This window comes from Dendrobates tinctorius, unplaced genomic scaffold (assembly GCF_039654945.1).
Source record: "Dendrobates tinctorius isolate UK_male_01 unplaced genomic scaffold, ASM3965494v1 ptg000157l, whole genome shotgun sequence".
Classification (NCBI taxonomy): domain Eukaryota; kingdom Metazoa; phylum Chordata; class Amphibia; order Anura; family Dendrobatidae; genus Dendrobates; species Dendrobates tinctorius.
The window spans coordinates 14,278,989-14,567,346 of record NW_027361824.1 but is presented as its reverse complement, the minus strand read 5'-3'; positions in this window follow the sequence as shown (position 1 = coordinate 14,567,346).

The window sequence follows — 288,358 nt, the reverse complement described above, 5'->3', positions numbered from 1 at the left end:
AGCGCACTGAATTGCCGGCTTTGCTAAAAGACACCGGGTGCGTATTTCTCGCAAGTCACACATGTGGTCCGTGTGTAATCCGTATTTTTTGCGCACCCATAGACTTGCATTGGCGTATTACGGGCGTAGTACGCTGACAATCGCAGCATGCTGCGAGTGGCACGGAGCGTAGGATACTGAGGAGAAATATACGGCTGGTGCGAGGGACCCCATAGAGAATCATTTGTCCGTGTCTAATGGGTGCTTTTTGCGCCTCTCACTCTCCCGTATTCCTCGCCAGTGTGACCCCGGCCTTTGGTGTAGGTCTGGAAAAACGGACAAACTCCTCGGCTTTTTCTTCCAGAGTCACACCCAGATAGCTTCTATTTGTCCGTGATACCAGCCGGTACACAGTAGAGTGTGAGGAGCGTGCACCGCTATACGGTCTGTGAAAAAATGAACGCTAAGTAACTCACCAGGACAAAATAATAAAAGTTGCAGTGCTTTGAAAAAAGCAGTTTGAACACCAGTGTGCACACAGCAATGCAGCTAGCAGGTAGCCTTACAATGCAGCCTAATCACCACCAGCACTGCTGCACACAACGAAAATCCTCCCCTTTCACTGCACACTAACTGTACAGTGAAAAGCGCTATCAGCAGAAGCAGTTTTTTTTCTTCTTCCCTGCCTAATGCTCTCCCTGTTCAGAATCAGCAGCAGCACCTCTCCCTGTTGTAAGATCGGCAGAAGTAAGATGGCGGACGACGTTCACAGCCTTGTATTCCCACTGTGACGCCACACAAAGCCAGCCAATCACTTCTCTAAGATGGTGGTGGCCGCTGCCCATGTCATCGCGTTGCCCACAGTGTGCGTCCTCCATCATTGGGTGAGAAAAGGCGCTGGAAGCATCATTTGAAATGAGACTTTGGCGCGCTGATAGGCGACCTCATGGCCGACCTCACGCTAGGGTCGGGTTTCGATTGGCGAAACCCGACTTTGGCGAAAGTCGGCAATTTTTTAATCTGACCGACCTGTTTCGCTCAACTCTAGCAGGGAATGTCTAAATTTTTCAATTTCCATAAAAAATAAAAAAAAATTAAAAAAAAAAACATAAGAAGCAATACTTCCACCATATTCTCCACTTGTCATTGTCAAATGCGACTCAGGCAATCGTTGTCTCAGGCAAGTCTCCATTGTTGCCAGCTATTATCTGAGCAGACACATCCTAGTATTTGCACATTATCAAATTTTCAGTTATCTCTGAACTTGTGGGTGGACACCATTTGCTATAAACATAAACAGATGTGATGGAATTCCTGCTCTCCCGTCTTTATGTAACACAGGGTCAGTAGCAGCAGCAACATGGAGGAGGATATGCTGAATTAATGAGCAGTATAGCTGTGAGTCCAGCATAGTGGAGGGATAAAACACTTTCTAGAAAACAGCAGCATAGAGAGCATTATACAGTTATACAGTAGTAATGGGCAGTATAGCTGTGAATCAAGCTTGTGAGTGAGATAAAACACTCAAAAACATCAGCATGAAGGGCAAGATACAGCAGTACTGATCAGTGTGGCTGTGAATTGAGCTCAGGAGCATAATAAAACACTAGAAAGCAGGAGCATGGAGGGCAATATAAGGCAATATTGAGCAATGTAACTATGAATCAAGCTCAGGAGTGTGATAAAATACTAGAAAGAAGCTTGTAGAATGTTAAAGGGCAAAATTGAGCTGTGTAGCTGTGACTCAAGCTTGGGAGTGAGATATAGTACTTTAAAACAGCAGCATGAAGGGCATTATGTAGCAGTACTAATCATTATAGCTGTAACTAGAGCTCGAGTGTGTGCTAAAACACTAGAAAGCAGCAGCATAAATGGCATTATACAGCAGTACTGATCAGTGTGGCTGTGAGTCAAGCTCACTAGTGTGATAAAACACTAGAAAGCAGCAGCATGGAGGGTAATAAAAAATAATATCGAGCAGTGTAGCTGTGAATTGAGCTCATAGGTGAGATAAAATACTAGGAAACAGCAGCATGGAGTGTATTATACAGCAGTACCAAGCAGTATAGTTGTAATTCAACCTTGGGAGTGAGATAACACACTAGAAAGTAGCATCATGAAGGTCATTATGTAGCAGTACTGATCATTGTGGCTGTGAATAAAGCTCAGAAGTGTGATCAAACACTAGAATGCAGCGGCCTAAATGGCATTACTCAGCAGTACTGATCAGTGTGGCTGTAAATTGAGCTTGGGAGTGTGTTAAAACACTAAAAAGCAGCAGCATGAAGGGCAGTATAAGGCAATATTGAGCAGTGTAGTTGTGAATTGAGCTCAGAAGTGAGATAAAACACTAGAAAACAGCAGCATAGATGGAAGACATGATATAGCAGTCCAAACCAGTGTAGCTGTGAATCCATCTTTAGAGTGAGCTAAAACTTCTCTCCATAGACTTCAATAGAAAGCTGCAATCTGATCCCTCAGTGATCTGGCAGTCTGACTTATTTTGAGTAGGATGTATTTTAACCCTTTCTTTTAGAGTAAATCATCATGAAACGTGGCTCATAAGTGGAGACAGAAGCAGATTTCTACAATAAGATATATTACAAAGTTTGTTAGCTTTTTTTGTACTATTGTTTTATGCAAAGTCTGGTGAAACGAGAGTGATCATTTAAGGTGCAGCCAAACTGAAAGGTTATACGTTGACACGATGAACGAAGAGGTGTGTCATATTAATGATCTAAATGGAAATCCCACCAAATCAGGTCTTTACTGGATGGATATGAGACCAGTGACTGAGCTGGCATAGGTCCTGGACTCGGATTTTACGGTTTCTATAACACAAGCTGCCTGGTAATAAAAGGCCTGGCATATATTCACCGGTGTGTGCTGCTCAGATTCACACCGTGCTCATTTCTCCGCATGTCCCGATACAACCTCCTCAATGATTGCATTATGGCAAATTATTCATTTTGTAGACCACGTTCTTCAGGGAAGCAAATAAAATACTGACTCAGCCTTTGAAAGGGTAAAATATGTCAGGATTTAATTAAGGAGCAAATGTGAAGCCGACACATTCTGAATACATTATATAAGCAAAAAAAAACCATTACATTAAACTGAGACGCGTGTGGATTCCTTCTCGCCTCTAGACTAAATCCTGTCATTTTTCCCAAACATAAAACTGAATTGAAATTTACATTTTGGCCTGTTTACCCCCAAACGATCATTTCCTCGTGAATCCTGTCCAAGAAAAAATAATTAACTACAACCCTTAACCCAGAACTTTTTTTTAAAAAAAAAAGTATCTGTATTCTCCTTTCTTGGGCGCTAAGGATGAGCAAATCCATTCTAAACTAATCCAATTCAATTTATTTAGAGTTTCCAAAAATGTAGAAAACAAATTTTTAGAATTAATCAGACAAGCCCAGCAAAGTGATGGCCAGCTGGATGCCATTTTGCTGGATTCACACTCACCAAGCCCCTCACCTATCCCTATCGTTGCAGCTCCATTGGCTTTGCTATGGCCCGGTCTCCTTTTCCCTCTTTGTCAGAATGTGCATCGAGGTATAACCGGCACTGGAAGTGCTGGAGAAGATGAGACCGCAGCTGAGCGGGAGCCTAGGATGACAATGGAGGACAATCAGGAAGATGTGGCCCCAAGGACAGGCGGACCATCTGTTTTTATGCTTCAGGCTCAGTAGTGCAAGTTTTCGAAGTAGATCCCAAGGACCAAATCTTTTTTTTTATCCTCCTCCTTTATTTCCCAGTGTTAAAAAAATGTGCAAGAATAAGTTGGTAAGTGCAGAGCTTTGGAGGAAGGTTTCTATAGCTGAAATCCACCCACTCCCATTGCTGAATTTGGATTGGAGACCAAGGCAAATTGCACCCGTCGGCAAAGAAAAAGGAAACACTAGGAAATGGACCCATCTTTTCCAAGACAACAAGTAGAATGTTTGATATTTTTAAGCAATGATGAAGTTTTCCAGTTTTTAGCATTTGTATAGAATGCAAATTCAGGTAAAGATTTAGAATAAACATTTTTGGCACCGAGAGTCCATCCACTTGTCCCCTTTTATGCAACCATGTTGCGGAACTTCTCATCCAACATCAACAACGAAATGAAATTTCAATCTGGCTCCAAAGTGGAAAAGCAAGTTCCTAAAGTCAAGAATTAATTTCTTTGCTCTGATTTCCAGCTATTTAATTCTCAAAAGGCTCTGGAAGCAAAACTAAATTTCAAAAATATAAAGAAACAGATGAAACTTATGTAGTTCGGAAGATCGAGATCTTTGATTTCCTAAACTTAGTCATACACACCTTATTGCTCTCAGCTTAACTCTCCAGAACACATCCACCATTCAAAAAAAACCACTATCGGTTTAGCCAAGTGTGCAGGTGTTCCCAGTGGGGAGAATAAAACAAGTGATTGGTAGAGGCCAATGTCCAATGGGAACAAAAGGATCAAGTGTTAAATTGTTCATGCTCGATTCTTCTCTCCCCCAACATCATCTGACTAGGGGGTATCAGGAGGCCCCCTTATCCATTGGATGGTCACCCTGTCTTAACAAATATGGTCATCTTGGCTGAAAATAATCTAATGTTTTTGGATTTTGTTAGTCTACTGATTTGGTGCAACCTCTACTAAGGTCCACCATCAGAAATTCCATGGAGGGTAGGGGAAAAACAAAGACTACATGGAGGGTACAGAGGGGAACACAATGCCTGGCTGCGACTCCCTCTTGGCTTTGCTGCACAGGCTGTTCTTACCACTTTCTTGGTTTGTATTGGTGGCTTGGCACTGCTTTTGGCTAACCTTAGGAGGAGAGGAGATGAGAGATGGAAGGAAGGAACTAGACAGCCCATAAAGTTTTCTTTTATGGTCAACGGTCTGTCATATGCTTATATTTATCCATACATAGCCAACTCATGCAAAAAGTCTGGGGGGTCCCCTTGGATTCCTGGAAGAGTTAGAAAACCTTGATAAACATCCCCATTTCTGGAAAGTCTCTTGTGTATATGTCAGGATTCTCCATCAATAGTCAGAGCCCTGGCATCCAAATGCACATTGGGATGAGGAAAGAAGCATGAAAGAGTGCAGAACTGACATTGGGGAAGGGTGGGGGGTATGGCAGCTCCCAAAAGTGAGTGTTCGTATTGATGAAATTTCCAGTGGGCATCTTCCTCTAGGAAAGTTTGTTATTAAAGTTGTCAAGTATGGTCACATTGTGTCCGGACCTCTTTTTATTAGATTTCTGTCTGGGCCTCTTCTGACAGAAGCGCTTATCTACGCAGTTACACATAATAGGAAGTTGAGTGTAGTAGTCACTGTGATGTAATCATCTCTTAATCTCTGGAAGGTTTTCTCTATCTGAAGTTCCTGCCAAGACAATGGTTTTCTATCTATCATGTTCCTTTGCTTTTATCAGATACTTGATCTGAAGTGTTTACTTTTGCAATCAGCCCTTGTTTATCCGCCTCACCGAGATGAGAGTCAACCATGCACATGTGCTCGGGAAGTCGTTATATGGTGATGTCAAGGAGAATTCAGAGAGACGTGATGCAAAATGAGCAGTGACAGCTCCAGGTATTATCGTGCTACCACTGCCGTTATCTGCCCAAGGTATTATCATGCTACTGTAGGAGGAAGGGCTCCTGCCGAGTGTCCGGGCTGGAACCAAGGGGACCGTCATCTAGGTTCCTAGGGGGTCTGTTTCCGGGGAGCAGAGTTAGGGGATGGACCGCTGAGACTGACAGGATGGTTGGGGGGGAGCCTATGTAAAAGGGGCGCAGGACGCCAGTCATGGGCTAAGGGCTGTGTTGTCACAAGTTCAAGACGGCCGGGAGAGAGTGATCACTTATGGTAGCCGATCACTTCATGACTCCGAGTGTAGCCCTGACAATTACAGCTCCTTTAAGCTCAAGCTGCTTGTGGTAGTGTGGGCCATGACGGAGCGGTTCGCAGAGTACCTGGCGGGCTCCGAAGTGGTGGTGCGGACCGACAACAACCCGCTGGCCCATTTGGAAAATGCCAAACTAGGGGCTCTGGAGCAGCGATGGGTAGCCCGGATGGCCAAGTTCAACTATAAGATCATCTATAAAAGAGGAGCCGAAAATGTACACACTGATGCCCTCTCCAGGGCCCTCCCCAGGGAAAAGTCGAGACGACGAGTTGGAAGGGGAAGAGACGCCGTTCGCCCTTACCGCCGCCGTGCTCATGACTGCCACACAGGAAGAATCCCATCCAAGACCCCCAAAGGTTATGCTGGAATAATCATGTGACAGATGGATCCAACAGCAGCAAGAAGATGTAGAAATCGGGCTCCTACGCTGATGGGTGACCACTGGAAGACTACCTACCGACTCTCAGAGACAGACCTTGACTCAGTATATGCTGATGATGTTACGCCAATGGGAGAAACTAGTCATCAAAAAAGGACTATTGTATCGTAAGGCAGTATCAAGGGCGACGTCTGCAACAACTTGGCAGGTAGTCGTACCTGGAGCCCAACTCAGTGAACTGGCTCGGGAAGCCCACGAAAAAGGGGCTCACTTCGGAGCTCAAAAGACCTTGCAATGGTTGCAGCAGATAGTTTACCATCCGCGCTTGCACACTGCTGTGGAAGAAACTTGCCGGGCCTGCCGCCTATGCGAGCTAGCTAAACCACCCGCACAACGGGCCCCGGTGCAAACAATAGTGACATCAGCACTCATCGAGCTCTTGACGGTGGACTATTTGACCATTGGTCCCGCATACCAGGGGTATGAACATTGTCTCGTTAGGGTGGATCATTTCACCAAATTTGCCGTGGTAACCCCCACCCGAGATCAAAATGCAGAGTCAGCCGCCTATGCAATCTGTAAAAACTTTATCCAAGTGAACGACTGCCCGCAACGGATACATTCAGACCAGGGAGCGTTCTTCCTGGGGAAAGTCATGGAGGAGGTACATCATCTCTATGGTATCAATAAATCTCGGACCACGCCATACCACCCGCAGGGAAACAGGGCCTGCGAACGTTTTAATCGGACACTAATTCAAATGTTGCGTACCCTGGAGAGTGACCAGAAGGCTCGCTGGCCTGAGTATGTCCCTGAACTAGTGTGGGTCTATAACAACCGGGTGCACCGGGTTACCGGCTATACCCCCTACTCACTGCTATTTGGGCGAGAAGGCAAAGGGATCACAGAGGTAGAATTGAACCCGGAGGAACCCCAACCCTGGACTGGGGTGTCATCATGGGTATGAAACCACCGACACCGGCTACAAACCCTCCACCGAATCGTCCATACAAAACTCCAGGACCTAGAACACCCAGGGGGAACTCTGCCTCCGCCCACCGACCTCCAGACTGGGGATTGAGTATTCGTACTAGACCAGCGCCCCCAGAACAAGTTAGAACCTCGGTGGGAAGAAAGTCCTTACCGAGTATTGCGCCGAATAAGCCCCGACGGGCCTATATACGAGATACAACCTGAAAAAGACGGGGCACTTCCCACTCTCACTGTGCACCGCAATATGTTGCGGCCCTCTACATCCACCGATCCCATACGACCCGAGACTACTCCTTAGGTCCCCGAACCACATCGAACAGTCTGGGACCTGGATGACGAAGAAGACTTCCCAGCAGTACCCACGGGCCCTCCAAGACAAGATATCTCAGTAGGCCCAGTCAGCCCGCCAGAATCGACCAGCCCACCACCCCAGAAAGCTCCACCACAGTCGAACTAAGACGCTCCGAGCAGACAACAGCTGGCAAACCCCCCGAACATTATGAACAGGACCAGTTCGAATGGCAACGACAGCTTTCATCTCCAAAGGCCAACCCGAGCCTACTAAGGCCCTCGCCCTAGGACTGGCAAGCATACAGGATGGGGGAGTGTAGGAGGAAGGGCCCCCGCCGAATGTCCGGGCTGGAGCCAAGGGGACCATCATCTAGGTTCCTAGGGGGTCTGTTTCCGGGGAGCAGAGTTAGGGGATGGACCGCTGAGACTGACAGGACAGTTGGGGGAGGAGCCTATATAAAAGGGGCGGAGGACGCCAGTCAGGGTGAGTCAGCAGAACAGGAGAGAAGGAGCAGGAGACCGTGGGAGCGCCATAGAGCCAGAACCACGAGCAGTAACCAGAGAGGAGGACAGCGAGAGGAGGGAGACTCATGGTGGACTGCAGTGAGACGGCGCCAAGCCAAACGACAGAAGACCTCCACTTCACTCCAGCTCGTGGCTGCGGCCTGCCTGCAACCACCCGCTGCCTCACTCCAGCTCACGGCTGCGGCCTGCCAGCTGCTGCCTGCAGCCGCTGCCGCTCCACTCCCAACCGCGGCTGCGGCTTGTCCATTGCTGCCCGCAGCCGCCACCGCCCCAGTCCGTGGCAAGGGCCGGGCCATCGCCCGCCGCGGGTTCCCTAGTGCAGTCGCTGGCTGCGCCGGTAACCTACCAACCGCCACTCAGCACCGCAGCTGCCCGCCCCTGTTCGGGGGCTGCGGCCTCGACTCTCCCACTCCCGGGCAGTATCCCGCTGCCTCTGCTGGGGGACACTCCGCCAAAGAACTCTTCTGGGGCCTGTTGTGCGTCGGAACGCCCGAAGACTACGCCAGATCCTCAGCAGCTGGGCCCAGCGGCTGCGACGCCGAAGCACCATCGTCCAGTACGCCGAGGGACGTCAAGACGGATAAGTGACACAACATAACTAAGGACCCGTAGTCGGCCATATCGCGGCCCTATAGTGACTGGCCTTTGCCGGAGTAGCCGTGTTCTCATAACCAGTGTTTGCTTGTATTGGGTCCCTGCAAGGACAATTTCTCTTATTTTATTTGGTTGCTTAGGATAGCCCTAACGTCATCAATCTAGTTACTACCTCAAGTTCAATCCGCCTCGCGTCTCGTCACTGTATCCCGCGAACCTACCATTACCACACTACCACTACTATTATCTGCTCCATCTATTACCATGTTACCTCTGCCGTTATCTGCTCCAGGTATTATCTTGCTACCACTGCCGTTCTCTGCTCCAGGTATTATCTTGCTATCACTACCACTATCTGCTCCAGGTATTATTGTGCTACCACTGCCCTTATCTGCTCCAGGTATTATCGTGCTACCACTGCTGCTATCTGCCCCATGTATTATGGTGCTACCAAAACCGCTATCTGCTTGAGGTATTATTGTGCGACCACTGCCGTTAGGTGCTCCAGGTATTACCATGCTACCACTGCCGTAATCTCTTCCAGGTATTATCTCGCTACCACTGCTGCTTTCTTCTCCAGTTATTATCGTGCAACCACTGCTGTTATGTGCTCCGGGTATTATCGTGCTACCATTGCCGCTATCTGCTCCGGGTATTATCTTGCTACCCCTGCCGCTATCTACTCCAGGAATTTTCGTGCTACCACTACCACTATCTGCTCCAGATATCATCTTGATACCACTGCCATTATCTGCTTCAGGTATTATCGTGCTATCCCTACCACTATCTGCTCCACGTATTATCGACGGAGGTCAGTGCTGGAGGCCCCATTATCCTCTATGTGGAGTGCGGCTCTAAGGGTGGAGGTCGGTGCTGGAGGCTCCATTATTCTCTATGTGGAGTGCGGCTCTGCGGGTGGAGGTCGGTGCTGGAGGCTCCATTATTCTCTATGTGGAGTGTGGCTCTGCGGGTGGAGGTCGGTGCTGGAGGCTCCATTATTCTCTATGTGGAGTGCGGCTCTGTGGGTGGAGGTCGGTGCTGGAGGCTCCATTATCCTCTATGTGGAGTGCGGCTCTGCGGGTGGAGGTCGGTGCTGGAGGCTCCATTATTCTCTATGTGGAGTGTGGCTCTGCGGGTGGAGGTCGGTGCTGGAGGCTCCATTATTCTCTATGTGGAGTGCGGCTCTGCAGGTGGAGGTCGGTGCTGGAGGCTCCATTATTCTCTATGTGGAGTGAGGCTCTGCGGGTGGTGGTCGGTGCTGGAGGCTCCATTATTCTCTATGTGGAGTGCGGCTCTGCGGGTGGAGGTCGGTGCTGGAGGCCCCATTATTCTCTATATGGAGTGTGGCTCTGCGGGTGGAGGTAGGTGCTGGAGGCTCCATTATTCTCTATGTGGAGTGCGGCTCTGCGGGTGGAGGTCGGTGCTGGAGGCTCCATTATTCTCTATGTGGAGTGCGGCTCTGCGGGTGGAGGTCGGTGCTGGAGGCCCCATTATTCTCTATGTGGAGTGCGGCTCTGCGGGTGGAGGTGGGTGCTGGAGGCCCCATTATTCTCTATGTAGAGTGTGGCTCTGCGGGTGGAGGTCGGTGCTGGAGGCCCCATTATTCTCTATGTGGAGTGCGGCTCTGCAGGTGGAGGTCGGTGCTGGAGGCTTCATTATTCTCTATGTGGAGTGCGGCTCTGCGGGTGGAGGTAGGTGCTGGAGGCTCCATTATTCTCTATGTGGAGTGCGGCTCTGCGGGTGGAGGTCAGTGCTGGAGGCCCCATTATCCTCTATGTGGAGTGCGGCTCTGCGGGTGGAGGTCGGTGCTGGAGGCTCCATTATTCTCTATGTGGAGTGTGGCTCTGCGGGTGGAGGTCGGTGCTGGAGGCCCCATTATCCTCTATGTGGAGTGCGGCTCTGCGGGTGGAGGTCGGTGCTGGATGCCCCATTATTCTCTATGTGGAGTGCGGCTCTGCGGGTGGAGGTCGGTGCTGGAGGCCCCATTATTCTCTATGTGGAGTGTGGCTCTGCGGGTGGAGGTCGGTGCTGGAGGCCCCATTATTCTCTATGTGGAGTGCGGCTCTGCGGGTGGAGGTCGGTGCTGGAGGCTCCATTATTCTCTATGTGGAGTGTGGCTCTGCGGGTGGAGGTCGGTGCTGGAGGCCCCATTATTCTCTATGTGGAGTGTGGCTCTGCGGGTGGAGGTCGGTGCTGGAGGCCCCATTATTCTCTATGTGGAGTGCGGCTCTGCGAGTGGAGGTCGGTGCTGGAGGCTCCATTATTCTCTATGTGGAGTGCGGCTCTGCGGGTGGAGGTCGGTGCTGGAGGCTCCATTATTCTCTATGGGAAGTGTGGCTCTGCGGGTGGAGGTCGGCAGGGGTGGATTAAGGGTAGCCAGGGCCCGGGGCAGTTCAGTCTCTGGGGGCCCCCCTCGTCACGTGACGGGGGTCACGAATCGTAGAGCCACACTCTACATAGAGAATAATGGGGCCTCCAGCACCGACCTCCACCCGCAGAGCCGCACTCCACATAGAGAATAATGGAGCCTCCAGCACCGACCTCCACCCGCAGAGCCCCACTCCACATAGAGAATAATGGAGCCTCCAGCACCGACCTCCACCCGCAGAGCCGCACTCCACATAGAGAATAATGGGGCCTCCAGCACCGACCTCCACCCGCAGAGCCGCACAACACATAGAGAATAATGGAGCCTCCAGCACCGACCTCCACCCGCAGAGCCGCACTCCACATAGAGAATAATGGGGCCTCCAGCACCGACCTCCACCCGCAGAGCCGCACTCCACATAGAGAATAATGGGGCCTCCAGCACCGACCTCCACCCGCAGAGCCACACTCCCCATAGAGAATAATGGAGCCTCCAGCACCGACCTCCACCCGCAGAGCCGCACTCCACATAGAGAATAATGGAGCCTCCAGCACCGACCTCCACCCGCAGAGCCTCACTCCACATAGAGGATAATGGAGCCTCCAGCACCGACCTCCACCCGCAGAGCCACACTCCACATAGAGAATAATGGAGCCTCCAGCACCGACCTCCACCCGCAGAGCCGCACTCCACATAGAGAATAATGGAGCCTCCAGCACCGACCTCCACCCGCAGAGCCTCACTCCACATAGAGGATAATGGGGCATCCAGCACCGACCTCCACCCGCAGAGCCACACTCCACATAGAGAATAATGGAGCCTCCAGCACCGACCTCCACCCGCAGAGCCGCACTCCACATAGAGAATAATGGGGCCTCCAGCACCGACCTCCACCCGCAGAGCCACACTTCCCATAGAGAATAATGGAGCCTCCAGCACCGACCTCCACCCGCAGAGCCGCACTCCACATAGAGAATAATGGAGCCTCCAGCACCGACCTCCACCCACAGAGCCTCACTCCACATAGAGGATAATGGAGCCTCCAGCACCGACCTCCACCCGCAGAGCCACACTCCACATAGAGAATAATGGAGCCTCCAGCACCGACCTCCACCCGCAGAGCCGCACTCCACATAGAGAATAATGGAGCCTCCAGCACCGACCTCCACCCGCAGAGCCGCACTCCATATAGAGAATAATGGGGCCTCCAGCACCGACCTCCACCCGCAGAGCCACACTCCACATAGAGAATAATGGGGCCTCCAGCACCGACCTCCACCCGCAGAGCCACACTCCACAGAGAATAATGGAGCCTCCAACACCGACCTCCACCCGCAGAGCTGCACTCCACATAGAGAATAATGGGGCCACCAGCACCGACCTCCACCCGCAGAGCCACACTCCACATAGAGAATAATGGAGCCTGAACTGTCCCGGGCCCTGGCTACCCTTAATCCACCCCTGATTATCGTGCTACCACTACCGTTATCTGCTCCAGGTATTATCGTGCTACCACTGCCGTTATCTTCTTCAGGTATTATCGTGCTACCTCTGCCGTTATCTTCTTCAGGTATTATCGTGCTACCGCTGCCGTTATCTGCTCCATGTATTATTGTGCTACCACTACCGTTATCTGCTCCAGGTATTATCGTACTGTTGGGGCGCCCTCACACCCAGGGCTGTGGGGTACTCGGTACCGGGCCTGGTGGATCTCAATGGAAGTTGTCATGGTAGCTGTGACCCGGCCCATGGCCCTGGGCGCCCATTGTAAATGTTCAGTGTGAATGAATAAGTCGTGACACCACCTGTGTTGTTCGGCAATGTAAATGTTAGGCCGACGTTGCAGACAGATCCTCTGGGACCGATGGTGTGGTGCAGCAGTGATGGTATAGCCCTCCACAGGCAGGGCTGATGTCCCAGGGCAGAGTAGATATGGTGACACTTAGGTGGTGTAGTGTCAGGCGCAGGGGATGTAGCAGTGCCGGGCAGGTTGACGCTGGAATAATTGGAGGACACCAGGGCATGTAGTTCCAAAGCTTTACTCACAGTCTGTTGTACAAACAGGTGCCCGCTTCCATGCCGTGTCCTCCGGGTCTGGGACTCAGTCAACCCCCAGGCCAGATGGAATACTCCTTTCCAACACTCCGCCAACTTGTGCCTTTCCGAACATCTCCTCTTATAGCGCCTTTAGATGAAGTACTCCTAGTACTGAGTTACACTGGAGTTCCTCCTGTCTGATGTTCCTATGAACTCTACTTGTATGACAGACTGCTGTAGCCTGCTTCGGGGACTCCTTGCTACTAAGTCCCTGCTCACTATCCAGTTGCCCTTGTGCCCCCAAGTCTTGTGTGAGAATAAAGTGGTCACTACTTCTTTTCATCCAGTGTCTGCTGCAGGACCATTAGTATCCGTACAACCTCGGGGACCGGGCCCCGGCCTTGCGCTTAGAACTTCTAGGAAGTTGCTGTGAACTCATTTTCTGGTCTACCAGTTGTGAGTTCTCCTTCCGGGCTCCCTCTGGTGGTAACAGGAGGTAGTGAGGTTGATTTAATTAGTAGAGATCTGCCACCTGATGATGAGGATAACGATTGGATCTCTGGAATCTCAGACTGGATTTAAGACAGCCGACGCCCTATTCTGGTGCTGGTGATTCCTTCTGGATTTTCAGGTCTTGGTTTTCAGCTCTGTGCCAGTCATCTCAAGCTAAGTGTTTCTGCTAATGTTCACACTTGATTTTGTTGGTCTATTCAGTTTTTTGTGTGGTCAACCAGCCCCGGCTGGGGCTGTGCTGAATTTCCACTCTTATTTATCTGTATTTGCCAATTTGCTTTTTGTCCCTTATTAGATTAGTCTCTTTTTTGCTCTGTCTCAGAATATTTCAGAGTGCTGATATAGTGGGAGAAGTCTAGTGACTTCAGGGTTAATTTTGTTATCAGAAGTGTTGGACATTATTTTTGTAGGGTTTTTTGGGCAGATTGCAGACAGTGTCTTTCCTTTTCTGTCCTTTCTAGTTAGTTTGGGCCCCATCGTTTGCTCAGCCTATTTTCCTGCCTGTGTTTGTGTTTTCATCTTGTTTCACCGTCAATACATGTGTGGGGGCTGTCTATTCCTTTGGGGTCTGCTCTGGGGCACTTAGTTTTCCCCTTTTCTTGCTTTAGGCTTATTAAGTCCTCCGGCTGTGACGAGGCGTCTAGATTCATCGTAGGAACACTCCATGGCTGCTGCTAGTTGTGTAGTTAGGATCAGGGGTCTGCAATCTGCATAGTTACTAACCTCTCTGGTTTTCTGTGACTTAGCTTGTTTAGGTTTGCTCCTTGGTGACCCATTCATAACTTGATGGGTTCTCTTCTCACCCACGTCTTCTGTTCTCTTTTACTCCTCACGTTCCGTACTAATCCTTTCTTTCTATTGAGAGTCAGGCTTTCAGTCTATGTTGCTCTCTTTCTCCCTTTCCCGTGCCAGCAGACCCAGATTACTGGGATCTGCTGCAGCACTTCCACCCATCTATCCCTCTCTCTAGGGATCTTCTTCTCTCTCCAACCAACTACTGACTGACCCTCTTAAACTCTTCCCGCTCCTTGAAATGTAATCTAACTCCACCCACCTCCCAGCACGTTTTGTGTTCCAAGCAGGGAGCCACCAATGGGTGCTTTGCTACACTCCAAGCAGGGAGCCACCGAAGGTGCTTTGCTACACTACTTTGTGGTGTGGGGTGCAGGTGTTGGAGCATGGTCAGGAGTTTCCACCTTACCTGGATGGTGGGGCACCACACCTCAGGAGGAGGTGCAGTACCTCTGTGGCGACTGAGCCTCTGGGGCGCCACACTACCACTGCCGTTATCTGCTTCAGGTATTATCAAGCTATCCCTACCAATATCTGGTCCAGGTGTTATTGTGCTACCACTACCGTTATCTGCTCCAAGTATTATCGTTCTACCACTGCCGTTATCTGCTTCAGGTATTATCGTGCTATCCCTACCACTATCTGCTCCAGGTATTATCATTCTACCACTACCTTTATCTGCTCCGGGCATTATCGTGCTAGTATTGCTGTTATCTGCAATCCTGGAGCACGTACGACCCCATCATACAATATAAGATGAGTTTACTGTTGCAAACATATTTTATGTCTCCAAATAATCCATATAAATGTAAAAAGTAAGAGCTATATTAAACTGGCCGACCACAACCGTTGAACAAAACTCAATCGGCAACAGGCAAAGTGACCGGCAGGTAACTTTTGCATTATTTAGTACTACGACTGCACGATTGTTAATCTCATTGTTCTGTGTACATGTATCATGATATTGACACGGTGAATTGTATGGCAGTGGCGGGTCTGCCGTAATCACACTGACCTGGAGAATCAAGATGTCAGGTTATTATTACCACACAATGAGCACCATAAAAACAAAACTTAAAAAACAATGGCGGAATTACATTTTTTTATTTAGCTGTTTGACTTCACTTGGAATTTTTGTCCATTTGTTTCAGTAGTTTGAATGGTAAAATTAATGGTGTGATTCAAACCTACAACTTGTTCTGCAACAATCAAGCCCTCATACGGCTAGGTACAAAGAAAAATGAAAAAGAAATGGCTCTTAGAAAAAGGGGAGTAAAATACAAAAGCAAAAAAATGGGAAAAATGTCTGGTTTTGAATGGGTTAAAGGCAGGGATGTGTTGGGCTCTTCATGGTACATATGGATTATCGGTGGACAGGTGAGGTTTTCTTTGTTTTTTTATTTTTATTTGGATACTAGCTGAAGAGCCCGGCGCTGCCTCGGCATAGTAACTAACTGTGGTTAGTTATAGGAAATTATAATTATCCTCCATCCCATAGACCCGTGCCCATATACCCATCATACATATCCTCCATCCCATAGTCGAGTGCCCATATACCCATCACACATCCTCCATTCCATAGTCCCATGCCCATATACCCATCATACATATTCGCCATCCCATAGTCGAGTGCCCATATACCCATCACACATCCTCCATCCCATAGTCCCATGCCCATATACCCATCACACATCCTTTATCTCATAGTCCCATGCCCATATACCCATCATACATATCCGCCATCCCATAGTCCCGTGCCCATATACCCATCACACATCCTTTATCTCATAGTCCCATGCCCATATACCCATCATACATATCCATCATCCCATAGGCCCGTGCCCATATAACCGTCATACATATCTTCCATCCCATAGTCCATTGCCCATATACCCATCACACATCCCCCATCCCATAGTCCCATGCTCATATAACCGTCATACATATCCTCTATCCCATAGTTCCGTGCCCATATACCCGTCATACATATCCTCCATCCCATAGTCCAGTGCCCATATACCCATCACACATCCTCCATCCCATAATCAACCATTATGACATCATAGTGAGTGGCGGGGCTTGCAACCTATGATGACATCAGCATCGCCATGGCAGCCATTATGACATCATAATGAGGGGCGGGGCTTGATACACACACACTTTTCCCCATTTTGTAGATAGGGGCAAAATTGGTGAATTGGAATGCGCAGGGTTAAAATTTCGCCTCACAACATAGTCTAGGATGCTCTGAGGGTCCAGACGGGTGACTATGCCAAATTTTATGGCTGTAGCTGCGACGGTGCGGATGCCAATCCCGGACATACATACATACTGTACATACACACACTTGAGCTTTATATAATAGATTAATAAATGGGTAAAAGAGGGTTGGAGAGTTTTTTTGTTCAAATAAAGGACTTTGCTTTGTGTGTGCATTTTGACTTAAACTGACGGGGTTTATATTCGGGGTGTCTTATACATATCTCTCCATTACTAACAACTGGGCTTGATGTCAGCAGACATCACAAAGCTGACATCATCCCCATAACTATCACCCCACTTGCCACCACACCAGGGCAATCAGGAAGAGGTAAGTTTAAGCGCCAAAATTATGGATGAACCATTTCTGGGGTGGCTTAGGGCTGGTGTTATAGTCTGGGAGGGAGCCAATATCCATGGCCACTTACTAGGCTATCAATATCAGCCTGCCCACAGCTGTCTGCCTAGCCTTTGCTAGTTATTAAAATTAGGAAGGACCACATGTCATTTTTTAGGAGGATCATCCCTTGCTAATAGCCAGTAAAAGATATGTAGACAGCTGTTAGCAGATATTAATAACCTGGAAAGCTCCATGTTCATTACCCTTTTCCAAGACTATAAACTCCAGCTCCCAGCTGTTGGTTTTCCCTTTGCTGGTTAGAGAAAAACATGGGTGACCCCATGTCATTTTTTTTTCTTTTATTCTATTTATCTATATATCTATTCTATTCTGACAGTCCACACTATGAATTTACTGTACTTGTCTGATGAAATGAAGGGTTTCCTATTAAATAAAAAAAAAATTCTTGCATCCATGAACTTTCATTGGTAATTCTCGGCTTTTTTAGTCAGCCATACGCAGGTGACTAAAATCTCGGAGATGAGCCCTGCTTAATTGACTTCCATTGTGGTAAGTGCAATGAGAGTTTTTCTCACATTGCACTCGACAAGTTTAAACGCAGATTTGAGCGAAGCCTTGCAGATGTTTTGTTATACAGATGTTTATTTCCTTTTTTTGTATTGGAACAACACAAAACAGAGAAAAAGGCAAATTGCACATATTTTCACACAAAACCCAAAAATGAGCAGGACAAAATTGTTGGCACCTTTTCAAAAATATTGGTAAACAATTTTATTTCAAATATGTGATGCTCATACAAACTCACCTGTGTCAAGAAACAGGTGTGGACAATATGAATATCACAGCTGAAGCCAGATAAATATAGGAGAAGTTGACTCAATCTTTGCATAGTGTGTCTGTGTGTGCCACACTAAGCATGGAGAACAGAAAGAGAAGAGAACTGTCTGAGGACATGAGAACCAAAATTGTTGAACAATATCAAAAAAGGTTACCAGTCCATCTCCAGAGATCTTGATGTTCCTTTCTCCACAACAAAATCAAGAAGTTTGCAACCAATGGCACTGTAGGTAATCTACCTGGATGTGAATGGCAGAGAAAAATTGATGAAAGGTTGCAATGCAGGAAAGTCCGGATAATGGATAAGCAGCCTCAACCAAGTAACGACCATAGGAATGCCAGGGAAGAGGGACCCTAAACTGACCCTAATCTAGGGAAGCCGTAGTTTGTCCCTATCCCCTTTGTTACTCCTGAAGGTGGAGATACCAGGTTCTCATACCTCTCCCCCAGAGTTACCCCTGAAGGTGAAGATACCAGGTTCTCATACCTCTCCCCCGGGGTTACTCCTGAAGGTGAAGATACCAGGTTCTCATACCTCTCCCCCAGGGTTACTCCTGAAGGTGGAGATACCAGGTTTTCATACCTCTCTGGGCTGCTACAAAATCTTATTCAGCTCCCACCTTCCCCCCAGGGAGGAAAGGGGCAAGAGTAAAAGGGGCAAAACATGCTGGACAAATGGGAAAAATAAAATATTTTCAAAAAAATGTGGCAAAACTTTGCAGTGCACAAGAAAAAAGAGGTTTCACAGTTGCAACATGTGAATGCAACTTATGCTCCGGCTCATTTCTTTGGATGGTGCAGCCTTTGGAGTTCAGCTGTTAATTCACTTATATGACAATTAGGTAAGGAAGAATTCCTGTCCATAGGCAACAAGCAGAATTTTGGATGCAGCTCTGGATGTGACCGGAGTATGCAGCGATCAGCACTAGAAAAATAAAGCCAAATATCAGAACATTTCAACATTGATTTAGTGGAGATTGACTGAATTTTCTCTTCTTTTGCCCGACATTCACATAAAGTAATCTCAAGTAGACAGCGCTCCCCTCCTGCGAAAATCTACAGAAAATGGAAAATTATTAACTGTCAATTCCACCCAGAAACATCTTACTATGGGAAAAAAATGTAAATTAATTGCAGTGTATACAAGGAACATTCTAGTCCAACTTGAGGCTTTATAAAAATACCAAAAGTTCACACATAATGTTTCACCATCTGAGCACTGCGCTGCCAAGGAACACACAAGGCTCTTTGATATTAGCTCGATTCGCCAGGATATTTATTTGGACGGGATGTTCCGCGGTCACTGACGGATGATCCTTTTTCATTTTCTATTTTGCCACAATCCCCAAAAAAAAAATTAGATTTTTTTTTTTTCAAAAATTGAAAAATTGAGGATTGTTTAAAAACAATGCAGATTCCAAACTCCCTGCAATTATCCACTTACAGCCTGGCAGTAATTACGGCACGATGCAGAGGAGCGATAGGCAAATTGACTTGTAATTGGTCGATGACTTCGACAGATTAACAGGGGCAACGGCTGTTTACTGATTTGGAGAAAAAGAATTCTTGCAGCAAAGCGGAATATGGTTCCTGGCAGAGAAGGGAATATTTTCACAACTCTTTTCCTTCCCTGATAGATTTACATTCTGCAGTCATGGAAGCGCTGTAGCGAAACATGGCAAGAAGCGAGCGTATCACAACAAACTCCGAGCAGAACATTAGTAGTTACCCAAGCGGCTTACACCAATGTACTTTCTGCCTGATTTCTCATCATCTGGTTGTGGTTTCCATGCCAGGGTTTTGGTTTATGTTGGTGCAACTTTCTACAAGATTGTCCTAAAATTGTCACCCAACTTTACAGTTACTTAGAGAATAAATCTACATAAAAAGTGAAACAATGTGTATATAGGTTACATTACTGATCCTGAGCTAGATCCTCCACAGCTGCACTCACTATTCTGCTGGTGCAGTCACTGTGTACATACATTACATTACTGATCCTGAGTTACCTCCTGTATTATACTGCAGAGCTGCACTCACTATTCTGCTGGTGCAGTCACTGTGTACATACATTACATTACTGATCCTGTACTGATCCTGAGCTACATCCTCCAGAGCTGCACTCACTATTCTGCTGGTGGAGTCACTGTGTACATACATTACAGTACTGATCCTGAGTTACATCCTGTATTATACTCCAGAGCTGCACTCACTATTCTGCTGGTGCAGTCACTGTGTACATACATTACAGTACTGATCCTGAGTTACATCCTGTATTATACTCCAGAGCTGCACTCACTATTCTGCTGGTGCAGTCACTGTGTACATACATTACATTACTGATCCTGAGATACATCCTGTATTATACTCCAGAGCTGCACTCACTATTCTGCTGGTGCAGTCACTGTGTACATACATTACATTAGTGATCCTGTACTGATCCTGAGCTACATCCTCCAGAGCTGCACTCACTATTCTGCTGGTGGAGTCACTGTGTACATACATTACTGATCCTGAGTTACATCCTGTATTATACTCCAGAGCTGCACTCACTATTCTGCTGGTGCAGTCACTGTGTACATACATTACATTACTGATCCTGAGTTACATCATGTATTATACTCCAGAGCTGCACTCACTATTCTGCTGGTGCAGTCACAGCGGTCCCCAACCACAGATCCACGGCCCAGGACTGGGCCATTGCAGTTCTGTTGCCAGTCCGCGGAGCCACGGCTCACATTTCTGGACACAAGGGGAGCCTGCGGCTGTAGCACTGTAGTGACAGCTGCAACCGCCGGCTTCCAGAAGACATCGATATTCACCCTCAGTTCCTGCATCCCTGTCGGGCACAGCAGCTTCATCCAGTGCTGAGCGGTCACATAGTACCGCTCATCAAGGTCATGAATATGGATGCAACTCCACTCCCATAGGCGTGGCATCCATTTTCATTCTTTCATCCACTTTGTTTTATATTTGTATTTGTACATATGTAATGTCTCAATTTATTACAACTTTTGTATTTGTAATCACTGCCCGACTTTGGGGAATAAATCGTAAAATTATCAGTTTGACTCCATGCTCTAAGAAACTAACTATGCGCCTTTTTTAGATAATCACTACTAATTTGGGGTTTGCCGCGGACCCCCTTAATTAACTCTTCGATTAAGTAAAGCGTGGCTGGTGGCAGCATGGTGTGCGCGGCTGGCGAGGCTAGCTGGCAGTACAGAAGGGTCTTATATTGCTGAATGAGTGGTTGAGGCCACAGCATTGATAATTCCCTTACTGCCGTAGTCTAGTTGCCCGTGCACAACAAGCAGCCGGTCCAGCGACTAATTATCCTAGGTGCAGTTGCCTGACTGACCTGAGGGTAAGGGGGGCTCCGGAGAGTTGCGAGTTCCAAAGTGGAACTGAGAAAGTGGGATATACATAAATCCCCGCAGTTCTTGGAAGGTTGTTAGCAGTGGTGGGACATCCAAAATACCCCCCTGCGGTAAATTGTTAGAGCAAGATTAGCTTGCTGCATTTTTGTCACGTGGTGCTGGTGGTGGGATAACTAAGATAAGCCCCCACTGTGCCTGTGATAGCCGTGTGCCGGCAGTGAATCACGTCCCTCTGTCCACTGACAAACCCGTGTCGGTGGTGGGAACGTGACCTATTGGTGGCACAGGGTCCGCTGTCCATGACATTTTGGCGACAGCGGTCCGCCGTTCTTCACATATTGAGGGCAAAGCGGTGGGATAATCCTAGAGCATTAGTGATTTGGTTTGAGCAATCATTCCTCTCACTAAAAACCTGCATGGTTCCTGCGGGTATCCTGCGTCATAGGTTTTAGAGAACAGACTCAGTGGTTACTAGTCCTGAGAAATTTTTGTGTACTTGCAAGTATTCCCTCCCTTTCTCTTCGTTTTTCTTTTCTATCTTTTATTTGGCAACCATGGCGGCAAAAGGAGAACACTGGTACAGACAGCAGAAAAAGGAAAACCTTGCTGCAGTATACGCGTACCGAGGCATTGACGCCACAAGCAAAACCAGAGATCAATTGATCGCGGCTCTGGTGCAGCTGGACAACACCCAGAGTCCAGCAGGTGCAGAAGTTGGCCCAAGTGGCAATGGGGCTGCAGCAAAGGCTCCACTTTTGAGCGCTGGCACCACATTCAACCAGAGCACACTGGACCCCTACCTGCAAGTGGCCTTGGACGCACTCCCTGCCGAAGACCATGATGGACATCTGACGCTGATCCAGCAAGCTCGGGAGAGAGCGGAGCAGCGAGCCGAGCGGGAGAGAGCGGAGCAGCGAGCCGAAAGAGGCTGAGAGAGCCGAGCGCCAGGCGCTGAGGGCCCATGAACTGGAGGTGCTCCAGCGGGGTGGGAATGCCCCCACAGCCCGAAGCAGTGAGCCCAGCAGCGTCCAGACTCCTAAACCCCGGCCAGAGCATTTTCCCGTGATGGAAAAGGACGGGGATTTGGACACGTTCCTGTGAGCCTTTGAGAAAGCTTGCAGACAGTACCAGCTGCTACTTGACCCCAGGGCTAAAAGGCAAAGCTCTGGAGGCGTTTGCTTCTCTTACGTAAGAAGACGACGACGACTATGATGCCATCAAGCAGGCTCTGATCGCCAAATACCGGCTGACACCTGAGGTATACTGAAAGAAGTTCCGGAACCTCCAACGTGGCCCACACGATAGCTATAGTGATGTGGTGCAAGGACTCAGGACCCACTTTGACCAGTGGATCCATGGACTGTCCGTTGATTCCTTTGAGCTGCTACGGGACCTGATGATCAAAGACCAGTTCCTGCATCTCTGCCCAGCTGAGGTTCGACAATTCATCCTGGACCGCGAACCAATGAATGCGGATAAAGCGGCGCAGATCGCCGAAAACTATGAGGCCAACCGGATGCCAGAGACGCGGAGGCCAGTCACCACCAGCTGGAGAGGGGATAAGCCTGCAACCAACCCCAGTGCCCCAGCTAGCCGTCACTCCGGAGGCCCTGTCCCTGTTACCAACACGAGGCCTACTACTGACAGTCGCCTGACTACTGACAGGGAAGTGGGAGTGTCTGAAAACCTGCCCACTGATGTTTTATTGGGGACTGACTTGGGGAGGATGGTTGCATACTATGTCCCTGACACCCTTCCCCAATCTGATAAGAAGGGTAACGTTAACCCAGGTGTTGATGATGATGATGGGAAACTGAATGTGTTACCTGCTAATGCCTTGATGAGTAATGATGCAACTAACAACCATTCTTTCCCCAGGAATGATGCTGATGGTGATGTGAATGTACCAAAGCAATCTGATAACCATTCTTTTCCTAGGAATGATGATAATGATGATGATGATGTATCTGTGCCGACTGAAACTGTTAACCCTTTCTTTGAAACGGTAGATGTGTCCACAGGTACAGAAGTGCTCAGCCCCATCACTCTGCGGAGTGAGATGGCTGTGGAACCCCTGACAGGAGCAAGCAACGGTGCTCAGGGAAATGGGGAAGTGCATGGGGACCATGAGGAAGGTAATGCCATGCAACTGACCAGTGCCACCGAGGAAGGTAACTGGCCCATAAGTAGCACTGCTCCTGAAGTGTTGGGGGTGGATGGGGAGGTAGAGCCCATAGCAGCACCAATTGGTGGGTCTGTAGAAATCCCCAGGGAGACAGCATACGTAGCAGTTGTCACATGCAGTCAGAGTGCCCAGATCGCAGGTAGCGCCCCGTCTTCAGACCCTCTTCTGCTACAGGAGAGACTGAACCAGAGGTGACCCCAGAGCCGGTTCCAGAGGGTCTCAGTACGGAAGGAACCCTGACATCACTTCTGGCAGCCTCCAGCAAGGAGTTCCAGGCTGCTCTGCACTCAGATGCCAGCCTGGAGAAATTGAGACACATCGCCGAGTTGCCCACCTGCGAGCCTGATAAGGAGAGGGTGTTCTGGGAATGAGGAAGGTTGTACCAGGAGACAGTACCCGGAGATTTCCAAAAGGAGTGGCTGAGGGAAAGACAGCTAGTCGTCCCCTTACAGTTTAGATCTGAGTTGTTGCAGATTGCCCATGAGATTCCACTCGCTGGACACTTGGGCATCAGCAAAACAAAGGCACGGCTGTCTCAACACTTCTATTGGCCCAAGATGGGGACAGATGTAACACAATACTGCCGCTCCTGTGACACCTGTCAAAAGGTGGGTAAGGCGGGGATTGCTCTTAAGGCTCCCCTTATTCCTTTGCTGGTGATAGAGGAGCCTTTCCAGAGAATCGCGGTGGACATTGTAGGCCCGCTGGCCATCCCCAACACCTCTGGAAAGCGATACATTCTCACTGTGGTAGACTACGCTACCCAGTACCCAGAGGCAGTAGCTCTGTCTTCAACCAGGGCAGATAAGGTGGCTGACGCACTGGTGACCATCTTTTCAAGAGTAGGATTTCCCAGGGAGATGCTTACCGATCAAGGGACCCAATTCATGTCTCGCCTAATGGAGGCTCTCTGTAAGAAAATGCAGGTGAAGCACCTGGTATTGAGTGCGTATCACCCACAGACTAATGGTTTGTGTGAATGCTTCAACGGTACCCTCAAGCAGATGCTCCGCATGCTGGTTAAGACCCAAGGGCGCGACTGGGAGCGGTATCTCCCACACCTGCTGTTCGCTTACAGAGAAGTTCCACAGGCCTCGACCGGGTTCTCCCCCTTCGAGCTCCTGTATGGCAGGCGAGTCCGGGGACCCCTTGGGTTGATAAGAGAATCTTGGGAAGATGAGCCAAACCCCACAGAAGTGTCCATCGTGGATTATGTCATGCGCTTCCGTGACAAGATGTAGACCTTGACGCAGTTGGTGCGTGACAACATGAAGCAGGCTCAGGCTGACCAGAAGCATTGGTACGACCAGAACGCCCGGGAGCAGACCTACCAGGTGGGTCAAAAGGTGTGGGTGCTGGTCCCCTTACCAACGGATAAGCTTCAGGCAGCCTGGGAAGGCCCATACGTCGTCCACCAACAGCTCAACCCGGTTACGTACGTGGTCACGCTTGACCATGCTCGGGGTAGGTGCAAGGCCTTTCTCATCAATATGCTGAAGGCGCACCACGAACGTGAAGCTTGCGTCCTACCGGTCTGCAACCTGCCCGAGGATGGGGAGGAAGATCCCCTCCTGGACATGCTGGCCCAAGCCAAGGCCAATGGGTCCATTGAGGACATGGAGATAAGTGGTTTGCTAACCGTATCCCAGCTGTCGCAGTTGGTGGAAGCCCTGGAACCTTTCCAGGCCATGTTCACCAACCGACCTGGGAGAACGGAGTTAGCGGTTCATGAGGTGGACACCGGGAATCACGCCCCACTACGGCGAACACCTTATCGGATCTCTGAGGAGGTGCAACAAGTCATGCATCAAGAGATCAATGAGATGTTAAGGCTGGGGGTGATTCGACGATCAAAAAGCACGTGGGCCTCACCTGTAGTCCTCGTGCCTAGAAAGGATCAAACCACCTGGTTCTGCGTGGACTAAAGGGGGCTCAACGCCATCACAACCTCTGATGCCCACCCGATGCCGCGCATCGAGGATCTGCTTGAGCAGTTGGCAAAAGCAAGGTACATATCCATCATGGATTTGAGTCAGGGGTACTGGCAGATTTCCCTGAGCCCTGAGGTGCAGAAGAAATTCGCCTTTTTCACCCACTTTGGACTGTACGAGTCCACGGTCATGCCCTTCGGCATGAAAAATGCCCCTGCCACTTTCCAGCGGATGGTCAACCACCTGCTTCGGGGACTGGAGGAGTACGCGGTGGCGTACTTGAACGACATCGCCATCTTCAGTTCCACCTGGGAGGAACACCTTCAGCATCTCCAGGAGGTGCTCAAGTGTCTTCACCAGGCAGGCCTGACTATCAAGCCGGGAAAGTGCCAGATGAGTATGAGTGAGGTCCACTACCTGGGGCACCGGGTAGGCGGGGGTTCCATGAGTCCGGAGCCAGAAAAAGTGGATGCAATCGCGTCCTGGCCCACCCCCAGGACCAAGAAACAGGTGAAGTCTTTCTTGGGCACTGCAGGGTACTATAGGTGGTTTGTTCAAGACTATAGCGCCCTTGCAAAGCCCTTGACTGACCTCACCAAACAGAGGCTACTCCAAACAGTCAACTGGACAGATGACTGTGAGGCGGCCTTCCAAGCTTTGAAAGCAGCCCTGTGCAACTCTCCAGTGTTGAGAGCAGTCGACAGCAGTCGCCCATTTCTGGTACAGACTGACACCAGCGAGTTTGGCCTCGGTGCTGTGCTCAGCCAGGTCAACTCGGGGAACCAGGAGAACCCCATGTTGTACCTGAGCCGGAAACTTTTGCTGAGGGAAGTGGCATACTCGACCGTCAAGAAGGAGTGTCTGGCTATGGTTTGGTCACTGCAACATTTGCAGCCCTACCTGTACGGGCGCACCTTCACGGTGGTAACTGACCACAACCCTCTGAGCTGGTTGCACACAGTGTCCGGAACCAATGGAAGGTTGCTCCGCTGGAGCCTTGCCCCCTTCAACAGTACGACTTTTACTGTACAACACAAAAAGGGCAGTAAACACGGCAATGCCGATGGGTTGTCCTGCCGGGGCGATCCCCCTAAGGTGCGCATGGCCGATTACCGAGAGGTAATGCCTCCATAGTGACCTCTAAAAGGGGGAGGTGTAATGTAAAATGTCTGTAAGATCTGTATTTTAAAGTAAAGTATGATGTTTCTTGAACCTTCCAGAAATTCCCCATTGCTACACACTGAGGAGACGAGCCTGTCATGTAGCTGCAACCCCCTCCTTATCAGCTCTGTGCTTGCTGGTAACCTGAAACCGTCCATTTCCTCTCGCAGCCTTCACCCCCTTGCAAGAGAAAGCATTGCTTTGTTCTGAAACCATGAAGCTTGAATACAGGTATAGGAAATGTTAAAAGAAGCCTAGTGCGCACTTCGCTTGTGAAAGATATGAAACTCACATTTCTGCAAAGGGCACAAAGCCAGCTTTCTAAACCCCTACGTTTCACAATTCTCGGACTTCCAGAAACTGAGGTAAGGATTGCTCCCAAATGGAGTGTCCTATCTAGTACACTCTTGATGTTTTCTTGTTGGGTTCGTTACACTGGGAAACATGATACCCTTGGTGAGTTCATACGAGCTTCCCCCATTAAGATATGGTTATCATAACTTTTTTAGTTAAGTTCTAACTGAGAGAGAAGGGGGTTGGACCTCACCAGACTGCCCATTTCGTGAGGTCACAGACCCTAGGCTATAGGTATTCCCTACCAAATTCCAGTCAGTTCTGCTGGAGTTCTCCTGCCAGAGAGACGTGCCGATGAGTGGGGACGTTTGATTAAGCACCCCTCCGCCAGCCACATGGTCTGTCTAATACCAACTACGCACATGTGAGTGTTACTTTCTGTTCTTTCATCCACTTTGTTTTATATTTGTATTTGTACATACAGTGGGGAAAAAAAGTATTTAGTCAGTCAGCAATAGTGCAAGTTCCACCATTTAAAAAGATGAGAGGTGTCTGTAATTTACATCATAGGTAGACCTTAACTATGGGAGACAAACTGAGAAAAAAAAATCCAGAAAATCACATTGTCTGTTTTTTTTTTTCATTTTATTTGCATATTATGGTGGAAAATAAGTATTTGGTCAGAAACAAAATTTCATCTCAATACTTTGTGATATATCCTTTGTTGGCAATGACAGAGGTCAAACGTTTTCTGTAAGTCTTCACAAGGTTGCCACACACTGTTGTTGGTATGTTGGCCCATTCCTCCATGCAGATCTCCTCTAGAGCAGTGATGTTTTTGGCTTTTCGCTTGGCAACACGGACTTTCAACTCCCTCCAAAGGTTTTCTATAGGGTTGAGATCTGGAGACTGGCTAGGCCACTCCAGGACCTTGAAATGCTTCTTACGAAGCCACTCCTTCGTTTCCCTGGCGGTGTGCTTTGGATCATTGTCATGTTGAAAGACCCAGCCACGTTTCATCTTCAATGCCCTTGCTGATGGAAGGAGGTTTGCACTCAAAATCTCACGATACATGGCCCCATTCATTCTTTCATGTACCCGGATCAGTCGTCCTGGCCCCTTTGCAGAGAAACAGCCCCAAAGCATGATGTTTCCACCACCATGCTTTACAGTAGGTATGGTGTTTGATGGATGCAACTCAGTATTCTTTTTCCTCCAAACACGACAAGTTGTGTTTCTACCAAACAGTTCCAGTTTGGTTTCATCAGACCATAGGACATTCTCCCAAAACTCCTCTGGATCATCCAAATGCTCTCTAGCAAACTTCAGACGGGCCCGGACATGTACAGGCTTAAGCAGTGGGACACGTCTGGCACTGCAGGATCTGAGTCCATGGTGGCGTAGTGTGTTACTTATGGTAGGCCTTGTTACATTGGTCCCAGCTCTCTGCAGTTCATTCACTAGGTCCCCCCGCGTGGTTCTGGGATTTTTGCTCACCGTTCTTGTGATCATTCTGACCCCACGGGGTGGGATTTTTGCGTGGAGCACAAGATCGAGGGAGATTATCAGTGGACTTGTATGTCTTCCATTTTCTAATTATTGCTCCCACAGTTGATTTCTTCACTCCAAGCTGGTTGGCTATTGCAGATTCAGTCTTCCCAGCCTGGTGCAGGGCTACAATTTTGTTTCTGGTGTCCTTTGACAGCTCTTTGGTCTTCACCATAGTGGAGTTTGGAGTCAGACTGTTTGAGGGTGTGCACAGGTGTCTTTTTATACTGATAACAAGTTTAAACAGGTGCCATTTCTACAGGTAATGAGGGGAGGAAAGAGGAGACTCTTAAAGAAGAAGTTACAGGTCTGTGAGAGCCAGAAATCTTGATTGCTTGTTTCTGACCAAATACTTATTTTCCACCATAATATGCAAATAAAATGAAAAAAAAACAGACAATGTGATTTTCTGGATTTTTTTTTCTCAGTTTGTCTCCCATAGTTGAGGTCTACCTATGATGTAAATTACAGACGCCTCTCATCTTTTTAAGTGGTGGAACTTGCACTATTGCTGACTGACTAAATACTTTTTTTCCCCACTGTATGTAATGTCTCAATTTATTACAACTTTTGTATTTGTAATCACTGCCCGACTTTGGGGAATAAATCGTAAAATTATCAGTTTGACTCCATGCTCTAAGAAACGAACTATGCGCCTTTTTTAGATAATCGCTACTAATTTGGGGTTTGCCACGGACCCTCTTAATTAACTCTTCGATTAATTAAAGCGTGGCTGGTGGCAGCATGGTGTGCGTGGCTGGCAAGGCTAGCTGGCAGTACAGAAGGGTCTTATATTGCTAAATGAGTGGTTGAGGCCACAGCATTGATAATTCCCTTACTGCCGTAGTCTAATTGCCCGTGCACAACAAGCAGCCGGTCCAGCGACTAATTATCCTAGGTGCAGTTCCCTGACTGACCTGAGGGTAAGGGGGGCGCCGGAGAGCTGCGAATTCCAAAGTGGAACTGAGAAAGTGGGATATACATAAATCCCCGCAGTTCTTGGAAGGTTGTTAGCAGTGGTGGGGCATCCAAAATACCCCCCTGCGGTAAATTGTTAGAGCAAGATTAGCTTGCTGCATTTTTGTCACGTGGTGCTGGTGGTGGGATAACTAAGATAAGCCCCCACTGTGCCTGTGATAGCCGTGTGCTGGCAGTGCGTCACATCCCTCCGTCCGCTGACAAACCCGTGTCGGTGGTGGGATCGTGACCTATTGGTGGCACGAGTCCGCTGTCCATCACAATTTGGCGACAGCGGTCCGCCGTTCTTCACAGATTCACAAGCACTTTCTATGAGTGGGTGCTTTAAACCAGACTCAGAATTCCTCTATGAGTGAGTGGGGGAAGAAGGACTCGGACTTTCTTTATGAGTGGGTGAAGGAAGCAAGAATCACAATCTTTCTCTATAAGTGGATGGAAAAAGCATGACTTTCAGATTTCATCTGTGAGTGGGTGGGGGAAGCAGGACTCACAGGCTTTGTCTATAAGTGGATGAAAAAGCAGGACTCACAGACTTCCTCTATGAGTGCGTGAGTGAAGCAGGACTCACAGGCTTTCTCTATGTGGGTGAGTGAAGCAGGACTTACAGGTTTTCTCTATGAGTGGGTGAAGGAAGCAGGACTCACAGACTTTCTCTATGAGTGGGTGGATGAAGCAGGACTCACAAACTTTCTCTTTAAGTGGGTGGATGAAGCAAGACTCACATGCTTTCCCTGAGAGGGTGGGGGAAGTAGGACTCACAGGCTTTCTCTATAAGTGGGTGGATGAAGCAGGACTCAGAGGCTTTCTCTATGAGAGGGTGGGGAAAGTAGGACTCACAGACTTTCTCTATGAGTGGGTGGATGAAGCAGGACTCACAGACTTTCTCTATGAGTGGGTGGATGAAGCAGGACTCACAGTCTTTCTCTATGAGTGGGTGGGGGAAGTAGGACTCACAGACTTTCTCTATGAGTGGGTGGATGAAGCAGGACTCACAGACTTTCTCTATGAGTGGGTGGATGAAGCAGGACTCACAGTCTTTCTCTATGAGTGGGTGGGGGAAGTAGGACTCACAGACTTTCTCTATGAGTGGGTGGATGAAGCAGGACTCATAGTCTTTGTCTATGAGTGGGTTGGAGAAGTAGGACTCACAGGCTTTCTCTATGACTGGGTGGATGAAGCAGGGACTCACAGACTTTCTCTTTGGGTGGAGGAAGCAAGGTGCATAATCTTTCTGTCTGGACATGGCAGGTGAAATAAAGGCTTTTCAGTGAAAATACTATAACAAATCTTATCTCCACCACTCTCTATCAATTATTACGTGACCTGACAGAGGACTGAATTTTCACTATATCACTGGTTACATGTTGGAATCTGTTTATTTTATTTTTCACTTTAGAAATCATTTTTTGATTAAAATAATTACAATGGGAAAAGGCAAACATAATGATTAGGAAAATAATTTTGGAACAGGAAAAGAGGGGGATAAATAAATAATAATTTTTTTTTTCAACTAGAGCCAATAAGTTAATTGCAGCTTTTGTGGTGTTTATAAACTAAGCCGCGCTTCGCGCCATGTGTCCGCGCTTTTATACCACAGCATCAAAAAGACAAATATCCAAAAGTTTCTCCGTGAGAAGGATGATCCCTTCCAAATCATGGGAAGCTCTTGTGTCCAAATTGTATCACACAAATTATTTATGTAACCAAGATGTTATTCCTAATCATTCATTATCCTATAAATGCTGCAGTTGTCGTGTGCGCACATGACCTTGGGTTTGGACGAAGTTCAGACGCACAGCAAACGATGTGAGCCGAGGACTTAGGAAGGATGTGGCATGAATATGGACAGCATGTGGTATATTCTGTAGAACCAATGTTTATAAAAGATTTCCATCATATCGGAAAGGCAGAAAATAAACACTAACCTGTTCTATCATGTGAGAAGTGCGGTTACAAAGACATCAGATAAAAAGATGTCTGTAATTTAATCATGAAGCTCACGTTATGTGGCAGAACCACGACTATGGGGAGCCTACTGCATATTACCATAGAATTCACATATATACAAGGGTTAAAGAAAAGTATTGTATCTGTTAGCAGGATTTCACACCCTAAACTATTCCTTATTAACAAGAAGCAATATTATAGTAGTTATATTCTTGTACATAGGGGCAGTATTATAGTAGTTATATTCTTGTACATAGGAGCAGTATTATAGTAGTTATATTCTTGTACATAGGGGCAGTATTATAGTAGTTATATTCTTGTACATAGTGTCAGTATTATAGTAGTTATATTCTTGTACATAGGGGCAGTATTATAGTAGTTATATTCTTGTACATAGGGGCAGTATTATAGTAGTTATATTCTTGTATATAGGGTCAGTATTATAGTAGTTATATTCTTGTACATAGGGGCAGTATTATAGTAGTTATATTCTTGTACATAGGGGCAGTATTATAGTAGTTATATTCTTGTATATAGGGTCAGTATTATAGTAGTTATATTCTTGTACATAGGGGCAGTATTATAGTAGTTATATTCTTGTACAAAGGGGGCAGTATTATAGTAGTTATATTCTTGTACATAGGAGCAGTATTATAGTAGTTTTATTCTTGTACATAGGAGCAGTATTATAGTAGTTATATTCTTGCACATAGGAGCAGTATTATAGTAGTTATATTCTTGTACATAGGGGCAGTATTATAGTAGCTATATTCTTGTACATAGGGGCATTATTATAGTAGCTATATTCTTGTACATAGGATCAGTATTATAGTAGTTATATTCTTGTACATAGGGGCAGTATTATAGTAGTTATATTCTTGAACATAGGGGGCAGTATTTTAGTAGTTATATTCTTGTACATAGGATCAGTATTATAGTAGTTATATTCTTGTACATAGGGGGCAGTATTATAGTAGTTATATTCTTGTACATAGCGGGCAGTATTATAGCAGTTATATTCTCGTATATAGGAGCAGTATTATAGTAGTTATTGTGACGAACAGCCCAAGGCCGTTCGTCCACTTACGGGCGACTAACGGGGGTCCCGCTGCCACCAAAACGCGACGGACAGCGGACCCTGTGTCACCACTATGTCACAGTCCCACCACTGACACGGGTGTATCAGCGGATGGAGGGACGAGACACACTGCCGGCACACGGCTATCACAGGCACAGTTGGGGCTTATCTTAGTTATCCCACCACTGGCACCATGTGACCAAAATATCCAGCAAGCTACTCTCGCTCTACAATTTGCCGCAGGGGGGGTTTAATTTGGGTGCCCCACCACTGCTATCAATCTTCCAAGTACTGCGGGGATTTATGTATATCCCACTTTCTCAGTTCCACTTTGGAACTCGCAGCTCTCCGGCGCCCCCCTTACCCTCAGGTCAGTCAGGGAACTGCACCTAGGATAATTAGTCGCCGGACGGACTGCCTGTTGTGAACCGGCAATTAGGCTTCTGCAGTAAGGGAATTATCAATGCTGTGGCCGCAGCCCCTTATTCAGCAATATAAGACCCTTCTGTACTGCCAGCAAGCCGCAATAGCCGTGCACAACGTGCTGCCACCAGTCACGGTTACTTAATTCACAGTGTTAAATTAAGAGGGTCCGTGGCAAACCCCTTGAATTAGTAGCGATTATCTATCAAAGGCGTATAGTTCGATTCTTAGAGCATGGAGACAGATCTAAATAATTAAATCATTTATTTTCCGAAAGAGGACAGTGATTACAGATAAAAGTTGCTATAAAATTGAGACATAACATATGTGCAGTACAGATATAAAATAAAAGGATTAAAAGGATAGAAAGTCACACTCACATGTGGTCAGTTGGCATCCCATGTGGCTTTAAGGGTGGTGAAGGCGGAGCTGCACTTCTCCGCTCATCTGCGGGTCTTTCTAGCACGACGACTTGAGCTGTTCTGCTCTGGTTTTGTCCAGGGAATGCTTTATAGACTTGCTATGTGACATCACGGAGAGATGCATGCTGGGTTAATCCCACCTCTCCCTTTTGGATGTAGAATTACACTAGAAAACTTATACTAATCATAACTCTGTGGGGGCAGCCCGCACAGACACATATAGGGCATCATTGGTTGTGATTTGTTGAGTACAATGATTCAAGACCAAATATGCAGTAGTTCTGATACACCGTTTAGAAGGAACCCATATTTCAGGTTCTGTAAGTCTGAGAATTACGCCACAGGCGCCGTAAGGACGCCGGGATCGCACAGATCACAAAATATGATTGTTATATCTCTGCTGGGTATGGTTTTCGTAATATGACTTATTTTTATGTTTCCCATATACCGGCATACAGCCTGTGTTTTTCCGAACAAAGGGATCCCTTCCCCCTGCTCTTCGAGAGGAAGTTGGTTCAAGGTTTCAGAGCTAGCCCAGGCAGGGGCACTGGTCAGTGTGTGAGTGAGCCATGGGCGAAAAGAGGAGGGGGGGGAAGCGGCTGCATGAGCTGACAGCCTGCATTGTATATCACACCTCCCCCCTTAAGAGGGCGCTAAGGAGGCATTACCTCTCGGTAATCGGCCATGCGCACCTCCGCGGGTTCACCCCGGCGGGACAACCCATCGGCATTGCCGTTTTCACTGCCCTTCCTGTGTTTTACAGTAAAGTCGTACTGTTGAAGGGCAAGGCTCCAGCGGAGCAACCTTCCATTGGTTCCGGACACTGTGTGCAACCAGCTCAGAGGGTTGTGGTCAGTTACCACCGTGAAGGCACGCCCGTACAGGTAGGGCTGCAAACGCTGCAGTGCCCACACCATGGCCAGACACTCCTTCTCGATGGTCGAGTATGCCACTTCCCTCGGCAAAAGTTTCCGTCTCAGATACAACACGGGGTGCTCTTGGTTCCCCGAGTCGACCTGGCTAAGCACAGCACCGAGGCCAAACTCGCTGGCGTCGGTCTGTACCAGAAACGGACGACTGCTGTCGACTGCTCTCAACACTGGAGAGTTGCACAGGGCTGCTTTCAAAGCTTGGAAAGCCGCCTCACAGTCATCTGTCCAGTTGACTGTTTGGGGTAGCCTCTCCTTGGTGAGGTCAGTCAAGGGTTTGGCAAGGGCGCTATAGTCCTGTACGAACCGCCTATAGTACCCTGCAGTGCCCAAGAAGGACTTCACCTGTTTCTTGGTCCTGGGAGTGGGCCAGGACACGATTGCGTCCACTTTTTCTGGCTCCGGACTCATGGAACCCCCGCCTACCCGGTGCCCCAGGTAGTGGACCTTGTGCATGTCTATCTGGCACTTCCCCGGCTTGATGGTCAGGCCTGCCTGGTGAAGACGCTTGAGCACCTCCTGGAGGTGCTGAAGGTGTTCCTCCCAGGTGGAACTGAAGACGGCAATATCGTCTAAGTACGCCACCGCGTACTCCTCCAGTCCCCGAAGCAGGTCGCTGACCATCCGCTGGAAAGTGGCAGGGGCATTCTTCATGCCGAAGGGCATGACCGTGGACTCGTACAGTCCAAAGGGGGTGATAAAGGCGGATTTCTCCTGCGCCTCAGGGCTCAGGGGAATCTGCCAGTATCCCCGACTCAAATCCATGATGGATATGTACTTGGCTTTTATCAACCGCTCGAGCAGATCCTCGATGCGCGGCATTGGGTGGACATCAGAGGTTGTGATGGCGTTGAGCCCCCTGTAGTCCACGCAGAACCGCGTGGTTCGATCCTTTTTAGGCACGAGGACTACAGGTGAAGCCCACGCGCTTTTTGACCGTCGAATCACCCCCAGCCTTAACATCTCATCTATCTCTTGGCGCATGACTTGTTGCACCGTCTCAGAGATCCGATAAGGTGTTCGCCGTAATGGGGTGTGACTCCCGGTGTCCACGTCATGAACCGCTAACTCCGTCCTCCCCGGTTGGTTGGTGAACACGGCCCGGAAGAGTTCCAGGATGGCCATCAACTGCAACCGCTGGGGTACGGTTAGCAAACCACTTATCTCCATGTCCTCAATGGACCCATCGGCCTTGGCCTGGGCCAGCATGTCCAGGAGGGGATCTTCCTCCCCATCCTCTGGCAGATTGCAGACCGGTAGGACGCAAGCTTCACGTTCGTAGTGCGCCTTCAGCATGTTGACGTGAAAGGCCTTGCGCCTACCCCGAGCATGGTCAAGCGTGACCACGTAGGTGACCGGGTTGAGCTGTTGGTGGACGACGTACGGGCCTTCCCAGGCTTCCTGAAGCTTATCCGTTGGTACAGGGACCAGCACCCACACCTTTTGACCCACCTGGTAGGTCCGCTCCCGGGCGTTCTGGTCGTACCAGCGCTTCTGGTCAGCCTGAGCCTGCATCATGTTGTCATGCACCAACTGCGTCAAGGTCTGCATCTTGTCACGGAAGCGCATGACATAATCCACGATGGACACTTCTGTGGGGTTTGGCTCATCTTCCCAGGATTCTCTTATCAACCCAAGGGGTCCCCAGACTCGCCTGCCATACAGGAGCTCGAAGGGGGAGAACCCGGTCGAGGCCTGCGGAACTTCTCTGTAAGCGAACAGCAGGTGTGGGAGGTACCGCTCCCAGTCGCGCCCTTGGGTCTCAACCAGTATGCGGAGCATCTGTTTGAGGGTACCGTTGAAGCGTTCACACAAACCATTAGTCTGTGGGTGATACGGACTCGATACCAGGTGCGTCACCTGCATTTTCTCACAGAGAGCCTCCATTAGGCGAGACATGAATTGGGTCCCTTGATCGGTAAGCATCTCCCTGGGAAATCCTACCCTTGAAAAGATGGTCACCAGTGCGTCAGCCACCTTATCTGCCCTGGTTGAAGACAGAGCTACTGCCTCTGGGTACCGGGTAGCGTAGTCTACCACGGTGAGAATGTATCGCTTTCCGGAGCTGCTGGGGACGGACAGCGGTCCTACAATGTCCACCGCGATTCTCTGGAAAGGCTCCTCTATCACCGGAAAAGGAATAAGGGGAGCCTTAAGAGCAGGCCCCGCCTTACCCACTTTTTGACAGGTGGCACAGGAGCGGCAGTAGTGTGTTACATCTGTCCCCATCTTGGGCCAATAGAAGTGTTGAGACAGCCGTGCCTTTGTTTTGCCGATCCCCAAGTGTCCAGCTAGTGGAATCTCATGGGCAATCCGCAACAACTCAGTTCTGAACTGATAGGGGACGACCAGCTGTCTTTCCCTTAACCACTCCTTTTTAGGATCTCCGGGTACTGTCTCCCGGTACAACCTTCCTCGTTCCCAGAGCACCCTCTCCTTATCAGACTCGGAGGTGGGCGTCTTGGCGAGACCTCTCAATTTCTCCAGGCTGGCATCTGAGTGCAGAGCAGCCTGGAACTCCATGCTGGAGGCTGCCAGAAGTGACGTCAGGGTCCCCTCTCTACTGGGACCCCCTGGAACCGGCTCTGGGTTCACCTCTGGTTCAGTCTCTCCTGTAGCAGCAGAGGGTCCAGAAGACAGTGCGTTACCTGTGATCTGGGCCATCTGACTGCGTGTGACAGCTGCTATGTATGCTGCCTCCCTGGGGATTTCTACAGACCCACCAGCCGGTGCTGCCCTGGGCTCTACCTCCCCATCCACCCCCAACACTTCAGGAGCAGTGCTACTTATGGGCCAGTTACCTTCCTCGGTGGCACTGGTCAGCTGCATGGCATTACCTTCCTCATGGTCCCCATGCACCTCCCCATTTCCTTGAGCACCGTTGCTTGCTCCTGCCAGGGGTTCCTCAGCCGCCTCACTCCGCAGAGTGACGGGGCTGAGCACTTCGGTACCTGTGGACACATCTACCGTTTCAAAGAAAGGGTTAACGGGTTCAGTCGGCACAGGTACATCAACATCATCATCATCCTTCCTAGGAGAAGAATGGTTATCAGCTTGCTTTGGTACATTCACATCAGCATCAGCATCATACCTGGGGAAAGAATGGTTGTTAGTTGCATCATTACTCATCAAGGCATTAGCAGGTAACACCTTCAGTTTCCCATCATCAACATCATCAGGGTTAACGTTACCCTTATTATCAGTTTGGGGAAGGGTGTCAGGGACATAGTATGCAACCATCCGCCCCAAGTCAGTCCCCAATAAAACATCAGTGGGCAAATTTTCAGACACTCCCACCTCCCTCAACCCGCTCCCGGCACCCCAGTCAAGAAAAACTTGTGCCACTGGCAAGGGACAACGGGTGCCTCCAATCCCGGTGAGAGTCAGGGTTTTCCCCTCAACAAACTCTTCAGGGGCCGCCAGTCCAGGACGGATGAGGGTTCGATCAGCCCCGGTGTCCTTGAGGCCTGTAGCAAGACGGGCCCCCACCTGAACAGGTTGAACGTTGTCGTCAGCCCTCCCAACCACACCTCCCACCAAAAGAACAGAGGCGTTGGGCCCGGGGGCCTTGGCTGGGGGGTTCTTCGGCTTTTCCGGACAGGTGTACGAGAAGTGACCAGGCCGCTTGCAGTGGTGACACAGGCGACTGTCAGTAGCCGGCCTTTTGTTGGCAACAGGGACAGGGCCTCCGGAGTGACGGCTAGCTGGGGCACTGGGGTTGGTTGCCGGCTTACCCCCTCTCCAGCTGGTGGTGACTGTCCTCCGCGTCTCGGGCTTCCGGTTGGCCTCGTAGTTGTCAGCGATCTGCGCCGCTTTGTCCGCGTTCGTTGGGTCGCGGTCCAGGATGAACTGTCGGACTTCAGCTGGGCAGAGATGCAGGAACTGGTCTTTGATCATCAGGTCCCGTAGCTGCTCAAAGGATTCAACGGACAGTCCATGGATCCACTGGTCAAAGTGGGTCCTGAGTCCTTGCACCACATCACTGTAGCCATCGTGTGGGCCACGTTGGAGGTGTCGGAACTTCTTTCGGTATACCTCAGGTGTCAGCCGGTATTTGGCGATCAGCGCCTGCTTTATGGCGTCATAGTCGTCATCGGCTTCTGGTGGAAGAGAAGCAAATGCCTCCAGGGCTTTGCCTTTTAGCCCTGGGGTCAAGTACCTTGCCTATTGGTCTCTAGGCAGCTGGTACTGTCTGGAGGCTTTCTCAAAGGCTCGCAGAAACGTGTCCAAGTCCCCATCCTTTTCCATCACGGGAAAATGCTCTGTCCGGGGTTTAGGAGTCTGGACGCTGCTGGGCTCACTGCTTCGGGCTGTGGGGGCATTCCCACCCCGCTGGAGTACCTCCAGTTCATGGGCCCTCTGCGCCTGGCGCTCGGCTCTCTCAGCCTCCGCTTGGCGCTCGCGTCTCTCCGCCTCCCGCTCGGCTCGCTGCTCTGCTCTCTCTCGAGCTTGCTGGATCAGCTGCAGACGTCCGTCACGGTCTTCGGCAGGGAGTGCGTCCAAGGCCGCTTGCAGGTAGGGGTCCAGCGTGCTCTGATTGAATGTGGGGCCCGCGCTCATGAGTGGAGCCTCTGCTGCAGCCCCATTGCCACTTGGGCCACCTTCTGCGCTCGCTGGATTCTGGTCGTTGTCCAGCTGCACTAGAGCCGCGATCATTTGAGCTCTGTTTTTGTTTGTGGCGTCAAGGCCTTGGTACGTGCATAACCCAGCAAGAACTTCCTTTGTCTGCCGGTTGTACCAAGGTTCTCCTTTTGCCGCCATGGTTGCCAAATAAAAGATAGAAAAAGAAAAACGAAGAAATGGGAGGGGGATACTTGCAAGTACACACTAATGTCTCAGGACTAGTAACCACTGAGTCTGTTCTCCAAAACCTATGATGCAGGATTCCCGCAGGAACCGTGCAGGTTTTTAGTGAGAGGAATGATTGCTCAAACCAAATCACTAATGCTCTAGGATTATCCCACCGCGCTGCCACCAATATGTGACGAACAGCCCACGGCCGTTCGTCCACTTACGGGCGACTAACGGGGGTCCCGCTGCCACCAAAACGCGACGGACAGCGGACCCTGTGTCACCACTATGTCACAGTCCCACCACTGACACGGGTGTATCAGCGGACGGAGGGACGAGACACACTGCCGGCACACGGCTATCACAGGCACAGTTGGGGCTTATCTTAGTTATCCCACCACTGGCAACATGTGACCAAAATATCCAGCAAGCTACTCTCGCTCTACAATTTGCCGCAGGGGGGGTTAATTTGGGTGCCCCACCACTGCTATCAATCTTCCAAGTACTGCGGGGATTTATGCATATCCCACTTTCTCAGTTCCACTTTGGAACTCGCAGCTCTCCGGCGCCCCCCCTTACCCTCAGGTCAGTCAGGGAACTGCACCTAGGATAATTAGTCGCCGGACGGACTGCCTGTTGTGAACCGGCAATTAGGCTTCTGCAGTAAGGGAATTATCAATGCTGTGGCCGCAGCCCCTTATTCAGCAATATAAGACCCTTCTGTACTGCCAGCAAGCCGCAATAGCCGTGCACAACGTGCTGCCACCAGTCACGGTTACTTAATTCACAGTGTTAAATTAAGAGGGTCCGTGGCAAACCCCTTGAATTAGTAGCGATTATCTATCAAAGGCGTATAGTTCGATTCTTAGAGCATGGAGACAGATCTAAATAATTAAATTATTTATTTTCCGAAAGAGGACAGTGATTACAGATAAAAGTTGCTATAAAATTGAGACATAACATATGTACAGTACAGATATAAAATAAAAGGATTAAAAGGATAGAAAGTCACACTCACATGTGGTCAGTTGGCATCCCATGTGGCTTTAAGGGAGGTGAAGGCGGAGCTGCACTTCTCCGCTCATCTGCGGGTCTTTCTAGCACGACGACTTGAGCTGTTCTGCTCTGGTTTTGTCCAGGGAATGCTTTATAGACTTGCTATGTGACATCACGGAGAGATGCATGCTGGGTTAATCCCACCTCTCCCTTTTGGATGTAGAATTACACTAGAAAACTTATACTAATCATAACTCCGTGGGGGCAGCCCGCACAGACACATATAGGGCATCATTGGTTGTGATTTGTTGAGTACAATGATTCAAGACCAAATATGCAGTAGTTCTGATACACCGTTTAGAAGGAACCCATATTTAAGGTTCTGTAAGTCTGAGAATTACGCCACAGGCGCCGTAAGGACGCCGGGATCGCACAGATCACAAAATATGATTGTTATATCTCTGCTGGGTATGGTTTTCGTAATATGACTTATTTTTATGTTTCCCATATACCGGCATACAGCCTGTGTTTTTCCGAACAAAGGGATCCCTTCCCCCTGCTCTTCGAGAGGAAGTTGGTTTAAGGTTTCAGAGCTAGCCCAGGCAGGGGGCACTGGTCAGTGTGTGAGTGAGCCATGGGCGAAAAGAGGAGGGGGGGGAAGCGGCTGCATGAGCTGACAGCCTGCATTGTATATCACAGTTATATTCTTGTACATAGGGAGCAGTATTATAGTAGTTATATTCTTGTACATAGGGAGCAGTATTATAGTAGTTATATTCTTGTATATAGGAGCAGTATTATAGTAATAATATTCTTGTATATAGGAGCATTATTATAGTAGTTACATTCTTGTACATAGGAGCAGTATTATAGTAATAATATTCTTGTACATAGGAGCAGTATTATAGTAATAATATTCTTGTATATAGGAGCATTATTATGGTAGTAGTTACATTCTTGTACATAGGAGCAGTATTATAGTAGTTACATTCTTGTACATAGGGGGCAGTATTATAGTAGTTATATTCTTGTACATAGGGGCAGTATTATAGTAGTTATATTCTTGAACATAGGGGGCAGTATTTTAGTAGTTATATTCTTGTACATAGGAGCAGTATTATAGTAGTTATATTCTTGTACATAGGAGCAGTATTATAGTAGTTATATTCTTGTACATAGGAGCTGTAGTGAAACCTCCACCAGGGGGAGCTGGTGAGGGAAGAGAGCTTATACACTAAGAGCAGCAACCCTGAGCAACAGCACAGGTGCCACAGGTAACAAGAGAGAATAGTCAGACGAACCGAGTCAGAAACTAACAGGAGCAGACGTACTAGAAGGAGCAGCAATACACGTAGTCAAAATACCAAAGCCGAGTCAGAAAGCCAGAACATGAGCACGGGGTCCAAATCGTGAGACGAAATACGTGGTCGGGGTACAAGCCAGGGAGTCAGATGCCAGAGAGGGAACGTAACAGCAGAGACGAATACCAAGAGATGGGGTCAGAAATCAGTCCGGGTCATACACGTGAATATCAGTCAAAGGCAGGAGGATCACGAGGGTACAAGGGTCAGCGGCTCTAAACTGCAAGCTTGAGCTATCACTAACACTGGTCAGCAGGCTGTGAGGGATTTAAATAGCCCAGCTAGCTCCAGAACGAGGCTGAGGAGATTAACCCCCGCATGACCAGTCCGGAGTGAAGACAGCAGAAGATAAACTCCGGACTGGACCATGACAGTACCCCCCTCTCAATGGGGGGGCCACTGGACCCCCAGGCTTCCCTGGATGACGAGCGTGAAAGGCCCGGACCAACCGTCCCGCATGGACCGAACGCGCCGGCACCCATGACCGATCCTCAGGACCGTATCCTTTCCAATGGACCAAGTACTGAAGTGAACGACGGAGCATACGAGAATCCACCACCTGTTCCACCTCGTACTCGGTCTGCCCATCTACCATAACAGGCGGCGGGTGCGAGGGAGACTCGTCAGAGGAAGGCACCGAGGGCTTCAGAAGCGCTTTGTGGAACACATTAGGAATCCGTAATGACGGAGGCAACCGCAGGCGAAAGACCACAGGATTAATCACCTCTAAAATCTCATACGGACCAATAAACTTGGGACCCAACTTAGCAGAGGGAATTCTCAGCCTTATGTTTTTGGTGGATATCCATACCTTATCTCCCACCTGATAAGCCGGCCCCACCGAGCGTCGTTTGTCTGCAAAAAACTTATATTTGCCCTGAGCCTCCCCAATGTTTCTCTGAACTTCCCTCCAAACCTCCTCCAACCGCAAAAAGGCTGAATCAGCCCCTGGACACTCCGAATCTAGTCTGGAGAATTCACCAAAATGAGGGTGAAACCCGTAGTTGCAGAAGAAAGGAGAAGTACCAGTAGACTGATTGACACGATTATTGAAGGCGAATTCCGCCATAGGTATCATAGAGCACCAATCATCCTGTCTGGATGTGACAAGACACCGCAGGATCTGCTCTAAAGACTGATTGGTCCTTTCAGTCTGACCATTGGTCTCGGGATGGTAGGCCGATGAAAAGGTCAGACTGATGCCCAGCCTTTTACAAAAAGCTCTCCAGAATTTTGACACGAATTGCACCCCTCTATCAGACACCACACTGACAGGCACACCATGCAACCGAATCACATGCTCAATGAACAGCCCAGATAGAGTCTCAGCATTAGGAAGGCCCGATAAGGGTACAAAATGTGCTTGTTTGCTGAACCTATCCACAACTACCCAGATCATGGTTTTGCCATTAGAGGGTGGGAGATCGGTGATAAAATCCATGGACAGGTGAGTCCACGGTCTATCCGGAATTGGCAGTGGCACCAATTCCCCGGCCGGCCGGTTGTGGGAGGCTTTAGCGCGGGCACAAGTTTCACAGGAGGACACAAAACCAGTGACGTCAGAAGTCAACGAGGGCCACCAGAACAGCCTAGTGATGGCTTTACGAGTGGCCGAGATTCCTGGATGCCCACTCAGAGCTGAGTCGTGGAACTCCCGAAGCACTCTTAACCGATACTGGACAGGCACAAAGAGCTTATTTTCAGGTATGGACGGGGGAACAAGAGATTGGGCCTCACGAATCTCCTGCTCCAATCTCTGGGACACCAAAGCCACCACCACCCCGCGCTGAAGAATGGAGGAAGGAGGCTCTGGAGGCGATACCGGATCTAGGCTGCGAGACAAGGCATCCGCCTTCACATTCTTGGAACCTGGTCTGAAAGTGATGGAAAACTGAAATCGGGAAAAAAAAAAAGTGACCACCTTGCTTGTCTCGGAGTCAGACGTTTGGCGGATTCGATGTAAGACAGATTCTTGTGATCTGTAATGACAGTAATACGATGGACAGCCCCCTCCAAAAAATGCCTCCATTCTTCAAAAGCCAATTTAATGGCCAACAACTCTCGGTTACCCACATCATAATTCCTTTCAGCAGAGGAAAATTTTTTAGAAAAGAAGGCACAGGGTCTTAAGTTAGTTAATGTGGTGGGCCCCTGGGACAACACAGCCCCCACTCCCACCTCAGAGGCATCCACTTCTATGATGAATGGTTTAGACAAGTCAGGTTGCACCAGTACCGGAGCAGTCATGAAACGTTCTTTTAACAAAGAAAACGCCGCCACAGCTGGAGCTGACCAGTTTTTAAGATCCGCTCCCTTTTGGGTGAGATCAGTGAGGGGTTTGACCACTTGAGAGAACCCCTTGATGAATTTTCTATAATAATTGGCGAAACCCAGAAAACGCTGAAGACCCTTGAGATCCCTGGGTTGCACCCAATCCACAATGGCCTGTACCTTCCTAGGGTCCATACGAAACCCCTCAGCGGACAGGATGACCCCTAGAAAGGACACTTCTTGAGTAAAAAATGAACACTTCTCCAATTTGGCAAAGAGTGAGTTCTCCCTGAGCCTCTGGAGAACCACATGAAGATGACCCATATGACTTTGTCTATCAGAAGAATATATAAGTATGTCGTCAAGATAAACAACTACAAAACATCCAATAAAATCAGAAAAAACATGGTTAATGAAATTCTGGAATACCGCTGGTGCGGTAGTCAAACCGAAGGGCATAACCAAATTTTCAAACAGACCCTCAGAGGTGAGAAACGCAGTTTTCCATTCCTCCCCCTCCTGCATACGGATGAGATTGTATGCTCCCCTGAGGTCCAACTTAGAGAACCACCTGGCCCCCGACAATTGATTGTACAAATCAGGTATCAATGGGAGAGGGTAGGCGTTTCTTATGGTTATTTTATTCAGTTCTCGAAAATCGAGGCATGGGCGTAAACCACCATCCTTCTTTTTTACAAAAAACTGCCACGGGAGAGACAGATGGCCGTATATGCCCTTTACGGAGGCTTTCAGAGATATACTCCTTCATAGCAGCCCGCTCAGGGCCGGGGAGATTGTACAGCCAGGCTTTGGGCAATTTGGCACCGGGAACAAGATCCACGGCACAATCGAATGGGCGGTGTGGTGGTAGAACCTCAGCCTCCTTTTCGGAGAACACATCCTTAAAACCCTTTAGGTACTCCGGAATACCCTCCAGGTTGACGGATGACATAGACACAGTAGCAAGACAATTTTCAGAACACCCTGGTCCCCATTTAACAATATCCCGGGACCCCCAGTCAATAACTGGGTTATGCCGTTGCAACCAGGGAAACCCTAACACCAGGCCAGCAGGGAGGTTATCCAAAACAAAGCATGACATGCACTCCTGGTGTAGGGCCCCCACCCTGAGGGTAAATTCTTTACAACTGAAATGGAGACCATCCTTAGTGAGTGGTGTAGAATCAATAGCCACAATTTTTAAGGGAGTCCCCAACCTAACCGTCCCTAATCTACAGCAGGCCACCAGCTTAGAGTCAATCAGGTTCAGGGATGACCCACAGTCTACAAAAGCCGAAGTATGGAAAAAGCCGTTCTCAACACCAAGTTCCACCTTTAGCAGTACTCTTGAAAAGGAAGAAAAAGGTACCCGAGAGTCTGGGTGACCTCCACGATTATCACCCAGACTCAGCCGCTTCTTAGTCGGAGGACAGGAGGGGCAGTCTTTTTTCCAATGTCCGGGATCTCCGCAGTAAAAACACAATTTTCCATCACGTCGCCGTCTCCTCTCTTTCTCCTGGGGGTTGGTGGCTCCCACCTCCATAGGTTCAGATGGAAGCAAAACATCAGGGTTAGCAGGGAAAAACAGAACCCCTCGCTGAGTAACACCTCTCTCCCGCAGTCTCCGATCCATACGGATAGCCTGACTCATAGCCTCCTCCAATGAACTGGGAGGTGGATGGAGAGCCAGAGCGTCCTTCAAGCAATCCGACAGTCCCTTCCTGAACAGACATCTCAGTGCAGAGTCGTCCCAGGACACCTCAGTGGACCATCGACGGAATTCGGAGCTGTACCATTCGGCTGAGTGCTTCCCTTGCCCCAGACCCAAAATAGTGTCCTCTGCCACCCTAACACGGTCCGGTTCGTCATAGATAAGTCCTAGGGCCTCAAAGAACCTATCTACCGACATCCGTTCAGGGGCAGTAGGGGGCAACGAAAAAGCCCAGGATTGGGGACCCTCCCTAAGTAAGGAGATAACAATCCCCACCCGCTGAGTCTCATCCCCAGATGATCGGGGTCTAAGAGAAAACCATAGTTTACAACTCTCCTTGAATATATGAAATTTATCTTTTTCGCCAGAAAATGTGTCAGGAAGTTTAACTGAGGGTTCAGGAGAGTGCAAAATAACATCTACAGAGTCACCTGGTGGACAAACAATATGAGAGGTGTTTCCCTGCATGGTCTTAATAGTCTCAGTCAGTTCTTTCTGTAAGAGGGTCTGAGACATGACAAGGGACTGATGATTCACAGAAAAGTCCTGCGCCATCTGCGTCAAACTGGACACTTGATCTGCCAAGTTATGCAGCAGATCCATGACCAAAGAAAAAAAAAGTGCAAAATCCTGTTTAAATGTGAGGTTAGTGATAATGTAGTGAAACCTCCACCAGGGGGAGCTGGTGAGGGAAGAGAGGTTATACACTAAGAGCAGCAACCCTGAGCAACAGCACAGGTGCCACAGGTAACGAGAGAGAATAGTCAGACAAACCGAGTCAGAAACTAACAGGAGCAGACGTACCAGAAGGAGCAGCAATACACGTAGTCAAAATACCAAAGCCAAGAGTCAGAAAGCCAGAACATGAGCACGGGGTCCAAAACGTGAGACGAAATACGTGGTCGGGGTACAAGCCAGGGAGTCAGATGCCAGAGGGGGAACGTAACAGCAGAGACGAATACCAAGAGATGGGGTCAGAAATCAGTCCGGGTCATACACGTGAATATCAGTCAAAGGCAGGAGGATCACCAGGGTACCAGGGTCAGCGGCTCTAAACTGCAAGCTTGAGCTATCACTAACACTGGTCAGCAGGCTGTGAGGGATTTAAATAGCCCAGCTAGCTCCAGAACGAGACTGAGGAGATTAATCCCCGCATGACCAGTCTGGAGTGAAGACAGCAGAAGATAAACTCCGGACTGGACCATGACAGGAGCAGTATTATAGTAGTTATATTCTTGTACATAGGAGCAGTATTATAGTAGTTATATTCTAGTACATAGGGGGCAGTATTATAGTAGTTATATTCTTGTACATAGGGTCAGTATTATAGTAGTTATATTCTTGTACATAGGGGCAGTATTATAGTAGTTATATTCTTGTATATAGGGAGCAGTATTATAGTAGTTATATTCTTGTATATAGGAGGCAGTATTATAGTAGTTATATTCTTGTACATAGGAGCAGTATTATAGTAGTTATATTCTTGTACATAGGAGCAGTATTATAGTAGTTATATTCTTGTATATAGGAGGCAGTATTATAGTAGTTATATTCTTGTACATAGGGGGTGGTATTATAGTAGTTATATTCTTGTACATAGGAGCAGTATTATAGTAGTTATATTCTTGTACATAGGAGCAGTATTATAGTAGTTATATTCTTGTACATAGGGGCATTATTATAGTAGTTATATTCTTGTACATAGGAGCAGTATTATAGTAGTTATATTCTTGTACATAGGGACAGTATTATAGTAGTTATATTCTTGTATATAGGAGCAGTATTATAGTAGTTATATTCTTGTACATAGGGGCAGTATTATAGTAGTTATATTCTTGTACATAGGGGCAGTATTATAGTAGTTATATCCTTGTACATAGGGGCAGTATTATAGTAGTTATATTCTTGTACATAGGGGGCAGTATTATAGTAGCTATATTCTTGTACATAGGAGCAGTATTATAGTAGTTATATTCTTGTACATAGGGGCAGTATTATAGTAGTTATATTCTTGTACATAGGAGCAGTATTATAGTAGTTATATTCTTGTATATAGGAGCAGTATTATAATAGTTATGTTTTTGAACATGTAGTCAGTACCATATTACTTATATACTTGTACATAGGAGAGAGTGACAAAGTCTATGAAGAAAGCTGAGTTGCATTACAAGCAGAGATTTCCAAAAGCAACAACTATCTCTGTAACACACTGATGCAGAGCAGAACATAAAGAAGCAGCAGAATCATGGCGCTCAGGGATTTTTTTCATGTTTTTTAGCTGGGTTGCTTTAGCAAGTGACTGCTCAGAAAAACAAAAAATGTTGTATTTTCTCTTCTGTTTTCAATGTTTCAAACTTTTCCTTTTGCTTTTTTTCTTATCAACCAAGTCATATTTTGTTTCCTTTTCCCAAACACATGCTGATTTTAGTAGCAGAATCTCAGGCGCAATCAACGATTGGAAGATGGCCTATTGCTTCCTACGCATCGCCTAATCACGTCTTTCTATATTGAGCCAATAGCGACTTCTCTCTCCCGTCATTTGTGGCGGATACTTTATATCCTATACACTGCCTTCCCTTGATGAATTTCTAACGACAGTCAATGTGATGGACGTACACTCTCATCCATATAATGACCTCAGTACGAATATGCGGCCTTGATTATTACCAAAGACCAAAACTTGCAAAACTATATGTTTACCTTTGGTCGCCCTCGACCATGTTTTTTTGGGCACGGATTGTATACACACATCTCTCATAGTCGACACTCATTCCAGACACTTTCTGAATGCTTTATATATGCCCAATGCTGCTAGTTTAGTTTATGTCTAAATACTCCCCGTTCGCCATCGTGTTTATATTGGAAATAAAGTATTACTGTGAATTTGGGGCATTATTGGCAAAAATTCAAGAAAAAAATAAAATATGTTGTAAAGGAATTCCAGCATTTGTCGTTTCAGGTCCACACGAGACGATATCATGTTTGGTTAATGTGATGCCACATGGTGATGCAAAGGAAATGTAATCAACGTCCCTGGCTATGAAAGATCCATGCACAAGAGACGTCTGTGTAGGGCTAAGATGCAGAGATGTCAGGAGAGAGATGTGCAATCTATATCGGAATAGTTATCCTGATGTTTACGAAGGACTATACGTCCCAGCAAGTTGTATGTAAAAATAGATTTTTTTTTGTGACAGTTCATGATATTGGATGGCTTAGTTCTCCAGTCCCTGGTATCCAGTTAGGCTATGTGCACACGTTGTGGATTTTGCTGCAGATCCGCAGCGTTTCTGGCCCTGTGGGTCCACAGCAGAATCTGCTGCATTGTACAGTACTATTTTACTTTATGTAAAATGGAAACCGCTGTGCACATGCTGCGGAATTTTCTGCGCGGTTTTGCTGCGGTTTCAAATCTGCAGAATGAAATGACATGTCACTTCTTTTCTGCGGATTCCGCTGCGGTTTACCATCTCCTCCATTGTAGAGGTGATAAACCACAGGGCTAAACCGCAGCCTAACCCCCAGGTAAACAGCAGGTCTTTTGACCTGAAATTTACATGCGGATTTTACAAAATCCGTGGGGAGAAATCCACAGCACCTAAAAACTACGTGTGCACATACCCTTACAGTTCCTGGAATCCAGTAGTTTGATTCTCAAGTGTGAAATATCTAGTCAGAGACCTTAAGACCAAGTACTTTGGTTTCTCAGTCCCTAGTGTCTTGATATTCAATGTTTTGGCATCCTAGTGCCTGATAGCTTTTCACAGTCCTTGATATCCAGTGGTTTGCGTCCCCACATGCCACTATTTAGTTACAGTTCCTAATGTTTAGTTATTTGGTTTCCTAGTCCATGATATCTAGTGAATATTTTCCTAGTCCCTGTTATCTGGTGAATAGTTTCCTAGTCTCTGTTATCTGGTGAATAGTTTCCTAGTCTCTGTTATCTGGTGAATAGTTTCCTAGTCCCTGTTATCTGGTGAATAGTTTCCTAGTCTCTGTTATCTGGTGAATAGTTTCCTAGTCTCTGTTATCTGGTGAATAGTTTCCTATTCCCTGTTATCTGGTGAATAGTTTCCTAGTCTCTGTTATCTGGTGAATAGTTTCCTAGTCCCTGTTATCTGGTGAATAGTTTCCTTGTCTCTGTTATCTGGTGAATAGTTTCCTAGTCTCTGTTATCTGGTGAATAGTTTCCTAGTCTCTGTTATCTGGTGAATAGTTTCCTATTCCCTGTTATCTGGTGAATAGTTTCCTAGTCTCTGTTATCTGGTGAATAGTTTCCTAGTCCCTGTTATCTGGTGAATAGTTTCCTTGTCTCTGTTATCTGGTGAATAGTTTCCTAGTCTCTGTTATCTGGTGAATAGTTTCCTAGTCTCTGTTATCTGGTGAATAGTTTCCTAGTCTCTGTTATCTGGTGAATAGTTTCCTAGTCCCTGTTATCTGGTGAATAGTTTCCTAGTCTCTGTTATCTGGTGAATAGTTTCCTAGTCTCTGTTATCTGGTGAATAGTTTCCTATTCCCTGTTATCTGGTGAATAGTTTCCTAGTCTCTGTTATCTGGTGAATAGTTTCCTAGTCCCTGTTATCTGGTGAATAGTTTCCTTGTCTCTGTTATCTGGTGAATAGTTTCCTAGTCTCTGTTATCTGGTGAATAGTTTCCTAGTCTCTGTTATCTGGTGAATAGTTTCCTTGTCTCTGTTATCTGGTGAATAGTTTCCTAGTCCCTGTTATCTGGTGAATAGTTTCCTTGTCCCTGTTATCTGGTGAATAGTTTCCTAGTCCCTGTTATCTGGTGAATAGTTTCCTAGTCTCTGTTATCTGGGGAATTGTTTCCTAGTCTCTGTTATCTGGTGAATAGTTTCCTAGTCTCTGTTATCTGGTGAATAGTTTCCTAGTCCCTGTTATCTGGTGAATAGTTTCCTAGTCCCTGTTATCTGGTGAATAGTTTCCTAGTCTCTGTTATCTGGGGAATTGTTTCCTAGTCTCTGTTATCTGGTGAATAGTTTCCTAGTCTCTGTTATCTGGTGAATAGTTTCCTAGTCTCTGTTATCTGGTGAATAGTTTCCTAGTCCCTGTTATCTGGTGAATAGTTTCCTATTCCCTGTTATCTGGTGAATAGTTTCCTTGTCTCTGTTATCTGGTGAATAGTTTCCTAGTCTCTGTTATCTGGTGAATAGTTTCCTAGTCTCTGTTATCTGGTGAATAGTTTCCTAGTCCCTGTTATCTGGTGAATAGTTTCCTAGTCTCTATTATCTGGTGAATAGTTTCCTAGTCTCTATTATCTGGTGAATAGTTTCCTAGTCTCTGTTATCTGGTGAATAGTTTCCTTGTCTCTGTTATCTGGTGAATAGTTTCCTAGTCCCTGTTATCTGGTGAATAGTTTCCTAGTCCCTGTTATCTGGTGAATAGTTTCCTAGTCCCTGTTATCTGGTGAATAGTTTCCTAGTCTCTGTTATCTGGTGAATAGTTACCTAGTCCCTGTTATCTGGTGAATAGTTTCCTTGTCTCTGTTATCTGGTGAATAGTTTCCTAGTCCCTGTTATCTGGTGAATAGTTTCCTAGTCTCTGTTATCTGGTGAATAGTTTCCTAGTCTCTGTTATCTGGTGAATAGTTTCCTAGTCTCTGTTATCTGGTGAATAGTTTCCTAGTCCCTGTTATCTGGTGAATAGTTTCCTTGTCTCTGTTATCTGGTGAATAGTTTCCTAGTCTCTGTTATCTGGTGAATAGTTTCCTAGTCTCTGTTATCTGGTGAATAGTTTCCTAGTCTCTGTTATCTGGTGAATAGTTTCCTAGTCTCTGTTATCTGGTGAATAGTTTCCTAGTCTCTGTTATCTGGTGAATAGTTTCCTATTCCCTGTTATCTGGTGAATAGTTTCCTTGTCTCTGTTATCTGGTGAATAGTTTCCTAGTCTCTGTTATCTGGTGAATAGTTTCCTATTCCCTGTTATCTGGTGAATAGTTTCCTAGTCTCTGTTATCTGGTGAATAGTTTCCTAGTCTCTGTTATCTGGTGAATAGTTTCCTATTCCCTGTTATCTGGTGAATAGTTTCCTTGTCTCTGTTATCTGGTGAATGTCTGCAAGATATGTTTTCTGTTGCAATGTGCTAACAAACCCTCCATTTTCTTTGAGAAGCTGCCTGCCAGTGTCTCAGTTACATTGCACACTACAGCAGCTTCCCTTCCCCCGAGTGCCATAAACCAATTTCCTGTCACCCCATTTGGCTTCTCATGTGCCTCGGCTGAAAGAGAAGAAAAAAAGTGCGGGAAAAACTTCTTTGCTTGAAACGAATAAAACTATGAGAGACTATACCATAAGAACCAAATACCCTAGAGATATGAAAATCATATTTTTGTAACCTGAGCGGTCCCAGCTTCGAGACCGCGTATGTTTCGAAGTTCTACCCTGTCCAGAACATGAGATAGGATTTGCGCCCAAATGGACGGTCATATCGCATAGATGTTTGATGTTTTCTTGATGGGCTCATTACGCTGGGAAACATGATACCACTGATGAGTCCATACCAGCTTCTCCCATAAAGTTATAGCTAATCTAAGTTTTGTAGCCAAAACATAACTTGGATAAGAGAGGTGGGATCAACCCAGAATGCACCTCTCCGTGATGTCACATAGGAAAGTCTATAAGGCATTTCCTGGGCAAACCAGCTCAGAACAGCTGCAGAGTCCGTGCTGACAAGAACTCAGATGAGCGGAGAAGTGCAGCTCCGCCTCCACCCACCTTAAAGCCACATGGTCTGCCTAAGGAACAATATGGAACTGTGAGTGTAATCTCTTTGTTTTCTCCACTTTTATTTTATACCTGTACTGTACATATTTTATGTCTCAATTTTATAGCAACTTTTATCTGTAATCACTGTCCTCTTTCGGAAAATAAATGAAATTATTTAGATCTGTCTCCATGCTCTAAGAATCGAACTATACGCCTTTGTTAGATAATCGCTACTAATTCAAGGGGTTTGCCACGGACCCTCTTAATTTAACACTGTGAATTAAGTAACCGTGACTGGTGGCAGCGCGTTGTGCACGGCTATTGCGGCTTGCTGGCAGTCTAGAAGGGTCTTATGTTGCTGAGTAAGGGGCTTCAGCCACAGCATTGATAATTCCCTTACTGCAGAAGCCTAATTGCCGGTTCACAACAGGCAGCCCGTCCGGCAACTAATTATCCTAGGTGCAGTTCCCTGACTGACCTGAGGGTAAGGGGGGCGCCGGAGAGCTGCGAGTTCCAAAGTGGAACTGAGAAAGTGGGATATACATAAATCCCCGCAGTACTTGGAAGATTGATAGCAGTGGTGGGGCATCCAAATTAAACTCCCCCTGCGGCAAATTGTAGAGCGAGATTAGCTTGCTGGATATTTTTGTCACATGGTGCCGGTGGTGGGATAACTAAGATAAGCCCCAACGGTGCCTGTGATAGCCGTGTGCCGGCATTGTGTCACGTCCCTCCGTCCGCTGATACACCCGTGTCAGTGGTGGGATTGTGACATAGTGGTGACACAGGGTCCGCTGTCCGTCGCGTTTTGGTGGCAGCGGGACCCCCGTTAGTGTCGCCCGTAAGTAGACGAACGGCGGTGGGCTGTTCGTCACATATTGGTGGCAGAGCGGTGGGATAATCCTAGAGCATTAGTGATTTGGTTTGAGCAATCATTCCTCTCACTAAAAACCTGCACGGTTCCTGCGGGAATCCTGCATCATAGGTTTTGGAGAACAGACTCAGTGGTTACTAGTCCTGAGACATTAGTGTGTACTTGCAAGTATCCCCCTCCCGTTTCTTCGTTTTTCTTTTTCTATCTTTTATTTGGCAACCATGGCGGCAAAAGGAGAACCTTGGTACAACCGGCAGACAAAGGAAGTTCTTGCTGCGTTATGCACGTACCAAGGCCTTGACGCCACGAACAAAAACAGAGCTCAAATGATCGCGGCTCTAGTGCAGCTGGACAACGACCAGAATCCAGCGAGCGCAGAAGTTGGCCCAAGTTGCAATGGGGCTGCAGCAGAGGCTCCACTCCAGAGCGCTCGCCCCACATCCAACCAGAATGGGGTGGACCCCTATCTGCAAATGGCCTTGGACGAACTCCCCGCCGAAGACAGGGATGGGCGGGTGAGGCTGATCCAGCAATATCGGCAGGAGGCTCAAGCCAAACGTGAGCGCCAAGCTGAGGCTGAGAGGGTCGAGCGTCAAGCCCAGGCTGAGAGAGCTGAGCGCCATGCAGAAGCTCAGAGGGCCCATGAGCTGGAGCTGCTCCAGCGGGGGTGGAATGCCCCCACAGCCCGAAGCCGTGAGCCCAGCAGCGTCCAGACTCCTAAACCCCGGCCAGAGCATTTTCCCGTGATGGAAAAGGATGGGGACTTGGACACGTTTCTGCGAGCCTTTGAGAAAGCCTGCAGACAGTACCGACTGCCCGAAGACCAATGGGCCAGGTACTTGAGCCCAGGGCTAAAGGGCAAAGCTCTGGAGGCGTTTGCTTCTCTTCCGCAAGCGCATGATGATGACTATGACGCCATAAAGCAGGCGCTGATCGCCAAATACCGTCTGACACCTGAGGTATACCGAAAGAAGTTCCGGCACCTCCAACGTGGCCCACACGATAGCTACAGTGATGTGGTGCAAGGACTCAGGACCCACTTTGACCAGTGGATCCATGGACTGTCCATTGAAACCTTTGAGCAGCTATGGGACCTGATGATCAAAGACCAGTTCCTGCATCTCTGCCCAGCTGAGGTCCGACAGTTCATCCTGGACCGCGAACCAACGAACGCGGACAAAGCGGCGCAGATCGCCAACAACCACGAGGCCAACCGGAAGCCCGAGACGCGGAGGCCAGTCGCCACCAGCTGGAAAGGGGGTAAGCCAGCAACCAACCCCAATGCCCCAGCTGGCCGTCCCTCCGGAGGCCCTGTCCCTGTTGCCAACAACAGGCCGGCTACTGACAGTCGCCTGTGTCACCACTGCCAGCGGCCTGGTCACTTCTTTTACGCCTGTCCGAACAGGCCGAAGAACCCCCCAGCCAAGGCCCCCGGGCCCAACGCCTCTGTTCTTTTGGTGGGAGGTGTGGTTGGGAGGGCTGACGACAACGTTCAACCTGTTCAGGTGGGGGCCCGTCTTGCTACAGGCCTCAAGGACACCGGGGCTGAACGAACCCTCATCCGTCCTGGACTGGCGGCCCCTGAAGAGTTTGTTGAGGGGAAAACCCTGACTGTCACCGGGATTGGAGGCACCCGTTGTCCCTTGCCAGTGGCACGAGTTTATATCGATTGGGGTGCTGGGAGCGGGATGAGGGAGGTGGGAGTGTCTGAAAACTTGCCCACTGATGTTTTATTGGGGACTGACTTGGGGAGGATGGTTGCATACTATGTCCCTGACACCCTTCCCCAAACTGATAATAAGGGTAACGTTAACCCTGATGATGTTGATGTATCTGTGCCGACTGAACCCGTTAACCCTTTCTTTGAAGCGGTAGATGTGTCCACAGGTACCGAAGTGCTCAGCCCCGTCACTCTGCGGAGTGAGACGGCTGAGGAACCCCTGGCAGGAGCAAGCAACGGTGCTCAAGAGAATGGGGAGGTGCATGGGGACCATGAGGAAGGTAATGCCATGCAGCTGACCAGTGCCACCGAGGAAGGTAACTGGCCCATAAGTAGCACTGCTCCTAAACTGTTGGGGGTGGATGGGGAGGTAGAGCCCAGGGCAGCACCGGCTGGTGGGTCTGTAGAAATCCCCAGGGAGACAGCATATACATAGCAGCTGTCACACGCAGTCAGAGTGCCCAGATCGCAGGTAACGCACTGTCTTCTGGACCCTCTGCTGCTACAGGAGAGACTGAACCAGAGGTGAACCCAGAGCCGGTTCCAGAGGGTCCCAGTACAGGAGGTACCCTGACGTCACTTCTGGCAGCCTCCAGCATGGAGTTCCAGGCTGCTCTGCACTCAGATGCCAGCCTGGAGAAATTGAGAGGTCTCGCCGAGACGCCCACCTCCAAGCCTGATAAGGAGAGGGTGTTCTGGGAACGAGGAAGGTTGTACCGGGAAACAGTACCCGGAGATCCTAAAAAGGAGTGGTTGAGGGAAAGACAGCTGGTCGTCCCCTATCAGTTCAGAACCGAGTTGTTGCGGATTGCCATGAGATTCCACTCGCTGGACACTTGGGGATCAGCAAAACAAAGGCACGGCTGTCTCAACACTTCTATTGGCCCAAGATGGGGACAGATGTAACACACTACTGCCGCTCCTGCGCCACCTGTCAAAAAGTGGGTAAGGCGGGGCCTGCTCTTAAGGCTCCCCTTATTCCTTTGCCGGTGATAGAGGAGCCTTTCCAGAGAATCGCGGTGGACATTGTAGGACCGCTGTCCGTCCCCAGCAGCTCCGGAAAGCGATACATTCTCACCGTGGTAGACTACGCTACCCGGTACCCAGAGGCAGTAGCTCTGTCTTCAACCAGGGCAGATAAGGTGGCTGACGCACTGGTGACCATATTTTCAAGGGTAGGATTTCCCAGGGAGATGCTTACCGATCAAGGGCCCCAATTCATGTCTCGCCTAATGGAGGCTCTCTGTGAGAAAATGCAGGTGACGCGCCTGGTATCGAGTCCGTATCACCCACAGACTAATGGTTTGTGTGAACGCTTCAACGATACCCTCAAACAGATGCTCCGCATACTGGTTGAGACCCAAGGGCGCAACTGGGAGCGGTACCTCCCACACCTGCTGCTCGCTTACAGAGAAGTTCCGCAGGCCTCGACCGGGTTCTCCCCCTTCGAGCTCCTGTATGGCAGGCGAGTCCGGGGACCCCTTGGGTTGATAAGAGAATCCTGGGAAGATGAGCCAAACCCCACAGAAGTGTCCATCGTGGATTATGTCATGCGCTTCCGTGACAAGATGCAGACCTTGACGCAGTTGGTGCATGACAACATGACGCAGGCTCAGGCTGACCAGAAGCACTGGTACGACCAGAACGCCCGGGAGCGGACCTACCAGGTGGGCCAAAAGGTGTGGGCGCTGGTCCCTGTACCAACGGATAAGCTTCAGGCAGCCTGGGAAGGCCCGTACGTCGTCCACCAACATCTCAACCCGGTCACCTACGTGGTCACGCTTGACCATGCTCGGGGTAGGCGCAAGGCCTTTCACGTCAACATGCTGAAGGCGCACTACGATCGTGAAGCTTGCATCCTACCGGTCTGCAATCTGCCAGAGGATGGGGAGGAAGATTCCCTCCTGGACATGCTGGCCCAGGCCAAGGCCAATGGGTCCATTGAGGACATGGAGATAAGTGGTTCGCTCACCGCGTCCCAGCGGTTGCAGTTGATGGCCACCCTGGAACTCTTCCGGCCCGTGTTCACCAACCGTCCTGGGAGGACGGAGTTAGCGGTTCATGAGGTGGACACCGGGAATCATGCCCCATTACGGCGAACACCTTATCGGATCTCTGAAACGGTGCAACAAGTCATGCGCCAAGAGGTAAATGAGATGTTAAGGCTGGGAGTGATTCGACGGTCAAAAAGTGCGTGGGCTTCACATGTAGTCCTCGTGCCTAAAAAGGATCGAACCACCCGGTTCTGCGTGGACTACAAAGGGCTCAACGCCATCACAACCTCTGATGCCCACCCAATGCCGCGCATCGAGGATCTGCTCGAGCGGTTGACAAACGCCAACTACATATCCATCATGGATTTGAGTCGGGGATACTGGCAGATTCCCCTGAGCCCTGAGGCGCAGGAGAAATCCGCCTTTATCACCCCCTTTGGACTGTACGAGTCCACGGTCATGCCCTTCGGCATGAAGAATGCCCCTGCCACTTTCCAGCGGATGGTCAACCACCTGCTTCGGGGACTGGAGGAGTACGCGGTGGCGTACTTAGACGATATTGCCGTCTTCAGTTCCACCTGGGAGGAACACCTTCAGCACCTCCAGGAGGTGCTCAAGCGTCTTCACCAGGCAGGCCTGACCATCAAGCCGGGGAAGTGCCAGATAGGCATGCGTGAGGTCCACTACCTGGGGCACCGGGTAGGCGGGGGTTCCATGAGCCCGGAGCCAGAAAAAGTGGACGCAATCGTGTCCTGGCCCACCCCCAGGACCAAGAAACAGGTGAAGTCCTTCTTGGGCACTGCAGGGTACTATAGGCGGTTCGTACAGGACTATAGCGCCCTTGCCAAACCCTTGACTGACCTCACCAAGCAGAGGCTACCCCAAACAGTCAACTGGACAGATGACTGTGAGGCGGCTTTCCAAGCTTTGAAAGCAGCCCTGTGCAACTCTCCAGTGTTGAGAGCAGTCGACAGCAGTCGCCCGTTTCTGGTACAGACCGACGCCAGCGAGTTTGGCCTCGGTGCTGTGCTTAGCCAGGTCGACTCGGGGGACCAAGAGCACCCCGTGTGGTACCTGAGCCGGAAACTTTTGCCGAGGGAAGTGGCCTACTCGACCATCGAGAAGGAGTGTCTGGCCATGGTGTGGGCACTGCAGCGTTTGCAGCCCTACCTGTACGGGCGCGCCTTCACGGTGGTAACTGACCACAACCCTCTGAGCTGGTTGCACACAGTGTCCGGAACCAATGGAAGATTGCTCCGCTGGAGCCTTGCCCTTCAACAGTACGATTTTACTGTAAAACACAGGAAGGGCAGTGAAAATGGCAATGCTGATGGGTTGTCCCGCCGGGGCGAACCCGCTGAGGTGCGCATGGCCGATAACCGAGAGGTAATGCCTCCTTAGCGCCCTCTTAAGGGGGGAGGTGTGATGTACAATGTCTGCAAGATATGTTTTCTGTTGCAATGTACTAACAAACCCTCCATTTTCTTTGAGAAGCTGCCTGCCAGTGTCTCAGTTACATTGCACACTACAGCAGCTTCCCTTCCCCCGAGTGCCATAAACCAATTTCCTGTCACCCCATTTGGCTTCTCATGTGCCTCGGCTGAAAGAGAAGAAAAAAAGTGCGGGAAAAACTTCTTTGTTTGAAACGAATAAAACTATGAGAGACTATACCATAAGAACCAAATACCTTAGAGATATGAAAATCATATTTTTGTAACTTGAGCGGTCCCAGCTTCGAGACCGCGTATGTTTCGAAGTTCTACCCTGTCCAGAACATGAGATAGGATTTGCGCCCAAATGGACGGTCATATCGCATAGATGTTTGATGTTTTCTTGATGGGCTCATTACGCTGGGAAACATGATACCACTGATGAGTCCATACCAGCTTCTCCCATAAAGTTATAGCTAATCTAAGTTTTGTAGCCAAAACATAACTTGGATAAGAGAGGTGGGATCAACCCAGAATGCACCTCTCCGTGATGTCACATAGGAAAGTCTATAAGGCATTTCCTGGGCAAACCAGCTCAGAACAGCTGCAGAGTCTGTGCTGACAAGAACTCAGATGAGCGGAGAAGTGCAGCTCCGCCTCCACCCACCTTAAAGCCACATGGTCTGCCTAAGGAACAATATGGAACTGTGAGTGTAATCTCTTTGTTTTCTCCACTTTTATTTTATACCTGTACTGTACATATTTTATGTCTCAATTTTATAGCAACTTTTATCTGTAATCACTGTCCTCTTTCGGAAAATAAATGAAATTATTTAGATCTGTCTCCATGCTCTAAGAATCGAACTATACGCCTTTGTTAGATAATCGCTACTAATTCAAGGGGTTTGCCACGGACCCTCTTAATTTAACACTGTGAATTAAGTAACCGTGACTGGTGGCAGCGCGTTGTGCACGGCTATTGCGGCTTGCTGGCAGTCTAGAAGGGTCTTATATTGCTGAGTAAGGGGCTTCAGCCAAAGCACTGATAATTCCCTTACTGCAGAAGCCTAATTGCCGGTTCACAACAGGCAGCCCGTCCGGCGACTAATTATCCTAGGTGCAGTTCCCTGACTGACCTGAGGGTAAGGGGGGCGCCGGAGAGCTGCGAGTTCCAAAGTGGAACTGAGAAAGTGGGATATACATAAATCCCCGCAGTACTTGGAAGATTGATAGCAGTGGTGGGGCATCCAAATTAAACTCCCCCTGCGGCAAATTGTAGAGCGAGATTAGCTTGCTGGATATTTTTGTCACATGGTGCCGGTGGTGGGATAACTAAGATAAGCCCCAACGGTGCCTGTGATAGCCGTGTGCCGGCATTGTGTCACGTCCCTCCGTCCGCTGATACACCCGTGTCAGTGGTGGGATTGTGACATAGTGGTGACACAGGGTCCGCTGTCCATCGCGTTTTGGTGGCAGCGGGACCCCCGTTAGTGTCGCCCGTAAGTAGACGAACGGCGGTGGGCTGTTCGTCACAGTGAATAGTTTCCTAGTCTCTGTTATCTGGTGAATAGTTTCCTAGTCTCCATTATCTGGTGAATAGTTTCCTAGTCTCTGTTACCTGGTGAATAGTTTCCTAGTCCCTGTTATCTGGTGAATAGTTTCCTAGTCTCTGTTATCTGGTGAATAGTTTCCTAGCCTCTGTTATCTGGTGAATAGTTTCCTAGTCTCTATTATCTGGTGAATAGTTTCCTAGTCTCTGTTACCTGGTGAATAGTTTCCTAGTCCCTGTTATCTGGTGAATAGTTTCCTAGTCTCTGTTATCTGGTGAATAGTTTCCTAGTCTCTGTTATCTGGTGAATAGTTTCCTAGCCTCTGTTATCTGGTGAATAGTTTCCTAGTCTCTATTATCTGGTGAATAGTTTCCTATTCCCTGCTATCTGGTGAATAGTTTCCTAGTCCCTGTTACCTGGTGAATAGTTTCCTAGTCCCTGTTATCTGGTGAATAGTTTCCTAGTCTCTGTTATCTGGTGAATAGTTTCCTATTCCCTGTTATCTGGTGAATAGTTTCCTATTCCCTGTTATCTGGTGAATAGTTTCCTAGTCTCTGTTACCTGGTGAATAGTTTCCTAGTCCCTGTTATCTGGTGAATAGTTTCCTATTCCCTGTTATCTGGTGAATAGTTTCCTAGTCTCTGTTATCTAGTGGATAGTTTCCTAGTCTCTGTTATCTGGTGAATAGTTTCCTAGTCTCTATTATCTGGTGAATAGTTTCCTAGTCCCTGTTACCTGGTGAATAGTTTCCTAGTCCGTGTTATCTGGTGAATAGTTTCCTAGTCTCTGTTATCTGGTGAATAGTTTCCTATACCCTGTTATCTGGTGAATAGTTTCCTAGTCTCTCTTATCTGGTGAATAGTTTCCTAGTCCCTGTTACCTGGTGAATAGTTTCCCAGTCTCTGTTATCTAGTGAATAGTTTCCCAGTCTCTGTTATCTGGTGAATAGTTTCCTAGTCTCTGTTATCTGGTGAATAGTTTCCTAGTCTCTGTTATCTGGTGAATAGTTTCCTAGTCTCTATTATCTGGTGAATAGTTTCCTAGTCTCTGTTATCTAGTGAATAGTTTCCTTGTCTCTGTTATCTGGTGAATAGTTTCCTAGTCTCTGTTATCTGGTGATGGTGAATAGTTTCCTATTCCCTGTTATCTGGTGAATAGTTTCCTAGTCCCTGTTATCTGGTGAATAGTTTCCTAGTCCCTGTTACCTGGTGAATAGTTTCCTAGTCCGTGTTATCTGGTGAATAGTTTCCTAGTCTCTGTTATCTGGTGAATAGTTTCCTATTCCCTGTTATCTGGTGAATAGTTTCCTAGTCTCTCTTATCTGGTGAATAGTTTCCTAGTCCCTGTTACCTGGTGAATAGTTTCCTAGTCTCTGTTATCTGGTGAATAGTTTCCTAGTCTCTGTTATCTGGTGAATAGTTTCCTAGTCTCTGTTATCTGGTGAATAGTTCCCTAGTCTCTATTATCTGGTGAATAGTTTCCTAGTCTCTGTTATCTAGTGAATAGTTTCCTTGTCTCTGTTATCTGGTGAATAGTTTCCTAGTTTCTGTTATCTGGTGATGGTGAATAGTTTCCTATTCCCTGTTATCTGGTGAATAGTTTCCTAGTCCCTGTTATCTGGTGAATAGTTTCCTAGTCTCTGTTATCTGGTGATGGTGAATAGTTTCCTATTCCCTGTTATCTGGTGAATAGTTTCCTAGTCCCTGTTATCTGGTGAATAGTTTCCTAGTCCCTGTTATCTGGTGAATAGTTTCCTAGTCCCTGTTATCTGGTGAATAGTTTCCTAGTCCCTGTTATCTGGTGAATAGTTTCCTATTCCCTGTTATCTGGTGAAGTTTCCTAGTCTCTGTTACCTGGTGAATAGTTTCCTAGTCCCTGTTATCTGGTGAATAGTTTCCTATTACCTGTTATCTGGTGAATAGTTTCCTTGTCTCTGTTATCTAGTGGATAGTTTCCTAGTCTCTGTTATCTGGTGAATAGTTTCCTAGTCTCTATTATCTGGTGAATAGTTTCCTAGTCTCTGTTACCTGGTGAATAGTTTCCTAGTCCCTGTTATCTGGTGAATAGTTTCCTAGTCTCTGTTATCTGGTGAATAGTTTCCTAGTCTCTGTTATCTAGTGAATAGTTTCCTTGTCTCTGTTATCTGGTGAATAGTTTCCTAGTCCCTGTTATCTGATGAATAGTTTCCTAGTCCCTGTTATCTGGTGAATAGTTTCCTAGTCCCTGTTATCTGGTGAACAGTTTCCTAGTCCCTGTTATCTGGTGAATAGTTTCCTAGTCCCTGTTATCTGGTGAATAGTTTCCTAGTCCCTGTTATCTGGTGAATAGTTTCCTATTCCCTGTTATCTGGTGAAGTTTCCTAGTCTCTGTTACCTGGTGAATAGTTTCCTAGTCCCTGTTATCTGGTGAATAGTTTCCTATTACCTGTTATCTGGTGAATAGTTTCCTTGTCTCTGTTATCTAGTGGATAGTTTCCTAGTCTCTGTTATCTGGTGAATAGTTTCCTAGTCTCTATTATCTGGTGAATAGTTTCCTAGTCTCTGTTACCTGGTGAATAGTTTCCTAGTCCCTGTTATCTGGTGAATAGTTTCCTAGTCTCTGTTATCTGGTGAATAGTTTCCTAGTCTCTGTTATCTAGTGAATAGTTTCCTTGTCTCTGTTATCTGGTGAATAGTTTCCTAGTCTCTGTTATCTAGTGAATAGTTTCCTAGTCTCTGTTATCTGGTGAATAGTTTCCTAGTCTCTGTTATCTAGTGAATAGTTTCCTAGTCTCTGTTATCTAGTGAATAGTTTCCTAGTCTCTGTTATCTGGTGAATAGTTTCCTAGTCTCTGTTATCTAGTGAATAGTTTCCTTGTCTCTGTTATCTGGTGAATAGTTTCCTAGTCTCTGTTATCTAGTGAATAGTTTTCTAGTCTGTTATCTGGTGAATAGTTTCCTAGTCTCTGTTATCTAGTGAATAGTTTCCTAGTCCCTGTTATCTGGTGAATAGTTTCCTAGTCTCTGCTATCTAGTGAATAGTTTCCTTGTCTCTGTTATCTGGTGAATAGTTTCCTAGTCTCTGTTATCTAGTGAATAGTTTCCTAGTCCCTGTTATCTGGTGAATAGTTTCCTAGTCTCTTTTATCTGGTGAATAGTTTCCTAGTCCCTGTTATCTGGTGAATAGTTTCCTAGTCCCTGTTATCTGGTGAATAGTTTCCTAGTCTCTTTCATCTGGTGAATAGTTTCCTAGTCCCTGTTATCTGGTGAATAGTTTCCTATTCCCTGTTATCTGGTGAATAGTTTCCTAGTCTCTGTTACCTGGTGAATAGTTTCCTAGTCCCTGTTATCTGGTGAATAGTTTCCTATTCCCTGTTATCTAGTGAATAGTTTCCTTGTCTCTGTTATCTAGTGGATAGTTTCCTAGTCTCTGTTATCTGGTGAATAGTTTCCTAGTCCCTGTTATCTGGTGAATAGTTTCCTAGTCTCTGTTACCTGGTGAATAGTTTCCTAGTCCCTGTTATCTGGTGAATAGTTTCCTAGTCTCTGTTATCTGGTGAATAGTTTCCTAGTCTCTGTTATCTGGTGAATAGTTTCCTAGTCTCTGTTATCTAGTGAATAGTTTCCTTGTCTCTGTTATCTGGTGAATAGTTTCCTAGTCTCTGTTATCTAGTGAATAGTTTCCTTGTCTCTGTTATCTGGTGAATAGTTTCCTAGTCTCTGTTATCTAGTGAATAGTTTCCTTGTCTCTGTTATCTGGTGAATAGTTTCCTAGTCTCTGTTATCTGGTGAATAGTTTCCTAGTCTCTGTTATCTGGTGAATAGTTTCCTAGTCTCTGTTATCTGGTGAATAGTTTCCTAGTCTCTGTTATCTGGTGAATAGTTTCCTAGTCTCTGTTATCTGGTGAATAGTTTCCTAGTCTCTGTTATCTAGTGAATAGTTTCCTAGTCTCTACTATCTGGTGAATAGTTTCCTAGTCTCTGTTATCTAGTGAATAGTTTCCTTGTCTCTGTTATCTGGTGAATAGTTTACTAGTCTCTGTTATCTGGTGAATAGTTTCCTAGTTTCTGTTATATGGTGATGGTGAATAGTTTCCTATTCCCTGTTATCTGGTGAATAGTTTCCTAGTCCCTGTTATCTGGTGAATAGTTTCCTAGTCTCTGTTATCTGGTGATGGTGAATAGTTTCCTATTCCCTGTTATCTGGTGAATAGTTTCCTAGTCCCTGTTATCTGGTGAATAGTTTCCTAGTCTCTACTATCTGGTGAATAGTTTCCTAGTCTCTGTTATCTAGTGAATAGTTTCCTTGTCTCTGTTATCTGGTGAATAGTTTCCTAGTTTCTGTTATCTGGTGATGGTGAATAGTTTCCTATTCCCTGTTATCTGGTGCATAGTTTCCTAGTCCCTGTTATCTGGTGAATAGTTTCCTAGTCTCTGTTATCTGGTGATGGTGAATAGTTTCCTATTCCCTGTTATCTGGTGAATAGTTTCCTAGTCCCTGTTATCTGGTGAATAGTTTCCTAGTCTCTACTATCTGGTGAATAGTTTCCTAGTCTCTGTTATCTAGTGAATAGTTTCCTTGTCTCTGTTATCTGGTGAATAGTTTACTAGTCTCTGTTATCTGGTGAATAGTTTCCTAGTTTCTGTTATCTGGTGATGGTTGTGACGAACAGCCCACCGCCGTTCGTCTACTTACGGGCGACACTAACGGGGGTCCCGCTGCCACCAAAACGCGACGGACAGCGGACCCTGTGTCACCACTATGTCACAATCCCACCACTGACACGGGTGTATCAGCGGACGGAGGGACGTGACACAATGCCGGCACACAGCTATCACAGGCACCGTTGGGGCTTATCTTAGTTATCCCACCACCGGCACCATGTGACAAAAATATCCAGCAAGCTAATCTCGCTCTACAATTTGCCGCAGGGGGAGTTTAATTTGGATGCCCCACCACTGCTATCAATCTTCCAAGTACTGCGGGGATTTATGTATATCCCACTTTCTCAGTTCCACTTTGGAACTCGCAGCTCTCCGGCGCCCCCTTACCCTCAGGTCAGTCAGGGAACTGCACCTAGGATAATTAGTCGCCGGACGGGCTGCCTGTTGTGAACCGGCAATTAGGCTTCTGCAGTAAGGGAATTATCAATGCTGTGGCCGCAGACCCTTATTCAGCAATATAAGACCCTTCTAGACTGCCAGCAAGCCGCAATAGCCGTGCACAACGCGCTGCCACCAGTCACGGTTACTTAATTCACAGTGTTAAATTAAGAGGGTCCGTGGCAAACCCTTTGAATTAGTAGCGATTATCTAACAAAGGCGTATAGTTCGATTCTTAGAGCATGGAGACAGATCTAAATAATTTCATTTATTTTCCGAAAGAGGACAGTGATTACAGATAATAGTTGCTATAAAATTGAGACATAAAATATGTACAGTACAGGTATAAAATAAAAGTGGAGAAAACAAAGAGATTACACTCACAGTTCCATATTGTTCCTTAGGCAGACCATGTGGCTTTAAGGTGGGTGGAGGCGGAGCTGCACTTCTCCGCTCATCTGAGTTCTTGTCAGCACGGACTCTACAGCTGTTCTGTGCTGGTTTGCCCAGGGAAGGCCTTATAGGCTTTGCTTTGTGACATCACGGAGAGATGCATTCTGGGTTGATCCCTCCTCTCTCATCCGAGTTATGTTTTGGCTACAAAACTTAGATTAGCTATAACTTTATGGGAGAAGCTGGTATGGACTCATCAGTGGTATCATGTTACCCAGCGTAATGAGCCTATCAAGAAAACATCAAACATCTATGCGATATAACCGTCCATTTGGGCGCAAATCATATCTCAGGTTCTGGACATCCGAGAGTTTTGCAACAGGCACCACAGCGAAGCTGGGTCTGCTCGGATCGCAGAAATATGATTTTCATATCTCTACTTGGTACGGTTTTCGCAGGGCAGGCTCTTAAAGTTTTTATTTCAAAGACCTTTTTCCCGCATTTTTCTCTTTCAGCTGAGAGAAGCCAAATGGTGTGAGGAAGATGGTCTAGCTAATTAACATTCCTGCTCTTCCAGAGGAAGTGGCAGGGTTGATAAAACCTGGGGGGGAAGGAATTCCTACTACTGACAGTTTACAATGTCCTAGGATGGAGGATTTGTTAGCACATTGCAACAGAAAACATATCTTGCAGACATTGTACATCACAGAGACAGATCTAAATAATTTCATTTATTTTCCGAAAGAGGACAGTGATTACAGATAAAAGTTGCTATAAAATTGAGACATAAAATATGTACAGTACAGGTATAAAATAAAAGTGGAGAAAACAAAGAGATTACACTCACAGTTCCATATTGTTCCTTAGGCAGACCATGTGGCTTTAAGGTGGGTGGAGGCGGAGCTGCACTTCTCCGCTCATCTGAGTTCTTGTCAGCACGGACTCTGCAGCTGTTCTCAGCTGGTTTGCCCAGGAAATGCCTTATAGACTTTCCTATGTGACATCACAGAGAGGTGCATTCTGGGTTGATCCCACCTCTCTTATCCAAGTTATGTTTTGGCTACAAAACTTAGATTAGCTATAACTTTATGGGAGAAGCTGGTATGGACTCATCAGTGGTATCATGTTTCCCAGCGTAATGAGCCCATCAAGAAAACATCAAACATCTATGCGATATGACCGTCCATTTGGGCGCAAATCCTATCTCATGTTCTGGACAGGGTAGAACTTCGAAACATACGCGGTCTCGAAGCTGGGACCGCTCAGGTTACAAAAATATGATTTTCATATCTCTAGGGTATTTGGTTTTTATGGTATAGGCTCTCATAGTTTTATTCGTTTCAAACAAAGAAGTTTTTCCCGCACTTTTTTTTCTTCTCTTTCAGCCGAGGCACATGAGAAGCCAAATGGGGTGACAGGAAATTGGTTTATGGCACTCGGGGGAAGGGAAGCTGCTGTAGTGTGCAATGTAACTGAGACACTGGCAGGCAGCTTCTCAAAGGAAATGGAGGGTTTGTTAGCACATTGCAACAGAAAACATATCTTGCAGACATTGTACATCACACCTCCCACCTTAAGAGGGCGCTAAGGAGGCATTACCTCTCGGTAATCGGCCATGCGCACCTCAGCGGGTTCGCCCCGGCGGGACAACCCATCGGCATTGCCGTTTTCACTGCCCTTCCTGTGTTTTACAGTAAAATCGTACTGTTGAAGGGCAAGGCTCCAGCGGAGCAATCTTCCATTGGTTCCGGACACTGTGTGCAACCAGCTCAGAGGGTTGTGGTCAGTTACCACCGTGAAGGCGCGCCCGTCCTGGTAGGGCTGCAAACGCTGCAGTGCCCACACCATGGCCAGAAACTCCTTCTCGATGGTCGAGTATGCCACTTCCCTCGGCAAAAGTTTCCGGCTCAGGTACAACACGGGGTGCTCTTGGTCCCCCCAGTCGACCTGACTAAGCACAGCACCGAGGCCAAACTCGCTGGCGTCGGTCTGTACCAGAAACGGGCGACTGCTGTTGACTGCTCTCAACACTGGAGAGTTGCACAGGGCTGCTTTCAAAGCTTGGAAAGCCGCCTCACAGTCATCTGTCCAGTTGACTGTTTGGGGTAGCCTCTGCTTGGGGAGGTCAGTCAAGGGTTTGGCAAGGGCGCTATAGTCCTGTACGAACCGCCTATAGTACCCTGCAGTGCCCAAGAAGGACTTCACCTGTTTCTTGGTCCTGGGGGTGGGCCAGGACACGATTGCGTCCACTTTTTCTGGGCTGCTGGGGACGGACAGCGGCCCTACAATGTCCACCGCGATTCTCTGGAAAGGCTCCTCTATCACCGGCAAAGGAATAAGGGGAGCCTTAAGAGCAGGCCCCGCCTTACCCACTTTTTGACAGGTGGCACAGGAGCGGCAGTAGTGTGTTACATCTGTCCCCATCTTGGGCCAATAAAAGTGTTGAGACAGCCGTGCCTTTGTTTTGCTGATCCCCAAGTGTCCAGCGAGTGGAATCTCATGGGCAATCCGCAACAACTCAGTTCTGAACTGATAGGGGACGACCAGCTGTCTTTCCCTCAACCACTCCTTTTTAGGATCTCCGGGTACTGTCTCCCGGTACAACCTTCCTCGTTCCCAGAACACCCTCTCCTTATCAGGCTTGGAGGTGGGCGTCTCGGCGAGACCTCTCAATTTCTCCAGGCTGGCATCTGAGTGCAGAGCAGCCTGGAACTCCATGCTGGAGGCTGCCAGAAGTGACGTCAGGGTACCTCCTTTACTGGGACCCTCTGGAACCGGCTCTGGGTTCACCTCTGGTTCAGTCTCTCCTGTAGCAGCAGAGGGTCCAGAAGACAGTGCGTTACCTGCGATCTGGGCACTCTGACTGCGTGTGACAGATGCTATGTATGCTGTCTCCCTGGGGATTTCTTCAGACCCACCAGCTGGTGCTGCCCTGGGCTCTACCTCCCCATCCACCCCCAACACTTCAGGAGCAGTGCTACTTATGGGCCAGTTACCTTCCTCGGTGGCACTGGTCAGCTGCATGGCATTACCTTCCTCATGGTCCCCATGCACCTCCCCATTTCCTTGAGCACCGTTGCTTACACCTGCCAGGGGTTCCTCAGCCGTCTCACTCCGCAGAGTGATGGGGCTGAGCACTTCGGTACCTGTGGACACATCTACCGCTTCAAAGAAAGGGTTAACGGGTTCAGTCGGCACAGATACATCAACATCATCATCATCCTTCCTAGGAGAAGAATGGTTATCAGTTTGCTTTGGTACATTCACATCAGCATCAGCATCGTACCTGGGGAAAGAATGGTTGTTAGTTGCATCATTACTCATCAAGGCATTAGCAGGTAACACATTCAGTTTCCCGTCATCATCATCATCATCAGGGTTAACGTTACCCTTATTAGAAGTTTGGGGAAGGGTGTCAGGGACGTAGTATGCAACCATCCGCCCCAAGTCAGTCCCCAATAAAACATCAGTGGGCAGGTTTTCAGACACTCCCACCTCCCTCAACCCGCTCCCGGCACCCCAGTCAAGAAAAACTCGTGCCACTGGCAAGGGACAACGGGTGCCTCCAATCCCGGTGACAGTCAGGGTTTTCCCCTCAACAAACTCTTCAGGGGCCGCCAGTCCAGGACGGATGAGGGTTCGTTCAGCCCCGGTGTCCTTGAGGCCTGTAGCAAGACGGGCCCCCACCTGAACAGGTTGAACGTTGTCGTCAGCCCTCCCAACCACACCTCCCACCAAAAGAACAGAGGCGTTGGGCCCGGGGGCCTTGGCTGGGGGGTTCTTCGGCCTATTCGGACAGGTGTAAAAGTAGTGACCAGGCCGCTGGCAGTGGTGACACAGGCGACTGTCAGTAGCCGGCCTGCTGTTGGCAACAGGGACTGGGCCTCCGGAGGGACGGCTAGCTGGGGCACTGGGGTTGGTTGCTGGCTTACCCCCTTTCCAGCTGGTGGCGACTGGCCTCCGCGTCTCGGGCTTCCGGTTGGCCTCGTGGTTGTCGGCGATCTGCGCCGCTTTGTCCGCGTTCGTTGGTTCGCGGTCCAGGATGAACTGTCGGACCTCAGCTGGGCAGAGATGCAGGAACTGGTCTTTGATCATCAGGTCCCGTAGCTGCTCAAAGGTTTCAACGGACAGTCCATGGATCCACTGGTCAAAGTGGGTCCTGAGTCCTTGCACCACATCACTGTAGCTATCATGTGGGCCACGTTGGAGGTGCCGGAACTTCTTTCGGTATACCTCAGGTGTCAGCCGGTATTTGGCGATCAGCGCCTGCTTTATGGCGTCATAGTCATCATCGGCTTCTGGCGGAAGAGAAGCAAATGCCTCCAGGGCTTTGCCTTTTAGCCCTGGGGTCAAGTACCTTGCCCATTGGTCTCTGGGCAGCTGGTACTGTCTGCAGGCTTTCTCAAAGGCTCGCAGAAACGTGTCCAAGTCCCCGTCCTTTTCCATCACGGGAAAATGCTCTGGCCGGGGTTTAGGAGTCTGGATGCTGCTGGGCTCACCGCTTCGGGGTGTGGGGGCATTCCCACCCCGCTGGAGTACCTCCAGTTCATGGGCCCTCTGCTCCTGGCGCTCGGCTCTCTCAGCCTCTGCTCGGCGCTCAGCTCTCTCAGCCTGGGCTTGACGCTCGGCCCTCTCAGCCTCAGCTTGGCGCTCACGTTCGGCTTGGGCCTCCTGCCGATATTGCTGGATCAGCCTCACCCGCCCATCACTGTCTTCGGCGGGGAGTTCGTCCAAGGCCATTTGCAGATAGGGGTCCACCCCGTTCTGGCTGAATGTGGGGCCAGCGCTCAGGAGTGGAGCCTCTGCTGCAGCCCCATTGCAACTTGGGCCAACTTCTGCGCTCGCTGGATTCTGATCGTTGTCCAGCTGCACTAGAGCCGCGATCATTTGAGCTCTGTTTTTGTTCGTGGTGTCAAGGCCTTGGTACGTGCATAACCCAGCAAGAACTTCCTTTGTCTGCCGGTTGTACCAAGGTTCTCCTTTTGCCGCCATGGTTGCCAAATAAAAGATAGAAAAAGAAAAACGAAGAAACGGGAGGGGGATACTTGCAAGTACACACTAATGTCTCAGGACTAGTAACCACTGAGTCTGTTCTCCAAAACCTATGATGCAGGATTCCCGCAGGAACCGTGCAGGTTTTTAGTGAGAGGAATGATTGCTCAAACCAAATCACTAATGCTCTAGGATTATCCCACCGCGCTGCCACCAATATGTGACGAACAGCCCACCGCCGTTCGTCTACTTACGGGCGACACTAACGGGGGTCCCGCTGCCACCAAAACGCGACGGACAGCGGACCCTGTGTCACCACTATGTCACAATCCCACCACTGACACGGGTGTATCAGCGGACGGAGGGACGTGACACAATGCCGGCACACAGCTATCACAGGCACGGTTGGGGCTTATCTTAGTTATCCCACCGCTGCCACCAATATGTGACGAACAGCCCACGGCCGTTCGTCCACTTACGGGCGACGACTAACGGGGGTCCCGCTGCCACCAAAACGCGACGGACAGCGGACCCTGTGTCACCACTATGTCACAATCCCACCACTGACACCGGTGTATCAGCGGACGGAGGGACGTGACACAATGCCGGCACATGGCTATCACAGGTGCAGTGGGGCTTATCTTAGTTATCCCACCACTGGCACCATGTGACAAAAATATCCAGCAAGCTAATCTCGCTCTACAATTTGCCGCAGGGGGAGTTTAATTTGGATGCCCCACCACTGCTATCAATCTTCCAAGTACTGCGGGGATTTATGTATATCCCACTTTCTCAGTTCCACTTTGGAACTCGCAGCTCTCCGGCGCCCCCCTTACCCTCAGGTCAGTCAGGGAACTGCACCTAGGATAATTAGTCGCCGGACAGGCTGCCTGTTGTGAACCGGCAATTAGGCTTCTGCAGTAAGGGAATTATCAATGCTGTGGCCGCAGACCCTTATTCAGCAATATAAGACCCTTCTAGACTGCCAGCAAGCCGCAATAGCCGTGCACAACGCGCTGCCACCAGTCACGGTTACTTAATTCACAGTGTTAAATTAAGAGGGTCCGTGGCAAACCCTTTGAATTAGTAGCGATTATCTAACAAAGGCGTATAGTTCGATTCTTAGAGCATGGAGACAGATCTAAATAATTTCATTTATTTTCCGAAAGAGGACAGTGATTACAGATAAAAGTTGCTATAAAATTGAGACATAAAATATGTACAGTACAGGTATAAAATAAAAGTGGAGAAAACAAAGAGATTACACTCACAGTTCCATATTGTTCCTTAGGCAGACCATGTGGCTTTAAGGTGGGTGGAGGCGGAGCTGCACTTCTCCGCTCATCTGAGTTCTTGTCAGCACGGACTCTGCAGCTGTTCTCAGCTGGTTTGCCCAGGAAATGCCTTATAGACTTTCCTATGTGACATCACAGAGAGGTGCATTCTGGGTTGATCCCACCTCTCTTATCCAAGTTATGTTTTGGCTACAAAACTTAGATTAGCTATAACTTTATGGGAGAAGCTGGTATGGACTCATCAGTGGTATCATGTTTCCCAGCGTAATGAGCCCATCAAGAAAACATCAAACATCTATGCGATATGACCGTCCATTTGGGCGCAAATCCTATCTCATGTTCTGGACAGGGTAGAACTTCGAAACATACGCGGTCTCGAAGCTGGGACCGCTCAGGTTACAAAAATATGATTTTCATATCTCTAGGGTATTTGGTTCTTATGGTATAGGCTCTCATAGTTTTATTCGTTTCAAACAAAGAAGTTTTTCCCGCACTTTTTTTTCTTCTCTTTCAGCCGAGGCACATGAGAAGCCAAATGGGGTGACAGGAAATTGGTTTATGGCACTCGGGGGAAGGGAAGCTGCTGTAGTGTGCAATGTAACTGAGACACTGGCAGGCAGCTTCTCAAAGGAAATGGAGGGTTTGTTAGCACATTGCAACAGAAAACATATCTTGCAGACATTGTACATCACATGGTGAATAGTTTCCTAGTCTCTGTTATCTGGTGAATAGTTTCCTAGTCCCTGTTATCTGGTGAACAGTTTCCTAGTCCCTGTTATCTGGTGAATAGTTTCCTAGTCCATGTTATCTGGTGAATAGTTTCCTATTCCCTGTTATCTGGGGAATAGTTTCCTAGTCTCTATTATCTGGTGAATAGTTTCCTAGTCCCTGTTATCTGGTGAATAGTTTCCTAGTCTCTGTTATCTGGTGAATAGTTTCCTATTCCCTGTTATCTGGAGAATAGTTTCCTTGTCTCTGTTATCTGGTAAATAGTTTCCTAGTCCCTGTTATCTGGTGAATAGTTTCCCATTCCCTGTTATCTGGGGAATAGTTTCCTAGTCTCTGTTATCTGGTGAATAGTTTCCCATTCCCTGTTATCTGGGGAATAGTTTCCTAGTCTCTGTTATCTGGTGAATAGTTTCCTAGTCCCTGTTATCTGGGGAATAGTTTCCTAGTCTCTATTATCTGGTGAATAGTTTCCTATTCCCTGTTATCTGGGGAATAGTTTCATGGTCTCTATTATCTGGTGAATAGTTTCCTAGTCTCTATTATCTGGTGAATAGTTTCCTAGTCTCTATTATCTGGTGAATAGTTTCCTATTCCCTGTTATCTGGGGAATAGTTTCCTAGTCTCTATTATCTGGTGAATAGTTTCCTATTCCCTGTTATCTGGGGAATAGTTTCCTAGTCCCTGTTATCTGATGAATAGTTTCCTAGTCCCTGTTATCTGGTGAATAGTTTCCTAGTCCCTGTTATCTGGTGAATAGTTTCCTATTCCCTGTTATCTGGGGAATAGTTTCCTAGTCTCTATTATCTGGTGAATAGTTTCCTATTCCCTGTTATCTGGTGAACAGTTTCCTAGTCCCTGTTATCTGATGAATAGTTTCCTAGTCCCTGTTATCTGGTGAATAGTTTCCTAGTCCCTGTTATCTGGTGAATAGTTTCCTATTCCCTGTTATCTGGGGAATAGTTTCCTAGTCTCTATTATCTGGTGAATAGTTTCCTAGTCCCTGTTATCTGGGGAATAGTTTCCTAGTCTCTATTATCTGGTGAATAGTTTCCTAGTCTCTGTTATCTGGTGAATAGTTTCCTAGTCTCTGTTATCTGGTGAATAGTTTCCTAGTCTCTGTTATCTGGTGAACAGTTTCCTAGTCCCTGTTATCTGGTGAATAGTTTCCTAGTCCCTGTTATCTGGTGAATAGTTTCCTATTCCCTGTTATCTGGTGAATAGTTTCCTAGTCTCTGTTATCTGGTGAATAGTTTCCTATTCCCTGTTATCTGGTGAATAGTTTCCTAGTCTCTATTATCTGGTGAATAGTTTCCTAGTCCCTGTTATCTGGTGAATAGTTTCCTAGTCCCTGTTATCTGGTGAATAGTTTCCTATTCCCTGTTATCTGGTGAATAGTTTCCTAGTCCCTGTTATCTGGGGAATAGTTTCCTAGTCCCTGTTATCTGGTGAATAGTTTCCTATTCCCTGTTATCTGGGGAATAGTTTCCTAGTCTCTATTATCTGGTGAATAGTTTCCTAGTCCCTGTTATCTGGTGAATAGTTTCCTAGTCTCTGTTATCTGGTGAATAGTTTCCTAGTCTCTGTTATCTGGTGAATAGTCTACTAGTGCCTGTTATCTGGTGAATAGTTTCCTAGTCTCTATTATCTGGTGAATAGTTTCCTTGTCTCTGTTATCTGGTGAATAGTTTCCTAGTCTCTGTTATCTGGTGAATATTTTCCTAGTCTCTGTTATCTGGTGAATAGTTTCCTATTCCCTGTTATCTGGTGAAAAGTTTCCTAGTCCCTGTTATCTGGTGTGACGAACAGCCCACCGCCGTTCGTCCAAATATGGGCGACACTAACGGGGGTCCCGCTGCCACCAAAACGCGACGGACAGCAGACCCTGTGTCACCACTATGTCACAATCCCACCACTGACACCGGTGTATCAGCGGACGGAGGGACGTGACACAATGCCGGCACACGGCTATCACAGGCGCAGTGGGGCTTATCTTAGTTATCCTACCACTGGCACCATGTGACAAATATATCCAGCAAGCTAATCTCGCTCTACAATTTGCCGCAGGGGGAGTTTAATTTGGATGCCCCACCACTGCTATCAATCTTCCAAGTACTGCGGGGATTTGTGTATATCCCACTTTCTCAGTTCCACTTTGGAACTCGCAGCTCTCCGGCGCCCCCCTTACCCTCAGGTCAGTCAGGGAACTGCACCTAGGATAATTAGTCGCCGGACGGGCTGCCTGTTGTGAACCGGCAATTAGGCTTCTGCAGTAAGGGAATTGTCAATGCTGTGGCTGAAGCCCCTTACTCAGCAATATAAGACCCTTCTAGACTGCCAGCAAGCCGCAATAGCCGTGCACAACGCGCTGCCACCAGTCACGGTTACTTAATTCACAGTGTTAAATTAAGAGGGTCCGTGGCAAACCCCTCGAATTAGTAGCGATTATCTAACAAAGGCGTATAGTTAGATTCTTAGAGCATGGAGACAGATCTAAATAATTTCATTTATTTTCCGAAAGAGGACAGTGATTACAGATAAAAGTTGCTATAAAATTGAGACATAAAATATGTACAGTACAGGTATAAAATAAAAGTGGAGAAGACAAAGAGATTACACTCACAGTTCCATATTGTTCCTTAGGCAGACCATGTGGCTTTAAGGTGGGTGGAGGCGGAGCTGCACTTCTCCGCTCATCTGAGTTCTTGTCAGCACGGACTCTGCAGCTGTTCTGAGTTGGTTCTGCCAGGGAATGCCTTATAGACTTTCCTATGTGACATCACAGAGAGGTGAATTCTGAGTTGATCCCACCCCTCTTATCCAAGTTATGTTTTGGCTACAAAACTTAGATTAGCTATAACTTTATGGGAGAAGCTGGTATGGACTCATCAGTGGTTTCATGTTTCCCAGCGTAATGAGCCCATCAAGAAAACATCAAACATCTATGCGATATGACCGTCCATTTGGGCGCAAATCCTATCTCATGTTCTGGACAGGGTAGAACTTTGAAACATACGCGGTCTCGAAGCTGGGACCGCTCAGGTTACAAAAATATGATTTTCATATCTCTAGGGTATTTGGTTCTTATGGTATAGTCTCTCATAGTTTTATTCGTTTCAAACAAAGAAGTTTTTCCCACTCTGAAGAGGAGAGAAGGCAAATGGTGTGAGGAAGATGGTCTAGCTAATTAACATTCCTGCTCTTCCAGAGGAAGTGGCAGGGTTGATAAAACCTGGGGGGAAGGAATTCCTACTACTGACAGTTTACAATGTCCTAGGATGGAGGATTTGTAGCACATTCCAACAGAAAACATATCTTGCAGACATTGTACATCACACCTCCCCCCTTAAGAGGGCGCTAAGGAGGCATTACCTCTCGGTAATCGGCCATGCGCACCTCAGCGGGTTCGCCCCGGCGGGACAACCCATCGGCATTGCCGTTTTCACTGCCCTTCCTCTGTTTTACAGTAAAATCGTACTGTTGAAGGGCAAGGCTCCAGCGGAGCAATCTTCCATTGGTTCCGGACACTGTGTGCAACCAGCTCAGAGGGTTGTGGTCAGTTACCACCGTGAAGGCGCGCCCGTACAGGTAGGGCTGCAAACGCTGCAGTGCCCACACTATGGCCAGACACTCCTTCTCGATGGTCGAGTATGCCACTTCCCTCGGCAAAAGTTTCCGGCTCAGGTACAACACGGGGTGCTCTTGGTCCCCCGAGTCGACCTGGCTAAGCACAGCACCGAGGCCAAACTCGCTGGCGTCGGTCTGTACCAGAAACGGGCGACTGCTGTCGACTGCTCTCAACACTGGAGAGTTGCACAGGGCTGCTTTCAAAGCTTGGAAAGCCGCCTCGCAGTCATCTGTCCAGTTGACTGTTTGGGGTAGCCTCTGCTTGGTGAGGTCAGTCAAGGGTTTGGCAAGGGCGCTATAGTCCTGTACGAACCGCCTATAGTACCCTGCAGTGCCCAAGAAGGACTTCACCTGTTTCTTGGTCCTGGGGGTGGGCCAGGACACGATTGCGTCCACTTTTTCTGGCTCCGGGCTCATGGAACCCCCGCCTACCCGTTGCCCCAGGTAGTGGACCTTGCGCATGCCTATCTGGCACTTCCCCGGCTTGATGGTCAGGCCTGCCTGGTGAAGACGCTTGAGCACCTCCTGGAGGTGCTGAAGGTGTTCCTCCCAGGTGGAACTGAAGACGGCAATATCGTCTAAGTACGCCACTGCGTACTCCTCCAGTCCCCGAAGCAGGTGGTTGACCATCCGCTGGAAAGTGGCAGGGGCATTCTTCATGCCGAAGGGCATGACCGTGGACTCGTACAGTCCAAAGGGGGTGATAAAGGCGGATTTCTCCTGCGCCTCAGGGCTCAGGGGAATCTGCCAGTATCCCCGACTCAAATCCATGATGGATATGTAGTTGGCGTTTGTCAACCGCTCGAGCAGATCCTCGATGCGCGGCATTGGGTGGGCATCAGAGGTTGTGATGGCGTTGAGCCCCCTGTAGTCCACGCAGAACCGGGTGGTTCGATCCTTTTTAGGCACGAGGACTACAGGTGAAGCCCACGCGCTTTGTGACCGTCGAATCACCCCCAGCCTTAACATCTCATCGATCTCTTGGCGCATGACTTGTTGCACCGTCTCAGAGATCCGATAGGGTGTTCGCCGTAATGGGGCGTGATTCCCGGTGTCCACCTCATGAACTGCTAACTCCGTCCTCCCAGGACGGTTGGTGAACACGGGCCGGAAGAGTTCCAGGGTGGCCATCAACTGCAACCGCTGGGACACGGTGAGCGAACCACTTATCTCCATGTCCTCAATGGACCCATTGGCCTTGGCCTGGGCCAGCATGTCCAGGAGGGAATCTTCCTCCCCATCCTCTGGCAGATTGCAGACCGGTAGGATGCAAGCTTCACGTTCGTAGTGCGCCTTCAGCATGTTGACGTGAAAGGCCTTGCGCCTACCCCGAGCATGGTCAAGCGTGACCACGTAGGTGACCGGGTTGAGATGTTGGTGGACGACGTACGGGCCTTCCCAGGCTGCCTGAAGCTTATCCGTTGGTACAGGGACCAGCGCCCACACCTTTTGGCCCACCTGGTAGGTCCGCTCCCGGGCGTTCTGGTCGTACCAGTGCTTCTGGTCAGCCTGAGCCTGCGTCATGTTGTCATGCACCAACTGCGTCAAGGTCTGCATCTTGTCACGGAAGCGCATGACATAATCCACGATGGACACTTCTGTGGGGTTTGGCTCATCTTCCCAGGATTCTCTTATCAACCCAAGGGGTCCCCGGACTCGCCTGCCATACAGGAGCTCGAAGGGGGAGAACCCGGTCGAGGCCTGCGGAACTTCTCTGTAAGCGAACAGCAGGTGTGGGAGGTACCGCTCCCAGTCGCGCCCTTGGGTCTCATCTGTTTGAGGGTACCGTTGAAGCGTTCACACAAACCATTAGTCTGTGGGTGATACGGACTCGATACCAGGTGCGTCACCTGCATTTTCTCACAGAGAGCCTCCATTAGGCGAGACATGAATTGGGGCCCTTGATCGGTAAGCATCTCCCTGGGAAATCCTACCCTTGAAAAGATGGTCACCAGTGCGTCAGCCACCTTATCTGCCCTGGTTGAAGACAGAGCTACTGCCTCTGGGTACCGGGTAGCGTAGTCTACCACGGTGAGAATGTATCGCTTTCCGGAGCTGCTGGGGACGGACAGCGGTCCTACAATGTCCACCGCGATTCTCTGGAAAGGCTCCTCTATCACCGGCAAAGGAATAAGGGGAGCCTTAAGAGCAGGCCCCGCCTTACCCACTTTTTGACAGGTGGCGCAGGAGCGGCAGTAGTGTGTTACATCTGTCCCCATCTTGGGCCAATAGAAGTGTTGAGACAGCCGTGCCTTTGTTTTGCTGATCCCCAAGTGTCCAGCGAGTGGAATCTCATGGGCAATCCGCAACAACTCGGTTCTGAACTGATAGGGGACGACCAGCTGTCTTTCCCTCAACCACTCCTTTTTAGGATCTCCGGGTACTGTCTCCCGGTACAACCTTCCTCGTTCCCAGAACACCCTCTCCTTATCAGGCTTGGAGGTGGGCGTCTCGGCGAGACCTCTCAATTTCTCCAGGCTGGCATCTGAGTGCAGAGCAGCCTGGAACTCCATGCTGGAGGCTGCCAGAAGTGACGTCAGGGTACCTCCTTTACTGGGACCCTCTGGAACCGGCTCTGGGTTCACCTCTGGTTCAGTCTCTCCTGTAGCAGCAGAGGGTCCAGAAGACAGTGCGTTACCTGCGATCTGGGCACTCTGACTGCGTGTGACAGCTGCTATGTATGCTGTCTCCCTGGGGATTTCTACAGACCCACCAGCCGGTGCTGCCCTGGGCTCTCCCTCCCCATCCACCCCCAACACTTTAGGAGCAGTGCTACTTATGGGCCAGTTACCTTCCTCGGTGGCACTGGTCAGCTGCATGGCATTACCTTCCTCATGGTCCCCATGCACCTCCCCATTCTCTTGAGCACCGTTGCTTGCTCCTGCCAGGGGTTCCTCAGCCGTCTCACTCCGCAGAGTGACGGGGCTGAGCACCTCGGTACCTGTGGACACATCTACCGTTTCAAAGAAAGGGTTAACGGGTTCAGTCGGCACAGATACATCAACATCATCATCAGGGTTAACGTTACCCTTATTATCAGTTTGGGGAAGGGTGTCAGGGACATAGTATGCAACCATCCTCCCCAAGTCAGTCCCCAATAAAACATCAGTGGGCAAATTTTCAGACACTCCCACCTCCCTCAACCCGCTCCCAGCACCCCAATCGAGATAAACTCGTGCCACTGGCAAGGGACAACGGGTGCCTCCAATCCCGGTGACAGTCAGGGTTTTCCCCTCAACAAATTCTTCAGGGGCCGCCAGTCCAGGACGGATGAGGGTTTGTTCAGCCCCGGTGTCCTTGAGGCCTGTAGCAAGACGGGCCCCCACCTGAACAGGTTGAACGTTGTCGTCAGCCCTCCCAACCACACCTCCCACCAAAAGAACAGAGGCGTTGGGCCCGGGGGCCTTGGCTGGGGGGTTCTTCGGCCTATCCGGACAGGTGTAAGAGAAGTGACCAGGCCGCTTGCAGTGGTGACACAGGCGACTGTCAGTAGCCGGCCTGTTGTTGGCAACAGGGACAGGGCCTCCGGAGGGACGGCTAGCTGGGGCATTGGGGTTGGTTGCTGGCTTACCCCCTTTCCAGCTGGTGGCGACTGGCCTCCGCGTCTCGGGCTTCCGGTTGGCCTCGTGGTTGTCGGCGATCTGCGCCGCTTTGTCCGCGTTCGTTGGTTCGCGGTCCAGGATGAACTGTCGGACCTCAGCTGGGCAGAGATGCAGGAACTGGTCTTTGATCATCAGGTCCCGTAGCTGCTCAAAGGTTTCAACGGACAGTCCATGGATCCACTGGTCAAAGTGGGTCCTGAGTCCTTGCACCACATCACTGTAGCTATCATGTGGGCCACGTTGGAGGTGCCGGAACTTCTTTCGGTATACCTCAGGTGTCAGACGGTATTTGGCGATCAGCGCCTGCTTTATGGTGTCATAGTCATCATCATGCGCTTGCGGAAGAGTAGCAAACGCCTCCAGAGCTTTGCCCTTTAGCCCTGGGGTCAAGTACCTGACCCATTGGTCTTCGGGCAGTCGGTACTGTCTGCAGGCTTTCTCAAAGGCTCGCAGAAACGTGTCCAAGTCCCCATCCTTTTCCATCACGGGAAAATGCTCTGGCCGGGGTTTAGGAGTCTGGACGCTGCTGGGTTCACGGCTTCGGGCTGTGGGGGCATTCCACCCCCGCTGGAGCATCTCCAGCTCATGGGCCCTCTGAGCTTCAGCTTGGCGCTCACGTTTGGCTTGGGCCTCCTGCCGATATTGCTGGATCAGCCTCACCCGCCCATCCCTGTCTTCGGCGGGGAGTTCGTCCAAGGCCATTTGCAGATAGGGGTCCACCCCGTTCTGGTTGAATGTGGGGCCAGCGCTCAGGAGTGGAGCCTCTGCTGCAGCCCCATTGCAACTTGGGCCAACTTCTGCGCTCGCTGGATTCTGGTCGTTGTCCAGCTGCACTAGAGCCGCGATCATTTGAGCTCTGTTTTTGTTCGTGGCGTCAAGGCCTTGGTACGTGCATAACGCAGCAAGAACTTCCTTTGTCTGCCGGTTGTACCAAGGTTCTCCTTTTGCCGCCATGGTTGCCAAATAAAAGATAGAAAAAGAAAAACGAAGAAACGGGAGGGGGATACTTGCAAGTACACACTAATGTCTCAGGACTAGTAACCACTGAGTCTGTTCTCCAAAACCTATGATGCAGGATTCCCGCAGGAACCGTGCAGGTTTTTAGTGAGAGGAATGATTGCTCAAACCAAATCACTAATGCTCTAGGATTATCCCACCGCTCTGCCACCAATATGTGACGAACAGCCCACCGCCGTTCGTCTACTTACGGGCGACACTAACGGGGGTCCCGCTGCCACCAAAACGCGACGGACAGCGGACCCTGTGTCACCACTATGTCACAATCCCACCACTGACACCGGTGTATCAGCGGACGGAGGGACGTGACACAATGCCGGCACACGGCTATCACAGGCGCAGTGGGGCTTATCTTAGTTATCCCACCACTGGCACCATGTGACAAATATATCCAGCAAGCTAATCTCGCTCTACAATTTGCCGCAGGGGGAGTTTAATTTGGATGCCCCACCACTGCTATCAATCTTCCAAGTACTGCGGGGATTTGTGTATATCCCACTTTCTCAGTTCCACTTTGGAACTCGCAGCTCTCCGGCGCCCCCCTTACCTTCAGGTCAGTCAGGGAACTGCACCTAGGATAATTAGTCGCCGGACGGGCTGCCTGTTGTGAACCGGCAATTAGGCTTCTGCAGTAGGGAATTATCAATGCTGTGGCTGAAGCCCCTTACTCAGCAATATAAGACCCTTCTAGACTGCCAGCAAGCCGCAATAGCCGTGCACAACGCGCTGCCACCAGTCACGGTTACTTAATTCACAGTGTTAAATTAAGAGAGTCCGTGGCAAACCCCTCGAATTAGTAGCGATTATCTAACAAAGGCGTATAGTTCGATTCTTAGAGCATGGAGACAGATCTAAATAATTTCATTTATTTTCCGAAAGAGGACAGTGATTACAGATAAAAGTTGCTATAAAATTGAGACATAAAATATGTACAGTACAGGTATAAAATAAAAGTGGAGAAGACAAAGAGATTACACTCACAGTTCCATATTGTTCCTTAGGCAGACCATGTGGCTTTAAGGTGGGTGGAGGCGGAGCTGCACTTCTCCGCTCATCTGAGTTCTTGTCAGCACGGACTCTGCAGCTGTTCTGAGCTGGTTCTGCCAGGGAATGCCTTATAGACTTTCCTATGTGACATCACAGAGAGGTGCATTCTGGGTTGATCCCACCCCTCTTATCCAAGTTATGTTTTGGCTACAAAACTTAGATTAGCTATAACTTTATGGGAGAAGCTGGTATGGACTCATCAGTGGTTTCATGTTTCCCAGCGTAATGAGCCCATCAAGAAAACATCAAACATCTATGCGATATGACTGTCCATTTGGGCGCAAATCCTATCTCATGTTCTGGACAGGGTAGAACTTCGAAACATACGCGGTCTCGAAGCTGGGACCGCTCAGGTTACAAAAATATGATTTTCATATCTCTAGGGTATTTGGTTCTTATGGTATAGTCTCTCATAGTTTTATTCGTTTCAAACAAAGAAGTTTTTCCCGCTCTGAAGAGGAGAGAAGGCAAATGGTGTGAGGAAGATGGTCTAGCTAATTAACATTCCTGCTCTTCCAGAGGAAGTGGCAGGGTTGATAAAACCTGGGGGGAAGGAATTCCTACTACTGACAGTTTACAATGTCCTAGGATGGAGGATTTGTAGCACATTCCAACAGAAAACATATCTTGCAGACATTGTACATCACAATCTCGCTCTACAATTTGCCGCAGGGGGAGTTTAATTTGGATGCCCCACCACTGCTATCAATCTTCCAAGTACTGCGGGGATTTATGTATATCCCACTTTCTCAGTTCCACTTTGGAACTCGCAGCTCTCCGGCGCCCCCCTTACCCTCAGGTCAGTCAGGGAACTGCACCTAGGATAATTAGTCGCCGGACAGGCTGCCTGTTGTGAACCGGCAATTAGGCTTCTGCAGTAAGGGAATTATCAGCTGTGGCCGCAGCCCCTCATTCAGCTATATAAGACCCTTCTAGACTGCCAGCAAGCCGCAATAGCCGTGCACAACGTGCTGCCACCAGTCACGGTTACTTAATTCACAGTGTTAAATTAAGAGGGTCCGTGGCAAACCCCTTGAATTAGTAGCGATTATCTATCAAAGGCGTATAGTTCGAGTCTTAGAGCATAGAGACAGATCTAAATAATTATTTCATTTATTTTCCGAAAGAGGACAGTGATTACAGATAAAAGTTGCTATAAAATTGAGACATAAAATATGTACAGTACAGGTATAAAATAAAAGTGGAGAAAACAAAGAGAGTACACTCACAGTTCCATATTGTTCCTTAGGCAGACCATGCGGCTAAGGTGGGTGGAGGCGGAGCTGCACTTCTCCTCTCATCTGGGGATCTTTCTAGCACGACGACTTGAGCTGTTCTGCTCTGGCTTTGTCCAGGAAATGCTTTATAGACTTGCTATGTGACATCACGGAGAGATGCATGCTGGGTTAATCCCACCTCTCTCCTTTGGATGTAGAATTACACTAGAAAACTTATACTAATCATAACTCCGTGGGGGCAGCCCGCACAGACACATATAGGGCATCATTGGTTGTGATTTGTTGAGTACAATAATTCAAGACCAAATATGCAGTAATTCTGATACACCGTTTAGCTGGAACACATATCTCAGGTTCTGAAAGGATTACGCTTCGCCAGAACCACGGCAGCGACGCTGTGACCGCCCGGATTACAAAAATGTGATTTTCATATCTCTAGGGTATTTGGTTCTTATGGTATAGTCTCTCATAGTTTTATTCGTTTCAAACAAAGAAGTTTTTCCCGCTCTGAAGAGGAGAGAAGGAAACAAATGGTTGTAGCAGCAGGGGGGTCTCCTATTACTAGTGCGAACACAGGCTGTAGAGGAGGGGGGTGGCACTGCTCTGTGTGTGTGTGAAGGGAGGAGGGATGAAGCTGCAGAGCTAGCAGCCTGGATTGTCATATCTGCTGGATCTTTCTGGAAAGTTACAACAGAAAACATCATATTTTGTGGACAAAACCCCATAGCTCACAGACATTGTACATCACATCTGGTGAATAGTTTCCTAGTCCCTGTTATCTGGTGAATAGTTTCCTATTCCCTGTTATCTGGTGAATAGTTTCCTATTCCCTGTTATCTGGTGAATAGTTTCCTAGTCCCTGTTATCTGGGGAATAGTTTCCTAGTCTCTGTTATCTGGTGAATAGTTTCCTAGTCTCTATTATCTGGTGAATAGTTTCCTAGTCTCTGTTATCTGGTGAATAGTTTCCTAGTCCCTGTTATCTGGTGAATAGTTTCCTAGTCTCTGTTATCTGGTGAATAGTTTCCTAGTCCCTGTTATCTGGTGAATAGTTTCCTAGTCTCTGTTATCTGGTGAATAGTTTCCTAGTCCCTGTTATCTGGTGAATAGTTTCCTAGTCTCTGTTATCTGGTGAATAGTTTCCTATTCCCTGTTATCTGGTGAATAGTTTCCTAGTCTCTGTTATCTGGTGAATAGTTTCCTATTCCCTGTTATCTGGTGAATAGTTTCCTAGTCTCTGTTATCTGGTGAATAGTTTCCTTTTCCCTGTTATCTGGTGAATATTTTCCTTGTCCCTGTTATCTGGTGAATAGTTTCCTTGTCCCTGTTATCTGGTGAATATTTTCCTTGTCCCTGTTATCTGGTGAATAGTTTCCTAGTCTGTTGTGAGTTCATTTTCCCCTTCACTACTGAGGCCCGAGGAACTCCCTCTTCTGGTGGAGAAAGGTAGTGAGCCTGATTGTCAAACACCTGGGGCTGATGATGATGACTGGCTGAGTGGAGTTAGTGACTGGATATAAGGCTGCCGACGCCCTTCTGGCCTGCGGGTGATTTCTCTGTGGACTTCTAGGAAACCAGTCTGATTCCTGCTCATCTAAAGCTAAGATTTCTGCTTTGCCTTTTTGCATTAGTGTTTTGTTTTCCTTGCTTTTCTGGATTCTGCCATTCCCTGCTGGGGTGAGCTGAATCTCCTTTTGCCTGTTGCTCTGTCTTCAGAATATTCCTGAGTACTGACATAGCCTTTTTTGAAGCCTAGCGTCTTCAGGGCCTTTTTTACTGTCAGTTTGTTGGCTCTTATTTTCATAGGGTTTTTTCTCGGATTGCAGACAGCAGCCTTCCTGTCCTTTCCTATCTAAGCTAGCTTGGGCCCCATCTTTGTTCAGTCTATCTTTCTGTCTGTGTTTTGTTCTTTCTTCTTGCTTCACCGTCATTATATGTGGTGGGCTGCCTTTTGCTTTGGGGTCTGCTCTGGGGCAGTTTAGATTTCCCTTTCTGTCTTTAGGCTATGTAGTCCTCCGGCTGTGATCGAGGGGCCTAGGGCATCGTAGGAGCCCCCCACGGCTACTGCTAGTTGTGTTGATAGGTTCAGGGGTCTGCAATCCGATAGCTGCCAACTTCTCTGGTTTTCTGGACTTAGCTAGCTTTTCTATTTTTGCCTCCTACGGTGACTCAATCATAACAGAATCACCCGCCTTACCACAGATCCTAGGGTACTCAATTGCAGGAAAGAATTGTATAAAAAAAAAAAAAAAAAAAGTGTGTATATTTTTTACTCTATATCTCTGAGGCCGCAGGGGGAATTTTTTTCTCTCTCAATGGAGATAAAGCAATTTTCTGATCGTGTGGAGCAGCTCGCTGCGGAAGTGCGGGGAATTTCCGCCTACCTTGCTCATTCTCATACTGCTGAACCAAAGATTCCTACACCTGATGTATTTTTTGGGGATCGGTCTAAATTTTTGAATTTCAAAAATAATTGTAAATTATTTTTTGCCTTGAAGCCTAACTCGTCAGGGAGCTCCGCGCAGCAGGTTAAAATTGTCATCTCTTTGCTGCGTGGCGATCCCCAGGATTGGGCATTTTCTTTGAAACCAGATGATCCTATTCTGACTAATGTGAACGCATTCTTTCAGGCCTTGGGGTTGTTGTATGACGAACCTAATGCCATTGATCAGGCTGAAAAGACCCTGCTGGCATTGAACCAGGGTCGTGATTCTGCAGAATTGTACTGTCAAAAATTCCGAAAGTGGGCAGCACTTACTACCTGGAATGATAATGCCTTGGCTGCTCTCTTTCGGAAGGGGTTGTCAGAAGCCATAAAAGATACTATGGTGGGATTTCCTGTTCCCTCTGGTCTTGACGATTCTATGTCTTTAGCTATTCAGGTTGATCGGCGTTTGCGCGAACGCAGAGCTGCGCGAGAGGTGTTGCCACCTGTTGAACAGATGTCTTAACCTATGCAATGTGATAGAGTTTTTTCCAGAGAGCAGCGTCAGGAGTTCAGAAGGCATAATAAGTTGTGTTTTTTCTGTGGAGATGCCTCGCATATTATTTCTGTCTGTCCTAAACGCAAGAAACGCCTTGCACACACGTTTTCTGTTGGTGGTGTTCAACCTAAGTTTCTTCTGGCTATTACTCTGATCTAAACCTAATGGACTTGGATTTTGCTAAACGTTGTGGATTTCCGATGACACCTCTGCAGATGCCTATCCCTTTGAGGGGGATTGATGCTACTCCTTTGGCTAAAAATAAACCTCAGTTTTGGACCCAGGTGGTCATGCGGGTCGCCCCAGACCATCAAGAAAATTGCAGGTTTTTGGTGTTACATAATCTGCATGATACTATTGTTCTGGGGTTTCCCTGGTTACAAATTCATAATCCAGTTTTGGATTGGAAATCTGTGTCTGTGGTGAGTTGGGGTTGTCGGTGTGCCTTTAGTGAGGCTCCGGTGTTTTCCACCTCTCCTCAGTCGCATGATGTTCCTGATTATTTGGCGGACTTTTATGATGTATTTAGTGAGAATGAGTCTGCGTCTCTGCCTCCTCATAGGAGTTATGACTGTGCAATTGAAATGAGCCCGGGGTGTAAATTTCCCAAGGGTCAGCTCTTCAATTTATCTGTACTCGAGCACGAGGCTATGTGATCCTATATTAAGGAGGCGTTGGAGAAGGGTCATATTAGACCATCCTCGTCACCCTTAGGTGCCGGTTTTTTTTTTGTAGCCAAAAACGATGGATCATTAAGACCTTGTATTGATTATCGTGTGTGATGAACGGCCCACCGCCGTTCATCCACTTACGGAGGCGACTAACGGGGGTCCCGCTGCCACCAAAACGTGACGGACAGCGGACCCTGTGTCACCACTATGTCACAGTCCCACCACTGACACGGGTGTATCAGCGGACGGAGGGACGAGACACAATGCCGGCACACGGCTATCACAGGCACCGTTGGGGCTTATCTTAGTTATCCCACCACTGGCACCATGTGACCAAAAATGTCCAGCAAGCTAATCTCGCTCTACAATTTGCCGCAGGGGGAGTTTAATTTGGATGCCCCGCCACTGCTATCAATCTTCCAAGTACTGTGGGGATTTATGTATATCCCACTTTCTCAGTTCCACTTTGGAACTCGCAGCTCTCCGGCGCCCCCCTTACCTTCAGGTCAGTCAGGGAACTGCACCTAGGATAATTGGTCGCCGGACGGGCTGCCTGTTGTGAACCGGCAATTAGGCTTCTGCAGTAAGGGAATTATCAATGCTGTGGCCGCAGACCCTTATTCAGCAATATAAGACCCTTCTGGACTGCCAGCAAGCCGCAATAGCCGTGCACAACGCGCTGCCACCAGTCACGGTTACTTAATTCACAGTGTTAAATTAAGAGGGTCCGTGGCAAACCCCTTGAATTAGTAGCGATTATCTAACAAAGGCGTATAGTTCGATTCTTAGAGCATGGAGACAGATCTAAATAATTATTTCATTTATTTTCCGAAAGAGGACAGTGATTACAGATAAAAGTTGCTATAAAATTGAGACATAAAATAGGTACAGTACAGATATAAAATAAAAGGATTAAAAGGTTAGAAAGTCACACTCACATGTGGTCAGTTGGCATCCCATGTGGCTTTAAGGGGGGTGGAGGCGGAGCTGCACTTCTCCGCTCATCTGCGGGTCTTTCTAGCACGACGACTTGAGCTGTTCTGAGCTGGTTCTGCCAGGGAATGCCTTATAGACTTTCCTATGTGACATCACAGAGAGGTGCATTCTGGGTTGATCCCACCTCTCTTATCCAAGTTATGTTTTGGCTACAAAACTTAGATTAGCTATAACTTGATGGGAGAAGCTGGTATGGACTCATCAGTGGTATCATGTTTCCCAGCGTAATGAGCCTATCAAGAAAACATCAAACATCTATGCGATATGACCGTCCATTTGGGCGCAAATCCTATCTCATGTTCTGGACAGGGTAGAACTTCGAAAGATACGCGGTATCGATGCTGGGACCGCTCAGGTTACAAAAATATGATTTTCATATCTCTACTTGGTACGGTTTTCGCAGGGCAGGCTCTTAAAGGTTTACTACTAACCTTTATTTCAAACAAAGACCTTTTCCCGCATTTTTCAGCTGAGAGAAGGAAACAAATGGTTGTAACAGCAGGGGGGTCTCCTATTACTAGTGCGAACACAGGCTGTAGAGGAGGGGGGGTGGCTCTGCTCTGTGTGTGTGTGTGTGAAGGGAGGAGGGGTGAAGCTGCAGAGCTAGCAGCCTGGATTGTCATATGTGCCGATCTTTCTGGAAAGTTACAACTGAAAACATCATATTTTGTGGACAAAACCCCATACCTCACAGACATTGTACATCACATCGTGCTCTCAACAAAATTACTGTTAAATATCAGTATCCGTTACCCCTGATTTCTGATCTATTCTCCAGAGTTAAAGGTGCTTGCTGGTTTACCAAGCTTGACCTCAGGGGGCGTATAATCTTATTCGCAATAAGCATGGGGATGAATGGAAGACGGCGTTTAATACTCCGGAGGGACATTTTGAGTACCTGGTGATGCCTTTTGTGCTCACTAATGCCCCTTCTGTCTTCCAGTGCTTCATGAACGATATTTTCCGAGATTTTGTCGATAAATTTTTGATTATCTATCTGGATGATATTTTGATCTTCTCCAAGGATTGGGATTCTCATGTGGAACATATTCGGACTGTGTTCCGGATCTTGAGGGAGAATTCCTTTTATGTCAAAGGATCTAAATGCCTTTTTGGAGTACAGAGGATTTCTTTTTTGGGATTTATTTTGTCCCCGTCAACTATTGAAATGGACCCGGCCAAGGTACAGGCCATTTACGATTGGGTTCAGCACACTTCTTTGAAGGCCCTCCAGAAGTTTTTGGTTTTGCTAATTTTTATCGGAAATTTATAGCAAAATTTTCTAGTATTGCCAAGCCATTGACTGATTTGACTAAGAAGGGTGCTGATGTGTTAAATTGGTCTCCGGAGGCTGTTTCTTCCTTTCAGGAGCTGAAGTGAAGATTCACCTCCGCCCCGGTTTTGCGGCAACCTGATGTCTCACTTCCGTTCCAGGTAGAGGTGGATGCTTCTGAGATTGGTGCAGGAGCTGTTTTGTCCCAAAAGGATCCTGTAACATCTAAAATGAATCCCTGTGCTTTCTTTTCCCGAAAGTTCTCTCCATCTGAACGTAACTATGATGTAGGGAATCGGGAACTGTTAGCCATGAAATGGGCATTTGAGGAGTGGAGACATTGGTTGGAGGGAGCTAAGCATCAAGTCGTGGTCCTCACTGACCACAAGAATTTGATTTACCTAGAGTCGGCTAAGCGCTTGAACCCTAGACAGGCTAGGTGGGCCTTGTTTTTTACACGTTTTGATTTTGTGGTTTCTTTTCTTCCTGGAACTAAGAATGTCAAGGCTGACGCCCTCTCTAGGAGGTTCTTTGCTGTTTCTCCTGTGGTGACTAAGCCTGCTACCATCTTAGGCGAAGGGGTAGTTCTTTCTGCCATCTCGCCCGATTTGAGACGTGCTCTGGAAGAGTTCCAGGAGGACAAACCTGAGCGTTGTCCCAGTGGAAAGTTGTATGTTCCTGACCAGTGGAAGAAGAGAGAGATGCCTGAAGTTCATTGCTCTGCTTTGGCTGGTCATCCAGGTATTTTTGGTACTAGAGATCTGGTGAGTCGGTCTTTTTGGTGGCCCTCCTTGTCTCGTGATGTCAGGAATTTTGTGCAGTCCTGTGGGACGTGCTCCCGGTCTAAATCGTGTTCACGCTCTAGTGGGTTGTTGATGCCTTTGCCTGTCCCCAAGAGGCCATGGACCCATATTTCAATGGATTTCATCTCTGATATGCCTGTCTCTCAAAGGATGACTGTTATTTGGGTGATTTGTTCTCTAAGATGGTTCATCTTGTACCATTCCCTAAGTTGCCGTCTTCCTCTGAATTGGTGCCCCTGTTTTTACAACAGGTCGTTCGCTTGCACGGGATTCCTGAGAACATTGTATCTGACAGAGGAGTCCAGTTTGTGTCTAGATTTTGGAGAACTTTCTGTTCCAAGCTGGGAATTCAGTTGTCCTTCTCCTCTGCTTTTCACCCTCAGACCAATGGGCAGACAGAGAGAACAAACCAGACCTTGGAGTCATATTTGAGATGTTTTATTTCTGCTGATCAGGATGATTGGGTTTCATTTTTGCCCTTGGCCGAATTTGCTTTAAATAATAGAGCTAGTTCTGCCACTTTGATGTCACCTTTTTTTTGTAACTTTCGGTTTCATCCTCGATTTTCTTCAGGGCAGGTGGAGCCCTCTGCCTGCCCAGGTGTTGACACTGTGGTGGAGAGAATGCACCAGATCTGGGACCAAGTGGTGGATAAGTTATCTCTCTCCCAGGAAAAGGCCCGGCGGTTTTCCAACTGACATAGGACCATTGGTCCCCAGTTTAAGGTTGGTGATATGGTGTGGTTATCATCAAAAAATATTGCTATGAAGGTGGCTTCTCCTAAGTTTAAGCCTAGATTTATTGGACCTTACAAGATTTTGGAGATTATTAATCCGGTCTCTTTTCGTTTGGCTCTTCCTGTCACATTTAAAATCCATAATGTGTTCCATAAATCTTTGTTGAAGAGGTTTGCTGAACCTGTTGTTCCGGGGGTTGCACCTCCAGACCCTGTATTGGTTGAAGGTAACATGGAATATGAGGTAGAGAAAGTACTGGATGTGACGCCTCTGGCTAATACGTCCAAGAGTGGACCCTCTGGATCGCGGATCCGGAGCCCCTGGGCCGAGCGCACCTGGTGAAGACCGACCCCTGTACAGGGATCGTTAGGGGCAGGACCGCAGGGGGCGGAACCGCGACAGCCGGAGCCAGCAGGGACGACTCGGAGGACAGGCAGACAGAGCAGGAATAGCGGGGTGGAAAGGCGGAAGGTAATGGCTAGGAAACTACAGGAAAGGTTCAGCGGGAACCACGGGGAGGAGACAGACAGACGGAAATGGACCAGGAACAGGGCAGACAATGGGGACGGCAAGGATAGGCAGGGTACACTGGAAAAGGTATGGCCAATGGGTGCTGCAAGTCACAAACAATCACCAGGCGCCCTCAGAATAGAGCGGACGCCTGATATATGCGGAGACCGGAAGTGCGCCCTACAGACCCTCCCCTAGCGACGCCCCCTACCAACAGAAGAGGCCGGGGGAACGCGCGTGCGCGGCCTAAGGCCGGCGCGGTTACCCGTAGCAGAGCGGTGAGCAGCGCGGAAGAGCGCGCGGACAGGGGGACGCAGGTGAGAGGAAGCTGCGGCGGGCACCGCCGCTGAAGGGGCATCGGCGGGCACGGCCGCCGATGTCACAGTACCCCCTCCCATATGTCCTCTCCTTCTGAGGTTGGTCAGAAATCTTTTCATGATAAGGGGGGCATCGACATTCTCTCGGGGCTCCCAGGACCTCTCCTCTGGGCCAAAACCCTTCCAGTCGATAAGAAAAAGAGTCTTACCCTTGACCCTTTTCATAGCCAGAATGTCCTTTACTTCAAAGACATTGTTAGAACAAATTGGCGAGGGAGGGGACATGGAGGTTGGTTGGAACCGATTCAAGACCACAGGTTTAAGGAGCGAGATATGGAAGGCGTTAGGGACCCGGAGTGATGCCGGCAACCTCAATTTGTAGGCTACTTTGTTAATGCGCCCAAGTACTTCAAAAGGCCCGATGTACCGAGGACTTAATTTGTAAGCAGGGACTTTCAGGCGGATATGTTTGGTAGAAAGCCAGACTTTGTCCCCGGGATGGTACGGGGGTAGATCCCTTCGTCTTTTGTCAGCGTGTTTCTTAATTCGGATGTTGGCTAGCTCGAGCGCCTCTCTGGTCTCCTTCCAAATTTGCGAAAACTCCTTGGCGAGAGTGTCTGCTGCAGGAACTCCAGACGATGCGGAAAAGGGCAATGGAACCCCAGGATTTAGCCCAGTTACCACAAAGAACGGTGTCTTGGACGTTGATTCGCTGGAATGATTATTATGAGCGAATTCCGCCCAAGGTAGAAGAGAGACCCAATTATCCTGATGGGCGTTAGAAAAGTGGCGTAAGTAGGTGGTCAGAATTTGGTTAATCCGTTCCACTTGGCCGTTGGTTTGAGGATGATACGCTGAGGAGAAGTCGAGAGACGTGCCCAGGAGCCGACAGAGGGCCCTCCAGAATCGGGAAGTAAACTGGACCCCTCGATCGGTCACGATTCGCAGAGGAAGACCATGTAGCCTGAACACGTGGTGGATAAAGATCTCGGCCAACTTTGGAGCAGATGGCAGTCCGACCAAGGGAATAAAGTGGGCCATCTTGGAAAAGCGGTCTGCGACGACTAAGATGGTAGTACATCCAGCAGAGCGAGGCAGATCAGTCACGAAATCCATGGCGATTTGCTGCCAAGGGGCCTCTGGCACAGGCAACGGATGAAGGAGACCGGAGGGCAGAGTCCTTGGAACCTTGTTCTGAGCACAAGTCCTGCAGGAGGCTACAAAGTCCTTTGCATCCTGGTGGAGAGAGGGCCACCAGTAATACCGGGAAAGAAGCAAAAGAGTCTTCTTAATCCCAACGTGCCCAGCAACCTTGGAAGAATGTCCCCAGCGCAGTACTTCCAGACGTTTGTTTGAAGGGACGAAGGTCTTGCCAGGCGGAAGGGTAGAGAATCTCACGGGGGCCACGGAGATAACTTTAGCCGGCTCGATAATATATGATGGATCCTCCTCTTTCTCCGGTGGCTGCAAAGACCTGGAAAGCGCATCAGCTTTGATGTTCTTACTGCCGGGCCGGAAGTGGAGCTTAAACTCAAAACGGGAAAAATACAGAGCCCACCTGGCTTGTCTGGAGTTGAGTCTCTGGGCAGATTGCAGGTAGGCCAGGTTCTTGTGGTCCGTGAAGATAGTAAAGGGATGCACTGCCCCCTCGAGCAGATATCGCCATTCCTCCAGCGCCATCTTAATGGCCAATAATTCCCGGTCCCCAATGGAGTAGTTGCACTCCGCCGGAGAAAAGGATTTGGAGAAGAACCCGCAGGGGACTAGACGTCCAGATGGAGCCTGTTGGGAGAGAACCGCCCCAGCTCCAGTGGAGGAGGCATCAACTTCCAGGATGAAGGGCCTACTAGCCACTGGACGGTGTAAGATCGGAGCAGAGGCAAACGAGCGTTTCAGGGCAAGAAAGGCGTCCTCGGCTTCGGAAGACCAGACGTTAGACTTCGTCCCCTTACGGGTCAGGACCGTGATGGGCTTGGTGACTGTAGAGAAGTGGGGTACAAACTGTCGGTAATAGTTAGCGAAGCCGAGGAAACGCTGGATGGCCTTTATGCCAACTGGACGAGGCCACTGGAGTACCGCGGACAGCTTCTCCGGATCCATCTTAAGACCGGAATCCGTGATGATATACCCCAAGAAGGGTAACGCTGTTTGCTCGAAGAGGCACTTCTCGATCTTGGTGTAAAGACGATTTTCTCGAAGGCGCTGCAGGACCATGCGTACACTTCTCCGATGGGAGGAGAGGTCGGTCGAGAAAACGAGGATATCATCCAAATACACCACCACGCAGGAATAGAGTAGGTCTCGGAACACCTCATTTACGAATTCCTGAAACACCGCTGGAGCATTGCAGAGACCGAACGGCATGACCAAGTATTCATAATGGCCGTCCCGGGTATTGAAGGCCGTCTTCCACTCGTCCCCCGCTCGGATTCGGATTAAGTTGTAAGCTCCCCGCAGATCCAACTTCGTGAAGATTCTGGCCCCCCTCAGCCGGTCGAAGAGTTCAGGAATCAGCGGGAGCGGGTACCGGTTTTTAACAGTGATGTTGTTCAGGCCCCGGTAATCAATACAGGGTCGCAGGGACCCATCTTTCTTCCGGACGAAGAAGAAACCTGCGCCCGCAGGGGACGAGGACTTCCGGATGAACCCCTTGGCCAGATTCTCCTGTATATATTCCGACATAGCCGAGGTCTCTGCTGGGGACAAAGGATAAGTTCTCCCTCTGGGAGGAGTGGCTCCGGGAACTAGGTCGATAGGGCAGTCATAGGAGCGATGAGGGGGTAAGGAGTCCGCCTCCTTTTTGCTGAACACATCGGCAAACGTGTGATAGGGTGCGGGTAGGCCCGGAAGGTCGGCAGGCTTCGAGCATGGACGGGGACGAGTGAGAGCCCGTAGGCAGTGCTCCTGGCAGGAGTGCCCCCAACGGAGAACTTCCCCAGAGCGCCAGTCAATCACCGGCTCGTGCCGTCTGAGCCAGGGTAGCCCTAGAAGAACAGCATGGGCTAGTTGTGGCAGGACATAAAAGGCTATCTTTTCGAGGTGGAGAGCTCCGATTTGGAGGTCTACTTCGACGGTAACCATGGTGATGAGTCCGGGTAAAGGTTTACCATCAACGGAGGAAATAGCGCGAGGGTTCTTCAATACCAACACCGGAATCTGGAGTTTGTCAACCTCCTCCTGGCGGATGAAATTACCGGCAGCACCCGAGTCCACATACGCCTCCACAGATCCACGCTCCCGACCTGTAATTAGCAAAGCTGAAAGGGTAAGGGGAAGAGAGGAATTTTGATCACCTAGGGGGTCCTCTCTTACCTGACCTAGGTGGAGGCATTTCCCGACCTCTCTGGCTTCTCCGGACAAGAACGCACAAAATGGTTGGCACCTCCACAGTACAGGCAGAGACCCTTGGTCATCCTCTCCCTGCGGCGTTGCTCGGACAGTCTGACACGATCAATCTGCATAGGCTCAGGAGCGGTACTAACAGGAGATACAGGGAAACGGGGGACAGGAGCCTGATACAGCCTAAAGGACCTTCTCTCTCCGACTGCCTCTCGAGCGCGCTCCTGAAAGCGTAGATCAATGCGAGTGGCCAGCGAAATAAGGTCCTCCAGAGTGGTGGGGGTGTCTCGCCCGGCAAGCTCATCCTTGATCTTACTGGAGAGGCCTCTCCAAAAGGCTCCCACAAGAGCCTCATTGTTCCACCCCAACTCAGAAGAGAGGGTCCGGAAGCGGATGGCGTATTGCCCCACTGTGAGGGAACCCTGGCGGAGGTTAAAAAGGGCCTCCGTGGAGGATGCTAAGCGACCCGGTTCATCGAATACCTTGCGAAAGGTTTCCAAGAAGGTCTGTATACTTAACACTACGGGGTCATCTCTCTCCCACAAGGGGTTCACCCAGGACAGGGCCTCACCCTCAAGATGGGACACAACGAACGCCACCTTGGCGCGGTCAGTGGGGTACTGAAGGGGGGCAAGCTCGAAATGTAGCCTGCATTGATTTAGAAAACCCCGGCATAACTTGGGATCTCCGCTGTACCTGGGGGGTTTACCCAGACGGGGAGCCGGAGTAGAGACTACGTCCGGGGAGGAAGTTGCAGCGGCAGCAGAGGATTGCAGAGCAAGCAATCGATCATCCACGGATGCCATGTAACCTAAGATGTGGGATTGAGCGTCGCGCTGCTGCGCGAGCTCCTGCTGGAGGCTGACTAAGAGGGGAGCGTGCCCGGGGTCAGAGGTCTGCAGGGCGGACAACCGGGTGTCCATAGACTTCATAAAGGACATTATCCGGGTCTGATTTTCACGAAGAAAAAGCAATTCCTTTTGTGTGGCGGCTGCGGCACCGGCGGGATCCATGGCCTGGTGATACTGTGACGCCTCTGGCTAATACGTCCAAGAGTGGACCCTCTGGATCGCGGATCCGGAGCCCCTGGGCCGAGCGCACCTGGTGAAGACCGACCCCTGTACAGGGATCGTTAGGGGCAGGACCGCAGGGGGCGGAACCGCGACAGCCGGAGCCAGCAGGGACGACTCGGAGGACAGGCAGACAGAGCAGGAATAGCGGGGTGGAAAGGCGGAAGGTAATGGCTAGGAAACTACAGGAAAGGTTCAGCGGGAACCACGGGGAGGAGACAGACAGACGGAAATGGACCAGGAACAGGGCAGACAATGGGGACGGCAAGGATAGGCAGGGTGCACTGGAAAAGGTATGGCCGATGGGTGCTGCAAGTCACAAACAATCACCAGGCGCCCTCAGAATAGAGTGGACGCCTGATATATGCGGAGACCGGAAGTGCGCCCTACAGACCCTCCCCTAGCGACGCCCCCTACCAACAGAAGAGGCCGGGGGAACGCGCGTGCGCGGCCTAAGGCCGGCGCGGTTACCCGTAGCAGAGCGGTGAGCAGCGCGGAAGAGCGCGCGGACAGGGGGACGCAGGTGAGAGGAAGCTGCGGCGGGCACCGCCGCTGAAGGGGCATCGGCGGGCACGGCCGCCGATGTCACACTGGATTCCCGTCTGGCTAGACGGAGACTCCAGTATTTGGTTAAGTGGAAGGGTTATGGTCAGGAGGATAATTCCTGGGTCTCTGCCTCTGATATTCATGCCAAAAGATTGGTGCGTGCCTTTCATCGGGCTCACCCTGATCGCCCTGGTGGCGTGGTTGAGGGTTCGGTGACCCCTCCTCAAGGGGGAGGTACTGTTGTGAGTTCATTTTCCCCTTCACTACTGAGGCCCGAGGAACTCCCTCTTCTGGTGGAGAAAGGTAGTGAGCCTGATTGTCAAACACCTGGGGCTGATGATGATGACTGGCTGAGTGGAGTTAGTGTCAGAGACACCGCACTACACTTGCTCATAGAGCCAGTGCGCGTGTCCTGAGTACAGAAGCAGTGCTAAGAGTTACCTGGCGAGCAGGGCAGCAGAGGTGACAATGCGTGCTACAAGCTAATAGTGTCAGGGTCCAGTCAGCGCTGGAAAGTAAAGAGGCATAGGACCTGCGGACACTGACAATGAACAAGCTTGCACGGGACCTATGGTCATGTGACTGCAAGGGGGCGTGGCTTAGCGTCCTGCTTTCAGATATGACAGTACAACTCAGAGTCAGGCAAAACGGAGGTCACAACAGTACGGTCAAGCGGAGTACAGGAGGGACAAACAGGCGGGAGGTCAGACAAAGCCAAAGGTCATACACAGGATCACAGTACAGTACCAGGGATGAGACAGAGCGGATAATCAGGGCCAAGCAGAGATCAAAACCAAACAGACATAGGAGGTACCAGGCAGAATTCAAAGCGATATCCAGGGAACAGACCGAGTCATACACAGAGAATCAAGCAACCAGAACACAGCACTAACACACTCAGGGGTCACCACACAATGCCAAGGGCAAGAGTATAACTGACAGGGATGGGAGCGTCCTGAAGCTATAAGAAGCCTCCCCAGAACAAGGGAGAGGCCACAATCATAGCCCCAGGTGTGCAGGTAAGCCTGCATCAGGATCACAACCTTTAACCCCAGAAATGCCAGTCATCAGCACTGGTTCCAAACATTAACCCCACGTGTGCGAGTCAAACCCGCACTGAGATCATGACAGTACCCCCCTCTCAACGGGGGGCCTCTGGACCCCCAGGCTTGCCCGGGTACTTAGCATGGAAAGCCCGTACCAGGCGATCAGCATGCATCAACCGGGCCGGTACCCAGGACCTGTCCTCCGGTCCATACCCCTTCCAATGAACCAGGTACTGTACCGACCGCCGTACCAACCTGGAATCTACGATATGACCAACCTCGTACTCCACCTGCCCCTCGACCAAAACAGGAGAAGCAGCAGACTCTGAGTCTCCCCGGACTGCTTAAAAAGGTTTCAGTAGAGATTTGTGGAAGACGTTAGGGATCTTGAAAGAGGATGGAAGGCACAGCCTATACGCCACTGGATTGACTTTTTCCACAATCTTGTACGGGCCAATGAATTTGGGTCCTAACTTGGCTGACGGAATCTTTAACTTAATGTTTCGCGTGGAGAGCCAAACTTTCTCTCCAACCTGAAACGTGGGACCAGGTGTTCGTTTCCTGTCCGCGAAAAACTTATACCTGCCTTGAGACCTGGATATACGCCGCTGGACTTCTGCCCATGTATCTTTTAACCGCTGAACAGAATCCTCAGCCCCGGGGCACCCCGAATCCAGACGAGAAAACTCACCAAAATGAGGACTGAACCCATAGTTAATCAAGAAAGGGGACCTACCAGCAGATTGACTCACCCGACTATTGAAGGCAAATTCAGCCAACGGCAGTGCATCGCACCAGTCACTCTGTCTATCAGAGGTTAGGCACCTGAGGATCTCTTCCAGGGACTGGTTAGTGCGCTCCGTCTGCCCATTGCTCTCAGGATGGTATGCAGACGAAAAGGACAGAGACATACCTTAATTTTTTGCAGAAAGCACGCCAAAACTTAGCCACAAACTGCACACCACGATCAGACACCACATTCAGGGGTACCCCATGCAACCGGATCACATGCTGCACAAACAACCTGGACAAAGTCTCAGCTGACGGTAGTGCGGACAGGGGTACGAAATGAGCCTGCTTAGAAAACCTGTCCACCACTACCCATACCACTGTATTACCCTTAGATGGAGGGAGATTGGTAACAAAATCCATGGACAAGTGAGTCCATGGCCTCTCGGGCACTGCCAAGGGTATCAGCTCCCCTGCCGGCCGGCTATGAGAGCTTTTAGAACGAGCGCAGACCCCACAACCAGCAATGAATTTTTTTATGTCCGAACCAAGGGTAGGCCACCAAAAGATCCTAGACACCGCCAGACGTGTGGCTGAAATACCAGGGTGAGCACTCAGCTTGGATTCATGGAACTCCTGCAAGAGTTTCAGGCGAAGTTGCTCTGGGACAAACAACTTCCCCTCTGGCTTGGCCGCCGAGGCCTGCGACTGGGCCCCCTGAATCTCCCGTTCCAATTCAGATGAGACCTCTGCTATCACAACCCCAGGGTGAAGAATGGAGGACGGTGGCTCAGGGGGCGACACCGGCTGAAAACTGCGTGATAAGGCATCAGCCTTGACATTCTTAGACCCTGGACGAAATGTAATCGTAAACTGAAAACGGGAGAAAAAAAAGTGACCAACGGGCTTGTCTGGGCGTTAGTCTTTTAGCAGATTCAATGTACGACAAATTTTTGTGATCCGAGATCACCATAACCGGGTGACTGGCCCCCTCCAAAAAGTGCCACCATTCTTCAAACGCCAATTTGACCGCAAGAAGCTCTCTATTGCCTATGTCGTAATTTCTTTCCGCAGCAGAGAACTTCTTGGAAAAGAAAGCACATGGCCTGAGGTCAGTTATAATGTCAGAGACACCGCACTACACTTGCTCATAGAGCCAGTGCGCGTGTCCTGAGTACAGAAGCAGTGCTAAGAGTTACCTGGGGAGCAGGGCAGCAGAGGTGACAATGCGTGCTACAAGCTAATACTGTCAGGGTCCAGTCAGCGCTGGAAAGTAAAGAGGCATAGGACCTGCGGACTCTGACAATGAACAAGCTTGCACGGGACCTATGGTCATGTGACTGCAAGGGGGCATGGCTTAGCATCCTGCTTTCAGATATGACAGTACAACTCAGAGTCAGGCAAAACGGAGGTCACAACAGTACGGGCAAACGGAGTACAGGAGGGACAAACAGACGGGAGGTCAGACAAAGCCAAAGGTCATACACAGGATCACAGTACAGTACCAGGGATGAGACAGAGCGGATAATCAGGGCCAAGCAGAGATCAAAACCAAACAGACATAGGAGGTACCAGGCAGAATCCAAAGCGATATCCAGGGAACAGACCGAGTCATACACAGAGAATCAAGCAACCAGAACACAGCACTAACACACTCAGGGGTCACCACACAATGCCAAGGGCAAGAGTATAACTGACAGGGATGGGAGCGTCCTGAAGCTATAAGAAGCCTCCCCAGAACCAGGGAGAGGCCACAATCATAGCCCCAGGTGTGCAGGTAAGCCTGCATCAGGATCACAACCTTTAACCCCAGAAATGCCAGTCATCAGCACTGGTTCCAAACATTAACCCCACGTGTGCGAGTCAAACCCGCACTGAGATCATGACAGTTAGTGACTGGATATAAGGCTGCCGACACCCTTCTGGCCTGCGGGTGATTTCTCTGTGGACTTCTAGGAAACCTATTCTTCCGACAGGTATGTCCATCCACCCAGCTCTCCTGCTCTCCTGCTGTCTGTCTATGAAGGACACACAGTGCGTCACCCAGCTTTGCACATAGACTTGCCTCTGCACCTAGCATTCACATGGTATGTCCATCCACCCAGCTCTCCTGCTCTCCTGCTGTCTGTCTATGAAGGACACACAGTGCGTCACCCAGCTTTGCACATAGACTTGCCTCTGCACCTAGCATTCACATGGTATGTCCATCCACCCAGCTCTCCTGCTCTCGTGCTGTCTGTCTATGAAGGACACACAGTGCGTCACCCAGCTTTGCACATAGACTTGCCTCTGCACCTAGCATTCACATGGTATGTCCATCCACCCAGCTCTCCTGCTCTCCTGCTGTCTGTCTATGAAGGACACACAGTGCGTCACCCAGCTTTGCACATAGACTTGCCTCTGCACCTAGCATTCACATGGTATGCCTTTCAGCTAACCCCAGCTTACCCCAGTGTTATTTATGACCTTGTTTACTCTGGCTTGATCATATACATCTGGTCCACTCTTAATTGTCTGGCCAAGATGAGCAGAGACCACTCCTCTCTGCTTCACACCTGACTGCACTTAGTTGTACATATATTGCAGAGTACAAGTCTGCATAGACTTCAGTCTGCATTGTGATTGCTATAAGTGTGTGCTAGAAGTGTGAAGATTAATTTAAGAATTAAAACCAGAATTGAACCAGAAGGGAACTGAAGGTAACTGGACAGTCACTGTAAACAATGTTTCTGTTTGTTTTCACTTTCACCCCAATAATCCTTCACTTTCTGCTAATTCCCCTAATCCCTACTCCTAGTAAGGAACTGTTCATCTCTTCTTCAATCCTCCCCATCCACCTCACCTCCACCTCAAAACTGTTCCTTAACATACAATCCTCTGTCTCCAAACACAGACAGCCCCCTCATGCCCTCTCCTGCTCCCACCTGGTAACACTTTCTCTGCTCCTTCTCACTGCTGGTGATATCTCTCCAAATCCTGGTCCTCCTCACCACATTCCCACAGTCATTTCTACCTCCCATCCACGCTCTATCACAACCTTCCGTAACCTCTCCAACCTTATACCCATTCACCCAGCCCCCGCTTCCCCAGTCCCACTAACAGGAGCTCTGTGGAACGCTCGCTCTGTCTGCAACAAGCTTTCCTACATCCATGATCTTTTTGTTACTACCAAACTCTCCTTCCTCGCCATCACCGAAACCTGGCTCACCCCTTCTGACACAGCCTCTCCTGCTGCACTTTCGTATGGCGGCTTCCACCTTTCTCACACCCCCCGCCCCAGCAGCAAACATGGTGGAGGAGTTGGTTTTCTCCTGTCAGATACCTGCTCCTTCACCCCAATCCCACTGCCACCCTCTGTTACCCTCCCTTCCTTTGAGGTGCACTCTGTGCGCATCTACTCCCCCTCCAACCTCCAACTGGCTGTCATCTACCGCCCCCCAGGGCCAGCCACCACCTTCTTTGACCACTTCACCACCTGGTTACTTCATTTCCTTTCCGCGGACATCCCTACTATCATCATGGGCGACTTCAACATCCCCATTGACACTTCCCTCTCAGCTGCCACTAAACTTCTATCTCTCACTTCCTCCTTCGGCCTCACTCAATGGTCTTCTACAGCCACCCACAAAGATGGCCACACACTGGACCTCATCTTCACCCGCCTCTGCTCCCTATCTAACCTCTCTAACTCACCTCTTCCTCTCTCTGACCACAACCTGCTCACATTCTCTTCCCTCTTCACTCCATGTCTACAATCCCCACCCCACAAACTTTCACACCCTCGCAGGAATCTTAAACACCTTGACCTACACTCATTCTCCGAATCCCTCCTCCCTCTTACAGATATAAGTTCCTTACACAATGCGGATGACGCTGCCGCTCTATATAACACCACAATAGCTGTAGCTTTGGAATCCGCTGCCCCACTTACACATACCAAAACTCGCAAAATCAACAGACAGCCCTGGCACACCAGCCTGACCAAAGAGCTGAGGCGAGCTTCCAGGGCTGCTGAGCGCAGATGGAAAAGATCCCACTCCAACGAGCATTTCATCGCATTCAAACAGTCCCTCACTACTTTCAAGACCACACTCGCCACAGCTAAACAAACCTACTTCTCATCTCTCATATCCTCCCTGTCTCACAACCCTAAACAGTTATTCAACACCTTCAATTCTCTCCTCCGCCCCCCAGCACCTCCTCCCTCCCCACTCATCTCAGCTGAAGACTTTGCCTCATTTTTCAAGCAGAAAATTGATAACATCAGGGACAGTTTTGGTCAACAACCCCCAGAGCCCTTCCTCCCGACTTCCCAGCCCTCCACCTTCAAAACCAACTTCTCCACCATTACAGAAGATCGACTCTCCACTCTACTCTCAAGATCACATCTCACCACCTGTGCACTCGACCCGATCCCATCCCACTTCATCCCAAACCTCACCACAGTCTTCATCCCAACCCTAACCCATCTCTTCAACCTATCACTAACAACTGGTGTTTTCCCCTCAAGCTTTAAATATGCCTCCATCACACCTATCCTCAAAAAGCCCTCTCTTGACCCATCCTCTGTATCTAGCTATCGCCCTATATCACTTCTCCCATACGCCTCCAAGCTACTGGAACAACACGTCTACCTTGAACTGTCCTCCCATCTCTCTTCTTGCTCCCTCTTCGACCGCTTACAATCTGGCTTCCGGTCACACCACTCCACTGAAACTGCCCTTACTAAGGTCACCAATGACCTCTTAACTGCCAAGAGCAAGCGACACTACTCTGTCCTCCTCCTCCTGGACCTGTCGGCTGCCTTTGACACAGTGGACCATTCCCTATTATTACAGGCCCTCTCATCCCTCGGCATCACAGACTTGGCCCTCTCCTGGATCTCATCATACCTAACAGACCGGACATTCAGCGTCTCCCACTCACACACCACCTCCTCACCTCGCCCCCTATCTGTCGGAGTCCCACAAGGTTCAGTCCTAGGGCCCCTGCTGTTCTCTATTTACACCTTTGGCCTGGGACAGCTCATAGAATCTCATGGCTTTCAGTATCATCTTTATGCTGATGACACACAGATCTACATCTCTGGACCAGATATCACCTCCCTACTAACCAGAATCCCTCAATGTCTGTCCACTATTTCATCCTTCTTCTCCACTAGATATCTGAAACTCAACATGGACAAAACAGAATTCATCATCTTTCCCCCATCTCACGTGACCCCCCCTACGAACCTATCAATTACAGTAAATGACTGCCCACTCTCCCCAGTCCCACAAGCTCGCTGCCTCGGAGTAATCCTTGATGCTGATCTCTCCTTCAAACCACATATCCAAACCCTTTCCACTTCCTGCCGACTTCAACTCAAAAATATTTCACGCATCCGTTCATTCCTCACCCAAGAATCTGCAAAAACCCTAGTCCATGCCCTCATCATCTCTCGCCTTGACTACTGCAACCTCATGCTCTGCGGCCTCCCCTCAAACACTCTCGCACCCCTCCAATCTATTCTAAACTCTGCTGCCCGACTAATCCACCTGTCCCCCCGCTATTCCCCAGCTTCTCCCCTCTGTCAATCCCTTCACTGGCTCCCAATTGCCCAGAGACTCCATTACAAAACCCTAACCATGACATACAAAGCCATCCACACCTTGTCTCCTCCATACATCTGTGACCTCGTCTCCCGGTACTTTCCTGCACGCAACCTCCGATCCTCACAAGATCTCCTTTTCTACTCCCCTCTTATCTCCTCTTCCCACAATCGCATACAAGATTTCTCTCGCGCATCACCCCTACTCTGGAACTCTCTACCACAACATATCAGACTCTCACCTACCATCGAAACCTTCAAAAAGAGCCTGAAGACCCACCTCTTCCGACAAGCCTATAACCTGCAGTAACCACCGATCGACCAAACCGCTGCACGACCAGCTCTACCCTCGCCTACTGTATTATCACCCATCCCTTGAAGATTGTGAGCCCTCGCGGGCAGGGTCCTCTCTCCTCCTGTACCAGTTATGACTTGTATTGTTTAAGATTATTGTACTTGTTTTTATGTATACCCCCCTCACATGTAAAGCGCCATGGAATAAATGGCGCTATAACAATAAATAATAATAATAATAATAATAACCAGTCTGATTCCTGCTCATCTAAAGCTAAGATTTCTGCTTTGCCTTTTTGCATTAGTGTTTTGTTTTCCTTGCTTTTCTGGATTCTGCCATTCCCTGCTGGGGTGAGCTGAATCTCCTTTTACCTGTTGCTCTGTCTTCAGAATATTCCTGAGTACTGACATAGCCTTTTTTGAAGCCTAGCGTCTTCAGGGCCTTTTTTACTGTCAGTTTGTTGGCTCTTATTTTCATAGGGTTTTTTCTCGGATTGCAGACAGCAGCCTTCCTGTCCTTTCCTATCTAAGCTAGCTTGGGCCCCATCTTTGTTCAGTCTATCTTTCTGTCTGTGTTTTGTTCTTTCTTCTTGCTTCACCGTCATTATATGTGGTGGGCTGCCTTTTGCTTTGGGGTCTGCTCTGGGGCAGTTTAGATTTCCCTTTCTGTCTTTAGGCTATGTAGTCCTCCGGCTGTGATCGAGGGGCCTAGGGCATCGTAGGAGCCCCCCACGGCTACTGCTAGTTGTGTTGATAGGTTCAGGGGTCTGCAATTCGATAGCTGCCAACTTCTCTGGTTTTCTGGACTTAGCTAGCTTTTCTATTTTTGCCTCCTATGGTGACTCAATCATAACACTAGTCCCTGTTATCTGGTGAATAGTTTCCTAGTCTCTGTTATCTGGTGAATAGTTTCCTAGTCTCTGTTATCTGGTGAATAGTTTGCAAGTCCCTGTTATCTGGTGAATATTTTCCTAGTCCCTGTTATCTGGTGAATAGTTTCCTTTTCCCTGTTATCTGGTGAATAGTTTCCTAGTCCCTGTTATCTGGTGAATATTTTCCTTGTCCCTGTTATCTGGTGAATAGTTTCCTAGTCTCTGTTATCTGGTGAATAGTTTGCAAGTCCCTGTTATCTGGTGAATATTTTCCTAGTCCCTGTTATCTGGTGAATAGTTTCCTTTTCCCTGTTATCTGGTGAATAGTTTCCTAGTCCCTGTTATCTGGTGAATATTTTCCTTGTCCCTGTTATCTGGTGAATATTTTCCTAGTCCCTGTTATCTGGTGAATATTTTCCTTGTCCCTGTTATCTGGTGAATAGTTTCCTAGTCTCTGTTATCTGGTGAATATTTTCCTTGTCCCTGTTATCTGGTGAATATTTTCCTTGTCCCTGTTATCTGGTGAGTAGTTCAGTTCCTGATATCTATAAAAACATATGGGATAAATTGAGTTACCATATACATATTCCTCATCCAAGGATACTCTCAACATATAATGTAAAACATGAAGAAAAACCACAGAGCTTTTTTGAATCTTATTAGCTACAATATAGAAAAAGTCAAAAAACTTTTTTCCAAGACAACTTTAAGATTATATAAATTGTCTTTATTAAAGTGCAACACATATGTAAATGCAAAATTCAGAATTAGTGCTCACAATCAATAGCATACAAAACAGGCGGCCAGCGTATAACCTTGAAGTACTGAAGGGTATCAGTAACACATGAGACCACAGATATGCATATTTTAAAAAATATTATTAAATAGTAAAGTGCATAGTGCAATCACTAATAACCAAAATGCCCTATGATCTCATACAAAATATGGGGAAGGTCAAAGGATAAGTAAAGGACTATGTGTCCATATCATATATGATGTATAACATCAAAGCGACAACGGAGTTTAGCAGCCATGAACGCCAATCATAAGTCTCATAGACAATAGCAATAATGTAAGTCATGAGCCATAAACAGCTGCACAATGACTAAATGATTAAACCCCATAACCGTACCCATAAAGGGACCCCTCCAGCGCACGGATGCGGCATCCGTATATCATCTTAAAGTTGTCTTGGAAATAAGTTTTTTGACTTTTTCTATAGTGCAGTTCCTGATATCTGTAGGTTTAGTTTCCAAGTTCCTAGTACTTTGAGAAAGACTCATTGCTGTTTGTTATTTTTTTTGATGGAATAAAAGATTCCCCCCCCCCCCCGAGTGCTCTGGTATTTTTTAATTTTTTGGTTTATGGTTCCTAATACACCCTGCGTTACTTATCTAAACTAACTGCAGGCAATGAACCAGCTGTCGTCAGTACCATGTCCTGATTTGAGAAGGAGTGGCTGTCATTATGTATTAGGGGCCCAGATTGGGGGGTGGTCCACTGCTTACCACGATCAGACGATGCAAAGACTAGAGTTGAGCGACTTTTCCTTTTTTAGGGTCGAGTTTCGTTTCGTGAAACCCGACTTTTCCAAAAGTCGGGTCGAGCAAGATCGTCTGATTATAGGGAAAAGTCGGGGTCGTCCCGAAACACGAAACCCAATGCAAGTCAATGGGGAATAAAAGTCGGCAGTGAGAGGAGGACAGGAAACACACCTACAGTGCCCATTTGAATGCCAAAAGCATCAATTCTTCTTACTTAAGCTTGTCAACCTTAATTAACTTCATAATACAAGTTACGCACTGAAAAATGGGGGTTATTTAGCTAAAGTTGTGGGGGGGTAGGGCTGGCTCCAGGTTTTCATGTGCCCTGGGCGAAAGAGCGCCCCTATAACACATACCACAACTCATCATGCTCCGATACGGCAGAGAAATAGCGGTATAGTACAATGAAAAATACTTCACTTTTTACATCTCATGACAAGGCCCATCTATTTCTCCATACAGAATCATTGGTCCCATATAATGTTTGAAACAGTATATGATGAGCTCCACATAATGCTACAGTATATGTTGGTCCCCATGGATGAAGCTCCACTGTCTTATGGGCCCAAATAATGCTCCAAACATAATGGGCCCCATTTCTAATGCTCTAGTGTATAATGGGCCCTGTAAATGCTGCTCCAGTGTCTGATGTCCACCTTTCGAATGTTCCAGTGTATGGTGGGCCCCATCTATCATTCTCCAGAGTATAGTACTCCCCAAAAATTGCTGTCCCAACATTGAAAACAATGAAATAAGTCTCCTCGCTAGGGAATCCCTGTACTAGTCTGGACTCCTCGTCGTCCCCATCTTCCATCTCACTGCACAGTATTTCAACCTTGCAAGTGCTGTGATCCTGAGCAAGCAGGGGGGGCCCACTCGTTGGCGACGGCACTGGCACAGGGCCCCTGATAGTACGGTGGTGTGTCTGATGGCGGGTGGGCCGAACCTGCACTTTCATCTGCAGCTTCCTCTTTGTCACCGTGTAAGATGGAACTGTATATGGGAAGGGTAACCTGAGTTTCATCAGGGTCAGATTCAGGCCGTGTAGCGTGCGAGGGGAATGTAGTGGTCTGGGTCAATGTACCAGCAGATTCATCGAGCAGTGGCTGGGCATCAGTGCACTTGTGTCGCCCCCAGGAGTACGGTCACCACAGTGGCATTACCTTCCTCCTAGGAAGTGTGATGTCATGCTTGGGAGCAATGAAGGATCTCTCTAGCAGGTTAACTGATTAGGTGGCGTTATTCCCACGAGTCATGACCCTCCAAACAGCGTTCATGAAGGCAAAGTGTTTGTTTTACGTGGGCAGCATGGTTGCAAAGCTGAACCTTAAAGGAATGTCCAGAAGGGCACCACCAGGAGTGGAGCCTACGGTTTAATTCGACTCCACCTGGGAAACCTCAACCATGCCAGCTACAGAAAAGATGCACACATTGCAAGCTTAATTCCGTTAACGAACGAGACTCCGTCATGCCCCGCGGTCCGAGTCTGGCTTACTAGAGGGACACGTGAGGCTCTGGCACATGAGATTGGCCAATAACTGGTGTGTCATGCCCTTACATGTCCGTGGCTGCATGTGCGCTACACTGAAAAGGCCAACGTTTGTCGCTTACAGGTGCAGATAACCCGCTGAACAACGTTAGTGATGGGGATCACTGATTACAATTATTACCCGCGAACGATGATTTCCCAGTAAGTGCAGGTCAACCGCAGTTCCGGAATTAGGCCTAACCGTCATTCCTGAAAAAATGAAAAACTTACGTGTGCAAACCACAGGTGCTGTAGCTTGCTTAACAGCTCGCCAGCCGTTCTCAGGCCCAGTATGGATTACACGTGATTGCACAAAGGTGAGAAAGGGTACCGTATCCCCGGATAACATGTATGGATAGCATAGTGTACACATTCAAAATATATGTCTATACATCAGGAGGCAGGCTCAGACGGTGTTAGGCCCAGTATGGATTGCACGTGATTGCACAAAGGTGAGAAAGGGTACCGTATCCCCGGATAACATGTATGGATAGCATAGTGTACACATTCAAAATATATGTCTATACATCAGGAGGCAGGCTCAGACGGTATCAGGCACAGTATGGATTTGACGGCCCAGACTACACAGCGGAGGAGCATGAAGAGGTAAAGATTGCAAATGCTGGGGCCCTGCCCAAGCAAGGGGGGCCCACTCGTGGGCGTCGGTACTGGCACTGGGCCCCTCATAGTACGGCGGTGTGTCTGACGGCGGGTGTGCACCACCACCGTCAGAGACACTTGTTTGCACTACGAGGGACCCTGTGCCAGTGCCCGCGCCCAAGAGTCGGCCTACCCACCTGTCCAGGGCAACGGCACTCGCACGGTGTCGTGCGCTCGGTGGTTACCCCGGCCATGGGGGGGGAGGCAGCACAGTTAGGGAGTTTTAGAAAGTGGCATATGTTGATGTTGGACATTCAGCTGATGCAAAAGGCGAAATAGGTCAAGTCCCAGGAAGAGGTGGACCAAAGCAAGCCATCTTTCTGTCACCCTATGTGTCATCAGGGGAAGGTGGGACAAAATCCTTGGAAACCCATGCATGGTTCATTTTAATGAAGGTTAGATCATCCACATTTTGGGTTGACAGACGGGTCCTTTTTTCTGTCAGGATTGATCCAGCTGCACTGAAGACTCTTTCCGATAGCACACTTGCAGCTGGGCAAGCGAGCGCCTGTAAGGCATATTGTGCCAATTCAGGCCATGTGTCCAGTTTAGCAGCCCAATAGTCAAAAGGGAATGACCTGTGTGGGAGAACATCGATATGGGAGGAAAAGTAGTTTGTAACCATAGTTGACAACTGCTGTCTCCTGTCACTTTCCATCGATGCAGTATTACCAGTTGTGTGAGCGGTACTTGAAAAATCAGTCCACAACATTGTCATGAAACCCCTGTCTCCAACGCCACTTCTGCTGTGTGCACCACGAACACCTCTGCCAAGCTGCCCCCGGCCCGTACGGCTCGTGTGGGAACCATCACCGCTGCTGTGTGCTGGGAATGCCTCACGCAACCAATTTACCAGAGTTGCTTGTTTATTAGCCAATATTAGGTCAAGGTTCTCCTGTGGCATGATGTTTTGTAATTTGCCTTTATAGCGTGGATCCAGGATGCTGGCCAACCAGTAGTCGTCATCGTTCATCATTTTGGCAATGCGGGGGTCCCTTTTTAGGATCTGCAAGGCATAATCTGACATGTGGGCCAATGTTCCCGGTGTCAATGATGCACTGCGAGTGCTGGTTGGAGGAGCACTTTCTGGCAAATCCACATCCCTCCAGTCACGCACAAACCCTGTACCAGACCTTGCCACGCCAACATTTTCACTTGCCCCACGAGATGCATCCTCCTCCCCTAAGTAATCATCCCCATCATCATCCTCCTCCTCCTCCTCTTCTTCCTCCACCTCGTCCAGGAGAGGTCCCTGAGCAGACAATGGCTGAATGTCATCAAGGATTCGCTCCTCGTCAACATTGGCTGCAGACGCCTGCTCCTTAAGGTGCGTCAAAGTTTGCTTGAGCAGACGCATAGTGGGATGCTCATGCTTAGGATGGCGTCGTCTGCGCTTACCAGCCGTGTGCATTCCTCAAAACACTGAAGGACTTTACAGAGGTCTTTCAGCTTCGACCACTGCACACCTGTCAACTCCATGTCTGCTCTCAAAGTGCCTGGCCGTGTATCCTCCCACAAATGCATTATGGCCTGACTCTGCTCGCACAGCCGCTCAACCATGTGCAGGGTGGAGTTCCACCTTGTTGCAATGTCGATAATGAGGCGGTGGCTGGGAAGGTGGAGCAATCGCTGCAGCTTCTGCATACGAATGGAGTGTACAGGCGACCGGCGGATGTGCGCGCACAGTCTTCGCACCTTCTGGAGCAGGGCTGTTAACTCCGGATAATTTTTGAGGAAGCACTGCACCACCAGGTTCAAGGTGTGAGCCAAGCAAGGTATGTGGCTGAGTTTTGAAAGGGCTATGGCTGCCACAAAATTACGGCCGTTATCACTAACTACCTTGCCTGCCTCAAGATGTACACTGCCCAGCCATGACTCAGTTTGTCACTGAAAGTACTCGGCCAGCACCTCGGTGGTGTGTCTGTCGCCCAAACACATCATCTGCAACACAGCCTGCTGACGCTTTCCACTAGCTGCTCGATAGGGGGACACCTCGTATGCAACAGTGGCAGCTGCAGATTATGTGCTCATACGACTGCGCTCTGTGGACGAGCTTTCGCTTCTGGAGGAGGAGGAGGAGGCTCGAACGCCTACTGCCAACTGTTTCCTATACCATGGGCTAGGCAGCACTGTCCCACCACCGCTGTCCCCTGTGGACCCTGCATCCACCACATTAACCCAGTGCGCAGTGATGGACACGTAACGGCCCTGGCCATGCCGACTGGACCATGCATCAGTTGTGAGGTGCACCTTTCCACTCACTGACTGCTTGAGTGCATGGACAATGCGGTATTTCACATGATGGTGGAGGGCTGGGATGGCTTTGCGAGAGAAGAAGTGGCGACTGGGTAGGTCATAGCGTGGTACTGCATAGGCCATGAGTTCGCGGAAAGCTGCGCTTTCCACCAACCGATAGGGCATCACCTCAAACGAGATTAGTTTGGCAATGTGGGCGTTCAAACCCAGTGTACGCGGATGAGAGACTGAGTACTTTCTTGACCTACTCATAGTGTCTGGGAGGGTGAGCTGGACTTGAGAGCTGCATATGGTGGAAGTAGCGGTGGACAGGGCGGACTGAGAGAGGGTTGATGATGGTGATGGAGTTGGTGTTCTTTCTGATGGCCTAGATTCAGTATTTCGTTGATATAACAGTGGGATTCCCTGACTGCTGTGGCCTTGCAACGACACCTCAACATTTGCTGCTGTGCTGACTGGTGGGCTTACAGTGGGGGAAACAATGTAGCATTGCTGACTACCTTATTTGTGATCAGTTGCACATGTGGTACTTGAGGTTTGGTGTTGTGTCCATGCTTGCAAGTGCATGGTGGTTAAATGTCTAAGCATGCAACTGGTATTCAAATTTTTCAGATTTTTCCCTCGGCTAAAGGTCTTTGCGCACTTCTTACAGATAACCTTGGCCTGATCATGAGGATTTTGTTCAAAAAAGTGCCACACTGCACTCTTCCTACTTTGGCAGACATTTTGCGGCCTAGCACGCTGTGATATTTTGACCCTCTGGACAAGCTGTCCAGCAACTCTTTTGATTTTTGGAACCTGTCTTTGGAGTGCTCCGTGCCTGCCAGATAACAGCTGTTGCGATGTCGATGTCTGCTGTGGATGCTCCTCATCTGAGCTATTGGAAGCAGCACCCTCTTCCCCCAATGGATGCCAATCTGGGTCAACAACTGGGTCATCCATCACCTCCTCTTCTATGTCATGTGCACCTTCCTCTGTGTCACCGTGTATGGTGGTATAGTGTGCGGGAAGGGGCACCTGAGTCTCATCAGGGTCAGAATCTGGCTCTGTACACTGCGAGGACAATGTAGTGCTCTGAGTGAATGTACCAGCAGTATCATCTATCAGTGGCAGTGCATCAGTGCACTCCATGTCAGATTCATCTTGGCCTGGGTAATTCACCATTTCACTTGATAATCCAGGCATGGTATGTGAAAACAGCTCCATGGAGTAATCAGTAGTATGGCCTGCGTCATCCTTCAATCTTGGTTGGGGTGAAGGACACAAGGAAAGGTGTGGTTCATGAACATGAGCCTCCAATGACGACTCAGTGCTTTTACTTTTTACAACTTCAGAAGAGGAGGCGATAGAGCTGGAGGCTGAGTCAGCAATGTAAGCCAAAACTTTTTCCTGCAGCTCTGGCTTTAAAAGCGGTTTGCCAACTCCTAGAAAAGTAAGCCTTCGAGGCCTTGTGGAGCCAGATGATGACGCAGGCTCAACACCTCCTGCATTCGGTCCTATTTTGCTTTTGCCACTACCATCAGATCCACCACCAACACCATCATTACCAGCTGCCAACCCCCACCCAATTCCACGGCCTCTTCCACCAGCCTTCCTCATTTTTGGTAGAAATGTAGACAAAATCCAACAAACTATATAGTAATGTAAAACAAGGTACAAGGTGTCTATCGGACAGGGGAGATTTTGAATTTCTGCACACACTTGTGGACACTGGACACTTATGGATTGTGTGAGGCCCACTGAATATCAGAGCGCTATGTCACAGGCTCGATGGCACAGGTGTGAAAAAAGTGACTACAGGATAAGGGAGATTTTGAATTTCTGCACACACTTGTGGACACTGGACACTTATGGATTGTGTGAGGCCCACTGAATATCAGAGCGCTATGTCACAGGCTCGATGGCACAGGTGTGAAAAAAGTGACTACAGGATAAGGGAGATTTTGAATTTCTGCACACACTTGTGGACACTGGACACTTATGGATTGTGTGAGGCCCACTGAATATCAGTGCGCTATGTCACAGGCTCGATGGCACAGGTGTGAAAAAAGTGACTACAGGATAAGGGAGATTTTGAATTTCTGCACACACTTGTGGACACTGGACACTTATGGATTGTGTGAGGCCCACTGAATATCACAGCGCTATGTCACAGGCAGAAATTGGCTAGTGTATCACAAACTACAAGGTGTATATAGAATTGGGCAGAATAGGAATCTCCTTAGAGTGTAGGTCTGTAAGAACGGAACAAGTCCTCCACTTATCCTTCCACAGTGACACACAGATAGCATCACTGTGGCCGTGATAACAGCCGTTACACGGTACTGAGAGGAGCGTGCACGTACACGGCTGTCCGGTGTACGTAAAATTGTCAAGCTCCGTGTTTTTTAAGTATACGGACTGACACACGCTGTCTCTCTATAGTTTTGAATGTGATCAAACAGCAAATATATTTAACTGTTTGAAAGCTAGACAAAACTAGAAGGTGCAGGTCTGTAAGAACGGAACATGTCCTCGACTTATTCTCACAGAGTGACACACAGATAGCTTCACTGTGGCCGTGATAACAGCCGTTACACGGTATTGTGTGAGGAGTGTGCACCGCTGTATGGTGTGAAAAAATGCACGCTCAGTACCTCAGCAGGACAAAAAAAAAAATTGGGATTGCTTTTAAAAAAGCAGTTTGCAGAGCAGTGGGTAAACAGCAATGCAGCCGTCAGGAAGCCTTAGAAGGCAGCCTAACAACCAACACCGCTGATCCACCAAAATATAGCCTCCCCTTGCACTGCACACACAGTGACTGGTGTGTTGTACAGGCAAAACCGCTAGCAGCAGAAGCAGTTTTTTTTCTTCTTCCCTGCCTAACGCTCTCCCTACAGAATCAGCAGCAACAACCTCTCCCTATGCTAAGATCGGCAGAAGTAAGATGGCGGTCGGCGTGCACGCCCTTTTACCCCCTGTGACGCCCACCAAAGCAAGCCAATCACTTGCATGCCCTTCTGAAAGATGGTGGTGACCCCTGCCTATGTCATCACGTTGCCCACAGTGTCCGTGCATCCTGATTGGCTGAAAAAGAGCGCAAAACAAACTTTTGAAACGCGACTTTGGCGCGTAAGTCGCCAACCTCGTGGCCGACCTCATCCTAGGGTCGGGTTTCGTTTCATGAAACCCGACTTTGCCAAAAGTCGGCGACTTTTGAAATTTTTTGACCCGTTTCACTCAACTCTAGCAAAGACGAGACGGAGGCAGATTTCAGTTATAACAGGTCCGAGTTTATTGGCCGTCCTCCTGACGACCGTAGCCATACACTGCAGCTCCATTACAGCTCTCCGTATCCAGGCCCGGGTACCTTCACCTTTCCTTCAGTCGTAGTGTCGTTCCTCGCGGATCTTTCGCTGGGGCTGTTCTAGACCCATCTACCACCAGCGCTTCACCTGCCCGAGGTCGTCGTCCAATCGGTACCCCCGGGGCCTCATCTGTCCTGCAGTCCGTTGTGTCAGGGCCACCCCCCTGACTGTCTCTTCCTGTCAGTCTCCTGGTCGAGCTCTCCACCGTCGTCAGTCTTCTGTACTGAGTCTCTTCCACCTGAGCTCCTCCCGGGTCTAGCCTCGCCTGGAACCCTGTCCTGTCCTATTTATCCCCTTCCTTGGGAAATTCCCTCCTGGGTTCCTGTCTCCCCACCCCCCATGACTAAGCGGTTTCCTAAGCCCTAAGCTGATGTCAAGTCCTGAACTACGCTCCACCTGCCATCTTGTGGTCAATTCTAGGTATTGCACTCCCTTTTCCATCTACCCCAGCTGTCTCCCTTCTGTCATTACTACCATCCGTCTCCAGTGCACAAACCATCCCTTCTCCCTCCAGTCAAGTCCGTCCGTCAAGTCACCTTCCCCACACTCCTCCTTCCTTAGTCCATTGTCGTCCCTGACAATCGTATTCCCTACCTACGTCGTTCTGAAGCTTGTCCACCATCTGTTGTCGGACTGGTTGTTGGGCCAAACCCACCATACGCGGGGGGCCGAACCAAACTGGGAGCACCATGCTCCGAGCAGCCTACTGCTACTCGCCGGCGCACACTCCACGTGACAACTTCTTTCAGGTTGGCGAGGTCCACCCGAACTACTCTACGGCGTGTACCTCCCACTACTCTCCCCTACTACTTCCTTCAACTATCTGGAACGCCGTGACCAAGGCCTTTCGCCTACCAGGTCATCGTTGGCGCCCGCCCTTCTTTTTGGGGTGTCCATGGTGTTGGGGACCTGACTGACGGACCACTGTCTGGTTCGATATCTCTTGGCTCTTTGTCCTTCACTTAAAAAAGAGTCATGGTCGGCGTTTTTGTCACATCTACCTCGTACCCGGGACCTGTTACACACATATTTTTTTGTTACACACACTACTCATTAAATCAACTTTTAGCCTGCCGTTACAATAACAATAGGAGTTACTCAACCGGAGTAACCCCTTTTGTTTGTTTGTTTTTATCCTTTAACTCCTTCTCCAAACACACTATTTCAAACATAAAATGGAAGTACTCCCCTTTCCTTTAACATTAACACTTTTTCCTTTCCTCGGAGAAAGCAATAAACAAAAAAACATTTTCCTTAACTTGGACGCATAACTGTCCTTTTGGGCCTGCACAATCGGTGTAGCGAAATCCCGGAAGTCCAGGCAAGAGGCGTATCCAGGGGGGGCAGCCGGGGCAGTTGCCCCGGGCGCAGGCAGCAGGGGGGCGTAGTCGGGCCGCCCGGCCGCCTAATGCAGCGGTCGGCAGTGTCTCTCCCCTGGCGGCTGCGTTCTGCCGCTACCAGTCCTGGGAGGCGGCGGTTCTCTGTGTCGGCTGTCAAGCTGACAGCCGACGCAGAGAAGGAGGCCGCGCCGGCTCCCAAGCAGCAATTGTACTTGGCGTCTATACAGACGCCAGTACAATTGAAGCTCTGACCGCCGGGTCAGAGTGACATCAGCAGAGTGATCAGGTCATGTGATCACGCTGCTGACGTCACTCCCGGCGCCCAGAGCGAACGCTGGTGGTAAGTGTGCTCCTCTGTGGAGCTGAAGAACCACCGAAGATGGGGGGTGTTCATGAGTGGAGATGGGGGTTAATGTGGGGATGGGGGTTAATGTGGGGATGGGGGTTAATGTGGGGATGGGGGTTAATGCATGGGGGTTAATGAGTGGAGATGGGGGTTAATGAGTGGAGATGGGATTAATGTGGGGATCGGGGTTAATGTGTGGGGATGGGGGTTTATGAATGGGGGGTTAATGTGTGGAGATGGGATTAATGTGGGGATGGGGGTTAATGTGGGGGGTTAATGTGGGGATGGGGGTTAATGATTGGGGGGTTAATGTGTGGAGATGGGATTAATGTGGGGATGGGGGTTAATGTGGGGGGTTAATGAGTGGAGATGGGGGTTAATGTGGGGATGGGGGTTAATGAGTGGGGGGTTAATGTGTGGGGATGGGGGTTAATGAGTGGAGATGGGATTAATGTGGTGATGGGGGTTAATGTGGGGGGTTAATGAGTGGAGATGGGGGTTAATGATTGGGGGGTTAATGTGGGGATGGGGGTTAATGATTGGGGGGTTAATGAGTGGAGATGGGGGTTAATGAGTGGAGATGGGGGATTAATGAGTGGAGATGGGGGATTAATGAGTGGAGATGGAGGTTAATGTGTGGAGGGGTTAATGAGTGGGGATGGGGGTTAATGAGTGGGGATGGGGGTTAATGTGTGGGGGGACTTGGAGTGGGGGTACATAATGTGTGGGGAGATTTGGAGTGGGGGTACATAATGTGTGGGGGGATTTGGGAGTAGGGATGAGGGGTTATTGAGTGGGGATGGGGGTACTTAATGTGTGTGGGGGATTAGGGATGGGGGATTTGGAGTGGCGATGGTATTTAATGTGTGTGGGGAGATTTGAGGACACAAAATGAAGAGTATGAGGAAACAGTATGGGGGATGGGTGCAGACAGTAAGGGGTGCGAACGGGTGAATGTATGTGGACACAGTATGGGGAGTCAGGGATATGTGTGAGCAGACAGTATAGAGAGTGAGGGGGTAAATATATGAGGAGACAGTATGAGGAGGGAGGGGAATAGTGTGAGGCCACAGTATATTGCAGATATTTTTATTTGGGAGCATTATAATGACACTTCTATCTTTAAGGGGATCATGTGGGGATTTGCTGCAGAAGACCGGAGAAGATGGAAGTCTACAGAGATGGCTGTGGATGAGAAAACTCATCATGGGTTCTGGACAAGAAGAAGAAAAGGAGAACGACTGCAGAGACGACGTCATCTATAAGGTACCTGGGTGTAAATGTTATTTGTGACACTGACTAATTCTCATGTTTTTATTTGTTAGGAGCATTACAGGGGTTGTCCAGGTTTGCGCTGAGTCTGCAGTCATTCTATGTGTCTGCAGACTTCTGAATTCTCACAGTGCTCACTGAACGCTGTCAGGATTCTCTCGTGCCGGTAATTTACATACATACAGTCACATGCTGACTAGACATGTGTGGCCTCACTCAATGAAAATGAACGGAGCGAGGCCGGGCACGTCTAGTCGGAATGTGGCCAGAAGTATACAAATCACATACTTGTGCTGACATGACTGTATATCGGCAAGGGAGAATCCTAAAAGTGTGCAGTGCATTCGTTGTGAGAATTCAGAAGCTGCAATGTCAGGATTCAGCTCTGCAGGTTCCAGTAGTCATCACATGGACATTTCACTCATATGCGATTTTCATAGTTATGGTCTTGTGACAACGAGCTTCTCTTCCTGATTTCAGTTTTTTACTGAACATTGAGAGCATTAGGAAGAGCGGCTCGTGGGTACATGACTAACTGTGCAAGTCGCATATGTACTTGGGGGGGGGCGCCGAACCAAATTCTTGCCCCGGGTGCCAGAAAGCCTAGATACGCCTCTGGTCCGGGCCATCTACTGATAGCCGATGTCTCATCAGTAGCAAGCGGCTCCACAGCCGTGGAGCTCCCAGGATGCTGGGAGTGTCTCTAGAGGTCCTTTTACGGGGGCTCATGGCTTTCGGGTTCAACAATCACGGCTAACGCATAGTAGCTGCGAGGACAGTACTCCTTGTAGTATGACACCAAGTCCCCTTCCCGAAAAGCCCGGCCGTGACGGATGGAAGTCACGTTGATCTATACCTTCTGGCCGCTTGCGAGGTCCCGAATTAACCCGTATCCTTTTTCCAAATTGGTATACACGAGCCGCCCCGTAGATCTGGAAGCCGCCATGCCAGCCTCCCCTCTCTCGTGGAGCAGGCTCCAGACCTCCCGCTCTCTGGCCTTCTTCTTCTGTATGACCTCCACAACCCAAACGGAGGGCCCGGTGTAGGCCGCGTAGTCCGGTGGGCGGGACGCAGCCGAAGTCGAGAGCGGGGCAGAGGCGGCCACATATTCCAGTGGCCCAGCAGCCGCTGGGGCCGGGCGACGGGCAGGGGCAGTCGTGGGTCCCAGTGGATAGGCCGCAGAGCCCGACAAGCAGGCTGCAGCCGACTCCGAGGGTGACGCAGATGCGGCCGTGGGGCAGGCCACAACCGGAGTCACAGACGGGGCTGGGGTGGCGGCAGGCCCCGATGGATAGGCTGCCGCCTCAAGGCAGAGCATGGCAGGGACAGCCACAGGCAGACTCCTCACCGGCGACACAGGACGTGGCGCTGCCGGGCGGGGTGGCTCGGGGACGCGGGCAGAGGCGTCGCAAAGCCCTCCGCCGCCGGGCCCACAGGAACGCAGGAGGCCGCGCGGCGGGGGCTGGTCGCAGAGCCGCCAGCTGGGCCGGGGGACCTCTCACCTTCCCCAGCGCCGCAGCCTCCGACAGGCCACCCCGAAGCTCCTCCCGCAGCCTCTGATCTTCACCCCGCCGTCCGGAAGGGCTAGCCTCCAGGCTCGTGGGTCCCACGGGGAGGCTCCCAGGTGATGTCTTCGGTGGCTGCTCTAGCAGAGCCCGCAGTCACTCCTCCTCTCCGCCCGATGTCTGGGGGGCAGTCAGTGGCTCCCAAAAGCAGGTCTGAAATTTGTAATCCACAGGCGAGCAAATTTGTAATTCACAGGTGAGCAGCTCAAGTCCTTTTTGGGTTCTCCTGGCGCAGGCATGCCACGGAAGGTGTAGTATTAGCGGCGACGGATCCTGCCGACTATGCCAAATATAGTAGGGGCCCAGATTGGGAGGTGGTCCACTGCTTACTGCGACCAGACGATGCAAAGGTGAGACGGAGGCAGATTTCAGTTGTAACAGGTCCAAGTTTATTGGCCGTCCTCCTGACGACCGTAGCCATACACCGCAGCACCTTTACAGCTCTCCGTTTCCAGGCCCGGGTACCTTCACCTTTCCTTCAGTTGTAGTGTCGTTCCTCGCGAATCTTTCGCTGGGGCTGTCCTAGCCCAATCTACCGCCAGCGCTTCACCTGCCCGAGGTCGTCGTCCAATCGGTACCCCCGAGGCCTCATCTGTGCTGCGGTCCTTTGTGTCAGGGCCACCCCCCTGACTGCCTCTTCCTGTCAGTCCCCTGGTCGAGCTCTCCACCGTCATCAGTCTTCTATACTGAGTCTCTTCCACCTGAGCTCCTCCCGAGGCTTGCCTCGCCTGGAACCCTGTCCTGTCCTATTTATCCCCTTCCTCGGGAATTTCCCTCCTGGGTTCCTGTCTCCCCGCCCCCCTTGACTAAGCAGTTTCCTAAACCCTAAGCTCATGTCAAGTCCTGAACTACGCTCCCCCTGCCATCTTGTGGTCAATTCTAGGTGTTGCACTCCCTTTTCCATCTACCCCCAGCTGTCTCCCTTCTGTCATTACTACCATCCATCTCCAGTGCACAAACCATCCCTTCTCCCTCCAGTCAAGTCCGTCCATAAAGTCACCTTCCCCACACTTAGTTCAATGAACTGATAGTGGTGGAGCCACAGATATTAGTCCCATGCCCTGATAAAGGGAGAGGGGTATCATCAGTACTATGTCCGGATAAGGGAGGAACAACTGTGATCAGTGTGAAGAACGAAGAAAGCACGCCGCCGCCACCAATATGTGACGACAGTGCCAGCACCCTGTACCACCAATACGTCACAATCCCTCCACTGGCACCAGTATGTCAGCGGACGGAGGGATGCGACGCACTGCCGGCACACGGCTTTAACACAGGCACAGTGGGGGCTTATCTTAGTTATCCCGCCACTGGTACCATGTGACAAAAATATACAACAAGCTTATCTCGCTCTAACAATTTACCGCAGGGGGGTTATTTTGGATGCCCCACCACTGCTAACAACCATCCAATAACTGCGGGGATTTATGTATATCCCACTTTCTCAGTTCCACTTTGGAACTCGCAGCTCTCCAGCACCCCCTTACCCTCAGGTCAGTCAGGGAACTGCACCTAGGATAATTAGTCGCCGGACGGGCTGCTTGTTGTGCACGGGCAATTAGACTACTGCAGTGAGGGAATTATCAATGCTGTGGCCGCAGCCCCCCTTATTCAGCATAATAAGACTGCCAACTAGCCCAACCAACCATACACACCACTCTGCCACCAGCTACTGGTTTCTCCACTTAAGTTATAGACTTAATGGAGGGGTTTGAAGCCAACCCAAACAGTAGCGTAATTATCTAAAAAAGGCGCATAGTTTGTTTCTTAGAGCATGGAGACAGAGCTAACAGATTTTATCATTTATTCCCAAAATGCACAGTGATTACATAGATAAAGTTGCTATAAATTGAGACAGTAAATATGTACAATGCAAATATGAAAATAACATGGATGAAAAGAGAAAGTACACTTACATGTGCTTAGTTGGTATTAGGCATCCCATGTGGCTCAGGGGATGGGCGGCCAACCACACATCCCAAGACATCCGCACGTCTTGTCAGCATCAAACCCCAGCTCAAACTGGCTGATTTTCCCAAGGGAATGCCTTGTAGCCTCTGTTGTGTGACATCACAGAAGGGGCAGATTGGAGAGGGTCAGCCCCCTACTCTTGGATTTAGAATCAAACTACAAAAGTTAATATAATTGTATCTCGTAGGAGGAAGTTCGCACAAACACGCACATGGTATCATTCTTTGTAGTTTGTGGTTTACAATAATTCAAAACTAAATATGCAGTAGTTCGGGCACACAGTTTAGAAGGAATCCATATCTCAGTTTCTGGGGGTGCTAGAACCGTGAAAACTAGGGGTAGAAAACCTGGTTTTGTGCCCGTCGCAGGAATGTAATTATTATATCTCTGTGGTGTATGATTTTTGCAATATGACTTGTTTTAATACTACTCATATTGAGCCCAGCACATGTCTAGAGAACAAAGGGACCTCCTTTCCTGGCTGTGCAAGGAGGGGGGGAGAGAATCCTCATTGTGATCTCAGATTTCACTGAGCTGCAAGCAGGAAGACGCTGGTGTGTGAGTTGTGGGGGAAGAGGGGGGTTGCAGCTATATAACAGGCTGGTCTCCTCAGTGTGTAGCAATGGGAGATTCTAGAAAGTTCTGCAAAATCATATCTTACATTATAATCAGTCCCAATCCCAGATATAGGAGGAGCGGCTGTCATCAATCTCATGCCCTGATAGAGGAGGAGCGGTTTTCATCAGTCTCATTCTCTGATAGAGGAGCGGTTTTCATCAGTCTCATGACCTGATAGAGGATGAGCAGTTTTCATCATTCTCATTCTCTGATAGAAGAGGAGCGGTTTTCATCAGTCTCATGCCCTGATAGAGGAGGAGCGGTTTTCATCAGTCTCATGCCCTGATATAGGAGGAGCGGGTTTTCATCCGTCTCATGCCCTGATAGAGGAGGAGCAGTTTTCATCAGTCTCATGCCCTAATAGAGGAGGAGCGGTTTTCATCAGTCTCATGCACTGATAGAGGATGAGCAGTTTTTATCAGTCTCATGTCCTGATAGAGGACGAGCGGTTTTCATCAGTCTCATGCCCTGATAGAGGACGAGCGGTTTTCATAAGTCTCATTTCCTAATAGAGGAGGAGTGGTTTTCATCAGTCTCATGTCCTGATAGCGGACGAGCAGTTTTCATCAGTCTCATGCCCTGATAGAGGAGCAGATGTCATTCAATAGCCAAGTGACTTATCGCTGTCATTGCAGTGTGATCATCCCAACATGATGAGACAAAGTGAAGTTCAACTCACCAAAGGGAGAGCAATGGAGACTCCTCTAACTGAACCTTCAATTACCAGTGACAACCACATTTCCAAGTTAGAATTACTCCCAGACTGAATGCGTGCACCTCTTATGTGTCTGTTTTTGAATGCTCCCATTAAGATCCCGACCACTTGGCCAATGCCGCACACATTCCTGCATTTACTTTATAGCTGATACCTTATTTCCAGAGAAATCTTGCAGATACACTGATGCACCTCACAGATTGCTTATTTACTGTGAACGGTTGTCAGATCCTTTACAATGTTCTGTTTTTTAGAGATTTTGTTTATTGCGGAGCCACAAAGACAAAGCCATGGAGAGGAAATTGAAGCCAGTCCTGGATACATTGTGTTTACATCTGTGCCATGTATGTGTATCCTGCAGGAAGAGGATCACAGAACACAGACCTCTGCCTCTGCTGATACTCTGTGGCCTGCCTTAAAGAGACAGCGCACCTGCAGGCGATCTTGACTTGTTGTACACTTTATTGCAATGTTGTGATACCTTTTATTTGCCATTTTTTAGGACTGAGAGCGACTGACATACAGTCTTTTATGATAATCCTTAAGTCTCATTCACACTCTGGTTATTTGTGACTTGCAGATTTGTTGCAGACTTAATTCTGCAGCGTGTCAATTCCTTCAGCGTTTTTGCTGCAGATTTCTCCCATACTAATGAGTATGGAAAAATTTGCACCAAAAACGCATGTCTAAAAATGCATCAAAAACGCATAAAAAAATGTGTGTATTTACACTGCGTCTTTGCATCCCAGAGATGCAGAAATGATGCAGAAATTTCTGCACCAAATACTTAATATTTGCACGTGACCTGATAGTCAAATATGACAGCTGATGCTTAGGCGCAGCATAGAGAATATAAAGGGAAGGAGTCAGACACTGCTTTACTTCCATAAAGAAAAAAAAAGCATGGAGTTTAAAGGTACAAGCTGCTACAATATTCATATCAGACGGTAGCAGTGTGGCTGTCAGCTAATACATGCACAAAAGTGTCTTAAAGGAGTTTTCCCAGACCATTTTTTTACATATGTGCAATGGTATTCTCCAATTTCCAATTGTTTTTATATTTAAAGCACACCTGTCACCAGGTCAAAAGTTGCCAGTTTTTGCCCTTATTTTATTCCCAATTGTGACAACACATCATTTCTTCTTAATCATGCCAAATGTAAATTCAATAAGCTCAGAATCATAGACTATTGTCTGAAGTATTGTCTCTTCTTGTAGGATGAATTGATTTTTGTAAATTGATGAATGGTTGTTATTTACTTCTTATATCAGCTCCTACAGTAGTTTTTGTACTGTTATTTTTGCAAAATAGGGACGCAAGGTCACTGATCAATGATGTTGGCTGATATGTTGATTACACATTATACCAGGCCATGTAGTTTGTTGACTTGCAAGCATTGAAGGATAAACTATAAATAATCAAACAATGCAAGTTAACCTCATCACACCTGACCCTTGACCTGTGTATGTTGGATTGAAGGACAATTGTGAACTATATAAGGAGACTTTGACTCTGTTCCAAGTGACTCTACAGGATGCCAGCTTAGGGGACCACGACCCCAGCTGGAAGAACACAGATCTGCTTCATTGACCATCACTGAACCCTCAGAAACCTCTTTAAGAATCCAGGTTGGGACAATCAGGTCACATGGCCACATATTGGGTTTAAGTTTCTTCTCTTTACAGACAAGAATAAAGATAAGAAGAATCTTGATACCTGTCAAAGTAATAACTCTCAGCAGGTGGTTTTATGATTTTTCTGTTCTTTGTGTTTTCTGCTTCTCTTCCACATTTCTTTAACACAATGCAGGTTTTTTTCCATTTGGTTTCAATATAAGATCCGTATAATCTGTGATGTACATGATGTATCTGACAAACATTGTACAGATCTGGAGACAAAACAGGAGCCCTTTACATAGTATCTCAGGCATCCACCATTACCTACAGGGGAGGGAGCCTTTTATTTTTTATTCAAGGACCCTTTGGATACTTCTAACATCATTCCTGTTCCATACATAGTTATCAAATTAAAAATTAGCTGCTATATTTGACCAAAAATGTAATTAACTCCCCCTGTCACAATTCATCCTATCAGTGTGGCTGTCCAATCAAGGACAAGGGGGTGCTCAGCTGTCAGTATGGTGACGGACAGCTCAGCCGTCCAATTGGATCGTACTCAGCTGTCAGAGTCTTAAGTGACAGTTTAGCCATGTAATTAGGGCCAGGGCTTAATCCATGTGTCTCCTGTTCAGAGTAATTACCTGGTTATCTGGTCAGCTCTCTACCTTAGTTTGCTGCCAAATGTAGCTATGCTCAAGAGGTGTGTATTCACTCTGTGATCATAGCCTTGTATTCTGATCTTTGTTGCTTGACCTTGGATTTATCTATGACCTTGTGTTTTCCTAGCACTGCTCTATATTCATCAGATAGAAGGCACTGTGACTGCTGTATATACATCACAAAGGAGATGCCAAGACTTCTGTATATATATCACATACGAGACACTGAGACTGCTGTGTATACATCACATAGGATTCAACAGACTGATGTATACACCTGTTAGGCGTCGGATTTCTGTCGCTGCACAGCGAGAATCTCGAGCCTTACTTCCAGTGGTCTCCCATTCCTCTCCAGCCGCAGAGGAGGTTGCTCAGCAAACTCATCGGTCCAGGCACTCTGCCCAGCCAAGCTCCGTGGGTTTGCTTGCTGCTGCCACCTCTGGCACATCTATGGCAATACATGCTGCTCAGCAGCGAGATTCTCCAGAGACTAAGTCCCCATGTCAGGCCACTGAGCATGCCCGTGGAGTGATCTCCCATTGGAGATCGAAGGTCACGTGCTCAGGTCCTGCTCGTGTTCGGATTGGCCCATCCAAGAAGCCAGCAAGGTCCTGGACACTCGCGGCTATAAAAGGTTCGCATGGCCGCTCGGCCATGCGCTAGGATAGACTGCATTTACAGACTGTGTGGAGTGAGTGATGTATGCACGTATGAATGTCTCTGGTGAATGACTCATTAAGAAACCCCTACCCTTGGTACGCATGTGTTGTGCGGCCTAGCCTGCTAGCGCCCAGGCTTAGGTGTAGGTAGGACAGAGGTTGAGTCAGGCATCAGTCCTCACCAGGGACTCGGCACGCCTCAGTGCACGTGCTCCACTTCATAGCCAGCATCTATAGCGGCGCTTGCGGCAGCGACGCCGTGCGCTCAGTGGGCCTAGAGGGACTCTAACCCCATGTCCTTGGGGTAGAGTTCTGTGGCCGTACACTGTGCACTCTTTTGGCCGGGCTCTGTGAGCTAAACAGGCTCCGGCATCTACGTTTAGCGGTTGTGCGAATCTGTGTATTAACAGAGTTCGCACCTGTTCACATTGGGTGACGTAACCCACGTGAGACTGTTTTTACACCGCTCTATTCTTCCGCCATTACCTAGCAGCAGTGTACCACCTCTGCACAGTGGACCCCGGGCTGCGAACACACCTATATTATGTTATAATTTGGTGCGTTCCACCAGCCCTAACAACATCACATAGAAGACACCGAGACTGCACTATTTACATCACATAGGAGATGCTGAGACTGCTGTATATACAGTAAAGAGCAAAGGATAACAATGTTTTGACCTTCTGATCTTCAGGCTCCATATCTCACCATCCACTACTGATTCCAATGTTAGACCGCCACCATTTATAGACAATCATCTTGGCTATCTCCTACATAAATGTGACTTGTAACTATTTAGCATATGATTAGTTATGCAGATTCTCGTCATGTCGTTAGGGCTAGGGCTAGGGTTGTGCTAAGGTTAGGGTTAGGGTTGGGCTAGGGTTAGGGTTGGGCTAGGGTTAGGGTTAGGGTTGGGCTAGGGTTAGGGTTGGGCTAGGGTTAGGGCTAGGGTTAGGGTTAGGGTTGGACTAGGGTTAGGGTTAGGGCTAGGGCTAGGGTTAGGGCTCGGGTTAGGGCTAGGGCTAGAATTAGGGTTAGAATTAGGATCAGGGATAAGGGTTGGGATTAGGGTTAGGGTTGGGATTAGGGTTAGGGGTGTGTTGGGGTTAGGATTGGAGCAAGAATTGAGGGGTTTCCACTATTTACCAACTTTGGGGGTCTAAAAATTGGGTCTAAAAAATCACTTTTGTGGAAATAAAAAAGACTTTATTTTCACGGCTCTGCGCTTAAAAACTTCTGTGAAGCACTTGGGGGTGCAAAGTGCTCACCACACATCTAGATAAGTTCCTTAGGGGGTCTAATTTCCCAAATGGGGTCACTTGTGGGGGGTTTCCACTGTTTAGGCCCATCAGGGGCTCTGCAAACGCAACATGATGCCCGCAGACCATTCCATCGAAGTCTGCATTCCAAAATGGCACTCCTTCCCTTCCAAGCTCTCCCATGTACCCAAACAGTGGTTCCCCCCCACATAAGGGGTATCAGCGTACTCAGGACAAATCGCACAATAACTGCAGGGGTATGATTTCTCCTGTTACCCTTGTAAAAATAAAAATTTGGGGGCGAAAAGATCATTTTTGTGGAAAAAAAATGGATTTCTTATTTTCACGGCTCTACGTTATAAAATTCTGTGAAGCACTTGAAGGTTCAAAGTGCTCACTACACATCTAGATAAGTTCCTTAATGGGTCTAGTTTCCAAAATAGGGTCACTTGTTGGAGGTTTCCACTGTTTAGGCACATTAAGGGCTCTCTGAACACAACATGGCATCCGATCTCAATTCCAGCCAATTCTGCGTTGAAAAAGTCAAATGGCGCTCCATCCCTTGCGAGCTCTGCCGTGTGCTGAAAAAGTGGTTTACCCCCACATATGGGGTATCGGCGTATTCAGGAGAAATTGTACAACAAATTTTTTGGTTGATTTTCTCTTTTAACACTTGTGAAAATAAAAAAAATTGGTTCTAAAGTAAATTTTTTGCAAAAAAAGTTAAATGTTAATTTTTTCTTTCCACATTGCTTTAGTTCCTGTGAAGCACAAAAAGGGTTAATAAACTTCTTGAATGTGGTTTTGAGCACCTTGAGGGGTCTAGTTTTTAGAATGGTGCCACTTTTGGGTATTTTCTGTCATGTACACCCCTCAAAATGACTTTAAATATGATGTGGTCCCTAAAAAAAATGGTTTTGTAAATTTTGCTGTAAAAATGAGAAATCGCTGGTCAACTTTTAACCCTTATAACTTCCTAACAAAAAAAAATTTTGCTTCCAAAATTGTGGTGATGTAAAGTAGACATGTGGGAAATGTTATTTATTAAGAAATTTGTGTGACACATCTCTCTGATTTAAGCGCATAAAAATGTAAAGTTTTAAAATTGCAAAATTTTCAAAATTCTCGCCACATTTTCCATTTTTTTCATAAATAAACACAAGACTTATCGAAGATAATGAGAATCAGTGGGATCCATTAAAGCGTTCCGGAGTTATAACCTCATAAAGGGACAGTGGTCAGAATTGTAAAAATTGCCCTGGTCATTAAGCTGCAAACTGGCTCTGTCGCTAAGGGGTTAAAGATTTGAAATGGATGATTTGGAGCAATGACACGAAAGTCAATAGACTAAAGAGAAAAAGGGGCTAACGGATTGAGAAATTGAAGGAAATGGCAAGTTGTCAAAGGCATCGGGCACTTGACCAGGTTCGAGGGTGGTCTCAGTGCTGAGCTATACGTGATTATCCTGCAAGATGAGTTACATTGTGTACTATGGGCATGAAAAAGACTACATAGAATCATAGAATGTTAGAGTTGCAAGGGGCCTCCAGGGTCATTGTGTTCAACCCTGTGATGAAACAGTTTATCTTTTAGTCAGGAACTTGCAGCTCTCCGGCGCACCCTTGCCAGAGGATAAGACAGCGCAGTTGCTATAATTTATGTTGAATATTGCGGCCCGTGATGTGACGGGATGTAAATATGCCACCGGTTCTGGATAGGAACAAATATATTGTCGTGTTTCGTGGCCGGTCCGGGGTCCCGTCGGGTGCGCACGCGCACCTCTCGCGCTTGACTCGATGGCTGCACTCTCGGCTCCAGGGCTTCGTAGCCTGACTAAGGCCATGCCATCTCTGACGTCTCTATGGTCCTGGAGGACCTGACCCGCAAGTCCCAGCACAAACTCCCTATATCAGGCTGCCTCTTCCTGTAGGTGGCACCTGATTATCACTTTGTCTTCCTTGCTTGGCTGCTTGGCCACGCTCTGTGCTCAGGTCCACTAGCCTGTACCCCGACGTGCTTTCCAGCATGCGCTCTGCTTTGCCTTGCACCCAGGCGTGCTTCCCTGCATGCGCTCTGTTTTGCCTCGTACCCGGGCGTGCTTGTCTGTGCACGCTATACGCACTCCTGTACCCAACGTGCCCCCGTGCACACGCCCTGCACTACCCTGTACCCTGCGTGTCCCCGTGTATATGCTTAGCACCATCCCGTACCCTGCGTGCCCCCGTGTACATGCTCTACACACTCCTGTATTCTGCGTGCCCCACCTTCACCTTGCTAGACACGCTCTATTGTGCCTCCTTTGAGCTGGCCATCTGGTTCCAGCAGTCGTGGTACTTTACCCCCCTAGGTCTGCCCCTGACGCTTCTTGTATAGGGGGTGGTCTTCACTAGGTCAGCTCGCCCAGGGTGGGTTGATGTCAAGACCCAGAGGGTCCACTCCAGGAGTCAATACATATATACCTCAATCCAGTCATCAAGTCCCCAACACCACATAAATATGAAAATTATGCTGCCACCACCGACCTCTTATCGGTGGATCTGACACCAGTTTGGTAACGTGAATTTGCGCGAAGCATGGGGTGGATCGCTCATAGAGCAAGAAGAACGAAGCTAGCAACTTTATAATTTTACTCCGGAAAAATCAGCAGTGTTTACAAAAGATAAAAAGAATGAAGAATACAAAAGAGACAAAATACAAATATGTATAAAGTTATGAAATAATAGGAATAAAAATACGAAACACTAAATCTCAGTCACAGGTATGTCGTGTCGATAAAGGGGAAGAGAGTTCCCAAAGAAATGATCCAGTACCACAGCATGGTGTCTAGCTGTCTCTCTTGGCTCTGAATGAATGCCAAAGATGGACGTTCTTGTTTTATGCTTTGGCCATAAAACTAGGAACTCCCACTTTGCTGACCTCTCATATGGGCTGTTTTCTGGGAGGTACACATATCTTGGAAAGTTATCAATAACTTTTTTCTTCATATCTTTGGTCTGGAAACTCACAGGTCAAAGATATTAGCATTATTTTTTTCCCTTGTGATTTTACAATTTTTTTAGAGTCCACATACAGTATGTCTGTGATTTGCTGGTGGGCAGAAATTAATTTCCCAGGTTTCTGATAGCCCTAAATGCCACAAAAACGCTGCCATGGGTAACCCCAAATGCCAAGATCCTGGAAATCTAATTTTCATGTTTATGGGATTAATATGTATTATTAAATTTGACTTTGAGTGTTATGCCTAGAAGACAAAAAGATTTTTGGAGGGAGAACACATTCAGCTCTACTAGTGCTGGCAGGCAATAAAACTCCACATTCCAACCTGACCATTTGCCTGAAGAGGTGGGGGGGTGGAAATTCACAGAGAGAGAAGGCTGCATGTAAGACTTGGTCCTACAGAAACCAATGGTGGGAGGAGCAGTAGGCCAGCTCTGGCTGTGTCCCCAGAACAATGGAAAATAATTAATATCTTCCTGACAAACCCCCTTCTCAATACAGGATTCACTAAACCATCTCAGATAGATCAAAGCAGGATTAACTAAATCATCCCAGACAGATGGCTGTTCAGCCTCTGTTTGAAGACTTCCATTGAAGGAGAACTCACCACCTCTCATGGCAGCCTGTTCCATTCATTGATCACCCTCACTGTCAAAAAGTTTTTTCTAACATCTAATCTGTATCTTCTCCCTTTCAGTTTTATTCCATTGCTTCTCATGTTTTCATGTGTAAATGAGAATAATGATGATCATTCCACACTATGACATCCCTTCAGATATTTGTAGACAGCGATTAAGTCTGCTCTTAGCCTTTTTATTCAAGCTAATCATTCCCAAATCCTTTAACCGTTCCTCGCAGGACTTCCTTTGGAGTACGCTCATCATGCCTGTAGCTCTTCTCTGAACTTGTTACAGTTTTTCAATGTCATTTTTACAATGTGGCGCCTAGAACTGGACACAGTATTCAAGATCAGAACCTGGGAAACACACATTCGCCAGAAGACTTGCCACACTCATCAGGAGGGCTTTATACTAGAAGAAGAGGGGATGGGAGGAAAAACAGCCGACAAGAACATGCAGCAGAAGGACAAACTAATCAAGGATACTAGATGTGGTACAGAGGACCCAAGACACGGTACTCAGAAGGAAGCTAAGAAAAAGGAAGCAAAACTTCTTTCCTGCATGCTGACCAACGCAAGAAGCCTGACCAATAAGATGGAAGATCTGGAGTTGGTAATGTATGAGGAAAAATACGACCTAGTAGGAATAACTGAGACATGGTTAGATGACAGCTATGACTGGGCTGCTCACTTGCAAGGATATGATTTGTTTAGGAAGGATCGTAAAAAAAGGAAAGGGGGTGGAGTCTGTCTATATATAAAGTCCACTTTAAAGCCCACACTAAGAGAAGATATACAAGAGGGAAATGAAGAGGTGGAGTCTCTATGGGTGGAGATACAAGGAGGGAAAAGTAATAAAATCCTCATAGGGGTTTGTTATAAGCCACCAAATATAACAGAAACCACCGAAAATGTATTATTGAAACAAATAGACAAAGCAGCAAATCCCAATGAGGTGATTATTATGGGGGACTTCAACTACCCCGACATAGACTGGAAACCGAAACCTGCGTATCTCAGAAAGGAAACCAACTTCTGTCAGTGACCAAGGATAATTATCTGTCACCACTTGTGCCGGGCCCAACTAGAGGGACAGCCCTTCTGGACTTAATGTTAAGCAACAGGCCAGATAGAATAACAGAAGTCCGAGTCGATGGCACCTAGGGAACAGTAACCACAATATAACACAATTCCACTTGTCCTTCAGTAAGGTGCCCTGGAAGGGGGTTACACAAACGCTGAATTTCAGGAAAGCAAAGTTTGATCAGCTAAGAAAGGACCTTCCCGAATGGATTGGGACAATGTCCTCAAACATAGGAGCACAGAAAATAAATGGAAAATATTTAAATCAGTTTTACACACCCACTGCGAGCTATCCATACCGTACAGAAATAAAAGGGCTAGGAACAGGAGAACACCAATGTGGCTAAATAAGGATGTAAAAAGGGCAATAAATAAGAACAAGGCATCTAAGAAGCTAAAACAAGAAGGCAATGAAGAAGCATTAAAAAGTTATAGAGAAAAAAATAAAATGTGTAAAAAACAAAAACATTTAGCAAAAGTGGAAACTGAGAGACTCATTGCTAAGGAAATTAAAACAAACCCCAAACTATTCTTTAATTATATAAACAGTAAAAAGATTAAAATTGATGGTGTCGGCCCTTTAAAGAACAATGAGGGTGAAATCATAGAGAGCGATGTGGGAAAAGCAAATGTTTTAAATACTTTTTCATAACAGTGTTCACACAGGAAAAGGATTTGCCAGGGGAAATGAAGAGTGATAATGAAAACTCCCCATTAAGTATCACCTGCCTAACCCAGGAAGAAGTGCAGAACCGCCTTAGTAAGATTAAAATTGACAAATCACCAGGCCCTGATGGCATTCACCCTCGGGTATTAAGGGAGTTAAGTAATGTGATAGACAGGCCTCTATTCCTTATATTTAAAGATTCTATAGAAACAGGGTCTGTTCCTTTTGATTGGCGGCAAATGTGGTACCAGTATTCAAAAAGGGGTGTAAAAGGGAACCTGGAGACTATAGGCCGGTAAGCTTAACATCTGTTGTGGGTAAAATTTTTGAAGGGTTTCTAAGGGATACCATTATGGAATATCTCAATGTTAATAAATGTTTAACTCCATATCCACATGGATTTATGAAGGATCGCTCCTGTCACACTAACCTGATCAGCTTCTATGAGGATGTAAGCTCTCAAATGGACCAAGGAGAATCATTGGATGTCATTTATCTCGACTTCTCTAAAGCATGTGACTCTGTTCCACAGAAAAGATTGGTAAGTAAGATGAGAAAGCTTGGGCTGGGGGAAAATGTGTGTAGATGGGTAGGGAGCTGGCTTAGTGATAGAAAACAAAGAGTGGTTATTAATGGGGCATACTCAGATTGAAACACTTTTCCAATTGGATGTGTAACCATTTATTTCCACTCTGAGTATGATCACTGAGCCAGTTATGTATCCACCTAACCGTAGCCTTGGCAAGCCCATGCTTTTCTGAAGTCCAGATATCTACTGCCTGATCCACCCAGTCAGTAATTCAAACAGGACAAGAAAAGTAGAGGTGCTGGATTGGCCCCCCACAGTCTACAGGCCTCAAACCAATCCAACACTTGTGGGTAGAATTGAAGAAAAAATAGAATACATACCAAAGTGAGTCGACCAATATGCATCAACTTAGACCTGAGATCAAATTTCAGTCAACACATGTTTGAATCTGATCGAGAGCCGCCCAGAAGGATTCAGGCAGTGGTGAACGCCAAAGGTGAATTTACAAAATACTAACAAAATAATAAAACTTATAATTTAGATGTTTAAGAGCAAAACTGAAACAATGCAGTGACATGTCAAGAATCTGCTTAAATAATCATATGCTAAATAGTTGCAATTCAAATTTAAGTTTGAGTAGCCAAGATGATTGTCTATAAAGTGATTACAGTCTCAAATTCAAAGCAGAAGTGAATAATGAGATCTGGAGCCTGGAAGTCAAAAGACTACTGCATATACAACACATAGAATGCCCTGAGTCTGTTGCATGTACATCACATAGGAGACACTGAGACCGTTGTATACATCACATAGGAGACACTGAGAATACTGTAAATACAGCACATAGGAGACACTTATACTGCTGTACATACATCACAGAAAAGACACTACAACTGCTCTATATGCATCACATAGCAGACACTGAGACTGTTGTATGTACATCACATAGGAGACTCTGAGGCTACTGTATATACATCACATATAAACCACTGAAAATACTGTAAATAAATCATATAGGAGACACTGAGACTGCTGTGCATACATCACAGAGAAGACACTATAACTACTCTATATGCATCACATAGGAGACACTGGGACTGCTTTATCTACATCAAATAGGAGACATATACACTGCTGTATATAGTGCAAATGATACACTGAGACTCTGCTGTATACATCATATTGAAATTATTGAGACTGCTGTTTACATAACATAGGAGGCACAGAGACTGTTGTATATACAGCACACAGGAGACACTAAGGCTAAGTGCACACGTACAGGAACTCTCGCGGAAATTACTGCGAGAATTCCGGAATTCCATTCCAGGGGAAAATCGCATTTTAAATTCACGTGATTTTCCCGCGGAAAAACTAGCATTTTGCAAGCGTATTTAGCTTGCAAAATGCTAGCGTTTTCCAAGCGATCTGTAGCATCGCTTGGAGAACTGATTGACAGGTTGGTCACACTCATCAAACATAGTGTTTGACGAGTGTGACCAAATTTTTACTACTGAGGCCGCCTATGCGGCATCAGTAGTAAAAGATAGAATGTAAAAAAAAATAAAAAATAGTGTTATTCTTACCTTCCGACGTACCGCGCAGGCGTTCCCAGTAATCCTTTGCGAAAATGCCCGCGATGACGTCCGTTCTCGCTGGATCGTGATGTCTCGCGGTAATTCGCGATGACGTCACGCGAATGACCGCGAGACTTCGCGATCCCGCGAGAACGGATGCCATTGCGGGCATTTTCGCAAAGGCTTACTGGGACCGGAAGCGTGTAGAGAGGCGGGAATGCTGCGCGGGACGCCGGAAGGTAAGAATAACAATATTTTTTATTTTAAATTATATTTTTTACAGGGATATGGTACCCAAAGCCCGGAGGACAGTCTCCTCTCCTCCAGACCGTGGGTACCATCCGCAATTGTTCTGCTTTCTTTCCGCATGGTGTGCACAGCCACATGCGGGAAGTAAGCGGAACAATGCATTGCTATGGGTGCGGGATCGCCGCGATTCCGCAAATTAATGAGCATGCTGCGTTTTTTACCGCAAAGCGATTCCGCCGCGGTAAAAACCGCAGCATTAGCACAGCATTGCGGAATCCCATAGGAATGCATGGGATGCTTATTTTTCGCGTTTTCGCGGCAAAATCGCGTGGTTAAAACCGCCGCGGAAACGCGAAAAAAACGCCACGTGTGAACTCAGCCTTAGACTCTCCTGTATACAGTGCATAGGACACACTGATAGTGTTGTATATACAGCACATAGGATATAATGATACTCTGCTGAATACATCACATAGGATACATTGAGACTACTGAATATGTCACAAACTGCTGTATATATCAAATAGGAGACACCGAGAGCTGTATACAACACAAAAAGAGTAGGATAGAAGTGTAGAGCATGCAAACTCCACTCACATATAATGACCTGACATCCTGATATAGAGACAGTATTATAGTAGTTATATTCTTGTACACAGGGGCAGTATTATAGTAGTTATATTCTTGTACATTGGGGCAGTATTATAGTAGTTATATTCTTGTACATAGGGGCAGTATTATAGTAGCTATATTGTTGTACATAGGGGCAGTATTATAGTAGTTATATTCTTGTACATTGGGGCAGTATTATAGTAGTTATATTCTTGTACATAGGGGCAGTATTATAGTAGCTATATTGTTGTACATAGGGGCAGTATTATAGTAGTTATATTCTTGTACATAGGAGCAGTATCATAGTAGTTATATTCTTGTACATAGGGGGCAGTATTATAGTAGTTATATTCTTGTACATAGGGGCAGTATTATAGTAGCTATATTGTTGTACATAGGGGCAGTATTATAGTAGTTATATTCTTGTACATAGGGGGCAGTATTATAGTAGTTATATTCTTGTACATATGGCAGTATTATAGTAGTTATATTCTTGTACATAGGGGCAGTATTATAGTAGTTATATTCTTCTACATAGGAGCAGTATCATAGTAGTTATATTCTTTTACAAAGGAGCAGTATTATAGTAGTTATATTCTTGTACATAGGGGCTGTATTATAGTAGTTATATTCTTGTGCATAGGGGGCAGTATTATAGTAGTTATATTCTTGTATATAGGGGCAGTATTATAGTAGTTATATTCTTGTACATAGGGGCAGTATTATAGTAGTTATATTCTTACACATAGGGGCAGTATTATAGTAGTTATATTCTTGTACATAGGGAGCAGTATTATAGTAGTTATATTCAGTTATATTCTTGTATATAGGGGTAGTATTATAGTAGTTATATTCTTGTACATAGGGGCAGTATTATAGTAGTTATATTCTTGTACATAGGGGCAGTATTATAGTAGTGTTATTCTTATACATAGGAGCAGTATTATAGTAGTTATATTCTTGTACATGGGGCAGTATTATAGTAGTTATATTCTTGTACATTGGAGCAGTATTATAGTAGTTATATTCTTGTACATAGGGGCAGTATTATAGTAGTTATATTCTTATACATAGGAGCAGTATTATAGTAGTTATATTCTTGTATATAGGGGCAGTATTATAGTAGTTATATTCTTACACATAGGGGCAGTATTATAGTAGTTATATTCTTGTACATAGGGAGCAGTATTATAGTAGTTATATTCTTGTATATAGGGGTAGTATTATAGTAGTTATATTCTTGTACATAGGGGCAGTATTATAGTAGTGTTATTCTTATACATAGGAGCAGTATTATAGTAGTTATATTCTTGTACATAGGGGCAGTATTATAGTAGTTATATTCTTGTACATTGGAGCAGTATTATAGTAGTTATATTCTTGTACATAGGAGCAGTATTATAGTAGTTATATTCTTGTATATAGGGGCAGTATTATAGTAGTTATATTCTTACACATAGGGGCAGTATTATAGTAGTTATATTCTTGTACATAGGGGCAGTATTATAGTAGTTATATTCTTGTACATAGGGGCAGTATTATAGTAGTGTTATTCTTATACATAGGAGCAGTATTATAGTAGTTATATTATTGTACATAGGGGCAGTATTATAGTAGTTATATTCTTGTACATTGGAGCAGTATTATAGTAGTTATATTCTTATACATAGGGGCAGTATTATAGTAGTTATATTCTTATACATAGGAGCAGTATTCTAGTAGTTATATTCTTGTACATAGGGGCAGTATTATAGTAGTTATATTCTTGTACATAGGAGCAGTATTATAGTAGTTATATTCTTGTACATAGGAGCAGTATTATAGTAGTTATTTTCTTGTACATAGGGGGCAGTATTATAGTAGTTATATTCTTGTACACAGGAGGCAGTATTATAGTAGTTATACTCTTGTACATAGTGTGAAGAACGGAGGACCGCTGTCGCCAAATTGTGACGGACAGGGGACCCTGTGCCACCAATAGGTCACGATCCCACCACCGGGTTTGTCCGCGGACGGAGGGACATGACACACTGCCGGCACACGGCTATCACAGGCACAGTGGGGGCTTATCTTTGTTATCCCACCGCTGCCACCAATATGTGAGGAACGGCGGACCACTGCCACCAAATTGCGTCGGACAGCGGACCCTATGCCACCAATATGTCACGATCCCACCACTGACACCGGTGTATCAGCGGACAGAGGGACACGACACACAGCCGGCACATGGCTATCACAGGCACAGTGGGGGCTTATCTTAGTTATCCCACCACTGGCACCATGTGACAAAAATACAGCAAGCTAATCTTGCTCTGATAATTTACCGCAGGGGGGTATTTTGGATGCCCCACCACTGCTAACAACCTTCCAAGAACTGCGGGGATTTATGTATATCCCACTTTCTCAGTTCCACTTTGGAACTCGCAGCTCTCCAGCGCCCCCCTTACCCTCAGGTCAGTCAGGGAACTGCACCTAGGATAATTAGTCGCCGGACGGGCTGCTTGTTGTGCACGGGGAATTAGACTAAGGCAGTAAGGGAATTATCAATGCTGTGGCCTCAACCACTCATTCAGCAATATAAGACCCTTCTGTACTGCCAGCTAGCCTCGCCAGCCGCGCACACCACGCTGCTACCAGCTCCTGGTTTCTCCACTTAAGTTATAGACTTAATGGAGGGGTTCGAAGCCAACCCAAACAGTAGCGTAATTATTAGAGTTGAGCAACTTTTGCTTTTTTAGGGTCGAGTTTTATTTCATGAAACCCGACTTTTCCAAAAGTCGGGTCAAGCAAAATCGGACGACTATAGGGAAAAGTCGGGGGTCCGACCGAAACACGAAACCCAATGTAAGTCAATGGGGAATTAAAGTCGGCAGTGAGTGGAGGACAGGAAACACACCTACAGTGCCCATTTGAATGCCAAAAGCATCAATTCTTCTTACTTAAGCTTGTCAACCATAATTAACTTCATAATACAAGTTACGCACTGAAAAATGGGGGTTATTTGGCTAAAGTTGTGGGGGTAGGGCTGGCTCCAGGTTTTCATGTGCCCTGGGCAAAAGAGCGCCCCTTTAACACATACCACAACTCATGATGCTCCGATACGGCAGAGAAATAGCGGTATAGTACAATGAAAAATACTTCACTTTTTACATCTCATGACGAGGCCCATCTATTTCTCCATACAGAATCATTGGTCCCATATAATGTTTGAAACAGTATATGATGAGCTCCACATAATGCTACAGTATATGTTGGTCCCCATGGATGAAGCTCCACTGTCTTATGGGCCCAAATAATGCTCCAAACATAATGGGCCCCATTTCTAATGCTCTAGTGTGTAATGGGCCCTGTAAATGCTGCTCCAGTGTCTGATGTCCACCTTTGGAATGTTCCAGTGTATGGTGGGCCCCATCTATCATTCTCCAGAGTATAGTGCTCCCCAAAAATTGCTGTCCCAACATTGAAAACAATGAAATAAGTCTCCTCGCTAGGGAATCCCTGTACTAGTCTGGACTCCTCGTCGTCCCCATCTTCCATCTCACTGCACAGTATTTCAACCTTGCAAGTGCTGTGATCCTGAGGAAGCAGGGGGGGCCCACTCGTTGGCGACGGCACTGGCACAGGGCCCCTGATAGTACGGTGGTGTGTCTGACGCGGGTGGGCCGAACCTGCACTTTCATCTGCAGCTTCCTCTTTGTCACCGTGTAAGATGGAACTGTATATGGGAAGGGTAACCTGAGTTTCATCAGGGTCAGATTCAGGCCGTGTAGCGTGCGAGGGGAATGTAGGGGTCAGGGTCAATGTACCAGCAGATTCATCGAGCAGTGGCTGGGCATCAGTGCACTTGTGTCGCCCCCAGGAGTACGGTCGCCACAGTGGCATTACCTTCTTCCTAGGGAGTGTGATGTCATGCTTGGGAGCAACGAAGGATCTCTCTAGCAGGTTAACTAATTGGGCGGCGTTATTCCCACGAGTCACGACCCTCCAAACAGCATTCATGAAGGCAAAGTGTTTGTTTTACGTGGGCAGTATGGTTGCAAAGCTGAACTTTAAAGGAATGTCCAGAAGGGCACAACCAGGAGTGGAGCCTACGGCGTAATTTGACTCAACACGGGCAACCTCAACCACCCAGCCACAAAAAAGATGCACACATTGCAAGCTTAATTCCGCTAACGAACGAGACTCCGTCATGCCCCGCGGTCCGAGTCCGGCTTACTAGAGGCTCTGGCACGTGAGATTGGCCAATAACTGGTGTGTCATGCCCTTACATGTCCGTGGCTGCATGTGCGCTACACTGAAAAGGCCAGCGTTTGTCGCTTACAGGTGCAGATAACCCGCTGAACAACGTTAGCGATGGGGATCACTGATTACAATTATTACTCGCGAACGATGATTTCCCAGTAAGTGCAGGTCAACCGCAGTTCCGGAATTAGGCCTAACCGTCATTCCTGAAAAAATGAAAAACTTACGTGTGCAAGCCACAGGTGCTGTAGCTTGCTTAACAGCTCGCCAGCGGTTCTCACGCCCAGTATGGCTTACACGTGATTGCACAAAGGTGAGAAAAGGTACCGTATCCCCGGATAACATGTATGGATAGCATAGTGTACACATTCAAAATATATGTCTATAGATCAGGAGGCAGGCTCAGACGGTGTCAGGCCCAGTATGGATTACACGTGATTGCATAAAGGTGAGAAAGGGTACCGTATCCTCGGATAACATGTATGGATAGCATACACATTCAAATATATGTCTGTACATCAGGAGGCAGGCTCAGACGGTATCAGGCCCAGTATGGATTACACGTGATTGCACAAAGGTGAGAAAGGGTACCGTATCCCCAGATAACATGTATGGATAGCGTACACATTCAGAATATATGTCTATAGATGAGGAGGCAGGCTCAGACGGTGTTAGGCCCAGTATGGAATACACGTGATTGCACAAAGGTGAGAAAGGGTACCGTATCCCCGGATAACATGTATGGATAGCATAGTGTATACATTCAGAATATATGTCTATAGATCAGGAGGCAGGCTCAGACGGTGTCAGGCCCAGTATGGCTTACACGTGATTGCACAAAGGTGAGAAAGGGTACCGTATCACCGGATAACATGTATGGATAGCATAGTGTACACATTCAAAATATATGTCTATAGATCAGGAGGCAGGCTCAGACGGTGTCAGGCCCAGTATGGATTACACGTGATTGCACAAAGGTGAGAAAGGGTACCGTATCCCCAGATAACATGTATGGATAGCATAGTGTACACATTCAGAATATATGTCTATAGATCAGGAGGCAGGCTCAGACGGTATCAGGCCCAGTATGGATTACACGTGATTGCACAAAGGTGAGAAAGGGTACTGTATCCCCGGATAACATGTATGGATAGCATAGTGTATACATTCAGAATATATGTCTATAGATCAGGAGGCAGGCTCAGACGGTGTCAGGCCCAGTATGGATTACTCGTGATTGCACAAAGGTGAGAAAGGGTACCGTATCACCGGATAACATGTATGGATAGCATAGTGTACACATTCAAAATATATGTCTATAGATCAGGAGGCAGGCTCAGACGGTGTCAGGCCCAGTATGGATTTGACGGCCCAGACTACACAGCGAAGGAGCAGGGAGAGGTAAAGATTGCAAATGCTGGGGCCCTGCCCAAGCAAGGGGGGCCCACTCGTGGGCATCGGTACTGGCACTGGGCCCCTCATAGTACGGCGGTGTGTCTGACGGCAGGTGTGCACCACCACCGTCAGAGACACTTGATTGCACTATGAGGGACCCTGTGCCACTGCCCGCACCCGAGAGTCGGCCTACCCACCTGTCCAGGGCAACGGCACTCGCACGGTTTCATGCGCTAGGTGGTGACCCCAGCCATGGGGGGGGAGGCAGCATAGTTCGGGAGTTTTAGAAAATGGCATATGTTGATGTTGGACATTCAGCTGATGCAAAAGGCGAAATTGTTCAAGTCCCAGGAAGAGGAGGACCAAAGCAAGCCATTTTTCTGTCACCCTATGTGTTATCAGGGGAAGGTGGGACAAAATCCTTGGAAACCCATGCATGGTTCATTTTAATGAAGGTTAGACCATCCACATTTTGGGTTGACAGACGGGTCCTTTTGTCTGTCAGGATTGATCCAGCTGCACTGAAGACTCTTTCCGATAGCACACTTGCAGCTGGGCAAGCGAGCTCCTGTAAGGCATATTGTGCCAATTCAGGCCAGGTGTCCAGTTTAGCGGCCCAATAGTCAAAGGGGAATGACCTGTGCGGGAGAACATCGATATGGGAGGAAAAGTAGTTTGTAACCATAATTGACAACTGCTGTCTCCTGTCACTTTCCATCGATGCAGTATTACCAGTTGTGTGAGCGGTACTTGAAAAATCAGTCCACAACATTGTCATGAAACCCCTGTCTCCAACGCCACTTCTGCTGTGTGCACCACGAACACCTCTGCCAAGCTGCCCCCGGCCCGTACGGCTCGTGTGAGAACCATCACCGCTGCTGTGTGCTGGGAATGCCTCAACCAACCGGTTTACCAGAGTTGCTTGTTTATTAGCAAATATTAGGTCAAGGTTCTCGTGTGACATGATGTTTTGTAATTTGCCTTTATAGCCTGGATCAAGGATGCTGGCCAACCAGTAGTCGTCATCGTTCATCATTTTGGCAATGCGGGGGTCCCTTTTTAGGATCTGCAAGGCATAATCTGACATGTGGGCCAATGTTCCCGGTGTCAATGATGCACTGCGAGTGCTGGTTGGAGGAGCACTTTCTGGCAAATCCACATCCCTCCAGTCACGCACAAACCCAGTACCAGACCTTGCCACGCCAACATTTTCACTTGCCCCACGAGATGCATCCTCCTCCCTTAAGTAATCATCCCCATCATCATCCTCCTCATCCTCTTCTTCCTCCACCTCGTCCAGGAGAGGTCCCTGAGCAGACAATGGCTGAATGTCATCAAGGATTCCCTCCTCCTCTTCCTCCTCGTCAACATTGGCTGCAGACGCCTGCTCCTTAAGGTGCGTCAAAGTTTGCATGAGCAGACACGTAAGTGGGATGCTCATGCCTAGGATGGCGTCGTCTGCGCTTACCAGCCGTGTGCATTCCTCAAAACACTGAAGGACTTTACAGAGGTCGTTCAGCTTCGACCACTACACAACTGTCAACTCCATATCTGCTCTCAACGTGCCTGGCCGTGTATCCTCCAACAAATGCATTATGGCCTGCCTCTGTTCGCACAGCCGCTCAACCATGTGCAGGGTGGCGTTCCACCTTGTTGCAACGTCGATAATTAGGCGGTGCTTGGGATGGTGGAGCAATCGCTGCAGCTTCTGCATAAGACTGGAGTGTACGGGCGACCGGCGGATGTGCGAGCACAGTCTTCGCACCTTCTGGAGCAGGGCTGTTAACTCCGGATAATTGTTGAGGAAGCACTGCACCACCAGGTTCAAGGTGTGAGCCAAGCAAGGTATGTGGCTGAGTTTTGAAAGGGCTATGGCTGCCACAAAATTACGGCCGTTATCACTAACTACCTTGCCTGCCTCAAGATGTATACTGCCCAGCCATGACTCAGTTTGTCGCTGAAAGTTCTCGGCCAGCACCTCCGCGGTGTGTCTGTCGCCCAAACACATCATCTGCAACACAGCCTGCTGACGCTTTCCACTAGCTGCTCGATAGGGGGACACCTCATGTGCAACAGTGGCAGCTGCAGATGGAGTGCTCGTACGACTGCGGTCTGTGGACGAGCTTTCGCTTCTGGAGGAGGAGGAGGAGGGTCGAACGCCTACAGCCAACTGTTTCCTATACCGTGGGCTAGGCAGCACTGTCCCACCACCGCTGTCCCCTGTGGATCCTGCATCCACCACATTAACCCAGTGCGCAGTGATGGACACGTAACGGCCCTGGCCATGCCGACTGGACCATGCATCTGTTGTGATGTTCACCTTTCCACTCACTGACTGCTTGAGTGCATGGACAATGAGGTCTTTCACATGATGGTGGAGGGCTGGGATGGCTTTGCGAGGGAAGTGGCGACTGGGTAGGTCATAGCGTGGTACTGCATAGGCCATGAGTTCGCGGAAAGCTGCGCTTTCCACCAACCGATAGGGCATCATCTCTAACGAGATTAGTTTGGCAATGTGGGCGTTCAAACCCAGTGTACACGGATGAGAGACTGAGTACTTTCTTGACCTACTCATAGTCTCTGGGAGGGTGAGCTGGACTTGAGAGCTGCATATGATGGAACTAGCGGTGGACAGGGCGGACTGAGAGAGGGTTGATGATGGTGATGGAGTTGGTGTTCTTTCTGATGGCCTAGATTCAGTCTTTCGTTGATATAACAGTGGGATTCCCTGACTGCTTTGGCCTTGCAACGACACCTCAACATTTGCTGCTGTGCTAACCGGTGGTCTTACAGTGGGGGAAACAATGTAGCGTTGCTGACTACCTTCTTTGTGATCAGTTGCACATGTGGTACTTGAGGTTTGGTGTTGTGTCCATGCTTGCAAGTGCATGCTGGTTAAATGTCTAAGCATGCAACTGGTATTCAAGTTTTTCAGATTTTTCCCTCGGCTAAAGGTCTTTCCGCACTTCTTACAGATAACCTTGGCCTGATCATGAGGATTTTGTTCAAAAAAGTGCCACACTGCACTCTTCCTACTTTGGAAGACATTTTGCGGCCTAGCACGCTGTGCTATTTTGACCGTCTGGACAAGCTGTCCAGCAACTCTTTTGATTTTTGGAACCTGTCTTTGGAGTGCTCCGGGCCTGCCAGATAACAGCTGTTGCGATGTCGATGTCTGCTGTGGATGCTCCTCCTCCTCATCTGAGCTATTGGAAGCAGCACCCTCTTCCCCCAATGGATGCCAATCTGGGTCAACAACTGGGTCATCCATCACCTCCTCTATATGTCATGTGCACCTTCCTCTGTGTCACCGTGTATGGTGTATGCGGGAAGGGGCACCTGAGTCTCATCAGGGTCAGAATCTGGCTCTGTACACTGCGAGGACAATGTAGTGCTCTGACTGAATGTACCAGCAGAATCATCTATCAGTGGCTGTGCATCAGTGCACTCCATGTCAGATTCATCTTGGCCTGGGTATTCACCATTTCACTTGATAACCCAGGCATGGTATGTGAAAACAGCTCCATGGAGTAATCAGTTGTATGGCCTGCGTCATCCTTCTATCTTGGTTGGGGTGAAGGACACAAGGAAAGGTGTGGTTCATGAACATGACCCTCCAATGACGACTCAGTGCTTTTATTTTTTACAACTTCAGAAGAGGAGGCGATAGAGCTGGAGGCTGAGTCAGCAATGTAAGCCAAAACTTTTTCCTGATGCTCTGACTTTAAAAGCGGTTTGCCAACTCCTAGAAAACTAAGCCTTCGAGGCCTTGTGGAGCCAGACGATGACGCAGGCTCAACACCTCCTGCATTCGGTCCTATTTTGCTTTTGCCACTACCATCAGATCCACCACCAACACCATCATTACCAGCTGGCAACCCCCGCCCAATTCCACAGTCTCTTCCACCAGTCTTCCTCATTTTTGGTAAAAATGTACACAAAATCCCACAAACTATATAGTAATGTAAAACAAGGTACAAGGTGTATATAGGACAGAGGAGACGTCGAATTTCTGAACACACTTGTGGACACTGTTGGATTGTGTGAGGCCCAGTTAATATCACACCGCTATGTCACAGGCTCAATGTCGCAGGTGTGAAAAATGTCACTATAGGACAGGGGAGATGTAGAATTTCTGAACACACTTGTGGACACTGTTGTGTGAGGCCCAGTTAATATCACACCGCTATGTCACAGGCTCAATGTCGTAGGTGTGAAAAATGTCACTATAGGACAGGGGAGATGTAGAATTTCTGAACACACTTGTGGACACTGTTGTGTGAGGCCCAGTTAATATCACACCGCTTTGTCACAGGCAGAAATTGGCTTGTGTATGACAAACTACAAGGTGTATATAGAATTGGGCAGAATAGGAATCTCCCTAGAGTGTAGGTCTGTAAGAACGGAACATGTCCTCGACTTATTCTTACAGAGTGACACACAGATAGCTTCGCTGTGGCCATGATAACAGCCGTTACACGGTACTGAGAGAGGAGCGTGCACGTACACCGCTGTCCGGTGTCCGTAAAATTGTCAATCTCCGTGTTTTTTAAGTATATGGACTGACACACGCTGTCTCTCTATAGTTTTGAATGTGATCAAACAGCAAATATACTTAACTGTTTGAAAAGCAGACAAAACTAGAAGGTGTAGGTCTGTAAGAACGGAACATGTCCTCGACTTATTCTTACAGAGTGACACACAGATAGCTTCACTGTGGCCGTGATAACAGCCGTTACACGGTACTGTGTGAGGAGCACACACCTCTGTATGGTGTGAAAAAATGCACGCTCAGTACCTCACCAGGACAAAAAAAAAATTTGGATTGCTTTTCAAAAAGCAGTTTGCAGAGCAGTGGGAAAACAGTAATGCAGCTATCAGGAAGCCTTATAAGGCAGCCTAACAATCAACACCGCTGATACAGCAAAATATAGCCTCCACTTGCACTGCACACACAGTGACTGGTGTGTTGGACAGGCAAAATCGCTAGCAGCAGAAGCAGTTTTTGGTGTCTTCTTCCCTGCCTAACGCTCTCCCTACAGAATCAGCAGCAGCAGCAGCTCTCCCTATTCTGAGATCAGCATAAGTAACATGGCGGTCGGCGTGCACGCCTTTTTATACCCCCTGTGACGCCCCCCAAAACAAGCCAATCACTTGCATGCCCTTCTCAAAGATGGTGGTGACCCCTGCCTATGTCATCACGTTGCCCACAGTGTCCGTGGATCCTGATTGGCTGAAAAAGGGTGGAAAACAAACTTTTGAAACGCGACTTTGGCGCTAAAGTCGCCGAGCTCGTGGCCGACCTCACCCTAGGGTCGGGTTTCGTTTCATGAAACCCGACTTTACCAAAAGTCGGCGACTTTTGAAATTTTTCGACCTGTTTCGCTCAACTCTAGTAATTATCTAAAAAAGGCGCATAGTTCGTTTCTTAGAGCATGGAGACAGAGCTAATAGATTTTATCATTTATTCCCAAAAGAATACGGGCAGTGATTACATAGATAAAAGTTGCTATAAAGTTGAGACATTACATATGTACAAATACAAATATAAAGCAAAGTGGATGAAAGAACAGAAAGTAACACTCACACGTGCATAGTTGGTATGAGGCAGACCATGTGGCTAGGGGAGGGGCGCTTTACCAAACGTCCCCACTCATCCGCACGTCTTTCTGGCATGAGGACTTCAGCTGAACTGACTGGAATTTGGTAGGGAATACCTATAGCCTAGGGTCTGTGACCTCACGAAATGGGCGGTCTGGTGAGGTCCAATCCCCCTTTCTCTAAGTTATGATTTGGCTACAAAACTTAGAATAACTATATCTAAATGAGAGAAGCCCGTACCAACACACATGGGGCATCATTGTTTGTGATTTATCGCATAGAATAGAACAACGCCATGCATGCCATACTTAGGACACTCCATTTGGGAGCAATCCATATCTCAGTTTCTGGAGGTCCGAGAATCGTGAAACTTAGGGGTTTAGAAAGCTGGCTTCGGGCCCTTGGCAGAAATATGAGTTTCAAATCTCTGTCACAAGCAAAGTGCGCGCTGGAGCTTCTTTTAATATTTCCTATACCTGTATGCAAGCCGCATTTTTCAGAACAAAGGAATGCTTTCCCTTGCAGGGGGGAAGGCTGCAAGAGGAAATGGACGGTTTCATGTTACCAGCAAGCACAGAGCTGATAAGGAGGGGGGTTTGCAGCTACATGACAGGCTTGTCTCCTCAGTGTATAGCAATGGGAGATTCTAGAAAGTTCTGCAAAATCATATCTTACATTACACATACGGTCAGTATTATAGTAGTTATATTCTTGTACATAGGAGCAGTATTAAAGTAGTTATATTCTTGTACATAGGAGCAGTATTATAGCAGTTATATACTTGTACAATGGAGGCAGTATTATTGTTGTTATATTCTTGTATATAGGGGCATTATTATAGTACTGTTATTCTTATTCATAGGAACAGTATTATAGTAGTTATATTCTTGTACATAGGGGCAGTATTATAGTAGTTATATTCTTGTACATAGGGAGCAGTATTATAGTAGTTATATTCTTGCACATAGGGGGCAGTATTATAGTAGTTATATTCTTGTACATAGGAGCAGTATTATAGTTGTTATATTCTTGTACATAGGAGCAGTATTACAGTAGTTATATTCTTGTACATAGGGGCAGTATTATAGTAGTTATATTCTTGTACATAGGGGCAGTATTATAGTAGTTATATTCTTGTACATAGAGGGCAGTATTATAGTAGTTATATTCTTCTACATATGGGGCAGTATTATACTAGTTATATTCTTGTACATAGGGAGCAGTAGTATAGTAGTTATATTCTTGTACATAGGGAGCAGTATTATGGTAGTTATATTCTTGTACATAGGGGCAGTATTATAGTAGTTATAATCTTGTACATAGAGGGCAGTGTTATGGTAGTTATATCCTTCTACATAGGAGGCAGTATTGTAGCAGTTATATTCTTGTACATAGGGGCAGTATTATAGTAGTTATATTCTTGTACATAGGGGCAGTATTATAGTAGTTATATTCATGTACATAGGGGCAGTATTATAGTAGCTGTATTCTTGTACATAGGAGGCATTATTATAGCAGTTATATCCTTGTACATAGGGAGCAGTATTATAGTAGTTATATTCTTGTACATAGAGGGCAGTATTATAGCAGTCATATTCTTGTACATAGGGGGCAGTATTATAGTAGTTATATTCTTGTACAGAGGAGCAGTATTATAGTAGTTATATTCTTGTACATAGGGGCAGAATTATAGTAGTCATATTCTTGTATATTGGTGGCAGTATTATAGTAGTTATATTATTGTACATAGGAGCAGTATTATAGTAGTTATATTCTTGTACATAGGGACAATATTATAGTAGTTATATTGTTGTACAGAGGAGTAGTATTATAGTAGTTATATTCTTGTACATAGGGGCAGTATTATAGTAGTTACAGTATATTCCTGTACATAGGGGGCAGTATTATAGTAGTTATATTCTTGTACAGAGGAGCAGTATTATAGTAGTTATATTCTTGTACATAGGGGCAGTATTATAGTAGTTATATTCTTGTACATAGGGGGTAGTATTATAGTAATTATATTCTTGTACATAGGGGCAGTATTATAGTAGTTATATTCTTGTACATAGGAGCAGTATTATAGTAGTTATATTCTTGTACATAGGAGCAGTATTATAGCAGTTATATACTTGTACAATGGAGGCAGTATTATTGCAGTTATATTCTTGTACATAGGGGCATTATTATAGTAGTGTTATTCTTATTCATAGGAACAGTATTATAGTAGTTATATTCTTGTACATAGGGGGCAGTATTATAGTAGTTATATTCTTGTACATAGGGAGCAGTATTATAGTAGTTATATTCTTGTACATAGGGGGCAGTATTATAGTAGTTATATTCTTGTACATAGGAGCAGTATTATAGTAGTTATATTCTTGTACATAGGAGCAGTATTACAGTAGTTATATTCTTGTACATAGGGGCAGTATTATAGTAGTTATATTCTTGTACATAGGGGCAGTATTATAGTAGTTATATTCTTGTACATAGAGGGCAGCATTAAAGTAGTTATATTCTTGTACATATGGGGCAGTATTATACTAGTTATATTCTTGTACATAGGGAGCAGTAGTATAGTAGTTATATTCTTGTACATAGGGAGCAGTATTATGGTAGTTATATTCTTGTACATAGGTGCAGTATTATAGTAGTTATAATCTTGTACATAGAGGGCGGTGTTATGGTAGTTATATCCTTCTACATAGGATGCAGTATTGTAGCAGTTATATTCTTGTACATAGGGGCAGTATTATAGTAGTTATATTCTTGTACATAGGGGCAGTATTATAGTAGTTATATTCATGTACATAGGGGCAGTATTATAGTAGCTGTATTCTTGTACATTGGAGGCATTATTATAGCAGTTATATCCTTGTACATAGGGAGCAGTATTATAGTAGTTATATTCTTGTACATAGAGGGCAGTATTATAGTAGTCATATTCTTGTACATAGGGGGCAGTATTATAGTAGTTATATTCTTGTACATAGGAGCAGTATTATAGTAGTTATATTCTTGTACATAGGGACAGTATTATAGTAGTTATATTGTTGTACAGAGGAGCAGTATTATAGTAGTTATATTCTTGTACATAGGGGCAGTATTATAGTAGTTATATGCTTGTACATAGGGGGTAGTATTATAGTAGTTATATTCTTGTACATAGGAGCAGTATTATAGTAGTTATATTCTTGTATATAGGGGCAGTATTATAGTAGTTATATTCTTGTATATAGGAGGCAGTATTATAGTAGTTATATTCTTGTACATAGGAGCAGTATTATAGTAGTTATATTCTTGTACATAGGGGGCAGTATTATAGTAGTCATATTCTTGTACATAGTAGCAGTATTATAGTAGTTATATTCTTGTAAATAGGGGCAGTATTATAGTAGTTATATTCTTACACATAGGGGCAGTATTATAGTAGTTATATTCTTGTACATAGGGAGCAGTGTTATAGTAGCTATATTCTTGTACATAGGAGCAGTATTATAGTAGTTATATTCTTGTACATAGGGGCAGTATTATAGTAGTTATATTCTTGTACATAGGGGCAGTATTATAGTAGTTATATTCTTGTACATATGGGGCAGTATTATAGTAGTTATATTCATGTACATAGGGGCAGTATTATAGTAGCTGTATTCTTGTACATTGGAGGCATTATTGTAGCAGTTATATCCTTGTACATAGGGAGCAGTATTATAGTAGTTATATTCTTGTACATAGAGGGCAGTATTATAGTAGTCATATTCTTGTACATAGGGGGCAGTATTATAGTAGTTATATTCTTGTACAGAGGAGCAGTATTATAGTAGTTATATTCTTGTACATAGGGGCAGTATTATAGTAGTCATATTCTTGTATATAGGTGGCAGTATTATAGTAGTTATATTATTGTACATAGGAGCAGTATTATAGTAGTTATATTCTTGTACATAGGGACAGTATTATAGCAGTTATATTGTTGTACAGAGGAGCAGTATTATAGTAGTTATATTCTTGTACATAGGGGCAGTATTATAGTAGTTTCAGTATATTCTTGTACATAGGGGGCAGTATTATAGTAGTTATATTCTTGTACAGAGGAGCAGTATTATAGTAGTTATATTCTTGTACATAGGGGCAGTATTATAGTAGTTATATTCTTGTACATAGGGGGTAGTATTATAGTAGTTATATTCTTGTACATAGGAGCAGTATTATAGTAGTTATATTCTTGTACATAGGGGCAGTATTATAGTAGTTATATTCTTGTATATAGGGGGCAGTATTATAGTAGTTATATTCTTGTACATAGGAGCAGTATTATAGTAGTTATATTCTTGTACATAGGGGCAGTATTATAGTAGTTATATTCTTGTACATAGGGGCAGTATTATAGTAGTTATATTCTTGTACATAGAGGGCAGTATTATAGTAGTTATATTCTTTACATATGGGGCAGTATTATAGTAGTTATATTCTTGTACATAGGGGGCAGTATTATAGTAGCTATATTCTTGTACATAGGAGCAGTATTATAGTAGTTATATTCTTGTACATAGGAGCAGTATTATAGTAGTTATATTCTTGTACATAGGGGCAGTATTATAGTAGTTATATTCTTGTATATAGGGGGCAGTATTATAGTAGTTATATTCTTGTACATAGGAGCAGCATTATAGTAGTTATATTCTTGTACATAGGGGGCAGTATTATAGTAGTCATATTCTTGTACATAGGAGCAGTATTATAGTAGTTATATTCTTACACATAGGGGCAGTATTATAGTAGTTATATTCTTGTACATAGGGAGCAGTGTTATAGTAGCTATATTCTTGTACATAGGAGCAGTATTATAGTAGTTATATTCTTGTACATAGGAGCAGTATTATAGTAGTTATATTCTTGTACATAGGGGCAGTATTATAGTAGTTATATTCTTGTATATAGGGGGCAGTATTATAGTAGCTATATTCTTGTACATAGGAGCAGTATTATAGTAGTTATATTCTTGTACATAGGAGCAGTATTATAGTAGTTATATTCTTGTACATAGGGGCAGTATTATAGTAGTTATATTCTTACACATAGGGGCAGTATTATAGTAGTTATATTCTTGTACATAGGGGGCAGTATTATAGTAGTTATATTCTTGTATATAGGGGGCAGTATTATAGTAGTTATATTCTTGTACATAGGAGCAGTATTATAGTAGTTATATTCTTGTACATAGGGGCAGTATTATAGTAGTTATATTCTTGTACATAGGGGCAGTATTATAGTAGTTATATTCTTGTATATAGGGGGCAGTATTATAGTAGTTATATTCTTGTACATAGGAGCAGTATTATAGTAGTTATATTCTTGTACATAGGGGCAGTATTATAGTAGTTATATTCTTGTACATAGGGGCAGTATTATAGTAGTTATATTCTTGTACATAGAGGGCAGTATTATAGTAGTTATATTCTTGTACATATGGGGCAGTATTATAGTAGTTATATTCTTGTACATAGGGGGCAGTATTATAGTAGCTATATTCTTGTACATAGGAGCAGTATTATAGTAGTTATATTCTTGTACATAGGAGCAGTATTATAGTAGTTATATTCTTGTACATAAGGGCAGTATTATAGTAGTTATATTCTTGTATATAGGGGGCAGTATTATAGTAGTTATATTCTTGTACATAGGAGCAGTATTATAGTAGTTATATTCTTGTACATAGGGGGCAGTATTATAGTAGTCATATTCTTGTACATAGGAGCAGTATTATAGTAGTTATATTCTTACACATAGGGGCAGTATTATAGTAGTTATATTCTTGTACATAGGGAGCAGTGTTATAGTAGCTATATTCTTGTACATAGGAGCAGTATTATAGTAGTTATATTCTTGTACATAGGAGCAGTATTATAGTAGTTATATTCTTGTACATAGGGGCAGTATTATAGTAGTTATATTCTTGTATATAGGGGCAGTATTATAGTAGCTATATTCTTGTACATAGGAGCAGTATTATAGTAGTTATATTCTTGTACATAGGAGCAGTATTATAGTAGTTATATTCTTGTACATAGGGGCAGTATTATAGTAGTTATATTCTTACACATAGGGGCAGTATTATAGTAGTTATATTCTTGTACATAGGGGCAGTATTATAGTAGTTATATTCTTGTATATAGGGGGCAGTATTATAGTAGCTATATTCTTGTACATAGGAGCAGTATTATAGTAGTTATATTCTTGTACATAGGAGCAGTATTATAGTAGTTATATTCTTGTACATAGGAGCAGTATTGTAGTAGTTATATTCTTACACATAGGGGCAGTATTATAGTAGTTATATTCTTGTACATAGGGGGCAGTATTATAGTAGCTATATTCTTGTACATAGGAGCAGTATTATAGTAGTTATATTCTTGTACATAGGAGCAGTATTATAGTAGTTATATTCTTGTACATAGGGGCAGTATTATAGTAGTTATATTCTTGTATATAGGGGGCAGTATTATAGTAGTTATATTCTTGTACATAGGAGCAGTATTATAGTAGTTATATTCTTGTACATAGGGGGCAGTATTATAGTAGTCATATTCTTGTACATAGGAGCAGTATTATAGTAGTTATATTCTTGTACATATGGGGCAGTATTATAGTAGTTATATTCTTGTACATAGGGGGCAGTATTATAGTAGCTATATTCTTGTACATAGGAGCAGTATTATAGTAGTTATATTCTTGTACATAGGAGCAGTATTATAGTAGTTATATTCTTGTACATAGGGGCAGTATTATAGTAGTTATATTCTTGTATATAGGGGGCAGTATTATAGTAGTTATATTCTTGTACATAGGAGCAGTATTATAGTAGTTATATTCTTGTACATAGGGGGCAGTATTATAGTAGTTATATTCTTGTACATAGGGGCAGTATTATAGTAGTTATATTCTTACACATAGGGGCAGTATTATAGTAGTTATAATCTTGTACATAGGGAGCAGTGTTATAGTAGCTATATTCTTGAACATAGGAGCAGTATTATAGTAGTTATATTCTTGTACATAGGGGCAGTATTATAGTAGTTATATTCTTGTACATAGGGGCAGTATTATAGTAGTTATATTCTTGTACATAGAGGGCAGTATTATAGTAGTTATATTCTTGTACATATGGGGCAGTATTATAGTAGTTATATTCATGTACATAGGGGCAGTATTATAGTAGCTGTATTCTTGTACATTGGAGGCATTATTATAGCAGTTATATCCTTGTACATAGGGAGCAGTATTATAGTAGTTATATTCTTGTACATAGAGGGCAGTATTATAGTAGTCATATTCTTGTACATAGGGGGCAGTATTATAGTAGTTATATTCTTGTACAGAGGAGCAGTATTATAGTAGTTATATTCTTGTACATAGGGGCAGTATTATAGTAGTCATATTCTTGTATATAGGTGGCAGTATTATAGTAGTTATATTATTGTACATAGGAGCAGTATTATAGTAGTTATATTCTTGTACATGGGGACAGTATTATAGTAGTTATATTGTTGTACAGAGGAGCAGTATTATAGTAGTTATATTCTTGTACATAGGGGCAGTATTATAGTAGTTTCTGTATATTCTTGTACATAGGGGGCAGTATTATAGTAGTTATATTCTTGTACAGAGGAGCAGTATTATAGTAGTTATATTCTTGTACATAGGGGCAGTATTATAGTAGTTATATTCTTGTACATAGGGGGTAGTATTATAGTAGTTATATTCTTGTACATAGGAGCAGTATTATAGTAGTTATATTCTTGTACATAGGGGCAGTATTATAGTAGTTATATTCTTGTATATAGGGGGCAGTATTATAGTAGTTATATTCTTGTACATAGGAGCAGTATTATAGTAGTTATATTCTTGTACATAGGGGGCAGTATTATAGTAGTCATATTCTTGTACATAGGAGCAGTATTATAGTAGTTATATTCTTGTACATAGGGGCAGTATTATAGTAGTTATATTCTTACACATAGGGGCAGTATTATTGTAGTTATATTCTTGTACATAGGGAGCAGTGTCATAGTAGCTATATTCTTGTACATAGGAGCAGTATTATAGTAGTTATATTCTTGTACATAGGGGCAGTATTATAGTAGTTATATTCTTGTACATAGGGGCAGTATTATAGTAGTTATATTCTTGTACATAGAGGGCAGTATTATAGTAGTTATATTCTTGTACATATGGGGCAGTATTATAGTAGTTATATTCTTGTACATAGGGGGCAGTATTATAGTAGCTATATTCTTGTACATAGGAGCAGTATTATAGTAGTTATATTCTTGTACATAGGAGCAGTATTATAGTAGTTATATTCTTGTACATAGGGGCAGTATTATAGTAGTTATATTCTTGTACATAGGGGCAGTATTATAGTAGTTATATTCTTGTACATAGGAGCAGTATTATAGTAGTTATATTCTTGTACATAGGGGGCAGTATTATAGTAGTTATATTCTTGTACATAGGAGCAGTATTATAATAGTTATATTCTTGTACATAGGAGCAGTATTATAGTAGTTATATTCTTGTACATAGGGGGCAGTATTATAGTAGTTATATTCTTGTACATAGGAGCAGTATTATAGTAGTTATATTCTTGTACATAGGAGCAGTATTATAGTAGTTATATTCTTGTACATAGGAGCAGTATTATAGTAGTTATATTTTTGTACATAGGGGCAGTATTATAGTAGTTATATTCTTTTACATAGGGGCAGTATTATAGTAGTTATATTCTTGTACATAGGAGCAGTATTATAGTAGTTATATTCTTGTACATAGGGGCAGTATTATAGTAGTTATATTCTTGTACATAGGAGCAGTATTATAGTAGTTATATTCTTGTACATAGGGGGCAGTATTATAGTAGTTATTTTCTTGTACATAGGAGCAGTATTATAGTAGTTATATTCTTGTACATAGGAGCAGTATTATAATAGTTATATTCTTGTACATAGGAGCAGTATTATAGTAGTTATATTCTTGTACATAGGGGGCAGTATTATAGTAGTTATATTCTTGTACATAGTAGCAGTATTATAGTAGTTATATTCTTGTACATAGGAGCAGTATTATAGTAGTTATATTCTTGTACATAGGGGCAGTATTATAGTAGTTATATTCTTGTACATAGGAGCAGTATTATAGTAGTTATATTCTTGTACATAGGGGGCAGTATTATAGTAGTTATATTCTTGTACATAGGAGCAGTATTATAGTACTTATATTCTTGTACATAGGAGCAGTATTATAATAGTTATATTCTTGTACATAGGAACAGTATAATAGCAGTATTGCTGTTGTGCAACAATCGTTCCCATCATGCTTCTCCAAATTTCACACTATTCACAAAAAGCTTTTCAATATGTGTCCTGTTACTGCCGTGTTATTAAATGCTTGACACGTGGAATTTAATAAAATTCTGGGACCCTCTTCTCAGATGTGGTCTTCTGATTCCATCATATAAAAAATGAATATTTGAGGGTTTCGATGTTGTTCAAGAATCCAATCTTCAAAGCTTGTGCTGAGGCTCGGGTGACATTGTCAGCCACTGAATCTTTATAAGTCGGAATCTTTATAAGTCGATTCTCACCTGGTATAAGGCCCTTAAGCTCTGCGTTATGAATCCGGTACATGGATTCTCTATGAAATAGCATAGTATGTGTGTAAAATCCGAATTTATAAGGATACAGTATGGAATCTGCGTTCTCTTTTTTCTTTCATGTTCAATGATGAATCTCGGATGTTTACACTTTTACAAAAAATTGGATTTATTAGATATTTATGTTAAAAAAGTCAGTTTGTACATTTTACTGAAGTTGTAGTTTTTTTTAATTTTTGGAAAATCTTAAGCTCTTTATTAGTCATTATTGAAAATTCACTAATGCTAAGTCTATTGGCAGCCATATTGTACTCAATGAACTAATTCCTATGTGAACCATCATTATGTTTACGTTTGATAGAATCAGGGTATGTGGGATTTAGAGGGAGGGGATTAGCTCTAGTTAGTCCCATCCTCTTTGCTATTGGTTAGTGTAAACCTGTGTGGGATGCCCCGCCCCAGAGGATCTGCATTGTGGAGAATTAATGTGTGCCCAGGTTGCAATGGTTGGTTCCATTGTGGAGAATTCATAGAATCATAGAATCATAGAATCGTAGAGTTGGAAGGGATCTCCTGGGCCATCTGGTCCAACCCCCTGCTCAAAGCAGGATTCGCTAAATCATCCCAGTTAGATGTCTGTCCAGCCTCTGTTTGAAGACTTCCATTGAAGGAGAACTCACCACTTCTCGTGGCAGCCTGTTCCACTCATTGATCACTCTAACTGTCAAAAAGTTTTTTCTAATATCTAATCTGTGTCTCCTCCCATTCAGCTTCATCCCATTGCTTCTAGTCTTTCCTTGTGCAAATGAGAATAAAGTTGATCCTTCTACAATGTGACAGCCCTTTAGATATTTGTAGACAGCTATTAAGTCTCCTCTCAGTCTTCTCTTTTGCAAACTAAACATTCCCAAATCCTGCAACCTTTCCTCATAAGACAGGGTTTGCAGACCGGTCACCATTCTGGTCGCTCTTTTCTGAACTTGCTCCAGTTTGTTGATGTCTTCTTTAAAATGTGGTGCCCAAAATTGGACACAATATTCCAGATGAGGTCTGACCAAAGAGGAGTAGAGGGAAATAATTACTTCACGTGATCTAGACTGTATGCTTCTGTTAATACATCCTAGAATTGCATTTGCCTTTTTTGCTGCTGCATCACACTGTTGACTCATATTCAGTCTGTGATCTATTAGTATACCCAAGTCTTTTTCACATGTGCTGTCACTTAGCCCTATTCCTCCCATTCTATATATGCTTTTTTCATTTTTATTGCCCAGATGTAGTACTTTGCATTTCTCCCTGTTAAAAACCATTCTGTTAGTTGCTGCCCACTTCTCCAGTTTATTTAAATCTTTTTGAATCCTCTCTCTCTCTTCTCTAGTATTAGCTATCCCTCCTAGCTTTGTGTCATCAGCAAATTTAATCAGTTTACCCTCATTCCTTCATCTAAATCGTTGATAAAGATGTTGAACAATACAGGGCCCAGGACAGAGCCCTGTGGTACCCCACTTGAGACATTTTTCCAACTGGATGTGCAGCCATTTACGACCACTCTTTGGGTCCGATCACTAAGCCAGTTATGAATCCACCTAACAGTTGCCTTGTCCATTCCATACTTAGTCATTTTTTCAATAAGGATTGTATGAGAGACTTTGTCAAATGCTTTGCTGAAGTCAAGATATACTATATCTACAGCATTTCCTTGATCCACCCAATCAGTAATACCGTCATAGAAGGAAATTAAATTAGTCTGACATGACTTATTAGTTACAAACCCATGCTGACTCTGTTTAATCACTTCATTCTTATCCAGGTATTGACATACATGTTGTTTAATAATTTGTTCAAAGATCTTTCCTGGTATAGAAGTCAGACTCACCGGCCTATAGTTGCCTGGGTCCACCTTCTTCCCCTTTTTGAAGATAGGAACAACATTTGCTCTTCTCCAGTCTTCTGGCACTTCTCCTGTTCTCCAAGTATTTTCAAAGATTATGGAGAGGGGTTCAAAAATTTCTTCTGCTATCTCCTTCAGTACTCTGGGGTGTAATTCATCTGGACCTGGAGACTTGAATTCATTTAGGTTAGCTAAGTGTTTCCTCACTATCTTTCTGTTTATAGATATCCTGGATTCTTCTATTCCTTTAATAGGACAGTGAATAACAGTTGATGTTACATTTCCTTTCTGAGAGAAAACAGATGCAAAATAGGAATTTAAAAGTTCAGCCTTCTCAACATCCTGTCTTACCATTTCATCATTTTCATCCTGTAAAAATCCTATAGCATCTTTGACTTTTCTTTTACTTTTGACATATCCCCAAAATCTTTTATTATTGCTTTTGACATCTCTTGCAACCCTCAATTCATTTTCAGCTTTAGCTAATCTGATTAGTTCAAGGCTTTTGGAAACAATATATACACCTAAACATTTATCCCAAAAAGAAGAAATTGATAAAGCACTGCAATATAAATACACCAAGATAGAAGATTATATATAAAAATAATTTGTATTTAACGTATAGAGTGTTAAAAACATCTATGAATACATGAAAAAAAAAACTGTGAGAAACCACAGAAAGAACAATTGGTGGGTATAACTGGATGTAGGATAACGACTGCAGTGACCCAATAAGAAAATTTAGAAGCAAAAAAGGAATATATAATCAGTACGTAAAAAGCAAAGCGATCAGGTGTTATAAGTCCGCATATATGCTAAGAAATTGCATTTATACATACATGTCAAAAATGTGCACACAGGGTCATAGTAACCACTTTACGACCCATGACGTATACAATTCATAGGTCACCTCCCCCTTTTTAATACAGGAGCCCACCACACCTGATGTACGTTTCGCCAAGAAATTCTTCCTCCGGGGGTCATATTTAATGTACTCATAGATGTTTTTAAAACTGTGTGTGCTAAATAAAAATTATTTTTATATATAGTCTTTTTTCAAAGCCCTTCCTTCTTGGTGTATTTAAGGCATGGAAACAAACTGCAGGTCCTTCAGCCCTTTTTGTAAAAAATCCAGCACCATGATTGGTGCCCATTTTGTTTTTGCTTATATAAACCTAGTCCACAGCAATTGCTGAGCTGTCTACTATGGAAATTCCCTTTTTATTGAAAAGATACCCCTTTTAATAAACTAATCAAAAACTTTTTTGATTCGCTTTAACTTCTGTTGCAACCTGGAAGCCAGTGTTTCATTTCCCTGCAGTGCCTCCACAGGATAAATGAAGCATTACATCATTCAGGTCCTCCAGAGCAAGAGACTTTTTTTCTATCCACTAAGGGACTTTTGAATGAACGTCCGCTTGTATCAACTAAACATTCTACGCATGCTTTCCCGGAATTTATAAACTTATCTTGACCATTAATTCTAGTTTGGCAGTGTTAGGGTGCCTGCAATAGAGTCTCTTGCCAAATTTTGCCCTTGAGTGACCTCATGTTTTTTCATGATTTGATACTGTTACTAGTTTCTGTGTTGCGGACCCCCTGCTTGGACAGGGTGACCCTTTCTGACACCCTGTTCCTGACTGATCTACTGTCTCGCACCCCTTGCTGTTTCAATTGCTGAGCTGGTATGTGTGAACCTGGAATAAGTTTGATATATATCTCTCCACTTTATTTTCTCATATCCTGGAGCCGGCAGAGAACCTTGGACCAAAGGAGAAGTTTACAGGAGAAGAAGGTTCCTATAGTTGAAATGCAGCGTACGTTAGGATTGACCCAGAGTCATGAGATCTCTGAGGATCCATCGTCGAGCGCTTAGACTTATCATTCCGAGAAATTCCAAGAAATGGAGACGATCCTGTGGATAATAACCCAGATTCCTAAAAGCAATTTCCCCGTCACTCACTTTCCCTTCGTCACAGCTTGAAGTCCATAAAACACAATTGCTCTGGAAAAATAGGAAACGTGGTTTTAATTCCGGCTCTTCCTGCCGCGCGGCGCGGTCTAGATAAATTGAAAACAAACCCCTGTAACATTCAAAGTGATAGATTATTAAGAAAGCAAGGAGAGAGGGCAGAAATCCGGGGCCGTCCACACTCAACGGTTACATGTTGCACTCCTGGCCCGGGCATGGCAGTCTATGGAATCTGGACTTGGTTCTCAGATGTTTAAGAAGAATATGTCTCCTACCTTCTCTTCATTGTACAAATATTAATACAATAAAGCTAAAACTTTCAATGAAACTTTTAAACATTGCATCATTTGCAAATAGTCTATTGTTTACTGGAATGCATTGAACCATGAAACAAGAAGTGCAGACTGCTCCAATTTACTGCACCAAATGGCGCTATAACTTTAGTGTCAGATATTATTAACCCCTTCCCAACATTTGACATAATATGTCGGATCCCCGTCTTTGATGCAAGCTCAGAATCGGCAGATAATGGCCATGATATACAATACAGGCAATATCTGACACTAAGGCCGGAGTCACACTAAAGGTATGAAAAATCGGTCCGAGTCTCTCTGCCGAGTGTCGCACCAGTCTAATGCGAGTGTCATGTGAGTACAATCAGAATTTTCACACCTAGAATCCGATTTACATCCAAATGCAATGCGATTTTAACATGAGCTTTTACATACAGCAATTCTCTATGTTATTTACACATTGTTTTAAAAGGAAATATATATACAGTCATATGTTAAAGTTTGGGCACCCCTATTAATGTTAACCTTTTTTCTTTATAACAATTTTGGTTTTTGCAACAGCTATTTCAGTTTCATATATCTAATAACTGATGGACTCAGTTATATTTCTGGATTCAAATGAGGTTTATTGTACTAACAGAAAATGTGCAATCTGCATTTTAACAAAATTTTACCGGTGCAAAAGTATGGGCACCTCAACATAAAAGTGACATTAATATTTCGTAGATCCTCCTTTTGCAAAAATAACAGCCTCTAGTCGCTTCCTGTAGCTATTAATGAGTTCCTGGATCCTGGATGAAGGTATTTGTGACCATTCCTGTTTACAAAACAATTCCAGTTCAGTTAAGTTTGATGGTCGCCGAGCATGGACAGCCCGCTTCAAATCATCCCACAGATGTTCAATGATATTCAGGTCTGGGGACTGGGATGGCCATTCCAGAACATTGTAATTGTTCCTCTGCATGAATGCCTGAGTAGATTTGGAGCGGTGCTTTGGATCATTGTCTTGCTGAAATATCCATCCCCTGCGTAACTTCAACTTCGTCACTGATTCTTGCACATTATTGTCAAGAATCTGCTGATACTGAGTTGAATCCATGCGACCCTCAACTTTAACAAGATTCCCAGTGCCGGCATTGGCCACACAGCCCCAAAGCATGATGCAACCTCCACCAAATTTTACTGTGGGTAGCAAGTGTTTTTCTTGGAATGCTGTGTTTTTTAGCCTCCATGCATAACGCCTTTTTGTATGACCAAACAACTCAATCTTTGTTTCATCAGTCCACAGGACCTTCTTCCAAAATGTAACTGGCTTGTCCAAATGTGCTTTTGCATACCTCAGGCGACTCTGTTTGTGGCGTGCTTGCAGAAACGGCTTCTTTCGCATCACTCTCCCATACACCTTCTCCTTGTGCAAAGTGCGCTGTATTGTTGACCGATGCACAGTGACACCATCTGCAGCAAGATGATGCTGCAGGTCTTTGGAGGTGGTCTGTGGATTGTCCTTGACTGTTCTCACCATTCTTCTTCTCTGCCTTTCTGATATTTTTCTTGGCCTGCCACTTCTGGGCTTAACAAGAACTGTACCTGTGTTCTTCCATTTCCTTACTATGTTCCTCACAGTGGAAACTGACTGGTTAAATCTCTGAGACAACTTTTTGTATCCTTCCCCTGAAAAGCTATGTTGAATAATCTTTGTTTTCAGATCATTTGAGAGTTGTTTTGAGGAGCCCATGATGCCACTCTTCATAGGAGAATCAAATAGGAGAACTACTTGGAAGTGGCCACCTTAAATACCTTTTCTCATGATTTGATACACCTGGCTATGAAGTTCAAAGCTCAATGAGGTTAAAAAACCAATTTAGTGCTTCAGGAAGTCAGTAAAAAGTAGTTAGGAGTGTTCAAATCAAGAAAATGATAAGGGTGCCCATACTTTTGCACCGGTCAAATTTTGTTTAAATGCAGATTGCACATTTTCTGTTAGTAAAATAAACCTCATTTGAATCCAGAAATATAACTGAGTCCATCAGTTATTAGATATATGAAACTGAAATAGCTGTTGCAAAAACCAAAATTGTTATAAAGAAAAAAGGTTAACATTAATAGGGGTGCCCAAACTTTAACATATGACTGTGTATATATATATATAATAGATAGAATAAAAGCCGGCAATTCATGTGCCATGTACAGTAAAATCACAGCATGACAGGCTAGAATAGATATATACACACAGTGTCGGACTGGGGTGCCAAAGGCCCACCAATAACATTGCCTTTGGGGGCCCACTTTTCACCTGCATACAAATATTACACTACCCTCTTTCACAAATTTCCTCTATCTCTATGTAATAATAAACTGGGTAGTTTGGTTAATGAATGATGAGATTCTGCTTTTTTTTCGGTACAGAGTGAATCAAGTGAATTATGCCAAATACTGCCCATACAATGGGGTTGTTGACCCAGGTCTGCACTGGGGCCCACCGCGGGATTCCCCTTTTCCCTATGGGCCAGTCCGAGCCTGTATACACATAGAATACATAAATATATAGATGTCAGTGACACACACACACATATATATGCCTTTATATTACATAGATAGATAGAAGAATAACCGGCAATTCATCTGCCGTATACTGTAAAATCACTGCAGGAGCCGACAGGATAGAAGAGATGGATTACATACAGTAAATACAAATAGAATAGGTAGATAAATCGAAGTCAGTGACAAATACAATTAGTACAGTGTGTGTGCAATATACTGGACGTGTATTTAACCCCTTAGGGACAGAGCCAATTTGGTACGTAATGACCGGGCCAATTTTTACCATTCTGACCACTGTCACTTTATGAGGTTATAACTCTGGAACGCTTCAACAGATCCCGCTGATTCTGAGGCTGTTTTTTCGTGACATATTGTACTTCATGTTAGCGGCAAAATTTCTTCGATATGACTGGCGTTTATTTATGAAAAAAATGGAAATTTGGCAAAAATGTTGAAAATTTTGCAATTTTCAAACTTTTAAATTTTGTGCACTTAAATCAGAGAGTCATATCGCACAAAATAGTTTTGGAAAGATTTTTTTTTTTTAGGACGTTATAAGGGTTATAAGTTGACCCTCGATTTCTCATTTTTCAAACAGAATTTACAAAACCATTTTTAGGGACCACCTCACATTTGAAGTGAGTTTGGAGGGGGTCAATATGACAGAAAATACCCAAAAGTGACACCATTCTAAAAACTGCACCTCTCAAGGTGCACAAAACCACATTCAAGAAGTTTATTAACCCTTCAGGTGCTTTACGAGGACTAAAGCAATGTGGAAGGAAAAAATGAACATTTTACTTTTTCACAAAAAATTTACTTTCGAACCAAACTTTTTTATTTTCACAAGGGCATCAGGACAAACTGGACCACAAAGTTTGTTGTGCAATTTCTCCTGAGTACACCAATACCCCGTATGTGGGGGGAAAACCACTGTTTGGGTGCGTGGCAGGGCTTAGAAGGGAGGGAACACCGTTTGACTTTTTAAACACAAAATTGGTTGCAGTCAATGAAGAAGCCATGTCGCGTTTGGAGACCCCCTGATATACTTAAACAGTGGAAACCCCCCAATTCTAACTCCATCCCTAACACAGCCCTAATCCCAACACCCCCTAACTCTAATCCCAACCCTAACAATAACCCTAACCACAACCCTAACCTTAGCTCTAACCATAGCCTCAACACTAACCCTAGCTCAACCCTAACCCTATCCCCCACCCTAACTCTAGCCAAATCCTAACCCTATCCCCAACCCTAACCCTAGCCCAACCCTAACCCTAACTCCAACCTTAGCCCCAACCCTAACCCTAGCCACAACCCTAACCCTAGCCCCAACCCTAACCGTAGCACCAACCCTAAACCTATCCCCCACCCTAACTCTAGCCAAATCCTAACCCTATCCCCAACCCTAACCCTAGCCCAACCCTAACCCTAACTCCAACCTTAGCCCCAACCCTAACCCTAGCCACAACCCTAACCCTAGCCCCAACCCTAACCGTAGCACCAACCCTAAACCTAGCCCAACCCTAAACCTAGCCCTACCCTAACCCTAGCCCCAACCATAACCCTAGCTATATCCCCAACTATAACCCCAACCATAACCCTAGCCCAACCCTAACCCTAGCTATGACCATAACTATAACCCCAACCATAACCCTAACCCTAGCTTTTACCCTAACCCTAATGGAAAAAAATACATTTTTTAATTTTATTATTTTTACCTAAGGGGGTGATAAAGGGGGGTTTCATTTACTATTTTTTTATTTTGATCGCTGTGTGATCAGCAGATCTAGCATGCGCCTGCCATTTTTTTCCCGAAGACATCGAGGGCCACAGCCTGTGGGACCGGGGGACATCACAGGTACCGGGGGGCTCAGAGGACCTCATTTTTTTCTCTCTCTGTTATCCTAGATCATATCTGAGGAGAGAGAAATAAATAGGAAATCAGACTTTTTTTTGCGGTCGCCGTTATTCCGTGAATAATGGTGATCGCATCACTGGGGTCGGTAAAAACTGACCTGAATCATGTTCTCTGGGGTCTCAGCTACCCCCGGCAGCCATATTTACTGTTTTACTGTATGTAATCCATCTCTTCTATCCTGTCAGCTCCTGCAGTGATTTTACAGTACACGGTAGATGGATTGTCGGCTTTTCTTCTATCTATCTATCCATGTAATATAAATACATATATATGTGTGTGTCACGGACATCTCTATATATATCTATTCTATCTATTCTATTCTAACTTGTCAGTGTGATTTTACTGTATGGAGCACATGAATTGCCGGCTTTCCAAAGGGCACTGGTGCATAAAAATCGGACAGCACTCTCATGGTCTGAGTTCTGTGCGTTTCTTTTCTCACACCCATAGGCTGGCATTGGCGAGTTTTGGCTGAGTCTCGGTGATACTCGAAGCATGCTGCTATTTTACACGTGTAGGGAAGGTGACCTGACAGACGGACGGACGGACTAGTCAGAGTGAAGAAGGAAAGGTTTGCACAGTGTAGGTAGGTGTCAGTTATTACAGTGGGGAAACAGCAAGGAAAGTGTAGTGGACGTGCAGTACCTGGGTTGACCATTAGAGGGCAGGGAGGAGTGTAAGCAAATGACTTGACATCAGCTTAGGGCTTAGGAAACCCTTGGTAATGGGGGGCGGAGTTACAGGGAACCGGGAATGGTATAACTACTGAGGGAGGGTTCCAGAAAGTTCCAGTCCCCAGGGGGAGCTCCAGTGACAGGAGGACTATGACAGTCTGTGCGCTGTGAGGAAAACCGTAACAGGGGGACTGAGGAGAGAGAACGTCAGGGGGGTGGTCCTGACAGGAAGAACCGCAGCAGAGACGAGACACCGGGTGTAGGACACCGTGTTGGACACGACGACTGATCAGTGGAAGTGCTGTTGGTTTATGGGCCTAAGGCGGCGACAGTGACGGACCTGTCAGGAGTGTCGACGAGTGCAGAGGGGACGGTGTATGCATACACGTCCCCAGTGTAAAAGTACGGTGTGGAAAGCGGCCCTGGAAGCGGAGGGCCGTGAGGTGAAGGAAGTGCGGTGTGCTGCTGCGGCCGTCAAGTGGACGGCGAGTGAAAATAAACTTGGACTTGTTGCACCCAGAATTGGCTTCCATCTTGTCTCTGTTTCGTCTCTGCGTGGTAAGAGAGGGACCACCCCCCAGCTCGGCCCACCGATCCTACACACGCACGCTGAAAACGCCTGAGAAAATAAACAGTGACGTGAGCTGCACCATAGACTAACACTGGGCCGAGTGCTGTGCAATGTTTTCTCACATAGCATATTGAACGGTAGTGTGACGCCGGCCTAAGGTTAAGTTCTCACAATATTTTTGTAAAGTTTTTTACGCTGCATATTTTCACTGCCCCCCAAAAAAAGTATTTTAGGGTATGTGCACTCATTAAGAATTTCTGCATCAAATACCTACATAGAAATTGTGCAGAAAAAATGTGATTTTGCAACGCTTTTCCTGCGTTTTTATGCATTTTTCCCCATTTATTAGGCTTTGTTCACACGCCACATTTTGACTGCAGTCAAAACCTGCTTTTTTGGCAGTAAAAATGCTGCTTTCAAAACGCCCATTTTTCCGCGTTTTCACTGCATTTTTGCCGAGGGTTTTTTTTTTTGCAGCATTTTTGGTGTGCGGATTACATGTGTGCTTTGCCTTCAGTACATGTTTAATAAAACTGGATTTATTCCCCAAAAGTGGTTCAAAAAATGCTGAAAATTCTGAAATTCAGTCAGGAAAATAAATCCAAGGTGTGCATGAGATTTCTGAAAATCTTTAACTTTTCCTGGTACTGTAAAAATCCTGCTTTTAATTTGCAATAATTCTGCATGTGAAGATGGCCAAAGAATGGGGGGAAAAAACGCTGCAAAAATGCTGAAAGAATTATCATGCTGCAGATTTGAAATTGCTTCCAATTTGCAAGGAAAAAATAAATCCCATTCACTTTACTGGGAGAAGAAAATGCTGCGTTTTCAGCTTCAAAATCATGCAATGTGTGAACTGGTCTTAAGGTCAACAAAGTGAATGGGATTTATAGAAATCCTGTGCACAATGTACTGTTTTTAACGCTTAAATTGATGCGGAAATCATCAACATGCCAATTTCACTCGCGAATACGTTCAGTTTTATTTGTGGACTTTCCCTATAGAATTGAATTCGATGCAGAAAATAAACAGAAAAAAAAATGCAGGAGACCGGGATTTTTACCATTTTTACTGGTAGGTAGTATAAGGGATAAGGTGATCGCATGTTCAAGCCGCCGAAAGGGACCAACAAATAAAGTAGAAAATAATATTTTTGAATATATAATAAAAAATGCAAATAAATAACAGTTAAACTCATTCCTATTCTCAACCAGAAAAGTGAAGAAATATGAAAAAAAAAATAAGAAACATAAACGTATGAGCACTCTGTGACACTGTTACTTTAGCTCGGCATGGCACTGTTATTTGGGCACTGTATGACATTGCTTAAATGGAATCTGTCACCGATTTTTTCACATATAAGATGCGGCCACCGCCATCAGGGGCTTATCTACAGCATTCTGTAATGCTGTAGGTAAGCCCACGATGTAACCTGAAAGATAAGAAAAAAGAGTTAGATTATACTCACCGGGGGGGGCGGTCTGGGTCCGGTCCGGGTCCAATGGGTGTCGCAGTCCGGGTCCAGCGCCTCCCATCTTCTAGCGATGACGTCCTCTTTTTTGCTTCCCGTCGCGGCTCTGGTGCAGGTGTACTGCTCTGCCCTGTTGAGGCAGAGCAGAGTACTGCAGTGTGCATGCGCCGGACCTCTCTGACCTTTCCCGTCGCCTGCGCACAGTAATTGTTATTGAGCATTGTCTGGCACTGTTATACAATACTATACTGCACAGTTATTGAGAATACTGCTCAGCAATACATAGGGCACCATGATTACAGAAATCAAGCCAACATGCATAGCAAACAAAGCATTGTGGGGCCCCCTGAAAAAGGCAACGCCGAAACGCGCGTTGGGTGGATGCAGGTGTGCGGTGTCCCTGATCCACTTACTTGGGTAAGACTTATTAAGCATGTCTTTACAGTTCTGGTTGTACCATTAGTCTAACTTTCACAGGTTATATTATGTTATGTATATTTTGTTACCCATGCTAGTTTAATACCATCATCTTTTGTGGGCATTTGGTGTTATACCACTGTGAATGTACTTTCATCGACCCTCCGCAGGCTCCTTGCATCCTTTGGATGTTTTTGACACACATAGGCACTTTTTTTTCTCTCCCATGTACCTGTTTCCTTGATGTAAGATTTAAATAAAGTTTTGTTCGATTTCATATTACATTGGATCAGCTTGATCGCTTCTTCTTGCTCTTTTCTGCACAGTTATTGAGCATAGTTTGGCGCTTATGAATGCCAATTTTACAATTTTGCACTAGCAGAAACCATAGTGGACTCCGAAGCATGGATGACATGGTGGTAACTGTCAAGGTCCTGTCAGTGCCGGCATGCAGCCACCGCTGAGCAGGGACTCACCCACACTGCAGGGGGCCCGGTGTCAGATACTGCCGGTAAGCTCAGGCAAACTGGACCTGGAGACGCTGAAGTTAGCAAGCAGTGAAGGACCTACGGTCATGTGACTGCAAGGGGCGGGGCTTAGCGTCCTGCTGCCAGAGATCGGCAGGACACAACTACAGGAGTGCTCAGGTCAGACAAACGGGGGTCATACACAGAAATAGCAGTAAAGTACCAGGGATGAGACAGAACAGATAGTCGGGGCCAGGCAGCGGTCAAAGCCAAACAGACATAGAAGGTACCAAGCAGAATCCAACAAGCAGTATCCAGAGAACAGACCGGGTCGAAACCAAAGTATCAGGCAACCAGAACACAGCACAAACACACTCAGGGGTCAACACACTCTGCCAAGGGCGAAAGTATAACTGACGGGGATTGGAGCTTCCTGAGGCTATAAAAAGCTTTCCCAGAACCAAGGAGAGGCCACAATAATAAGCCCCTGGTGTGCAGCCTGCACTGAGATCAGAACATTTAACCCCAGAAGTGCAGGTCCACCAGCACTGGTTCCAGACATTAACCCCAAGCGTGCGGGTCCAACCCGCACTGGGATCATGACAGTAACGCTCCTGATTCATATGTCAACTTGCTTCTCCCTATATTGGATTGTCACTTGCTCCTTGATGCAAGAGCACAGATTTCCTTATACATGCGGGAAGAATGGATTTAGGGCCAAACTGGGGTTATCCCCCAATCAAGGTTCCTCCTCTGTAATCCACCAGCCCAAGGACCACAGATGACCTGTTCTTCAGCACTGCCTCCTGGCAGGAGGTGTCTTGTCATCACTTCTCAGAGCTTCCTCAGCTTTGTTCTGGCCATCAGGTTCTAGACGCTGCGTTTAATACCTTACAATAATATTAATTCTGGATAGACTTTGCTGTAATCCATTCTATAGATCCAAGTAATCACAGGAAAACCATTTTGAAAGCATTAAAGAACGTTGACTCCAGTCGAGCTTTGTTGTTCTTGGAATTTTCCAAAGTCTCTTACATTAAATAAGTCAAATAGAAATTCTAAGACCAGGTAAAAAGCAGAAAGTTCCTTAAGTGGACGTGTAATGAGGTGTGAACATTCTAGGAACGGAATCAGAGCATTTAAGACAGGGGCTGGAAAGAAGATGCAAGGAATGAGGTGCAGGCTGAGATGGGGAATACTGAGCGCAGAATCCATGGTATATGTAATATGGCTACAAAGAGAAGTCAGGATGCAAGGACCGGTGAGATCTGGGCGACACTCCTGAAATGGAGAAGGCTCCTTGAAGTGGTAGACAGTGTGGTTTTTATACAGGTCTTGGCTGCACTCAAATACCCTTAGTAATATGTGGAGGCTCGGGCCAAAATATGAAATGTTCTTAAAGATTCTTGTGTTTCGGAAAACTCATGGGTAATGGTGTGTTTATAACAGTGTTGATATGAGGGGCAGATGGCCATTACTGTGGGCTCCCAGGCTTGGATTTATGTCATCTTCTAGCAGGGGAGTCCATCACTAGGATCATTTTCTGCCCAAGAGCCCATCTGTTCAGTCCTTCCTTGTAAATCATTTTGGCATCAAGCTCCAGAAAGCTGAAAGAGGATCTGTCCCCAAATCAAAAGTGGCCATTTTTTTCTATTATGTTATGTCTCCTGCTCCCGTGAGTATTCTGTTTTTTGCACTTTTAAATTCCACCTTACGGTTCCAGAAATATGGGCCTTTCTATCTAGCTGACAGGCTCCTCGGGGGCGTGTCTTTAGGGTGTCTGCATTATTACGCTGTAAGCAACGCATCTTTCATGCAACAAAAATTGGCAAAAGAATTTGATCCTATTATGGGTGTGAATTTATTTAGGGGGTCTTGACTGAGGTCTGTATTTATTTAGAGGGTGAAGTCAGGGGTTTGACCTGGTTTATAGGTTCTGTTTTCTAAATTTGTTTAGGGGACTGTATTTGTTTAGTGGTTCTGCTCTGTCCTGTGTTTTTCATTTAAGGGGCCTGGTCTGGCCTTTGTACTTATTGGGATATCTGGTCTATGGTTTGCATTAAATAAGTGTGATGGTGTTTCGATAAGTTTAGGGGAACTGGGGTCTATACCTGTCTGCATTTTGGGAGTCTCTATTTCCATAGAGGTCTGATCTGATGTTCATATTAGTTTAAAGAGTTTTGTGTAGGGTTTGTAATTGTTAAGTGGCTCTGGTCTGAGGTCTGTACAGTAAATAGGTGGTCTGGTCTATATTAGTGGTTTGGGGTTTCTATTAGTTTAGGGGTCTTGCATGGGGTTTGTATTGTGGAACTTTGTAGCATATATTTGTTATGGTGTCTGGGGTCTGTATCTGTTTAAGGGTTTGGTCTGGTCTTTTTTGAGCGTCAATAATATGTATTTGTTTTGGGGTCTGTATCTGTTTAGGGGTCTTCCTGTGGTCTGTATTTTGGGTTCTGTAAAATGTATTTGTTTTTGGGTCTGAAGTCTGTATCTGTTTAGGGGTATCTGTTTGGGTAGACTAGATTTTGGAAGTCTGCAGCATGTATGTTTTTTTGGGGTCTGTATCTGTTTTTGGTTTGGTCTGAGGTCTTTGTTTTGGGAGTCTGTAATATGCATTTATTTTGGGGTATGGTGTCTGTATCAGTTTAAGGCAGGGGTAGGGAATCTTTTTTCTGACAAGAGCCATTTGGCTATTGATACCATCTTTCAGAGACTGTACAAACTGCGCTATCTCCTCCCACAAAGTATGTCCTGATGCTGGCACTGGTGGCAGGACTTAACCTTTCATTGCATGCGCCTCAGCGTTCAGAAGTGAATACTGAGGGTGTGCGCTCACACAGCAAGTCAAAATAAAGCTGCCGCCCCAAGCACTGCAGTCCTTGGGAAATTGCCCAGGGGTCAGATAAAAGGTCATCGAGAGCCGTAAACAGCCCGTGGGCCTGAGGTTCCCTATTGTGATGGTGTGATATGTTATGTGGATGTCATTTTTTGTATATTCCTATTTTTAACAATTCCAGTTATTTTCATAGTGTTTTTCTTATTACATTGTAAGTCTACAGCCTCACTGTATCTGTCTCTTGATGACCCCCTGTAGTGCATTAATCCCTAAGGCCTTTTGTTCTCCTCTGGGAGGTAACTTGTTTGACTACCCCTGGACAAGGAAGGGGGTGGGGGAAAGAACAGCAGCTGGACAACAAGTCAGTTCCGGTAGAGACAAGATGGTGAAAAGGCTGCATTTCAGAAAGAAGGACCCATTTTTATCCTCTGGTGCTAGAGTGTTTTGGAATCTCGTTTCCCTGGACATTTTATCCTGATACTGGACTGCATTCTTATTCTGGACTATCTTATCCTTTGTGTGGTGGACTGAATATGGACCTTTTCGTATTTTTGCCTGAATAAAGGTCTTGGAATTGTTCACTCTTCGCTCGCTCTGTTGATTGTGTGATACCAGAGAAGGACCCCGTGACACCTATCCCTGGTTTAAGGGTCTGGAGTCTTTGTTTTGGGGTCTGAAGTCTGTATCTCTTTAGGGGTATCTGTTTAGGTGGTCTGGATTTTGGAATGTATTTGCTTTTTGGGGGTGTCATGGGGTCCTTCTCTGGTATCACACAATCAACAGAGCAAGCGAAGAGTGAACAATTCCAAGACCTTTATTCAGGCAAAAATATGAAAAGGTCCATATTCAGTCCACCACACAAAGGATAAGATAGTCCAGAATAAGAATGCAGTCCAGTATCAGGATAAAATGTCCAGGGAAACGAGATTCCAAAACTCTAGCACCAGAGGATAAAATGGGTCCTTCTATCTGAAATGCAGTCTTTACACGATCCTGTCCACACCGGAACTGACTTGCCCAGCTCCTGTTCTCTCTCCATCCCCTTCCTTGTCCAGGGAAAATCAAACAAGTTGGGGCGGTTTCCAGGCCCCCCAGAGGAGAACAAAGGGCCTTAGGGATTAATGCACTACAGGGGGGTCATCAAGAGACAGATACAGTGAGGCTGTAGACTTACAATGTAATAAGAAAAACACTGTTAAAATAACTGAAATAGAAAAATAGGAATATACAAAAAATGACATCCACATAACATATCACACCATCACAGGGGGTCTGTATCTGTTTAAGGGTTTGGAGTCTTTGATTTGGGAGTCTGTAATATGTATTTGTTTTGGGTTTCGGGGTATCTGTTTAGGGGTATCAGTTTAGGGGTCTTTGTTTTGGGAATCTGTAATATGGGGTTCGGGGTCTGTATCTGTTCAGGAGTATCTGTTTTGGGAGTCTGTGATATGTATTTGTTTTGGTGTTTGGAGTCTGTAATATGTATTACATATCGGGGTCTGTATCTGTTCAGGGGTCTTGTTGGGGTGTGTATTTTTATTTGTGACAAGTGCACTACTTATAATGCGAATGCCTTCGGTTAAATGTGCGGGGCATGTGTAGCGTTTCATGCGTTGATTTCAGGTTCTCCTTGCTGTAGATCCTGGACATGAGAATGAATATGGGTAAGAGAAGTGGAAAAAAGCCGCACAGCCCCTTGTCGGCCACCCTGTCCGCAACGTCCAACAGTCCTCCATACACCTACTGTATATAAGATGAAACTAAACAGGAAAGGTGAGCCGTGCTGCCAAGGTGGGATTCTGCGCAGGGATCCGGGGGTCCTATTTATTCCCCCATAAACACGCGCTTCCTCCCTATTCTCACTAATTCATTTAATAGAAGGTTTGGGCCAAAAATCTATTTAAAGGCCCCTTTCATTTCTCCCCCGAAATTAAACAACACAGTTCATCATGGCCTTTACCCAGAGGAATCTGACAAGTTACGCTGTGTGGCTGCATGTATATATATATATACTGTTTACCCTGCATTCCCCGCTGAGAAGACGCCCCCCCCCACCTCGCAGGACGCGGAACATTAAGAATTTTCTGGGAACTCTCACAAGGATCTTTCTGTCTTTATTTTCTATATGTGTGTCTTCCTTCTCTGCTTGCTGTCAGTGAGTGCTGTCTTTCTCCATTCAGAGTCAGCCATCCTGGATCCAGTGTAGACAATGCTCTGTGAGCTCAACAGCCCGGACTGGTCCATGGTATCAACACAAGCAGGCCTGACTTTCCATATGCGGGAAATAGGAGGCGGAACATAAAGACCTGGATGGAGCATTAACCGCCTTATTGCCCAAGGATGCAGACATTAACCCCTACAACTACCGTAGACCACAAGAGATTATGGCAATTAAAGGGGTTTTATGCCACAACTCAATAATAACATTTTGCCTTTTTCTCTACAGAAAGATGCTGCTAAGATCGTTATTTGTCCAAGTCCTGATGGTTCCATGTGTCCTCCAGGAAACTGCACCCATGATCGGGGTCTTTGTGCCCACCCAGACCTGAGGCTCAGTGAATCCATATCACCCCGGAAGCTAAACACAGACATTTTGGAATTAACCTTTTCAGTAGCCTAGACCACCAGGGATTTAAATATTAGCATTATCAGCACACTAGACCACCAGGTATTTAATTATTAACCTTGTCAGTACCCTAGACCACTCCAGATTGCAGTACGAACCTCACTAGTACCGTAGACCACCAGGGATTCAAGTATTAATGTCATCAGTGACCCAGAATGTATTATCCTCAATAATGCTTAGGACTACCAAAGATTTTAGTACCCTAGACCACCAGGGATTTTAATTTACAACTTATCAGGGATTTTAATATCATTCTCATCAGAACCCTAAACCAGCAGGGATTTTAGTATAAATCTTATCAGTACCGTAGACCAACAGGGATATTACTATTAACTTTTCTGCACCCTAGGCCATCAAGTATTTTATTATTAACCTCATGAGCACCGTTGATTACCAGGAATCCTATTTTTAACACCATCAGCATCCTAGACCACCAGGGATATTTAGCATTATCTGCAGCAAAAGACCAGGCCACCCCAGATTTTAGCACCCCAGATTACCAAGGATTTTAATTTTCTTTTCATCAGCAACCTAGACCACCAGGTATTTAGCTATTAACCTCATAAGCACCCAGGAGCACCAGGTATTTTAGTACTAACCTCATCAGCACTCTAGACCACCAGGGATTTTAGCAATAACCTTATCAGTACCCTACACGACCAGGGATTTCAGTATTAACCTCATGAGCACCCTATACCACCAGGGATCACTGGAGATGACTAGGAAAGTAAGCCTTAAAGGGGTTGTGCAGCATCTCTATATCCACATGGGACATAAGGAGATGCAGGATATCGACTGATTTCCTCGGTGCAGCGGCGACTCCCATAGCGTAATGCAAAAAATGCAAAGCTCTGCGCTGCCCCCTGTGTCTTACACTGCACTGAGCAAGTTGGTGTTAAGCCCCCTGTTATTCCACTAGACCACTAGGGTTGTTACCATGAAACTCTTCCTTAACCCCTTAGATGCTGCAGTCAATATTGACCAGGCCATGTAAGCGGTTAGACAGAAGCAGGTTTCTGCTAATTGAGATGTTTGCAGTTTATAGTCGTGTGTTGGGCAATTAAACTTTGCATTTACTGACTTTCTGCTGAGCTTGTGTGTACCAGTGTGATCAAATCAAGAGAGGCTGCAGTGTAAAGCATGGAGGACTAACAGAGCTGTAGCGTACCGCATGACAACAAATCTAAGCTAGAGCTAATATACCAAAATGAGTGGAATAAATTGGGGTCGGGGCGACATACAGGCTTCTTCTACCCACAAATGATCAGTTATTTCCTCTACGTTGAGCTCTGGGGTCAGTGTCGCTATTATCATCGGGTGACCTGTGAAGAAGACGACATGACACGTGCCACTACCAGGTGCTACCGAGGCATCGTCACCTCAGTGCCCGGGTCATGCAGCGAACGGTAAAATGTCTCCAAAGAAGGCGAGAGATTAGACACCCACTCAGAGATGCCAACGTGACCGACAGGGGAGACGTCCCATATATAAGCCAGGCCTGGAGACCTGCAGCACACAGGGGAGAAAGTAGCAGATACCCCATGGTCATCAGCTCCTGTTTACACCAGCCAAAATTACCAAAAAACAGGAGAGATAGTAAAATCTGTCAGCATCACCTCCTGCTTACTGACAGTCTCCAGTGAGTAATAAGCCATTTCTAAGCTGTAGAGTAAAATTTATTTTCCAAAGTGACTGATTATTTTCACTACAAGCTTCCAGTAAGGAAGATTAGGTGACATGTGGCCCCCGTCACATCCAGACCACACATCCCCCTGTCCTGACTGATAACGGCTCCTGTTCCTGATATTCGGCTCATGTGTCCTTCACCCTTGTGACCTAACATAGTATCCAAGATTCATTCCCAAATACTCTCCTGGAAAATGGATCCTGTGTCCTGTAGGTCACGGACCCTCCAAAGTCTCCCAGGGGGACTGTTCATAATGTCTTATCAGCGGCTGCTGTTCTCACCCCGAGGAGCTGACACTGTAGGAGAGAGGCTCTTCACTAATCTGCCATTAGGGTGTCCAGAAGTAATCCTTCCACTAATACTGGCCCCTGAATGACAGACGGTCTATTATTAGGAAATGTCCTTCTTCATGAAGACCCAGGAAACAGGTTTCAATTGTGTCATGAATCCTGGGAATCTCCTGCTAAAAACCTTACTTACAACTAATATTAATGCGCGAAACATCCGGACCAACCTACAAAACAGTGCAGACATTACACTCTGAAATTCAGATCTATTGTCCCTGAAATCTGTATCCAATATATACATGTAAAAGCAGAAAAAGCGATGATCAATAGTCCCAATTATAAGAAAAAATCACGGGGGCAATGGCTGATCCGAAACGCGCGTCGTGGTAGACGTACATATATTCTGGAGCCCCTACACATACTGGTGTCAATCCTAGGGAATACATATATATAACTTACTTACTTTGAAGTGTTTTGCATAATTTTGTCCAATGCATAGTATAGTGGTTACTATTTATTTTGACACCTGACCACCTGTTGTGCAGGGTATTTGAATATTTGCTCTGGTTATTCGTTGCTATACTTGATAAGTACATATATCCCTGCTTCTCCCCTCGTACGTGTGGATATTTCCTGTTTCCCTCTCTCTGATTTTTCAGTTCAGTAAAGGTCTTTGCATTTTTTTTTTACTAATACTTGAGACTATTGATTGTCATTTTTTTTTTGCATTACATGTATCCTCTGAGGATTGTCCCTACCCATATACTAGTCATATTACAGCAATCAGCATGTCGGATTTGTTATAATACTGTTGTTTGAATTATGGCATACACATTGGATGCTGGACATGCTGTCTCTTTTCATGACTAATTTCTATCCAACATATAAACCCTGCACTTATGAAATAATGCCGCCACATCAGATATTACCAACACACAGTGACTGAATATTACCACCAAATTCTTAAAAAAGACAACTGCTACTCTAAACATAACTAGGAAAAATAAAGACAAATCTTCATTTCACTGAAGTCCATAGTATCATATCAATACCCTAATTCTCACGAGCATCAGGAAACTATGAGCAAATGCTATTACCATACACTAGAATAAACAAATATTACTCAAACCATATAACTACTATAATACTGCCCCCTATGTACAAGAATATAACTACTAAAATACTGCCCCCTATGTACAAGAATATAACTACTATAATACTGCCCCTATGTACAAGCATATAACTGCTATAATACTGCCCCCTATGTACAAGAATATAACTACTATAATACTGCTCCTATGTACAAGAATATAACTACTATAATACTGCCCCTATGTACAAGAATATAACTACTATAATACTGCTCCTATGTACAAGAATATAACTACTATAATACTGCCCCTATGTACAAGAATATAACTACTATAATACTGCCCCTATGTACAAGCATATAACTACTATAATACTGCTTCCTATGTACAAGAATATAACTACTATAATACTGCTCCTATATACAAGAATATAACTAATATAATACTGCTCCTATGTACAAGAATATAACTACTATAATACTGCTCCTATGTACAAGAATATAACTACTATAATACTGCTCCTATGTACAAGAATATAACTACTATAATACTGCCCCTATGTACAAGAATATAACTACTATAATACTGCCCCTATGTACAAGAATATAACTACTATAATACTGCTTCCTATGTACAAGAATATAACTACTATAATACTGCTCCTATATACAAGAATATAACTAATATAATACTGCTCCTATGTACAAGAATATAACTACTATAATACTGCTCCTATATACAATAATATACTATAATACTGCCCCCTATGTACAAGAATATAACTACTATAATACTGCCCCCTATGTACAAGAATATAACTACTATAATACTGCCTCTATGTACAAGAATATAACTACTATAATACTGCCTCCTATGTACAAGAATATAACTACTCTAATACTGCTCCTATGTACAAGAATATAACTACTATAATACTGCCCCTATGTACAAGAATATAACTACTATAATACTGCCCCTATGTACAAGAATATAACTACTATAATACTGCTTCCTATGTACAAGAATATAACTACTATAATACTGCTCCTATATACAAGAATATAACTAATATAATACTGCTCCTATGTAAAGAATATAACTACTATAATACTGCTCCTATATTCAAGAATATACTATAATACTGCCCCCTATGTACAAGAATATAACTACTATAATACTGCCCCCTATGTACAAGAATATAACTACTATAATACTGCCTCTATGTACAAGAATATAACTACTATAATACTGCCTCCTATGTCCAAGAATATAACTACTATAATACTGCCCCCTATGTACAAGAATATAACTACTATAATACTGCCCCTATGTACAAGAGTATAACTACCATAAAACTGCCCCTATGTACAAGAATATAACTACTATAGTACTGCCTCCTATATACAAGAATATAACTACTATAATACTGCTCCTATATACAAGAATATAACTGCTATAATACTGCCCCCTATGTACAAGAATATAACTACTATAATACTGCCCCTATGTACAAGAATATAACTACTATAATACTGCCCCTATGTACAAGAATATAACTACTATAATACTGCCCCCTATGTACAAGAATATAACTACTATAATACTGCACCCTATGTACAAGAATATAACTACTATAATACTGCTCCTATATACAAGAATATAACTGCTATAATACTGCCCCCTATGTACAAGAATATATCTACTATAATATTGCCTCCTATATACATGAATATAACGACTATAATACTGCTCCTATATACAAGAATATAACTGCTATAATACTGCCCCCTATGTACAAGAATATAACTACTATAATACTGCCTCCTATGTACAAGAATATAACTACTATAATACTGCTCCTATATACAAGAATATAACTGCTATAATACTGCCTCCTATGTACAAGAGTATAACTACTATAATACTGCCCCTATGTACAAGAGTATAACTACTATAGTACTGCCTCCTATATACAAGAATATAACTACTATAATACTGCTCCTATATACAAGAATATACTGTAACTATGAACAAGAATATGACTACTATAATACTGCCCCCTATGTACAAGAATATAACTACTATAATACTGCTCCTATGTACAAGAATATAACTACTATAATACTGCCCCCTATGTACAAGAATATAACTACTATAATACTGCCCCCTATGTACAAGAATATAACGACTATAATACTGCCCCCTATGTACAAGAATATAACGACTATAATACTGCCTCCTATGTACAAGAATATAACTGCTATAATACTGCCCCCTATGTACAAGAATATAACTACTATAATACTGCCCCCTATGTACAAGAATATAACTACTATAATACTGCCCCCTATGTACAAGAATATAACTACTATAATACTGCTCCTATGTACAAGAATATAACTACTATAATACTGCCCCCTATGTACAAGAATATAACTACTATAATACTGCCCCCTATGTACAAGAATATAACTACTATAATACTGCCCCCTATGTACAAGAATATAACGACTATAATACTGCCTCCTATGTACAAGAATATAACTGCTATAATACTGCCCCCTATGTACAAGAATATAACTACTATAATACTGCCCCCTATGTACAAGAATATAACTACTATAATACTGCCCCCTATGTACAAGAATATAACTACTATAATACTGCCCCCTATGTACAAGAATATAACGACTATAATACTGCCCCCTATGTACAAGAATATAACTACTATAATACTACCCCCTATGTACAAGAATATATCTACTATAATATTGCCTCCTATATACATGAATATAACGACGACTATAATACTGCCTCCTATGTACAAGAATATAACTACTATAATACTGCCCCTATGTACAAGAATATAACTACTATAATACTGCTCCTATGTACAAGAATATAACTACTATAATACTGCTCCTATGTACAAGACTATAACTACTATAATACTGCCCCTATGTACAAGAATATAACTACTATAATACTGCCCCCTATGTACAAGAATATATCTACTATAATATTGCCTCCTATATACATGAATATAACGACGACTATAATACTGCCTCCTATGTACAAGAATATAACTACTATAATACTGCCCCTATGTACAAGAATATAACTACTATAATACTGCTCCTATGTACAAGAATATAATTACTATAATACTGCCCCCTATGTACAAGAATATAACTACTATAATACTGCCCCTATGTACAGGTATATAACTACTATAATACTGCCCCCTATTTTCCTATAGGCCTTGTCTATACTCCATTAAGGGGTTAAGTAATTAGCCTCTTAATTAATGATGCTACATTTTTTTTTCCTGGGTACTAATAAGCGGCTTCCTGTAATTTAGAGGAATAAATAGGTGTGACGCTGCGGGAGGGTCGCCGCGGTGTGTGACAGGTTTATGGAGCCAGCTGCATATTGCGGTACTCCACACTAATGGACATGTGAACGCTCACAGCCAAGTCGCTTGAAAGAGAACATTCTGCTCAGGTCCTGGATCCGGACGTCCTCGGAGCTAATTATCATCTGAATATGATGGATTCAGAAAAGATATACTGTGCAGGGAACTTTCTGTAGATGTGTCCAGAGTAAACAGGAATGTGTATGATTCGAAATGACCATTCGGAGCGCGGCTTCACTCTTGTGTTTGGTGTTTCTCCATTTCTCATCGTTTGTAAGATCTTTGCTTCTGTTATTGAACAAGAACATTATTGTTCAGCCAGAGACTGAAGACTTCTATAGACCCAATGCTTCTCCCAGCTGTGCGGCTGTTACAGCAGTGTCTCGACTGTTTTGTTACAATGTACCAGCGCAGAATAAACGTTCAAGCCTTTTGTTTATATCGCGGCGGGTTCTCTGAGCGTAATATCTGGTATCAAACAATCCGATACGGGAAATATTACGCCAGGATAATCCTTTGGATGTGAGTTAGTGTTTGTATTCACTGACAGTTGCAGAGTTCTTACAAACGGTGATAGATTTAATCACAAGATATCTTATGATGTTGCCGAACATTTTTAAACCTGTTTTTTGTGTTACAATGTTTCAGTGCAGGTGGCTTGTGCCTGGTTGTTGGGCCCCTTCCTAGTATTATGTCCTGCATCCTGAGCCCTTTCCTGGTATAATTTCCCCCTTCATCGGCCCCTGTAGTGCCCCCTTCACATGTCCGTGTGTCTGGGATATTTGGTGACAGTTTTCACACGTACCGGAGACTCTTATACACATAGACCCCTCCAAGTGAATGGGTCTGTGCACATGTCAGTGCATTTCCACAGACCATTTGTCCGTGGGCAAAACATGCTGACATGTCCGTTTTTTATCAGCAGCACGTGCCACAAAACATCCCGCACATGGTACACACGGGTGGCACACACTCAGGGATGTCATCTGTGTGACACATACCGGAACCTGGGAATCAGCGGTACTGTGCAGCCCTCCAAAGAAATGCCACCCCACACCATTACTGACCCACTGCCAAACCGGTCATGCTGAAGGATGTTGCTGGCAGCAGATCGCTCTCCACGGCGTCTCCACACTCTGTCATGTCTGTCACATGTGCTCAGTGCGAACCTGCTTTCATCTGTGAAGAGCACAGGGTGCCAGTGGTGAATTTGCCAATCCTGGTGTTCTGTGGCAAATGCCAAGCGTCCTGTACGGTGTTGGGCTGTGAGCACAACCCCTATCTGTGGACGTCGGGCACTCAGACCATCCTCATGGAGTCGGTTTCTAACCATTTGTGCAGACACACGCACATTTGTGGCCTGCTGGAGGTCATTTTGCAGGGCTCTGGCAGTGCTCCTCCTTGGACAAAGGCGGAGATAGTAGTCCTGCTGCTGGGTTGTTGCCCTCCTATGGCTCCTTCCACATCTCCTGGTGTACTGGCCTGTCTCCTGGTAGCACCTCCAGCCTCTGGACAGACACTACGCTGACAGACACAGCAAACCTTCTTGCCACAGCTCGCATTGATGTGCCATCCTGGATGAGCTGCACTACCTGAGCCACTTGTGTGTGTTGTAGAGTCCGTCTCATGCTACCACGAGTGTGAAAGCACAACCAACATTGAAAAGTGACCAAAACATCAGCCAGAAAGCATTGGTACTGAGATGTGGTCTGTGGTCCCCACCTGCAGAACCACTCCTTTATTGAGGGTGTCTTGATAACTTCCAATAATTTCCATCTGTTGTCTATTCCATTTGCACAACAGCATGTGAAATTGATTGTCAATCAGTGTTGCTTCCTAAGTGGACAGTTTGATGTCACAGAAGTTTGATTCACTTGGAGTTATATTCAGTTGTTTCAGTGTTCCCTTAATTTTTTGAGCAGTGTGTATTTTTTGCATCTTTGCATTTGTTTGTCATCTACCTCAGGTGGTCTCTTCTTGGATATTTATTGCTGTCTCCTGTGGGGTTGTCTATTGTCTCATTATTTGAGCCTAGTCTATTATTTCATCGTGGCACAAATTTTTAATTGTTTTTATTTGCATGTATTTGGTGTTTTTGGGTTTTTTTTTGCAATTCTGAGTACAAATGTTACCTTTTTGGGATGTGCCTGTTCATGCAAAGTTTCTTTTCTTCCTTCCAAACGTGACTCACGCCATGACGTCACAACGCACATCATGACATCACATTCCATGAGGTCTATTGGACCTCGCACAACGTCACAACGTGGCCCAGTCAGTGGTGAAGAAGCCGGAGAAAGACGGCACACCGGATCAAAGAAGACGCCCGGAGCAGATCTGTGCGGTAGGACTGGTTATGGCTTAGTGATTTTGTGGGGTTTTTTGGGGAATTTTTTTAACCCCTTCCTCAGATAATCTATAAATATGAAGGACAGCTGACCATATTTCTGGATTTACGGGAAGCAGATTACTAAAATTTTGGAACAAATTTTGCCTGAAACTGATTTGTCCATCTCTAATAAACACTATTTGTAAATTGGTTTAATTTTTTTTTTCTTTCTTTTTTTTTATGTGCGCAAAAGTGATAGGAAAAAAAAATGGTTGTCAAAAATTTACACACCCTTTCAGCAAGAAAATTCCACCAAAAAAACGCTACTGATTTTACGGGATTTCAGCTCCTTTATCCCCTACTAGGATGCACCCGGTATGTTTATGGCGCTCTTGCCTTCCTAACAATCGCTTCTTTCTGTAGGAAGCATTATGTGGTTTCGGAGAGACGATTTCGGAAGGATTGAGCTATCTGCCGGGTGATCTTCCCCGTCAGGACTCGCTGTTATTCTTTCATTTCTGCCTCCTCTGCTCAACCTCCTGATCCTTAAAAACTAATTTGACTTTGGTTACAAGATTAATAAGCATTTGCTGGGGCTGAGCCACGATTTCCCCAGCGAGGGGGAGAAATAAACATTCCAGGAGGGTCCACCCCCCCCCAACTCGCTTGAATAATGATCCGAGCCAATATCTCGTTTTTTTGGTTTGGCCCCAGATTCTGGAGTAGTTAATATCCTGACATAATAGATCTTGGATAACCCTCCTTAAAGGGTCTCAAGGTATCTGTCATCTCATTTCCACTCACAAATCCGAGACGCCAAGTTCTAACTTTTGCTTTGTGTGGGAGTCGCTAATGGACTGTTATTAAATATTATGATAGACGGTGATACAATGTTGCCATCTGAATTAAAGGGAAACTACACGATTTTCAGATCTGAATTTCAAGGTTGATTCCAGACTCAAGCATTTTATTACCTCTCAAAGCTAGATTGGCAAGGAGGGTCTGACTGTTAGGACACCCTCAGATTGCCAGATTGGGGAGGGTCACAGGTTGCAAGGCAATAGCAGGAGGATTTTTAATGGAGCTGTGATGGTGTGATATGGTATGTGGGGTATCTGTTATGAATGGGTCACCGAGGAGAAAAAGGCAAAACAAGCTAAGTCACAGAAAACCAGAGAGGTTGGTAACTATGCAGATTGCAGATCCCTGATCCTAACCGCACAACTAGCAGTAGCCGTGGAGCGTACCTACGATGTTCCTAGACGCCTCATCACGGCCGGAGGACTATCTAAGCCTAAAGCAAGAAAAGGGAAAACTAACTGCCCCAGAGCAGACCCCAAAGGAATAGATATCCCCCACACATGTATTGACGGTGAAACAAGATGAAAGCACAAACACAGGCAGGAAAATAGGCTGAGCAAACGATGGGGCCCAAACTAACTAGAAAGGACAGGAAAGGAAAGACACTGTCTGCAATCTGCCCAAAAAACCCTACAAAAATCATGTCCAACACTTCTGATAGCAAAATTAACCCTGAAGTCACTAGACTTCTCCCACTATATCAGCACTCTGAAATATTCTGAGACAGAGCAAAAAGAGACCGAACTAGTAAGGACAAAAAGCCAATTGGCAAAATACTGATAAATAAGAGTGGAAATTCAGCACAGCCCCCAGCCGGGGCTGGCAGACCACATAAAAAACTGAATAGACCAACAAAATCAAGTGTGAACAAGAGCAGAAAAACTTAGCTTTAGATGACTGGAACAGAGCTGAGAACCAAGAGCTGACAAGCCAGAAGGAATCACCAGCAACTGAATAGGGCGTCGGCTGTCTTAAATCCAATCTGAGAATCCTGAGATCCAATCGTCATCCTCATTCTCAGGTGGCAGATCTCCACCAATCAAACCAGCCGCACCACCTCCTGACACCACCAGAGGGAGTCCAGAAGGGGAACCAGAGAATGAACTCACAACAGGTATCATTCTGTCATTGTTTCATGGACCTTACGGTTTGCATGTCATAAAGGTTCTTGGGACTGTTCACCGATCTATTGCTCTGTTGATTGAGCGATAGCGGAATAGGACACCCCATGACAGAGCAGTGGTCGAGTTATGCACTTTACAGCTATATTAAAAGCCTACGGAAGCGGCCAAGGCACTCTTCTGGTGATTGATGGGGGTCTCAACGTTTGGACCTCCCTCCGATCTTGTATTTGGCAATGGAAGGATGATAGAGTCTTCATACCCCTAATGTAATTATAATCTGCATGCAGTTTGCATTATCTTTGGCTGCTAAACGAGTTTTCTTCAGGGGTCTCCTTTAAGTTGTATTTGAACCCAGGTCCCCAGAGCTCAAGAAGTGTTTAAAAGTTTCCCAGAAATAGCGCCACCATTGTCCATGGCTGATTTTGGAATGGCAGCTAAATATGTGACATACTTTATCACTAAAAGCAGGTCCTTTCTTATAATGCGCTGTCCGCAGAGATGAATTAATCAAATTAGTCTAGAATTTTGCCAAAATTTGTGGATTCAGAAAAATCTCAATTTGAGGCTTTCCGTTAATCCAGCAAAATGGCGGCCAAATAGACTTTTTTTCTGAATTCTAAAGGGCCGGAAAGCGGTTAAAAATGATAAAAGAAAGGGGGGGCGTGGTTTGCAGGGGACAGGAGCAGACGTGTTTTGCTGAGCTCCTGTTATTTCCCCTATTTAAGCCTGCAAAAGCTTACTTTAAAAGCAGAACTTTGGACTCTTAAACTTTCTAAGAATGCCTGGAATAAAGAAGAACCCGGATCCGAAGAAAAACAACTTTATTACTGGATTAAAAAGCTCTCTGAAGAGATCTGAAGGAGGCCTGCCTTCCAAAACAAAGCCGCGGCCTGGATTTACAGCACCCGGCCAAGAGAAGTGGAAGGAGATGACTCAGCTTGACCAGCAGACTCCCTGGGCTGAAAGCGCTAAAGAAACATCGCAGACAGCGACCCCAGTACTTCAAGGGTCAAGCCTGCTGAAGCGTCGGGAGATCCCGGGGAGATGTACAGGAAAATCCTCCCCGGGGTCGGCACTGGGCCGGAGAGGAGGAAAGCCTAATGCAGGGAGGGAAGACAATCCTAGGAGGCCAAGTACAGCAGCAGGTCCAGCGGCGGGATCAGTAAAAGCACCAGCGCCGGTGGGAGGAAGAAACCGGCATGAATCCGCTTCTATCAAGCCGGTAGCAGGTGCAGGTCGGGTTCCGAGGAAGGCGGCGGTGGCGTCAGCGGCCGCGGGAGCGGTCGGCGGCGTGGAGGCAGCGTCACAGGAGGTCCGGGATCCAGAATTGACAGCGGTGAACGCGTCGGCGATCGCGGGAGCAGCCGGGGACTTGAAGGAAGCGGCGGTCTCTCCGCCGACAGCGGCGGGAGCTATCAAGAGACGGGGGAAAGCGGCGGGAACTGTGTCCGCGGCTGATGAAGAAGTTGGCTCTGCTGGAGAGGTGGAGGTGAGTCTGTCGGGGGCTTCGGGAGCAGCAAGATACCCAGGGGATGCGGTGGTGTTGATTACAGAGACTGCCGGAGCAGCCAGAAGATTAGAGAAAATGGCGGGAAATTTTAAAATGGAGGAAATGGCGGGAAATTTAAAAATGGAGGAAATGGCGGGAAATTTAAAAATGGAGGAATTGGCGGGAAATTTAAAAATGGAGGATGGAACTGTTGGGAGACTGGGGAAGTTAGCGCTGTCATCAATAGCGGTGAAACCGGTAGTAATGGCGGCAGTTCCAAAAGTGGCTGTGGGAACAATGGAAAACACGAAAGTAGTAACAGATACAAGATCTGGAGACTTTACAGTAAATTTAAAAGCTAATGAAGAACCAGATGGGAGCTTTACAAATGAAGAAAGAGTTACATATATTATGAAAGAAGCTGAAAGAGAATTTATAACAAAATTTAAAGCAGCTACTGGAATAACACTTATTTCAATGGGGGAGCTAGACGAGAAGGGAATGGAGGAGAGGTGGGGTGAAACAGCATTGTTTATAATGGACGAGATGGCTAAAAGGGAGAGATGGGTATTAACGGAGGCAATGGAAATGATAAGCTCTATTACAGTAGAACAGACACATAATAATAGAGATGATCCTAAGAGGAGGGGGGAGGAATTAAATGCTTCTAATGATATAAGCTTTGTCATAGGGGATAGCTTTAAGTTATGTGACAAGGTGGTGATGGGGGACGAAGACCAGCAGGATTACACTACAACCTTAATAGGACATAACCAGCATAGGCCCCCTTCACCCATTTTAATTAATGATGGTAGACTTAGACATGAAGCACCAATATTTATCCCAAAAAAGGATGAGAAGGTACTTTATGGGTCATGGCAAGGGGAAGAAATAGAGACTCAAAGTTTTGAATTTTCTGGGCCCAGTGACCACTCGGGGGATTTATCTGATCAAGCAAATAATTCGTATAACTCATTAGAGGATTTGCAAGGTATACATTTAGAGGACATTTCGGAGATGGGGTCACCTGAACATAGACGTAGTGATATATCTGTTAGTACAGATTCTGAATTTAATCCTCCAGATTTTTCTTCAGAAGATGGGCAAGAGGGTAACTCTGATTATGAAGGGAATGACCATAGGAAGGAAAAATATAGTACACCTATCACATCATTAATTGACACAATACCTGCATCTGATGGTTATCCTACAGAGGATTTCCTAATTAAATTAGTTAAAGCTTTATTAATATCTGTTGAAACACTAAGGGGGAATTTTATTATAGGGAAAAATTCAGAAGCAACTTGTACGTCAGAGCTTTTCTTAAAAGAACTCTTCCAAAAAGTGCTGCTTTCCTTCCTGGAAGGACTTAATTCTAAACCTACAACAACCTCAGTTATTCCTACTCAAAATTTCAGAACGAATGATATCTCTCAGTTGAAACTCGAAACTCTACGTCCTGAAGAAACCAAGAATTTATTTTCACTTGCAAAATCTGTAGAAAAAATTCAAGAAGACATAGACTTCTTCAGAAATAATCTGGCTATATATGAAGACTTTAAGAGGAAAGACAACGTTAAGATTAGGGGAATCCCAGAGAAAGTTCCTGCCTTTCAATTAAACAATTATATTTCCTCAATGATTCATCAAATTATCCCTCACACAAGCAAGATAAACCTGATTGAGAAAGCCTTTAGAGTCCGCAGACCTCCTTCCCTCCCGTCTGACGTTCCCAGAGATGTCATTGTCTCATTTTATCCTAATTGGATTAGAAATACATTGCTGAACATTGCTAAAGATCCGCTATTTCTCTCGTCATCTTACAGCCACCTATCCTTCTATAAAGATTTTTCCAAGGACACATGGAAGAAAAGAAGATCATTCCAAACAATAACGAAGGAACTTCGTTGTGCTAATATTTCTTATACTTGGACCCAAAATTCCTCCCTCCAGATAAAGTTTGCAGCAAAGATGTTTTGTCATTTCTTCCTTGGAAGAGGGTATGAAATTTTTGAAAAATATTGGAAGATTGCCCTCGGCGGACTCACCTGGGATCTCGAGACTTCTTAAAGCAGACATCAACCCTCCGTGAAGATGTCTAAAGATTACAAAACTTTAAGATGGTGGCAGACTTGTTCTTCTTTATATTATTTTATTTTTTTTTAGGAGTAAAATTATTCATGTTTTTAAATCTACAAAGATTCGGGCACTAATAATAGAAGTACGTTTTAACAGGGCAAATTATTTGTGTTTAACAGATTAGAACTAGGAAGATTAAGAAGTATAATTATAATTATATATATATATATATATATTATATTTATGTAGAATAAGCAGGTATCTGCTTTGTAGCTTTGTTTGAACCTTAGTTACCCCAATCGGTCCTAGAGCCACCTTGTGTGGTTTAGGATGGGGGGTAAAGCCTCCAAACAGGTCCTAGACCACTTAGTGGTTACGGACGGGACAGGTAACATGCAACTATAGCTTTTTGTACATATGACGTAATATGGTACTTTATGTTTGTATACCTGTCTATCCCCCATCTGGGGGTCTCCCTGTACTTACAGGGGGTATCCTTTTCTCACCTAACCTTTTCCCACTTTCTTTCCTTTCCTGTTAAAAAATTCTGAAACGTTAATAAAAATATTTAAACAAAAAATGATAAAAGAAAAGATTATACTCTTCTAGCCCTGGCATTTACCAGTCCAGCCATACCTCGCTTCAGTCAGATCTTCCGTATTTTTCTCCCTACGCATCTAAGCTTCTGCACCATCTTCTTAATAAAAATGTTGCCCAAGATTGGAAAAACTGCTTCCCCCCCTCCCCAAGAAAAAAAACAAAACAGCGCCTCAGCTGTCCAGTGGTTGTGTGTGGTATTGCAGCTCAGTTCTATATGGAGCTGCAATACCAGTCACAACCAAATGAGGCGCTGTTGTGGTAAGAAATTCTTGTTTTACAAATCCTAAACAACGCCCTTTATCGCTTATCCAAACCCCTATAATCCCTGAGATCTCTAACTCTATAGGCATAAGGATGGAACCAGCGGTTCCCTTCTTTCCAGCTTTGTAAACGTTTCCTGTCATTTATGGCCGCTTGTCACTTTAAACTCACTTCTGAACCTAATTAGAAAGAGCGCCACCTGCAGGCTACGGTTAAGTATGACATCACTGCAAACCTATGTGCAATTTACTTATAAATTGCTGGATTTAATGACAGCCCATTATACACAACATACTTACAATCAGATTTTTACAGCCATTTACGTGGAAATCTGTAATAATTATCTACAGGTGGATGATGAATGAGTTTTCCAGTAAATCCACTTTTACCATGTTAGAAAATTGCTGTCAAATGTGTTCACTCTCCGCGCTCTCACTTAGTTTTATTACCCAGCATCCCACCTATGCCTGGCTAGCTTTTATAGGTATTTTAATGTATATGACCCAGGCTTCCTGGCCTACTGGTAACTCCCAGCCGAAAAACATAAAGGCTCCACAACTGTAGAAGGGAAACTTTTTTATTGTAATTTTTTTTACATTTTTGTTTTCTTTTATACTTTGTCCAATTTTTTTTAACCATTCACTATGGAAAAATATGCTGATTCGAAGGTATACAACACAGCAGGGAGTAGTCAGGAATGAGGATTTAAAGAGGACCTTTCACCAGTTTGAGTATTACACTGGCCACTTCATGGAATACTAGCTGCAGAGCTCAGTAAAAAAAAAAAGGTTTTATTTTTTAATATCTCCTCTCCATTGCAGAGATATATGTTTGTAAAGATTAGATTCTTCTCTGGGGGAGTGTACTTTTTCCCCTGTATTATGCTGACCAATCATAAGCAGGAGGTATCATGCAGGGGAGAAAAGAACACACCTCCGGAAGGTCAGAAGAATATGTTTTCTCCTATACGACAAGTAGTGACACATAACCCTGCTCTCAGCTCTGAACTCTGCACTTGAGCAGAGCTGAATGAGACTACAAACACCTCCAGCTTTCATGTCACATAAGTCAGTTTGAAGGTGGGGTAGTACAGCATAGATGACAGTGCGGTGAGAGGAGAGCTGCTGCTCCACTTGTAATGACACTGAGCTCAGCTGTATTCCCTCTTTTTCCTACACTGACTGCCATGAGATGAAAGTTGGAGGTGATGGTAATGAAATTCAGCAGTACTCCCCCTCCGTTAAAAGGAAAGAAACCATCAGCTCATCAAAACAGATTGCAGAAAACGGCCATGGATTAAGATGTCTGATGCATGTTTCTTCAGGACAGGAATTCACAATAAGTCAGGGAAAACATAAAGGTTCAAAACTCACAAAATTCCAGGATATGCAACACGTTTTGCGTTTCAGACATTACTTATCCTTCCTATGTGGTTTTTTAAACCTTGTGTTTTTATTCGGTTTTGAATAAACTTCATACTTTTATCAGTTCCGTTGCTGGATTACATTTCTCCATTTTGTACTCCCCCTCTCTCGACACTGATTTCAATAAGATGAAAGCTACAGGTGTTTATAATGAGACTCATTTCAGCTGTACTTCTCCATACTGACTGACATGTGGTGAAAGTGTGGTGCTTGCAAGTACGCAGGATGCAGTGAAGAGTCGCGAGACAATTTGGTGCTTTCTATAATAACGTTTATAAGGCTAGAGGGACTTTCCTCTGTCCTGGCCTGATCAACAAAAGGGGTAACATGGGTTGCCCTCGCAGGGGCTCTATACAAGCAAACACAAACGGGTAGAACACGACTACTTCTGGCAATAGCCGGTCACTATAGGGCCGCGGTATGGCCGACTACAGGTCCTTAATTACAGTATATAGTCAACTTAGCCGTCCAGACGTCCCTCTCTGTTCGGGATGGTGGTCTTTCGTCGTAGTAGTTGCTGGGCCCAGTTGCTGAAGCGTTGACGAAGTATTTGCGCTCTCTGGCGAACTGATGACACTGGAGCCCCACAGGCCCCAGCGGAGTCCTTGTATGGATGGGCCGCAGCCCCCGAACTGGGGCAAGTGGCAGCGATGTGGGGTGGCGAATGTCAGGCCACCTCCGCAGCTAACGGCTGCGATGGGGAGTCCACGGCCAGCAGAGGCTCGGCCCCTGCTGCGGACCAGAGCGGGACAGCGGTAGCCGCCGACTACACTGTGCTTGCCGCGGCTACTGGTGAGAGCAGGGCAGCTGCGGGTGGCGGGGAATAGGCCACAGACGCGGGATGGAGCGAGACGGCAGCGACTGCGGGCAACCGCGGGCAGGTCGCCGCCGCGGGCTGAGGTGAGGTGGCAGCGGCCGCGGGTCGAACTGGGGCCGCAGTGGCCGCGGGCTGGAGCGGGGCAGCAAGTCTCGGATGATCGCCTTGGCGCTGTCGCTCTGGAGTCCTCAGTGAGCGTCTTCCCTGGCACTAGTAAGTCGCTCTAGCTTTCAGTCGCTCCCACGGTCTCCTGCTGCCTCTGTCCCGGTCTGCTGACTCATCGTCCCAGGAATTCCCCGCCTCCTTTATACTAGTCCCTCCCCCAGCCCATCTGTCTGTCACAACGGTCCATCCTCGAACTCTGTCCGCCGGGGACAGTTTCCTCCGGAACCCAGATGACGGCTCCCTTAATTCCGGCCCGGACACTTGACAGGGGCCGTTCCTCCCACACTCCCCCACCCTGTATGCTCGCCAGTCCTCGGGCGAGGGTTTTCGTAGACTCGGGTTAGTTTTTTGGGATGACAGTCCTTGTCGCCATACGAACTGGTCCTGTTCGTAACGTTCAGGGGGTTTGCCAGCTGTTGACCTTTCGGAGCGTCGAAGCTCGGGTGTAGTGGAATCTTCTGGGGTGGTGGAGGGTGGTCGAATAGTTGGTTCTGGTGGGATTCCCGGGTCTACTGTAGTGCCACTACTGGGGTGACCCGCAGGTGCAACGGGAAAGTCCTCTTCGATTGAATCGTTCGCAGGCTCCGTTTCCCTGCGGGTGGTACGGCTTAGTCCGCGGTTTATCGATAATGTAAAGATGGTGTAGCTCTTCCATGACTTTTCCTAGGAAGCACGCTCCTTGGTCCGAATGTATTCGTTGTGGACAGCCGTACGCTTGAATAAAGTTCTTACAAATCGCATAGGCGGCCAATTCCGCTGTTTGGTCTCAGGTGGGGGTGACCAAGGCGAACTTGGTGAAATGGTCCACCATAACGAGGCAATGTTCATACCCCTGATAGGCAGGACCTATGGTCAGATAGTCGACCGAAAGAAGCTCTAGAGGGGCTGATGTTACAATAGTTTGCACCGGGGCTCGTTGCGCGGGGAGTTTAGTGAGCTCGCACTGGCGGCAGGTTCGACAAACTTCTTCTACAGCAGCATGCAAGCGTGGGTGGTACACTATCTGCTGCAACCATTGTAAAGTCTTTTGAGCACCAAAATGAGCCCCCTTCTCATGGGCTTCCCGGGCCAGTTGGTTGAGATGGCTCCGGGCACGATCACCTGCCATATCGTAGCTGACGTGGTTCGTGACATGGCTTTTCGATATAAAAGTCCCTTTTTGATAACTAGTTTTTCCCACTGGCGCAACATCAGCAACATATCTTGGGTCAAAGTCTGCCTCTGTTAGCTCATGGGCAATTTACCGGTGGCCACCCATCTGCGCAGGAGTCCAACTTCTGTTGTCACGGTCACGTGTGTCTGGACGCAGATGATACAGCAAGGCAGACCCATAACTCACGTGACCCTGGATACAGCGCCTCCAGTGGGGCGAATTTAAATAATAAAACGTGCAGATGGATACGTCGCCTCCACCTGGCGAATTTAGGAATTACACGTTATACATACATTCTGGAAACCCCGCCTCCAGTAAGGCGAATTTAAATAAATAATAAGGGGGACCTGGGTCACATTAACAATGGTGGGCCCTGCGATAGGAAAAAGGGGGGTGGAGACCTCCTGAGCTCCCCTGAGCCAGTGTCCCTGCACTCCTAACGTTCCCTATGCCGGTTCCACACCGGGCGCCGCACGCGTACCTCAAAGCCCTTGCTCGCCCTGACCCTAAACCCTCACTAGGGAGTAGGCCGGTGCGGAAACTAATCCCACCACTGCACTAACAACACACATGAGGGAAAGAGACAATACAGGGGGACACCACTTAGCTTTATGCTCTGTGCTTATGCTCCTGCAACAGAGCCCTCCACCTGCGTGCGTCTTCTCCTCCACCTGGATCCATCACCATAACAGGATCCTTCACCATAGTGCAGCCTTGGAGCAGAGTTCACCACCAGTTGCTGCTGCTTAGTAACAGAGTCCCAAGGATGAGTTCAGTTTCTGCCACGAAGTCAAGCATGCTTGAGTCCAGCTCAGCAGCCAAGTCCCACATGGTGAGTGCCACTCTCCATAGTAGCCACTCCACCAGTCCATGCAGACACTTCCTGCTGACACCATCACTGCGACCCCACCACGCCATGCCAGCCCTTCGTCCAGACACCATAGCTGACACATGTCCCCCCTGGCTAAGCTGCACAGGACTCCTCCTCAGCTCCTTCCTTCCACCAGCCTCTCACAAACTCAGAATCAATCAATATCACCAGCCGTGATTGCACACCCTGAGACTCCTTTATAGAGCCCCACACCTGATTCCTAATTACGTGCACATTAAACTGAAACCTAAGGTGCGATACCACTAACCACCACCGGGGACAGTCAAGTCACCTTGGCAACTTGCCAAAAGGAAAAAAAGTTCACACAGTGCTTTTAAAACTGTCAGATCACTTCAGATCATGACACTGTATCTTCCTGTTGCTGCTGAATCCACTTGTCGCGGGGCTGTTCCAGTATCCCTCCTAGGAGTCCCGGAGGAGGCGCTTCTTGCGTGTTGACTGTAAGCGCAGCGGTGGTGAGGGTGAACGGTGTCTCGTCTGCTTCTAATTCGTCATCTCGACTTTTTTCCTGGGGTGGTGTGTCGGATTCTGGAGAGCGCGTCAGAGTGCACGTTTTCAGCTCCCCGTTTGAAGATGATCTTATAATTGAATTTGGCCATCCGAGCCACCCACCGCTGCTCTAGGGCCCCCAGTTTGGCATTCTCCAAATGGGCTAACGGGTTGTTATCGGTCCACACTACTACTTCGGAGCCCGCCAGGTACTCTGCGAATCGCTCCGTCATTGCCCACACTACCGCGAGGAGCTCGAGCTTAAAGGAGCTGTAATTGTCCAGGTTGCGTTCTGAGTTGTGCAGCGACCGGCTACCGTAGGCATCCTGCACCTGTGACAACACAGCTCCTAGTCCCTGGAGGCTCCCGTCGGTATGCAGGATGAACGGTTGCGAGAAATCCGTATACGCCAATACCGGGGCGTCCGAGAGAGCAGCTTTGAGATCTTGAAACGCATCCTCTTGCGGTTGCTGCCACTGGATCATCCGTCCATTCGCCCCGGTGGGAGCCCCCTTCAGCAGGTCTTGCAGGGCTCGAGCTCGGTGTGCAAAACTCTTCACGAACGGACGGTAGTAGCCGGCCAACCCCAAGAAAGCCAACCCCGAGAAGGCCCGCACGTCCTTCACCATCTCGGGGGTAGGTCACCCCTGGATGGCAGCGACCTTTTCCAGGGATGGTCGGACGCCCCCCGCCGAGACGGTATGCCCCAGCTATACGATCTGGGTGGGAACAGGTGGCATTTCTGGGGCTTTACCTTTAACCCGTACTTCTGCAGCCGGCCGAGCACCTGCCCCAACCGCCTCAGGTGGTCCTCGAACGTGGCGGAATAGATGATAATATCGTCCAGATATATCAACGTGGCTTCAAAGTTGAGGTCTCCTAGACACCGCTCCATCAACCGCTGAAAAGTTCCTGGGGCGTTGGCCAGCCCAAACGGCATCCGATTGAACTCGAACAGTCCCATGGGAAGGATGAATGCCGTCTTGGCTCTGTCTTCCTCCGACATCGGCACCTGCCAGTACCCACTGGCCAGGTCTAGGGTTGAAAAGTACGTTGCGTTCCCCAGAGCGGACAGACTCTTCTATGCGGGGTAAAGGATACGAATCCTTGATGGTGCAGGCGTTCAACTTCCGATAATCCACGCAAAAACGTAGAGTGCCATCTTTTTTCCGAACCAGGACAATAGGGGCCGCCCAGAGGCTCTGGCTTTCTCTTATGACCCCCTTCCGGAGCATTTGGGCTAATAGAGTTTTCACTTCCAGGTATAGCTGCGGTGGTATTTGCCGATATCGCTCCCGGATGGGGGCCGCTCCTGCCGTGGGGATCCCATGCGTGTTGGCTGTGGTACATCCGAAGTCGTCCTCGTGGCTGGCGAAGACACTGTATAAAATTGTCCAAGAAGTGTCTCTACCTGGAGAAGCTGGGCTGGCGCTAGGCCGGAAAGTTCAGCCCGCATTCTCTCCCGGATGACTCGACCTTTTTCTTGGGCTGAGGATGCAGCAGCCTGTTGTTTTCATACCGTTACTTCCCAGGGATCTTTGGGTTGCACCCTCAATTGGACTGTGGAGTCCGGCAGCATCTCCTCCAATGGCCTTACTAGTTTGGCCATTTCGGCCCGGGCTTCAGGGCGATATCCTGATCAGCTCTCAACCTCTGAAACACACAAAGACGGTAACACCCTGGACCTGGTTTTCGCCCGGCTCTGCTCAATCTCCTACCTAGATAACTCACCGCTTCCCCTCTCTGACCACAACATTCTCTCCTTTACACTCACAAATCCTCGCTCACTCCAGCACCCTCCTACCTACCATTCAGTCAGAAATCTACAAGCCATTAACCCTCATACACTTTCAGACTCCCTACACTCATCATTGTCCCCAATCTCTTCTTTGTCCTGTCCTGATCTGGCTGTACATCACTTCAATGACACTCTTAGAAGCATCCTTGACCAAGTAGCTCCCCTCACCCTCAGAACCTCCAAACACAGAGTGAAACAGCCCTGGCTCACATCGCAAACCCGATTTCTCCAGCGATGCTCTAGGTGTGCTGAACGCTTATGGAGGAAAACACGCACACCAGAAGACTTCATACACTTCAAATTTATGTTAAGGACATATAACTCTGCCCTTCACCTCGCCAAACAGACCTACTTCACCACCCTGATCTCCTCACTATCCAACAACCCCAAGAAACTTTTTGACACCTTTCACTCCCCCCTCAGGCCAAAAGCACAAGCCCCTATCACAGACATTTGCGCTGATGACCTGGCCTCCCACTTTATAGAGAAAATAGACAATATCCGTCAGGAAATCCGCTCCCAATCACCAAGTTCAGTGACTCCCATCTCTTCCTGCATCTCCCCTGGCTCACTCTCCACATTTGCTCCCATCACAGAAGAAGAAGTCTCCAGGCTCTTCTCCTCTTCTCGTCCGACTACATGCACAACCGACCCCATTCCCTCACATCTCCTCCAGTCTCTCTCCCCAGTCGTCACAACTCACCTAACTACAATCTTTAATCTCTCCCTCTCCTCTGGCATTTTCCCCTCCTCCTTCAAACACTCTATCATTACTCCATTACTAAAGAAACCCACCCTCGACCCATCCTGCACAAACAACTACAGACCAGTCTCCAATCTCCCCTTCATCTCTAAACTCTTGGAGCGCCTGATATACTCACGCCTTACCCATTACCTCTCCACTCACTCCCTCCTAGACCCTTCACAGTCCGGTTTCCGCCCCCTACATTCGACAGAAACTGCACTCATCAAAGTGACCAATGACCTTCTGACAGCAAAACGTAATGGTGACCACTCTCTGCTCATTCTTCTCGACCTTTCTGCAGCTTTCGACACTGTTGACCATCCTCTCCTACTCTCTAGGCTCCAGTCACTAGGCATTAAGGACACTGCTCTTTCCTGGTTCTCCTCCTATCTTTCCGACCGCTCCTTCAGTGTTCTGTTTTCTGGCTCCACTTCATCTCCTCTTCCTCTCACTGTTGGGGTACCTCAGGGCTCAGTCCTTGGCCCCCTTCTCTTCTCTCTCTATACGGCCCCAATTGGACAGACCATCAGCAGATTTGGCTTTCAACACCATCTTTATGCTGATGACACACAACTGTACACATCATCCCCTGACCTTACCTCCGCTGTACTACAGAACGCCACTGACTGTCTGTCTGCAGTCTCCAACATCATGTCTGCGCTCTATCTGAAACTCAACCTCTCCAAAACTGAACTTCTTCTGCTCCCACCATCTACTAAGCTCCCTAAATCTGACATTTCCCTCTCTGTGGGTGGCACCATAATAACACCCCGACAGCAGGCGCGCTGTCTGGGTGTTATGTTCGACTCCGATCTCTCCTTCACCTCCCATATACAATCTCTTGCCCGCTCATGCCGCTTACACCTAAAGAACATCTCTAGAATCCGCCCTTTTCTCACCATGGAAACAACAAAAACTCTCACTGTCGCCCTGATCCACTCCCGCCTGGACTACTGTAATGCTCTATTAATTGGCCTCCCTCTCACTCGACTCTCCCCTCTCCAGTCTATCCTTAATGCAGCAGCCAGGGTTGTCCTTCTGGCTAATCGTTACTCAGACGCGTCCGCTCTTCGCCAGTCGTTACACTGGCTGCCAATTCATTACAGGGTACAATTCAAAGTACTTGTTCTCACCCACAAAGCTCTCCACAGTGCGGCACCCCCTTACATCTCCTCCCTCATTTCTGTCTATCGGCCTAACCGACCGCTGCGCTCTGCAAATGACTTTCGACTAACCTCTGCCCTGATCCGTACCTCCCACTCCCGACTCCAAGACATCTCCCGTGCTGCGCCAATCCTCTGGAATGCTCTACCCCAAGATATTAGGACCACCCACAATTTGCATAGTTTTAGGCGCTTGCTCAAAACACATTTGTTCAGAGCGGCCTATCACATTCAGTAATCAAAGTCATGTTATGTTTGTGTGTGTGTAGCCCATTCACTATCTCCATCTAACCCCCACCCCCTGAAGATGGCTGGACCGTCATTGTAAATACATCATTGTAAATACAAACCTGTGCTTTGTATCTCCCCCACCTCATTGTAGATTGTAAGCTCCACGAGCAGGGTCGTCTTATTTCGCTTTAATTATTGTATTGTTAACGTTGTTACTTATGACTGTTGTGTTTGAAACTGTTCAACTGTAAAGCGCTGCGGAATATGTTGGCGCTATATAAATAAAGATTATTATTATTATTATTATTATTATCCAGGTTGACACAACGTACCAAGACGGTCCCTTCCCGCACTGTGGCCAGGGAGCGGGCCACCAGGATGCCAGAGTGCAGGCGGTCCGAGTAACATGGTTCCACCTGCACCTCCACGCCCTCCAGTGGCATAGGGGGCGCGGATCGGCAGAGCCACCACCGTCTACACTGGAGGAAGCACAAGTTGGGGGGCCGCCGGTGCGATGACCTTGCCCAGCGCCTCACCCTCCTGGCACTCTTGGAGCACTCATGCCTCCCGCACCAACCGCTGGAAGACCTGCCCCTGGGCCGTGCGAGAACCCCACTGACTTAGGGTCTCCTGCGTGGAATCGTTGAGGAGTAGATTACCAAACTCCCGCAGTATGTTCATGCCCAAGATGATCGGATGACGGTCGTTAGTCTCTCCCTGGGTTAGGACCACTCCTCGACAGCCGAGGGATTTACCACACAATGTAATCTGAAGCCACACCACTCCGGTGACAGGTACCGGCAGTTGGTTTGCGGCCACTAGTCGTATCATGGGCCCCCACTGGGGCCTTGCCGCTTCCGGGAAATGCTGCTGGAAGTACGTTGCCGGCATGGTCGTTACCTGCAACCCTGTATCCAATAGACACCGCACAGCACGACCCTCGACTTCGGCCCACACTATTGGGGCTTAGTGACCAGTTTTCGGGACTTCCACCACCCCTTGTTGTGGCTTCCGACTCCGAGCGGCGTCCCCCATGCCCGGAGCCCTGTAGTTTAATGTCCGCCGGGGTGGGTATTTCCCACGCCACGGACACTCCCGTGCGAAGTGGCCCAGTTCTCCACACTCATAACACCGGGGCGGTGAGGCTCGGCCACCTGGGTTATTGCAAGGCACCCAGGGCCCGGAATTGTAGCCCGGTCGGCCAGGCACGGGCTCCGTTCTCTTTTTCACTTCAGCCAGCTCGCCCCGGATACTCTTCAGTTCTTGTTTCATTTCCTCAAACCATTGAGGTTCTTCGACAATGCTTACGGAGGACTCTATGCTCCGAGCCTTCCCCACAGGAGCTGTCATCCCCTGCTCTTGCTCTCGCACCCAGGCCTGACTCCCCACTTCGGAGAAGGCTAAACGTGGGTTCACTCGGACCTGTTCCCTCAATGCCTGCTTGATTAGCAGGTCCCGGAGTCCAGTCACTAGCAGGTCACGCAGGGTAATGTCGATGGGCCCTACCCCTATTCCGTCCTTCCTTTCTATGGCGGTGTATAGCTCCTGAAGGGCGTTCATATACTGCATCCGACTGAACAACCGGGTTTTCAACTCCTTCATGTCTGTTGGATCCCCGTGGGTCTCTTCCAGGATCTGCAAGACCCGGGCAAAGGTGTTGCGACGCCCCGGGGGTCTGAACATTACCGACTTCCGGGCTTCCCCATCTAGCGCCATAAGGGCCACCTCAGCCTCTAAATCAGGGGTCATGGGGTGCATGCGGAAAAGGCCCCGCATACGTTCTGTCCAGCTCCACAACAGCGTATCGGAGCCAGAAAACCGGGGCAAGTTACTTAGCATATCCCCCAGAGAGATGCTGGAGCGGGGGCCCCCATCATCAGCATCCTGCCGACTACGCCAAATGTGGTGCTTGCAGGTACGCAGGATGCAGTGACGAGTCGCGAGACAATTTGGTGCTTTCTATAATAACGTTTATAAGGCTAGAGGGAACTTTCCTCTGTCACGGCCTGATCAACAAAAGGGGTAACACGGGTTGCCCTCGCAGGGGCTCTACACGAGCAAACACAAACGGGTAGAACACGACTACTTCTGGCAATAGCCGGTCACTATAGGGCCGCGGTATGGCCGACTACGGGTCCTTAATTATATAGTTAACTTAGCCGTCCAGATGTCCCTTGCCATTCGAGATGGAGGTCTTTCGTCGTAGTAGTTGCTGGGCCCAGTTGCTGAGGCGCTGACGAAGTCTTCGCGCGCTCCGGAGCGCTGATGACACTGGAGCCCCACAGGCCCCGGCGGAGTCCTTGGGCGGATGGGCCACAGCCCCCGGACTGGGGCAAGCGGCAGCGATGTGGGGGGGCGAATGACAGGCCACTTGCACAGCTAACAGCTGCGACGGGGAGTCCGCGGCAAGCAGAGGCTCGGCCCCTGCTGTGGACTGGAGCGGGACAGTGGTGGCCGCCGACGGCATTGTACTTGCCACGGCCACTGGTGAGAGCAGGGCGGCTGCGGGTGGCGGGGAACAGGCCGCAGCCGCGGGCTGGAGCGAGACGGCAGCGGCCGCGGGCAACCGCGGGCGGGTCGCCGCCGCAGGCTGAGGTGAGGCGGCAGCGGCCGCACGTCGAACTGAGGCCGCAGTGGCCGCGGGCTGGAGCAGGGCAGCATGTTTCGTATGATCGCCTTGGCGCCATCCCTCTGGAGTCCTCAGTGAGCGTCTTCCCTGGCACTGGTAAGTAGCTCTAGCTTTCAGTCGCTCCCACGGTCTCCTGCTGCCTCTGTCCCAGTCTGCTGACTCATCGTCCCGGGAATTCCCCGCCTCCTTTATACTGGTCCCTCCCCCAGCCCATCTGTCTGTCACAACGGTCCGTCCCCGAACTCTGTCTCCCGGGGACAGTTTCCTCCGGAACCCAGATGACGGCTCCCTTGGTTCCGGCCCAGACACTTGACGGGGGCCGTTCCTCCCACAAAAGTTAGAGTTGTTGTAATGAAATTCCGATCAGCTGTGCTCCCCCTCCCCCCACACTGACTGCATTGAGATGAAATGTACAAATGTTTGTAATCAGACTCCTCTCAGCTGTACTCCTCCCTCCCAAATCTGACTGACCTGAGATAAAAGCTGGAGGTGTTGTAATGACACTCAGCCCTGCTGCAGTCCATTTCCCCGCTCATTGATTGCAGTGAGATAAAAGCTGGAGGTGTTTGTATCCACACTCAGCTCTGCTCTATACAATGTAGGATAGGTGGGCCGGACTGGGGGGTGGTCCTCTACTCACCGCGAGCAGACGATAAAGACATGAGACGGAGGCAGATTTTAGGTACAACAGGTCCGAGTTTATTGGCTGTCTCCCTGACAACCTCAGCAATACACCGCAGCACTTCCACAGCTCTCCGTATTCATGCCCGGGTACCTGCACTTCTCTTCTGTTGTAGTGACGTTTCTTTATGGCTCAACCACTGGGGCTGCCCTAGGTGTCGGGGCCACCCCCTGATGTCCCTTCTCCTCAGTCCCCCTAGTTAAGCTCCCCACACAGCACACCCTCCGTCACAGACTCCTCTCCTCTTGAGCTCCTCCCAGGACTGGAACTTTCTGGAACCCTCCTGTCCTGTTTATAACTTTCCCGGTTCCCTATAACTCCGCCCCCCATGACCAACGGTTTCTCTAGCCATAAGTTGCTGTCAAGTCCTGAACTCACACTCTTCCCTGCCATCTTGTGGTCAACCCAAGATACTGCACTCAATCTACACTTTTCCCAGCTGTTTCCCTAGTGTAATTACAAATATACGCCTACAGTGCACAAACCATCCCTTCTTCTAGCTGACAAGTCTGTCAGGTCACCTTCCCCACACTCTCCCTTCCTTTGACTAGTGTCGTCCTCGACAATCGTATTCCCTACCTTCGTCGTTCTGAAACTTTCCTACTGTCTGTTGTCGGACCGGTTGTTGGGCCAAACCCGCCATATGTGGGGGCCGAACCAAACCGGGAGCACCATGCTCCAAGCAGCCTACTGATACTCTCCGGCGCACACGCCACATGACAACTTCTTTCCAGTTGGGCTAGGTACACCCGGATTTCTCTACGGCGTGTACCTCCCACTACTCTCCCATTCTGTCACCCTCAACTGTCCGGAACGCCATGACCGAGGCCTTATGCCTACCAGGTCATTGTCAGCGTCCGCCTATTCTCCTGGGGTGTCCGTGGTGTCAGGAACCTGGCTTGGGACCACTGTCTGATTCCATATCTTCCGTCTCTTTATCCTTCACTTTAAAACAAGTCATGGTCGGCATCTCGGTCACACAGACCCTCTGTCATACAGACCCCCATACCCGGGACCTGTTTCATATTTCTTATGCATATTATACATTAAACCAACTTTCTAATAGCATAAGTAACCCCTCTTTTTTTCTTTTTTTTCTTTTACTTTTTCTTTAAACCAACATAAAAACAAAAAAGGCATACTCCCCCTTCCTTTGACATAAGTACTTCCCCGTATGTGTCCCCGATTTTATCAGGAGAAAACATCTTTCAACACAAAAAAATCATTTCTTTTAACATGGACGTAGAACTGTCCTGTGAACTGCACAACGGTGCATCGAATTCCCGGTAGTCCGGGCCATCTCCTGACGGCCGGTGTTCCGCCAACTCTGCAAGGGACTCCACAGCCGTGAAGTCTCGGGATTCTTGGGGTGTCTCTGTGAGTCCTTTTATGGGGGCACATAGTATTCAGGACTGGCGACCACTGCAACGGTGTAGTAACCTCGGGGGCAGTACTCCTTGTAATAAGAGACCCAGTCTCCTTCCTGCAGAGCCCGGCCATGACAGATAGAAGCCACATTCAGATACACCTTTTTACCAGTGGCGAGGTCCCGTATGAACTCATAACCTTTCTCCCTGTTCGTGTGCACCAGCCGCCCGATGGAGCGTGGAACCGCCATGCCAGCCTCCCCTTTCTCATGAAGCAGCCCCCAGATCTCCCGCTCTCTGGCCTTCTTTTTCTCGATGACCTCCGCAACCCAAGCGGAGGGTCCAGTGTAGGCCGCAGAGTCCGGTGGGTGGGCCTTAGTCGAGGGCAGGGCAGAAGCGGCCACAGACTCCAGTGGTGAGTAGGTCGCAGCCAGCTTTGACAGTGAAGTCGGCGGGGCCGGGGGGAAGGCCGCAGCTGGAACCAAGGCAGCCACGGGCTCCGGCAAATCAACCGCAGGCAGGGCCGCAGATGGAGCAGTGACCACAGACCCCGGTGAGTCAACCATGGCGGCTGACGGCCCGATTACAGCAGTGACTGGGAGTGGGGCCGATGTAGCGGCAGTCAGCTTGGCTGGGGCCACGCTGTCGTCCAGAGCGGGAAACACCACAGTGTGAGGAGTCGGGCGGGGAGGCCGAGGGCCGGTGTCGGGGACCCGAGGTCCGTCTGGTACATGGAATGTGGGGATGGGGTTTGCCTGGGGTACCGCCGGTGGGGCCGGGGACACGCTCACCTTCCCAGCCACCGCGACTCCCAGCAGGCTTTCCCACCGCTCCTTCCCCAGCCGTTGGTTTTCACCCCGCCCTCTGGCAGGGCCGGCCTCCAGGCCCGACAGTTCCGCTTGGAGGCTCCCTGGGCAGGTCTCCTGACGAGTCTCCATTTCCTGATGCCACCGCCATTCCTGGCGTCAGATACCACGACAGCTGCAGCGTCTCATTCCGTCCGGTGTTCAGTAGCTGAATGGCGCCAAACAGCCGCAGCAGGTCTCTCCACCCGGGCCACTCCCGTTATTGGGTGGGGTGGTGGTAGGCTTCTCCACCCATCTTCCAGGGTCTAACATGAGGGGGCGGTCTCCTTCAATTGAACACCACTCCCTCCAGGGGCGGGTTTGATATAGCCCCGGATCATCCAGTTCAATTGTAAACGCCTGTGTCTCTTTCTTTTGACGCCAAATCGCCACAGCCATTTTTCCAGTTGATATATTGCTCCAGTTCCTCTGGTGACAGAAACCAAGTCCCAAATTTGTAATCCACAAGTAAGGCAGCTCAAGTCTTTTTGTCTTCCTCTGTCACAGGCTTGCCACTGAAGTTGAAGTATTGGTGGCGGTTATCCTGTCGACTGCGCCAAATGTAGGATAGGTAGGCCGGACTGGGGGGTGGTCCCCTACTCACCGCGAACAGACGATAAAGACACGAGACGGAGGCAGATTTTAGGTACAACAGGTCCGAGTTTATTGGCTGTCTCCCTGACAACCTCAGCAATACACCGCAGCACTTCCACAGCTCTCCGTATTCAGGCCTGGGTACCTGCACTTCTCTTCTGCCATAGTGACGTTTCTTTACGGCTCAACCACTGGGGCTGCCCTAGGCCTTTCCACCGCCAGCACTTAACCGGTCAAAGATCGTCGTCAATTAGGTACCCCCCGGGGCCTCATCTGTTTTGTTCTGCGGTTCTTCGTGTCAGGGCCACCCCCTGACTTCCCTTCTCCTCAGTCCCCCTAGTTAAGCTCTCCACACAGCACACCCTCCGTCACAGACTCCTCTCCTCTTGAGCTCCTCCTGGGACTGGAACTTTCTGAAACCCTCCTGTCCTATTTATAACTTTCCCGGTTCCCTATAACTCCGCCCCCCATGACCAACAGTTTCTCTAGCCATAAGCTGCTGTCAAGTCCTGAACTCACACTCTCCCCTGCCATCTTGTGGTCAACCAAAGATACTGCACTCAATCTACACTTTTCCCAGCTATTTCCCTAATTACAAACATACGCCTTCAGTGCACAAACCATCCGTTCTTGATGCTGACAAGTCCGTCCGTCAGGTCACCTTCCCCACAACTACAGAGGTGCAGAGATCAAAGCAGGGTGTCATTACATGTTTCACAGGAAAAAGCATGTTCTTTTGACCTTTTATGGACTTATTCTTTTTTAAACCTTTATGTCATTTCCTGCTTACAATTGGTCAATATCATGCAGGGGAAAAGTAAAACTCACCCAGAGAGTAACCTCTGGTAATGGCCTTGAGGATTTATCATAAATTAGAACCTAATCTTTACAAGCTAATATCTCTGTAACAATGTAGAGAAATTAAATGATGATCTGGCCAGTTTATCAAATGGATGAAAGCTATATATGCGAAACGCGCGTCAGGGGCTGCAAGGAGGGCACTGGTCTGGATACACTATTTGACCTACACTTGAAGCTTGCTTTGTATCCTCTGGAAGAGGATTCTTTAATTTTACTACACGTTTGATTATCCTCCATACCTTCCCTAGGTGTTACCAGTGCCTTTTCTCATTTTCACTTCCTCACTGTGCACTTCTTTGCGTGTCTTCCATTTTCTTCCTTTATATAAACCTCAATGCTATATTTGGTTTATTTTGTACATGTTGTTTTTAATATGTTCCTCTAATAAAAATATTTTATTTCCCTCTTTGGTGGTTATCGTTACTCCAATTTTTGGTGTTTCATTGTCCCAAAACTCTGCAGCTTATAGAGTAATAAAATGGTTCAAAATTTTATATCTCTATGTAGGGAACACAGAATCCGCGCCTCCTCCAGTGTATCATAGATGTAAGGTTATGTCCCCAGTAATCCCCCCCCCATAGTAGCAGTAACAATATAACTTCTCTGCACACTGAAACATTTTTCTAGGCATCTCAATAAATTGGGGTCTTAAGGTCAAACTCCATAAAGAGTGGAGGACAGGCGGCCTTCATCCCATGGGACTTGTCCTAGCCATAATTTAGAGCAATTTTGCCCATTCTGAAAATGACAGCAATATCCTCTTAGTCAGGCTGTGCATTCCTCCCCATTCCCCCGCTGTCCCCTAGTGGTGTCCAGTCTAAGAGGGATACGGGGTAAATTGATCTCAGCTGTCAGTCAAAGCAGCGCTCGCTCTGTGGTCCTGGTCACTACCCATAAAGGTTTAAGAGGTCATCGTAAGACTGTCATGTTCACACCTTGTAAAATACAAATAATGGGAGTCGTGCGCCTCCGAGGGTGCGATATATGCACCGCAGCAGTATATACGACATGCCAGCTCCCACTCCATTGCAATGTGATACACACTTTACTTCTTTTTTACTTTTAAGGGGTTGTCGTGTGACTTCCGGATATACCCTAAAATTCTGACAAGTTGGGGTCCCGGCCAATATTGCAAACTCTATGGCTATGGAACAGTTTTTTGTTTGTTTGTTCGTTTGCTTCCTAAAGTCATAACTTTTTGTTTTGTTTTGTTTCATTTATTTCCATTGATATTTTTGTGGGATTAGTTGTATTTTAACTAGTTTGAGTCCAAACCTTTTTTTCCTCTTTTTTTCGCACATGCAGTTTAAAGAGCTAGAAAAATATTTTCTCGCTCGGATATTCAAATAATTTTTACATCTGTTTTATTCGTGATCCATAATGTGTTTTTTTTTTAACTTTATTTCCATACTCTCCTCTTTTATTTCTTTTTGCCAATATCGGTATATACAGTATACAGTATTTATATTTTATGGGGTGTGGGGTTTAACCACAAGGAACCAATGAAACATGATGTAAATTTTGTTCTTCTTTCTATAATAATTATTTTTATGTAATGGATGTGTTTTGTTTGTTTTTTTTTCAATTGGGGTGGTAAAAAACACTTTAGATTAGCAACAGCTTTTTATTTATATTTCCTGCTTTTGTTATTTATTTTTCATTTATTTCACATTTTTTACTTCCCCACTACCACCCCAATAAGGTCATAAAAGATCTTTGGGGGCATTTCAGCTTTTAATGACTTATTTTTAAATATGATTTTCCCTGTAACTGGGGCTGGCATTTTAGCCCCAGTTACAGTGGAAATTCTGCTTCCTTGATGTATAGTACAGCTGACTGGGTCTCCTACAAGTCCCTCTCTAGACCCAGTGATCACATAATTTTTAGGTCAAAAGGAGGAAGGAATTAGTGCATCCTATTCCATACATGCATCATTGGTTCAGCTTTGTGAATTTAGCAATCTGGAAGGCAGAAACGGTAGTAAACTGTTTCTGCCTTCTTTATTGGCAGTCCTGATGAGTATGACAGGCAGCTCACAACTTCTTCAGCTGCTCTACTATGCAATGATGTCTGAGAATGTCACTGTAGAGTACAGCATGGACCTAGGGCTAGGTCAAAGTATTTTGGTGCCCTAGGCAGCTGAAGCCAATGGTGCCCACCCACCACCTGACCCCAAATCAAAGGAATGGCTCAGAGACTAAGGTACCAGGATCCCTAATGCGATATGTTAGATAGCAAACTTTGATGACCACTTCCACTATAATTGTTTCCTTTTCCACAAAAAAAAAGTTATCAAAAGTTGAAAAAAAGTGGTGCACTTTAGAGATTTGACTTAACAGGGAGTGCAATTTCAAAGTTAGATACAGAATTAATCATTTTTTTCTGACCATTTACACAATACAGGGGAAAAAAATTGCGATCTTCATCCTTGTCGTCCTATATTTTAAATGTAGATTGTAGACCCCAAGGATAGTTATAGAAACTAATAAAGTTTAAGTATAATCGGGGCTATTTTGTTTCAATTAAGGTGTCCAGTATATGGCAAATAAACTAATGGAAAATAAACAGACCCCCATTATAAATAAAGGAATACTTCTGATGGGTTTAGCAACAAATACAGCTTGCACAAAACTGATGGTGGTTCTGGTGATGTATTCTGGATCTTCTGACAAATTCATGTAGTGATGGTTGTTCTGGTGCTGAATTCATGTAGTGATGATGATTCTGGTGAATAAAAACCACCTGGCTTGTCGAGGGTTAAGTCTCTGTGTGGATCGATGATAATCAAGATTCTTGTGATCAGTATATACAACCACAGGGTGCATCTCTCCTTCATGCAAGTATCGACACTCTTCCAGAGCCAGCTTGATAGCGAGCAGTTCTCTATCACCAATAGATTAATTGCTTTCCAGTGCAGAGAAGATCTTAGAGAAGAAGCCGCAGGTCACCATAAAACCGGATAAAGACTTCTGAGTAAGAACGGCACCGACCCCTGAGAAAGAAGCATCCATCTCCAGAAAGAATTGTTTATTATTGTCTGGACAATACAGCACGGGGCCAAGGAGAAAGCCCACTTAAGGGGATACAAAGGTGTCTTCTGCTTCTGGGGTCCACTCCTTAGGCTTCGCTCCTTGTGAGTCAGGACAGAAATAGCAGCATTCCAAGAGAAAAAATGCAGAATAAATTAGCGATAGAATTCACAAACCAGATAAACCGCTGGATAGCCTTATGACCGTATGGACGGGGCTACTTCAGGAGGGCACTTACCTTCTCAGGATCCAAATTCAGGCCAGTCACGGAAATGATGTACCCAAGAAATGGATGGGGAGGTCTGCTTGAAGACACAATTTTCATATTTGGCATACAGACTAGTGATGAGCGAGTATACTTGTTGCTCAGGTTTTACCGAGCATGCTCTGGTGTCTTCTGAGTATTTGTGTCTTCCGCAAATCATGCAGCTGTGTCGACACAAACTAAATCTCCGAGCACACCAAAATACTCAGAGGTAATCCGAGCATGCTCGGGAAAACCCAAGCTACGAGCATACTCGCTCATCACTAATACAGACGGTTCGTTCTTAAGCTTTGCCGAACCTGACAAACTCCCTCCTGTGTGTTGGCAGATCAAGTGAGAATACCAAGATAGTCTAGGTACACTACGACATATGTGTAGAGGAGGTCCCGGAAGATGTCGTTTACCAGTTCTTGGAAGACAGCTGGGGCATTATGTGGCGCCCCTGAGGGTTAAGTTGCCACAGAGGTACTGCACCTCCTCCTGAGGTGTGGTACCCCACCATCCAGGTAAGTTGGAGGCTCCTGACCATGCTCCAACACCTGCATCCCACACAACACAGTAGTTCAGCAAAGCCACATTGCGGCTCCCTGCTTGGAGTGTAGCAGAGCACCTTTGGTGGCTCCCTGCTTGGAACACGAAACGTGCTGGGAGGCGGGTGGAGTTAGAATACATAAAAGAGCAGGAAGGTTTAGAATTTCAGGAGTCAGTCAGTCGGTGAGTGAGGAGTGAAGAGAGAAGATCCCTGGGAGAGGGATGGAGGAAGGAGGTTCTGCAGCAGATCTCAGTGACCTGGGTCTGCTGGCACGGGAAAGGAAAGAAAGAGAAAGACATTGAACAGAAACCTGATCTTCCATAAGAAGGAAAGACTATTACAGAACGTAGGAGTAGAAGAGAACAGAGGACGTGGGTTTGGAGAGAACCCTGCCTAGAAGTTCTAAGCGCGAGGCCGGGGCCCGGTCCCCGAGGTTGTATGGATACTAAGGGTCCTACAGCAGACACTGGAGGAGTAGTGGGCTGTAAATGCACTACTCCCATCACAGACTTGGGGCACAACAGCAACATTGATCGTGAGCCGGGACTTAGGCGTAAGGAGTCTGCCGTAAGGAGCTGTCTGCCGTACAAATATAATTCTTGGGAACATCTGTCAGGAGGAACTCCAGTGTAACGCAGTACTAGGAGTGCTTCACACTAAAGGCGCTATAAGAGGAGACGTTCAGAAAGGCATATGTTGGCGGAGTGTTGGAAGGGAGCATTCCATCAGACCTGGAGGTTGACTGAGTCCCTGACCCGGAGGACACAGCATGGAGGCAGGCACCTGTGTGTACTACAGACTGTGAGTAAAGCTTTGTAACTACAAGCCCTGGTGTCCTCCATTCATTCCTGCACCAACACACTCAGTACTGCTATCTCTGGGTACCAGCTTCTACACCGCCTGCGCCTCTCCTCTACCCCTACATCTACACTGCCCTGGGACTACAGCTCCACTTGTGGGGAGCTTCACCATCTTGCCTGCAACACACCACCAGTCCCAGAGGATCTGCATGCAGCGTCGGCTTAACATCTCACTTGCCGAACACCACAGGTGGTGTCACGAACTATTCATTCTATTAACCACATTCCCCCATTACTTGTTCACCCAGGGCCACGGACCGGGTCACCACTGCTGTGACACATCCCGCTGACACCGGCCCGGTACCGAGTACCCCACAGCCCTGGGAGGGCGACCCAACTACAGTGCACAAACGGCATAACGTGATACTCGTAATGGCTATCACAGGTGTTAAAGGGCTGTTTTCCATTTGTCTCCCTGGCGAATCCAAATCATGTTATATGTCCCTCATAGGTCGAGTTTCCTGAAGACTCTGGAATCCTTAAGGTGATCAAACAGCTCAGAGATGAGAAGCAGGGGGTACATATTTTTAACTGTGATTTGGTTAAGGCCCCTATAGTCGATGCAAGGTCAAGGAGAACCATCCCTCTTCTTCACAAAGGAGAATCCTGCTCCGGCCGGGGTGGTGGATTTCCATATAAGTCCCCTGGCATGTTTCTCGTCTATATACTTGGACATGGGACGAGTCTCACCCTGTGACAGAGGAGGAGATGCACCTGACAGAAGGTCAATGGGATAGTCATATGGTCTACTAGGTTTCTTGTCAAAGACATCCACATACTGTATATCCAATATGCCACAAACAAACCAGGCAAATTTGGAAAAGTCGGAGGTCGAGCAGGACCACCGGGAGCAAATCAAGTCATGTGACAGACTTGACCCTAGTGGAGTACTTCTCTGGACTTCCAGTCCCGGACTGGCTCGTGTTTTTGCAACCATGGCAGACCTAGAGGCAGAGGGTGAGACAAACCGGACATCACATAGAGTGGAAAATATTCTGAGTGCAGCATTCCTATCCGAAGTTCTACTGGTTTGGGAATGGAAAGGATGGCCTCAGAGAGGAGTCTTCCATCCACTGGTGAAACCATCAACAGATCCTGTAAACTTTGGACCAAGATCTTATATCGCTCCACGAGAGCTTGTTGGATGAAATTACCTGCAGACCCAGAGTACAGGTAGGCTGATTCCACAAAACAGACGTCACCACAGGAAACAACTACTGTCAGAGACAGTGATGGAGAGGGATGATTCTTGCCCAGAGTGGCCTCTCAGACAAACCCTAGGCTTTGGAGTTTCCTAGACCCTCTGGACAGGAGTTGATGACATGCTCGGAACTGCCACAATAGAAGCACCTACCCTTGGTCCGACGAACCTCCTGGAGATGTTTAGCCATTATCACCTAATTCACTTGCATAGGCTCTGAGACCCAGGCTGGCTCTAGTACCAGCTTGTGAAAAAAAAGGTAGGTGCCAGGCGTAAAGGTCTTCTTTCACGGTTCACCTCCCTGGAGCGTTCCTGATACCTGATGTCAATTTGTGTAACCAGAAACACCAGGTCATTCAATGATGATGGTATGACACGGCCAGCCAGTTTATCTTTTATTCCCCCAGAAATGTCCTCCCAGCAAGTGGACACCAGAGCTTCCTTATTCCAGGTGAGTTCAGACAAGAGTGTGTGGAAATGTACAGTGTACTGGCCCACTGTGAGGTTTCCCTGACACAGATGGAAGAGAGAAGAGGTCACTAAGGACACTCATCCGGGCTCATCAAAAAAAATTCCTGAAGGCCTCTAGGAAGGACTGGAGATTTAATACAAGGGGATCCCCTTTCTCACATTGGAGATTGAGCCAAGCCAAACCTCACCTGAGAGATGAGACATGATGAAACCTTCTTTGGACCAGAGATGAACTGATGAGCCAGGAGTTCGAAGTGCACAGTGCACTGATTAATAGACCCCTGACATAATTCAGGGTCTCCCTCATAGCGTGGGGGCACAGACAGATAAGGCCCAGAACCAGGAACATCTGGCAGTCTGTTGGATCATGGCCGAGGTGGTCGCATCTTGAGTGGTGCCACTGGAGTGGTCAATGTATCCAGGTGGGTGGTTACAGTCCATAGGTAGGAGAGCATTTGATCCTGCTGCTCCTTCTGGTGGGAGACCTCCAGATACAGATTGAAGAGAGGGTAGGACTGAGTGCCAGTGGATTCCATGCAAACTGTAACAGACTGGGTGGTAGAACCACTGTGCCGAGAGCCAAAGAAATCCTGAAGGGGCATGACTAGGTACCTCACCAAATCCAACCTTGGATATATGACAGCTGTTGATACCATGATCTGAGGAGGGACTAGGGAGGTGGACTAGGTGCCACTCCAGAACTGACCTTGCGAAGATGGCAGCTGAGGGATGGGTAGTTGGGACGGCCCAAAGGAAAGTCCAGTAAATGCAGGCAGGCGCTGTAAGAATACAGGAACCATAAATACAGACAGAACCGGCAGATGTACAAGTGAGAACAAGCAATTGCGGCTGGACTGACTGATGTAGAGATGAGCATTAGAAAGTACAGCTAGACTGGTTAACGTAGAGATGAGCACTGGCAGGTGCGACTGAACAGGCAGATGTAGAAATGAGACCTAGCAAGTGCGGCTGAACGGGCTGACATAGAGAGGAGAACTGGCAGGTGTGGCTGGACCGGCTGACATAGAGATGAGCTATAGCAAATGTGACTGGACTGGGTGACGTAGAGATGAGCAATGGCAGGTGCAGGCTGGACTGGCTGAATGACAGGCAGGCGGGCACAGCTGTTAAACAGGCAGGTATACAGGAATACGAGCACTGGAACCTGAGAACGAACAAGAGTGTTTAGGAACAAACTTTCAACGTTGCTCAGGCAACTCCCTTTCTGGTGGAAGTGCCTTAAATAATAAGTCTATCCCAGCCTTTGGCTGGGGACACTTTAGGTCGCCGCGCTCTGTCCCTTTAATAGGACGGTACCGGGTGTGCGCCCTAAGCACAGTGCCTGAGGATCTGTGGACAGTGCGAGCACACCAGGCATTAGCAGCCAAAGCAGGAAGTGAGAAATGGAGGTGCAGTGGTGAGTAAATTGGCATCTCTTCCAGGGAAGAGGAGCAGAGGGCAGAGATGCCGGCGCTACACTTTTGTTCTGTAACCCACACACCAAAGTCATACACTACCAAAACCAGACATCCAGTCATAGAATAGAATCATAGAATCGTAGAATCGTAGAGTTGGAAGGGACCTCCTGGGCCATCTGGTCCAACCCCCTGCTCAAAGCAGGATTCGCTAAGTCAATGTGCATATAAAACTGGTGGTGGCAGCGAGTCGTCTTGGGTTACCGTGGAGTTTGCAGTGACTGTATCGGGGGTATATGAATATATTCCATGCATTGGAATCGGAGCTGTTAGTTTCTCGATAGCCTGCCTATTAGTTGAAGCAGCCTGTGGCCTCCTACTTTAATCGTTGGTCAATCGAGTAATTGTCCAAGCGATAAGGGCTAGCAGAGAGCTGTTTGACACAAAGATGACAGCAGGTGCTTCTGCATGACTTTTCTGGGCTCCGATATCTTGACACTAGGGACCATTGTTAATCTGGGGGGCATAGACTGCCAGAGGAACCAATGAGCACTCTACGTTCCCATATAGAGACAGAGGGACTGTGACTACTTCCGGTAGCTGGAATCAGAGTTATCTCAGATCCCGTCCGTTGCACCAGCTGCTGCTGATTCAGCTCCTGAGCTCATGACAATCTTCTTTGAAAGGGCTCAGTTGACACTTTCCTCTTTGATCGCCCATATCTTTCCTTCTGAGATACTTCACCGGTATTTTACCTGGTGTTGATCATCTTGTAGTATAATTTTCAGATTGGGCATTATTCAATAACTTTCTTTGCATCCTGTGCTTTTACGTTTAAAAAAATATGCCACAATCTTCAGATACAAGCTCTGGTTCCAGATACGGATTGAGTCAAATACAACATTTCCAGATTCGGCACGTGAACGGCTCAGGGTGTGAAGGGGGCTGGCTGGCTGCCTGACTGCCTATTTCAACACCTAAGCCAGATCTTTATCGATTCCTATGCATCAGCTGTGGCAGAAAAAGGGGGTTGGCTTAGTTATTGAATTAAACGCTCAGTCACCAGACGGTTTTATGTAGAACTGTTGCCACATGCCGACGCAGGAAAAGCTGCTCCAAAAGTAACCTGCCTGAACAAGAACTGGTCACTGAAGAACAGGACCCACGTTAATGTGTCAAATATATAAGAAAATGACACAATTTACTAATTTAACTGCAAATTTTTGGAAAATCCTTAAAGGGTAAAAAAAAACAGGAATTCATTAGATTTCCAACTCATGTTACTCAGATCATGATTTAGCGAGTACCTGAATCACCCAGATCGGTGCCCTTTAGATTTCTTCTCCCAGGAGTAAACATTTCGAGGATTCTTAATATCCCTATAAGTTCCGGAAATCCGTGACCCCATCCACACCACATTGCTACAATTGTTTCTCCTGAAATTGTATATTAACAAGTCAAGACATCAGTCTGTAGATGAGGAGGATTTAATAACACCTTAACGATCCCTCCCTTCTTAAAACACCGAAAAACAGAAAATTGCCCGTTCAGGAAGGCAAAGAATAAACAGGGTGTCGCTAAAATTTAGAACTTCATCCACCCTTAATTAAACTGCAATGAAGACATCCGGGGCAGCCCCATGTTGTGCTTACGGGACCTCCTAATCTTCTTCAGATGTTGGGGAAGACTCGACACACGACGCTCGTGCTGGGGTCAGAGGACACCGATAATACCCCCAACCCATTGCATTAACCTGCCCTAATTACAGCTGAGGAGCGTTCAATACTTCCTGCAATCCCAGAATTTTTTTGGGACCTGGGTAATCAACCATTGGAGATCAGAGGAGTGAGTTTGTGATGTCTGCAGTGAAGTCTTTAGGAGGCTACAGCCAAATTTAGCGGCAATTAGCAACTGTGTACACGTGCCATCAGAGAAGACGTGTGTGGAAATAGGAGCAGATTTTTCCAGGCAGGTCCCCAAAGATCTGGATAATGCAGCATGATGGACCACAAGACAATGAATATTCAATACTAGATGTGTGCCCGATGCTATCGCATCGGGAGGGCAGTAACATCACGATGGGGGCAGCCCACCCACTTCCGTGCAGTCACAACCGGCAGGAAAGACGGTGTTTTGCGGCCTGTTCTGGAGATGGTGTGCGGTGCCACCAGAGGGTGGCCGCACCCAATCTCCAGCACAGGCCTCAAGCCATAGTCTTTCCTGCCGGCTGTGACTGCACGGAGGTGGGTGGTCAGGCAGCGGCGGGATCCGGCGTGTGTAGTCAGACAGTGGGTGCTGGCGGGGGTCGGCGCGGCATCCCTCTCATTACTCCCCCTCATTACACCCCCTCATTATACCCCCTCTTTATACCCCTTTCACAGCCTCGTGATCGCAGTGGCAGCCTGGATCCGAGCGGCAGCTGGGATCCCAGTGGCAGTTGGGATCGCAGGGGCGTTCGGGATCGCAGCTGCGTCCTGGATTGAGCAGCATCACTTGGGTGTTCTAAAATGGCGGTCGGCATACTTCCAGTGCGGTGCAGTGGATTGTGGTATTTGGGGACATCCAGACGGAAGTGGATGACAGACAATTTAAGGCAATTATATATATAGATATGATTGCAGCATTCTAGCAAAATTGTTGCAATTCACATTACAAACACTAGGTGGCCACACTTAGCGATAGAGTATAAACATCTCCCAACTGAGTATCACAAAATCATGTTATTTAAAAACTCATCTCAAGATACGCTATATAGTGAAAAGTATGTACCCCCTCCACATTCTATTGTACCTATAGGATATTTTACGACCTTCCATTTTACATCCAAGGATTTCTATGAGAATTTGACGGTGGCTTTACACCACTCCATCCGACCTTTGACATTGGGCTTGGTGACATAAGGCCACATGCGGCTGCTCAGCCATGAAAATTCCAGCAGGAGCGCAGTGTTGGTGCTGATGTTATACCAGATGAGGTCTGGACTCTGCAGTAATGGGGTCAGCAGAACGGTTATGACTTTTCTGCTGTCTGCTCCTCAACACTTGGCTCTGTAACATTACCGAGTTTCCACTTTGTGGCTGAATTGCTGCATTTCCTTCCACTTCTCAAAAGAGAAAATTAAAGTGGTTTTTCCTCAGAAAATTCGTAGGTGCTTCCCTTGAAAAACAGCGCCACACCTGACTGCTGGTTACATTTGGTATTGCAGCTCAGCATTATATATTCTAATAGAGCTGAACTGCAGTTCCATATACAACCCATAGACAAGTGTGGCGCTGTTTTGTTTTTTTAAGTTTCTCTAACACATCGTCTATGGCACAGGTGACACCTTGGGATTGGACACCATTGTAATCTATGAGAGATATGGAAACCATTGAGCCTATTGCAGCTCCTATAAAAGTCATTGGAGAGAATCTCCCGAGTCTCCGTGGACATTTACCCTAGTTTACGGTATATTTTTTGGTGGAAAAAAAAAGTTTGAACAAAACTTTTTGAACTTTTTTTTTTCTCTTTCTGCAACCAAGGTCTGTTATATCCAGTGTAAACCACAATATTTCATCAGGACTAATGCGGAGCAAATTGTTTATGTTGATCTTGGATTCTATATTCAGAAGTTTTTCCAAATTGTAATCGAACTCTCCAAATTGTTCCGTGAGGTCTCGGAGTTGAAAGTCCAGGAGGGTTCAAAAAGCAAAATGCAACATCTGAAGATGGATCATGATGCAGTATCCTATTAATGGGATTATATTATAGCTTTAGGTCCAAAATTCCGTGCTTTTAATATATATATATTTTTTTTTTTTTTTTTTTTTTTTTGCCGTAACTACTTGTAGACTTGGATTTAAAGGGGTTGTCCACCTCGGCAATATTTTCTTTTTGCAAGAATTAAAATAATGCCAGAAGCAACACTCACATCACCAATCCCCCCCACTTATCAGGTCAGGTCCTTTTTTAACCTCAGATTATTCCGGAATCTGCCGGCTAGATGTAGTATTGCATGACCCCCCCCCATTGAAATAAATAGGCAATTATATATTGTCCAATCACATGGAATCCTCAACTTTGGCTCAGTGAAGGACCCCCTTATATGACATTAATAATTCCAGTAGGGCTTATAAAATAAAATGTTATATCAAAGTTAATATTAAAGATTAGTGGCGCTTGATGTTCTCACCGATCTACCCCACTTCTTTATATTTGGCCATTTCACCTTCTAAACTTTGGCAACACGCTACCTATTAGTGGAGCTATGGAATTCCGATCAATGGCATTTTTGAGGTTATTTTTTTTTTTTTTGGAGCGTACCAATGCCAACTCCAAAAAAAACGTCATTCCATTTTGCAATAAATTTCTCCAAAATTTTAATGCAACTTTTGGCGCAAGTTCAAAACAACACGAGAACTTGTGAGTGGAGCGACAGAAAACATCGTCTGCAGCCTTCCAGACGGAGAAGACAGATTTATTACGGCTACAGAAAAAGATAGCCTAACATCAAGAGGACAAACAAAAAAAAAAATGTATGCCCGATTCCGTAATGTTACAAACGAATAAAATATCACATTACTTAATAAAGTTATAAAAGCTCAAAGAACAGAATTGTTTGCATATAGGTGACCTCGCGGGTTCGAGTCTGCTAAGGGGTTAAAAAATAATGTTAATTAAAATAAGAAAAATAAGCATGTTTGGCATCTCCGCTTCCATTAAAATTTAACAGTGAGCTCCATAAAGAAAAAATAAATAAAATAGCTTTTTTTTTTCTATGATTTAAACTTTGCTTAGTAAGTAGCTTTGAGCGGATGCCACCCAAAGAAGCAGTTAGAAGAAGCAACAAAAGACATTATTATTTACATTATTATACTTATTCTTTGCAATGGTTTTGCAGCACTTTTCAGGCAGCTTCCAGGCAACATATGCCTGAAAAAGACGCAGAGTGCACATACCCTTAGACTTTTAGGGAAGTAAGTGCTCAGCCTACAAAGGAAAAACTCTCCAAATGTAAACAGTGGAGATTGAAGATATATGATTTTTGGGGTACCACAGGGGTCAGTATTGGGCCCTCTTCTTTTGATCATATTTATTAATGACCTTGTAGAGATGGATTAGTAGCTAGATATACATACAATACTCGATAGATGTAAATAGATTGATCATTTCGGTAAATAAAAGCCAGTGTCATTCCATGCTGACAGTACAAACTAAGCATATAGCCTTGTAGGGGATATAGCTACTATAAAAATCGCATATAGTGTGATAATCAATGCCTCACTTCTACAGAAACTGAAAGTTTTTTAAAATATGTTAATTAGAGGCTCAGTGCAGTCTGGGACTAGTTAAGAGGAGGAACATAACTAGGGTCGGGAAGACAGGGCACTGTGAGTGTCATATTTTGCGTAGGGAGCATATTGTAGGGTATTTATCAGGTTCACAGCATACAGCAGAAACTTTTATTCGGGAGCATTATAACCACGCTGTTATTTTTAAGGGCATTGTGTCGGGATGTGCTGCAGAAAAATGGAGAAGATTTACGTCTGCAGAGGCAAGATGTGAAAAGCCATCATGGTGTCCGGACAAGATGAAGAAGAAAAGAAAGAGACGACTCCAATAGATGTCTCCTATATGGTTCCTCGATGTAAACGATTATATGTGACTGCTCCAGTCATCTCCTAACCATTGTTAAAGACATGCTGGGAGTTGTGTATAGTTATATATGTTATATATGTCAGAGATTACCTGCAGTAAGGTAGAAGCTTGTGACCCCAAACTATAGTCATACACATAGTCTCCAGTACTCGGGTGCAATTGCAACTCCCACACCTAATATACTTCTGCCCCTGCTGACCTGACATTACAGTTGTTCACTGTACTAAGTTTGTGTCATGATCCATGCTGGATCAGGACATATAAAAAGCACAGGTAACCTTTTTTTTCTAAGCTGTGCTTAGGGTTGTTTTTTACCCCCTGTGGCCATTAGGATTATTGCACTGTGGTGTCGTTTGTTCAAGTTTGCCCCCGGTGATGGTGAGCATCATTGCACTCTTGTTTTCTTTAGGTAAGTGCACATGATTATAATGCAGGTGTGATTGCTGGCTCTGCTATAAAAGAGTCACAGGTGTGGCAATCAGTGTTGGTGATAGTGTTCATTTCAACCATCCTTGGTGGAGGAAGGAGCTGGAGAGCGTTCCTTGCAACACTGTCTTAGCTCTGGTGTGGAAGGAGTCATAGGGGATTTCCTTGTAGCTCTGACAGAGCTTGGTGGCAGCGATTCAGGAGGAGAGCTGCATTCTGGTGGTGGACTCTGTTGCCAGGAGCAAGTGCAACAGAGTAAAGCTAAGTGGTGTTTCCCCGTTTGTGTTTTTCCTTCATGTGTATTAGTACAGCGGTGTGGCCAGTGCCTGCGCCATCCAGCTCCCTAGCAAGAGATAGGTGTAGGGTGTGCTAGGGCAACAGGTTCCTGATCAACGCCCGGTGAGGAAGCGGCATAGGGAACGTTTGGAGCGCTAGGGACACTGACTCAGGGGAGTGCAGGAGGTCTCCACGTCCCCTTTCCCTATGGCAGGGCCCACCATTGTAACTGTTTCCCTTTTCCCCGTGTCTTGTTGTTTTAGTTACCGGCCTGCTGGTCGCGTCACACAGGACAGTTTCACGTGCCGTGTCTTGTTGTTTCAGTTACAGGCCTGCTGGTCGCGTCACACAGGACGGGTCCACGTGACAGTTTGGTGCTGTATTCATGTACTGATAGTGGTTCTGCTGCTGTATTCATGTACTCATGGTGGTTCTGGTGCTGCTGCCTTCACGTACTAATGAAGGTTCTGGTGCTACATTTATGTACTGTTGGTGGTTCTGGTGCTGCATTCATGTGTTAGGACTGGCGGAACGCACCAAATAATAAAATAATAGTAAGGTGCGTTAGCAGCCCGGGGTCCACCGTGCAGGGGTGGTAAACTGCTGCTTAGTAATGGCAGAAGTACAAAGCGGTGTAGAAAAGGTCACACGTGGGTTAACGTCACCCAGTGTGAACCGAAGCAAACTCTGTTAACTCACAGAGGCGCGCTACCGCAGAACATAAATGCCGCTGCCTGTTTAGCTCACAGAGCCCGGCCACGGAGTGTACAGAAATCAGTCACAGAACTTTGCCCCAAGGACACAGGGTCAGAGTCCCTCTAGACCTCCTGAGTACGCGGCGTCGCACCTGCGGACGGCACTATAGACGCTGACTATGGAGTATCGAGCACGTGCACCGTGGCGTGCCAAGCCACCGGTGGACACTGATGCCTGTCTCAGACTCTGTCCTGCCTACACCTAAGCCTGGGCACTTAACAGGCTAGGCTGCACAACACATGCGTACCAAGGGTAGGGGTTTCCAATGTGTCATTCACCAGAGACATTCATACATGCATACAACATTCACTCCTCATAGTCTGATAATGCAGTCTATTCTAGTGCATGGCTAGTAGTTATATTCTTGTGCATAGGGGCAGTATTATAGTAGTTATATTCTTGCACATAGGAGCAGTATTATAGTAGTTATATTTTTGTACATAGGAGCAGTATTATAGTAGTTATATTCTTGTACATAGGGGGCAGTATTATAGTAGTTATATTCTTGTACATAGGAAGCAGTATTATAGTAGTTATATTCTTGTACATAGGGAGCAGTATTATAGTAGTTATATTCTTGTACATAGGGAGTAGTATTATAGTAGTTATATTCTTGTACATAGGAGCAGTAATATAGTAGTTATATTCTTGTACATAGGAGCAGTAATATAGTAGTTATATTCTTGTACATAGGAGCAGTATTATAGTAGTTATATTCTTGTACATAGGAGCAGTAATATAGTAGTTATATTCTTGTACATAGGAGCAGTATTATAGTAGTTATATTCTTGTACATAGGGGGCAGTATTATAGTAGTTATATTCTTGTACATAGGGGGCAGTATTATAGTAGTTATATTCTTGTATATAGAGGCAGTATTATAGTAGTTACATTCTTGTACATAGAGGCAGTATTATAGTAGTTATATTCTTGTACATAGGTGCAGTATTATAGTAGTTATATTCTTGTACATAGAGGCAGTATTATAGTAGTTATATTCTTGTACATAGGAGCAGTAATATAGTAGTTATATTCTTGTACATAGGAGCAGTATTATAGTAGTTATATTCTTGTACATAGGAGTAGTATTATAGTAGTTATATTCTTGTACATAGGAGCAGTAATATAGTAGTTATATTCTTGTACATAGGAGTGGTATAGTAGTTATATTCTTGTACATAGGGGCAGTATTATAGTAGTTATATTCTTGTACATAGGAGCAGTATTATAGTAGTTATATTCTAGTACATAGGGGGCAGTATTATAGTAGTTACAGTATATTCTTGTATATAGGAGCAGTATTATAGTAGTTATATTCTTGTACATAGGGGCAGTATTATAGTAGTTATATTCTTGTACATAGGGGGCAGTATTATAGTAGTTATATTCTTGTATATAGAAGCAGTATTATAGTAGTTATATTCTTGTACATAGGAGCAGTATTATAGTAGTTATATTCTTGTACATAAGGGGCAGTATTATAGTAGTTATATTCTTGTATATAGGAGCAGTATTATAGTAGTTATATTCTTGTACATAGGAGCAGTATTATAGTAGTTATATTCTTGTACATAGGGGCAGTATTATAGTAGTTATATTCTTGTACATAGGGGCAGTATTATAGTAGTTATATTCTTGTATATAGAAGCAGTATTATAGTAGTTATATTCTTGTACATAGGAGCTGTATTATAGTAGTTATATTCTTGTACATAGGGGGCAGTATTATAGTAGTTATATTCTTGTATATAGGAGCAGTATTATAGTAGTTATATTCTTGTACATAGGAGCAGTATTATAGTAGTTATATTCTTGTACATAGGGGCAGTATTATAGTAGTTATATTCTTGTACATAGGGGCAGTATTATAGTAGTTATATTCTTGTACATAGGGGCAGTATTATAGTAGTTATATTCTTGTACATAGGAGCAGTATTATAGTAATTATATTCTTGTACATAGGAGCAGTAATATAGTAGTTATATTCTTGTACATAGGGGCAGTATTATAGTAGTTATATTCTTGTACATAGGAGCAGTATTATAGTAGTTATATTCTTGTACATAGGGGCAGTATTATAGTAGTTATATTCTTGTACATAGGGGCAGTATTATAGTAGTTATATTCTTGTACATAGGGGCAGTATTATAGTAGTTATATTCTTGTACATAGGAGCAGTATTATAGTAGTTATATTCTTGTACATAGGGGGCAGTATTATAGTAGTTATATTCTTGTATATAGAAGCAGTATTATAGTAGTTATATTCTTGTACATAGGGGCAGTATTATAGTAGTTATATTCTTGTACATAGGAGCAGTATTATAGTAGTTATATTCTTGTACATAGGAGCAGTATTATAGTAGTTATATTCTTGTACATAGGGGCAGTATTATAGTAGTTATATTCTTATACATAGGGGCAGTATTATAGTAGTTATATTCTTGTACATAGGGGCAGTATTATAGTAGTTATATTCTTGTACATAGGAGCAGTATTATAGTAGTTATATTCTTGTACATAGGAGCAGTAATATAGTAGTTATATTCTTGTACATAGGGGCAGTATTATAGTAGTTATATTCTTGTACATAGGAGCAGTATTATAGTAGTTATATTCTTGTACATAGGGGCAGTATTATAGTAGTTATATTCTTGTACATAGGGGCAGTATTATAGTAGTTATATTCTTGTACATAGGAGCAGTATTATAGTAGTTATATTCTTGTACATAGGAGCAGTAATATAGTAGTTATATTCTTGTACATAGGGGCAGTATTATAGTAGTTATATTCTTGTACATAGGGGCAGTATTATAGTAGTTATATTCTTGTACATAGGAGCAGTATTATAGTAGTTATATTCTTGTACATAGGGGCAGTATTATAGTAGTTATATTCTTGTACATAGGGGCAGTATTATAGTAGTTATATTCTTGTATATAGAAGCAGTATTATAGTAGTTATATTCTTGTACATAGGAGCTGTATTATAGTAGTTATATTCTTGTACATAGGGGGCAGTATTATAGTAGTTATATTCTTGTATATAGGAGCAGTATTATAGTAGTTATATTCTTGTACATAGGAGCAGTATTATAGTAGTTATATTCTTGTACATAGGGGCAGTATTATAGCAGTTATATTCTTGTACATAGGGGCAGTATTATAGTAGTTATATTCTTGTACATAGGAGCAGTAATATAGTAGTTATATTCTTGTACATAGGGGCAGTATTATAGTAGTTATATTCTTGTACATAGGAGCAGTATTATAGTAGTTATATTCTTGTACATAGGGGCAGTATTATAGTAGTTATATTCTTGTACATAGGAGCAGTATTATAGTAGTTATATTCTTGTACATAGGAGCAGTAGTATAGTAGTTATATTCTTGTACATAGGGGCAGTATTATAGTAGTTATATTCTTGTACATAGGGGCAGTATTATAGTAGTTATATTCTTGTACATAGGAGCAGTATTATAGTAGTTATATTCTTGTACATAGGGGCAGTATTATAGTAGTTATATTCTTGTACATAGGGGCAGTATTATAGTAGTTATATTCTTGTACATAGGGGCAGTATTATAGTAGTTATATTCTTGTACATAGGAGCAGTATTATAGTAGTTATATTCTTGTACATAGGAGCAGTAATATAGTAGTTATATTCTTGTACATAGGAGCGGTATTATAGTAGCTATATTCTTGTACATAGGGGCAGTATTGTAGTTGTTATATTCTTGTACATAGGGGCAGTATTATAGTAGTTATATTCTTGTACATAGGGGCAGTATTATAGTAGTTATATTCTTGTACATAGGGGCAGTATTATAGTAGTTATATTCTTGTACATAGGAGCAGTATTATAGTAGTTATATTCTTGTACATAGGGGCAGTATTATAGTAGTTATATTCTTGTACATAGGGGCAGTATTATAGTAGTTATATTCTTGTATATAGAAGCAGTATTATAGTAGTTATATTCTTGTACATAGGAGCTGTATTATAGTAGTTATATTCTTGTACATAGGGGGCAGTATTATAGTAGTTATATTCTTGTATATAGGAGCAGTATTATAGTAGTTATATTCTTGTACATAGGAGCAGTATTATAGTAGTTATATTCTTGTACATAGGGGCAGTATTATAGTAGTTATATTCTTGTACATAGGGGCAGTATTATAGTAGTTATATTCTTGTACATAGGGGCAGTATTATAGTAGTTATATTCTTGTACATAGGAGCAGTAATATAGTAGTTATATTCTTGTACATAGGGGCAGTATTATAGTAGTTATATTCTTGTACATAGGAGCAGTATTATAGTAGTTATATTCTTGTACATAGGGGCAGTATTATAGTAGTTATTTTCTTGTACATAGGAGCAGTATTATAGTAGTTATATTCTTGTACATAGGAGCATTATTATAGTAGTTATATTCTTGTACATAGTGGCAGTATTATAGTAGTTATATTCTTGTACATAGGGGCAGTATTATAGTAGTTATATTCTTGTACATAGGGGCAGTATTATAGTAGTTATATTCTTGTACATAGGAGCAGTATTATAGTAGTTATATTCTTGTACATAGGAGCAGTAATATAGTAGTTATATTCTTGTACATAGGAGCAGTATTATAGTAGTTATATTCTTGTACATAGGGGCAGTATTATAGTTGTTATATTCTTGTACATAGGGGCAGTATTATAGTAGTTATATTCTTGTACATAGGGGCAGTATTATAGTAGTTATATTCTTGTACATAGAGGCAGTATTATATTAGTTATATTCTTGTACATAGAGGCAGTATTATATTAGTTAAATTTTTATTTCACCCCTTTCTACAGATTAGATTTTGTGTGTTTACCCAGATACTTTTCTCTGCACTTCTGGTTAATGTTTTATATACAGTCATCCTGGTCCTTTATGTCTGATGTAGCTTGGGGACTACTAAATACTTTTATGGTTAATCAGGGAACCTGCTTTGCGTCTCCCCTCTTTATGAGAACCGTAGACTCATCCGTTTCACTTGCCGCACATAATATAAATGGCTGCAGCCTCCATCAGATCTGTTTTATATACCTGTCAAGCTTGAGTCAAAACCATCAGGGAAAATCCATCATAAACACGGTCTCAGCTGCCATTCATTTCCCTGGTGCTCCGGCTCCTCGTGGTTATTTCTGCTGTAATGTTATTTATTCTGTTCCACATATATTACTTGGAGGATTTGCGGTGCTTGTGCAATCTCTGAATGAGGTCCAGTTTGTAGGGTCCGGCCTAGCTTCTGATACCCTATATACAGGACGTAAACCAAGAGCTGGATGACGCTACTTTAGCAGCTCAGTCTCTTTTTTAAAGGTCATTTGGTCATTCATATGGCCAGATGTTCTACAACTTTCTATCATACTTTGTATTCTAATCTCTCGCCATTTTGAAGATCTGTAAATGAGTGGGAACATTATGGTTTACATCCAAAATCTGAAATCCTGTACAAATCCTGTTACCTTCACTTCACATCCATCTTCCTCTGTATGCCAAAGGATACGGCGCTCTCCGCAGTATCTGTACCAAGCCTTGAGCTCCAGACATTGCAGGAATTTCCCCAAGGGATTCTATTAAGGCCTTCTACTGCACCGAATGATAGATGCTTACCCACTGCAACTTGAACTTGACCTTGGTTACTGTACTTCCCTATATAAATATCTAACAGGAAGCAGTCCCTTTTTACTGAAGCTTGTCCCTCCCACTAAGGGCTAGTCCCAACTTTAGCTATGTCTGTCCCTAGAATATGTAACTGGTCAGATCACCCTCAAAACAGCATACATTATATCACTTATCTTACACTATCTGCTATGCATTACATTCACATCCTGTCAAACACATTATACTTCTAATGCTTACCAAAGTCTGTCCTACCCCATAGCCATTATCTTACTACCTATTTTATGTCCTAAATCCTAACCTATCCTCATCCTACACTGTATATTAAACATTATTACAGATTACTTATGCTTATTATATTAACAATACTTATCACACTCTATTCATTATATATTACCATAATATATATATATATATATATATATACACCGCTCAAAAAAATAAAGGGAACACTAAAATCCCACATCCTAGATATCTCTGAATGAAATATTCCAGTTGCACATTTGTATTCATTGCTTAGTGGCATGTGTTCAGAACGATAAACCATTACAATTATCAATGTAAATCAAAATGAATATCCCATGGAGGTCTGGATTTGGAATGATACTCAAAATCAAAGTGGAAAATCAAATTACAGGCTGATCCAACTTCAGTGGAAATGCCTCATGACAAGGAAATGATGCTCAGTATTGTGTGTGGCCTCCACGTGCCTGTATGACCTCCCTACAATGCCTGAGCATGTTCCTGATGAGGCGGCAGATGTTCTCCTGAGGTATCTCCTCCCAGACCTGGACTAAAGCATCCGCCAACTCCTGGACAGTCTGTGATGCAACATGAAGTTGGTGGATGGAGCGTGACATGCTGTCCCAGATGTGCTCAATCGGATTCAGGTCTGGGGAACTGGCAGGCCAGTCCATAGCTAAAAATGCCTTTCTCTTGCAGGAACTGCTGACACACTCCAGCCACATGAGGTTTGGCATTGTTCTGCATTAGGAGGAACCCAGGGCGAATCGCACCAGCATATGGTCTCACAAGGGGTCTGAGGATCTCATCTCGGTACCTAATGGCAGTCAGGCTGGGAGAGAGATAACTTATCCACCACTTGGTCCCAGATCTGGTGCATTCTCTCCACCACAGTATCAACACCTTGGCAGGCAGAAGGCTCCACCTGCCCTGAAGAAAATCGAGGATGAAACCCAAAGTTACAAAAAAAAGGTGACATCAAAGTGGCAGAACTAGCTCTATTATTTAAAGCAAATTCAGCCAAGGGCAAAAATGAAACCCAATCATCCTGATCAGCGGAAATAAAACATCTCAAATACGACTCCAAGGTCTGGTTTGTTCTCTCTGTCTGCCCATTGGTCTGAGGGTGAAAAGCAGAGGAGAAGGACAACTGAATTCCCACCTTGGAACAGAAAGTCCTCCAAAGTCTAGACACAAACTGAACTCCTCTGTCAGATACAATGTTCTCAGGAATCCCGTGTAAGCGAACCACCTGTTGCAAAAACAGGGGCACCAACTCAGAGGAAGATGGCAACTTAGGGAGTGGTACAAGATGAACCATCTTAGAGAGCCTATCACAAATCACCCAAATAACAGTCATTCTTTGAGAGACCGGCATATCAGAGATGAAATCCTTTGAAATATGGGTCCATGGCCTCCTGGGGACCGGCAAAGGCATCAACAACCCACTAGAGCGAGAACAAGATTTAGACCGGGAGCAAGTCCCACAGGACTGCACAAAATGCCTGACATCATGAGACAAAGTGGGCCACCAAAAAGAGCGACTCACCAGATCTCTAGTACCAAAAATACCTGGATGACCAGCCAATGCAGAGCAATGAACTTCAGACATCACTCTCTTCTTCCACTGGTCAGGAAAATACAACTTTCCACTGGGACAACGCTCAGGTTTGTCCTCCTGGAACTCTTGCAGAGCAAGTCTCAAATCGGGCGAAATGGCAAAAAGAACTACCCCTTCGCCTAAGATGGTAGCAGGCTTGGTCACCACAGGAGAATCAGCAAAGAAACTCCTAGAGAGGGCGTCTGCCTTGACATTCTTAGTTCCAGGAAGAAAAGAGACCACAAAATCAAAACGTGTAAAAAACAAGGCCCACCTAGCCTGTCTAGGGTTCAAGCATTTAGCCGACTCTAGGTAAATCAAATTCTTGTGGTCAGTGAGGACCACAACTTGATGTTTAGCTCCCTCCAACCAATGTCTCCACTCCTCAAATGCCCATTTCATGGCCAACAGTTCCCGATTCCCCACATCATAGTTACGTTCAGATGGAGAGAACTTTCGGGAAAAGAAAGCACAGGGATTCATTTTAGATGTTACAGGATCCTTTTGGGACAAAACAGCTCCTGCACCAATCTCAGAAGCATTCACCTCTACCTGGAACGGGAGTGAGACATCAGGTTGCCGCAAAACCGGGGCAGAGGTAAATCTTCGCTTCAGCTTCTGAAAGGAAGCAACAGCCTCCGGAGACCAATTCAACACATCAGCACCCTTCTTAGTCAGATCAGTCAATGGCTTGGCAATACTAGAAAATTTTGCTATAAATTTCTGATAAAAATTAGCAAAACCCAAAAACTTCTGGAGGGCCTTCAAAGAAGTGGGCTGAACCCAATCATAAATGGCCTGTACCTTGGCCGGGTCCATTTCAATAGTTGACGGAGACAAAATAAATCCCAAAAATGAAATCCTCTGTACTCCAAAAAGGCATTTCGATCCTTTGACATACAGGGAATTCTCCCTCAAGATCCGGAACACAGTCCAAATATGTTCCACATGAGAATCCCAATCCTTGGAGAAGATCAAAATATCATCCAGATAGATAATCAAAAATTTATCGACAAAGTCTCGGAAAATATCGTTCATGAAGCACTGGAAGACAGAAGGGGCATTAGTGAGCCCAAAAGGCATCACCAGGTACTCAAAATGTCCCTCCGGAGTATTAAACGCCGTCTTCCATTCATCCCCCTGCTTAATGCGGATAAGATTATACGCCCCCCTGATGTCAAGCTTGGTAAACCAGCAAGCACCTCTAACTCTAGAGAATAGATCCAAAATCAGGGGTAACGGATACTGATATTTAATAGTAATTTTATTGAGGGCACGATAATCAATACAAGGCCTTAAAGAACCATCCTTTTTGGCCACAAAAAAAAAAACGGCACCTAAGGGTGAAGAGGATGGTCTAATATGACCCTTCTCCAACGCCTCCTTAATATAGGACCGCATAGCCTCGTGCTCGGGTACAGATAAATTGAAGAGCCGACCCTTGGGAAATTTACACCCCGGGCTTAGTTCAATTGCACAGTCATAACTCCTATGAGGAGGCAAGGACGCAGACTCATTCTCACTAAATACATCATAAAAGTCCGCCAAATAGTCAGGAACATCATGGGACTGAGGAGAGGTGGAAAAAACCGGAGCCTCACTAAAGGCACACCGACAACCCCAACTCACCACAGACACAGATTTCCAATCCAAAACTGGATTATGAATTTGCAACCAGGGAAACCCCAGAACAACGGCATCATGCAGACCATGCAACACCAAAAATCTGCAATTTTCTTGATGGTCTGGGGCGACCCGCATGACCACCTGGGTCCAAAACTGAGGTTTATTTTTAGCCAAAGGAGTAGCATCAATCCCCCTCAAAAGGATAGGCATCTGCAGAGGTGTCATCGGAAATCCACAACGTTTAGCAAAATCCAAGTCCATTAGGTTTAGCGCTGCTCCCGAATCCACAAAAGCCTTGGCGGAAAATGTGGACAGGGAGCAGATCAGAGTAATTGCCAGAAGAAACTTAGGTTGAACACCACCAACAGAAAACGTGTGTGCAAAGCGTTTCTCTCGTTTAGGACAAACAGAAATAATATGCAAGCCATCTCCAAAGAAAAAACACAGCCTATTACGCCTTCTGAACTCCTGACGTTGCGCCTTAGACAAAACTCTATCACATTGCATAGGTTCAGACGTCTGTTCAACCGGTGGCAACACCTCTCGTGCAATCCTGTGTTCACGTAAACGCCGATCAACCTGAATGGCTAATGACATAGAATCGTCCAGACCAGAGGGAACAGGAAATCCCACCATAGTATCTTTTACGGCTTCTGACAAACCCTTCTGAAAGAGAGCAGCCAAGGCATTATCATTCCAGGTAGTAAGGACTGCCCACTTTCAGAACTTTTGACAGTACAACTCTGCAGAATCTCGACCCTGGTTCAATGCCAACAGGGTCTTTTCAGCCTGATCAATAGCATTAGGTTCGTCATACAACAACCCCAAAGCTTGAGAAAAATGCGTTCACATTAGTCAGAATAGGATCATCTGGTTTCAAAGAAAACGCCCAATCCTGGGGATCGCCACGCAGCAAAGAGATGACAATTTTAACCTGCTGCGTGGAGCTCCCTGACGAGTTAGGCTTCAAGGCAAAAAATAATTTACAATTATTTTTGAAACTCAAAAATTTAGATCGATCCCCAAAAAATACATCAGGTGTAGGGATCTTTGGTTCAACAGCATGCGAACGAGCAAGGTAGGCGGAAATTCCCCACACTTCCGCAGCGAGCTGCTCCACATGATCAGACAATTGCTTTATCTCCATTGAGAGAGAAAAAAAAAAAAATTTTTTTTTAAACACAATCCTTTCCTGCTATTGAGTACCCTAGGATCTGCGGTATGGCGGGTGATTCTGTTATGATTGAGTCACCGTAGGAGGCAAAAACAGAAATGCTAGCTAAGTCCAGAAAACCAGAGAAGTTGGCAGCTATCGGATTGCAGACCCCTGAACCTATCAACACAACTAGCAGTAGCCGTGGGGGGTTCCTACGATGCCCTAGACCCCTCGATCACAGCCAGAGAATTAAATAGGCCTAATGAAAGAAAGGGGAAATCTAAACTGCCCCAGAGCAGACCCCAAAGCAATAGGCAGCCCCCAACATATAATGACGGTGAAGCAAGATGAAAACACTAACACAGACAGAAAAATAGACTGAGCAAAGACGGGGCCCAAACTAACTAGATAGAAAAGGACAGGAAGGCTACTGTCTGCAATCCGTGAAAAACCCTATGAAAATAAGAGCCAACAAACTGACAGTGAAAAAGGCCCTGAAGACGCTAGGCTTCAAAAAAAACTATGTCAGTACTCAGGAATATTCTGAAGACAGAGCTACAGGCAAAAGGAGATTCAGCTCACCCCAGCAGGGAATGGCAGAATACAGAAAAGCAAGGAAAACAACAATCAAACACAAATGCTAACAGGCAAAGCAGAGAACTTAGCTTTAGAGGAGCAGGAATCAGACTGGTGTCCTAGAGGTCCACAGAGAAATCACCTGCAGGGCAGAAGGGCGTCGGCAGCCTTATATCCAGTCCGTGACTCCACTCAGCCAGTCATCCTCATTAGGCTCAGGTGCCTGATAATCAGGCTCATTACCTTCCTTTACCAGAATAGGGAGTTCACCAGACCTCAGTGACGAAGGGGAAAATGAACTCACAACACATTAGCTTCTCCTGCTCTCACTGTTATTAGCGGCAGCAGGTGTAGGCTAATGGGAGTAATAGTCCAAAAAGCCGCTGCCTGCTGTCATTGTTCTCACTTGAATACAACTCTCATCATTCTCCCCTGCTCGTGCTGATCGCCGGCACAAGGCACTGGAGATCATCGCAAACTGTACCGCCACTTCCCTGGCACCCACCGTGTGGTACTGATGTGGCATACGGGTGGCACACAGTTGCCACATGTATTACACACACGGACTCTGTCACTGACATCTCCGGTACCATTTTGATGTTAGCGAGAGCGCTGTGGAAACATTTCTAACGGCGCTCACACTGATGTCAGTTAGGTGAAGTGAGTTCATTAGCTGTGAACTCCAGGACCTTTCTGACGTCACTGGGAGCATGAGAACTTTCTCTTGCTCGTGGTGACATCAGACAGATTATAAGAGGTCACCACGAGACACAGAGCAGAGGTAGCAGACGCTGCTCAGTGTCTCTGCTGGATGTCAGGCTGTATGGTCGCATCAGGCAACCATGCAGCCTGCTATCTAGATGTATCAGAGCTAGACCAATCAGAGGTCAAATGGATTATTATCTTCTCTGCGGAAAGGTGAGGAATATTGTTTTTTATTTTAATTCTCTTGCAGGGGACAATGGCATCACTGGAATAGGTGATGTCATAAGTATTGTTTAATTAAGATTTAAGGAGTCTGTGTCATTTTTTCAATTAAAGGACTTTTTTCTGGGTATGTATGCTTTTCTACAATATGACTATCTGGTTAGTAATGGATAAGTGTCTTATAGACACCTCTCCATTACTAACCTCGGGGTTTGATGTCACCTGACAATACAAAGGCAGTCTGCCTAGCCTTTCCAAGTGCCGGACTGAATCTTTGGACTATAAGTTAGAATTTATTGTATTATTTTCTCTGTTCTTTTTCTGTTTTTTTAGCCAAAGCTCAAACGTAACACAAAACTCCAATGGAAAATAAAATGCAAGTTTAATCAAAGTGACTGAGATAAGTATTTGTGGTATGTAATTACAAGTAACGAGCCGGAGCAGCGGGAAATAAAAGATTTGCAAAATACTGGACTGCAGAGATTTGCTTCATGTTTTTTATATTCCTGCTTCACCAAGAAACGTTTAAGAGAGTGAGGTGTGAATTTGATACATTTGCTGAATGTGATCACAGCAATGGAGCTGAGGGGAAAGAGCCGCCGCCGGATAAAGAACATTCTTTACTATAACACGTACGTCAGGATAATTCCATGTACTGGGGACGCTGTGAACCATTAACACTCATTTATTCACTGTAAAACAGCACAGACCCACATTCACTGTATTTTTTTCTTTGCGGTTCCTTGATTTATTTATTTATTTATCTATTTATTTTATGCAATTTAAAATGATTAAATTTCTATAAATTTTATGTTCCTGCAAATTTTATTTTTTTTTATAAATTCCTTTTTTTATTTTAGATACTGATATTTCTCTTTTCATTTTTCAGTATATTTTTGTTCTTTAGAACAGCAAAAATATTAACACCCAAAATGAAAGAGGGAAACGTTTATCTTGAGAGCGCATTTAAAAAGTTACAATAAATATGTTATTTTATATATTTAATTGAATACATCATAATTATTTGATTTATTTTTATTCTGTTGCTTTATCATATTATTATTATTATTATTATTATTAAAAGTAACCAATGCTAAAATAATATAGTAAATTAGCAAGATAACATAATAAGAATAAAATCAATAAAAAAAGTAGTAGTAGTGGTGGTTGTGGTAGTAGTAGTAATAATATTAATAATAATTATATACAGTAGTTTGAAAAAGTGTTTTTCCCCTATTGATTTCCTATTCTTTTGCATGTTTATCACACACAAATGTTTTAGATCACCAAACAAATGTAAATATTAGACAAAGATAACACAAGTAATCACAAAATGCAGTTTATAAATGAAGATCTTTATCATTAAGCAAGGGAAAAATATATCCGAACCTCCAGACCCCTGTGTAAAAAAGTGGTTGTCCCCCTTAAAACATGAATTAACTGTGGTTTATCACATCTTCGGGACGCTCAGCTCACATTCTCTAGCCACACCTTGGCCTGATTACTGCCACACCTGTTCTCAATCAAGAAATCACTTAAATAGGACATGCCTGACAAAGTGAAGTAGACCAAAAGATTTCTCAAATGCTATAAATCATGCCGCGATCCATAGAAATTTTGGAACAAAAGAGAAACAAAGTAATTGAGATCTATCAGTCTGGAAAATGTTATAAAGCCATTTCTAATGCTTTGGGACTCCAGCAAACCACAGTGAGAGCCATAATCCACAAATGACAAAAACATGGTGTAGAAGGCAGGAACAGGCTGCCAGGGCTGCTGAAGTGCCAGGTCTGGAACTGCTGGGGCCGCACCTACTGTTGCTGGAGCATGGCCAGGGTCAGTAAGGGGGTGCGGCCAGGGTCAGTAGGCTAAAAGGGGCTGCACGGGAATGGAGGGGAGATTCCCACAAGAGGAGCGCTGAGCAGGTGCGGATCGCAGTCGCAGTGAGGAGAGCAATAGGCCACAGAGTGCAGAGACAGGGTGGCAGCGTGAGAGACTCACCCATACTGGCGGGTGCGCAGGGGAATGTACGACGAACAGAGCATCGCGGTATGGACGTCCGGGTGTCGGCTGACATCCAGGGAGGTGCACCCCTGGCAGAGCATTGCACCACAGCCATTCGAGTGACAGCTACTACTCAGAGAGACATATGCCGATTGAAACCTTGTGGAAGGCTTGATCCTATTGCTCCGCAGTTACATGGACTAGGGGCTCAGCAGGCAAAACCGGAAAGCGCCCGCTGCCACCAGAAGCAGGACCGTGTGGTTGGAGGGGACGCCTAAAGACACTGCACTGACCGCCGCCATCATTCTACTACTCACGGAACCTTCAGAGAGTGATGGGTTGCAAAGCCACGATAAGTGAACTGTTATCCAAAGACTGTCTAGTTAGACAACTGTTATTCATTTTAGTTTTTTGAACCCCTTTTCCCCTGCTATCTCCCTGCGAGGAGCTTATTGCTGTTAAATAATTAAATATAGTTAATCCCTGCTCTGCAGCATTTGTGTTACTGCATCCCAGTTCCTGCTTATTACAATGGAACAGTGGTGAACCTTCCCAGGAGTGACCTGCTGACCAAAATAATCCCAAGGGTGCAGCAACTACTCATCCAAGAGGTCACAAAATATCCGACGACAACAACAACCAAAGAAGCGCAGGCCTCACTTGCCTTAGTTAAGGTCAGTGTTCAGGACTCCACCATAAGAAAGAGACTGGGCAAAAATGGCCTGCATGGCAGAGTTCCAAGACGAAAACCACAGCTGAGCAATAAGAACATAAAGGCTCATCTCAGTTTTGCCAGAAAACATCTTGATGATCCCCAAGACTTTTGGGAGAATACTCTGTGTGCTGACGAGACAAAAGTTGAACTTTTTGAAAGGTGTATGTCCCATTACATCTGGCGTAGAAGTAACATTTCAGAAAAGGAACATCATACGAACAGTAAAATGTGGTGGGTGTAGTGTGATGGGCTAGGGTTGTTTTGCTGCTTCAGGATTAGGAAGACTTGCTGTGGTAAATGGAACCATGAATTCTGCTGTCTACCAAAAAATCCTGAAGGAGAATGTACGGCCATTTGTTCGTGACCTAATGCTGAAGTACACTTGGGTTGACTAGCAGGACAATGATCCAAAACACACCAGCAAGTCCACCTCTGAATGACTTAAGAAAAACAAAATTAAGACTTTGGAGTGGCCTAGTCTAAGTCCTGACCTTAATCTGATTGCGATGCTGTAATGACCTTAAAAAGGCGGTTCATGCTCGGAAACCCTCCAATGTGGCTGAATTACAACATTCTGCAAAGATGAGTGGCCAAAATTCCTCCAGAGTGTTGTAAAAGACTGATTGCCAGTTATCCCAAATGCTTGACTGCAGTTGTTGCTGCTAAGGGCGGCCCAACCAGTTATTAGGTTTAGGGGACAATCACTTTTTCACACAGGGCCGTGTAGGTTTGGATTTCTTTTTCCCTTAATAATAAAGATCTTCATTTATAAACTGCATTTTGTGATTACTTGTGTTATCTTTGTCTAATATTTACATTTGTTTGGTGATCGGAAACATGTAAGTGTGACAAACATGCAAAAGAATAGGAAATCAGGAAGGGGCAAACACTTTGTCACACATTTTTTATTGGGTTTATTCTTATTCTGTTATCTCATTAATTTACTATATTATTTTATCATTTTTGTTGTTCATTTTTAAATAGCTTCTAAACATTTTATGTTCTGCTATTTTGCTAAACTTTTTAGAATAATTATTTTATGTCATAATGTATTTATTTGTTTATTAAATACTTTGAGGCATTTAAAGGGAAATTATCAAAAGGTTTTTTCTACCCCATCTGAGAGCAGCATCTCGTAGGGGCAGAGTCCCTGATTCCAGCAATTTGTCGCTTATTTTGCTGAGTGCTGTAGTTTTGATTAAAAACTGTTTTCTTTGCTGCAAAACTAATAGTACTCTATAAAAACTCCACCCACACCAGTAATTGGCTGCTTTCTATGTACACTGACACAAAGCAGCCAATCAGTGGTGGGGGTGTGGTAGACTTCCTGGAAGCAGATTTACTAGTTCTCTAGTGATAATATCCTGCTGATAAAATAATGATAATGGAAAAACTACAGCCAGAGGTGTATCTAAATTTTCTGGCACCCGGGGCAAGAATTTGGTTTGGCGCCCCCCCAAGCACACATGCGATTTGCACACTTAGTCATGTACCAACGAGCTGCTCTTCCTAATGCTCTTAATGTTCAGTGAAAAACTGAGAGAAGCAGGAAGAGAAGCTCGTTGTCACAGGACCATAAATATGAAAATCGCATATGAGTGAAGTGTCCATGTGATAACTGCTGGAACCTGCAGAGCTAATGTAAGGGTCGGCCAGGTATAAAGTCGTGGCCAGAGACACTAAAGCATCAGTGTCCCGGCCTTCTCTCACAGATAATTGCATTTCACTGTTCAGCGTACCTGCATCTCCAGGTTTGGGTCCCCCTGGGCACTTCCCAAGTGGCGATGACCCCTCTCCGAGGCAACCCCCAGTAATTGTGACACAGTCCATAGTAACTTGAATGGTTTCTTTACTGATAACTTCACACAATATATCCACAGTTGTCACATCATAAGATACACATTCATCTTTACTTGCTTCCTCAGCTTTCCCTACTTTGCTGACGCTTCTATACGGCACACGCTTGGACCGGACCATCTTAGACTGCTTCCCAGTTTCTTCCTGGCCTAACCTCGCCATGATGACAATTCCTTCTGACTGTTTTGCCCCAGACTTGAAATCATCCACCACCTGGTTTGGTTGCCTCTGGAAAAGCATCTGACCCATCTGTACCGTTCCCTGCGAGGCTTCAACTTCCTTCTGTTGCTCACTCCAACCGGCTCTCACCCTAAAGGCTTCCACCCAGGCTTTGAGTCGCCACATCTTCCCTCTACTGTACTGGCCCACTGTATTAATGTCCAGTGGCCGTGGATAATGTGGGCTGTCGCTGCTTAACGTTGCGTGGCTGACGAGTCATCTTGGGCCTATAGCCCATGTGGACACTTTGGGCATCCTGGCCCCATTTCAACTAACTTCCCTTCTCTAACCTTAACTCCCGGCAGCCCCTCCTACACTTAACCCTATCCTGCTAGAGTGCCCTCCTCTAGTGTCCAAAACAGAGCACTACGCTTTCCCTATACTGTAAATGACAAACCATGAAATGCAGTAAACATTGTCACAACCATGTGCAAGTAAACGCAATAATACAGTAAAACGTAAAGATAAAACGATGGTAATACCGAGAAGGGGTAGCAGTACCTTGTAATAACATATTTACATACATGAGCAACAACATTTCTCTGTCCCCTGAATCCTGACATTGCAGCTTCTGAATTCTCACAGCGAATGCGATGCACACTTTTAGGATTCTCCCTTGCCGGTAGCAAGAGTGGATAGTCATGTCAGCACAAGCATGTGATTTATATACTTCTGGCCACAATCCGACTAGAAGTGCCCGGCCTCGCTCCGTTCATTTTCATTGAGTGAGGCCACACACGTCTAGTCAGCATGTGACCGCATGTATGTAAATTACCGACACAAGAGAATCCTAACAGCGTTCAGTGAGCACTGTGAGAATTCAGAAGTCTGCAGTCACATAGAATGACTGCAGACAGCACAAACCTGGACAACCCCTTTAATGTTCCTAACATAAATAAAAACATGAGAATTAGTCAGTATCACAAATAATATTTACATCCAGGTACCTTATAGATGACGTCGTCTCTGGAGTCGTTCTTCTTTTCTTCATCTTGTCCAGACCCCATGATGAGTTTTCTCATCCACAGCCGTCTCTGCAGACTTCCATCATCTCCGGTCTTCTGCAGCAAATCTCCACACGATGCCCTTAAAGATAGAAGTGTCATTATAGTGCTCCTGAATAAAAATATCTGTCCTACGCTGAGTCCCTGAATAAATAATTGCCCCTCACTATATGGTCTACACAAAATATGACCCCACACTGTCCCTCTTTTGGTACATGCTCTTCCCCCTGACCTCTCTTTTCCATACTGGGATACGTTTTCACACTGTCGCCTCATACTGTGTCCTCCCTATAGGGCCCAGTCTCTATACTGTACCATCTCATCACACTCCCCCTCCTTGGTATACTGTCCCCTTCTGGCTGTACCCTTACACTGTCCCCCCATACTATCCCCCCCACTCAGTCTCTATTCTGTGCCCACTCACTGTTCTCCCCCCATACTGTCTCCTCACACTATTCCCCTCCCTCCTCTCACATGCCCCTGTTCACCATACTGTCTCCTCATATATTTACCCCTCAATCTCTGTACTGCCTGCTCACACATATCCCTGTCTCCCCATACTGTGTCTGCACACATCCTATCACCCTCACTCCCCATAATGTGTCCACATGGATTTTTCCCATCGCTACTCATACTGTATTCCCATACATTCCCCTGCTTGCTCCCCTTACTGTCTGCACCCATCCCCCCACTCACTATACTGTGTCTGCAACCATTCCCCCATACTGTTTCCTCATCCATGTCCCCCTTTCTCACATACTGTTTCCTTATGCATGCCCTGCACCTACCCCTTTTGCTCCTCATTTTGTGTCTTCAAATCTCCCCACACATTAAATCTCCCATCCCCACTCCAAATCTCCCCCCACACATTAAATCCCCCATTCCCACTCTAAATTTCCCCCCACACATTAAATCCCCCATTCCCACTCCAAATCTCCCCCAAACATTAAATCCCCACATCCTCACTCCAAATCTCCCCCTCTCATTAAATTCCACATCCCCACTATAAATCTCCCTCCACTAGAGTTGAGCGATACCGTCCGATACTTCAAAGTATCGTATCGGATGGTATCGGCCGATCTATAAAAAAAGTATCGGTATCGCCGATTCCGATACCGGAAGTCCCATTCAAGTCTATGGGACTTCCGGTATCGGAATAAGAAAAACCCTTTCCTGCCCTTGTACAGCCTCTCTGGGGTCTGTACGGGCCTTTCGGGGGGCTGTGCCGGCCTGCCAGGGGGTCTGTGCAGGCTCCGGTGGTCTGTGCCGGCCTGCCGGTGGTCTGTGCAGGCTCCGGGGGGCTGTGCCGGCCTGCCGGGGGGCTGTGCCGGCCTGCCGGGGGGCTGTGCAGGCTCCGGGGGGCTGTGCCGGCCTGCCGGGGGGCTGTGCCGGCCTGCCGGGGGGCTGTGCCGGCCTGCCGGTGGTCTGTGCAGGCTCCGGGGGTCTGTGCAGGCATCGTCCGATGGGACTACAAGTCCCATCGGGCGATGCCTGCTACCATGACAGTGATTGACACATTAGCCAATGATGGGACAGTAGTAGTCCCATCATCCGGCTAATGTGTTAAATGTAAAAAAAAAAAAAAAAAAAAATTACATGCTACATACATACAACATGCATACTACATACATGCTACATTCATACTACATACTACATACATGCTACATTCATACTACATAAATACTACATGCAACATACATACTACATATATACTACATGCATGCTACATACATACTGCATGCTACATACATACCATATATATACTACATACATACTACATGCATGCTACATGCATGCTACATGCTACATACATAACACATATATACTACATGCATGCTACATACATACTACATACTACATATATACTACATGCATGCTACATACTGCATGCTACATGCATGCTACATACATACTACATACATACTACATATATACTACATGCATGCTACATACATACTACATGCTACATACATACTACATATATACTACATGCATGCTACATACATACTACATGCTACATACATACCACATATATACTACATACATACAATACATTCATACAATACATACATAGACATACAGTACATATAACATAGAGTAACATACTTACCAATACTTGTCACATTGTTCCCCGAAGCCATTGTCTTTTCCGGGATAAATATTAACATAACAAACCACAAAAATACTCACCCACGATCCGAAGCAGTCCACGAGTGTGTCCCACGACGATCTTGGGTAGAGAACTGCAGCATCAGATGATGCTGCCGTTCTCTACGGGCTGCAGGAATCCAATGACGGAAGGTAGGTATCCTTCCGCACTGTATTCCTCCGCCACTTAAAAAAAAAAAGTCCCTAGTCTCACTTTATGCCATTGCTGTGTGGGAAATTCCCACACAGCAATGGCATAAAGTGAGACTAGGGACTTTTTTTTTTTAAGTGGCGGAGGAATACAGTGCGGAAGGATACCTACCTTCCGTCATTGGATTCCTGCAGCCCGTAGAGAACGGCAGCATCATCTGATGCTGCAGTTCTCTACCCAAGATCGTCGTGGGACACACTCGTGGACTGCTTCGGATCGTGGGTGAGTATTTTTGTGGTTTGTTATGTTAATATTTATCCCGGAAAAGACTATGGCTTCGGGGAACAATGTGACAAGTATTGGTAAGTATGTTACTCTATGTTATATGTACTGTATGTCTATGTATGTATTGTATGAATGTATTGTATGTATGTAGTATATATGTGGTATGTATGTAGCATGCATGTAGTATGTATGTAGCATGCATGTAGTATGTATGTAGCATGTATGTAGTATGTATGTAGTATATATGTAGTATGTATGTAGCATGTAGTATGTATGTAGCATGCATGTAGTATATATGTAGTATGTATGTAGCATGCATGTAGTATGTATGTAGTATGTATGTAGCATGCAGTATGTATGTAGCATGTATGTAGTATGTATGTAGTATATATGTAGTATGTATGTAGCATGCATGTAGTATGTATGTAGTATGTATGTAGCATGCAGTATGTATGTAGCATGTATGTAGTATGTATGTAGTATATATGTAGTATGTATGTAGCATGCATGTAGTATATATGTAGTATGTATGTAGCATGCATGTAGTATGTATGTAGTATGTATGTAGCATGCAGTATGTATGTAGCATGTATGTAGTATGTATGTAGTATATATGTAGTATGTATGTAGCATGCATGTAGTATGTATGTAGTATGTATGTAGCATGCAGTATGTATGTAGCATGTATGTAGTATGTATGTAGTATATATGTAGTATGTATGTAGCATGCATGTAGTATGTATGTAGCATGTATGTAGTATGTATGTAGTATATATGTAGTATGTATGTAGCATGCATGTAGTATGTATGTAGTATGTATGTAGCATGTAGTATGTATGTAGTATGTATGTAGTATATATGTAGTATGTATGTAGCATGCATGTAGTATGTATGTAGCATGCATGTAGTATGTATGTAGTATTTTTTTTTTTTTTTTTTTTTACATTTAACACATTAGCCGGATGATGGGACTACTACTGTCCCATCATTGGCTAATGTGTCAATCACTGTCATGGTAGCAGGCATCGCCCGATGGGACTTGTAGTCCCATCGGACGATGCTTGCACAGACCCCCGGACATCAGCACAGCCCCCCGGCAGGCCGGCACAGCCCCCCGGCAGGCCGGTACAGACCCCCACAGGGTGCACAGACCACCGGCAGGCCGGCACAGCCCCCCGGCAGGCCGGTACAGACCCCGGGCAGTCCACACAGCCCCCCGGCAGGCCGGCACAGCCCCCCGGCAGGCCGGCAGAGACCCCCGGAAGGCCCGAAATGACGGCGCATCATGATGCGCACACACCGCGCATCATGATGACGTCAGGCCGTCAATCAACTGAACTTCCGATTCCGATGCCGAATTCCGATATTGAAAAAATATCGGAAGTCGGTATCGGAATTCCGATACAGCAAGTATCGGCCGATACCCGATACTTGCGGTATCGGAATGCTCAACACTACCCTCCACACATTAAATCCCCTGTGAGGCAGTGACCGGTCTCTTATGTGAGGGTCGCTATGTGTACCCTAGGATGCGTACACAAGCGTATTGAGGTCGCGGGAGAGCACTGTAGTCACAGACATAGCTGTGATTGCAATGCAAATTAAAAGTAAGTGTTGGTCTTGAGCAAGCTATTTTTCCAAGGCAGATTTAAGAAAACCTGCCATGGGCTTTTATTTTTGAAGCAGACAACAGGATGATAATGGTGCAGTCCGCTTCCTCCCAGCCAGGTCTTCCATGTGGCCGATGGCCACAGGTTCCATGTAAAAACCCTGCAGCAGAGGGTTGGGTGTATCAGTTTTGGTTTTGCAAGCATGCAGAGCAGGAGGCTCTGCAGAGCTCCACCTATGTGAAGCAACACGGAGCCAAGCGGAGTTAAAAGGCCTGGCACCCATCAGCGTACATGACGATGCAGTTGCCCACGGCAACATGTCCCGGTTACTGACTATCTTGTTTCCCAGCTGCGATCCCGAGGATACTATTTTCTTTCTGTTTGTGAGTACGCTGACCATTAAAAGAGACTTTGCTTTGACCTTTCTTGGGTTACAGCCTGTCTGTCACGCTGCACCAACCCCGCTGCACTACACAGTATATCGATCAAGCCCATGGTCAAAGACGAAATCATTAGGTTTATGCATACTATAAAAAAATATATAATTTGGGTGGAGATATATTGAATGCTTGTAGCAACCATATTAAATGGGTTTCATAAACGAGTGCACAAAGGCATTGCATCCTTGTAAAACGACAAACAGATAGTTTGGGGACCAGTTTGTTTTTTAAATGGAAGCTTGAAAAGGTAAATGGTCACAGGGGTGGAGTCTGACACCAGTTTGCTGGTAAGGGAAAGTATATGTCGAAGGACATAATAGCTACATTCTGTTACAATGTAGAGACCATACTGTGATGATGACTACTGGGAGCACTGAGCCCTTACAACGCCAGGGTGCGGCGCTCTGTCAATAAATCTAATATCAACCAGATATTCCTCCTGATACAAATATCACATGAGATTATCATCTGTTACACATGGAACTGTCTCCCATGACCGGCATCCATAACACCTTGTAAAAACAAAGGTTCACAAACCTTCTGTCCGCAGCTGACAACCCTAATGTCAACGCCGCCGCTGAGCGTTTTGTGTGATTCAGCCGGTGACGGTGGAGATCTCAGTCAGTCATCTGTCATGATCAGACCCCTCAGAGTGGCCACATGTGAGACTTTTCCTTTCTTACTGTACTATTATGGCGTCCAGGAAGATGCTCAAAACAAGTCTCGGGAAGAAGAAATTCTTTTATGTGTTCAAAGATAGCGGAATCGCCTTACAATGGAAATAACCGTTAGCTTCTAGGAGTTGTCACCTATCTAGACCATAAGGGACATTTTAACCTTTTATTTCATAGTGCCCTTCAGAGGTAGAGGCCAGGAAGATTTTTCCATGTATGTACATTTACTGGAAATCTCTGTATAGGTATTAAGTGGGATTTATCATCCAGAGTCTCCCATTGGAAAAAAATATATATTTTTTACTGGATGTCTCTGCATTGGGATTACATATTTGATCTTTCCTCAGAGCAGGCTGCAATCATAAACTGCAAGATGCAGGTAATATTTTTTTTACATGCTCTATTCTTCATGCAGTGATATTGCTTCTATGGTGATGTCATAAAATATAGCTATAGACCCAAGACCAGTCACAAAAAAACAAATATAGACACAAGACCAGAACCTCTAAACAAATACAGACCCAAGATCAGAAAATCTAACCAAGTAAAGAACCAAGAACAGATCCATATGCATATACATACCCAATATCAGATCTCTAAACAAATACAGACAAAAGACCATAACTTCTAAACAAATACAGACCCAAGATCAGAAAATCTAAACAAGTAAAGAACCAAGAACAGATCCATATGCATATACATACCCAATATCAGATCTCTAAACAAATATAGACACAAGACCATAACCTCTAAACAAATACAGACCTAAGATCAGAAAATCTAATCAAGTAAAGAACCAAGAACAGATCAACAAACAAATAAAAGACCCAATATCAGATTCATAAACAAATACATACCAAAGACTAGAACTTTTAAACAAATACAGATCCAAGACCAAAAATTCTACACAAGTACAGACCCAAGACCAGAACTTCTAAACAAATACAGACCAAAGATCAGAAAATCTAAACAAGTAAAGAACCAAGAACAGATCAACAAACAAATAAAAGACCCAATATCAGATTCATAAACAAATACATACCAAAGACTAGAACTTCTAAACAAATACAGATCCAAGACCAAAAATTCTACACAAGTACAGACCCAAAACCAGAACTTCTAAACAAATACAAACCCAAAACTTGATCCACAAACAAATACAGATGTAGAACATCTAGAACAGAGCCCTTAAACAAAGATCTAAGACCAGATCTATAAACAAATAGATCCCTTAATGCAGACCCAAAACCAGATATCCTAAATACAAACCGAAGACAAGATCTCCTAGTACAGACATAAGATCACACCATCCAAACAAATGCAGACCAGATCCATAAACAATTACAAACAAAAGACCACAACATCTAAACAAATACAGACCAAAGACTAGTCCTGTTAAAGAAACACAGACTCAACAACAGAAATTATTAACAAATAGAGACCAAAGACAAGATCTTATCAATAAACACAGACTCCAGACAAAATCCCAATATACTTATACAGACTTAAGACCAGACCCCCTAAAAACACAGATCCAAGATCAGCATCTCTAAACAAGTAGAAAACAAAGACCAGAGCAATAAAAAATACAACCCAAAAACAGAACTGCTAAGCAAATACAGGCTTAAGACATGATCCTCAAATAAATCCAGACCAAGAATAGACCCTTTATAGAATTAAAGACTCGTCGTGACTACTAGATGAGTGAGTACCGGTTAGTGTCCAGTATTAAACACTAAACACAGACTTAGTTCAGGAAGAGAGAGAATTTTCCAGCTCACAAGTTCAGGTCTTCATTATTTTCAATGGAGTTCGAGTTCAAGTTTGGGTACAGTTCTGGTACCCGAACCAAACTTTGGAATAAGTTGGGGTTGGGTACCAAAACTCAAATTTCCATGGGTCTGCTCATCCCTACTCAAGACTAGGGATGAGAGGACCCAAACTTTAAAGTTCGGTGTTCATACCGGACAACAACTGTCTGGAGTTAAATGCTGAACACCGACTTTCCACGGAAGTCCGTTGCAATGTTCGGAGTTCCAGGAGAAGTCCGTTACAGAGAGAGAAAGAGGGAGGGAAAAAAATAGAATTTTCTGATTCAAAAGTTCAGGTCCCCATTATTTTCAACTGGGTTCTGGTTCTTGTTCAAGTTTGCATACCGTTTTGTTACCCGAAATGGACATCGGAATAAAGAATACAATGAGGATCCGAACTTTTGAGCTGGAAAATTCTCTCTCTTCCACTGGACCTCCAAACAGTGCAACGGACAAGTCCATGTTTGGCATTTAGCATCAGACACTAGCTGTCCGGTACGAACCCTGAACTTTTAAGTTCGTCTTCACTCATCTCTAATTAAGGCCCAAAGTTAGTCCCATAAAAAAAAATACAAACGTAAGAACAGAAATTTTAAAGAAATACAGACCCAAAACCAAACCCACTAAACAAATACAAACCCAAAACCAAACCCTCTAAACAAATACAGAACCAAGACTTGATGATCAATAATCAAAGAATCCAGACAAAATCCCCATATGCTAATACAGACCTAAGACCAGACCCCCTAAAAATACAGACCCAAGAAAATACCCCTATAACAAATATAGACTCAGAAGAAATTCAGACCCCGGACCAGACCCAAGAATAAATTCAGATCTCTGACCATCCCCATAAATGACTACAGACAACCAATTTAATCCTTACGCTCATTACTGTGCCTTTCTTCCTACGATTTGTCATTTTGTGGCACCTCCAAGCATGGTGACACAATCTCCTTTTCACGTTTCTCCAACTTGTTGCCTCCACAAATTAAATCAGTGAAGAAAAGTTTGTGAACCTAAAGTGACCCATAAACACTATTTACATCACGGCTGATAAATGTACGCTCGAAATTCTCAATGTAATGGCAAACACATGTCAAAAGATTTACACCGCGCCTCCATTACCCTCCGAACAGCACCGGGACGTTGCATCTTATGGCCTCCGACTCCTTCTCTGGGGAAGGCACATATCTTAATGGACATTTTCTTCTCTCACCCCGAGTCCACAGATTTGACACAATATTCATATAACTCATCTGAAAATGTCCAGAGATATTTAGATATATTTCCAAAATTGTATCCACCTATTCCCCATAAATAATGTGAAGTACAAGGATACATCCCGGGGGGAATCTGCGCGGATGGCTGGACTTATAGCATGTGGCTTCCTGTAGAGTTGTGTCCACTGATATCTTAAAATGAAATATTATAACAATGTAAAAAAAATGAAAATGATAAGTAATAAAACCCACAAGGAATAATAATAAATAAAAGGTAAAGAAATAAATAAAGTTCTGAAAAGTAAAATATAATTAATGCATTCTATATTACTTTTCAGATGTTTACTTAATTATTTCTTCACCTTTTATTCATTATTATTCCTTGTGGGTTTAATATGTATAATTTTTAATTTTTTTAAATAAATTTAAATATAAACCTATTTTTTACCTCTTTGTTTTATCTAATATTCTGTATAAAGCTCAATGTGTGTATGTGTGTGTGTACTTTATGTGTATGTGTGTATGTCTGGGATTGGCATCCGCACCGTCGTAGCTACAGCCACAAAATTTGGCACAGTCACACGTCTGGACCCCGAGAGCGTCCTAAGCTATGTTGTGAGGCGAAATTTTAACCCCGTGCGTTCCAATTCACCAAACAATTTTGCCCCTATCTACATAATGGGGGAAAAAGTGAAAGGAAAAGTGTTGGAGGCAAATTGACAGCTGCCAGATGTGAACAAGGGGGACTGAAAGAATGAGAGCGATGGCGCCAAAGAGTATATACCGTACAGTGCTAAGGTGGAGCCCTGACATGGGATACTCACCACACACGGGGATATGAACACACACACAAAATGTGCCACACACTACCACGTGCTTCAACACATATACCACCCTCCGCACACAATTCACCACACATACACCAACCTCGCCACATAAAAGTCAAAGCACAAAAGTCGCCACTCAAAACTCGCCACGCTGTCCCAGAGCTGTTTAAAGGATGAAAAATGAGCTGTGATTGGTCGCTATCAGCAACAGTTTTCTTTGTAGACAGTTGTGGTAACTGAGGCCGATTATTCTTATCATTTCTATGGTGTTATCGTCCTTCTGTAAAGCTGGAAATAACACAATTTATTACCGTGCCGACACAGACCACCCTCTGACACAGACTGCAGGGGGAGCCCAGTATCACACAGGATAGGATTAGATACACGGCTCAGCAGTCAGTATCACACAGGAGAGGATTAGATGCACGGCTCAGCAGTCAGTATCACACAGGATAGGATTAGATACACAGCTCAGCAGTCAGTATCACACAGGATAGATTAGATACACGGCTCAGCAGTCAGTATTACACAGGATAGGATTAGATACACAGCTCAGCAGTCAGTATCACACAGGATAGGATTAGATACACGGCTCAACAGTCAGTATCACACAGGATAGGATTAGATACACGGCTCAGCAGTCAGTATCACACAGGATAGGATTAGATACATAGCTCAGCAGTCAGTATTACACAGGATAGGATTAGATACACAGCTCAGCAGACAGTATCACACAGGATAGGATTAGATGTACAGCTCAGCAGTCAGTATCACACAGGATAGGATTAGATACACGGCTCAGCAGTCAGTATCACACAGGAGAGGATTAGATACACTGCTCAGCAGTCAGTATCACACAGGATAGGATTAGACACATAGCTCAGCAGTCAGTATTACACAGGATAGGATTAGATACACAGCTCAGCAGTCAGTATCACACAGGATAGGATTAGATACACGGCTCAGCAGTCAGTATCACACAGGATAGGATTAGATACACAGCTCAGCAGTCAGTATCACACAGGATAGGATTAGATACATAGCTCAGCAGTCAGTATTACACAGGATAGGATTAGATACACAGCTCAGCAGACAGTATCACACAGGATAGGATTAGATGTACAGCTCAGCAGTCAGTATCACACAGGATAGGATTAGATACACGGCTCAGCAGTCAGTATCACACAGGAGAGGATTAGATACACGGCTCAGCAGTCAGTACCACACAGGAGAGGATTAGATACACGGCTCAGCAGTCAGTATCACACAGGATAGGATTAGATGCACGGCTCAGCAGTCAGTATCACACAGGATAGGATTAGATACACAGCTCAGCAGTCAGTATCAAACAGGATAGGATTAGATACATGACTCAGCAGTCAGTATCACACAGGATAGGATTAGATACACGGCTCAGCAGTCAGTATCACACAGGATAGGATTAGATACACAGCTCAGCAGTCAGTATCACACAGGAGAGGATTAGATACACGGCTTAGCAGTCAGAATCACACAGGATAGGATTAGATACGCGGCCCAGCAGTCAGTACCACACAGGATAGGATTAGATACACAGCTCAGCAGTCAGTATCACACAGGAGAGGATTAGATACACAGCTCAGCAGTCAGTATCACACAGGATAGGATTAGATACACAGTTCAGCAGTCAGTATCACACAGGATAGTATTAGATACACGGCTCAGCAGTCAGTATCACACAGGATAGGATTAGATACACGGCTCAGCAGTCAGTATCACACAGGATAGGATTAGATACACAGCTCACCAGTCAGTATCACACAGGAGAGGATTAGATACACAGCTCAGCAGTCAGTAATGCACAGGATAGGATTAGATACACGGCTCAGCAGTCAGTATCACACAGGAGAGGATTAGATACACAGCTCAGCAGTCAGTATCACACAGGCGAGGATTAGATACACAGCTCAGCAGTCAGTATCACACAGGATAGGATTAGATACACAGCTCAACTGTCAGTATCACACAGGATAGGATTAGATACATGGCTCAGCATCCAGTATCACACAGAATAGGATTAGATACACAGCTCAACTGTCAGTATCACACAGGATAGGATTAGATACATGGCTCAGCAATCAGTATCACACAGGATAGGATTAGATGCACGGCTCAGCAGTCAGTATCACACAGGATAGGATTAGATACATGACTCAGCAGTCAGTATCACACAGGATAGTATTAGATACACGGCTCAGCAGTCAGTATCACACAGGATAGGATTAGATACACGGCTCAGCAGTCAGTATCACACAGGAGAGGATTAGATACACAGCTCAGCAGTCAGTATTGCACAGGATAGGATTAGATACACGGCATAGCAGTCAGTATCACACAGGAGAGGATTAGATACACAGCTCAGCAGTCAGTATCACACAGGAGAGGATTAGATACACAGCTCAACAGTCAGTACCACACAGGATAGGATTAGATACACAGCTCAACTGTCAGTATCACACAGGATAGGATTAGATACATGGCTCAGCAATCAGTATCACACAGGATAGGATTAGATGCACGGCTCAGCAGTCAGTATCACACAGGATAGGATTAGATACATGACTCAGCAGTCAGTATCACACAGGATAGTATTAGATACACGGCTCAGCAGTCAGTATCACACAGGATAGGATTAGATACACAGCTCAGCAGTCAGTATCACACAGGAGAGGATTAGATACACAGCTCAGCAGTCAGTATCACACAGGATAGGATTAGATACATGGCTCAGCAGTCAGTATCACACAGGATAGGATTAGATACACGGCTCAGCAGTCAGTATCACACAGGATAGGACTAGATACACGGCTCAGCACACAGTATCACACAGGATAGGATTACATACGCAGCTCAGCAGTCAGTATCACACAGGATAGGATTAGATACACGGCTCAGCAGTCAGTATCACACAGGATAGGATTAGATACATGGCTCAGCAGTCAGTATCACACAGGATAGGATTAGATACACGGCTCAGCAGTCAGTATCACACAGGATAGGATTAGATACACAGCTCCTCAGTCAGTACCACACAGGATAGGATTAGATACACGGCTCATCAGTTAGTATCACACAGGATAGGATTAGATACACGGCTCAGCAGTCAGTATCACACAGAATAGGATTAGATACACGGCTCAGCAGTCAGTATCACACAGGACAGGATTAGATACACAGCTCAACAGTCAGTATCACACAGGATAGGATTAGATACACGGCTCAGCAGTCAGTATCACACAGGATAGGATTAGATACACAGCTCAACAGTCAGTATCACACAGGATAGGATTAGATACACGGCTCGGAAGTCAGTATCACACACGATAGGATTAGATACATAGCTCAGTAGTCCGTATTACACAGGATAGGATTAGATACACAGCTCAGCAGACAGTATCACACAGGATAGGATTAGATGTACAGCTCAGCAGTCAGTATCACACAGGATAGGATTAGATACACGGCTCAGCAGTCAGTATCACACAGGAGAGGATTAGATACACGGCTCAGCAGTCAGTATCACACAGGATAGGATTAGATACACAGCTCAACAGTCAGTATCACACAGGATAGGATTAGATAAATGGCTCATCAGTTAGTATCACACAGGAGAGGATTAGATACACAGCTCAGCAGTCAGTATCACACAGGATAGGATTAGATATATGGCTCAGCAGTCAGTATCACACAGGAGAGGATTAGATACACAGCTCAGCAGTCAGTATCACACAGGATAGGATTAGATATATGGCTCAGCAGTCAGTATCACACAGGAGAGGATTAGATACACAGCTCAGCAGTCAGTATCACACAGGAGAGGATTAGATACACAGCTCAGCAGTCAGTATCACACAGGATAGGATTAGATATATGGCTCAGCAGTCAGTATCACAAAGGAGAGGATTAGATACACGGCTCAGCAGTCAGTATCACACAGGATAGGATTAGATACAAGGCTCAGCAGTCAGTATCACACAGGAGAGGATTAGATACACTGCTCAGCAGTCAGTATCACACAGGAGAGGATTAGATACACAGCTCAGCAGTCAGTATCACACAGGATAGGATTAGATACAAGGCTCAGCAGTCAGTATCACACAGGAGAGGATTAGATACACTGCTCAGCAGTCAGTATCACACAGGAGAGGATTAGATACACAGCTCAGCAGTCAGTATCACACAGGATAGGATTAGATATATGGCTCAGCAGTCAGTATCACACAGGAGAGGATTAGATACACAGCTCAGCAGTCAGTATCACACAGGATAGGATTAGATATATGGCTCAGCAGTCAGTATCACAAAGGAGAGGATTAGATACACTGCTCAGCAATCAGTATCACACAGGAGAGGATTAGATACACGGCTCAGCAGTCAGTATCACACAGGAAAGGATTAGATACACTGCTCAGCAGTCAGTATCACACAGGAGAGGATTAGATACACGGTTTTATGTGCAATATAATCATTATAATTTGTTATAACTAACCACAGTTGGTTACTATGCCCAGGCAGCACCGGGCTCTTCAGCTAGTGTATATATATATATTTGCGTGTCAGTATTATTATTCACATTGTTACAAAAAAAGTTTCAGATTCACTGTCATCTAATTTTTTGTTGTGATTTGCTTCAGGTGAATCCGGCAAAATGGCGACTGGAAGGAAGATAGAGGAAGGAGGAGCAGTGGACATGGCACAAGTACAGGAAGGGCTAAGAAGAGGTAAGTAGCAGTGTGGACATGTCAATGGTGCAAAATGTGCAGCCGCACATGGGCCCAGACCATGCATACCAAATTTACTCCCCGAGTTGGGTGAAAGACAAATATTAATATCGATGTCAAATCTTAACCGGTGTGATGTTCTCTCGTGAAGAACTCTTCATGACGTTAACCACGTGTTGTCCAGATGGTGACTGGAGGCTGGAAGTGATGTCTGTCATCTTCAGTGATCAGTCCTACATTTGTCTTGAATCCAGTGATAGCTGGAGACAGGACTGGAAACCACGTGGGCGACGCCATGAAGAAGACTCAGTGAAAGAAAGTAGCACCTATCCTACTTTCAGGATTATGGAGTGGGGTGGCATAATGTACTGTGGTTGGACCCCACTAGTCTTCATTCCAGGGGCACTAATAGCTCGGTGTTACATTGATTGGTGGTGGACCTAGTGGTGCAGCAAATTCTCCAAAGTGCAGTTTTGCCACATGACAACTCCAGCCAGCATGTTCCTTGTGCTCCTCTTAGTCATCTGTTTGGCTTAAAACTGCTCCCATGGCTGCAAAGTCTCCAGACTGGTCTCCCATGTCTTCAGAGTCTCCGGACTTGTCTCCTGTCACTGCAGCATCTCCAGACTTGTCTCCCATGGCTGCAGAGTCTCCGGACTTGTCTCCCGTGGCTGTAGAGTCTCCGGACTTGTCTTCCGTGGCTGTAGCGACTTTGGACTTGTCTCGCGTGGCTGCAGAGTCTCCGGACTCGTCTCCTGCGGCTGTAGCGACTTTGGACTTGTCTCCTGTGGCTGCAGAGTCTCCAGACTTGTCTCCCGTGGCTGCAGAGTCTCCGGACTTGTCTCCTGCGGCTGTAGCGACTTTGGACTTGTCTTCTGTGGCTGCAGAGTCTCCGGACTTGTCTCCCGTGGCTGCAGAGTCTCCGGACTTGTCTTCCGTGGCTGTAGCGACTTTGGACTTGTCTTCTGTGGCTGCAGAGTCTCCAGACTTGTCTCCCGTGGCTGCAGAGTCTCCGGACTTGTCTCCTGCGGCTGTAGCGACTTTGGACTTGTCTTCTGTGGCTGCAGAGTCTCCGGACTTGTCTCCCGTGGCTGCAGAGTCTCCGGACTTGTCTTCCGTGGCTGTAGCGCCTTTGGACTTGTCTCGCTTGGCTGCAGAGTCTCCGGACTTGTCTCCTGTGGCTGTAGAGTCTCCGGACTTGTCTCCCATGGCTGTAGCGCCTTTGGACTTGTCTCGCTTGGCTGCAGAGTCTCCGGACTCGTCTCCTGCGGCTGTAGCGACTTTGGACTTGTCTCCTGTGGCTGTAGCGACTTTGGACTTGTCTCCTGTGGCTGCAGAGTCTCCGGACTTGTCTCCCATGGCTGTAGCGCCTTTGGACTTGTCTCGCTTGGCTGCAGAGTCTCCGGACTCGTCTCCTGCGGCTGTAGCGACTTTGGACTTGTCTTCTGTGGCTGCAGAGTCTCCGGACTTGTCTCCCGTGGCTGCAGAGTCTCCGGACTTGTCTCCTGCGGCTGTAGCGACTTTGGACTTGTCTTCTGTGGCTGCAGAGTCTCCGGACTTGTCTCCCGTGGCTGCAGAGTCTCCGGACTTGTCTCGCGTGGCTGCAGAGTCTCCGGACTCGTCTCCTGCGGCTGTAGCGACTTTGGACTTGTCTCCTGTGGCTGCAGAGTCTCCAGACTTGTCTCCCGTGGCTGCAGAGTCTCCGGACTTGTCTCCTGCGGCTGTAGCGACTTTGGACTTGTCTTCTGTGGCTGCAGAGTCTCCGGACTTGTCTCCCGTGGCTGCAGAGTCTCCGGACTTGTCTTCCGTGGCTGTAGCGACTTTGGACTTGTCTTCTGTGGCTGCAGAGTCTCCAGACTTGTCTCCTGTGGCTGCAGAGTCTCCGGACTTGTCTCCTGCGGCTGTAGCGACTTTGGACTTGTCTTCTGTGGATTCAGAGTTTCCGGACTTGTCTCCCGTGGCTGCAGAGTCTCCGGACTTGTCTTCCGTGGCTGTAGCGCCTTTGGACTTGTCTCGCTTGGCTGCAGAGTCTCCGGACTTGTCTCCTGTGGCTGTAGAGTCTCCGGACTTGTCTTCTGTGACTGCAGCATCTCCGAACTTGTCTCCCATGGCGGCAGAATCTCCGGACTGGTCTCCATCGAGCACAACGGGGACGTCATTTGTCGGAGATTACACAGGAGCTGCCAGCAGCGCATCTTGATGATTTCTTTGCCCAAGTGCATTCAGCGTGGAAGAACCTTTTCTGGAAAGTGACTAGTTTTTGAAAATTAGATCTCAAAATAATGCATTTGTACATATTAAATATACAGTATGCATTTTCCATTTCCAACCTGACCTGTTTTTTTCCTTATTTAATATTAATAAATGCAATGAATTCATGAAATGTTACATTAGACATTTATTTAATTTTTCCCGGGAAGATTTTATGAAAAAAACACTTTTAGCTCTTGATTTTTATTACACGAGAAAATAACTTTACACGTGTTCCTAAAATTCCTGAAATGAAACATTCCTTACATTATCCTCCAGATTTCCCGGCTGCATTTTTTTCTCCCTTTTTGGCAGATAATTGCTTTTCAGCTGCTCCCCGGTCACGTTGAGGGGTCGTAGCTACCAGTCATTTGCAGCAGCTAATCACGGGTTTATTTATCCAGCCTTTTTTTCTTTCGGGATATTCAGTGGAAGTCATCTGCAGAATATGTACACAAATCTTTCAGTGCAATCATTTCCAATTCAGGAGAAGATTTGATGTAATTCACTGCTTTGCATTGATGCCTGTGTCAAGAGAAGCCCTATTGTCGGAGCCTTTTCCCAATGACAGATTGATATCGCCCACAAAGGTCGACGTGTTGTGTCTGACAGTCCCGCTGAATGCAGAACGTGACATTCGCTTGTATGATCACTGGAGACATTGTGGTCTGATGAAACATTTGGGTGTGGAGTTTTTGTCTTTGTTTTTTACGCAAAATTGTCATCCTGATCCGGCGATGATCGTGATCGAGTGGGACTGAATAAGCATCACATTGTGAAACGTGTCAATTCTGCAAAATTCTGATGCGTGAAAACCATTGATCACTTGACTGTCGTTGACATTAACCCAATGTGGTGTAGCATGAAGATCACGGGCCCCAGCGCAAGACCTGTGAGAGACCCCAACTGCAACTTTTATAAGACTTTGATAAAAAAAATTTCTTCCAAAGAAGGAGAGGGACCGTTTAGTTTTACCCCACCAGGTTTTGCTCAAGTAGTGTGTATTTCCTGGCTTTGTCTCTGATTTCTGCTTCCGTCTCATACTTGCCTTGGATTTGATGCCTGGAGCTCTGGTGGCATGGGAAATCAAGTCATTCAGGGAGGAGAGCAAATCTCTACACCCCAGTTCGTCTTTGATCCAACTAGATAAGGTAGTTGGATCTTCTCCTTCAATGGAAGTCTTCAAACTGAGACTGGTAGACTACTGTCTGAGATGGTTTAGTGACTCCTGCAAAAAGCACGGGGTTGGACATGATGACCCTGGTGGTCCCTTGGACATGATGACCCTGGAGGTCCCATCCAGCTCTTACATTCTAGGATTCTAATAGATAAAGCAAGGGAGACACAAAGCGCAATAGGGTCTTATCCGATAATAAGGGGTGGTATTCACCCTGAAACATGTAGATTAAACCACTTCTTAACTGTTATTATATCTTGGAAATATATTATTTGGGCAGCGAGGACTGGAATCCACATCTTCTCTGCAGTGTATTCTAGGATTCTATGATAGCCTGTAGAGCAGAGGTCTCAACACACAGCCCGCGGTGCACCACATGTCTCACTCCCTGAGGCAGGTAGAAGGGGGAAGGCACGCATTCAGGAGCGCGCCATGGCTGTTCTGTGTGCGCAGTACCTGGAATGAGGTCACAGGAGAGGAGGAGTCAGGGGTTACATAATCAGGGGCCTCAGTGTATGCAGGATTCTGCTGTCTGTGCTGGTTGTCATGGTGCTGGATGAAGGTAAGTTTATGTGTGGGGTCAGGAGGGGTTTACAGGGTGGTTGTAGCAGAGCCATGTGTGTACAGGGCGGAGCCATGTGTTTACAAAATGTACGGAGCGGAGCCGCGTGTGTATGAAGTGTACAGAGCGGAGTCGCGTGTGTGTGAAGTGTACGGAGCGGAGCCGCGTGTGTACGAGGTGTGTGGAGCAGAGCCGCGTGTGTATGAAGTGCACGGAGCGGAGCCACGTGTGTATGAAGTGTACGAAGCGGAGCCACGTGTGTATGAAGTGTATGGAGCGGAGCCGCGTGTGTACGAGGTGTACAGAGTGGAGCCGTGTGTGTACGAGGTGTACGGAGCTGAGCCGCATGTGTACGAGGTGTACAGAGCTGAGCCACGTGTACGAGGTGTATGGAGCTGAGCCGCGTGTGTGCGAGGTGTATCGAGCGAAGTCGCGTGTGTATGAGGTGAGCGGAGCCGTGTGTGTACGGAGCAGAGTCGTGTGTGTATGAAGTGTACGGTGCAGAGTCGCGTGTGTATGAAGTGTACGGAGCGGAGCCGCGTGTGTACGAGGTGTGTGGAGCAGAGCCGCGTGTGTATGAAGTGTACGGAGCGGAGCCGCGTGTGTATGAAGTGTACGGAGCGGAGCCGCGTGTGTACGAGGTGTACAGAGTGGAGCCACGCGTGTACAAGGTGTACGGAGCTGAGCCGCGTGTGTACGAGGTGTACGGAGCTGAGCTGCGTGTGTACGAGGTGTACAGAGCTGAGCCACGTGTGTACGAGGTATACGGAGCTGAGCCGCGTGTGTGCGAGGTGTATGGAGCGGAGCCGCGTGTGTACGAGGTGTACGGAGTGGAGCCGTGTGTGAAAGGAGCGGAGCCGTGTGTATGAAGTGTACGGAGCAGAGGCGCATGTGTACAGAGCGAGGTGTATGGAGCGGAACCATGTGTGTACGAGGTGTACAGAGTGGAGCTGTGTGTGCACGAGGTGTACGGAGTGGAAGTGGAGCCGTGTGTGAACGAGGTGTTCGAAGCGGAGCCGTGTGTACGAGGTGTATTAAGTTTGAAAGCAATGCGGCCTGCCAGCTCAAATTTTTTTTATGTGTGGCCCATTTACTCTGCCAAGTTTGAGACCCCTGCAGTAGAGCATCATTGTTCCAGGTCAATTCAGCAGACAGGGTGTAGAACTTGGTGACATAATGTCTCACAGAGTGAGTCCCTTGTCTGAGCCGCAGTATGGAATCAGTGGTGGAGTGGACGTGACGCGTTAATCAAACGATTTGCGGAAAGCAGACAGGAAAGATGGTAAGGAGTGTGTCATTGGGTCATCCTACGAACACATTAGCGCAGTATACACCAAGGCGTCCCCAAGCAGTGAATAAAAAATGTATGCCACTGTAAGGGAGGGCCAAGACCATAGTCGTGACCTGTATTCCAGTGGCAGCTGTGCCCAGCCCTTCCCCTACATTAATCAATACTATGCTCCTCAGCATACCCTCATCTCCAGATTCAGCTTCACCCAGGCACTTCCCAGGCTATTACAGTCCCTCTTCTAGGCGACCCAATTAATGGAAACAAAGTCCGAGACAACTTGAACACTTTCTTTACTTAGGATTTCACACGTTACATCCACAGTTGGTACATCATAACATTTGCTTGCTTTCTGATCTTTCCCTTCCTTGTTGTCACTTCTGTGCAGTACACACCTGGACCGTACTAGACTGCTTCCCAGTTCCTTCCAGGTCTGACCTCACTACAATAACATTTCCTTCAGCCTGTTTTGCCCCAGATATGAATTCATCAATCACTACGCTTGGTGACCCCCGGTGAAGCATCTGGCCCGTCTGTACCGATGTCGTCGAAGTTCCAACTCCTTTCATCTCCTTAGTCCAGCCAACTTCTGCCCTAAAAGCATTGGCCCAGGCAGTGAGGCGCCACATCTTCCTTTTTCTGTTCTGACCCACTGTTAAGTCCTGCAGTGGCTGTAGGTAACATGGGCAATAACGACTTAAAGTTACGTGACTGCCAAGCTGTCCGGGCCTAAAGCCCATGTGGACTCTTGGGCGCCCTGGCCCCGTATGACTAAACCACTCTTCAGCACTAACCTTAGCTCTCAGCAGCCCCTCCTATAATCAACCCTCTATGAACCTCCTATCAGATCCCACTAGTATGCCCCCTTCTAGGGGCCCGCAACATAATTACAACTACCCAGTCTATGTGGGAACTCTGTACTAAAAGTGCCCTCCTCTAATGTCCCAAGAAGGATGCACTAACATTCCCTGACTGTACATACACAAATGACACTTAAAGGGAATCTGTCACCCTTTTTTTTGACTGTGAGCTGCCGGCACCGACATCAGGGGCTTATCTACAGCATTCTGTAATGCTGTAGATAAGCCTCTGATATAATCTGAAAGATAAGGAAAACGAGTTAGATTATACTCACCCGGGGGGCGGTCCGATCCGGTGGGTGTCGCGGTCTGATCCGGCGCCTCCCATCTTCATACAATGCTGTCCTCTTCTTTGCTGCCTGTCATGGCTCCGGAGCAGGCGCGCACTGCTCTGCCCTGTGGAATACTGCAGTATGCAGGCGCCGGACCTCTGCATATGTTCGAGACAGTGCATCCACACGGGCTGAGAGTTCCCATACAGCCTGATCAAGCGTCCTCTGACTTACAGCAAATTGTATTAGCACCGCAGGAAGCTCGTCTGGCTGCTGCACCTTTGGGATCCATGATCTCTGGAATCTGTTAAGCATCAGCAGGTGAGATGAATCCTCTAAGCCTTGTGTCCGAGTAGGCACACGCACTCTGGGTGTTGATGCAGCAATTCGGAAGGCACAAGAGCTACAAGGACTGTAAAGGCCCACCCGGAATCTCAGGTGCGACAGGATGGATTAAGTGGAACCCAGCCGGGATGAATGCAAACACAAACAGTGGAGCACACCTAACATAGGACTCAGAGTCTATATCCAATGACACAGGTGTGTCACGTGCTCTCATCACCCCGGAACCCGGATTACACAAGATCCTTATTTTCCCCCCACATCTATCATCAGGAGACAGCTGGAAAAGTCAGCAGGTTCAAGCACCTTTTTCTAAGTGTGTATGAGCACTTTAATTAGGTGCGTGATCAAGGTCTAGATCAGGGGTCTCAAACTCAATTTATCCGGGGGGCCGCTGGAGGTAGAATCTGGGTGAAGCTGGGCCGCATCAGGTTTTCCACAAGAAAAGCTCTTACCAAAACATTCCAATGTTATCAAATGTCTTTATTTTTTCATCTTATTTTGTGTTAAAAAATAAAAATAAATTAACAAAAACATAAGAAAAAAATAAATCAATCAGTAATAAATAAATAAAATGATAATAATTCTGCAGTGTAATAGATAATTCCACTTGGTGTCACTGTTTCAGTGTTAGCCGATGCGTCTTTTCCGCTTTTTTTTCTGTCTCGCTGAGGAGCAATTTCCGCGGCCGCCTCCGCTTCTGAGCCCGGGGTAATGGCACAAGTTCGCAATAAGGCCGGCTGATGTCCCGCCTCCGAGAGCAATATACCTGGCGCACCTGTGTCTGTGGCGCGGTCCGGTCCCTGCTCGGCTGCTCCTGCTGCATGTATTGTGAGTGTGACTCATACGCCTTGCCTGCTGACAGCAGGCTGCTGTGACTGTCTAGCCATCATCATACTCACCTCCTCCTGCTGCAGCTCCAATGGTCCAGCACCGACATCTTCCTGTATGAGCGCGTGGTCACACATCACATGGTACCGCTCATTAAGCTCAAGAATATGAGAGTGGAATGGCATCCATATTCATGACCTTAATGAGCGGTACTATGTGTGACTGGGATTTCACATGCGAGACTCGGCCGTGTTTCTCGCATGTGTGATCTCGGCCGAGGTGAGGGCCGCAAACTATTGTCCCGAGGGTCCATGAGGTGAGGGCCACAAACTATTGTCCCGAGGACCGCAGTTGGCCCGCGGGCTGCGAGTTTGAGACCCCTGGTCTAGATGAACGTCGAGTAGATGGGCACCCAGCTAGCAAACCGACTGCAACTTAGAGGATTTAAGTCTCTGATGAGAAGCCCTATCCCATGAATATGCCAAAATTTCAGCTTCCATTGCAAAAAATCTATCATGATATTATTGCGATACCATTGAGTTAATCACTGACCACTGAGTGTAGCTGACCATGTACTTATTAGTAATTATCCCAGCTACTCATCTGTTTGCCAAAATAACATCCATTTGCCATACATCCAGTCTATTTCAGGCTACGGATATGATCATCAGGAAAAGGAGGCACCTAGAAAAGGACCAGAGGTGCATAGAAGAGAAAGTGAGGAATTTATAAGATGATCGGGGGCACCTAGAGTAGGACTCAGAGGCGTAGCTAGGGTTTTGGTTCAGGGAGGCAAAACTTCTGAGTGGGCCCCTAACCAGGTAACCATGATTACAACTATGGTGACACAGCTGCTACTAATAAACATCTCTATACAAAGACCAACACTGATATTACCGCCATATAGTGACCATATAGTGGTAGATACCAGTACTGCAGAACATATAGAGATTTGAGCACAGTTATAGATGGTGACTTACCGCTGATGTTCTTTCTGATGGAATCATTCAGTTTTCTGTCTTTTGCATCTGGCTCAGACCGACATGACAACTTCTCCAGCCAGGACTCGGCTGCAGAGAATACAGCAAAGAGTAAGACACAGCTGACTTCTCACATTTTCAGCACCATCTCCATCTATCCCCAACCTGCACAAACTCCTCGTCCTGCTCATACCCCAATGCTGCTGCTGTATGTGTCCCTAATACTGCACCTGCTGTGTGGTTATGTACGACCTCTAGATGGTAAAACAACCCTCTAGAATTTAGTAATAATGCCCTGTGTGCCATTTTGACAGTCACAGTAAACTGAGTTCCCCTATAACAATAAGTGCCCACTTTACATTTAACAATGTCCCGAGTCTCCCCCCTGTACAGCTCCCCTATACACAGTATGATTTTGTATACACAACATAATGCCCACTCACTGTATAGTACCCCCCACACATGTATGCTGGCCCCTTGGTAGCCCCCAAACTGTTTGATAGCCCCCACATATGTATAATGCACTCCCCATAGGCCTTTATACAGGATAATGCATTGCCAACAGTCCTCCATACAGTGTAATGCATCCTCCATAGTCCTCAGTACAGTATAATGAATCCCCTATAGTTTTCCATACAGTATAATGCACTCCCCATAAGCGTCCATATGGAATAATGCACTACCCATAGGTCTCCATATAGTATAATGCACCCCCATAGTCCTCCATACAATATACTGCACCCCATAGCCCTCCATACAGCTTAATGCACTCCCAAAAGGCCTCCATACAGTATAATGCACCCCCCATAGTCCTCCATAAGGTCTAATGCACTCCCCATAGGTCTCTATAAAGTATTATGCACTCCCCATAGTCCTCCATATAGTATAAAACACTCCCCATAAGTTTTCAAACAGTATAATGCACTCCCCATAGGCCTCCACATAGAATAATGAACTCCCCGTAGTCCTCCATACAGTATACTGCACTCCCTATAGTCCTTCATATAGTATAATGCACTCCCTGTAGTCCTCCATACAGTAGTCCCCATAGTCCTCCATTTGGTATAATACACTCCCCATAGTCCTCCATATAGTATAATACACTCCCCATAATCCTGCATATAGTATAATGCATCCACATAGTCCTCCATACAGTATAATACACTCCCCATAGGCCCCCCAAGCAGTATAATACACTCCCCATAGGCGACCATAGAGAATAATGCACTCCCCATAGGCCTCCATATAATATAATGCAATCCCTATGGTCACCCATATAGTACAATGTATTCTCCATAATAGTATTATGCCTTCCCTATAGGCCTCCATATAGTATAATGCACTCCCTACAGTCCTCCACATAGTATAATGCACTCTACATTAAAAAAAAATACAATTCTCACTTCTCAGCCTCGTTTCCCTGCTGCTCGGTCTCTATAGTGAGCATTCTGAGCACATGTACATCTTAGCACAACAGGCGCCATGTAGTGACGACATCACGTCCACTGTGCTGAGATATAAGATGTAGAGGAAGAATAATGGGAGAGGGAGAGTCAGTGTCTGTGTGGCAGTGCAGGGAGATCGTGTCTCCCTGCGCTGCTCACGGCGATACAGTTAATAATAGCGTAGCTCCAGGTGGACCCCTCAGATCGCCCTCATCCTCTGCCTCCCCCACCCCGCTAGCCACACTTCTGGTAGGCCTTGAATACAGGGAAGGGAGCTTTCTAGAGGGAGAAGTGAGGGCTAGTGAGAGGGAAGTATGATTTTTTTAAACCCTATATTTATTATGTGCGTTGTGCTCTGGGATCCGCATGACCTCTGATCATTTCATCTGTAGCACCCCGAGTCCTATAGAAGTGACTGGATCACACAAATACACTAAAGTAGTATTCACAAAGAGGACTTCAGGGCTCCATTTCTCAGGATTGCTGAAGTTCCCACTGATCGATAAGTCTGCTCAGTTTTGTAGTGCCGCGTCTACTTATCTTGACATCTTTAGATTACGAGGCAGATTTGCCAGTCAAGAGGCTGGAAAAGTTGAATGCCGAAAGCTTTAACGACGGCCATGTTGGATACACCTAAGGATTGGGTTACAGTATTCTGCTGATGAGGCTTTTTATGTGTTTTTTGCCTATAGAAACCAATGAAAACTAAGTAAGCATCATAAGGGGAGCGGCGTGGGATCTGTGACGGTGGAGATGGCGCGAATCGATTTGCAGGTGCCACAGAATACCGCTCTAGCCTCTCAATGGGTCCTGTAAACCAAATTGTGCCATTTCTAACCCTAATTTTTTGTTTTCTGTTTGGAGCTTTTTGGCATCTTCAGTATTATTTGTTGCTTTGTTTATCTAATTTAAATAGTCTTTATTGTACTTTTTGATTCTTTTTGTTTGTTCTTTTGCTCAGGACATCTGTTGGTTCTTGGTTCTCTTTAGGTGTCGTTCTTTGTTATATCCATCCCCCCCGATGTATTGGGACAAGTCGTGCGCATTCTTAGACAACCTGTTCGATATTAGGCTGACCACAAAGTGGAGATAAGGTGAGCCCGAGGCAACAAGTGTCTGATGGAGGGCTGGAAACAATTTTCGAGTCATTTACAAATCCAGGCAATTGAAGGAGTCTTTCCTCTCGCCAACACCATGACACCATTGTAATGCCGAGCGGCCGGCCCCGTATCCTGACACACGTCTAATTATTGTAGGTGACTGTCTGATTGTTGGGAATGGCCGTCTAATGGCACACATTCATATCGCCAAGGTTTTGATCTTCCACCATTACTCTGCACGGAAATAAGAAGATCCATACATCATCATTACTGGATGTCAGGGGTGGGGGGATAGAGTGTAAATGACGGTCCCTGGGTAGATATAAACTCCTGTAATGATTTAGAGGAACTGTTCACTGAGGACTTCGCAGCTGTCGGAGTTCTGCTCAGGCTGCATGTGAATTATTGCCGCCTCTTGGCTGAGGGTCTTTTTGGTCAGTTTCCCAGAGGTACCTATTTTCTAGATGGAGTAATCGTTCCTCTACTGTGACTTTAATTCAACTTTTTTAATCGGTGTAGGTAAAACTATCACCATGATAATGGCCAGGGGTGTAATAAGTGCGGTAGCAGAGGGTGGTAAGGGTGTCCACTGAGGCCAACGCCTATTTCAGCTGGATGTGAATCCGAGGACTCCCATTTAGCAGAAACTTATTGAGGCGCAGAAATCCACCACCTCCCTGCACTACAATACACGCCACCGGCCAATCAGAAGCCAGTCACTTATGTCGGTGTGCCGGTCACGGGCAGCGCATAGCAGTGATATCATGAGCCCCCTGTGTGAGGCAAATCGAAGTCAGTTGCCGGCACTGTGCCGGCCATAGAAGAGGACGTGGCGCATCATGGGAGCAGGTTTTGGTTTTTTAAATGTGTTGAAAAGTATTTCAGGAAGGGGCCTGGGATGGGGGATAGTAACATTGGAAGGGGCCAAGGATAGGGGACATTATTAAAAGGAACCCAAGATAGGGGATATTCCTACTGGAAGGGGCCTAGGATGGAGAACATTATTATAGTAAGGGGACCAGCATGTGGACATTATAGCAGGATGTGGCCCAGAATGGGGGACATTCCTACTGGAAGGGGCCAGGATGTGTGACATTATTATGGGAAGCGATATGGATGGGGGACATTATACCAGGATGGGGCCAAGTATAGGGGACATTATACCAGGATGGGGGACAATATTATTTGAAGTGGCTTAGGGTCGAGGACAGTATACCAGGAAGCGGCCCAGAATGGGGAACATTATACTTGGATGGGGCTCAGGATGGGGGACATTATTACTGGAAGGGGCCAGGATGTGTGACATTATTGTAGAAAGAGGCAAGGATGGGGGGCATTATACCAGGAAGCGGCCCAGGATGGGGGCATTATTACTGGAAAGGGCTCACAACGGAGGACATTGTACTAGAAAAGGACCCAGGATGGGGAACATTATACCAGGATGGGGCTCAGGATGGGGGACATTATTACTGGAAGGGGTCCAGTGTGGGGAGCATTCAACCAGGAACGGGCCCAGAATGGGGACCATTATACCAGGATGTGCCCAGGATGGGGGGGGGATAGTATTACTGGAAGGAGCCAGGATGTGTGACATTATTATAGGAAAAGGCAAGGATGGTGGACACTATACCAGGACAGGACTCTGGATGAGGGATTTAATTACTGGAAGGGACTTAGAATGGTGGATATTAATACAGGAAGGGCCCAGGATGAGGGACATTATTACAGGAAGGAGCTCATGATGGGAGACATTATTACGCAAGAATGAATCCAGACTTTTTTTATTTTTAATTTTTGAAAGTTTTTCTCAAAAATGTTTCAGTGCGAACAGCTCCACAAAGGTTATGCACTAACGGCCATGTCATTTTGTGTATGAATAGACCATGTATACTGTATGGTAAGTGTCGCGTCATCACTCGCTCCTCTGTGTAGCAGTCTTTGCACTGGAGAGCGCTGGGTAACACAACCTTATTTGATCCTCGCCACCACATACCAGATCTGCAACGCTCGGCTGCAGAGCATACACTTTGTGTAAGGACATTGTGCGGGGTTATGGCCACGTCCATCAGGAGATGCCGTCACTTATTATACCCCTGGATTGTTTGCTCATATTATTCCCTGTTGGAACTTGCACCTGGGGGATGGGGGGGGGTGCAATATTTAAGGTTTTCCAAATATTACAGAAACGCCATTATTTATTTTTTTTCCATTTGGTTCTGCACGAACTGAAAATTGTAATTAGCCACCAAGTTCCCATGGCGCTGAGATTGGCAGGCCAGTGACCCCCTACTCTCCGGTGCAGTGTGGACCTGTCACAGAATCGCTCAGGTACATTACTGTGAAGTCAGATATTGTGCGGCCATTGTTCCGGGCCTTGAAACATCTGCATCACTGACTACGAGTCAATTATGGAGGTGTAGACATAGTTCAGCAGCGGAGAGCCATAGCAGCTGAAAGGCGTAATCCATCAACACCGGCGACAGCAGGACAACTGGCGATTATTAGCAAAAAGGTCAGAAACTGAAAAGTTTTCAAAAAGTTTTCAAAAGTTTTTTTTCTCTGTAAAATCTACTTTTCAAGAATCAGGATACAAGTGTCGGGAGACAGACGAGATTTCTAACCTGTAACGGGGTCTGCAGTCTGAGTGTAGCCATGGCATCAAAGTGGGGGTCCTGGCTGGATGTGTGGACTTGTGGTAAGGGGGCGTTATGCCCTTGCAGACCGGATGGAACCGATGACTTTGGTCAGCCAGGACCAGGTGTTTTACAATTCCATGAGGGAGACCACCAGCTGCCATCACCACAACCCAGCTCAGTACAGTCTGGTTAGAAGAGTCCTATTTCCAACCATCGGTTGTGCGTCTTCTTTCCCCCTTGGGGATTCATGGTGCCAGTATGGCCGGCACTTATCTTGTCTGTCTCTGACGCTCTGGTACTTCCGCCCGCGGCACTCTCTTCGCCTCACGTACTCTTGTCTCGTCTTGGCCCATTACTTCTCAGAGTAATGAACTCCAGGCCTTACAGCTACTGTAGGTGTCCTGTCCCGTCTCTGATCGATCTCTCCGACTTTCGGTCACTTCTCGCTATCGTCCGTCATGGTCTCCTTGCACTCTAGGGACACTCACGTCATGCGGCACTGCGCAGATCAGACCTTAGGTCTTCTTTCTATGCACACTGGCTCCTATCTGCTGCCCTCACGGAAAACTGTCTCTGTCCCTTCAACTTATCCCTTCCCAATCTGGGCTAGTCCCAAACTTAACTCTAACTCTCCATACGGTTGGGCAACACATAATGACGCCACTAATAACACATGTCACAATTCACGTGAGCAGTATATTCATCTCCTTACATGTTCAGAGTTGTAGTTGCAGAAAAACTTTACAGATACAGATGAAAAAAAATGTTTGATTGGTTGGATACTCCAAAGAACATGGTGAGAGTATAGGAGTTGTCACACGGGAGAAGATTAGATACACGGCTCAGCAGACAGTATCACACAGGATATGATTAGATACACGGCTCAGCAGACAGTATCACACAGGATAGGATTAGATACACGGCTCAGCAGTCAGTATCACACAGGAGAGGATTAGATACAAGGCTCAGTAGTCAGTATCACACAGGAGAGGATTAGATACACGGCTCAGCAGTCAGTATCACACAGGATAGGAATAGATACACGGCTCAGCAGTCAGTATCACACAGGAGAGGATTAGATACACGGCTCAGCAGTCAGTATCACACAGGAAAGGATTAGATACACGGCTCAGCAGTCAGTATCACACAGGATAGGATTAGATATATGGCTCAGCAGACAGTATCACACAGGATAGGATTAGATACTCGGCTCAGCAGACAGTATCACATAGGATAGGATTAGATACTCGGCTCAGTAGACAGTATCACACAGGATAGGATTAGATACACAGCTCAGCAGTCAGTATCACACAGGGGAGGATTAGATACACGGCTCAGCAGTCAGTATCACACAGGACAGGATTACATACTCGGCTCAGCAGTCAGTATCACACAGGATAGGATTAGATACACGGCTCAGCAGTCAGTATCACACAGGATAGGATTAGATACATGGCTCAGCAGACAGTACCACACAGGATAGGATTAGATACACGGCTCAGCAGACAGTATCACACAGGAGAGGATTAGATACACGGCTCAGCAGTCAGTATCACACAGGAGAGGATTAGATACACGGCTCAGCAGTCAGTATCACATAGGATAGGATTAGATACACGGCTCAGCAGACAGTATCACACAGTATAGGATTAGATACACGGCTCAGCAATCAGTATGACACAGGATAGGATTAGATACACAGCTCAGCAAGCAGTACGACACAGGATAGGATTAGATACACGGCTCAGCAGTCAGTATCACACAGGAGAGGATTAGATACACGGCTCAGCAGACAGTATCACACAGGATAGGATTAGATACACGGCTCAGCAGACAGTATCACACAGGAGAGGATTAGATACACGGCTCAGCAGACAGTATCACACAGGAGAGGATTAGATACACGGCTCAGCAGTCAGTATCACACAGGAGAGGATTAGATACAAGGCTCAGCAGTCAATATCACACAGGAGAGGATTAGATACACGGCTCAGCAGTCAGTATCACACAGGATAGGAATAGATACACGGCTCAGCAGTCAGTATCACACAGGAGAGGATTAGATACACGGCTCAGCAGTCAGTATCACACAGGAAAGGATTAGATACACGGCTCAGCAGTCAGTATCACACAGGATAGGATTAGATATACGGCTCAGCAGACAGTATCACACAGGATAGGATTAGATACTCGGCTCAGCAGACAGTATCACACAGGATAGGATTAGATACTCGGCTCAGTAGACAGTATCACACAGGATAGGATTAGATACACAGCTCAGCAGTCAGTATCACACAGGGGAGGATTAGATACACGGCTCAGCAGTCAGTATCACACAGGACAGGATTACATACTCGGCTCAGCAGTCAGTATCACACAGGATAGGATTAGATACACGGCTCAGCAGACAGTATCACACAGGAGAGGATTAGATACACGGCTCAGCAGTCAGTATCACACAGGAGAGGATTAGATACACGGTTCAGCAGTCAGTATCACATAGGATAGGATTAGATACACGGCTCAGCAGACAGTATCACACAGTATAGGATTAGATACATGGCTCAGCAATCAGTATGACACAGGATAGGATTAGATACACAGCTCAGCAAGCAGTATGACACAGGATAGGATTAGATACACGGCTCAGCAGTTAGTATCACACAGGAGAGGATTAGATACACGGCTCAGCAGACAGTATCACACAGGAGAGGATTAGATACACGGCTCAGCAGTCAGTATCACATAGGATAGGATTAGATACACGGCTCAGCAGACAGCATCACACAGGAGAGGATTAGATACACGGCTCAGCAGTCAGTATCACACAGAAGAGGATTAGATACAAGGCTCAGCAGTCAGTATCACACAGGAGAGGATTAGATACACGGCTCAGCAGTCAGTATCACACAGGATAGGAATAGATACACGGCTCAGCAGTCAGTATCACACAGGAGAGGATTAGATACACGGCTCAGCAGTCAGTATCACACAGGAAAGGATTAGATACACGGCTCAGCAGTCAGTATCACACAGGAAAGGATTAGATACACGGCTCAGCAGTCAGTATCACACAGGATAGGATTAGATATACGGCTCAGCAGACAGTATCACACAGGATAGGATTAGATACTCGGCTCAGCAGACAGTATCACACAGGATAGGATTAGATACTCGGCTCAGTAGACAGTATCACACAGGATAGGATTAGATACACAGCTCAGCAGTCAGTATCACACAGGGGAGGATTAGATACACGGCTCAGCAGTCAGTATCACACAGGACAGGATTACATACTCGGCTCAGCAGTCAGTATCACACAGGATAGGATTAGATACACGGCTCAGCAGTCAGTATCACACAGGATAGGATTAGATACACGGCTCAGCAGACAGTACCACACAGGATAGGATTAGATACACGGCTCAGCAGACAGTATCACACAGGAGAGGATTAGATACACGGCTCAGCAGTCAGTATCACACAGGAGAGGATTAGATACACGGCTCAGCAGTCAGTATCACATAGGATAGGATTAGATACACGGCTCAGCAGACAGTATCACACAGTATAGGATTAGATACACGGCTCAGCAATCAGTATGACACAGGATAGGATTAGATACACAGCTCAGCAAGCAGTATGACACAGGATAGGATTAGATACACGGCTCAGCAGTCAGTATCACACAGGAGAGGATTAGATACACGGCTCAGCAGACAGTATCACAGGATAGGATTAGATACACGGCTCAGCAGACAGTATCACACAGGAGAGGATTAGATACACGGCTCAGCAGTCAGTATCACATAGGATAGGATTAGATACACGGCTCAGCAGACAGTATCACACAGGAGAGGATTGGATACATGGCTCAGCAGTCAGTATCACATAGGATAGGATTAGATACACGGCTCAGCAGACAGTATCACACAGGATAGGATTAGATACATGGCTCAGCAGTCAGTATCACACAGGATAGGATTAGATGCACGGCTCAGCAGTCAGTATCACATAGGATAGGATTAGATACACAGCTCAGCAGTCAGTATCACACAGGATAGGATTAGATACACAGCTCAGCAGTCAGTATCACACAGGAGAGGATTAGATACACGGCTCAGCAGTCAGTATCACACAGGAGAGGATTAGATACACAGATCAGCAGACAGTGTCACACAGGAGAGGATTAGATACACGGCTCAGCAGACAGTATCACACAGGAGAGGATTAGATACATGGCTCAGCAGTCAGTATCACATAGGATAGGATTAGATACATGGCTCAGCAGTCAGTATCACACAGGAGAGGATTAGATACACGGCTCAGCAGTCTGTATCACACAGGAGAGGATTAGATTCACGGCTCAGCAGACAGTATCACACAGGATAGGATTAAATACACGGCTCAGGAGACAGTATCACACAGGATATGATTAGATACACGGCTCAGCAGACAGTATCACACAGGATAGGATTAGATACACGGCTCAGCAGTCTGTATCACACAGGAGAGGATTAGATACACGGCTCAGCAGACAGTATCACACAGGATAGGATTAGATACACGGCTCAGCAGTCAGTATCACACAGGATAGGATTAGATACACAGCTCATCAGTCAGTATCACAGAGTATAAAATAAGATACATTGCCCAGGAGACAGTATCACACAGGATAGGATTAGATACACGGCTCAGCAATCAGCATCACATAGGATAGGATTAGATACACGGCTCATCAGTCAGTATCACAGAGTATAAAATAAGATACATTGCCCAGGAGACAGTATCACACAGGATAGGATTAGATACACGGCTCAGCAGTCAGTATCACACAGGAGAGGATTAGATACACGGCTCAGCAGTCAGCATCACGTAGGATAGGATTAGATACACGGCTCATCAGTCAGTATCACACAGGATAGGATAAGATACATTTCTCAGCAGACAGTATCACACAGGATAGGATTAGATACACGGCTCAGCAGACAGTATCACACAGGATAGGATTAGATACATGGCTCAGCAGACAGTATCACACAGGATAGGATTAGATACAGGGCTCAGCAGTCAGTATCACACAGGATAGGATTAGATTCACAGCTCAGCAGTCAGAATCACACAGGATAGGATTAGATTCACAGCTCAGCAGTCAGTATCACACAGGATAGGATTAGATACACAGCTCAGCAGACAGTATCACACAGGATAGGATTAGATACACGGCTCAGCAGTCAGTATCACACAGGATAGGATTAGATACACAGCTCAACAGTCAATATCACACAGGAGAGGATTAGATACACAGCTCAGCAGACAGTGGGTTGCCCTCCCAGGGCTGTGGGGTACTCGGTACCGGGCCGGTGTCAGGGGAATGTGTCACAGCAGCAGTGACCCGGTCCGTGGCCCTGGGCTCCCAAGTATTGGGGGTTGTAGTTAATGGAATGGAATAGTTTGTGACGTCATCTGTGGTGTTCGGCAAGGGAGATGTTAAGCCGATGCTGCAGACAGCTCCGCTGGGACAGATGGTGTGGTGCAGCAGTGATGGTATAGCCCTCCACAGGTAGGGCTAATGTCCCAGGGCAGTGTAGATGTAGTTGGCACGGTGATGTAGCAGTGCCGTAAGGGTAGGAACCAGACAAGACACAGCGGGGTGCAATTTCTGTACCTTTACTTGATAACTGCAGTCCTGGGTCCTGATTGCAGATGGTAACGGAGCAGGCTAGCCTGGAAGCAACTCAGGGATTCTCTTTCACAGACGGGCTGTGCAGTCTCCTTCCAAGCATCTTATGGTGTGAAGCACTCCAGTACTTAGTTACTCTAGAGTTCCTCCTGTCAGATGTTCCCAAGAACCTCACTTGCACGGCATACAGCTGTAGCCTCTCTCGGGGACTCCTCTCTAGACCTGGCTCTCTATCCAAGCTGCTGTTGTGCCTCAAGTCTTAGATGGGAGTAGGGCATTTACAGCCTCCTACTCCTCTGGTATCTGCTGTAGGACCTTTAGTATCCGTACAGCCGTGGAGACCAGGCTCCAGTTCGTGCGCTCTCAGCTGAGGGAGCTCTCCTTCCTAGCGCAACCTCCAGCTTCTTTCCACACGTCTGCACACTTCACCCTCCGCAGACTATCTGACCACTCCTTCCTCTTAGCCCTCAGAAGGCACCCCTCCCCTGAATCCTGTTTCAGAGTTCCCCCTGCTGGCCTGGAGTGGAACTGTGTTGCATGTATGGATTGACTGCGAGAGAGACCCATCATTGCCTCCAAGCCTGGCATTACCCTCCCCTGGAGGAAGGCAAAGCCACTGTGGCGGCCATACTCCTGGGGGCGCCACATTCCCCCTAGTGCAAGTCAGCACTCCTGGGCTGAACAAAAGAAAACATGAATAACATAAACAGTTACAATACTAATTTGTACAAGATTTGAAAAAGGGAAAAAATGTACAAAAACCAAGAGCTCAAAAATGGTCCTATGATGATAAGTCCAGCATCAATGTCCATGGTCCATTCCTGGGCAAATGGTAAAAGTTTTTGACCACACACAAGTCCTGTGGTTCAGTGTCCATAAAGAAAACAAGAAAACTCCAAGGGAACTCTTACAGGTTACCTGTAGGCACAAAACTTGAAAAACAGTTACATATTTACACAATTTCAACAATTACATTACTTTATATACGGTATCTAACTGATAGTATGCCTTGTGTGGTGCGGGTAGACCTGCGTACTACTGTTGTAGTGGGTAATGTACTGGATACACTACTGGGGGTGTTTTGTAACACAGGGATACTGTGACCTCTTAGACTCACCAAAGGTACAACAGGTTCACCACTGGCAGGGCGAGGGTTCTCTGGCTCCACTGCTGGTGTGGCATCTGCTACCCGATTTTCCTGATTCTCTTGAGTCACATCTTCCTGTGCTACCGATTGGGGAAACAGTAACACTGGCACCACTATAGCATCGTTCACTCTAGTCCAATTCGCAGGGAATTCTCCAAGCACTGTGCTGACCTTCTCTTCTTCCACTACGGGCTGGATGTTATCTGGTTGTTCTTCTTTTCTTTCTTTTAACTGGTCAGGACACAACTTCAAATGATCTCTCGATACCGCTGCCGAGGTCTATCCTCCATCTTTACTCACAAGGCATATGGGTCGCCCTCCCAGGGCTCTGGGGTACTCGGTACTGGGCCGGTGTCAGGGGGATGTGTCACAGCAGCGGTGACCCGGTCCGTGACCCTGGGCGCTCAAGCAATGGGGAGATGTAGTCAATGGGAGAATAGTTCGTGACGCCACCCGTGGTGTTTGGCAAAATGGTGTTAGGCCAACGCTGCATACAGATCCGCTGGGACTGACGGTATTTGCAGCTTAGATGGTAAAGCTCCCCACAGGTGGAGCTGTAGTCCCAGGGCAGTGTAGATGTAGCTGGCACGGGGATGTAGCAGTGCCAAAAGCGTAAGGAACAGACAAGACACAGCGGTTGTAGTTTCTGTACCTTTACTGAGTATATGCAGTCCAGAGCCCTGATTACAGATGGTATTGGAGCAGGTTAGCCTAGAAGCAGCTCAGGAATCTCTCAGCAGAAGGGCTGTGCAGTCTCCTTCCTAGCGCTTTGTAGTGTGAAGCACTCCAGTACTTAGTTACTCTGAAATGCCTCTCTTCAGATGTTCCTAGAACTTTACTTGTATGACAGACAGGTGTAGCCTCTCTCGGGGACTCCTCTCCTGAGTCCTGGCTCTCTATTCAGTTGCTGTTGTGTCCCAAGTCTTTGGTGAGAGCAGGGCATTTACAGCCTCCTACTCCTCTGGTATCTGTGGCAGGACCATCAGTATCCATACCACCGTGGAGACCAGGCTCCAGTCTTTGCGCTTTAGCGGTGAGGGAGCTCTCCTCCCGGAGATCAACCTCCACCCCGCTCCACACGTCTGCACATGTGGACCTCCTCACACTATCTGACCACTCCTTTCTCCTGACCCTCAGAGAGTACTCTGCTCCTCAATCCTGGTTCAGAGTTCCCCCTGGTGGCCCAGAGTGGAACTGTGTTGCATGCATTAGGTTAACTGCTGGAGAGACCGATCGCTGCTTCCAAGCCTGGCATTACCCTCCTCCGGAGGAAGGCAAAGCCAGTGTGCCGACCATACTCCTGGGGGCGCCACATTCCCCCCTAGTACAAGTCAGCACTCCTGGGCTCAACAAAAACATGAAAAACAACATATAAACATTTAAACAACAATAATTGTACAAGATTTGAAACAGAGAAAAATGTACAAAAACCAATTGCTGCAAAAATGATCCTATGATGACAAGTCCAACATCAATGTCCATGGTCCATTCTTGGCAAATGGTGAACTATTTATAAATAAAGTTTTTGACCACACACCAGTCCTGTGGTTCAGTGTCCATAAAACAAACCAAAGAGAACTCTTACAGGTCACCTGTAGGTACAAAACTTAGAAAACAGTTACATATTTACATTCAATTTCAATATTCACATTTACTTTATATACGGTATCTAACTGGTAGTACACCCTGTGTGGTACGAGTGGATGTGCATAACACTGGTACTGTAGTGGGCCTTACTGTTTGTCTGGTCCTACCGGTGTAGTGTGTAATGCTCTAGTTCTACGTAGCACAGGGACACTAACTGGTCTGTGAACTCTTGGACTCACCACGGGCACTACAGGTTCACCACTGGCAGGGCGAGGGTTCTCTGACTCCACTGCTGGTGTGGCCTCTGTTGCCTGATTTTCTCGATCTTCAAGGTCTTCTTTAGTCCTATTCTCCTGTGCTTCTACTTGAAGAAATAACAACACCGGCACAACGATTGCATAATTAACTCTAGTCCAATTCACAGGGAACTCTCCCAGAACGGTACTGACTGTCTTTTCTTCCTCTGTAGGTGGGATGTTATCTGATCCTCCCGCTTTTTCTTTCAACTGGTCAGGGCATAACTTCAAGTGATCCCTGGATACCGCTGCTGAGGTCTCTCCTCGATCTTTGCTAACAAGGCATACTTTGGCATTATGAAAGTTCGAGGGCAGAATTGTATAGGGCTCCTCTTCCCATTGATCATCCAGCTTATGCAGTCTTCTTTTTCTCTTGAGAACTTGTTCTCCCGGAGAAAAAGGAACAGCAGGTGCATTTTGGTTATAAAGTCTCTCCTGCTTCTGCCTTGCCTGAGCCAGACTCTTCTCCACACACTCCTGTACCCTTCTGTACTGCTGCTGCCTCTCCTTGCCCCAGTCAGCATCTGGTAACGTTACTTCAGGCATCAGGACTCCCATGTCCAAGTCAATAGGCAGCTTACCAGGCCTTGCTCTCATCAGGTACGCTGGAGTACAGTTGGTAGAGTTCACTGGGATATGGTTGTAGAGGTCCACCAGATCGGGTAACTTTTCTGGCCACAGATTTCTCTCCTCCAAGGGCAATGTCTTCAGTAAATTAATCACTACCTGGTTCATCTTCTCGCACATGCCGTTGGTCTGTGGGTGATAAGGTGTTGTCCAGATCTTCTTACACCCATATAAGTTGCAAAATTCATGGAACACTTCTGCCTCGAAAGCTGGACCTTGGTCTGTCAGCACCCTCTCAGGATAACCATGTGGTCTACAGAAGTGCTGTTGGAATGCTCTGGCCGCTGTCCTGGCCATTAGATCTTTGACGGGCACAACCACCAGGAATCTTGAATAGTGGTCTACAATGGTAAGGACATAGAGGTAACCTGACCGGCTTGGAACCCGCTTCACATGGTCCAGGGCTACCAACTCCAGGGGCTGTTTGGTGATGATTGGCTGTAAGGGAGCTCTCTGGCTGTCTCGATCCTTTCTGCGCAGGTTACACTGTCCACACTCCCAGCACCACCTCTCAATGGCCTTCCGCATGCCAGTCCAGTAGAACCTCTCTCGGAGCAATGTTTACAACTTCTTCCATCCAAAGTGTCCAGCTCAATTGTGGTATGCTCCTAGGACCATTGATGCATCTCTGTTTGGGACCACCACCTGCCAGACCAGCTCATGTGTGCGGGCATTGATACTCCTCCGACACAGCTTCCCTTCATAAATGAACAGCCGACCTCTTTCCTTCCACAACTGATGAGTTTCTTCAGGAGCATTCAACTCTGGGCGTGAGTCACCTTGTGTCAGCAGCTCTTTCACCAGGCGGACTGCAGTGTCATTATCTTGCGCTTCTCCCCAATCATGATGGGGCATCGGATTCAGAGTGACTTCCTTCAAGCCTGGCCGCCTGTTTCTCACTCCTTGAGCACTTTGGGCCGCCAGTGGTCGGTGGAAGGGAGGCAATTCTACCTTTTCCAGAGCCTCAGGGTCTCCTCCTGCATCTGGCAGATTAGGCATCCTGGATAGCGCATCAGCATTGGCATTCTTGTGCCCTGCCCGGTACTTGATGGTAAACTCATAATTGGATAACCAAGCCATCCATTGCTGCTCCAGTGATCCTAGCTTAGCAGTGTCCAAGTGGGTCAACGGGTTGTTGTCCATGAAGATTGTAAATTTGGCCGAAGCTAGGTAATGCTTGAACCTTTCGGTGACAGCCCAGACTATGGCAAGGAACTCGAGCTTGCAAGAACTGTAATTATCAGGGTTCCTCTCAGTGGGACGCAGCTTCCTGCTGGCGTAGGAGATCACTCTCTCTTTTCCATTCTGTATCTGCGACAGTACTGCTCCTAATCCCACGCTGCTTGCATCCGTGTACAGCACAAAGGGTTTTTCATAATCTGGGTAGGCCAGAACTTCGTCACCTATGAGAGCCATCTTCAATCTGGTGAAAGACCTCTCCAACTCTTCAGTCCATTCAAATGTGGAATTCTTCTGCTTACCTTTCTTGGACTGCCCCACCAGAAGGTTTTGCATTGGGGTGGTTATTTCAGTAAAGCCTTTGATGAATCTCCGGTAGTAGCCTACCAGTCCAAGGAATTGGCGTACCTCATGGAGGTTGCTGGGCTTCGTCCAGTTCCGGATGACCGTGACCTTGTCAGGATCTGGTGCCACACCTTCTGCACTGACCACATGACCGTGGTACTGTACCTTAGGCTTCAGGAGGTGGCATTTTTAAGGCTTCACTTTCAGGCCAAAATTGGACAAAGCTTCAAACACTTCGGCCAGGTGTTCCAGATGCTCTTCATAGGTCTTGGAGAAAACGATGACATCATCCAAGTACAACAGTACTGTTTCAAAGTTCATGTGTCCCAGGCAGCACTCCGTCAGCCGTTGAAATGTTCCTGGAGCAGTGCACAGCCCAAATGGCATATAATTGAACTCACAGAGACCCATTGGAGTGGTAAATGCGGTTTTCTCCTTGTCTGCCTCTGCCACGGGAACCTGCCAATACCCACTGGTGAGATCCAAGGTGGAAAAGTAGTTAGCAGTTTTAAGTGCAGCCAATGATTCCTCAATTCTAGGTAATGGGTAGGCATCTTTATGTGTAATGCTATTAATTTTCCTGTAATCAACAAACATTCTCATGGTACCATCCTTTTTCTTTACAAACACTATTGGAGCTGCCCAGGGGCTACAACTGTCTCTGATGACCCCTGCCTCCTTCATCTCCCTCAGCATACTCTTAGCACACTGGTACTGTGTTGGGGGTATAGGTCTGTACCTCTCCTTTATGGGTGAATGGTCTCCCGTGGGGATATGATGTTGAACCCTCTTTGCCTGCCCAAAATCTAGTGGGTGCTTACTGAGTACCCGCTCATACTCTTGTGTCACTCTGTAAACCCCATTTTTCTGGTATGAAGGTGTAGAGTCAGTTCCCACCTGCAGTTGCTGACACCACTCATCTGGCTGCTTCACAGAGCTATTGTCCTCCACCTGATCAGATGAGACCAAGGGTTCTGCTGCCTGCAAAGAGTTGTTATTAACAGCGAGTAGCTTAGCAACTGTGGCGTACCGAGGTATTGTGGCTTCCTCTTCCCCACAATTCAAAAGGCGTACAGGTACTCTCCCTTTTCGTACGTCATCCACCCCTCTGGCTGTCAGGACAGTGGGCCTGCTCTCGGAGTATACTGGTTCAAACAACACCTGGTAATCTCTCCCCCTAAGACCTATAGCTGCCCAACACCAAACCAACATTTCATATCTGGGGGGTATTACAATGGGGAAGGTATCACTCACTCTGACGCTGCCAATCTCTCCGCCAGAGAGTTCTACCTGTTGCCTTTGCATCAGGGCTCGGATCTCCTTCTGCAGGACTCGTTGTTCTCCGGAACCAGCATTCTCAGCCACCTGTTGCAACAAGACAATAACCTCGGACAGACAGTTTTCAATTACATTTGTACCAAGAGTCATCATGGGATTTCATTCTTGTCGGTCAATATCAACAACTATTAACCCTTGAGACTTTAGCTCTACCCGCCCCACTTTAACAGTAATCTCTTTACATCCTATCTGCGGCAAAGACTGACCATTACTGACAACTACTGTCAGTTCATCAGTTGGGCCACGGGTAAGCTCTGAATCAGCCCAATATCTCTTGTACAGAACGTACGGCATAGTGATCACCTGGGAGCCAGTGTCCAGCAAAGCGTTCATGGGGATGCCGTCAATCACCACAGGAAGGATTGGTCTCCCTCCCACATACTTGGCTCTCCAGTTCTTTGGGCCTGGGGATCCTACTCCTTGGGGTTGGCCCTCTTCCCCAGGGGTTGCTCGTTTAAAGGACAGGTCCTGGCAAGATGACCTGCCTTGTAGCAGCGACGACAGATGGGACGTCCGTCCTGGTCATAGCGATCGTTGTTCCTTCCTCGAAGTGGCGGGGTTCTCCTCCTCTGGAGCCACGGGACATCCTCTGGACTGGAAGCAAGCTGGATCTTTTCTTTGGAGGACACTTGTAGGGACTGCACGGTTTTGGTGAGTGCAGCCCTTCCTTTGGTCAACTCCTGGACCTGAAGACGCAGCTCCTCAGTGGGATCTTTATCCAGAGTTTGGGCATCAGCCTCCAAAGGGATGGAAGGGAAAGATGGGGCTTCCTGGTGGTAGGTGATCGCTAGGCGCCTATAGGGGGCTGGACGGCTGTCAGTGGATTCCTACAGTACCCAAATAGCCCTGTCCTTAAATTCAGCAAAGTCCAGATCAGGGTTTTGCAAGGATAGGATACGCAACTGTCCTCTGTGGGAACTGGACAGGAGTCCTTCAATGAACTGCTCCTTCAACAGTTTATCTTCTTCCTTTACGCTGTCAGGATCAACTTGCTTAACTGCTCGCAGAGCCTCCTGCAGGTTGAGAGCATAGTCCCGGATACTGTCCTGCGTCTTCTGTTTATAGCCAAAGAACCTCATTTTGATTTCAGCTGCATAGCGGGTGTCAAAGGTGCTCTTCAGTTTGGCCAGGACCTTTGCAACAGTCTCTTTATCAGTGTCCTGCCAGGCTTTCACTTCTCTCAGCGCTGCACCCGTTAGCTGTCCAATCAGGATATTTACTTTCTGGCTTTCAGACAGAGGGTATACTTTGAACAAACTGCACAGTCTCTCTTTAAATTCACTCAGGGTGTGTGACTAACCCGAGTACTGCGGTAGCCAGACTGCTCCCGGTATGTAGGGCATGGACAGCGGCATTATGGGGACCGCTGCGGCGGGCGCTCCTCCTGGCGGTACCGCTGGGTTGGCAACGGCACCTGCCGCTGCATAGCCGTTTGGCGTGGACATCTTCTCCCCCCCCTAGTTAACGTTAGCCAGGGCCGGAGGGTTCTGGGAGCTCACCGGCGGCCGCTTCACAGGCCCGATGCTCCAGGCTGTAGGCCTCAGCTCCTCCTCCTCTCGCGCGCTGTCCTCTCTTCCCGCTTGGCACTTCACTTCTTCGCGCTCTGCGGCAGGCTCCGCCCACGAAGGCCCGCCTCTCTCTTCCCAAGCGCGCCAAGCAGCGCGGCAATGGCAGCAACTGGCGCCAATTACACACAGTTCACAATCAAAGTCTATGGCACACAGGAACCGGGGATACCGGGCTCCATAATCCTGTTCGTGACGCCAAATTGGGTCGCCCTCCCAGGGCTGTGGGGTACTCGGTACTGGGCCTGTGTCAGGGAAATGTGTCCATGGCCCTGGGCATCCAAGTATTGGGGGTTGTAGTTAATGGATTGGAATAGTTCGTGACGTCACCTGTAGTGTTCGGCAAGGGAGATGTTAAGCCGACGCTGCAGACAGCTTCACTGGGACAGATGGTGTGGTGCAGCAGTGATGGTATAGCCCTCCACAGGTAGGGCTAATGTCCCAGGGCAGTGTAGAGGTGGATGGCACGGTGATGTAGCAGTGCCGTAAGGGTAGGAAGCAGACAAGACACAGCGGGGTGCAATTTCTGTACCTTTACTTAATAGCTGCAGTCCAGGGTCCTGATTACAGATGGTAACGGAGCAGGCTAGCCTGGAAGCAACTCAGGGACTCTCTCTCACAGATGGGCTGTGCAGTCTCCTTTCTAGCGCCTTGTGATGTGAAGCACTCCAGTACTTAGTTACTCTAGAGTTCCTCCTGTCAGATGTTCCCAAGAACCTCACTTGCACGGCAGACAGCTGTAGCCTCTCTCAGGGACTCCTCTCTAGTCCTGGCTCTCTATCAAAGCTGCTGTTGTGCCTCAAGTCTTAGATGGGAGTAGGGCATTTACAGCCTCCTACTCCTCTGGTATCTGCTGTAGGACCTTTAGTATCCGTACAGCCATGGAGACCAGGCTCCAGTTCATGCGCTCTCAGCTGAGGGAGCTCTCCTTCCTAGCGCAACTTCCAGCTTCTCTCTCCACGTCTGCACACTTCACCCTCCGCAGACTATCTGACCACTCCTTCCTCTTAGCCCTCAGAGGGCACCCCTCCCCTGAATCCTGTTTCAGAGTTCCCCCTGCTGGCCTGGAGTGGAACTGTGTTGCATGTATGGATTGACTGCGAGAGAGACCCATCATTGCCTCCAAGCCTGGCATTACCCTCCCCTGGAGGAAGGCAAAGCCACTGTGGCAGCCATACTCCTGGGGGCGCCACAACAGCATCACACAGGATACACGGCTCAGCACACAGTATCACACAGGAGAGGATTAGATACACGGCTCAGCAGTCAGTATCACTCAGGATAGAATTAGATACATGGCTCAGCAGACAGCATCACACAGGAGAGGATTAGATACACAGCTGAGCAGTCAGTATCACACAGGATAGGCTTAGATACTCGGCTCAGCAGTCAGTATCACACAGGAGAGGATTAGATACACAGCTGAGCAGTCAGTATCACACAGGATAGGATAAGATACACAGCTCAGCAGTCAGTATAACACAGGATAGGATTAGATACACGGCTCAGCAGTCAGTATCACACAGGATAGGATTAGATACACGGCTCAGCAGACAGTATCACACAGGATAAGATTAGATACACGGCTCAGCAGTCAGTATCACACAGGATAGGAGAAGATACACAGCTCAGCAGTCAGTATCACACAGGATAGGATTAGATACACGGCTCAGCAGTCAGTATCACACAGGATAGGATTAGATACACGGTTCAGTCAGTATCACACAGGATAAGATTAGATACACAGCTCAGCAGTCAGTATCACACAGGATAGGATTAGATACACGGTTCAGCGGTCAGTATCACAAAGGATTAGATACACAGCTCAGCAGTCAGTATCACACAGGATAGGATTAGATACACGGCTCAGCAATCAGTATCACAAAGGATAGGATTAGATACACGGCTCAGCAGTCAGTATCACACAGGATAGGATTAGATACACAGCTCAGCAGACAGTATCACACAGGATAAGATTATATACACGGCTCAGCAGTCAGTATCACACAGGATAGGATTAGACACACGGCTCAGCAGTCAGTATCACACGGGATAGGATTAGATACACGGCTCAGCAGTCAGTATTACAAAGGAGAGGATTAGATACACAGTTCAGCAGTCAGTATCACACAGGAGAGGGTTAGATACATGGCTCAGCAGTCAGTATCACACAGGATAGGATTAGATACACGGCTCAGCAGTCAGTATCACACAGGAGAGGATTAGATACATGGTGCAGCATTCAGTATCACACAGGATAAGATTAGATACACGGCTCAGCAGTCAGTATCACACAGGATAGGATAAGATACACGGCTCAGCAGTCAGTATCACACAGGATAGGATTAGATACACAGCTCAGCAGACAGTATCACACAGGATAGGATAAGATACACAGCTCAGCAGTCAGTATCACACAGGAGAGGATTAGATACACAGCTCAGCAGACAGTATCACACAGGAGAGGATAAGATACACGGCTCAGCAGACAGTATCACACAGGATAGGATTAGATACACAGCTCAGCAGACAGTATCACACAGGATAGGATTAGATACACAGCTCAGCAGTCAGTATCACACAGGAGAGGATTAGATACACGGCTCAGCAGTCAGTTTCACACATGATGGGATTAGATACACGGCTCAGTAGTCAGTATCACACATGATGGGATTAGATACATGATGTTCTAGTCTTTGGATTTTATCCTGATCTGTTACAGAAGATGAGACGCTTTCCCTTCTTCCCTTCGCTCCGGGAGCAGAAGCCGCAGGATGGAAACTTTTTCCATCTGTACTTTCTTCAAACATTGAGACTGAGCTTCAACTGGGAGCAATTACACCATATTCCTGGGGCCAAAATATGTTTTACTTAGTGATTCTATCAGAATTTATGACTTTTGAATGAATAAAGGGCAAATTCTTCAGTCAGAGAAAATGAAAATCAGAGGTTTGTAGCCTCACATGTTACCGGGACATGCACAGTCCTCACCTTCACCTTCTCGGGTCTGACGGCGCCGACATATTAATACATTCACAGTATAGTGTATATCAGGGGCAAAAAAGTCAGAGGACCCTAAAAATAATATAATACTAAAATACAAGGCAATATTACTAATATTATTATTATTAATAATAATAATAAAAATAATAATACACAGGTCAACGAAAAAAAATTTTTTTTCTGGTGTCCAAAATATTTTAATGAATTTGGGGTATTTTTGGGGTGCTGATTCTGAATATGTCATCAGTTTTGCCAGATTGGCTCAAGTTTTTGAGATTTTTGGTATCTTATTTATAGCACTTGTTGGTAAATGCGACGCATCATCTCATTAATTTCTTTGGATTAGTACTTGAACTGAGCAGTTCTCAATATAGTTTTGTGTTAATTAGTGTTCTAAAAGTTTGTTCATAGCTTGATTTTTGCACTAACTTTATGTTGTTGTCTGTTTTCCAGTGAAAAGCATGAACTCATCATGAAGAAGTTGTCTTAACGATCCAGACTCATTCTGTTACATTTGTGGTGAATATACACTGCCAAAACATAGAAGAAACATAACACACTTCGTAAAAAAAGTGTATTTTGCCTATTTTGGGGTTATGCTTGGGGACCAAGACAAGTTTTGGGCACCACACATAGTGTGCAAAGCATGTATCGAATTATTACGAAAATGGAGCAAAGGACAAAGAAAAAGCTTCAAATTTGGTGTTCCAATGGTGTGGAGAGAGCCAAAAAATCATCATGATGACTGTTATTTCTGTGCAGTGCAAGTGCAAGGATTCAATAAGCATAAGAAACGAAAATGGGAGTAACATGGAATCTGCAAGAAGGCCTGTCCCTCATTGTGAAGATGTGCCTGTACCTGTGTTTACCATAAATAACAGTCATCATGATGATTTTTTGGCTCTCTCCACACCATTGGAACACCAAATTTGAAGCTTTTTCTTTGTCCTTTGCTCCATTTTCGTAATAATTCGATACATGCTTTGCACACTATGTGTGGTGCCCAAAACTTGTCTTGGTCCCCAAGCATAACCCCAAAATAGGCAAAATACACTTTTTTTACGAAGTGTGTTATGTTTCTTCTATGTTTTGGCAGTGTATATTCACCACAAATGTAACAGAATGAGTCTGGATCGTTAAGACAACTTCTTCATGATGAGTTCATGCTTTTCACTGGAAAACAGACAACAACATAAAGTTAGTGCAAAAATCAAGCTATGAACAAACTTTTAGAACACTAATTAACACAAAACTATATTGAGAACTGCTCAGTTCAAGTACTAATCCAAAGAAATTAATGAGATGATGCGTCGCATTTACCAACAAGTGCTATAAATAAGATACCAAAAATCTCAAAAACTTGAGCCAATCTGGCAAAACTGATAGCATATTCAGAATCAGCACCCCAAAAATACCCTAAATTCGATGAAATATCTTTGGCACCAAAAATGCTGTTGACCAGTGTAATAATAATAATAATAATAATAAACTAGATTCATGCTAAAACGACAAAAATATTATAAAAGATATAATAAAAATAATCATGCAATAATTATAATAAAACATTTAATTATTGATTATTATCATCAATATTATCTATATATATAAAAACGAGTGTATCTGTGTGTGTACGTGTGTGTGTGTATTGGCAATGATGTCATAATAGGTTGCTATGGCAAAGATGTCGTAATGGTTGCCATGGCGACGATGATGTCATAATAGGTTGCCATGGCGATGCTGATGCCAAAATGGTTGCAACCTATTATGCCATCATAGTCACCATGGCACAGGTCTATGGGATGGAGGATATGTATGATGGGTATATGGGCATGGGACTATGGGATGGAGGATGTGTGATGGGTATATGGGCACTGGACTATGGGATGGCGGATATGTATGATGGGTATATGGGCACGGGACTATGGGATGGAGGATGTGTGATGGGTATATGGGCACGGGACTATGGGATGGAGGATAATCATTATAATTTGTTATAACTAACCAAAGTTAGTTACTATGCCCGGGCAATGTCGGGCTCTTCAGCTAGTTACAACATAATAAAATAACAATAAAGATCTAACAAAAACATGGAGAAAAATGAAAATATAATATTTCCCGAATAAAATAAGAATCTTAATGTCTTAAATAAAATAATATAATAAAATATAAAAATAATAAAACAATGTAATAAAATAAATAAAACACTAATGCAGTAAAATCGATCAAAATACAAAAAAATATATCAAATAAATAAATACAGCATAATGTAATAAAAAATGACAATCACTCAAAAATAACAATAATTAGTAGTACATGCTAAAATTATAAAAATATTACAAATAAATATTATATTGTTATAAAATAATAATAAATAAAATAAATATTTACAATAACAATAATTATATTAATGTAATAAAATAATAATTCAATATGTATTTAATAAAAAACTAGAAAAAAATTGAAAACAAAAATTCTAATAATAATGAAATAAAGCATAAAAAACACAATTTAATACTAACAGAAATATGATAAATGCATGATAAATAACTAATAATAACATAATCAAATGCTAACATTAATGCATTGAATATATATTAATGCAATACAAATCTTAACATAATATAAAACTTTTAATATTAAACAATATAAAACAATATAATAATAATAATAATAATAATAATAATAATAATAATAATAATAAAATCATCTTTCATTGTTCCTATTAGCCAAACAACATATTATATTGCATTTTGGCTGATAGGAGAACAGTTCTGTATTGTTATACACCTTTCCTTCCTGCATTAAGGGTATAGAGCAGTGGCGGCGAACCTATGGCACGCTTGCCAGAGGGGGCACAGGAGGAAGGAGCCGGCTTCCAGTAGCTGCCGAGCTATCACGGGTGCCCGCTCATTAAGGTAATGAATATTCACCTCTCTCCACTCCCATAGGTGTGGAGAGAGGTGAATATTCATTACCTTAATGAGCGGGAACCCGTGATCGCTAAGCCCAGCCACAGATGCTGCTGGTACAGGAACAAGATGCTGCGAGGGCACACAGGGAAGGTAAGTAGGATTTTTTTAATGCTTTTCTCATTGGGCCATACATACAAGGATAGGGATGAGTAGCCATACATACAAGGATAGGGATGAAGAACCATGCATACAAGGATAGAGATGAGAAGCCATGCATACAGGGATGGGGATAAGAAGCCATACATACAAGGATGGGGCTAAGGAGCCATACATACAAGAATGGGGATGAGGAGCCATGCAGACAAGGATAGGGATGAGGAGCCATACATAAAAGGATGGGAATAAGGAGACATGCATACAAGGATGGGGATGAGAAGCCATGCATACAAGGATGGGGATGAGGAGCCATGCATACAAGGATGGGGATGAGGAGCCATGCATACAAGGATGGGGATGAGGAGCCATGCATACAAGGATGGGGATGAGGAGCCATGCAGACAAGGATAGGGATGAGGAGCCATGCATACAAGGATGGGGATAAGGAGCCATGCATACAAGGATGGGGATGAGGAGCCATGCATACAAGGATGGGGATGAGGAGCCATACAAAAAAGGATGGGGATAAGGAGCCATGCATACAAGGATGGGGATGAGGAGCCATGCAGACAAGGATAGGGATGAGGAGCCATACATAAAAGGATGGGGATAAGGAGCCATGCAGACAAGCATTGGGATGAGGAGCCATGCATACAAGGATGGGGATGAGGAGCCATGCATACAAGGATGGGGATGAGGAGCCATGCAGACATCGATAGGGATGAGGAGCCATGCATACAAGGATGGGGATGAGGAACCATGCATACAAGGATGGGGATGAGGAGCCTTGCATACAAGGATGGGGATGAGGAGCCATGCATACAAGGATGGGGATGAGGAGCCATACATAAAAGGATGGGGATAAGGAGCCATGCATACAAGGATGGGGATGAGGAGCCATGCAGACAAGGATAGGGATGAGGAGCCATACATAAAAGGATGGGGATAAGGAGCCATGCAGACAAGCATGGGGATGAGGAGCCATGCATACAAGGATGGGGATGAGGAGCCATGCATACAAGGATGGGGATGAGGAGCCATGCAGACATCGATAGGGATGAGGAGCCATGCATACAAGGATGGGGATAAGGAGCCATGCAGAAAAGGATGGGGATAAGGAGCCATGCATACAAGGATGGGGATGAGGAACCATGCATACCAGAATAGGGATTAGGGGACAATGTTTTCCCAGTTTTTCGTGTCAAAATTAGGTGCCTCAGCTTATATACAGTATTTTTTTTTATTTTATTTTTGGATTTTTTTTCATTTCATATTTCAATACTCATGTAAAAAAATGAAATAGTGTAATTCTCACACCGGCCACTAAGGCACACACAAAAGGCTGACACTTCCTGTTTTCTGCAGCTCACTCCTCTGGTTTGCTTTATAGACCGGGACAGAACAGAGTCATTTCATAAGCAGGAAAGTTGGGGAAGGGGTTGGACCGTGTCACTTTCTGAAGACTTTATTATTCTATGGACACTTTTCTGTTCACTGATTATGCAAGAACAGAATATTCAGGGGAGCAATGGAAATAAAATAAGAGCAAAAACAGCAACAGCCGACTTCTGACCTGATGACATTTTATTTACACTTATTTATTTATTATTTTAATTTTAGAACTCTCTAGTCTAATTTTGCATTGTCTATAAACTGGATACTCTTGATAACTATGACACAATTTGGTTTTACCCTGCAATCTAAGATCTCATAAATAAAACTTCAGCTGCATACATGAGACATTCCACTAAAGAAAAAAAAAAGAAAAGTTCTCATTGTCCAGAATGTTTTTACTTAGCAGCTTAGTAATAATATTCAGATGTGAAAATTACATATGATCTATAAATGACTGTCAAGCAAACGCTGTAAATCCAGCGCCTGTGGACACATGGGGTCATTGATGGTGAGTACTTTATAGGCAGGGGGTCTAATATACAGAAAAGTTTAATTTATAACACCAATTCCTGCAACATGTAAATGTCGGTGCTATAAAACATCAAGATGAAAGGAAAACTCACACTTTATATCAGAAATGTAAATCATACGCAAAACGTCCCGCATAAAGTATCCTGTGTACGTCCATCCTGCAGCTACCGGTCCTCAGACTAAGCACATAACTCCAGAACACTCCTGAGTACGAGAATATAACTATAGCAATAATGTCAGAATATGCAATAATATATTCCATCATAACTGGGGTTTGGTTCGGGGGGGAGGGGGTGAAATTTCTGAGCGGCCCCTAACCAGGTAACCCTAATTACAAGTGGGTGACGCACCCTAATAGTGGATGTAGGAAACCTCAGCAGATGGCCGCGCTGTGCTGAAAATAATCCTTATGTAAAGACCGACACTGATATCACCGCCATATGGTGACAGTGGCAGATACCAGTCCTGCAGAACATATAAGAGATCACAGTACAGTTATAGATAGTGACTTACCGCTGACGTTCTTTCTTATGGAATCGTTCACTTTTCCCGTCTTTTCCATCTGGCCCAGACCAGCATGACAACTTCTACAGCCAGGACTCGGCTGCAGAGAATACAACAAAGACCCATCTGACTTCTCATATTTTCAGCACCGTCCCCATTTATCTCCAACCTGCACAACCTCCTCATCCTGCTGATACCCCAATACTAAGACGCTGCCAAATGTGTCCCTATTGCTGCACTGCTGTGTGGTTCTCTGCACCCTCTAAATTCTAAAGCAACGGTCTACAATATAGTAAAGCCGGGTGTAGGTGCCCTAGAAAACAGTGCCCACATTTTGCCCACAGTTTGGACCCTCTGTGTGCCCCTTTGACAGTCACAGTAACCTGCGTTCCCCTATCACAATAAGTACTTTACATTTATTAATGTCCTGAGTATCCGCCCATACAGCTCCCTATACACAGTATGATGCTCTCTTATTCACAGTATAATGCCCCTCGTATATATACTGACCTCTTAGCATCCCCCAAACTGTTTGATGGCCCCGTCACTGCAATCTCCACACTGTATGATGGCCCTCTAGATAGCCTCCATATAGTATAATGCACCAGATAGTCCTCAATATAGTATAACACTGCCCCCTATGTACAAGAAAATAACTACTATAATACTGCCCCCTATGTACAAGAATATAACTACTATAATACTGCCCCTATGTAAAAGAATATAACTACTATAATACTGCCCCCTATATACAAGAATATAACTACTATAATACTGCTCCTATGTACAAGAATATAACTACTATAATACTGCCCCCTATGTACAAGAATATAACTACTATAATACTGCCCCCTATGTACAACAATATAAATACTATAATACTGCTCCCTATGTACAAGAATATAACTACTATAATACTGCCCCCTATGTACAACAATATAAATACTATAATACTGCTCCCTATGTACAAGACTATAACTACTATAATACTGCTCCTATGTACAGGAATATAACTACTATAATACTGCCCCTATGTACAAGAATATAACTACTATAATACTGCCCCTATGTACAAGACTATAACTACTATAATACTGCCCCCTGTGTACAAGAATATAACTACTATAATACTGCCCCCTATGTACAAGAATATAACTACTATAATACTGCCCCTATGTACAAGAATATAACTACTATAATACTGCCCCCTATGTACAAGAATATAACTACTATAATACTGCCCCTATGTACAAGAATATAACTACTATAATACTGCCCCTATGTAGAAGAATATAACTACTATAATACTGCCCCTATGTAGAAGAATATAACTAATATAATACTGCCCCTATGTACAAGAATATAAATACTATAATACTGCCCCTATGTACAAGAATATAACTACTATAATACTGCCCCTATGTACAAGAATATAACTAGTATAATACTGCCCCCTATGTACAAGAATATAAATACTATAATACTGCCCCCTATGTACAAGAATATAACTACTATAATACTGCCCCTATGTACAAGAATATAACTAGTATAATACTGCCCCTATGTACAAGAATATAACTACTATAATACTGCCCCTATGTACAAGAATATAACTACTATAATACTGCTCCTATGTACAAGAATATAACTACTATAATACTGCCCTCTATGTACAAGAATATAACTAGTATAATACTGCCCCTATGTACAAGAATATAACTACTATAATACTGCTCCTATGTACAAGAATATAACTGCTATAATACTACCCCTATGTCCAAGAATATTACTACTATAATACTGCCCCCTATGTACAAGAATATAACTACTATAATACTGCCCCCTATGTACAAGAATATAAATACTATAATACTGCTCCCTATGTACAAGAATATAACTACTATAATACTGCTCCTATGTACAGGAATATAACTGCTATAATACTGCCCCTATATACAAGAATATTACTACTATAATACTGCCCCTATGTACAAGAATATAACTACTATAATACTGCCACTATGTACAAGAATATAAATACTATAATACTGCCCCTATGTACAATAATATAACTACTATAATACTGCCCCTATGTACAAGAATATAACTACTATAATACTGCCCCCTGTGTACAAGAATATAACTACTATAATACTGCCCCCTATGTACAAGAATATAACTACTATAATACTGCCCCTATGTACAAGAATATAACTACTATAATACTGCCCCCTATGTACAAGAATATAACTACTATAATACTGCCCCTATGTACAAGAATATAACTACTATAATACTGCCCCT